This window comes from Sphaerodactylus townsendi, linkage group LG10 (assembly GCF_021028975.2).
Source record: "Sphaerodactylus townsendi isolate TG3544 linkage group LG10, MPM_Stown_v2.3, whole genome shotgun sequence".
NCBI lineage: Eukaryota > Metazoa > Chordata > Lepidosauria > Squamata > Sphaerodactylidae > Sphaerodactylus > Sphaerodactylus townsendi.
The window spans coordinates 87,404,111-87,631,610 of record NC_059434.1 but is presented as its reverse complement, the minus strand read 5'-3'; the positions used below and the strand labels follow the sequence as shown (position 1 = coordinate 87,631,610).

Here is a 227,500-nt window from a genome sequence, read left to right as displayed (position 1 = left end):
CCCCCCACCCCCCCCCCCCCCCACCCCCCCCCCCCCCCACCCCCCCCCCCCCCCACCCCCCCCCCCCCCCACCCCCCCCCCCCCCCACCCCCCCCCCCCCCCACCCCCCCCCCCCCCCACCCCCCCCCCCCCCCACCCCCCCCCCCCCCCACCCCCCCCCCCCCCCACCCCCCCCCCCCCCCACCCCCCCCCCCCCCCACCCCCCCCCCCCCCCACCCCCCCCCCCCCCCACCCCCCCCCCCCCCCACCCCCCCCCCCCCCCACCCCCCCCCCCCCCCACCCCCCCCCCCCCCCACCCCCCCCCCCCCCCACCCCCCCCCCCCCCCACCCCCCCCCCCCCCCACCCCCCCCCCCCCCCACCCCCCCCCCCCCCCACCCCCCCCCCCCCCCACCCCCCCCCCCCCCCACCCCCCCCCCCCCCCACCCCCCCCCCCCCCCACCCCCCCCCCCCCCCACCCCCCCCCCCCCCCACCCCCCCCCCCCCCCACCCCCCCCCCCCCCCACCCCCCCCCCCCCCCACCCCCCCCCCCCCCCACCCCCCCCCCCCCCCACCCCCCCCCCCCCCCACCCCCCCCCCCCCCCACCCCCCCCCCCCCCCACCCCCCCCCCCCCCCACCCCCCCCCCCCCCCACCCCCCCCCCCCCCCACCCCCCCCCCCCCCCACCCCCCCCCCCCCCCACCCCCCCCCCCCCCCACCCCCCCCCCCCCCCACCCCCCCCCCCCCCCACCCCCCCCCCCCCCCACCCCCCCCCCCCCCCACCCCCCCCCCCCCCCACCCCCCCCCCCCCCCACCCCCCCCCCCCCCCACCCCCCCCCCCCCCCACCCCCCATGCTGGCCGGGGATGATGGGAACTGTAGTCCATAACATCTGGAGGGCCACGAGTTTGACACCTATGCGTGGGTAGCTGCATATCAAACGGGTTTATGTTCAGCGTCTCTCCCTGCAGATTTAAACTGCAGGTTTTTATGCTGGACATAAGCCTCAGAGATATAAAACCAACCACTAGAGGGAGCACAATAAATCCCACTGCAGTCATGTAGAGAGTTCTCAGTTCCCTCTTGAGAAATACATGGGGGTAAAGACTGGGGAAGGTGGGGTTTGGGAAAGGTAGGGGCTCCGGGAGGTTATCATGCCACTGAGTTCACCTTCCAAAGCAGCCATTTTTCTCCCTGGGGCCTGACCTATGTTACTGGGAGATCAGTTGTAAACCTGAGAGATCTCCAAGCCTCACCCTACAGATCGATAACCTTATGGCAGGCAGGGACCAGTGTAGGCCGAGAGTGGCCCAGGGCAGACAAGAGGGGCTGGGTTCAGATTCAACCCCTGAAACACAGCCAGTGCTGGTAAAGCATTCATGGGCAGACAGGAGGTTAAAAGGGACAGAGAAGATGGTCGCCCTCCTATCCCTGACCCCAAAAAAGGTTTCCTCTTCATGGCCTCAATAGTGTCCCACTCTCAGTGTTTGAGAGGCCAGACCTGATGGCAGCAATACCTTCCAGCTCCCCTCCTGGGGCCGAGATCCGAGACATGCACAGAGAGCTGGTGCCCACGATATCGTTGTGAGTGACGCGGTCCCTGAAATGAAAACAAGGCATTTTTACAAGACCTGTTTTCAATCACGGCATCATCGACTATTAACCTTTGCTTGAACAAAAACCAGGGGGTCCCTCTCTCTTGAAGCTCCTCCTGCGGAAAGTTCTGCAGAAACTTTGCAAATCTCGTGCCTCAAGAACAATCCTAAACTGTGATGTCGTCTCTACAGTGGAGGTGTCAAACATCATCATCATCATCATCATCATCATCATCATCATTACTATTGGTATTGGTATTGGTATTATTATTATTATTAATATTGATATTAGTATTGATATTAATATTAATATTAATATTAATATTAATATTAATATTATTAATAATATTATTAATACTATTAATATTAATAATAATAATACATATTAATATCAATACTAATATCAGTATTAGTATTAATATTAACATCAACATCAATATCAATATTAACATTAATATTAATATTAATATACATATAAATATAAATATAAATACAGATATTAATATTAATATTAATATTAATATTAATATTAATATTAATAGTTATAGTTATATTAATACTAATACTATTAATATTATCAATAATAATACATACAATAACAATACTACCAAAGTATTAGTATTTAAGACAACATCAAACATCATTATCAATATTAAACAATAATATTTAAATGATGAATATATTATAAATATATTGAGAATGGTGATATTAATACACATTAATATTGATATTGCCATTATTATTGTAGTTATACTAATATTAATATTTAATATTAATATTAATATTAATATTAATATTAATATTAATATTAATATTACTATTACTATTACTATTACTATTACTATTACTATTAATATTAATATTAATATTGATATTGATATTAGTATTGATATTAATATTAATATTTATAAACCGCCCTCCCCGGAGGGCTCAGGGCGGTGAACAAACAAATAGATAGAGCACAAATAAAATCAATAGTATCGAGATTTAAATAATCATTAAATAGTGGCTCTCTATATTAAAACCAACCCCATCAAAATGCAGCGTCCTAACATCAGATATACCGATGGCGTCCTGCTAATAAATCCCCTAAGAAGAGGGAGGGGGAGGGGGCGGCAGGATCCCCAGATGTTATAGAAAGGGAGGAGGGGGGAGGTCTGCAACCTGTGGCTCTCCAGATGTTCATGAACTACAATTCTCATCATGAATGGTAATTCATGAACATCTGGAGAGCCACAGGTTGCAGACCCCTGCCGGCTAGTCCAATCTCATCCGATCTCAAAAGCTTGGCAGGGCCAGACCCGGTCAGCATTTGGATGGAAGACCACCAAGGAAGTGCAGGGTCACGGTGCAGAAGCAGGCAATGGCTGGCCACCTCTGAACATCTCTTGCCTTGAAAACCCTCTGGTGAAGGTGTCAGATTCATTCGTGATGAGGGCCAGATATAACATACATGTGACTTGGTTGGGTTGGGCCCTCAGAGAGGGATGGCCACTGTCATGGGAGGGGGGGTGGCTCGTCAAGTCAGACTGGCAACGGCTGGGGGGCTGCCTGGACTGGTGAGTTCGCTGTGGGCTCTCCGGCCCAGATTGGGAGCAGGGGAGCAGGTGCATGCCTCAACTGGCTTGCGGGCTGGATAGGCCCTCTTAGGGGGCCGGATCCAGCCCTCAGGTCGCATGGTTGATAGCCCTGGCCTGCAGCACTGCCATAAATCAGCTGTGACTTTGCAGCACTGTACATGCGCGCGCAACCAACAGAGCAAGCAGACTCGGAGCAAGTCAGGAGGGGAAGCAGTTCCCACCTCTCCTGCCCAGGTGAAGGAAAGTGGCACCAGCTTTGTTTGATCTGTTCTCGAAGGCACCGTCTTTAGGGCCAGCAAAAGAAAGAAAAGACCTGCTGCTGCTGCTGCTGCTGCTGCTTCCTAGATCCGTTTGCACCTCTTAGCCTGAAGCCCAGCTTTGCTTTCAGCTACAGCCGTCAATGAAGCCACCCCAGACTCACCAGTCAACCACCCGGATCCTCATCTTCTCACACATGGAGGGGAACTATGGAAAGGGGAGAAAAGTCACCGGAAATAGCTTTGAGCAGACAACCCACAGAAGAGCAGGGATCGCTTACATCAGAGGTGCTTCAGATGTTCATGGACTACAATTCCCATCAGCCCCTGCTGCCAGCAGGGGCTGATGGGAGTTGTAGTCCATGAGCATCTGAAGCGCCAGAGTTGGACACCCCTGGCCTAAATTGTATCCCTGGGTGCCGTGACACCCACAAATACCTTTTCTGGTGCCCACCAAGTGTTTTTAGAAAGCGGGTAGAGCAAAGTGGACCTTTTGCCTAGAAAGGCTTCCAATTAGCTGTGCAGATTTTTAAAAAACATTGTTTTGGCAGCAGCTGCCACCATAGCCCAGGCATCTTCCGTCTGTGAGGGAAGTGATGCTGCGGCGGCCATTTTCTGTGTGGAAAGGTACGCTGCGGCAGCCATTTTGTGGCCGTGCCCACCACACAGTATCCAAAATTGAAAGGTGCCCACAGGCTTAAAAAACTGGGGGAACCCTACTCCAGAGGAAGCATCCCCTTTCGCTCACCATGGCTGGTACAGTGATGGTTTGATTCCACTGAGGGTTGGCAGTCTTCTCCAGGACTTTGCTGCAGAGCTGAAGAAGAAGAAGAAGAAGAAGAAGAAGAAGAAGAAGAAGAAGAAGAAGAAGAAGAAGAAGAAGAAGAAGAAGAAGAAGAAGAAGAAGAAGAAGAAGAAGAAGAAGAAGAAGAAGAAGGAGGAGGAGGAGGAGGAGGAGGAGGAGGAGGAGGAGGAGGAGGAGGAGGAGGGGAGGGGGAGGAGGAGGAGAAGGAGGAAGGGAGGAGGAGGAAGGGAGGAGGAGGAGGAGTTTGGATTCATACCCCACCTTTCTCTCCTGTAAGGAGACGCAAGGTGGCTTACAACCTACTTTCCCTTCCTCTCCCCACAACAGACACCTTGTGAGGCAGGCGGGGCTGAGGTCCCAAGGTCACCCAGCAGGAATGTAGGAGTGAGGAAACACATTTGGTTCACCAGATGTGTGAAGAGAAGGCACTATGTCAGGATATGCAATTGGTCACTGTCAATCACCCACCGTGGAAGCATTAAGTACAAAGACCAAAGGTGGCGAGTGAGGTTCAGAAGTCAATGGCATTTCAAAGGCACAAGACCCTTGGCCAACAGTCACAGGCCGCTTTGCCTCTAACAAAGGCAGCTCTCAACCAGAAGTGCCGGAGTTGGAACCTGGAACCATCCACAGGCAAAGCCCACCTGAGCCTCTTATCACTCGACAGCAGGCAACCAGCTGACCAATCCCACCCATTCGCCAGTCCCCCTGCCTCTGTAAATGAGACACGGGTTTGCTCCCCAGCCCTGGCTTTTCCCAAACGAGGTCTGGCTTACCGTTTTGCCAGCAAAGGAAACTTCCACAAATGGATCTACTAAATTCTTCTTGCTGCTCTCAAATCCAAAGATCTGCTTGACACTGTCTAGGATGGCATCATCCACTGGAACAGAACACAAATCTCAGGATAGGCAGCAAAAGATTCCCCCGTGGCTTCCTGAAGATCAGGAGCCACCGGAGAATTTCATGCCCTACGTGTTCTACCATCATCCTTGACCTTCATCTTCAAAGCTGCATGAGTCGCATCCTGGACTCTTCTGTTGTGGTGGCAGAAAATGGATCTTACAGGAAAGTGGGTTCGAGGGTAGGAATCACAGGGGCTGGGAGGGATCACAGAAGTTAAACACTCCAGATCGCACGTGATGTTGGAACCTGGTTCCCTCTTTGTGAACAAAATTATTATTTTACAGCTGAAATTTTTTTTAATTTCGTTTAAAAAATTTAAATTTCATAGAGTCATAGAGTTGGAAGAGACCACAAGGGCCTTCGAGTCCAACACAGGAATACACACTCTTGACAGATGGCCATCCAGCCTCTGTTGAAAAACCACCAAATAAAAAAACTCCACCACCCTCCAAGGTAGCATATTTCACAGTCGAACAGCCCCGGCCAGCAGAAAGTGCTTCCTAATTTCATTTGATATTTGTATAAATCACCTCTAGTTTTCCACTGCGCTTTCCATTCTCACCTAGAAATACGGGCTATTTTCATTTGTTATTTATTTAAAACGTTTTTGTGCTGCCTTTTCACCCAATCAGGGTCTCCAGGTTTGCACATATAAAAACATTACATTACATTTAAACAACTGCAAACAGTATTTAACCTTTTAAAATCTGGAGTGTTTGGAATATGCTGCCACAGGAGGTGGTGATGGCCACTCACCTGGATAGCTTTAAAAGGGGCTTGGACAGATTGATGGAGGAGAAGTCGATTTATGGCTACCAATCTTGATCCTCTTTGATCTGAGATTGCAAATGCCTTAACAGACCAGGTGATCGGGAGCAAGAGTCGCAGAAGGCCATTGCTTTCACATCCTGCATGTGAGCTCCCACATCCTGCATGTGAGCACCTGGTGGGCCACTGCGAGTAGCAGAGAGCTGGACTAGATGGACTCTGGTCTGATCCAGCTGGCTTGTTCTTATGTTCTTATGTTCTTAAAATAATTCAATGAAAACAAAGGTTGGCCTTCGCCTTCTTCTGTAGAGTCTTCCTTGGTGGTTTCCTACCCAAGAACCAACCTTGCTCTGCTTCCAGGATCTGACAACAGGCTACACTGTGATGCCTTCCCTCCTTACAGATCCTTTTCATAAGCAATTTTCCATCTGGAGTTTGCTTTTTTGTATGGAAACATCATCGCAAAGAGCAAAACGCTCGCAATTCTTTCACAGCTGAGCCTTTGCAGGAATGTGTCAATATATATTGCAACAGACATGTAAGTATGTGATGTTCTGCTGCCAATCCAGAGGGCCTCATCCATCCCTTGCTTGGTTCTCAGCATTTGGCCCTGCATGCTCCCATCCTCCCCCTCTGACATACTCACTCTGGGGCAGGTCTTCGGCTCTGTAGATTCTGAGGGAGAAGTGGGCCCCTCTGAGGCACACTCCTGTCGGCCGGAGAATGTTGCCCTCAATGTCTTCCTTCTCTTCGACACCTTCCTTTTTATCCATCTGTAATGCAAGTAAATGGGAATTAGGATAATAGAATCATAGAGTTGGAAGGGACCCCAAGGGCCATCAAGTTCAACGCTTTGCAATGCAGGAACACTCAATCAAAGCACTCCTGACAGATGGCCATCCAGCCCCTGTTTAAAAGAAGAGTCTCCAAAGAAGGAGACTCCACCACGCTCCGAGGTGGTGCATTCCACTGTTGAACAGCCCTGACTGTCAGGAAGTTCTTCCTAATGTTTAGGTGGAATCTCTTTTCCTGCACCTTGAATCCACTACTCCTAGTCAGTGGTGTAGCACCCAGGGGGCGGGGGAGGGTGTCTTGCACTGGGCACGCACTGGGTTGTGTGGTATGGGTGGGGCATGGGCATTCTGGGGGCGTTCCAGGGTGGGCAGGAGCATGGCAGGGGCGCAGTTTCCCCAAGCTACAGCTGTGCTCCTGGTCCCAGTCTCTGAAGCAGCAGAAGACACATTCTAACAGGAGTCTCAAAACATCTGCCCCCTGTGGGAACCAGTTTAGTGTAGTGGTTAAAGCAAAGGTGAGGAAACAAACGGTGCAGAGGGGAAGTAAGGAGCAAAGGAGGCAAACAGGCCTAGACAGATCTCCTCCTGCGGTGACACCCCCCCCCACCTTCGAAGTCCCATACTTACAGGCGCTTCATCGCCAGTCCCCAGGACACACAGGCTGACCTTCAAGTAGCCTTTCGCGCCTGCCGAAAAATCCTCCGGGTCCGAAAGCAGCAGCCACTTTCGCAAGAAGGCGTGCCCTAAAACAGTCATTCAACAGAAGCACACAGGAAATCGCATCTTACGCTGAGCAGCTCAGCTGTCCAGCTGGAACAGCCATTGCCTTCTCAAGCAGGACTGGGTGCCAAAACAATTAAAGTTGCAGCCACACGTCTGCAGGGCAGAGAAACCGGGGTCCCAGGATGGGGAAGAAGGGGTGCCAGCCATTAAATAGGCGTGCCAACTCTAGAGTGGGGGAATTCCTGGAGATTTGAAGGTGGAGGGGGCAGAGTTTGGGGGAGGGGGACAGCGGTGGGATCCAAAAATTTTAGTAACAGGTTCCCATGGTGGTGAGATTCAAACTGTGGCGTAGCGCCATTGGGGCTGGGCGGGGCACAACGGGGGCGTGCCCGGGCATTCCGGGGGCGGGGCATTCCTGGGTGGGGCTGTGGCAAGGATGCAGCCGCTGCGCTGGTCCTTGGACGGGAAACGAATGCACACAGGCGCAGGCTGTCACGCACACCGGTGCACCTCCTGCTAGACTGCTTCAAGTTCTGCGCACTACTGCTGAGAGGAGGGGCGTAACTAAGGCAAAAATCACATAGCAAAATCACCAATTAGTAACCCCCTCTCAGCACACACAAATAATTAGGAACCTACTCTCGGGAACCTGTGAGAACCTGCTCGATCCCACCTCTGGAGGGGGACCTCAGCAGGATATAAGGCCATTCAGTCCACCCTCCAAACCAGTCATTTTCTCAAAGGAACTGATCCTTGTCGATCAGTTGTAATTCCAAAAGATCAACAGGCTACACCTGGAGGTTGGCATCCCCACCATTAACAGATCCCCCCCTTCCCTGTCATGACTCTTGAGACAACCACTGTGGGATGACACTACAAGACTCCATATTCCATGTTTGGATCAAAAGATCATTAATTGAGGCTAAGATCTCCTCACTGGGCCTTGCCTGGGACTCCCTGTTCATGTTCACTGGCAACGAGATATATCATCAGGGAAAAACCAATTATTTGAGCAGGAATACCAATACCTTTTGAGCAAGGCACAGAGTTCCTGCTCACCCTTGTACTTTGGGATTATTCCCCAAAAGCTCTGTTGCCCATTATTTGAACCAACTTTTTAATCATAAACTCAGATGGGCATTTTCAAAAGCAAGATGCAATTTACTGTTGAAGGCTTAAAGATGCAATTCTTTGCCATTGTCACTACTTCAAGGCCAGTTCTCCAACATCCCTCAGACGCTGCTCTTTCTGCCCTTCTTATATTGACTCCCTTGAACACATCTTGCTCTTCTGCCCAAAGTAGAACAGCCGTGGTCTGACTTCTCTGCCTTAGCCATGGCTGGGTTCTTGGATCTTCCTATCAACACAAAGTTGACTTTTTTGCTCAACAATCCTAAGGTTCAATGTATTGTCGAAGGCTTTCACGGCCAGAATCACTGGCTGGTGCATCTGTGTGCATCAGATCTGTCTGACAGATGTTCTAGCCACATTCTCAAAGCGTTTACGCCTGCATCTGTGGCTAAACGTCAGGAGAGTTACATGTGCTGCATCAGAATCACTCCCTGGGAATTTCCCAAGACAGATGCCCGAGGAAACATACTACTATGGCTCAACCTAGCCTACTCTGAGGTTGAAATAACCAAATTTTTGTGCGCATTTTGAACTGGGTTCCCTTGGATTCTGTTCACATTTCTTTCACTGTTCTTTACTGGCTTTACTCTTCTTCTTTGCCCTTGGATTCTGTTCACATTTCTTTCACTGTTCTTTACTGGCTTTACTCTTCTTCTTTACTGGCTTTGCTTCTTCTTTGTGTTGTATATGCCTAATAAAGGTCTCTGGATCTGGATCAAAAGATCAGGAAAATGCAAGCCAAGGCCGAAGGGTCCCAGCACCCCCAGAGCCCTGGTCAAGCAGGGGCCCCTTTCCTCTCAGGGGGATGGCTCAGCCCCTCTCTCTCTCCTGCTGTTAAGGGCACCTGAGTCAGCCCTTGAACCTGGATTCAGTACCCTAAACCCGCAAGCAATCATTTCTCCCCCACACATGGCTCTGGCCACCAGACTGTCCTTCAAGCCCTACGACTATAGTCGTCTTTTTAAATACCGTTCTCTTCCCATCTCAAAGTCTGCGCACACCCACCCTTTTTAAATTTCTCTATCAAAAATGTTTGATTTTTTTTTTTGCTTTCTACAGAAGCAGCAAAATTAGTGTGACCAGATGTCCCGCTTTTGGCGGGACAGTCCCTCTTTTAACCAATTTGTCCCGCGTTCCGCGGGGTTTTTTAAATGTCCCGATTTTTGGAAGGCTGCCGCACTGCCTTCTGGGATGCTCCCCTTTTCCTGCCCTGAGACAGGGCGGGAAAACAGGGAGTGCCCCAGAAGTCAGTGCGCTCCTGCGGCTGCGTGCACGCACGTCCCACTTTAAAAAGGTGAAAATCTGGTCACCTTAAGCAAAATGAAACATCCCAGGCCTTGCCTGTGCTATGTCACAAATATTTATTCTGAGATTATTTCACTCACTGGGTTCGGCATAAATTGTCCCAACGTCCATCTGCAAAAGTAAACCACAAACAAACAAGCATTTGTATCATCGAAGGCTTCCACGGCTGGAATCAAACAAGCATTTACGAAATCTTTCACGGGGAGTTCATAAATCTGCAGGGATGCTCACCAACAGCCCAAAACCTCAGGTTTCCAACTCTGTTGGGAAATTCCCGGATATTATGAGGGTAGAGCTTGGAGGGGAGCAGGGTTCGGGGAGGGGGGGCCTCAGTGGGGGTGTCATAAAGCCCACCCTCCAGAGCAGCCATTTTCTCTGGGGGAACAGACCTCCGTCACCAGTTGTAATTCTAGATCGCCACTTGGAGGCCGCCACCCTACCAACACCAGATCCCATTGGGCGCTACAGCCACCTCCACACACCTAACAAAAGGATCCCATTCCCTGGAGAGTTTTTGCAGTGAGCACCGACAGCGACGAGATGGGGCATCTACTCCTAGCAAAAGCCCAGGGGGCAGGTCGAGGAGCCACGCTGAGTGACTCTAGGGGAGAATGGGGGAAGGGGTTTCATTCCTGCAGGGCTGATCGCAGAACACAGAATCTCTGCAAAAGCCCAGCACGTGACAAAGAGAAGTCAGCTGGCCAAAACGTGGATCCCTGCCCTTGTACGATGAAATAGAGGCCACAGTTACCCGGAATTCTCCAATGACAGAGTCCGTTCGAAGAGAACGGGAATCAAAAACCTGAAACACAAAACCAGAATTCAGTGTAGCAGAAGCTCGTAAGATTTCAATGCAACATGACAATGCCGCTTTCAGTGGGGGTCTTTTGGAGAACATGGGCTGGCACACTCCTCGCCCCTCTGTTGCATCACTCCCTGGGCCAGTTTGTTGGCAGCTGAATTCTAGCAGTGGCAGCCATGCTATCTTCATTCACCTGTCCCCTGAGCTCTGATCCCAAGATTAGCTTTGGAATGGCATCCTCCCAAAAATTTTTTGCTTGTGACAATACCGGGCTCCAAAATGACTACAGGTAGAACACACAAAGGCTGCCTTAAACGACACCTGCCCATCTTGTTGTTTTGTTGTGTTTTATTATAATTAACCAGTTAATGTTTTAAGTTAATTTATGCCTATGTAAAATGTTTCCATTATAATTGGTGTCAGCTGTCTGAGTCTGGCGTTAGTCAGGACAGGGCGGGGTATCAAATTTAATAAAAAATAAAATTAAAATAAACTCAGCCTAATGAGAATAAAATGGTCTGAGGCTGCTGACGTAGGGATGCAGGAGATTTTAGATTGTGTCTGGGTTTTATTGTGTTTTTACTATCATGATTTTAAGAACAGGATGCGAAAACGCGTTTTCAAGTTTGGTGGCTTAAGTTTGGTGGCAGACAGGTATCGAACCGGAGCTCTCATGACATACATATGCAGGAGAGACTTCTGAGTCTGACCTCTAAGGAGCCTCTTATATTGAACTGCAAGAAATTGACTGGACACTGATAGAAATATGGACCATGTGAATATGTGCGTATAAAAAAAGCTATGTATGGTAATATTGTCAAGATATAGCGATCCTGGTTTGGATATTATTATTTACATTTTTAGTGAATATTTAGTAAGCGTTTCGTTGAAAGAAAATTGTTGGAAAGAAACTGATGTACTATGGACATTCTATTAGTTATTGTGATTATATATTATATTATTTAAATATACGTTGACTACAGGTGTTTTTATTGTAACCCCACTTCAGATTCTGGTTAAGGGTGAGCCGCAGAAGGCCATTGCTTTCACATCCTGCCTGTGAGCTCCCAAAGGCATCCGGTGGGCCACTGCGAGTAGCAGAGTGCTGGACTAGATGGACTCTGGTCTGATCCAGCAGGCTCTTTCTCATGTTCTTATGTTCTTATGTGAGTAACAAATGTAAACAGAAATAGAACTATGACTGGCAAAGGTCTCTGCAAGACAGAACAGTCCAGGTAGGATAGGAGGGCATTTTCTCCCTCCATGAGAGCCCATATTTACTTACTTACTCACTTACTTCCTTTATAGCCCACTCTTTTCCTCACTGGGCACTCAAAGTGACTTACAGTATTTTCCCCTTCTATCTTTCATCCTCATAACAACCCTGCGAGGTGGGTGACACTGAGAATGTGTGACTGAGCCAACGTTACCAAGCAAGCATACATGGCACCAGTGATGATTCGAACCCAAGTCTTCCAGATCCCAGATCACTACCCCACCCGGGCTGTCATATAAGCCCCTACGAACTATGCTCTGTGATTCAAGGCATCTGGCACACATACTGTGCACATCGTCCCAAACTTACCGTGATGAAAATGGGCTCATCGAACAGCTCCATGGGAGACTCAAAGACATTGAAGAAAAAGGTCTGTGGGACAGAAAAAAAAAGGCACTTGGTACATCCAGGAAACCAAGGGAAACTTCCCCTTTGCTCACTTGCAAGCATAACACCCACCACATAAGACTGCACTGCCCTTTAGACTTCTAATTTAGAAAATGCCTTCTAATTCTTGCCTTAGAGATTCAAGTACCAGGTATTTTAAATCCTCACTGTCTCCTGAGAACTGTTTGTCCACCCCTCTGAATGTTTGGGAAAGTGGGAGATCACATTTTAAAATGAACAAGCTGACTGGGGGAAGCAGAGAAGTTGCAAAGTGTCAAGGGATTTATGAAAAGGGTGGTCTGAAGATGGACTCCTCATAGGGCTGCTTTTTATCGTCAAGGGGACCGTTTGGTGCTTCAGGGGAGTCAGATCTGTAGCTTCCTCCAACACAAGGGCTGCGCTGCCTCCAACGAAGCGCGAGTGGCAATACGAATTTTTTAACATTTTTATTTATAACAACACATACAAAAGTAAGAAATTATGAAGAAGAAAAAACATCATATAACAAAAATAAATCAATACAAACAGCAATAAGATGGATCTTAATATTCAGCAAAAGTAAGAAATTATAAAAAAGAAAAAACATTGTATAACAAAAACAGATATATACAAAGAGCAATAAGATGGGTCTTAATATTCAGCAAAAACATGATACAGATTTGAGAGAGAGCCTTCCGTCTAACTTATTTCATCTAAACTTCTGCTATTCAGATAACACCCACTGACGTGTATCAAATAAACAGTTACTTGTAGCTTTATATATTGACCTATTCAAATAATTCCTCTAATCCCTTATGGTATTATTGTTTTAATTAAATGATTCAGCAGCGTACAAGAAATACAGTTCCCACTTCCCATCAAACTCATGTTTTGACTGTCTGTTTATAAGGTTTGTTAGTTTAGCTGTGGTTGCATCTGCTCTTACTTTTCCCTCCCAAACGTCTGTATTTGGGCATCTTTCAGCTTTCCAGATGGTCGTCATTTTTAATCCAGGGGCTGTTATTAAATTGCAAAGTGATGCACATAGGGGCAAAAAAATCCACATACACGCTACAGGGGTCAGTGCTATCAGTCACAGACCAGGAAAGGGATTTGGGCGTCTTAGTTGATAGTTCCATGGGAATGTCAATGCATGGCTGCTGTGAAAAAGGCAAACTCTATGCTGGGGATAATTAGGAAAGGAATTGAGAATAAAACTGCAAAGATTGTCATGCCCTTATATAAAGCTGTGGTGCGACCGCACTTGGAGTACTGTGTTCAGTTCTGGTCACCACATCTCAAAAAGGATATTGAAGAGATAGAAAAAGTGCAGAGAAGGGCAACAAGGATGATTGAGGGACTGGAGCACCTTCCCTATGAGGAGAGGCTGCAACGTTTGGGACTCTTTAGTTTGGAGAGGAGACGTCTGAGGGGGGATATGATTGAAGTCTATAAAATCATGCATGGGGTAGAAAATGTTGACAGGGAGAAATTTTTCTCTCTTTCTCACAATACTAGAACCAGGGGGCATCCATTGAAAATGCTGGGGGGAAGAATTAGGACTAATAAAAGGAAACACTTCTTCACGCAACGTGTGATTGGTGTTTGGAATATGCTGCCACAGGGGGGTGGTGGCCACTAACCTGGATAGCTTTAAAAGGGACTTTGGACAGATTTATGGAGGAGAAGTCGATTTATGGCTACCAATCTTGCAGTCCTCCTTGATCTGGGAGATTGCAAATGCCTTAACAGACCAGGTGTTCGGGAGCAGCAGCAGCGAGAGAATAGGCCATTGCTTTCCACCTCCTGCCACGTGAGAGCTCCCAAAAGGCACCCTGGAGTTGGAGCCCAGCTCACCTCTGAAGGTAGCAGAAGAGCTGGACTAAGATGGACTCTGAATTACTGATCCATTTACTGGCTTGTTCTTATGTTCTTATGTTCTTAAATACAAGCACGCTTCTTTCAGTTTCTTTGGAAAGTTCTCAGGAAGGACACTTCCTAACGCAGGGGCTGTACCGAACGCAATTGTATTTCCGTGTTTCCACCTTTTCCTCACCTCATCAAAGAGGGGGCCACTCCCTTTCCGGATCCTGGTTCTCTTGGTTTGTCCTGCAGCCGTGACTTTCACGACAGGCTTCAAGTTGACTCCAGGAAGCTGCCGCCCTTCAATGATTCGCACCCTGATCTGGAAGCACACAGAAGAGGAAAAACAGGTTGCCATCCAACGTCTGAGAGACGGCAAACCAGTGGGAAAAGCTGCATCAAGTCACCCAAGGCCAAAGGAGAAAGCAACAGGGCAGCTTCAAGCTGATGGAGACACCTCGAGGAAAGGAAACAAAGAAAAAAGGTGTCATGCTTCATGTGTGCGCATTTCTCTGTACCACTGAAAGTGGGACGTCTAACCAGAGCATCACAGGAGAGGTGCAAAGATCCCCTTCAGATGGCACAAAGAAATGAGGGAAGAGGCACGCTGAGAAAGTCTTCCGTTTGTGGATGTCCCACTGATGCGTCGCACATCCAGCACACGGGACGACCTCTTGCCATTCTGGTTCTTAAAGACCTGCTGGCGTTCCAGGGTTAAGGTTCCCAACGTCCATGTTTTGCTAAGCAAGTTTCCAACTCTCAGGATTCTAGCGAATGATTTTAACGTATCGTTGGTTTTCATGGCCGGAATTCACGGGCTGCTGTGGGTGGGCCACTGCCACACAGCCCGAAAAACCCACAACAACCAAATTATTTTAACATGTATAAAGCAGTGTCCAGTGCTATTTCAAAAGCCAGGGGATAAACAAGGCAGAGCTGGCAAAATCAGGGTGGTGGGACTTTAACATCACAGCGGTGGACTTGTTGCCATCTGTTTTATAGAGCTGCATTGAGGTGTTTATGAATAGCGCTGTGTTTCACTAGTCTTATTGTTGTGTGCCACCCTGAGCCCTTCGGGGGAGGGTGGCTTGAGAAATGTAAAGAATGTAAAATAAATAAATAAACAAAATGTCCTACCCTGCCCCCCAACAGTGTAGGGCAGTGATGGCGAACCTTGTTGAGACCGAGTGCCCAAATTGCAACCCAAACCCCAGTTATTTATTGCAAAGTGCCAACCCGGCAATTTAACCTGAATGCTGAGGTTTTCGTTTAGAAAAAACTGGTTGGCTCCCTCTTCCTCCGCCCCACCCGCTTGAGCAGGGGCCAGCCTGCTCTAGCCTCCAGCAAGTCCCGTGCGCACCGCTCTGTGCCTCTCTAGCATCTCTGCCTCCTCTGCCCCCCCCCCCCCCGCACGAGCAGCAGCCACCCGGAGCGCAGGCACCAGCCCTGCCAGTCGAGTCCTCCCTGCTCACAGCGGTGCGCGCACATTGTGCTCAGTGCTTGGCCCCAGGCCAGCCTAGATGTGTGTGTGGAGGGGTGATTTTCTGCCCCCCACATGATGAACTCTGTGTGTGTGTGCCCACAGAGAGTGCTCCGAGTGCCACCTCTGGCACCCGTGCCATAGGTTCGCCATCACTGGTGTAGGGGCAGGGTAGGAAATGCCCTGGGATGGGGTGGGGTAGTGGTTAAGAATGGTGTATTCTAATCTGAAGAACCAAGTTCAATTCCTCACTCCTTCACATGAGGGGCAGACTCTTATTTGGTGACCCAGGTTGTTTTCCTCACTCCTACACATGAAGCCTGCTAGCCAATTTTGGGCCAGTCACAAACTCTCAGCCCCACCTGCCTTACAAGGTGCCTGTTGCGAAGAGGGGAAGGGAGGGCAATTGGAAGATGCTTTGGGACTCCATACAGGAGAGAAAAGCATGGTATAAAAACCAGGTCTCCTTCTACATTTCCAGTTGCCGTTCCAAAACACTAAATCTTATCCAAACCGTCAAGATGCTTGGAAGATGTTACCCTGGTGAACAGAATCAACTTAGCAAGACAACAGGTACATGTGGGCATTATTGGAATGTATATAAACCACCCCTGACCTGGAGGGTCCAGAGTAGCCCGATCTTGCCAGATCTCAGAAGCTAAGCTGGGTCAGCCCTGGGCAGTGCTTGGGGGGGGAGGGGTGTGGGGGAGAGACCAGGCAGTTAGGATACAGACATACAAGGAACTTGATGGGGGCCCTTCTTTCAAAGGCCCTGCCAAAGGACCAGAAGGCCAGACCAGAAGAGGGCAGCCTTTCACGTGTTCCGATACCAAGGGAGGGATTTGTCTCAGGGAGAGCCTGAATGCGGCTCTGGTCACCTGGAAGTCCTGAGGTTTGTTGGACAGCAGCTTTTGGGAAGTGCTTCTTCTCCTCTTGGTCCCATGAACCGGGTGCAACGGAGGCTTCTTGGGGAGGGGGGGCTGATCTGGGGCTGCCGGCCCCGCAGACGGCTCCTCTTCATCTCTCGTTCCCAGGTGACTTTCCCCCTCTTCCTCCCCAGCCGTGTCTGGATGCCAAGAAAAGGAAACACGTCCTTACCTCAGACTGACAGAACAAGGGACGACCTTCAGTTCTACACCCCACCTGAGAGGATGAAGAATCAGGGTTGCCAATCTCCAGGTGGGACCTGGCAAATCTCCTAGAAGTACAACTGATCTCTAAAGGAGCAGCAGTGGCGTAGGAGGTTAAGAGCTCGTGTATCTAATCTGGAGGAAACGGGTTTGATTCCCCGCTCTGCCACCTGAGCTGTGGAGGCTTATCTGGGGAATTCAGACTAGCCTGTACACTCCCACACACGCCAACTGGGTGACCTTGGGCTAGTCACAGCTTCTCGGAGCTCTCTCAGCCCCACCCACCTCACAGGGTGTTTGTTGTGAGGGGGGAAGGGCAAGGAGTTTGTAAGCCCCTTTGAGTCTCCTGCAGGAGAGAAAGGGGGGATATAAATCCAAACTCTTCTTCCTCTTCTTCTTCTAAACAACAAACAATCAGTTCACCTGGAGAAAATGGCGGCTTTGGGGGATGGATTCTAGAGCATTGAAACCTACTGAGGTCCTTCACCTTCCCAACCCTTGCCCTCCTCACTCCCACAATATCCAGGTATCCCCCAAAGCAGAGCTGGTGTCCCAATGCAGAATCCTGCACTTGGGAGCGCCTTCAGTCTGATGTAGGACACAGTGATTCCTGCTAGCCACAGAAAGGGCACGAGGTTCCCACTCACCTGTGACAGTGTCCAGCTCCACAGGAGTTGGGTTTGGCTCAAGAGGGGCAGGAGGAGCAAAGGAAGGAGCTGTCCCCGGAGGAGGCACGTAGGAGACTTGCAGGATCAGGGTGGCCTGAAAAGTAGAGAGGAAGTTTGGAGGGAACAAAGTGACCCTCCCATGACCAACAGTCATTCACTGGTGCAAGAAAACAGTCAGGGGGGCTTACGCAGTCTGACTTTGCTCTGCGTTTCTGCAGTCCAGTTGTGCGAGGGGTGACTGGCAATGCCAAGGGACACGTCCACTGTCCACTGGGGAAATCTCCTGCATTAGCCCACATCGAAGCGGATGGATCTAGTTCACTTAGCATCTGTACGATCCAAGGATTCAGGGGGACAGCTCCAGAGGTGGGATCCAGCAGGTTCTCACCAGTTCCCGAGAGTGGGTTACTAATTATTTGTGTGTGCCGAGAGGGGGTTACTAATTGGGTCCGCTTTTCCATGCCTCCCGGAGAAGCATCCTGCCTTTGGACGTGAAGGTTCCATATAGCAATTGCGACTAATAACGTAACTCCCTGAACTGGGTTAGTCCTTCCCAGAATTACTGCAATGATTCTACATTGATTCTGGCTGCCTTAGGTACTTTTTACCTCACTGGTCTCTATCAAAGAACCTGTGACCACCATTGCTGTGTTCAGATTTGTAAGGTTTAGGACATTTTCTATAATAGATGATGATTTAGAAATGACCCAGTGCAAAAAAAAGATTTAGAGGTGTGGTGGGAATTCAACCTTTACATGAGGGGGGGGGCATCCAACTCAGGTTTTGCCCGGGGCTCAGGTTTGCTTAGGTATGCCTCTGCCCCCTTTGCTGAGGGGGGCTGGCGAGGGAACCTGTTACTAAAATTTTTGGGTCCCACCACTGGACAGCTCACACAGGGCTCTACTCTGTCCCCAAAATGCAAACCCACCAAACAATTAAAGGACAGCCATTCTTAAGGAAGGGAATAGAACTGCACTCTCACAGCTGTTTGTAAACTTCCCTGAAGCCAAAGCAAATGGTTTTTAAGCTTGCTTTGTTTTCTTTTGATTATGATAACCGATGGTGGTGGTGGGATGAGTAAAACGTAAAAGAGAAAATGAGCAGTTATTTCTGGAAAACCCAGTTTCATTTCTGATTGCAGCTGAGTTCAGAAAAGGAAATGTCTGCGCCAGGCAATATGGTCCCAATGCAAAAGCCCCTGTGTTTGGGAGTTGCATAGAAACACAGAACCCCTAAGCTGGAAGGAACCTCAGGGGTCATCTAGTCCAACCACAATCCCCCCCACTCCCGCAATGACCCCTGCTCCATACCCAGAGGAAGACAAAAAAACCCCTCCGGGATCCCTGGCCAACCTGGCCTGGAGGAAAATTCCATCCTGACCCCAAAGTGACCATTATTTGCCTACTTTTAAAAAGACATGTAATTTAAGAATCGAACACTAGGTGGCACTGCTTGACCGTTCTTACCAAAGATGGGGACCAGGGACCCTCCCATTCAATGAGGATCAGACTGACTCCAAGATTATTGCAACCATAAATGACAAATGTTTACAGGCGCCACTGGAGAATTTGCATCCCAAATGATAGCCTGATCGCTTATTTTAGGGTGTTCGTTTGTCCAAGAGAGAATAAAGAGGCATCCGCAAGAGAAAAATATAGGAGGTTTCTTTTCCGTACAGGGAACCATCTAAGGGAGATCAGAGCTTGCTCACACAGGTGTCCCCAATTATATAATTATATACAATAATTAGACAATTATAGAAAGTCTGACATCACAATACGGTGGTGACACAGAGATGTCGAACATACTAACAAAAGAGAGGAGCAAACTTAACACTACAAAACTAGAATTAAATACCTTAAAAGTCAAGGAATTGTTTCAGGAGCAGCTAAATATAAAATTACTAAACATTAAAAATACACACGTCTTTATTGCAAATTGAAATGATCTACACCCGTAAAAGGCCCATAATAGCCTTCCTTATACATACAATATCCCAATTACCATACACAGAAGAGTCCTATGGGACACCCCCCCCCCCTGCAATCCATTACGCTACTGGTAATCCTAATTCTACAGAATTATACCCATCTGAGGCCCATCCCCTCCCAAAACCCACCCTCCTGACGTTCCACCCCACATCTTCGGGAATTTTCCAAACCCTATTTTTGAGGAACCCTCCAATGTGCTTCTCTCACTGGCCTCAGCAGCTTCTCCTGCAAACCCAGCCAAAACAAGAATATCTCTGTGAAATCTCAGGGACTGAGAAAGGGCACACCAAAGGGCTGCCAACCTCCAGGAAGGGTCTGGAGTTCTCCCAGAATTATAGCTCATCTCCATACTGCATAAATTAGCTGTCATGAAAATGGCCGTTTCCAAGGGCAGACTTTGGCATGCAACAGAGTGTATTTATTTATTTATTTATTTATTTATTTATTTATTTATTTATTTATTATTTAAATTTATAGACCGCCCAATCCCCAAGGGGCTCTGGGCGGTGCACAACATAATCTATGTACAGTATATAACAAGGATCGCAATAGTGACCGTATATACTAAAATTCGTTAAAACCATTAAAACCATGTAAACAGTGGTCAAAACAATAACAATAAAAATGGCGTCCCGCAATCCAATTCCTTTAAAAACTACCCCAAAAAGAAGGGAGCAACCAAACTCCTCCCTAAAAATAGCAATAAATATGCAAAAACAGATTATAAAATAGGGAGCAAGAGAACCAGGGAGCAAAGCAAGGAAGGGGGCGGGGGGGCGCACCTCAGTGACTGGACGCTCCAAAGGCCCGGCGGAACAACTCAGTCTTACAGGCCCTGCAGAATTCACCAAGGTCCTGCAGGGGCCAAACAGCTGGAGGAAGAGTGTTCCACCAGGCCGGGGCCAGGGCTGTAAAGGTCCTGGCCCGTGTGGAGGCCAGCCGCATCATTGAGGGGCCAGGGACCACCAGCAAATTGGCCTCTGCCGAACGCAGAGGCCGAGTAGGGACATATGGGGTAATGCGGTCTCTCAGGTACGAGGGTGACATCCCTCCTCAAATTGTCCCCTCCATAGGCAGCGTCCCCAAAATCTCCAGGAATTCCCCAGCCCAGAGTTGGCAAGTCATGATGACACAGCACGCTCCTGTTTGTAGGCACCGATTTCCATTTCTGGGACTCCTGGGTTCTGTGAGTCAAAGAGATCCCGAAAGGGAGAAGGGACAGCAGAGGAACAAAGGCGAGCCGGAAAGAGCTCCCTGCGGAGCGCGACAGCTGAGGTCGGAAACCGTCCAGTTCCTCCCTCAAAAACATCCTCCCCGCTGAGTCAGGTACATAATGACTTCCCCTTCCCCAAAGTCATCCGTCAAAGAACAATCCGGCGAGGAACTGATTGAATATATCGCCGTGGCTGACGGGGAAGCCAAAAGCAGAAGTGGAAATTTGGACTCATGCACGCCACAGCCGCTTTCCAAAGAGATGAATCCACGTGGCAGGACGGAATGGCGTCCCCTGAGGAGACAGGCTGCCATTTGCAGAGCGGCCCAAGGACGTAGCCGAAGGGGAAAGGGATGCCAGGTGAGAATCTGGGGTGAAGGTGCCAGAGACCTGAACCACCTAATTCAGTGGCTAAGGAGGATCAGCCCCCTGTTGCCTGGGCAAATGTCTTGGCCTGAAAGATGTCCCACCCAGACAAGGGCAAATAACTCCAGGGAACTTGCTCCAGGGAACTTGCTCCTTCTCTTCCCTCCCTTGCATGCCACCCCTCACTCCCTCCCCTCCCTTGCATGCCACCCCTCCCCCTCCACCCTTGCATGCCACCCCTCCCTCCCCTCCCCCTCCCCCACTAGGGTGAGTGGGCCATGTCCAGATGCTGGGTCCCCTTCCCTCCCCTCCCTTGCTTGCCACCCCCACTCCCTCCCTTGCATGCTACCCCTCCCTCCCCTCCCCCTGCTAGGGTGGGTGGACCATGTCCAGATGCCAGATCCCCCTCCTTCCCCTCCCTTGCATGCCACCCCCTCCCTTCCCTCCTTTGCATGCTACCCCTCCCTCTCCTCCCCCTCCACTGCTAGGGTGGGTGGGCCATGTCCAGATGCCAGGTCCCCTTCTCTCCCCTCCCTTGCATGCCACCCCTCCCTCCCCTCCCTTGCATGCCACACCTCCCCCTCTCCCTGCTACGGTGGGGAAATGAATGGGGAAATGAATGGGGAAATGAATCTGGTTCAAGGAAGTGAGCGTGAATAGGGGAGATTGAAAACATTTTGCAAATATTTTACAAACATTTTAGGAGATTTCTGTGTGAAGGGTTAGCCCCAACCTCACACCCAATGGCGCCTCTGCCAGTCATAAAGATGGACTCCCCGGGCATCCTAGGGTCCCTGCACACAATGGCAGGCCACCAGCCCTAAATCTCAGGCTGCGGATCTCCGAGAGGCTGGCTGCCCCCAGCAAGGCACTTACCCCTGTGCTCTGCCGCTTGGCATCCAGCAAAGGCACGCTGAAGCTGGCAGCCAGGTGTGGAGAAACCAGGGCGCCTCGAAGGGGCACGTGGGCTTCGCCCAAAAACCTTGAGGAAGAAAGAGGACCTGTTACCCAAATGAATGTGAAGTTCACAGTGGGCACAGAATCAATGTTTAGATGAGGGACGGATCTTTGAAATGAAAATTTAAAAATCTTTGAAAATGTTATGGTTTTCAGCCTTCGGGTGGGACCCGCAGAATTATGACACCTCTTCAGACTAAAGATCAGTTCCCGCGCAGAGGATGGGTGATTTTCCAGGTGGGACTCTTTGACATGAAGCTCCACTGAGATCCAGAAGTTTCCAAACCTGAATCTGACAAAACTACCCCCTCCCCATTCCCCACTAGTGGCTGGGGCGGGGGGGGGGGGGACTTGGCAACCTTTGAAAGGGTTCATATCATGGTTTACTTTCAGCTGAGGATCTCCAACACAAGTGGAGCAATTTTCACTGACACCCCCCCACACACACACCGTTCCAGTGGTTTCCTGGGGTCATTGGGAGCTGCAGCAGAAATGAGGAGGAAGAAGAGTTGTGTTTCATTCCTTCAGTTCACAGAAATTACCACGGGATCCAAGCCCTTCATTTTGATTTGAAGGGATATTTCTCAACACCCGCACCGCCCATTCACCCAAATCCGCTGAAATCCTATCGTTCATCAGTGAACCATCAAATACTAACTGGCCTTCTCTAGGACTCAAGAAGAGGGGGCTGGGACAGAAGACACCCACCCTCACCCCCCCGACCTCTCAGGATGCGGGGTTCAAGACGCTGCTTGGTTTTGAATGGCAACTTTCGGAGTCTGCCTCCCTAGAAGAAAAGATGATAACCTTGGATGTCTTTTCTCTAACCCATGTGTGTGTGGCATCGGCAAGGAAAATGCTTTCTGCACATGCTCAGAAACACTGCCTTTAAAATTCCTCCCCACCCCATGCTGTACAGAGAATATCCAAGTGGAACAATGTGATAAACGAGAAATGTGTTTTCTACTAGGAATGAGGAGATGAGTCATAAGGAGGATGCTTGTGGCAGGACAAGATAAGACCACTGGACGACTAGGCTGAAGAGCAAGGCCTGTTGGGGGGCTGTGTGGTTTCCGGGCTGTATGGCCGTGTTCCAGTAGCATTTTCTCCTGACGTTTCGCCTGCATCTGCGGCTGGCATCTTCAGAGGATCCTCTGAAGATGCCAGCCACAGATACAGGCAAAACATCCAGACAAAATGTTACTAGAACACAACCATACAGCCCGGAAACCACACAACACCCCAGTGATTCCAGCCGCGAAAGCCTTCGACAATCACTTGTATCAGATTGTATGTACTGAGCATGCTTAATAGGCTAATGCATATTAACTTCTCCTCCTGCTCTGATAACAAACTGTACTATAATGAACATACAGGAAGAATATAGGAAAGGGACCATATATCAAGGAGTAACATAGAAATAGGGGGAAAGTTGTGACTCTAAGTACCTTTAGACAAGGGGGCAACAGGAGAGGATGTGGATTCGGGAGAAGGGAATAAACACACCGGCTCATTCCGCACATGCAGAATAATGCACTTTCAAACTGCTTTCAGTGCTCTTTGAAGTTGTGCGGAATGGCAAAATCCACTTGCACACAGTTGTGAAAGTGGTTTCAAAACGCATTATTTTGCGTGTGCGGAAGGGGCCACTGTGGATATACTGTTTCGGCGGAGTCTGCCCATGTGGGTGCGGCTCCCCCTTTTTTTGCAAATAAAGCAACTTAAAACTCTCTTCTGTTGGCCTGATATTTGGTAAAGAAATATTGGGCACCATAATAAGACCTGGTGTCAAGATGACCATTCTCAACACATCTGTATCTACCTGGATAATCAACCCACTATGTCACCCGCTCATTTAGGGTTGCCGGCTCCTGGGTGGAAAATTCCTGAAGATTGGTTGGGGGAGGGGCTGGGGGGAGGGGCTGGGGAGGGGAGGGATCTCAGCCTGGTCTGATGCCACATCGAGTATCAAACAGGTGCCTCCAAAACATCTCTGGGGAATGGCCAAGGAGGCCAGCGCAGCATTCCAAAATGTGGGGCATCTAAACATAGAGGCTCCATGTATAGCAAATAGCCACTCTCTGCCGGCCTCCCCTCCCCCCGCCCCCCCCATGAACTCCTCTAGGCCTTTTTAAAGCCGCCCAAACTATTTGCAAGCGCTGGGGATTCTTGCGTGGGGCAGGGCCCTTCTGTGGGAAAAGCGGGCAAAAAGGTGCCCCTCAGCAGCAGCAGCAGATCGGGTCGTCTGTTCGCCCTGCACCAGCCGCTCCCCCCCACCCGCCCCCCCCCCCCCCCCCCCCCCCCGTGAAGGAAGTTTAGTAGAAGGAAGTTTTGTTAAAACTGAGTCAGAGAACTGTCTGCAAATGATAACAGAATATCTGAAATAAAGTGTTCCGTAAAATATTCCTGCCAGAGAAAAGGAAAAGTTTGGCTATTTCTGTAACTTATTTTCTGGTAATTCTGCAAATAAACGTTTCATCTTTGTATTGTCGAAGGCTTTCACGGCCGGAATCACTGGGGCGCTGTGTGGTTTCCGGGCTGTCTGGCCGTGTTCTAGCAGCATTCTCTCCTGACGTTTCGCCTGCATCTGTGGCTGGCATCTTCAGAGGATCTGATGCAACAGATGGCTACCAATCTTGATCCTCTTTGATCTGAGACTGCAAATGCCTTAACAGACCAGGTGCTCAGGAGCAGCAGCAGCAGAAGGCCATTGCTTTCACCTCCTGCATGTGAGCTCCCAAAGGCACCTGGTGGGCCACTGCAAGTAGCAGAGTGCTGGACTAGATGGACTCTGGTCTGATCCAGCTGGCTTGTTCTTATGTTCTTAGATGCCAGCCACAGATGCAGGTGAAACATCAGGAGAGAATGCTGCTAGAACACGGCCATACAGCCCGGAAACCACACAGCACCCAAACGTTTCATCTTTGTTTGCCTTTTAATAAGACTCAAGAGTCAGTTTGGGGGGGGGGAAGTAAAAATCCCCCTCACAGAACTGTCAGTAAACTCAACAGGCGGCAATTAGAGTAAGGCTGACAGGAACTCCTGAGGAGTCTTAGGAGTGTTAATGCGCAGATATGGGCAAAAGCAAGGACTGACAGTTCCTTGCCTGCAAGTCCTGGAGGCTTGGGGGGCGGGGGGGACACTGCAAGATGCCGTGACATCAGTGCTAGATGATCAGTCAGAAGTGATCAGTCACAGCCATAATTATTACAATGAGAGATGCCCACAATGTTGATCCCTCCCCTCCCCTCCCCCTCTCCCTGCTGCTCTCTTGATTGAGCATGGCCAGCAGAGGGTGGAAAGGACAGCTGCCCCCCCCCCCCCACCTTGGGAGAGCATCGGGTAAACCAAGTAAATTTACCCGATGATCTTCTTGATCTGAGGTTGCAAATGCCTCGGTGCTCGGGAACAGCAGCAGCAGCAGGAGGCCATTGCTTTCACCTCCTGCACGTGAGCTCCCAAAGGCACCTGGTGGGCCACTGCGAGTAGCAGAGTGCTGGACTAGATGGACTCTGGTCTGAGGCTGCCAATTTTGTTCTTGAACAGAGCAGGTGTTGGGTGGAGAACTGCATTCTTCATAGCTATCACCCTCACCATACTAGAACCAGGGGGCATTCATTGAAAATGCTGGGGGGAAGAATTAGGACTAATAAAAGGAAACACTTCTTCACGCAACGTGTGATTGGTGTTTGGAAGATGCTGCCACAGGAGGTGGTGATGGCCACTCACCTGGATAGCATTAAAAGGGGCTTGGACAGATTGATGGAGGAGAAGTCAATCTATGGCTACCAATCTTGATCCTCCTTGATCTGAGATTGCAAATGCCTTAGCAGACCAGGTGCTCAGGAGCAGCAGCAGCAGCAGAAGGCCATTGCTTTCACATCCTGCCTGTGAGCTCCCAAAGGCACCTGGTGGGCCACTGCGAGTAGCAGAGAGCTGGACTAGATGGACTCTGGTCTCATCCAGCTGGCTTGTTCTTATGTTCTTAAATGCCTTAGCAGACCAGGTGCTCAGGAGCAGCAGCAGCAGCAGAAGGCCATTGCTTTCACCTCCTGCACGTGAGCTCCCAAAGGCACCTGGTGGGCCACTGCAGGTAGCAGAGTGCTGGACTAGATGGACTCTGGTCTGATCCAGCTGGCTTGTTCTTATGTTCTTAAATGCCTTAGCAGACCAGGTGCTCAGGAGCAGCAGCAGCAGCAGAAGGCCATTGATTTCTCCTCCTGCACGTGAGCTCCCAAAGGCACCTGGTGGGCCACTGCGAGTAGCAGAGTGCTGGACTAGATGGACTCTGGTCTGATCCAGCTGGCTTGTTCTTATGTTCTTAAATGCCTTAGCAGACCAGGTGCTCGGGAGCAGCAGCAGCATGAAGGCCATTTGCTGCCTCCACTGTGGGCTCCCAAAGGCTTTTCGGTAGGAGCCACTGCAGAAATGTAGCAGAATGCTGGACTAGATGGACTCTGGTCTGATCCAGCAGGCTTGTTCTTATGTTCTTAAATGCTTTAGCAGACCAGGTGCTCAGGAGCAGCAGCAGCCGCAGAAGGCCATTGCTTTCACCTCCTGCCTGTGAGCTCCCAAAGGCACCTGGTGGGCCACTGCGAGTAGCAGAGAGCTGGACTAGATGGACTCTGGTCTGATCCAGCAGGCTAGTTCTTATGCTCTTGTGTTCTTAAATCCAGACGCATGAGAACGGAGGCACTGTGCAGTACGGGCAGTCTTTGCACACCCAGGCATCACGCCGAACAGCCAAGACGGTTTCTCCAAGACGCCTTTAGCTTAAACACCACATCTTTGCTTTGAGTTCCAACTAGCACAGGGCAGCCACAACAGACTAAATGAACACCACAGAGCAGAGCTATGAAGTCGGTAGTGGCGGCGGGGTTGAAGCAGGGCTACCAATTCCAAGTTGGGAAATCACTAAAAATCTTTAACTGGAAGGTAGAAGCGCAGTTACTTTATGGAGTACCTATCTGGCTCCAAGCAGTTGACGACTCCTTGAATACTGTCCAATCCAAATTTTTCCGTAAAATTATAGAACTACTGGAAGCTGTGTACCCATTATGCAAGCCCTCTGTTTAGAACTGGGCCAAAATTCATTAGTTTATAGGGCTGGGTTGAGAGCTTTTAAATTTTGGCTTCGCCTGCATTTCTCGCATGATGAGCACTCGCTGACTCACCTACTTTTGTCTGATGCTCAGGCTAATCCATGGATCTCTCTGATGGAAAGAAAGATTATGAATCAGCAAACAATCTCTTTCGACTCGCTTTTCCCGTATATCTAGTTCAGAATCCTACCACTTATTAAAACAAGAATTATTTAGGCGAATGGATTAATTTATTTAGGGCTGCTATGAAAACTTGTTCACCCTTACATCTTTCAGTACCCCTATATCAAAACAGGATGGCTCCCTATTCTTTGTATTTTTTGACTAATTCAATGCAGAGGGAAAAGAGCCCTCCCACATAACTTCAATGTTTCCCCCTCCGCTTTATTAAGTGGTAGATTTAACTTTCCTTGGAAATGAGCTTGAAAGGGTATGCTCTTGTGGTGAACAACAAATTGAAACGTTAACATCAACTTCTTTGCTGCCCTAAAATCTGCTAATATCAGATCAAAATATTCCAACATTCTTTCTAGGATACCCTATGATGAAATGCGGAAGAGAATCAGGTAGACTTCCTTTCCTTCTGGACAATTCTGACAATGAAACTTGTGAATTGGTTGCACAATTTTTACTGGAGGTGATGCACAATCAATAATTTATATTGTATCTTAAACCTTTGTATTTGTATACCTTTTATCTTAAACCTTTGTATTTGTATACCTTTTATCTCAGGTTTTTTATTGTGTTATGATTACTGTTATGCCAAATAAAGGCTTATTATTATTATAAGTTGGGAAATTCCTCGGCAGGGTATAACACCACAGAGTCCACCTATCAGAGACAGCCATTGTCTCCAGGGAATCTGATCTCTGAGTCCAGAGATTACTTCTAATTCTGGAAGACCATAATGGTCCCACTCAGCCAAACTGAAGTACTCTCACTGTCTGTACTGTGCAAAAGGAAGGAAAAACAGGAGGAGCGCGACCCAAACAGGTATCTTCTGTACTAGCAAGGTTGCACAAGTTTAATTTGGTACATGTTTTAACAAACAATTTTTCAAGCAATCAATGTTTTAACAATAATTGTTTATTCATCAAAGCAACTGATGTCATGAAATTTGCCATGGTAAGTACACATATTTACAATTCTGTTATACATCTAAACATGAGTCTAAACATGCTGTCTCTTGAATAAGCCATTGAGGAAAAACCAGGAGAAACCGGCTCCTGTTGGGACAGAAAACAAGCAAAAAGACACAACATTTAAAATGACAACCTACAGTATACGTAGACTCCTGTTTATATGTATGTCTATTCTGACAGTACTGTAACAATGAGTTACTTCCCGTGGCAAATTTGATTACATCAATTGCTCTGAAGAATAAAAATTGATTGAATCATAGAATCTTAAGAGTTGGAAGAGACCCCCAAGGGCGATCCAGTCCAGCCCCCTGCAATGCAGGAACACACAATCAAAGCACTCCTGACGAATGGCCCTCCAGCCTCTCTCTAAAAACCTCCAAAGAACCTGGAGACTCCACCACACTCCAACGTGTTGAAAAGATGTGCCAAATTTACATACTCGTACCACCTGGCACCAGGCAGGCAAGTCACCATGCGGTCATCACACCTCTCACAAACCCAACTCTCTATATTCCTAATGATTGAATCACCCACTACAAGGAGCCCCCCACCTCCCCGAGGGGTATCCTCAGTGTGAGAGGATAGCTGACCACCAGCTAAGGAAGGGGTCCATCTAAGGGAGCATCTTCCCCCACCTCAGACTGGCACCCTCCGTCCCGAAGACCTGGCTCCATGACATCTGAAGAGATGTCACCTGCCCAGGGAGTGGGACCCGGCTGTTAGGTCCCTGAAAGCCTCGTCTGTCACCCTCTCTGCCTCTCTCAGCTTCTCCAGGTCTGCCACCTTGGCTTCAAGAGAACGCACACGTTCCTTGAGTGCCAGGAGCTCATTGCAGCGAGGGCACACCCACGACTTCTGTCCTAGTGGCAGATAGTCGTACATGTGACACTCAGTGCAAAACACTGGAAAGCCCCCATCCCTCTGCTGGCTTCCTGCCTTCATATCTGATTTTGTTTAGATATTTAAATATTAAACTTTTAGTCAATGCCCCCCCGGAGCTATCTGTACCTACTATCCCTCAGGAAATGTCCTTATTTATTTAAAAACAAAATTGCAGCCTGGAGATCAGATGTAATGCCTGGATAACTCCAGGCCTCACCTGGCGGTTGGCATCCCTACGCTGTGATGCCATGGCACTCCGCCAGTCTTGTTTGTGCTCCAACAGACTGACGCAGCTGCCGGTCTGGAAGTCAATCCAGGCTTTCCTCCTGTAAACCTTTATCTCGCTTGAGGATATGATGCAAAAAGTTGATAAGGAAAGAAAGGAAATTTGGTTCCTAATCCAGTTCCCTGGGGAGAAGCGGAACCTGCCAGAGACTCCAGTTGGAGGCAGAGAAACAGTCCCGGGGCTTAATCCAATTTAAAAATAGGAAGGGAAAAAATAGCCTTCCGGACACCTTCTTGGCTCTGGGAGCGTCGCAACACACCCTGCAACTGGATCCCCTTCTCAGAAAGGCGGCTGCTGGAGGGTCCTTCTCGGGACACTTCCTGTCTCCATTTCCCAGCATTGTCTGCTGAGGGGAGCCGTCATTCCGCTCTCCCAAGATCCCATCTCTGCTCTCTTAGTTCCTGACCCCTCACACTTCATTACGCACCCTGGCGCAGCATCTCTCAGGCAAGGCCTCCCAAAGGGCGCACAAAGTTTTTGCTGCCTATCAGAGAATAGCAAACAGCCTTAGCAGACCAGGTGCTCAGGAGCAGCAGCAGCAGAAGGCCATTGCTTTCACCTCCTGCATGTGAGCTCCCAAAGGCACCTGGAGGGCCACTGCGAGTAGCAGAGAGCTGGACTAGATCAGGGGTAGGGAACCTGCGGCTCGAGAGCCGTATGCGGCTCTTCTGCCCTTGCACTACGGCTCCACGAGCCGATGGCTTCATCCTTACCCGCTTCAGAAAGGCAGCAGAGTAGTGCCTCAATTGCCTGCTTTGACGGCTGGAGGCAAGCGTCGCGGGCTTCCCCTCTTGCCCGCCTTGTTCAAGCGGGACAGGCGCTTTCCCGGTGGTCGGCAAGGGCGAGCCGCTGGCCCCATTCTTGCCCGCCCTGCAGGTAGCAGGGCGGGTGCATCCATGCACTTCTCAGAATGAGTGGAGTAAAAGGTAAAAAAGCCCAATATATACAGTGTTATCTTTATTTTAAATGTCAAAAATTATCTGCGGCTCCAAATGTTTTCTTTTCCTGTGGAAAACGGGTCCAAATGGCTCTTTGAGTGTTAAAGGTTCCCTACCCCTGGACTAGATGGACTCTGGTCTGATCCAGCAGGCTAGTTCTTATGTTCTTAGAGCAATTTAAATCTATACACCCACACATGGTATATGGATTCAAAATGCTCTAACTCTTTGATGTAAAGCTTTGTGTGTGCTATATCCTGCTGAGAATTCCCCCTTCCAAACTGGCTTTTCAGTTCCATCCTTGACTGCTAACTATCCCTCGGCAGGGTGTTTTTCCCTTGAGCAACTAAAATGCTTGTGAACATTCCGTAACTTCCCAGAAGCTTAGCCAATGGGAGGGAAATGGCCTCTCTAGGCAACAGACAGATACCTCTCTAGATCAGAGGTCTGCAAGCTGCGGCTCTCCAGATGTTCATGGACTACAATTCCCATCATCCCCTGCCAGCATGGCCAATTTGTGCATGGCAGGGGGTTGGACATGAGGGTAGTTGCGGTTTCTTCCAACTCTTATGATTCTATTATCTCAATGTCCAAGACAACCAATGGGGTTGTAGCCAGGTCAGTGTTTATGGAGGGATTGGCCATGCTGGCAGGGGCTGATGGGAATTGTGGTCCATGAACATCTGGAGAGCCGCAGCTTGCAGACCCCTGCTCTAGATTATAGCATGCTCACCTCAGAAAGTTATTGAGCGTAGACCATAATGGTCCCACTCAGCCAAACTGAAGTACTCTCACTGTCTGTACTGTGCAGAACAGGAGAACTGGAAATGTGTACCCGGTTCCTGGTATCACAGAGTGGCCTGTATCTGCCCCTAAATTCTCGGTGCCTGAGAATGCAGATTTCATGTCTACAACACTCAAATGCTATTTTCTGCAGGGCCGTGTGACTTGCAGGTTTGGGTTAGGAGCACAAAATGAAGCAGGACAGTGAGCCGTAGAATTCTGTGAAGACAATAATTTGTTCATTGGAAACACAGTTCAGGCAACCAAACAAACAGTATATCTGAATAGCACTGGGCAGCCAATATAGAAATCGGATCACACAATTGGAGAAGGCAACAACGGAAGAAGAGGGAGACAACAGCCAGGGTGGCATCGCTCAGATATGAAATGCCAGGAAAGCGTCTCAGCCAAGAACCCTCCGCCAGCATCCTTGGCCAAGCCTCGAGGAACCGAAGGGTTCCGATCCTTTGCTGAAGGTGGTAGCTGCCGCTTTCTCTCCCTTTCCTGGAATTGTGTCTGCATCTCCCAACAAAATAAAGGTCCCTTTCAGCCGCCCCCTCCGCCGCCAACTCTGCAAACTCGCAGAGCTCCATAAAAGGCAGGCATTTCCCTGCTTCTCTCATGAGGAATGTCTGAAGCACGCACACACAGGCCGGCAGTAGGAGGAGGGCTGTTTGCCTGGGCCGGGCGCTTTCAAAGGTGGCATTTGGTGCTGCAGAATCCAGGCAGGGAAAATGTAGGGAAGGAAGGGGCTGCAACTCAGTGGGAGAGCCTCTGCTTTCCACGCAGAAGGTCCCGGGTTCAACTCCAAGTATCTTTAGTTAGAGGATCTCACAGAAGCTGATGTATCGAAGAGATAGAAAAAGGGCAGAGAAGGGCAACGAGGATGATTGAGGGACTGGAGCACCTTCCTTATGAGGAGAGCTGCAGCGTTTGGGGCTCTTTAGTTTAGAGAGGAGACAGCTGAGGGGGGATATGATTGAAATCTATAAAATTATGCATGGGGTAGAATATGTTGACAGAGAGAAATTTGTCTCTCTTTCTCACAATACTAGAACCAGGGGGCATTCATTGAAAATGCTGGGGGGAAGAATTAGGACTAATAAAAGGAAACACTTCTTCACACAACGTGTGATTGGTGTTTGGAATATGCTGCCACAGGAGATGGTGATGGCCACTCACCTGGATAGCTTTAAAAGGAGCTTGGACAGATTGATGGAGGAGAAGTCGATCTCTGGCTACCAATCTTGACCCTCCTTGATCTCAGATTGCAAATGCCACAGCAGACCAGGTGCTCAGGAGCAGCAGCAGCAGCAGAAGGCCCTTGCACCACCTCCCTGCACGTGAGCTCTCAAAGGCCTTTCGTGCCGTTACACTGCGAGTAGCACAGAGCTGGACTAGATGGACTCTGGTCAGATCCAGAAGCTAGTTCTTACGTTCCTATGTAAAGCCCCCTTTTCTGCCTTAGACCTGGAGAGCCACAGCTGCCCATCTGAGTAAACAACAGTGACCCTGAAGGACTTGTGATGTGATTTCACATAAGAGAGCTACATGTGTACGTTCCTGGCCAAACAACAGGGAACTAAGAACCTGGTCAAGCGAACAGGGAACTAAGAACCTGGTCAAGTAAACAGGGAACTGGGAACCTGGTCAAGCGAACAGGGAACTAAGAACTTGGTCAGTCAAACAGAGAACCAGAAACCTGGTCAAGTAAACAGGGAACCGGGAACCTGGTCAAGTAAACAGGGAACTGGGAACAGGGAACTAGGCGCTTCTCCTGCCAGCCCAACTAGAGCTAAGAGCAGTCGGGTGCATCGCAAGGGCCAGTCGCAGGCCGAGGGGAGACCTGTGGGGAGACCTCCTACCTGTTTCTTCCCATGGTCTCATGGTCTTTGACCACCACGTACAGCTCAGCAGTCTGGTCTAAGGGGATGCCTTTCAGGTCCCATTCAAAGCCCTGCGGAGAGGAAAGAAAGGGACTTAAAGGTGACTGCAGCGTTCTCCCCAGTGAGAGAGAGGCTCAGGCCATGCCCGGAATCTCATCTCCCACATATTTTACATCATGCAGAATTGCCAACCTCCAGGTGGGCCCTGGAGTTCTGTGGGAATTCCAACTGCTCTCCAGGTGACAGAGATCTCTTCTGGAGCAAACAACAGCTTTGCAGGGTGGTCTATATGGCATTATCCCTCAATGAGCTCCTCTCTCCCCAACCCCTCTCACCTCCCCAGGCTCCCTCTCCAAATGTCCAGAGGTTTCCCACCTGGGAAACGTCAGCCAGATCTGAGCCCAGGGCCTTCTGCGACTGAACCGCGTCTTCTCAAATGTCCATGCCTTTCTCTTTGTTCCTTGCCACCCCACCAGTCCCTTTCTGCACGAAGCTGGAAGCTCTCTTCACAAGGGGTGGGGGTGTCTCTGCCACCGACCTCCATGCACGCCACACACAGGCTGTAGTTTGGGACCACCCTTTCCCAGCCACGCCCTCTGCAAACGTCTAACTGTGCATTCACTGCTGGCCATGTTAAAAGCGTTGCCAACCTGCAGGTGTGGCCTAGAGATCTCCCAAAATTAAAATTAATCTTCAGATGACGGAGATCAATTCCCCTGGAGGAAATGGCTGCTTTGGAGGGAAGACTCTGTGGCATCATCTGGAATATTGTGTCTAGTTCTGGGCACCACAATTCAAGAAGGATATTGCCAAGCTGGAACGGGTCCAGAGGAGGGCAACCAAAATGGCAAAAGGTCTGGAATCCATGCCCTACGAGGAGAGACTGAGGGAGCTGGGGAGGTTTAGTTTGGTTAAGAGAAGGTTAAGGGATGATATGACAGCCATGTTTAGATATTTGAAGGGATGACATGTTGGTGAGAGAGCGAACTTGTTTTCTGCTGCTCCAGAGACTAGGACCAAGAGTCATGGGTTCCAGGTGCAGGAGAAGAGATTCCACCTAAACATCAGGAAAAACTTCCTGACAGTCAGGGCTGTTCAACAGTGGAATGCACAGCTTCGGAGTGTGGTGGACTCTCCTTCTTTGGAGGTTTTTAAAGAGAGGATGGATGGCCATCTGTCAGGAGTGCTTTGATGGTGTGTTCCTGCATTGCGGGGGGTTGGACTGGATGGCCTTTGGGGGTCTCTTCCAGCTCTACGATTCTATTATTATACTCCACGTGAAGTCCCTGCCCTCCCAGGCGCCATCCCCAAATCTCCAGGAATTTCCTGCCAGGAGTTGACAACTGTACATGTCAAGTGGCCACAGAAAGGACAGCCTTCAGGAGTCATGGATGAGCCCTGGACTACAGCTTCAAGGCACACCTCTCTGCCCCTTTGAGAGCGGCGTCATCAGAGGCACCCCTGTGGCCCAAATGGCAAAACTCTCCTCCTTTGCTCATTCTTAAAGGCCAGGACCGAGCAGCTTATCTCTTCCTAGTGCATTCTCCTGGCCCATTGGCTAGTAGGTTGCCAACTCCAGGTTGAGAAATTTCTGGAAACAGAACCTGAAGAAGGCAGGGTTTTGGAAGGGGTGGGGCCTCGCTGGTAGATAATATAAGAACATAAGAACATAAGAACAAGCCAGCTGGATCAGACCAGAGTCCATCTAGTCCAGCTCTCTGCTACTCGCAGTGGCCCACCAGGTGCCTTGGGGAGCTCACATGCAGGATGTGAAAGCAATGGCCTTCTGCGGCTGCTGCTCCTGAGCACCTGGTCTGCTAAGGCATTTGCAATCTCAGATCAAGGAGGATCAAGATTGGTAGCCATAAATCGAAACTTCTCCCTCCATAAATCTGTCCAAGCCCCTTTTAAAGCTGCATCTTGGGTTAGTGGCCATCACCACCTCCTGTGGCAGCATATTCCAAACACCAATCACACGTTGCGTGAAGAAGTGTTTCCTTTTATTAGTCCTAATTCTTCCCCCCAGCATTTTCAATGAATGCCCCCTGGTTCTAGTATTGTGAGAAAGAGAGAAAAATTTCTCCCTGTCAACATTTTCTACCCCATGCATAATTTTATAGACTTCAATCATATCCCCCCTCAGACGTCTCCTCTCCAAACTAAAGAGTCCCAAACACTGCAGCCTCTCCTCGTAGGGAAGGTGCTCCAGTCCCTCAAACATCCTTGTTGCCCTTCTCTGCACAGTCCACCCTCCAAAACCATTTTCTCGAGGAGAATTGATCTCAGTTGATGGGAACTCAATTGAAAGTCTGGGAGATCTCCAGGCCTTACGTGGAGATTGGTAACCCTATTCATCACCCCCAGTTCCACTGTCTGCACCCATCTCTGGGCCACCTGCCCCATCTCTCATCATGGCACAGGATTATCTCTCTGCGGAAACCTCTGCCCAGGTTTAGGTCTGCCTGGAAGCCAAGCCTGAGAAAGCAGCAAGTGGCTATCACACGTGAGAGAAACACACTCTGCACAAGGTCAGAGACCCCTTTGGGCTCACACTTTGCAGGTCTTTGAACAGGTTCTAGGGCCAACCATTGTGAGTTTTGGCTAAAACGAGGCTCAGGAAAGTCCCACAGACAGACGCACAGCAAGAGAAGGTCAACCGGCTCACCTCGTTCCACACGGGGTTGACGTTGTTCTTAATCACTTTGGTTCTCTTCTTCACCCCTGGAAAAGATCACAGCACAGTCAGGAAGTGCTGGGAGTGACACAACGAAAGCACCCACTTGAACAAACATTTCAGTGCTTTTTGGTTGGCCTCAGAGTTTATTTTTAGCAATCTGGAGTCCAATTCTTGCAGCAAGGGAAGGGAGATCCCATCCCATTCTGGTCTACCAGACAGAGCAAATGGGGTAGACTCACCAGCTCCAGGTGGGTAAATTCCTAGACATTTGGGGGTGTCGTCTGGGACCTCAGCTGGATAAAATGGAATGCACCCCAGAACCAAAAGAAGCAATTTTCTCCAAGTGTAAAAGAAGACGACAACTTTGCATTTGTATTTCCCCCTTTCTCTCCTGTCAAATTTCTAGACAGCATCTATAAAACAGCTCTTGACTTGCAAAATACCACAGAAGCCAAAACCAGTGAATCAGCCAAGCAAGAAGAAAAAGAAGAGTTTGGATTTATATCCCCCCCTTTCTCTCCTGCAGGAGACTCAAAGGGGCTGACAATCTCCTGGCCCTTCCCCCCTCACAACAAACACCCTGTGAGGTAGGAAGGGCTGAGAGAGCTCCGAGAAGCTGTGACTAGCCCAAGGTCACCCAGCTGGCGTGTGTGGGAGTGTACAGGCTAATCTGAATTCCCCAGATAAGCCTCCACAGCTCAGGCGGCAGAGCTGGGAATCAAACCCGGTTCCTCCAGATTAGATACACGAGCTCTTAACCTCCTACGCCACTGCTGCACAACAGCCGTCCCGAATGCATCTTTTCCTCGTGGCTGAAGGGCTGGGCTCACCCCCTGGTGCCCATGTGCCCTTTAGGACAATTATGCCCAGGCAAGAACCCCTATGGAAGGCTGGGTGCTGGGCTGCCAACTCCAGGCTTGGAAATTCCTGGAGACTTGGGGTTGATGTGGGGCGGCCAACCTCCAGGGTGTGTCTTGAGATGTCCCAGAGTTACAACTGATCAGATCTCGTGGAAAAATGGCTGCTGGGGGGGGAGGTGCTATATAGCCATGGTGGTGAACCTATGGCACTCCAGTTGTTCATGGACTACAATTCCCATCAGTCCCTGCCAGCATGGCCAATTGGGGCTGATGGGAATTGTAGCCCATGAACATCTGGAGCGTCATAGGTTCACCACCACGGCTATATAGTATCATCCCCCAGTAAGATCCTTCTCTCCCCCAAACCCTGTCTTCCCGATTCTACTCCCAAACCTCTAGAACTTTCTCAACCTGGAGTTGGCAACCCTAAGGTGGTGGAAACTGGAAATCCCAAACTCTTTCCTAAGTAAGTCACTCCAGGCCTCCAGCCCCCTCGGTTGCCCCCTCCTGCCCTTTCTCCAGCTCTGCAGTGTCCCTTTTGAGACAGTGACCAAAAAGGCGCACAATATTCCAGCACAGATCTATACTTGGATGTTACAAAATGTTGGCTGTTTTTATTTCCAGGAAGGGCAGGCACTCGTCTCCAGAGGCCCGGGGGCGGGGGGGCTGGCTGGGAACACACAACAGGAAGTCCCCTGCGGGCCCAGAGCTCCTCACCCCATTTCCAATCTTGGTGGGTTTCGTGCCCTGGCATTGGGGCAGTCTCCAGGGACCCTCCATATCCAGGGACCCTCCATATCCAGGGACCCGGCCGCTATTTAGAGCCAGGAGCATGCCAGACACAAGATGGCAGAGTGGGAGACAGGGGCGTAACGAGGCAAACTGTAGCCCTGGGCAAAACCTGAGTTGGATGCCCCCTCTTATGGGCGGCCACTCCACCACGACCAATTTTTTTTTTGCACCAGGACATTGGTGCAGGCAGGGGGTGCATTTTTAGACATATCAGCACTAGAATTTCAGCGTATCATCAGGAGACTGTCCTTATGCTACCCCCCAGGTTTGGTGAGGTTTGGTTCAAGGAGTCCAAAGTTATGGACTCCCAAAGGGGGTGCCCCCATCCCCCATTGTTTCCAATGGGAGCTAATCCCCAAATTGCGTGCCCTATGCAGCCCTTTGTCTGGAGTTCGGTCAAAACTCCTTGGAATCAGCCGCTTGGCTGAGGGCTTTTAGATTCTGGCTGCGAATTCATTTTCTCTCGGACTGTAATTCCCTGGAGAGATGCTGGGGGGTTATGTGGGGGCAGGGAGAAGTTGCAAAGAAGGGGGAGGGCGAAATGATGCCGAAGGAGGCACAGGGACAGTGAGTGTCTTCATGGGGGGGGCGCGAGGTTGGCTGGCTGGCTGGGCAGCCCCAGGCTGAGTATCGTCTGCTCAGACAGAGAGTGCTGTGTACCAGAAAGAGCAGGGAACTAGGACCTTGGGCAACCCAGGTTCAAATTCTCACTTCTACCATGGGTGAATTGGGGCTCATCACAGTCTTCCACCCGGCCTATCTCATAAGGTTGTTGTGAGCAAGCAGAACCAGGAAGAACCGAGTTCTAAACCGGGGAGAAAAGTGGGCAGTGAATAAATGCGTGCATGTTCAAAGACGGAGTTTTGTGCCTTAAGAGAAAGCGGAATGAACACAGTGGTTGGGGTGTTGTGGGGTTTCCGGGCTGCTCCGGTAGCATCTTCTCCTGAGGGCAGCAAGGTGGGAGTCCAAGAAGATGCCAGCGCCCTGCTGCTTCTGTTGACCAAGCTGGGTTGAGAAAGTCTTGGACTTTTGGTGTAGAGCCGTAGGGGAGCAGGGATTCCCCCCCCCCCTCAAGTCTCAGCGACCCCACCCCCCACCCGCCGCCGCCGCCCGGGGCGTCAAGGCAAGAGGGGCTCAGAGGTGGTACCCCCCCGGCCTGCCTCCGCCTCCCGGTCCCGTTATTTCTTGCAGGTCTCCCATCCAAAGACTAACCAGGGTCAGCGCTGCTTAGCTTCGGAGACGTGACCAGGTGAGGCTGGCCAGGGGCTAGCCAGGGTGGGCCGGGGATGGGGGCAGCCAGAAGGGCTACCCCCAATGCCTCCCTCCCTGCCAGGGCTGCCACCGCCTCTCGGGAAACGGATCCCTGCGGTCTGGAGAGGAACTGAAATCCCGGGAGGTCTCCAGGTGGCACCGGGGGGTGGCAGCCCTACAGGGGGCCCCGAGCCCCCTCCCTCTCCCCGGGACCCCTCCTCCCTGGGCCAGAGGTCAGCCCCCCGCCCCAGCTTACCTCGGAAGGTGAGGCTGGCCAGGGGGTCGCTGGCCTTGTCGCCCCTCTCGCCGCCGGGCAGGCTGCAGGCGCGCTGGAGCAGGCATCGCAGCATGGCTCCCTCCCGCCGCCTCCGCGCTCCGGGCAGCAGCAGCCGCGGCCAGGCGAGACCCCCCTCCCGAGCCGACCCCGCCCAGCGCCGCCTCCGGACGCCGCGGCAGCCCCGGCCCGCCGAGCCCGCAGAACCGCGCGGCGCCGCCAGAGGGCGCCCTGGACTCGCGGCGGAGAGCGGCGGGCTACCCCTGGGCTCTACCCAGCCGTCCTTCCTTGCGGGGCTGTTGTGACGCTCCAATGGGATCCGCCTTCTGCAGTTGCCACGAACAAGTGGGGAGAGGAAATGCAGTGTGCCTCCCTGCTGGGACCCGCTCTGGCCAGCCTTCGCCCAGGGGGAGGGAAACCGGTGGAAACGCCGTATTATTTCTCACATCTAATCGGAATCGTTATCTTGAAGAACAGGCTTTTAACAAGACCTGTCAAGTTGGAGCAGGGGCGTAATGCCCATTGGGCAAGGTGGGCATCTGCCCAGGGCACCACCTTGTAGGGGGCATCAAAATGCAGGGTTCGTTTGTGGGTATTTTAGTGGTTTTCCATTTTTGGCCTGCAGGGGGCGCGGTTTTTAGGTTAGCGGCACCAAAATTTCAGCGTATCACCAGGAGACTGTTTTTATGCTACCCCCCAAGTTTGGTGAGGTTTGGTTCAGGGGGTCCAAAGTTATGGACCCTCGAAAGGGTAGCCCCCATCTCCTTAGCAAAGAATGGGGGATGGGGCACCCCCTTTGAGGGTCCATACCTTTGGACCCCCTAAACCAAACTGCACCAAACTTGGGGGGTCCCATCAGGACAGTTTCCAGATGGCATCCTGAAATTTTGGTGCCGATACATCCAAAAATGCACCCCCTGCAGGAACATCCCAGAAATTTGCCCAAGAATCTTTATTCTGCACTGAGTTTTCTGTATTGCTGTCGGGGGGGGGGGGGACATTTCTGAAGGCACAGTCTCAAAACTTTCAGGGTCTCATCAGGAGACTGCCCTGATGATACCTCCCAGGTTTGGTGCAGTTTGGTTCAGGGGGGCCAAAGTTATGGACCCTCAAAACTGTAGCCCCCATCTCCTATTAGCTCCCATTGGAAACACACCCTTTGGGAGTCCATAACTTTGGACTCCTTGAGCCAAACCTCACCAAACCTGGGGAGTAGCATAAGGACAGTCCCCTGATGATATGCTGAAATTCTGGTGTTGATATGTCTAAAAATGCACCCCCTGCACACACCAATGTCCTGGTGCAAAAAGAATTTTGGTCGTGGTGGAGTGGCTGCCCATGGGAGGGGGGGGGGGCATCCAACTCAGGTTTTGCCCAGGGCTACAGTTTGCCTCGTTACGCCCCTGAGTTGGAGAGCAGATGCTCAATGGGGCGGTACAGATCCCAGTGCCCGCCACAGTTTGTCAACCTGAACTCCGATCTGGTACTGAAACCTGTCTCCAGGAGAAGCCGGGCAATCACCACAGGGACCCCCCCCCCCCACCCACACACACACACAGCCCTGCTCTGCTGTTTTGGCCCCAGGACAAGGGACAAGAATGTAGGTTCCATGCTTAACCACCCTTTTATACATGTATTCCCCATAAAACTTGAGTGTGTTTTCAGATCGCTTAAGGAGAGTCTGGTTTGCAGTATCTGGTGGGGGAGAGTTCCAGAGGTTCTTTCTGCATTTCATTATGAAGCGCTTTTTGTCACACCCATAAACACCATCATCATAGTCAGTTTCAGCCAAGTGCTCCAGTATCTGCAATTTTCATAGAAAATGGATCGATACCTTCATAGTGACTATACTGTCTAGAACTTCTAGATGGGGAAATGTGGTGGCCAGAACTGGACACAGTATTTCAGTATTCTATTCTGACCAGTGAAGAATAGAGTGGTCGTGGAAGGCTTTCACAGCCAGATTCAACTGGTTGTGGTGGGTTTTCCAGGCTGTGTGGCCGTGGTCTGGTAGATCTTGTTCCTAATGTTTCACCTGCATCTGTGACCAGCATCTTCAGAGGGGTAGCACAGAGGGAAGTCTGTTACACACTGGCCCGCTCCCCACTCACCATAAGCCGCGGGGTCACCTCTTGATAAGACACAGGGATCCTGGACGTTCCCCACATCACCAGCGGCCACTGCGCAGCTGCCCAGAATTTGCCGCTCTCCCACCTCCTTGGCGCGCGTCAAATTAAGTCCTCTTCAAAGAGCAACATTTTCCAAAACCCCGTGGCTGCCGCGGGGTGGTGGGGAACCTCGGCTGTTTACGCATGGTTGATTCACTGTGACGCTGTGATGCACAGCTTTCTGGCCAATCAGGAAAAAGGATCCTCCATTTTGTTTAGGGAGGGTGTCCCCGTCAGAAAGTGCGTGACATGAAGCTACGTGATGATGTAGACCGCAGTGACATCCTCTTTACGAAATGCACGCTTCAGCTGAGAGAGTGAGGCGATGTGCACAACTGCTTTAGCGCGATGCCAACATTGCTCCCTTTGCTCGAGCTCCCACGACTGCGGCTTGGCAGCTACCCATTCTACTGACGAAGAAGTGCGCTGGCGCTACAAAGGTTGTGGGCGGTGGAAGCCGAGACTGACTTTCACTTTCGTTTTCCTGCCCAATCAATTCGCTGCGGATAGGTGCGTGCCAGCCAATCAGAACGCTCGATTGCCACGGAACTCCTGCTCTTGCTCCCCCGCGTTATTTCCTGAATGGCAAATGAGTGGGGAACAAATGTCTCCATTGTCAAAAGCCGCGGAGGCTTTTCTAAGCGGGGTTGCTGCGGCGTTGCATAAGTGGGCAGTGGCCCACTGTGTCCAGTGAGAAGGGAATGTTTTCAGTCTAAAATGTTTTGGCAACCCTGTGACTAAACGGCCTCCCAGACCTCCTCTTCTTAACAGCCTTGCTCAGGTCTTGCGGAGGCTGAGGGTCGTGGCTTCCTTACGTGAGTCAACCCATCTTGTGTTGGGTCTTCCTCTTTTCCTGCTGCCTTCAACTTTCCCTAGCATTATTGTCTTTTTCAATTTGGTGCGGCAGAGCCACGGAGCACCCCCTGCCCCACGGCCACTCTGCATTAGACCCCCACGAAAATGACACGCGGTTGTGCTCACATTGTTTCAATGGAGGTCGTGTCAGATGACTGCCAGCTGGGTTTGTGCTTTCTGTTAAATATGGGAAGAACCCCCCAAGCTGTGCGGATGCCAGCATTTTCTGATAGTGACATGAAGACCTTAGCCTTTATGGCTCAAGAATTCTCAAAAGATGCTCAAGAAAAGGCTCGGTCAAAACCTCCTCGTCCGTTCAAGAAAAGCTCTAACCTGGCTGGAGAAATTCATTCCATTGTTTAATTGCTCTGAAATTTACTAACCCCCCCCCACCCCCCACCCCTGCCAGTTTCTTAAACCTGGTTTCAAGAGCAAAGAAAAAGGACCCGCTTCCAACTCAGGAAGAAAACACTGGATCCCTTCTCACCTGCAGTTCTTTGGCATTTCCTTGTAGCCCACGGTGGTTCTCAACCATCCTAATGCCGCGATCCTTTAATACAGTTCCTCATGTTGTGGTGACCCCCAACCAGAGGTGGGATCCAACCAGTTCTCACCACTTCTCTAGAAGTGGTTACTAATTTTTTCTGAGTGCCGAGAAGGGGTTACTAAAGCAACCTCCCTGCCCAATAGGGACTGGAAGGGCGTGTGTGCGGCGGCGCCACTGTTTGAATCCCACCACCATCGGAACCTGCTATTAAAATTTTTGGATCCCACCACTGCCCCCAACCCGAACATTTATCCATTTTACAGATGGAGAACACTGATGCAGAGAGTCTTAGGCGACCCCTGTGAAAGGGTCGTTCGACCCCCAAAGAGGTCCCGACCCCCAGGTTGAGAACCACTAGTGCAAGGTAACTCGGATTCAAGTCAAGAGGTACAGGCAGCTTAATAGCTTATGATGCCCTTATCAAATGATTGACTACCTTATGCGGAGCTTCTATTGAAGAAGATTGTTGTTTGGAAAATGATATCGCAGAACCCGTTTCGGATGCGCAGACGGAGAGAAGTTGGGCCTAACTGGAATTTTGTTGTGGACAATTGAGTTGTTTTGATTTCATGGACCAAGAAGAGGAAATAATTGGACTACATAAACTGATGAGTTAAGGGCTAACTCTCCCAACCTCTTCATTCTTAATGGTGTTTTGTATGCTTGTATATTTCATTCATTCAGGAGCAGTGATGGCGTAAGAGGTTAAGAGCTCGTGTATCTAATCTGGAGGAACCGGGTTTGATTCCCAGCTCTGCCGCCTGAGCTGTGGAGGCTTATCTGGGGAATTCAGATTGGTCTGTACACTCCCACACATGCCAGCTGGGTGACCATGGGCTAGTCACAGCTTGTCGGAGCTCTCTCAGCCCCACCTACCTCACAGGGTGTTTGTTGTGAGGGGGGAAGGGCAAGGAGATTGTAAGCCCCTTTGAGTCTCCTGCAGGAGAGAAAGGGGGGATATAAATCCAAACTCCTCCTCCTCCTCCTCTTCCTCTTCTTCTATGTCTAAATTATATGTTATGAGTAAGAGTTGTACGTTTGGCAATAAGTATTTGTTATGTGTTAGAATTCAGCAACAGTGACTAGTGGTAGTCCGCTAGGTTTAGTGATAAGTGGATGTTTCGAAATCACATTAGCACAGTAAATGCACTGTGCACTTTGTATTGAGGCTCGTGTATTAGCGGGATATATCTTTGGGTTTTGGAACTGTGCTCTGTAGCCTGGAGATCAGTTGGAATTCCAGGGAAACTCCAGCTCCCACCTGGAGGTTGGCAGCCCGACAAGCCAGGCGGGACCTGGCCCAGGGCCATGCATGGCAAAAGCCATTCCACCTCCAACCCGCCACCAAACAGGTGCTTCATCTGGCAGCCAAGATGCAAGGAGGGGCTATAAATAGAGTTTGGGGTCAGAGGTGACATTTTCCAGCTGCCATTTTGAGCGTAAGAAACGCCTTCAGGCAGGGTCCCGTTGCTGGTCCATCTCGGCTCACTGTTGCCTCCCGTGAGTGACAGCAGGCCTTCTGGGCCCCAGGCAGAGAAGGGCCTTTCCCAGCACCTGTTCCCAGACATCCTTCAATCGGACGTGGGTGGCACAGAACGTGCCAGGAAACCGAGCTGATCATGCCTTCCTGCTGAGCTGCAGCCAGTCCCCCAGTGTAGGGGCTGCCTACGAAGCTGCCTTTGGCCGAGTCCAGCCCTTAAGAACATAAGAACATAAGAACTAGTCTGCTGGATCAGACCAGAGTCCATCTAGTCCAGCATTCTGCTACACGCAGTGGCCCACCAGGTGCCTTTGGGAGCTCACCTGCAGGATGTGAAAGCAATGGCCTTCTGCGGCTGCTGCTACCGAGCACCTGGTCTGCTAAGGCATTTGCAATCTGAGATCAAGGAGGATCAAGATTGGTAGCCATAGATCGACTTCTCCTCCATACATCTGTCCAAACCCCTTCTAAAGCTATCCAGGTTAGTGGCCATCACCACCTCCTGTGGCAGCATATTCCAAACACCAACCACACGTTGTGTGAAGAAGTGTTTCCTTTTATTAGTCCTAATTCTTCCCCCCAGCATTTTCAATGAATGCCCCCTGGTTCTAGTATTGTGAGAGAGAAAAATTTCTCTCTGTCAACATTTTCTACCCCATGCATTTTCTACCCCAAGAACCCTTGGTTCTTCCAGCTCAGTATTGCCCACTCTAACCGTTCGTGAAGCCTCAGGGGAAGAAAGATCTTTCCTGACCCCCTGAGGACTGGAGATATACCCGGGACTGGACCTGCTCCCTCTGTGTTCCACCAGCCAGCTGCAGCCGTGATTCTTCGCTGTGCCTTCCACAGCTCATGCTGCCAAATGGACCATTCTGAACATCACAGAGCTTATTCTTTTCAGTTGGGGCAAGTCATAGGACCTGCCCCGATTTCACTTGAACCCAAGTCCGGTTATTGGGGAGGAGCTCAACGGCCACGACAAAGACTCAGGACAGCAGTGGAAACCCCCTCTTTGCAGCGGCAAAAAGTGAATCTAGGGCGCAGTGACCTGTCCTGGTCAAAGGGAGGGGGGTGCCTCCTGCCGATTGCAACACTGTGTCTTTTTATCTGACATTGAGTGTAGCGAGCGTCTGTTTTATTTTAATAAGAGATCATAGACAGACAGACAGACAGACCCTGCTTCGAAAGCTGTTCTCTTCACCCTTTACACTCTGCAAGTAACTTTTTATCTTGTTCTCCTTATTTGATTAATTGCTTCCGTGCAATGCTGTCGTCCTGGCTTGAATTCGGGCACTTTGTTGAAAACTTCAATGTGAAGCGGTTTCCTGTTTAAAGTGGATTGTTGTTGTATGTACAGAACAAGAAGTCAAGTGGCTTACAGCATCATAGGGCCAAAGGAAACAAGAGAGAGGAAAACCTGTAACCTTTAAACCACTAAGTTCTTTGTTATTAATTGACCAACTGACTAATTATTGGTACAGCCCAGACACTGAGAAATGGGAGCTGGCAAACACATGTGAGTCAGAGACCCTATCTTCACCACTGACTCATAAGTAGACCAAAATAGGAGGCTATTTTGCTCCACAAAATACCACAGAATTTATCATTCCCAATTTACAATGCCAGACCTCCTGTGGAATACCTTGTCCAGTTGCGGACAAGCTGGAACAGGTCCAGAGAAGGGTGACCAAAATGGTCAAAGGTCTGGATTCCATGCTCTATGAAGAGAGACTTAGGAAGCTAGGTATGTTTAGTTTGGTGAAGAGAAGGCTAAGGGGTGACGTGATAGCCATGTTTACATATTGGAAGGGATGCCATGTTGAAGAGGAAGCAAGCTTGTCTTCTGCTGCTCCAGAGACCGGGACCAGGAGTGATGGAAGGAAAAGAGATTCCACCTAAACATTAGGAAGAATTTCCTGAGGGAAAATGCTGTTTAGCTGCCTTCGGGGATGTGTGTGTGTGTGTGTGTGTGTGTGTGTGTGTGTGTGTGTGTGTGTGTGTGTGTGTGTGTGTGTGTGTGTGTGTGTGTGTGTGTGTGTGTGTGTGTTTTCAACAGAGGCTGGATGGCCATCTGTCAGGAGTGCTCTGATTGTGTGTTCCTGCATGGCAGGGGGTTGGACTGGATGGCCCTACTGGCCTCTTCCAACTCTATGATTCTGTGATTCAACTGTATGGCGGTAGGGTTCCCCTCAGTGTACAGCAGTAGGGTTGCCAATCTCCAGGCAGGGCCTTGCCATCTCTTGGAATTGCCGCTCATCTCCAGGCAACAGAGATCCTCTCCCCTGGGAAAAACAGCTGCTCTGGAGAGGGCCCCCTATGGCATTATCACCCAGCTTGGGGTCCCACGCTGTCTTTCCCATGCTCTGTACCCACATTTCCAGAAATTTTCCAACCCAGAGTTGTCAACCCTTGGGAGGCTGCCAGGCATCAGATCCCGCACTGACCCCACCAGTTTGCTGCAAAGTTGCCACTGTTGTAAAACGCTTTTGGGACAAACTAATTTTTTTACACATTCAGACAAATTCCACAGGGAGTCTGAACCAGAGCTGCCAACTCCCCCTCCAAATAACATCGGTGGAACCTGCCGCCCCCTACTCCCCTCTTTTAGGGGACTTTTTAGGGGATCTGATAGTAGGTCGCCATCTATTATGTTGGTAATTGGAAGCTGCATTTTAATAGGGTTGGTTTTAATGTGCATAGAGCCATAATTGTTTATTTAACTAACTTTGATATTACTGATTTTATTTGTGCTCTATTGTGTACTTTGTTGTTCACCGCCCTGAGCCCTCCGGGGGAGGGCGGTATACAAGTATAATAATAATAATAATAATAATAATAATAATAATAATAATAATAATAATAATAATAATAATAATAATAATAATAATCGCGCAGACGGACTACAAGCAGAGGCATAATACTGTTGCTCAGATGATTCACTGGAACTTGTGCCACAACTACCATCTGCCTGTGACAAAGAACTGGTGGAATCACAAACCTGAAAAGGTCACTGAAAATGAACATGTAAAACTACTCTGGGACCTCCGAATTCAGACTAACAAAGTTTTGGAACACAATACTCCTGACCTCACGATTGTGGGGAAAAAAGAAAGTGTGGATAGTTGATGTTGCAATTCCTGGTGACAGAAGGATTGATGAGAGGCAACTGGAAAAACTTACACGATACGAGGATTTAAGGATTGAACTACAAAGACTCTGGCACAAACCAGTAAAGGTGGTCCCAGTGGTGATCGGCACACTGGGTGCAGTGCCTAAAGACCTTGGACGGCACTTAAAAACAATTGGCGCTGACAAAATCACCATATGTCAGCTGCAAAAGGCCACCCTACTCGGCTCTGCATGCATTATTCGTCGACACATCACACAGTCCTAGATGCTTGGGAAGTGTCCGACGTGTGATGTAATACAAAATCCAGCATATTGATCTTGTTTGCTGTGTATAACTGTTTTGTATCAATAACAACAACAACAACTACAACTACAACTTCCCAGTGAAACCCGGAAACCTTTTACAACTGATCTCCAGACTACAGAGACGAGTTCCCCTAGAGAAGGTGGATGCCTGGGAGGGCGGGCTCTATGACATCATACCCTGACATCCCTCTTCAAACTCCGCCCTCCCCAGGCTCCACCCCCCAAATCTCTAGGTATTCCCCAACCCAGAGTGGGCACCACTAGTCTGAACTGATATGTTTAAACTCCTTGTCCCTGCAAATTCCCCACTTCTCTTACAGACAATAACTTCAGCTCTCTCCGCATAGCAAAGTGCAGAAAACACTTTGGACTCCCCCCCCCCCCCGTCAGAGTTGGGCAGTGAACTGTATAAAAAGCACCAGCCGGGGATTTGGGAGGTTTGTATCGATTGCTGTCCTGGCATTTTGCACTCTGCAAATAGAAGCGGCCGAGCTCAGGATTCCTTTTGGCTTTTAGCGGCGGCTGGAATGGAGGGGGAGCCAAGAGTCCCCCCCCCCAAAGCCCCTCTGTGGTTTTAGAGTACTGCCCCCCCCTTACCCGCCCCCCATGGCCCTTGCCTTGCCTTGCTGGGCCCCACAGCTGCAAACTCATCTTTGCTTTTCCTTACCTTCAAACACCACGGAGCAATAAGCGTCGCTGATATCTGTGTCTGGAGTTTGGACATTCTGCCCGTGGAGGATGAAAACCCGCAACATGCCGCCTGGCTCTGGAGGGGCAGCCAGCCCTGCCTCTTGGTTCGGTTCTCTGGACAGCCTCCCTCTGGCCCCTAAGCCCGATGAGCCAGTCTTGGCACACTGCTCCAGTGACAGGCAAGTAGCTCTTAAAGGGGAACCAACCCACTGCCAGAGAGAAATCTCTACAGGAGCAAGAGATGGTATCGGAACGAGGGTCCAGTCGCACGTCACACACTCATGCACTTGGGCAGGTCCAGGTGCTTCAGGGGCTGGGTTCTAGTGAGCTGCTCTTCTTAGCGGCACGATGGCTCCCTGGTGCTTCAAACATCCAGACTCATGGTGGTTGGATTGGAAACAATAGTTGAATGTTGAACGTGTTTTGTTCCTGTTATTTTGAAAAATGTGCTCTTTTCCCCAAAAAAGTAATTTTGTGTTCATTTTGCACCTTGAACAGTGAGTCTTTGGCCCTCGAACTTCTACACGTAACCAGAACAAATTAAAAAGGCAGCAGAAATGCAAAGGTGGGGTGTCTGAGCTCAGTTGGTGCGTGTGCACAGGCAGAGTTCTCACGGGTATATGTGGGGTCACGTGTCCACGGGCACACGCCAGCTGGTCACACGGGGGCGGAGAATCACCCCCACACCCCTTCCCTTGGCCCCCGCCCCCACCCCGCCCCGCCCGGCTGCTCCATCAGGCAGGGCTGAGGGGCGCCCAGTGGTGGCCCAGCCAGGTAAGTGGGGCGCAGGTTTTGCCCCGGGCACCATTTCCCCCCCCCCCACGCCTCGTGGTTCTCATATGCCAGAGAAGAACTGTTCCCAGGATCAATATGCAGCATATATTCATACTCAGAAGGGTTTACACTACTGTTTACACTACATTTATAAATACACCACATTAAATTATGCTGAGTCGGAACTTGCCAGCTTCACGGCTCCAATGGAGAGAGCCCTGTCCTGATCTATGGTGGTTGTTGATTGTTGTGACCTGCCCTGTGGGCAGGATATAAATTTAAATGAATAAATAAATAAATAAATAATATGTGAAATTTTAGGCTACAGTGACAGCACAGAGTTCAGGCCTGCATGCTTGTAACCTGAAGATGTCAAGATCAAGGCCCCTTCCGCACATGCAGAATAATGCACTTCCAATCCACTTTTTGGCTGAATTTTATGGTGCGGAATAGCACAATCCACTTACAAACAATTGTGAAAGTGGATTGAAAGAGCATTATTCTGCATGTGTGGAAGGGGCCCAAGCTAAAGCTGATACACGTGAACAGCCAGTTTACAGCAAAGAGGGAACAGAGGTCAGGATAAGGTTACCGCTACCTCGCCACGGTGATCCATGCAATGGTCATCTCCAGATTAGACTATTGTAAATCACTCCACGCTGGCCTTCCCTTGCGACTGATCCGGAGATTGAAACTAGTTCAGCATGCAGCAGCGCACTTACTGATGGGTAGCGCCACCTGGGAACACATTCAGCCTGTGTTGCGCCAGCTGCACTGGCTTCCGGTAGAGTTCCGGATCATTTTCAAGGTGTTGGTGTTGACCTTTAAGGCCTTACGTGGCCTGGGACCATCGTATCTTCGAGACCGCATCACTCCATATGTCCCTGTACGGCCTCTCCGTTCGGCTGAGGCCAATTTACTGGTGGTCCCTGGCCCCTCAATGATGCGGCTGGCCTCCACGCGGGCCAGGGCCTTTACGGCTCTGGCTCCGACCTGGTGGAACGCTCTCCCTCCGGCTGTCCAGGCCCTGCGGGACCTTGGTGAGTTCTGCAGGGCCTGTAAGACGGAGCTGTTCCGCCGGGCCTTTGGAGGTACCGGCTGCTGATGTGGTGCCCTCCCCTGTTTGGCTCCTTGTTTGGTCCTCGTTTGACCCTGACATCTGGGTCACTGGTCGTCTACCGAGGCCCCCATGCCTCCCTCTGGGGCGGGGGAGGGAATTTTGAAATTAGGATGTTGGACCCACTCTTATTTCATTTTCTTGATAATTATTAATTACTGCTGCTTTTAATGTTTTAACTATTCTGTATTGTTGCTTTTGTTTGTTGTAAATAAATAAATAAATAAATAAATAAATAAATAAATAAATACATACATACATACATACATACATACATACATACATACATACACACACACACACACACCAAAAGAACTCCTGCCCTTTAGATCTGGTTGCCTATCACCACTTGGTGGGAAAGGAAAATCTGTGTGTGTGTCTCTGTAAATGTTTTGGCAATGCCACAACATTGCTTCTAGCAGGAACCCAGAAATGACATTATTGTGTCAGTGCAAAGCTCTGGGATGCCACCAAAACTCTATGGCAAAACCAAGTTCACTCTGAAAATGCTGCCTCAGTGTCATAGTTATTTTCATTTGCATGTCCGACTCCCAGCCCCTCCTCCCAGGCGCCAGTTCTTCTAAAAGACCAAGAGCACACACTGTGAATTCACATGGACCCCGTGGTCTTTGGAGTGCTTTGCCCCAGGAATCCAGTCCTACCAAGGAACCAGGTTCTGTTGATAAAAATATAATTTTGCTTTCCAGAAGACATGACCATGCCACACATATAATAAGTATTCCCTGAAACTGGGATTTCTGTGTCTGCCTATATGGTCAGGGGCTTGTAAGTGCCTTCATTTGTTACTCCAACAGTGCCACCTAGTGGCTCTTGAAAAGGAATTAAATAATATAATGGGTGTGTGTGTGTGTTTGTGTGTTCCAGTAGCATTTTCTCCTGACCTTTCGCCTGCATCTGAAAATGCCAGCCACAGATGCAGGTGAAAATGCTCCTGGAACACGGCCATACAGCCCAGAAAAACACCCCAACATAACTACTTCCTCGCATGATCCTTCTCGCATGAGAAGTCCACAACCCCCCCCCCCCCGCCTTTGCCTCTTGAGCCTCGTCTGCTTTGTCCTGCACCAGAGACCTGATGTCCCCTCACTATGCTGCTCCAGCTGTGTTGCTAGGGCTGCTGGGAAATGTAGTCTTGTTTGAAACAGAAGTCAAAATCATTCAGCTCTTCAGTCGACACTACGTAGGTTCTCCCTTGCATTTCAAAAATCCGGTGATGTCTTGAAGACAAACAGTGTTTATTCCAGAAGGAACTTTTGTGAGACGGAGCTCACATCCAAAATGGTAAAAGGTCTGGAATCCATGCTCTACAAAGAGAGACTTTGGGAGCTGGGTATGTTTAGTTTGGTGAAAAGAAGGTGAAGGGTGGACACGATAGCCATGTTGAAATATTGAAAAAGATGTCATGTTGGTGAGGGAGCAAGCTTGTTTTCTGCGGCTCCAGAGACTGGGACGTGGAGTCATGGGTTCAAGGTGCAGGAAAAGAGATTCCACCTAAACATCAGGAAGAACTTACTGACAGTCAGGGCTGTTCGACAGTGGGATGCACTGCCTCCAAGTGTGGTGGAGTCTCCTTCTTCGGAGGTTTTTAAGCAGAGGCTGGATGGCCATCTGTCAGGAGTGCTCTGATGGTGTGTTCCTGCATTGCGGGGGGTTGGACTTGATGGCCTTTGGGGGTCTCTTCCAGCTATTATTATACTCCACGTGAAGTCCCTGCCCTCCCAGGCACCATCCCCAAATCTCCAGGAATTTCCTGCCAGGAGTTGACAACTGTACATGTCAAGTGGCCACAGAAAGGACAGCCTTTGGAGGTTTTTGCATGGCAGGGGTTGGACTTGACGGCCCTGGGGGCCTCTTCCAACTCTAGAATTCTATCCTCAGATGAAGTGAAACTGGGAGGGGGGGGGTTGCCTATTCCCCTTTTATGCAGAGAATTACAGAAAGTGAGCAGGAAAAGGAGGAGGGGTCTGGGATCACCAACCAGGAGTGGGGGTCCCTCATGCGGGAGGCTGGACCAGTCCACTCAGAACAGACGCTGACCGAGTTTCAAGCTTCTCTCTCAACACTGTGGTGGAGATGAACAAAAGAGCAATCCAGCCGGGTAAACAAGAAACCGATCGTTTTAATTAGACAGGACTTCCAACCTTATTTTCAACTTGGCCCCTAAAATGCCTCCTTTATTTCACACAAAAAAACCCTTTTAACTAAACCTCAGAAATCCCTTATCCCAGCATCCACAGAATAACCACCAAGTTTGCTGCTGCCACAGGGTCTTCAGTTGGCAAGAAAAAGGAAACTTTGCTTTTTAAAGCCATCGCACCACTGTCCGGGGCCCGACATTAACTGGGATCTGGATTTTGTGCCCATTAGCAGTGCCCATTTCTCATTCACTTTCCCGCTGTCTCCATGCCTGCACCATATCGTGATGTAGACTGCTCTCTTATCAGTACGTGGCTAGTGCGTTCCCGCTCTGCTTGGGCATTTGGGAAGGAGGGAAGAGGGAAAGGCAGATTAAGGCATACATTGGGTTCTATGGAAAGCCCAAACTTAGTGCTGACTTTCTCTCTCTCTGGCCAAACAGCTGCCTGTCAATAAAAGCTTCTGACTGAAATCACTGAGCTCTTTCTTGGTAACAGATCCAGGGCTTGACAGATGATCCCATCCCCCTTTGGAGCAGAGATGAATCGGGGTGGGTGGGGTGTCAAAGGTATTGGCTTGTTTTCACTTCTGAATGCAGCCCCACCCTCAGGAAGAAAGAACGCTCCCGCTCCCCCCTCCCTCAGGCAGCTCTGGTGGTTGGTGTGCTTTCACCAGGAAGGAAGGACATTTATTTCCAGGTAAGCTTGCATGAGGTTGGGGCTCCAGTACGAAGCACTGCATGCGCTCCAGGAAAAGGCAGCAGCTTTGGGATCACCTGAAAAACGGTGGGCTTCTGTCCAAGCCAGCTGGCCTAAGAGCAGCCCAAAGAGTGGGAAGTGGAGCAAGGATGAGGCTACCTCCCTTTCCCTCTCTTTGCATTCTGGTTCTTTGGAGATGCCTCTCCTGGCTGCCCTGACTGGGGGCCCTTTCCACCTTCCCACCGGCCCTCAGGGCAGAGGCCCCCCAGGAATTGTGCTGTCGAAGTCTTTCACGGCCGGAATCACCAAGATGCTGGTGTTTTTCAGGTTGTATGGCCGTGTTCCAGTAGTATTTTCTTCAGATGTTTCGCCTGCATTTGTGGCTGGCTTTGCGGTTGCAGACGAAAAGTCAGGAGAAAATACTACTGGAACACGACCATACAACCCAAAAAACCCGCAACAATCCACAAGGAATTGTCCCAGTGAGAGTAAAGGCTAGTGTGCCCCTGGGGGTTTGGAGGAGGCTGCTCTCATTATTCTGATGACACCCCACTCTGCGATTTCCCTTCACCCAAATCACCTGGGGAAGTTGTAGACCTTGTGAAAGCTGAGCACATCATCTTTCCACAGGTCATCCTCTGGATTTAGGGGTGAAATGTCAAAATGGAGCTCGCGTAAAACCTCTTCACACCAACATCTCAGTTATGCGCGGGAGGCGTCATGGATGACGAGCTGTTTGCCTTAGGAAAACAGACACCTCTGTGTGAGTTCTGCCAGTCCAAGAAGGGTGGCAGCAAAGTATCTGCGGAGGAGAATGGAAAGATGCCTGGCCACACAGAGCAGCACCAAGAGGGAGGGGCTTCAATATCCCAGGGCGGAGCCTTAAGACATCAGTGGTACAAAACGCTGGGAGGATGGATAGCTCTGGTTTTGTGGGAACTGGGGAGCTGGGCCCGCTGACTTGGTCTCTGCCTCTGCCCCCACCCCCACAAGCAGTGTCCAGGCTGACTGCCAAACTGTCCTCCATTGCACAGTTCCAAGGTCTGATTTGGGATTACTGGCTGCCCAGCTGGTTAGGGGTTTCCCCCGAAGAATCCCCACTCTGGACTTCAACTGGCAGGTGATTATGAGCCTCTGGGTTTCCTCTCAAGTCCCCACTTCTCCTTTCTGAGTGAGACTTGCTGCACGAGTTGGGACAGGGCATTCTAGTATTTTGTGCAGCATTTTTATTGGCAGACCACTTTAAAAAAATCATTTATGACGCAAGGTAAGTCTGTGATGATCACGGATTTATTAGATTTGGTGGAGATTGGGGGAGGGGAGGAGGGGGCATAATGCTGAGGCGGCCTGCAAAGCATTCTTCTGCGCTGCCCCTTCATGACCCTCAGTCAAAAGGGAGGCCTATATCCTGTACTCTGGCTCAACAAACTGGACCCTGCAAACCTTACACTGGCGGCAAGAAAGCCCTTCCCTCAGCTGGGAGATATCCTGTTCCAACATACAACGCTGTGCTCCAAATGAAAGTGTTTCCGGAAAAATATTTCCACATGTGGAGAACTGGAACTAACTCTGGCTACACCTACCTTTCTTGTGCTAACAAGAATGCAAATGGGCAAGAATCGCACGTCTCATGTCCTCCAAAAATATGTCCAGACCACAAGAAGAGAGATTGTCTCCATCAGTATAAAAATCAGGGTCAGTGTGCAAAATGGCAGGGTGATCGATCACTGCCCCCCCAAGAGTGCCGATGAAGTGCCCCATTTCTTGGTTCACCATGGTGCGTGCCCGGTTAACTGTGCGAGAGCCACCCGTGCCGCACCCACGCCTCCGTAACAGCACGTTGGACCACAGTATCCAGACGAGCGGGAAAAATTCCTTCACGAGCACCAGTTCCTTTTTGATGATGTCATTTAAATGAGCTGCACGGTGACACTCCGTGTCTTCCTCGCCCAGATGAATGATCAGCACATCTGGGGCCTGACCCTGAGCTGCCAGGTTCTGCAAGGTGGGCACCAGCTGAGTCCAGGTCAGGCCTTCCTGCCCGTGCCACTCAAGAATGGCGCTCTCATCCAGGCCCAGCTGAGAGCCTGCTTCGGTGCTGGATGCCTGCTTCTCAGCAGAGGTGACCACAGACTGCCCACAAATCCACACTCGCCGCTTAGAGGCTGGTTCGGGATTTCCTGCAGGACATTAAAGAGAAAAGGGAAAAGCCAGAAGGTTCTTCTCTGCCAAAATCTCAAGCTGCAGAATCACCCACCGCACACACATGTATTCTGCACGGTGCCTCCGCATGCTAGGCTGCGTGCCACCCTGTGCCCAGCAAAAGCCAAGCAGGGAAGAACCCCTTCGCTTCGCTGGAGGCAACAATGCCCCAAACAGCTATTCCAGTTGGCAGGAGAAGGCGCCTCTAAAGCTGTGCCAGGCTCTGCCAATGCTGGGACGGAGTTTGGTTGTTGATCTCATCCTATATGTGGCTTGAATTACTATGGTTATTAAACCTCTTTAAAACTGTAATTCTGTCTGGGTCACCACACCTCAGTGGGTCACGTAGAAGTATACCCTGTTGGGAGAAGAAGCAGTCAGGGGCATGGAGGGTGCTCTGGGCCCCCTAAGTTAGGCCCACGCCAGGATGGTGGAAGCCAATAAAGATTCTCTTTTCCTCACTTTTGGCACAGGCCTTTCCTACCTTGGTAATCTTGCCTGTTTTTTTGTTTTTTGTTTACAAAAGGGAAGGTACCCAGCAACCAATCTTACAGTGCTTGGTCAAAAACACATTTCCCAAATGAGGACTTGAAGGGGATGATTAAAACAGAACAAACTTCACCCATTACAAAGATTGTGAACAAACAGGGCACAATATGGTCTTGTGGGGTTTCCAGGCTGTATGGCCGTGTTCCAGTAGCATTTTCTCCTGATGTTTCGCCTGCATCTGTGGCTGGTATCTTTGGAGGATCCTTGATGCAGGCAAAACGTCTGGAGAAAATGCTACTGGAACATGGCCATACAACCCGGAAAACCCACTCCAGAACAAACTCCCTCCACAGGCACATCTACATCTCCCCACACCAGCACCCAACAATTACTTGCCAGCTCTCTTTGTGTGTGCCAAGAGCAGTCAAGTCACACCCCACTGATGGTGACCCCAGTCTTTCAAGACAAGTGAGAAGCACAGGTGGTTTGCCATTGCTTGCCTCTGCAGAGTCTTCCTTGGTGGTCCCCCTTCCAGGAACCAACCTTGCTGAGCTTCTGAGATCTTTTCAGATGCCCGATCACCCTCCCCGGCTCAGTAATAGGAATACGTATTTAAGAGACATTAAATTCCAGCTGACTGCCAGCGACCCCAGGAAGGGGCCTTCAAGGCAAGTGAGAAGCAGATGGTTTGCCACCACACCCACATCATCAAACCCCCCCCCCCCTTATGAAGAGCTGCTCACCTGGGCAAGGAGCAAGAACATCTTCATTGACTGGCTCCAGCTTCACTTCTTGCTTCTCGGCCTTGCAGGTTCTGGATGTCTCTGGATGGGGACTTGGGCCGGCCTCACCGGAGATTTCTGTCTTAATGCTCACGGGCTGGGGGCTCACAGCAGACCCCCCTGGCAGGAAAATCAAAATAGTGGGAAAAAGAATGGAGAAAATTCCTTTGCAGCATTCAATTCAACATGAATCAAGACAGTGTGCCTGACGAACACTGTTACCTGCACATCTATTTCCACACCTGTAAAGTCTACTGAGCCATGATTAAATGGGTGAGTTCCCCCCCCCCGCCCGCACTCCCATCACTCTTCTGTCCAAATGTTGCATATCATAGCTTGCATATCTTTGCATATGTTGCATATCTTCTGTCCAAATGTTGCATCTCAAGGGAGTGTTAATCACAAAACATTCTCGCTCCATATAGACACCTACAGCTTGCCCCCCCCACATACATCCCCCAACCCCCATCAACAATTACTCACCTGAGCAAGGATCAAGAGTGCTTTCACTGACCAGCTCCTCATCTTGCTTCTCTGTCTTGCAGGTTCTGGATGTCTCTGGCGGGGGACTTGGGCCGGCCTCACCGGAGATTTCTGCCTTGATGCTCACGGGCTGGGGGCTCACAGCAGCCCCCCCTGGCAGGAAAATCAAAATAGTGAAAAGAAGAATGAAGAAAATTCCTTTGCGGCATTCAATTCAACATGAATCAAGACAGTGCGCCAGACTAACATCTGATATGAAGAAATGGTTTTCTCCCCTGAGGTTTGAAGTGAATGTTTTCAGCATTTCTCTTCCTCTAGATAGGAAGGAAGGGGAAGTCATTTCAACTGCTTACCCACCATACCTCACTCACCATTTTCAAAATGCTAATATAGATATGAACAGACAATGGGATGGGTCAACCTGCCCCCCTTTGAAGTAGATCAGAGATTTGGAAGTCCAAAAGGCTGGAAAGGACTTCATGAAGAGAAACTCCTCGATGCTCTAGGAAAAGATTCTTTGACCCAGGCTGACCTGGTCAGTGGATGGAGAAAGAGACTGAATAAAACTCCTGAGACAAGGAGGAAGCTCTCTTCTGGCTGGGATTCTCAGATGGAACAGAGTTCATTGGAGGTCCAGAGAAGGTGGCGCTGTCTTCTGGATAATGGAAACTCTGGAGAAATCTATAACAACCTGTCTTCCGTTGTAACATCTGATTGGGCATGTACAGAAAAGAGGACAGAGAGAACTGTGTTTCATTTCTTTTTGATCCCTTGATGCAGGGGTGTTCAATTCTGGTGCCCTAAATGTTTATGGACTACGATTCCCATCAGTCCCTGCCAGCGTGGCCAATTGGCCATGCTGGCAGGGGCTGATGGGAACTTAGTCCATGAACATCTGGGGCACCGGAGTTGGACATCTCTGCCTTGATCAATCTGTTGCTGTGCTAAAAGTATACTTGCGAGCATTTTCTTTCTAATAAATACTTTTTAACTTTGGGTGCTGGCAGCAGTTCTCTGTATCTCACAGACCTCCACCATCTTTGACATGTTGTTTTAAAAAGGGGGCACCAGGAGTGAGGCAGGCTGGCAACTGGCAGGAAACTATTCCTCTAGGGGCTCAGCAGCCAGTGGTGCGCAGGCATGGGGAAGCAGGAGGCACAGAGGCAAGGACTCAGAGTAGGAACGGGAGCTGGCAGGTCCTGACCTTCAATTAAAAAAACAATCTATCTGATCAACATCTGCATAACTGACACAAAAAAGGAAGAAAAAAATGTAAAAGTGATATTCCCATCAACGTGAAATACAATAGTGAGCCAATACAATTTAGTGAAAGTGAATATGTACAATAAAACCTCCAACATAACAAATAAAGTAAAAAGGTAAAGCATTGGCTCCCGGTTGAATTCCGAATCATCTTCAAGGTGTGGGTGTTGACCTTTAAGGCCTTGTGCGGCCTGGGATCCTCGTACCTTCGGGACCGCATTACCCCATATGTCCCAACTCGACCTCTGTGCTCAGCAGAGGCCAATTTACTGGAGGTCCCCGGCCCCTCAATGATGCGGCTGGCCTCCACTCGGGCCAGGGCCTTCACGGCTCTGGTGCCGGCCTGGTGGAACACTCTCCCTCCAGCTGTCCAGGCCCTGCCAAGGGACAGCTTTGGGGATTTCCGCAGGGGCCTGTAAGACTGAGTTGTTCCACCGGGCCTTTGGAGAGACCGTCAGCTGAGGGGTGCCCTGCCCCTCCTCTTTACTCCCCCATGGGCCCCTAATACCATCAGGACCCATTATTTCGTATTAGGAGGGTTTCGTAAGGGCGCGGGCGATGTTTTAAGATATGACTGTTGTTTTAATTATATGTATGTTTTTAGCTGATGTTTTATCTGTACACCGCCCTGAGCCCTTCGGGGATAGGGCGGTATACTAAATTTAATTAATTAAATAATAATTTTATTTTATTAATTTATTTAATAATAATAATAATAATAATAATAATAATAATAATAATAATAATAATAATAATATAAAAATAATGTTTTATATGTTTAAACGCTGTATCTATTTTAATAATATAAACGCTGTATCTATTTTACTAATATAAACGCTGTATCTAATAATAATATAAAAATAATGTTTTATATGTTTAAACGCTGTATCTATTTTAAATCAACTTGATTGTATGTTTTAAACTGTTGTTCACCGCCCAGAGCCCTTCGGGGGTAGGGCGGTATAAAAAACTCAAAATAAATAAATAAATAAATAAATAAATAAATAAAATAAAAATAATAATAATAAATAAAGTTTTTCCTTCAGTCGTGTCCAACCCTGGGGTACCACTGCAAGCAGTGATTTCCTAGGCACCCCGTTTTTTGTGGGGTAGTTTGCCATTGCTTTCCCCAACTATTCTTTACCCCCTAGCTAAGTGCTAGGTATTCATTTACCAACCAAGGAATGGATGGATGGCTGAGTTGACCATGAGCCAGCTGCCAGGATATCTGACCCACAGGAGGATCGAACTCCTGACGGTGTGAGTGGCAGTGCAAGCACTTAACCACTACGCCACGCGGCTCCTAACAAATAAATACAAAGAAAAATGTTTTTGATATTGTAAATTACAGTCAGAAATCCAACAGGTGAATGTAATATGATTTCAATGTCCAATCTTACTCATAAGGTAATCTGAATACTCTCGTACTCTAATTTTATTTCATCCACGAAGGATGCATCATTCTATTAGAGAAAAGAAAAGAAGACTATTCAGTGACCGAAGTCGTAGAAAAATATTGCATTGCATTTACCAGTTGGATTCCCGTCTGCTGTCTATAGATATGTATCATTGTCTATAGATAGATACGTATCATTGAATCCTTCTCTGTGAATGAAATAAAATTATGAAGAATGAGGGTCACATTACCGGAGTTGGATACTAACACTGAATTACACTCACCTGTTGAATTTCTGACTATAGCTCATTAGTAATTGTTTTTCATTTTTCTTGCATTTTTTTCTTTAAGGTTAGATATAGAGTACGAGAATATGCAGATTACCTCATGAGTAAGATTGGACATTGAAATCATATTACATTCGCCTGTTGGATTTCTGACTATAATTTACATTATCAAAAACATTTTTCTTTTTATTTATTTGTTACGTTGGAGGTTTTATTGTACATATTCACTTTCATTAAATTGTATTGGCTCACTGTTGTATTTTGTTGATTGGAATTGTTGCAATATTTGTTATATTACTGAATATATGTCTATTTATAAATATATCACTTTTACATTTTTTCAGAGAGAGTGAGAGTGAGAGAGAGAGAGAGAGAAGCCCCTCCAGGAAGAACTGGGGACCCCTAGCAGAGGGAAAGAGGTGGAATAGGGCCTGCAGGTCAGAGCAGGCCTGCTCCGCCCTATCCGAATTACAGGTATGCTGTCTCCACACCTGTAAAGTCCACTGAGAGCTAGAAAACTCCCAAAGTCTACCCTGGATCTTAATTTTATTTATTTATTTATTTGTTCCACTTTTATACCGCCCTCCCCCGAGGGGCTAAATATTAGTACCAGTTAAAATGCAGCGCTCAAGTTTCATAACCATTTAAAATGCAATGGCGTTCGACCATTAAAACTCCTCTAACTCCTCTAAGAGGGGAACAGCGGGTCAGCAGCTGGCCTCCCCAAAAGCCCGGCGGAAAAGCTCGGTCTTACAGGCCCTGCGGAACTCATTTAGGTCCCGCAAGGCCCGGACAGCTGGAGGAAGAGCATTCCACCAGGCAGGGGCCAGGGCTGTAAAAGCCCTGGCCCTAGTGGAGGCCAGCCGCATCATGGAGGGGGCAGGGGTCTCCAGTAAATTGGCCTCTGCCGAGCACAGAGACCGACGTGGGACATATGGGGCCAGACGGTCCCTGAGGTACGAGGGTCCCAGACTGCGTAAGGCCTTAAAGGTTAACACCAATACCTTGAAGACTATTCGGAATTCAACTGGGAGCCAGTGCAAGCGGTGCAACACGGGCATAATGTGATCTCTGATGGCACCTCCCGTGAGCAAATGAGCCGCCGCATGCTGGACCAGTTTCAATTTCCGGATCAGCCTCAAGGGCAGGCCCATGTAGAGCGAGTTGCAATAGTCTAATCTGGAGGTGACCGTTGCATGAATCACTGTGGCCAGATCCGCCTGGGAGAGGAAGGGGGCCAGCCGCCGGGCCTGGCAGAGATGGAAAAACGCAACCTGTTTTGTTAAGCATTTTATAAGGGGGAGGGCAAATGATTAAATGTGTGAGTGCAAACACCTATATCACTCTTGAGCTTCTGCCTAAATTCAGGACCTCAAGGAAATGTTTATCACAAAATATTCTCGCTCCGCAGGGACATCTACAGATTGCCCCCCCCTGCCCCGCATACATCCCAAAAAACCCATCAACAGTTACTCACCTGAGCAAGGATCAAGAGCACTTCCACTGACCAGCTTCAGCTCCTCATCTTGCTTCTCGACCTTGATGGTTCCAGACGTCCCTGGCTGTGGACTTGGACAGGCCTCACCAGAGATTTCTGCCTTGATACTCACAGGCTGGGGGCTCACAGCAGCCCCCCCTGGTAGGAAAATCAAAATAGTGGAAAAAAAGAATGGAAGACTTCCTTTGCGGTATTCAGTTCAACATGAATCAAGACAGTGAGCCTGACTAATACTGTTACCTGCACATCTATTTCCACACCTGTCAAGTCTACTGAGGGCCAGAAAACACCACAGGTCTGCCCTGGATCTTTGTTAAGCATCTTATGAGGGGGAAAGCAAATGATTGACTCTACAGATGGTGTCATCGAAAAAGGTTTGCGTTTGGTTTTTTGAACATGGGCTTTAACTCTTCTGTAGAGTGAGTGGTTTAAACCTCATGACGGTAGAAATAAATGGTTTTTGGCAAGAGTATCACAAAAAATGGTTTTTAGGTTATGTTTGAAGCAAGAAACAATGTGAGGAAGTAGAATGTCCACAGCAGGGAAAGCAAGTGGAATTCTAATATGTGATGGAGAGGGCAGAACTGCTCCAGTCCCATTTTCTCACCATCTCATCTTGCAAAGGAAATAGTGCTCAACGTGGCAAGAACAGAACCACATGATGAGGAAAGGGAGTTGCCGCCAAGAATAGGCCTAGCAGTGGTACGTAACACCTAGCTTCTTTCTGTGAAACCAAGTCCTCAGGACCAGACAGCATTCGAGGGCACTAAAGGGATTTGCTGGAGTAATTTCAGAGCCTCTGTCCATCATTTTTGAGAATTCTTGGAGTACAGGTGAAGCGCCCAGAAGGCTGCAGGTGGACAAATGTTGAGCCCACCTTAGCCCATCTTCAAAAAGGGGGAAAAGGAGGATCCAAGTAACTAACTGACCTATCAGCCTGACATCTATACTTTGTAAAATTTTGGAACAAGTTTTCAAAATGTCTGTTCTTAGGCATGTAGAAAAACAACTGTGATTACTAAGTGCCAGGCTGGATTCCTCAAGAACAAGTCATGTCAGACTAACCTTATTTCCTTTTTTGAGAGAGTTACTACTTTGTTGGCTCATGGGAAAGCCATAGACATTGTTTATCTTTATTTCAGTATGGTTTTTGATAAAATTCCACATGATATTCTTGCTGACCAGTTGATAAAATGTGGTTTGGAAACTTGGTTAATACTAACAAGACACATTTCAACAGAGATAAATTTATATTTTGGCGTATAGGTAAGGAAAAATCAAATGAATGGGGTGGGGTGACTTTTCTTGGCGGCAGGACAAGCAAAAATGGATCTTGTGGTCTTAGTAGATGATACACTGAACATGAGTCAGCAGTGTGATGCAGCAGCTAAAAAGGAAAATGTGATTTTGGGCTGCATCCACAGGCATATAGCATCCACGCGAGGTGACGTGATAGTATCACTTTACTTTGCTCGGATTAGACCTTCTTGGAGTATTGTGCCCTGTTTGGGCATCACAGTTTAAGAAGGATGTGGACAATGGATGTGGAACATGTCCAGAGGAGGGCAACAAAGATGGTGAGGGGCTTGGAGACCTATGAAGAAAGGCTGAAGGAGCTGGGTATGTTCAGCCTGGAGAGGAGATGACAGAGAGATGATAAAACAGTCATTTGAAGAATTGTTATGCAGAACATGACATGTTTGTTGTTGCCCCAGAAGGTCATACTAGAACCAACAGGTTAAAATTAAATAATCCTCTGAAGATGCCTCAGCCACAGATGCAGGAGAAAAGTCAGGAGAAAATGCTACTGGGACACAGCCAGACAACCCGGAAAACCCACACCACCTTAGTAAATCAAAAGAGTTTTCCACTAAACATTAAGAACTTCCTGACAGTTACAATGGTTCCTCAGTGGAATGGGCTTCCTCAGGAGGTGGTGAGCTCTCCTTTGGACCACTATGCAGATTCTGTGAACTTAGGCAGATCACAAGAGAGAGGAGAGGAAGGGGTGAGCCAGTACTCTGCTTCAGTAGACACCCAGGCTAATGCTAATCACCACTTTGGGATCAGGCAGGAATTTTCCTCCAAGTTGGAGAGGCTCAAGGATTTATTTGACAGCTTTTGGGCATGGAGCAGAGGTCAGTGGGAGATGGGAGAAGGGAACTATTGCCTTGTAGAAGAGTTTGGAATTATACCCCGCTTTTCTCAACCATAGGGAGTCTCAAAGTGGTTTATAAACCCTTTTCCTTTCCTCTCCCCACAACAAGCACCTTGTGAGGCAGGTGGGGCTGAGAGAGTTCTGGGAGAACTGTGACTGGCCCAAGATCACCCAGCAGCCTTCATGTGGAGGAGCAAGGAAACAAATCCAGTTCACCAGATAAGAGTCATGCGAAGGAGAGGGGAATCAAACCTGGCTCTCCAGACTAAAATCCCCTGCTCTTAACCACTACACCGTGCTATGAAGGGGGTTGGACTAGATGAAACTTGGGATCCCTTTCAGCTCTATGTTTCGATGATAAAACGGGTAAGTGAAACCCCCACCTGCGTATCCCTCCTCATGTGCTGCTCTCTCCAACCCCCAGCATAAAAAACCCATCCATAATTACTCACCTGGGCGAGGAGGAATGTCTCCAGGCACCAGCTTCTCTTCCACGTCCTGGTTCTCAGACGTTCCTTGCTGGAGGCTTGGACTAGCCACACTGGACTGTTCTGCCTCACAGCTAACAGCAGGCTCCCCAACGTCTGTCTGCACACTGGATGCTTCCTCCACCTGTATTGCAGATATCTGACTCACGGAGCCACGGGCAACAGGAGCTGCGGGAGAGGCAGATGCAGGTAACCTCGTGCCTTTGCCGAGTCTGCCGCTTGCTGCCCCCCTAGACTGGAGCACATGAGCACAGATCCCAGCCTTGATATCTTCCAAAAATATGTCAAGGCCAACATTACGCAGGTTTTCTTTGTCAAAATACCGCTCTTCAGATGAAATTCTAGGGTGTCCAATCACAGCACCCCCAAAGTGCTTGACAGACTCGCCCACAGAGATGTTCACGGCGTTCGGCTTGTCCAGGTCACTTCCCCATCGCATCATGTCCGACCACATCACTTTGGCCCTGGGGAAAAGTTGCCTGACCAGGTGCAGTTCTTCTTTTATTCTCCTGATCAGAAAGTCTACAGACAGGGTGTACAATAAGTCGTTCTCTCCGAGATGGATGATCAACACATCTGGGGGCTGATAATAAATGGCCAGATCTTGTAACAAGGGAATGAGCTCAACCCACGACAAGCCATTGTATCCGTGCCACTCCAGGACAACTTTCTCCTCCAGGCCCAGCTGGGAGCCGATGCCGCTGGTGACTGCTCGTTCTTGGGCTAAGAATACAGCAGCATGCCCAACTATCCAGATGCGAGGCTTTGAGTGCGGCGGCCCAGGAGATCCTGCAGAAAAAGAAGAAGAAAGTGAGTCCATGCAAGGAGAAGAAGCTTCAGACCTGGATGCTCGCAAGAGAGCGTGTGATTCTCCACCTGCAAATGCAAAGCGCAGCATCGCTTGTTTCCTGAAAGATCTGCCTCAGCCATGCCAGGAAGGCAAAATAAGAGCTGAAGAACTTCCCTTTGATTCCACCTGGACAAAACAGCTGAGCCCAATGCTACTCTTTTCTCAGAACATTTCCTGCTTATGCCTCCATGAGGCAATCCTGTCCCCGCCACAATTACTCACCTGGGCAAGGAGGAACGCTTTTAACTACTAGCTCCTGCTTCACATCTTGTTTCTCAGTCTTGCAGGTTCCAGACTGTTCTGGCTGGGTGCTTGGACTGGCCTCACCAGAGTTTTCGCTGCTCACAGTCTGGGGGCTCACAGTAACCTCTCTGGTGTCTTTTTGCATGACTGATGCTTCCTCGGGAGACGAGGCTCCTTCACCTGTCTGTGTTGCAACCTTCTGACTGAGAAAGTCAAGGCCAGTGGGAACACGAGCTGCCGACACATGAGCGCAAATCCCGTTCTTTATATCCTCCAAAAATACGTCAATGCCAGCATTAGACAACTTTGCTTTATCAATATACAACTTAGAGTCTTCAGATGAAAGCCGACAGTGTTTAATCACAGCACCCTCATGGCTTTCAATGAACTTCCTCATTATACAGTTCAATGTTTCCCGTTCCAAACATCCCTCTTCTCCAGGCCAGAAGCCCTCTGGGATGACCTCTGACCAAATCACCCTGACTTTGGGGAAAAGCGTTTTCAGCAAGAAAAACTCTCTTGTCACTCGGTTCACTAAATTATCCTTCACGGCCTGTGCTAAATCTTCCTCCCCCAAATGAATAATCAACACATTCGGGGCCTGATGGCCAGTTACTAAAGTCTGCACGAAAGGCAGGAGCTGGATCCACTTCAGATCGTCCTGCCCGTGCCACTCCAGAATGACGCTCTCCTCCAGGCCCAGCTGGGAGCCTATTGCTGTCCCGCACGCCCGCTTCTGGGCTGAGACGACCAGAGAATCTCCACAGATCCACACTCGAGGCTTAGTGCTGGGTCTGACACTTCCTGCAGAAAGAGGGACTATCGTAAGCTCAAGGGAAAGAGCAGGGTAGCAGTAAGGACATAAAAGCTCAATTGTTTCGGAAGGCAAAGAGCTGGATAACCCCCATGCTCACAACACATCCTGCTCAGGCATGCCAAAAAGAAGTAAACCTCAGATAATACAGTGTTGCACTTACCTGTAACTATAGTTCATCGAGTGACTTCTTGTGGGTCTGCGCACAGGCACAGGCCAGCCACGATAGGCTAGAAAGCTTTTGCTCATTCTCTAGCTGACTCGAAGGCACTTCCTCCCTCTCCTCCACAGCTGAAGGCAGGAAAAACTTCCTGCCTGGAATCACATGACAAGAGGGGGAGGAGTGTCTTTCCCTCAGTCCTTCCATCACCGCCACGGCTGACAGAAGATGACACAGAAAGGCAATTCAAACAACAGCTTCCGGCGGGGTCGCTGGGAGGGATGTGTGGCTGCACTGACACCCACTGGATGAACTGCCATTAGAGGTCAGCGCAACACTGCAGTTCATCTTTGTGGGCTCCCTGTGGAGTCCCACCCTGGGCGAGTGGCAAGCTTAACCACCTCAGAGGTGGACGCTAGGTAGTCTGGCTGTGGTGGGTTTTCCGGGCTGTGTGGCTGTGGTCTGGTAAGTCTTGTTTCTAACGTTTCGTAGTGACTCTATGTCGTGTTAATACAGAGGGCCCACTTTGAGGAGACCTGGAACAGGATTCTTCAAAAGAGATCAAAGGAGGGGAAACCAGGGCGACCTGCAATCAGAACGCAGCAAGACTGATCAGCCTGTCTCTTTGCAACAACTTTGCTGAAGGGACAAGGAGGGGTGATGTACAGAAGGGACCCCTCTCTGCAGGAACTTGACAGCATCCCCTAAAGATTCCTTCCCCACTCCCACTTGGGAGCAGTAGCTTTTAGTTCTGTTGCAAAGTGAACAGATGGCTATGGGGTGCCCCCCACTCTGTAAAGATCCCATTGAGATAAAATGGGGGGCTACGTGACGACTCAGGGAGTCTGCCATTGAATCATCCTGACCAGCAATGTGAATGGCTGGCAGATACACACGATGCTCAATCGCCCAGTACCAAAGTCCTGACACGGCGAGTAGAAACTATTTCCCCCCACCAGTTCACATAACACCTTGCAGTGGCATTGTCTGTTGCAACTTGAAGGTGTTTCCTGACCAGGAAACCTGCAAAGGAAAGGAGAGCAAATCTTACAGCTCAAATCTTACAGAGGAGCAGCAGTGGCGTAGTGGTTAAGAGCAGGTGGCTCTAATCTGGAGAACAAGGTTTGATTCCTCGCTCTGCCACTTGAGCTGTGCACTCCAGATTAGCCCGTGTACTCCAACACATGCCAGCTGGGTGACCTGGGGCTAGTCACAGTTCTTTGGAGCTCTCTCAGCCCCACCCACCTCACAGGGGAAAAGGGGCTTGTAAGCCACCTTGAGTCTCCTTACAGGAGAGAAAGGTGGGGTATAAATCCAAACTCTTCTTCTTCTTCTTAATTCAAGGAGGTTTATATGCAGGAACTGCTCATAAGGTGACCATCCCCTGAGTATAAAGACCATTGCAATGTGCCCCCCCCCCCATCCTAAAAGAAAAGCGTCAGTGAAAACCTGCACATCAAGGTCATTATCAGCCCCTATTTGATCCTGCCATGTCTCCTGCCCGGGATGTGGGCACCCCTCCTTTGTGCCTGCTACTCAGAAACACAAACACAACACATCCCTAAGGCCCAACACAAACACCTCCGGTAGGTCTTCTCTCTGTGGTGGAAAACAGCAAACGTTACATCTCATGTGACACAAAGCCACGACAATCCTTGGTCTCACATCCCAGTAAACTCATTTGCCACTGCAAGCTTGTACTGTCTGCAGGTAGAACTGCAGAGACCAAAAAAGGTGAATGACAAGTTCTCTATAGACTTTCACGAAACAAGGAATGCCTGTCACCACACTGTACCTGCCATCAGAGAAGACAATCTAAACACGATGCAGGCCTACGGAACAAAGGGTAGGCCACAATAGAGACAACTTTGACAAGGGTTAGTGGCAGCCTGCCTCTGGTTGCCTCCCTAGGCAGGCCTTGAAGGAAATCTCACAAGCAGAATTCAGCGACTACCAGCACATCAATATCACTACCTTGAAAATAAAAATACACACTCACTTGAGCAAAAAGGAGGGCTTTCAAATTTAAAGGTCTGCACGTTTCTCCTTCTGAATACAGGAACAGCTGGCTGGGTGCTCATGGCAGCATCGCCCACGTTGCTCAGTATCTGTAAGACTTCCGATGAAAATGACACTCCTTGAGTCCCTTGTAATGTCACCTCCTGACTCACAGAGCCAAGGCCAGCAGGAGGCAGTAGAGGGGCAAACGAAAACAAGGGCAAGACTTTGTTGATACCAGGACGAGTCGTGCCGCTCTCCTGGAGCACATGCACACGAATCCCATTCTTTATATTTTCCAAAAATAATTTAAGGCCAATGTGAGACAAACCATCTCCGTTTGCTTTCAACACAGGGAAGCTGTTTGAAGTCTCAGGGTGCTTGATCACTGCGCCCCCAAAGCTGGAGATTAATTCCCCCACGAACAAATTTGCCTCCTTCAGCACCTTCTCCGCTTCGCAAGCTTCTCCCTCTGCAGGGCAAACTAGCTGCGGCAGCATCTCTGACCAGATCAGTCTGACCTTAGGGAAGGCTTCTTTAAGCGAAGCCACCTCCGTTTTAATTATTCTGCTTAACTCAAGCCATGGAGTACTCAGCAAGTCCTTCTGGCCCAGATGAATGATCAGCACATCCGGGGCTTGACCCTGAGCTGCCAGATTCTGCAAGGTGGGCACCAGCTGAGTCCAGGTCAGGCCTTCCTGCCCGTGCCACTCCACAACAACTCTCTGTTGCAGCCGATCTAGTTCTCCTCTTTGCCTCTTTTCCAAATCAAATTTCTGAGCAGAGACTACCAGAGAGTCTCCACAAATCCACACTCGAGGCTTCGTGACTTGCTCACGAGTCACTGCAGAAAAATACAGGGAGAAAATTTTTTTCACTTCATACTGGAAATTCAAGTTTTTGAATTAAGCCCTGAGAAGCACAAATATGACTCACTGTCTGTGAAGGTAAAGCAGAGTTCTCCTCTTTGCCTCTTTTCCAAATCCAATTTCTGAGCAGAGACTGCCAGAGATTCTCCACAAATCCACACTCGAGGCTTCGTGCCTTGCTCACGAGTCACTGCAGAAAAATACAGGGAGGAAAAAAAAATTCACTTCATACTGGAAATTCAAGCTTTTGAATTAAGCACCGAGAAGCACAAATATGACTCGCTGTCTGTGAAGGTAAAGAAGAGCATCACACCAGGTTGTCAAAAGATCAGACTCAGGCAAAGCAAAATAATGGGGGAGAAAGTGCACAATTCCTTTTCACAGTCGGTAGCCCAGGCTGGCCGACTCTCATCAGATCTTGGAAACTAAGCAAGGTTGGTCCTGGTCGGCTCTTGGAAGGGAGACCACCAAGGATATTCAGGGTTGCTACAGAGAGGTAGGCAACGGCAAAACTATCTCTGTTCATTTCTTGCCTTGAAAACTCTAGGACAGGGGTGTCCAACTGTGGCTTGACAGAGATACATGGACTATGATTCTGGCAGGGGCTGATGGGAATCGTAGTCCTTGAACCTCTGACAAGACGCAGTTGGACACCCCTGCTCTAGGAGGTCACCTGTTGGTCAGCTGTGACCTGACAGCACTTCCCCCCTCCCCCCCACTATCATTCAACTAAACATGAATCAAGACAGTGAGCCTGCACCCAAATCAGTACAGACTGCTTTTCATGCATGTGTGTACTGCTGCAAGGACATTGTATGCGCAGAAACTGAGAAAGGAAAAAAAATGCCAACAAAAGAAGACTGGATAAGAGAAGGTCACAGAATATTCAGAAAGAGCTAATTATTAAAGGACAACCTTATTAAAGGACAGTGGTACAGAGAAGTTTGTAGAAAACTGGAACCCTTTTGTGGACTACCTACTGAAAACATATGGCAGAAAATAAATAACTGCAGGATTTGAGATTTAAAATAAATCAGCAGACTGAAATAGAACATTAGAAGTGATAAAGTGTGTAACTGATAAATTGCTCTTTTTAAATAGATGACTGAGCCTAGAATAGATTAAAATGCAACAGTGAAATAGCCAGAAGTCATTATTTGGTTATTTTCCTTTTTTGTATTTCATGTTCTGGGTTTGTATTGATGTGGTGGTGTGAAAGTATCTATTTTTTTTGTTCTTGTGTATGTTGAGAAAATTAAAAATGGGAACAAGGGGGAGTAAACAGTGAACCTGCAGATCAGAATGATAGGTCTACGGTCTCCACAGCTATTGAGAGCTAGAAAATACCAAGTGATGATCCTGTATCTCTGGTAAGCATTTTATAAGGGAGAAGGCAAATGTATTAAGCTCTTTAGCTTCTGTGTGAATGCAGGACCTCAAGGGAATATTTATCACAAAACATTCTCCCTCTATAAGGATATCTACAGTTTAACCCTCTCTCTCTAACCCCCCCCCCCAAACACACACAGACATCACATTAAAAAATCACTATTAACAATTACTCACCTGAGCAAGGAGCAAGAACATTCCCACCGATCAGGCTCAGTTCCAAATCTTGCTTCTCTTCCTTGCAGGCTCCAAATGTTCCTGGCTGGGGACTTGGACTGGCCACACCAGAGTTTTTTGCCGTATTCCCCACAGGCTGGGAGCTCACAGTAGCCTCTCTGCTGTTTGTCTGCATACTTGATGCTTCCTTGGAAGATGAGACCACTTCACGGGCCTGGGTGGCAACTTTCTGACTCACAGAGCTGAGGCCAGCGGGAGTACCTGGAGTCGCAGGTGGAGGTAAGCTCGTGGGTTTGTTGAGTCCACCACTTTCTGCCTTACTAGACTGGAGCAGGTGAGCACAAATCCCATTTTTTATATCCTCCAAAAATACATCAAGGCCGGCATCAGACAGATTTGCTTGATCAATATACAACGTAGAGTTTTCAGACGAAATTCCAGGGTGTTTGAGCACGGCCCCACCATAGCTTTCCAAAGGCAGGCCCAATGCAAGGTTCAATCTTTTCCGTGCCCAATATGCATCTTGTGCATAACAGAAACCCTGAGGGATGATCTCAGACCAAATCACTTTGGCTCTGGGGAAAAGTTTTGGAAGCAAGGTGAACTCTGCTCTCACTCGATTGACCAAGTCAACCTTTGCGGCCTGTGCTAAATCCTCCTCCCCCAAATGTACGATCACCAGATTTGGGGCTTGACAGCCAGTTACTAGATCCTGCAAGAAAGGAAGGAGCTGGATCCACTTCAGATTGTCCTGCCCGTGCCACTCCAGGGTGGCGCTCTCCTCCAGGCCCAGCTGGGAGCCTATTGCTGTCCCGGACGCCCGCTTCTGGGCTGAGACGACCAGAGAATCCCCACAGATCCACACTCGAGGCTTCACTATGAGTCTGACATTTCCTGCAGAAACATCAGGGGAGGGGAAGATGGTAGTAAATCAAGAGGGACTATCGTAAGCTCAAGCGAAAGAGCAGGGTAGCAGTAAAGACACAAAACACTGATTTGTTTCGGAAGGCAAAGAGCTGTATAACCCCCATGCTCATAACACAACATCCTCAGGCATGCCGAAAGGCAAAGCTAAAGATAATTCCTTTCCTGCCTTTACTACAGCAATATGGCTGAGATGATGCTTCTTTATTTAAAACAAAGCTAAAGATAATTCCTTTGCTGCCTTCACTCCCCCACCAAGCTGTTCCATCCATGAACAATTACTCACCTGAGAAAAAAGGAATGCTTCCAACTACTAGCCCCTGCTTCACAATTCGCTTCTCGGCCTTACAGATCCCAGACGTTCCAGGCTGGGAACTTGGACTGGCCACACCAGAGTTTTGTGCCTCATTTCTCACAGGCTGGGTTCTCACAGCAGCCTCGCTAGGGTTTGTTTGCAAACTTGATGCTCCCTTGGAAGACAAGACCACTTCACTCATCTGTGTGGCAACCTTCTGACTCACCAAGTCAAGGCTAGTGAGAGCATCAGATGCCGTACTAGGCTGGAGCACATGAGCACTGATCCCGTTCTTTATATCGTTCAAAAATATGTCAAGGCCAGCACCAGACAACTGTACTTTATCAACATACAACTTGGGGTTTTTAGGTGAAAATTGAGGGTGTTTAATCACGGCACCCCCATGCTGCAGAATAAGCTGACCCATCTCAAAATTAAACTGTGTCAGTTTCAAACGTTGGTATTCTTTGTGCCAAACGCCCGGTGGGATGATCTCCGACCAAATCACTCTGAGTTGGGGGGCAAGTTTTGCAAGCAAGGTGAACTCTCCTTTCACTCGAGAGAGTAAGTCATACTTCACGACATGTGCTAACTCCTCCTCCCCCAAATGTATGATCAACACATCTGGGACCTGATGGCAATTTATGACATTCTGCAGGAAAGGCTTCAGCTGGATCCACTTCAGGCTGTCCTCCTTTTGCCACTCCAGAATGATGCTCTTCTCCAGGCCCAGCTTTGAGCCTATTGGTGTCTTGGATGCCCGCTTCTGGGCTGAGACGACCAGAGAATCCCCACAGATCCACACTCGAGGCTTGGCTATGAGTTTGACGTTTCCTGCAGAAACATCAGGGGAGGGGAAGATGGTAGTAAATCAAGAGGGACTATCGTAAGCTCAAGTGAAAGAGCAGGGTAGCAGTAAGGACACAACACATTGATTGTTTCGGAAGGCAAAGAGTTGTATAACCCTCATGCTCACAACACAACCTGCTCAGGCATGTCGAAAGGCAAAGCTAAAGATAATTCCTTTCCTGCCTCCTCTACAGCAATATGGTTCAGATGATGCTTCTTTATTAAAAGCAAAGCTAAAGATAATTCCTTTGCTGCCTTCCCTACAGCAGTATGGCTGAGATGATGATTCTTTATTAAAACAGACGTCTTGCCTTCTCTCGGGCTTCATGGAGATAATTACAATATTAGCGAAAAACACTTTCAGTGGAAACCAAAAATAAAAGAGACTACCCCAATGCAAGGCTCATTCTTTTCCGTGTCCTCCTTCTCCATGCCATGAGCCCACTTTGATTTGAAGGAGAGGTCTCCTAAGTCGGGACAGTCCTCTTTCCACTATACTCAAGAAGTCAAGCTCCAGGTAAATGATAAATAATACATCTGGGGGTTGAGCCTTTGCTAACTGACTACATACTGGGGTGTTGCGGGGTTTCCAGGCTGCATGGCCGTGTTCTAGCAGCATTCTCTCCTGACATTTCACCTGCATCTGTGACTGGCATCTTCAGAGGATCATCTGGGGCTGACATCTTCAGAGGATCCTCTGAAGATGCCAGCCACAGATGCAGGCAAAACGTCAGGAGAAAATGTTACTAGAACATGGCCATACAGCCCAGAAACCAAACAACACCCCAGTGATTCCAGCCGTGAAAGCCTTCAACAATACACTGGTTACATTCTGTGGGCACAAGCAGAATCCAAGTCACGCTTTCCTGCCCATTTCAGTCCACAACAACTGACTCCTCCAAGCCCAACTGCCTACCGACGGTGGTGCTGAATGCCCACTTCTGGACTGAGGCTACCATAGAGTCTCCATAAATATGTACTTAAGGCTTAGAGACTTGTCCAGGACTGTGCAGAAAACTGAAAGGAAAAAGAATATCCAGAAACTTGGGTGCTGTGTGGTTTCCGGGCTGTATGGCCATGTTCTAGCAGCATTCTCTCCTGACGTTTCGCCTGCATCTGTGGCTGGCATCTTCAGAGGATCTGATGTTGGGAAAGCAAGTGGAGTATATATATCTGTTGGAGTGTCCAAGGTGGGTGAAGAAACATTGTCTGGCCAGGATACTTCTATTCAGACGCTCCCACCAGTGACCTTGCTATCTCCATTGTTACTCCCATGCTATAGACTTCATTGTTACTCATACTTCTATTCAGATGCCCTCAACTATTGACCTGTTGTCTTCTTTGTTACTCACAGACAATGTTTCTTCACCCACCCTGGACACTCCAACAGGTATATATACTCGACTTGCTTTCCCAGCATTAGATCCTCTGAAGATGCCAGCCACAGATGCAGGCGAAACGTCAGGAGAGAATGCTGCTAGAACACGGCCATACAGCCCGGAAACCACACAGCACCTAAGTGATTCCGGCCGTGAAAGCCTTCGACAATACAATATCCAGAAAGTTAATCCGCATATTTTCCCCATGCATGCAATTCACACCCTGTCACTGCAAAGCAGTGCGCCACCCTATGTCCTTAAAAGGGACTTCTCAGCAATGAAGGAACACGGGAGGTAAGAATATGAGAACAGATTCCCAGCACTTGCTTTAACCTTGATCATGAGAGTGAAAATGGTAGCCAGTGACACCTGGAAATGAGAGGTATGCTGTTTTTTTTTAAATCTGGAAAGTATTCCCAGCTATGCTGGGAGCATTCTGTGCCAGACCAGTCCCGCATCTGTAGGCATTATGAGGAGGATGCGTCAATTAACTGAATTTGGTGACAACTGGGATAACCCCAGTAGCTTCCTTCTGGATATATACAACACAAGCAGGAGACCCACAAGGACTTGGAGGGGTATCCCATTTTCCCCTCCTGTACAATGTTCCCTTTCTCTTCCCTGAAAGTCTCCCTCGGCTTCATTTCTTCTCCTGCTTCCACCTCTCCTTCCCACTCAACAGCCAACATACCTCTATCATACCTCCTGCTTTCAGTTTTCCAACCCACCCGCCCCCCACCCTCTACATGGCAAAAATAGGCTCAATTGTGCAGCAGGGCGAGCAGGGATCCGCAAGAATCACAGGAAGGATTCTCCTCAGCCCTGGCCCCAGCTTCGTCACTACAATGGTAGTGACACTACCAGGGGACATTCATTGAAAATGCTGGGGGGAAGAATTAGGACGAATAAAAGGAAACACTTCTTCACGCAACGTGTGATTGGTGTTTGGAATATGCTGCCACAGGAGGTGGTGATGGCCACTAACCTGGATAGCTTTAAAAGGGGCTTGGACAGATTTATGGAGGAGAAGTCAATTTATGGCTACCAATCTTGATCCTCCTTGATCTGAGATTGCAAATGCCTTAACAGACCAGGTGCTCAGGAGCAGCAGCAGCAGAAGGCCATTGCTTTCACATCCTGCAGGTGAGCTCCCAAAGGCACCTGGTGGGCCACTGCGAGTAGCAGAGAGCTGGACTAGATGGACTCTGGTCTGATCCAGCTGGCTTGTTTCTTATGTTCTTATGTGATGGTGCCCCCTATTCCTTCATTGCACTGGCTCCTCCCCATATCACCCATTCCCAGTTTCACCACGGTGGCAGCATGGTGCCCATCCAACTCTGCTGAACTGCAGCAGTCAGCTCACTTGCCCACTTTGGCCCCTCAATCATGGCAACGGCTCCTCTCCCCTCCTCCCAGTTTCCCACCCAGCTGCCAAGGGCTTTCTATTGGTAGCCGGGGGCAGGAGAGTGGGGGCTCTTCTTCCCTGCTTGCCTCCTCACTGGGAACCAGCCGATGTGGAAATAACAGTTTTCTGTTCTTGCGCAGGCAGCTATTCTGTTTGTGGGTTTTGTTCCGAAACTTGTTTTCCTTGTGTTTTCCAGGAAGCCTGAGGGATCCCCCACATTTGCCAGAAAATCTCCCATCCTTCAACATGGCCCCAACTGGCAGGTTTAGGTATCCATATACGGAGCCACACTTGACTACAAGAATATATGGTGAGGTTAATGACAATTGTATAAGGATAATAATGAACATTATTGCATAACACTCCTCAAAAATACCACCAACCTGCAAAAAAAAAAAGATTTAAAGAGTTTCAAACACCTTACCTGAACGAGGACAAATGTTTCCAGGGACCAGCTTCATCTCGGTATCTTGGCTGTTCAGACTGATCTGTTGCTGAGAGCTGGGAACCTCCGGGGATTCGTTCTCTGTTGCACCACTTCCAGCAGTGCCTCTGTCTGGACTACAACCTGCCACATGTAGGCACTCCGCCTGGCCATTTCTTGCAGTGTCTTTGTTGAGGCAGTGACTTGCCATGCCTTGATTCTCTGACTTGCTATCTGCAGGAGTGCTTTGATTGGGGCCTGCACCAGCCACACCTTGGTTCTTTGACAGGCTGCTCTCAGGAGTGCCTTGTTGGGGGCACACACCCACCACCTCTTGACTCTTTGATGTGCTGCTCTCAGGAGCGCCTTGCTGGGGGCATGCATCCGCCACACCTTGGTTCTTTGACGTGCAGCTCACAGGAACACCTTGCTGAGGACACACAATGACCACACCTTGGTTCTTTGATGTACAGCTCACAGGAGCACCTTGCTGGGGGCACACACCCGCAACACTTTCTTTCTTTGATGTGCAGCTCTCAGGAGGACCTTGCTGGGGGCACACACCCACCATGCCACAGTTCTTCAATGTGCTGCTCTCAGGAACGTCTCGCTGAGGGGTTGCACCTACCACGCCTTGGTTCTTTGACATGCAGCTCACAGAAGCACCTTGCAGGGGGGACACAACTGCCACACCTTGGTTCTTTGACATGCTGCTCTTAGGAGCACCTTGCTGAGGGAACACACCTGCCACACCTTGGGTTTTTGAAATGCTGCTATCAAGAGCACCTTGTTGGGGGCATACATCCACCACATCTTGATTCTTTGATGTGCTGCTTACAGTGGAGCCTTGCTGGGGGCATGCACCTGTCACACCTTGGTTCTTTGATGTGCAGCTCACAGGAACACCTTGCTGAGGACACACAATGACCACACCTTGGTTGTCTGATTTGCTGCTCTTGGGAGCTCCTTGTTGGGGGCATGCAGTCACCACACCTTGGTTCTCTACCTTGTCTCTTTCAGTAGTGCTTTGGTGGGGGGCAAAACCTATCCCACTTTCCTTTTCTGCCTTGTCTCGCGATGCAACAGCTTGCTTGGACCGCTGACCTGCCACACATTTATTCTCTTTCTTACCTTTTGCAGCAGTGCCCAGAGAGACGCCTGGATTCACTGCATTCTTTGCCTTGCTGCACAAAGAGGTCCTTTCCCTATGGCATGGACCTGCCTTGGGCTTGTTCTTGGCCTTGTCTGCCTTGGGGCACAGACCTGCCTCTCGTTTGTTCTTGGCCTTACCGCTCAAAGAGGTGCCTTTCTTGGGACATGGTCTCTTCAGGCTTTTACCCTTAGCTTCATGGCTCCTCACAGTGCCTTCCCGAGGGGCCACACTTTGACTCTTGGCCTTCCTGGTAGCAGAACTAACTTTCTGGGGGTCTGGAGCTCTTGTCCTTGTTCTGGCTCGTGTAGCTGATGCTTCTTTGGAATCTAAGACAGCTGTAATTACCTGTGTTGCAACCCTCTGGATCATGGAGACAAGGTCAGAGGATACTGTAGAGGTGTCTGTCACTCCAGCAGCAAGCTCTGCAGAGTTCCCTCCTTGGTTGAGACTTCCCTCTGCTGTTCCTTGAGCCTGAAGCTGTGCCATGGCCTGAAGGACACTTTTTTCTGTGAGAGAAGCCAATGCCAAGCGTTCCGGCTCTTCATGTGACTGTCCTTCTGGCACCAGCTTCTTGTGCGTCTCCTTTTTGCTTCCTGTCTTATCCACAGACTGCTTCTGGCATGATGCATCCTCCCTTGTCCGCTCAGAATCTTCACGTCTTCTTTCCCGACAGTCTGAACGACTATCAGTCTGCTTCCGTTCATCATGCTTTCTTCTGGAACTAGGTGCCATGGCATGTTGTCCCTCTGTAGGCATAACAAGAGCAGGGAGGGAAAAAACAGTGGGTTAACCTCAGCCTGAGTTTTAACAGCACAATCATATGTAGAGTTTCAACTATCAGTGGGCTTTGGTAGAAGTAAATCTGTGTTACCAGACAGGCCTGTGTTTAGGATGGCAGTGTCTCTACCTATCCTGCCAACCTTGGAGGTGGCCTAGGAATGCAATGTAAAGATGGATGCCATTCCTGCAGTTGCTCAGTGTTACCCCTAAGGCAGAAACCTGTCTGGGTGAAGACCTCCTGCCAGCATCAACTTGCGAATAAGCCTGCTTCACCCCTCCTAAAGAAATCAGGAGGAAGCAAAGCTTTTGGCGTGGGAAGACCTATTCCCACAGTGACAAATAACACACCTGCCTCCATGAGACAGAGGGTATACTAAATAATTTAATCTAGAGTTCTTGCCCGGTACTCTTCTAAGTACTAATCCCAGCTTTAATTTCCTGACAGATTCTTCCAAAAGACTATTTCCATCTGCATTGGTATTATCCTGGAACTGTAATGTCATCCATTCCACCGCAAAAATCTAATCATCTTTAGATATTCCCAAGGATCAGAACAGTAAGCTTAATTCTTCTCTTATTCTCTGGAGAACAAGAGCCACCTTTGTCTGGGGCAGGGGTAGGGAACCTGCGGCTCTCCAGATGTTCAGGAACTACAATTCCCATCAGCCTCTGTCAGCATGGCCAATTGGCCACTAGGCCAGAAGTCGTGGGTGTGCCCTCGCTGCAATGAGCTCCTGGCACTCAAGGAACGTGTCCGTTCTCTTGAAGCCAAGGTGGCAGACCTGGAGAAGCTGAGAGAGGCAGAGAGGGCAACAAACAAGGCTTTCAGGGACCTAGCAGCCGGGTCCCACTCCCAAGGTGACATCTCTTCAGATGTCATGGAGAATGAGAGTCTGGGTGACAGAGGGTGCCAGTCTGAGGTGGGGGAAGATGCTCCCTTAGATGGGATCCCTTCCTTAACTGGTGATCAGCTATCCTCTCGCACTGAGGATACCCCCTCGGGGAGGTGGGGGGCTCCTTGTAGTGGGTGATTCGATCATCAGGAATATAGAGAGTTGGGTTTGTGACAGGCGTGATGACCGCATGGTGACTTGCCTGCCTGGTGCGAAGGTTGCGGATGTCACGCTACGTCTAGATAGGCTGTTAGACAGTGCTGGGGTGGAGTCAGCAGTTGTGGTCCACATTGGTACCAATGACATTGGGAAATGTAGCCGGGAGGTTCTGGAAGCTAAATTTAGGCTGCTAGGAAAAAGGTTAAAATCCAGGACCCCCAAGGTGGCATTCTCTGAAATGCTACCTGTTCCACGCGCAGGGCAAGCTAGGCAAGCGGAGATACAGGGTCTCAATGCGTGGATGAGAAGGTGGTGCAAGGCAGAGGGTTTCAGATTTGTCAGGAACTGGGGAACCTTTTGGGATAAGGCAGGCCTGTACAAAAGGGACGGGCTTCATCTTAACCAAAGAGGAACCAGGCTGCTGGCGCTCAACATTAAAAAGGTGGCAGAACAGCTTTTAAACTGATTCCTGCGGGCAAGCCGACAGGAGCTGAGGTCACTTCGTTCGGAATACAGAGTCCCTGGGGATGCAGACAGAGAAGGAGGTTTTTTAAATCAACCACATACAAGTGAGGAACATAGCAATGTGATAAGTGATAGTGTCTACAAAGGCTAGAGGGCAAAACACATAAATCCCAGGTTAGGGACAGAGACAGAGTATACAAGTGTCTCTATGCTAATAGTAGAAGCATCCGACCTAAAATGGGGGAGCTGGAGTACAGAGTTTTGAAGGAGGACATTGATATAGTGGGCATCACAGAGACATGGTGGAATGAGGAGAACCAGTGGGATGCTGTTATCCCAGGTTACAGGCTCTACAGGAAGGATAGGACAGGGCGTATTGGGGGTGGGGTGGCCCTCTACATCAAAGAGAGCATAGTGTCACATAAAATAGACAATGCAAGGGGAGCTGATTCCTCTACAGAAGCACTGTGGATATCAATACCAGGGGTGAAGCATAGTTTAACATTAGGAATATATTATCGTCCCCCTGACCAAAGCGCACAAGAGGATTCTGAGATGGAAAAAGAAATTAGAGAGGCCAACAAAAGCAAAAATGTCATGGTAATGGGCGATTTTAACTATCCACATATAAACTGGAAAAATGCATGTTCAGGTCATAGTAAGGAGAGAACATTCCTGATATGCTAAATGACTGTGGCTTAGAGCAGATGGTTGTAGAACCAACCAGGGAGATGTGATCCTAGATCTAATTCTATGTGGGACCCAGGACCTGGTGCGGAAGTCAGTGTTGTTGAGCCGATAGGGAACAGCGACCACAATGCTGTCAGATTCAGCATCTCTGCATGCTAACAAGTGACAACTACTAATGTAGTTACATTCTCCGCCTTCAGAAAGGGAAATTTCTCAAAGATGAGGGGGATAGTGCGCAGGAAGCTGAAAGGGAAAATCAAGAGAGTCAAAAATGTCCAAGATGCTTGGAGGTTATTTAAAAACACAGTCTTAAAAGCTCAACTGGAACGTGTTCCACAGGTTAGGAAAGGCAGTGCCCAGTCCAAAAGAAAGCCACCATGGTTAACAAGGGACGTTGAGGAAATTATTAGGGAAAAAAAGATGTCTTTTAGAAAATGGAAGTCCAACTTAACTGATAAAGAATACCAGAGAGAACACAAATGGTGGCAAAAGAGAAGCAAGTTAGCTGTAAGGGAGGCAAAAAAGGATTATGAGGAACGCATGGCTGTGAACATCAAAACCAGCAACAAACAGTTCTTCAAGTACATCAAAAGCAGGAAGCCAGCAAGGGAAGCGGTAGGCCCGTTAGATAACAAAGGAACAAAGGGTGTGCTAAAAGATGACAGGGAGATTGCAGAAAAGCTGAATGAATTCTTTGCATCTGTCTTCATCCAAGAGGAGGTGAGGAACATTCCTGCACCTGAACCAAGCTTCTTAGGAGGCGAATCCGAGGAACTAACGAAGATAGTGGTAGACAAGGAAGAAGTTCTGGCAGCCATTGATAAACTAAATGCTACCAAATCCCCTGGCCCAGATTGCATTCACCCAAGAGTTCTTAAAGAGCTCAAGCATGAAATTGCTGATGTTCTCACTTTAATATGCAACTTATCCTTGAAATCAGGCTCCATCCCTGAAGACTGGAAGATGGCCAATGTCACACCAATCTTTAAGAAAGGACCCGGGAAATTACAGGCCAGTCAGTTTGACATCTGTTCCTGGTAAATTAGTAGAATCTGTCATTAAAGATAAAATTATAAAACATGTACAAAGCAAAACCTGCTGAGAAAGAGTCAGCATGGCTTTTGCAGAGGCAAATCCTGTCTTACAAACTTACTAGAGTTCTTTGAGGATGTAAATAGGCATGTGGATAAGGGGGAACCAGTGGACATTGTCTACTTGGATTTCCAAAAGGCTTTTGACAAAGTTCCTCACCAGAGACTATTGAGAAAACTCAGCAATGAAGGAATAAGAGGGGAAGTCCTCCTATGGATTAAAAACTGGTTGAGAAACAGGAAGCAAAGAGTGGGTGTAAATGGGAAATTCTCACAATGGAGAGATGTGGGGAGTGGTGTCCCCCAAGGATCCGTATTGGGACCAGTGCTCTTTTAACCTATTCATAAATGACCTGGAAGTAGGGGTGGGTAGCGTGGTGGCCAAGTTTGCAGATGATACCAAATTATGTAGGGTGGTGAGAACCACAAAGGATTGCGAGGAGCTCCAAGAGGACCTTGATAAATTAGGTGAGTGGGCTCAGAAATGGCAAATGCAGTTCAATGTAGCAAAATGCAAAGTGATGCACATAGGGGCAAAAAATCCAAACTTCACATACACGCTACAGGGGTCAGTGCTATCAGTCACAGACCAGGAAAGGGTTGATAGTCTTAGTCGATAGTTCCATGGGAATGTCAACTCAATGTATGGCAGCTGTGAAAAAGGCAAACTCTATGCTGGGGATAATCAGGAAAGGAATTGATAATAAAACTGCAAAGATTGTCATGCCCTTATATAAAGCCGTGGTGCGACCACACTTGGAGTACTGTGTTCAGTTCTGGTCACCACATCTCAAAAAGGATATTGAAGAGATAGAAAAAGTGCAGAGAAGGGCAACGAGGATGATTGAGGGACTGGAGCACCTTCCTTATGAGGAAAGGCTGCAGCGTTTGGGACTCTTTAGTTTGGAGAGGAGACGTCTGAGGGGGGATATGATTGAAGTCTATAAAATTATGCATGGGGTAGAAAATGTGACAGAGAGAAATTTTTCTCTCTTTCTCACAATACTAGAACCAGGGGGCATTCATTGAAAATGCTGGGGGGGGAAGAATTAGGACTAATAAAGGAAACACTTCTTCACGCAACGTGTGATTGGTGTTTGGAATATGCTGCCACAGGAGGTGGTGATGGCCACTAACCTGGATAGCTTTAAAAGGGGCTTGGACAGATTTATGGAGGAGAAGTCAATTTATGGCTACCAATCTTGATCCTCTTTGATCTGAGATTGCAAATGCCTTAACAGTCCAGGTGCTCGGGAGCAACAGCCGCAGAAGGCCATTGCTTTCACATCCTACATGTGAACTCCCAAAGGCACCTGGTGGGCCACTGCGAGTAGCAGAGAGCTGGACTAGATGGACTCTGGTCTGATCCAGCTGGCTTGTTCTTATGTTCTTATGTTCTTAACATCTGGAGAGCCGCAGGTTCCCTACCCCTGGTCTGGGGAAAGCCTGGTCACTTAGCATAGCCTGAGGACCTGCTTTTTTCTATAACTAGCCTGTCCAAGGTGTTCAGTATTTTCTGAACATCTCTCTGTCTGTTAATACTGTCCACAGTGCATTCTACCTCACTGCTCTATTGGAGCTCAGTTCAGGTCACTGAACTCTGTTCAATGGACCAGTCTGCTCCTAGATTAGGTAATTATCATCTTTATTCTCCAGAACCCTGACCTATTCCAGACCTTTACCCTCAACTCTATATCGTAGGCCTGTGTGAATTCACTGTGTGCTAGGACCATTTGTATGCTGGTACATTTATTATTTTTCTAATAAAATTGTTAAACTTTTACTTTTGCTTCCTGCAGATTTCTTGCAGAAACCCACCTCCGAAAAATCTGGTCACTTTTGTCTTGTGTGGATCTAGCTTCAGTTTGCCCACCCTCAGCCACCTGCTCACACTTCATGATACTGTCCCAGGACTTTCACACATGCTTCTGGAGCCTCATGTAATTTAAAGTTAGGCGTCATGGTAGATCAGTGGTAACTCAATACAAAACTAGTGATTTCAAGTCAAAGGTTAGTTTCAGTCAACTAACTGATTCTGCCTCTTGCACACAAATTCTTTGCTTTCTACCTACAAGACAAGGCAAAAACAATGCAGGCTGTCTTTTTACCCCCAACAGCCGCTGGTGTGGGAAAGGGTCTCACTGGCACCGACCCACTCTGTTCGCAGCCTGGGGTTCCACCTGGGTTCGTCTCTTTCATTGGAAACCCAGGTGGCCCAGGTAACCCGGGTTGCGTTTTTCCATCTCCGTCAAGCCTGGCGACTGGCCCCCTTCCTCTCCCAAGCAGATCTAGCCACTGTGATTCATGCAACGGTCACCTCCAGATTAGACTATTGCAACTCGCTCTATGCGGGCCTTCCCTTGTGTCTGATTCGGAAATTGAAACTGGTCCAATATGCAGCGGCACGTTTACTCACAGGGAGTGCCAACAGAGATCAAATTTTACCTGTGTTGCGCCACCTGCATTAGCTTCCAGTTCCAAATCATTTTCAAGGTGTTGGTATTAACCTTTAAGGCCTTATGCGGTCTGGGACCCTCGTACTTATGGGACCATCTTGCCCCATACGTCCCAACCCGGCCTCTGTGTTCGGCGGAGGCCAATTTACTGGTGGTCCCCAGCCCCGCAATGATGCAGCTGGCCTCCACTTGGGCCAGGGCCTTTATGGCCCTGGCCCCTGCCTGGTGGAATGCTCTTCCACCAGCTGTCCGGGGCCTGCGGGACCTCAATGAGTTCCACAGGCCTGTAAGACTGAGCTGTTCCACCAGGCTTTTGGGGAGGCCAGCCACTGACGTGCGCCCCCCTCCCCCCTTTTTTCTATAACATCAGGGGACCCTGTTGCCCTCCCTTCAAGGGTTTTTTTTAAGCTATTGGATGTCATCTGCTGCTTTTTATACGTTTTGTAAGTTGTATTAGAACGCTGTATTTTAACAGGGAATGGTTTTAATATGCATAGAGCCTATTTATTTAATTGATTGGTTAGGTTAACTGTGCTCTACTTATATATTTGTGTTGTGCACTACCCTGAGCCCTCCAGGGGAGGGTGGTATAGAAGCTTGCTTGCTTGCTTGCTTAATTAATTAATAATAATAATAACGATCCACCAAAATATCATGGTCAATTGTATAAATATTGTGGTCAACAGTATCATCTATTACTGCTGGATCTAGCATTACCAACAGCAAATGACTGCCTGTCATTTCCAAATACAGCCAAAGACCATCAACCAAAACCATTATGCTCTTTTGGTCCCAAATCTCAACCTGAAGCGAGACTGAAGGGACATTTTAATAGGTCTTCCTCACAAGATCTTTCACCATCTTGGTAGCATGGGTTTAACTACCATTATAGACAAGAAGACAGAATGCAGGAAGTAGCTTTCACTATCCAAAGGCACTCATTCAGGAAAATCAATTTGAAATTCTCCACAGAACTCTGACATGAGGTTGCGCCCCAATGCCCTTTCCTTCAAAATCTACCATCTAATTCAGACTGAATGGGAGGGAAGAAAATTGTCACAGATGACCTCCAAAGCAGAGTCAAGAGTGCTGGGCCCAGGGGACTTTTTGCCCCTGAGTCACCTTAAATAATTTCACCAAATGAGACTCAACCAACACAAAAGATAAGAATCCTCCTTTGACACCCTTCCTGCCACCTCGCTCCCCTTCCGATGGGCTCCATGGCATGTTCTCTGACTGTGGCACTGAAGCCCTCTCCCCAACCTTCATGGAAACTAATTCCTTAGTAACCTATGGGGCTCCAGCCCACCTCAATGGGGAGGGGGGAGAAGGGGCTAAGGAGAGCTGTCGCAAATATACCACCCTGCAAATGTTCATCCAGGCTGACACAAGAGCATCTACAGAGTCTCAGCCATTTTGTGACTGGCTCTCTCTTTTGGGGCAGCCATTTTGTCCTTGGGCCCACTACCCTGTGTCAGTATTCCAAAGGTGCCCATAGGATCAAAAGGTTTGGGGACTCCTGTCTTTGAGCCAAAGCCGGCAGAGCAAACAAGCTCCAAAATTTCAGCTTGGAAGTCATATCCATCTTGTTACCTGAAGACTTAGATGAACTTCCTGATCCTCTCTCCTTGCTGAAAGAACTCCGCCCCCTAGAATTCTGAGATTGCCTTGGAGACTTTGACCTGTGTCTTGGACTAGAAAGGCGCTTTGGACTTCGACTTCTTGCCCGACTTGTCCTGTGATAGTCACGGCTCCTCGACCGTGACCGTGTTCGACTTCTTGCTCGACTCATCCTGTGAGAGTCACGGTTCCTCGACCGTGACCGTGTTCGACTTCTTGCTTGACTCATCCTGTGAGAGTCACGGTTCCTCGACTGCAACGGTGTTCGACTTCTTGCTCGACTCATCCTGTGAGAGTCCTGGCTCCTCGACTGCAACGGTGTTCGACTTCTTGCTCGACTCATCCTGTGAGAGTCCTGGCTCCTCGACTGCAACGGTGTTCGACTTCTTGCTCGACTCGTCCTGTGAGAGTCCTGGCTCCTCGACTGCAACGGTGTTCGACTTCTTGCTCGACTCCTCCTGTGAGAGTCCTGGCTCCTCGACTGCAACGGTGTTCGACTTCTTGCTCGACTCGTCCTGTGAGAGTCCTGGCTCCTCGACTGCGACGGTGTTCGACTTCTTGCTCGACTCGTCCTGTGAGAATCATGGCTCCTCGACTGCGACGGTGTTCGACTTCTTGCTCGACTCGTCCTGTGAGAGTCATGGCTCTCTGACTGCGACGGTGTTCGATGCCCGGAATGGTCAGAGTGTCTTGAACGCTTTGGGCTTGGACTAGCTGAACATTGCCTTGATTGATTCCTCTCCTGTTTGTGGTCTTCATGTCTGTGAAACAGGCATATATCAAGATTTTCTCAAACATGATAATTATTAAAGAAATAACCTCATCAGCCTTCAGATGGAAACAAAATTTCTCCTCAAGGGAAATAAAGCTAGGAGTTTAAGGAAGTTAACATACAAAGTTAGAAGGAAAGGGTGATATATTATTTTGCTGCAGACTCAAATTGTCAATAGTTTGTTCAGAGCAGGCGTGAGAACTTACCATTCAGCACATAATTCAATTATTATATACTTGAGAGAGAGAACTGTACACTGGATGAATGCTCAGAAATAGATCTTGCAATATGAGAATGAGCAGATCACTGGTTTGCAAGGGAAAGCATGGAAATGCTGACATCATAGAATCAAAGGGGACAAATGAAATCATTTTGATAGACATGTGAATTTCATGGAATTGGGTCAACATAAAATAGCCACACCCCTCTCAGATGTAAATTTTATCAGAACATCTAATCTTTCTGAAAGAGTTTTAGGAGAATCACAGAAACTGTATTCTATCTTTTAAACTTAAAATAGATGCGATACAGAAGGTAAGGCAGATTAAACTGAAACAAAATTGATTTGAACTGCTCCGCCCCCACTGCTTTCCTCAGAAATTCTTCCTAGATGGACTATCATTGTACATAATTTTTAAGAAGCCAAATTAAACACAATCTTAATTCCATCGTTCTTGGGACAACTTGGAGCTGAATAATCCAATTCACTTGTTTCAACAACAAAATGCACTTATGTCTTATTAATTTAAGTCATTTACAGTTTGCCTTTTTCATGGAGAGTCAACCTGTCTAAGGCTTATTCTCCAGAAAAGTGGCATCCTGTCAGATTCAGCCACCAAGGACTTGCCAAGAGCAGTGTCTGCTAGAACTGACTCTTACGGCCAATCTTGGTTCACATTTTCTAGAGGTGCCCCAAAATCGCAAGTTTCTGATAAGATTTTGTATCTAGGATGAATCCTGCATTATCTGCTAAACTGTGCCTTACAGCTAGTAAACTTACCCTAGGCCAGTGGTGGCGAACCTTTGGCACTCCAGATGTTATGGACTACAATTCCCATCAGCCCCTGCCAACTGGCCATGCTGGCAGGGGCTGATGGGAATTGTAGTCCATAACATCTGGAGTGCCAAAGGTTCGCCACCACGGCCCTAGGCTATATGCCAGATTTATGGGCACTTCCCAAGCATCTTGTGTTATGGCAGGCTTGGCTCACAGCACTGGAAATCTCATATTTCTCCCTCTCAAGATGAGCGGATCAGTGAGATCTTTGTATAAGTGAGAGAATCATGGTATCCAAAAGCAAAGCTCCCTCTGGCAAGTTTCCTGGTATGTTTTAGAGCAGTCAAGTCGCCACTTTCGATATTCTGACCTAAGCGTCTATATCAGATCAGAATTCCAGTGCGGTTTTCCAGATGTTCATGGACTACAAATCCCATTAGCCACTGCCAGCATGGCCCCATGCTGGCAGGGGCTGATGGGATTTGTAGTCCATGAACATCTGGAGAACCGCAGGTTGCAGACCCCTGGTCTATATTCTGTTCACGCTGCTGCCTCTCACTTCCCCCCTTTAAATCTCAAATTCACCTGAGTGTGAAGAACCTTCGTCCTTTTTTTTCTCTTTTTAAACATTTTTTTAAAATTAAAAATATAAAAAACAAAAAATCAGTTACATCAGAATGCTAAAATGTTAACATATGATGTAATATAACAGAACTATTCCTTCCACATCACAGGGGTTAGAGGCGTGGCACCCCCCACAATCTGAAAAATCTGCATAAATCCACTCCCTGGCTTGCCTATTACATCGAGGGAGGGAGCAATGACGGTGTTACTCTGTGGTTGTCAGCAGCCGTGGAATGACGGGAGTCCTCTCTAGTGGCAAGCCTGAGCCCTGAATGGCAGCACCTACTTTGGAGTCAGGGCCAGCCGCCATCCTGGGACAATTCCCAATTACAGTTATGCCAACCTGTGATACATCGAAAGCCCAATGGGGAAAGTTGTGATGTGGAAGGGATAATTATAAGCAATATTCTGAATATACTTTGGTTCAAAGCATCTATCATCTGCGTATATCACAACCACTAATTGGAACTCCAGAAAGCCTAGTTCAAAGCCTTCTCTTGCACTTCTCTGATGAGCGATCACCCCTCTCCTCCCTTTTGTTCAGACCCCAGATAAGGGATCAAACTCACTGCCTCTCTGGTTTACTTGCCAGCTTACCCCAAACTGCCTCAGGATTCATACAAGGATACAAATATTAGTCCTTTGGCCACTCACAGTGTTTGTGTGTGTTTGGATCCGTGAACACCTCCCCCCCCCCACACGTGTGGGGGCCTTTTTCCTTTTGCTCCACGAAAAGCTGGTTTTCGCTCTTATCTTTTGTTAACCTTCATCTTTAATTTCATTAACTTCTTTTTGAGCAACTATTACACCTTTATACGTAATAAAATAAGCATTTTTCATCACAATCTTGTCTTAATGAGTTTCCATAGCAGACATTAGTGGCGACATTGGAGGACTGAGTCTTTTTTGAGTAGCTTCCAAATTTTAAACAAACCATCAATATATGACTACTATTTTGAACTATACTCCTTTTCCTCACTGATTTTTTTGTGTGTCCAAAAACAGTAATGTATTTCTCCTTCCAGGTCCAGTGTTTCTAATTTTATTACTCCCTGATCTGGATTTCTAATCCAAACCAGACAAGTTATTTGATAATTTAACATTAGGTGCTGCCAGACCTTTTCTCATCTTGTAAAACTTGAAATCTTTTCTCATCTTGTAAATGTTGTCTTATGACTGCTATGAAGGAAAGTTAATCATGGTTTAAAACTTACCTGTTGGATAAACAGGAGGGGTCAGGAGTCCACCCTGGATGGCTGATTGAAGAATACAAGTGTCAGTAAACTAGCCAAACCAAATCACTCTAGCTAGAATAGGACCCCAGCAGCTCAGGATAAATTCAGGACCATACTATCAAGCTCTTCTGTCAGCATGGCCAATTGGCCATGCTGGCAGGGGCTGATGGGAATTGTAGTTCCTGAACATCTGGAGAGCCGCAGGTTCCCTACCCCTGAGCTAGAAGCAATCAAGCCCGAATTTCCCCAAGAAGCTAAAATGAGCAGACCGAGGCTAATGTGTTTTGGTCACAATATGAGAAGAGAAGACTCTCTGGGGAAAAGTGCATAGTAGGAAAAGTCTAAGGCAGCAGGAAAAGGGGAAGACCCAACACGAGATTAAAAGGCTGCCAATGATGGGGCATTCTGGAGGCCATTGATTCATAGGGTCAACATGATTTGGAAGTAACTTGATAAAGCTTAACACACACATACATACACACACTCACTCACTCCAGCCATCTGCATTGTTATTTTAGTATGAAATATTTCTCTAGCAGAAGGAAGGGAAAGACAAACAGTTCCTGCAGAGAATTCCCAGGATGTTGTTGTTCAAGCTGTGTTTGTTCTCCTGGGCCCTCCCCCCCACCCCTTCCCTGTTCCCATGATGCAGAAACAGCTGATCTTCATCTGGCAGACATAACAGCCCACTATATTCTTTCCTAGGCTCATTCCGCACATGCAAAATAATGCACTTTCAAACTGCTTTCAGTGCTCTTTGAAGCTGTGCGGAATGGCAAAATCCACTTGCAAACAGTTGTGAAAGTGATTTGAAAACGCACGATCTGTTGAATATATAAGAAAGAAGGGATCCTATTTTCTTTTCTTGCTTGCTTTTTTTCCATTATATGCATAAGTCCCCTATCCCCCCCCCCTTTACTTTGCTCCTTGGGCTTTTGCCCACTATTTCATAATCTATTTGTATATTCATTGTTATTTTAAGGACGAGTTTGGCCGCTCCCTCCTTTTTGGGGGCAGTTAAAGGAATTGGGCTACGGGACGCCATCACCATCGTTATTATTTTTATTGCTTCTGCCCACTGTTTAAATGGTTTTAATGGATTTTAGTGTATTTGGTCTTTATCGGGACCCTTGTTATATATATTGGGTGATATAGGTTGTACACCGCATCTCCTCGGGATTGGGCGGTTTATAAATCCAAATAATAAAATAAATAAATAAATAAATAAATTATTTTGCGTGTGCGGGAGGGGCCCCAGCCAGCTGCACCTTTCCAGTTCAAGTGGTTTGGAGTCCCAACAGATTATACACCCTCCAGCCAGGAGGCATGGACAAGCGCATCTTCATCAAGGTGACACTCCGGGTCTTATGTGCTTCAAGAGGAACATGCAATGAAGTCCCTTCTTCAATTAGTTTCTTTGGGTGAGATTAAGTTTTAGGGGCACGAAGGAAAATTTCCTTAAGTGTTACATACTGGAAGTGTGCCTATTGAGATAACACTTAATTTGGGTTTTAGCATGGCTTGTTTTTAATTTAATTATTTGGCACTGTGCAATAAAAAGTATAATAAATTTTTCAAAATTTTCTCAACCATCTGGTGTATAGCTTGTTTTACATGTTGGGTTTTATTTCTCTCCGGTTTGCTGGTTCATACTTGTAAGCATCTGATGAGCGTGGACAGAACGCCAAGCCACAGAACCTACCCATCCTTCCACCCATTCAGGCTTAAAAGGACAACTTCTTTTCAGACATCTTAGGAGACGCCCAGAGAATTCGACATGGCCTGAATAAAATGCAGGCCGTTCTATGATCACTTGAAATAAAGTGGGGTAACCAGATACACTGTCAATTCAATGAACCATTTAACTGAAAGTCCTTACTTCCGGACAAGCCAGCGACAGTTCACCATGTGGGCAGCGGTATTCTGATGCTGAATCCAGCCCTGCAGGAGAGAAAGACAATGGCAGTGACCTATTCAAAAAGGGTCCCTAAGCTGAAGTCAACTCGTAAAAATGCTGCCTTTGCATTAACTCAGGCCTGTCTAGATCACAGCAGGTGAACAGCAGACAGCACAGCACTGGGGAGCACTAATGAATTCACCTGCCAGGACCCAGCAAGGCCCATTCCCAGGGAAGACTGTCGCTCAGCAAGCCACCCACCCCCAAATGGGGTTGCCAGGACTCTGCAGCATCGCATGGACAGAAGGAAAGTGGGCTGTCTGCAGCAAGAGGAAGGAACTGGCAGAAATCGTGTGCCCTCTTCACAAGACAGAAGTGCTCATAAGAACATAAGAAAAGGCCTATTGAATCAGACCATGGCCGATCAAGTCTGGCAGTCTGTTCACACAGTGGCCCACCAAGTGTGTCTAAGAAGACCGCAGCATTCTCCTGCCTGTGTTTCATAGCATCTAATACAATAGGCATGCTCCTCTGATACTGGAGAGAATAGGTAAGTATCATGACTAGTATCCATTTTTACTAGTAGCCATGGACAGTGCTATCTTCCATGAACATGTCCACTCCCCTCTTAAAGAGGCGGGTATCCCCACATCCTGGGGCAGGCAGTTCCACAATTTAACTACGTGTTGTGTGAAAAAAATACTTCCTTTTGTCTGTTTTGAATCTCTCACTGTTCAGCTCCAGCAGACGAGTTATAGCAGTGGTGGCGAACCTTTACCACTCCAGATGTTATGGACTACAATTCCCATCAGCCCATGCCAGCATGGCCAATTGGCCATGCTAGCATGGGCTGATGGGAATTGTAGTCCATAACATCTGGAGTGCCAAAGGTTCGCCACCACGGAGTTATAGCATTATGAGAGAAAACCTTCTCCCTGCCCACGCTCTCCACACCATGCACAAATTTATAGACCTCTGCCATGTCTCTCTTACCCGCCTTTTTCTAAGTTAAACAGTCCCAGGCATTTAAACTACTCCTCATAGGGCAGTTGCTCTAATCCCCGGCTCATTTCAGTTGCTTTTTTCTGCACATGCTCTGCAATATCCCTTTTTGGGTGTGGTGACCAGAACTGTACACAATATTCCAAGAGTGGTCTCATAACAGATTTACATGAAAGCAGTTTTATTTTCTATTCCTTGTCTAATTACTGCTAGCAGGGAGTCTGCCTTTGTCACAGCAGCCACACATGGGGGGGGGGGAGACATTTTCATCAAGATATCCATGACCACACCAAGATCCCTTTCTTGGTCTGCCACTGTAAGCACAGATCCCGTCAGTGTACATCTCAGTATGAAGCTGGGATTGCAAATGCCTTTGAGGACCAGGTGCTCGGGAGCAGCAGCAGCAGAAGGCCATCGCTTTCACCTCCTGCACGTGAGCTCCCAAAGGCACCTGGTGGGCCACTGCGAGTAGCAGAGTGCTGGACTAGATGGACTCCGGTCTGATCTAGCAGGCTCTTTCTTATGTTCTTGATTATTTGTCCCAACATGCGTTATTTTACACTTGCTCACCTTCAATCTCCCTTGCCATTCTAATGCTCATTCTTCCAGTTTGGAGAGATTTGTTTGAGGCGCACCACAATCTATTTTTGTTTTAACCATCTTAAATAATTCGATGTCATCTGCAAACTTGGCCACCTCGCTGTTCACGCCCAGCTTCAGGTCACTGATGAAGAGGTTATAAAGCACTGGAGTTGGAGATCTCGAGGGACACCACTGCACATATCCCTCCATTCATGAGAACAGACTATTGGTTCCTATTCCATTTGTGAGAACTACTGATCCCTACTTCCTATTGTTTAGCCAGCTCCCAACCCATGAAAGGATCTGTCCTCTTAACCCACGACTATGACATTTGCTTAGCAGTCTTCAGTGGGGGACTTTGTCAAAAGCCTTTTGAAAATCCAAATACACAATGTCCACAGGGTCATTCCTATCCACATGCTTACTGACATTTCAAAAAAACTGTAAAAGATGAGTGAGACAGGATCTAACTCTGCAGAACCAAACCAATACTGCAAATGTCTCCACTTGTCTTAGCATTTCCAAATTCCCTGTCTACAGAGGATTTCTACCCTGTTTCCCCGAATATAAGACATCCCCGGAAAATAAGACGTAGTAGAGGTTTTGCTGAAGTGTGAAATATAAGGCATCCCCCAAAAGTAAGATGTAGCAAAGTTTTTGTTTGGAAGCATGCCTGACGAACAGAATACAGAAATATAAGACATCCCCTGAAAATAAGACATAGCGCATCTGTCTTATATTCGGGGAAACACGGTAGCACATCTCCAGGATTCTGGGGAGCATCCCAAGAGCCCTTCACTCCCTGTGGAGCCTCCACCAGGATTGTAGACAAATAACTATTATGTTGAGATGTGAAAGCCTAGATAACTGGGAAAAACTTGGGGGGGGAAATGTTTTTCTCCCATTTTTTCCCAAAAGCCTTTTTTCAATATTTTTCAATAGAACAATGGATAATTTGGGGGGGGGGGGACTACAGAAAACAAAAACCTGCTCTGAAATATTTCTTTTAGACTGAGTGAAATGCTTCCAAAGAGAAGGTGTGCATGCTGTGGACATCGACCACTTTGACATCCAAGATGCATTTCTGCACAGCTCCCAATCTGGCCATCTTGAGGCAGTCACCCCCACCTCACACTGCGGGAATGCCATCCGGCTTTCTTAACCAATGAGATCAACACACCTGGTTTAATCCCTTTTAAAAGCTGCCTCAACCACCTCAACCAGGGTCAGCTCAAGAGCTGCTTGTTCCAGAGTTCCACTGTATTGATTATTTACTGTGGTAGTTTGTATGTTGGTATTGGTCCATGACCTGATTTGCGTGATCCGGGTCTCACAAATTTACACCCAAGTTAAACATGTCCAGAATACATCATGTACAAATGTATGAGGGGGGGGGGGGGTACTCACCATCTTATCTGCACAATCGTCATTACACAGAGAGCAAACGTGTGGAAATATTTTAGGAGTCACAGCAAAGTAATCATCCATCTCAGAGGCAGTAGGCAGTTTTATCACTGGCGCATCCCTCTGCAAAAAAGTGGGAAGCCAAGAGGCTTTCACCACACCAAAAGGGGATCGGATAGGTTCTTCGACCCAAAAATTATTCTGGTCACCTGCACCCTGGCACGGACGGCTCAGAGGATCAGCCCCGGACGCGTGCTCAAATCTGTCATGGCTACTGAGAGTCTTGTTTATTTTAGGAGCAAAAGGGGGCGGCCGCTGGTCCATAGCTCGCTTCTTGACAGGCAAAACAGGAATCCTCTCAGGCTTAGATACAGGCAGCACCACTGGATGCATTATGGGTTGGATCTTTGCGGGTACCGGCTTAGGTTTAGGCAGCACCCCTGGTTGCATCACTGATGGGACATTTGCAGGTACCCAAAGTTCTTTTGGAGGCACTTTTGGGGCAACATCCGTAGGGGGCTTGGCCTGGGCACTGGGCGTACTTGTCTGAAACCCTGGCTGTCCTGGCAGTTCTTTACTGGGGCTCTTGGGATTACTAGTTACCCTGGAGGGTGAAGCAACAAGCCCAGAAGCAGCCTTCGGGGTTTGAAATCCTTCTTTGCTCTCATTCACCACCAAAGATGAACCTTTTACTACTGGGACAGCTTCATTATAACCATACTTGCTTTTATGACCATAATCAATCACTTTTTTCTTCACTATACCACCACAGTCATCAGCACTCAAAAGGGTTTCGTCTTCGATGCATTGGTGCAGGTTTTGCGGTGTTTCTTTTTCGGGGCAATTAGAAGGTACCACAGGCACCTTAGGAGCCAGTTTGGACTTGTGGATAGCCTGCAACAGTAAAGGCATGTTTTCAGGGGTCAGCTGATCATCTGGGTAGTGACTAAGAGTCTCCAAGTCTTCCCTGGATAAGCCAAAGCTTGCTAAAAGGTTCAGCTGAGAGGGCTGCAGGCACTGGCTCTGAACGCTTGGGTCACGATCCACAGCTTTTCCTGAAGCCGACTGGCTCGGCCTATTTTTTTTCACTGGAAATGGATTATTCCAACGGGAATGCCAGCGCCCTTTCTTCTGCTCTTGATCCATATCTATCCTTTCTTTCTCTTGGTTTCCTTCTGTGCTGAATGGCCTCAACATCTACACTTGAAAATCCCACCCAGATTTTCCTCCTCACCCATCACTGGAGTAATCCATAAGGAGAACCAGAATAAAGTTGTTCTCAAAGACCACTTGGTCCTGGCACTAGAGCTGGAAACATCTCACGTGAGATTGGATCTCCTTGCTCCTGGAGTCATCTTTCCTCGGGTTAAATATGGCAGTGGTAAGAAATATTTTACTAAACACAGCCTAACGACAGAATTCTGGGAAGCGAATGAAGACCCAATGCTGTCTTAATAGGAGTAAAAGCTGGAGATGAAGCGGTCCCAGCAAATGTGCTCTAGGACAGAGAGAATCCACAAGCTATATGCTTTCTCCCCAAGAGTACCAAAAAGCTGGAAAAGAAAACACAAATATTAGACAATATTTACCTGAAACATACTCTGTAAGAAACATTCGCTATAAACAAGTTGTTTGGGGCAAAACACATAAAGAATTTTATTTTCTTAATTCAACAAACTAGTAACAGTAGTCAAAAGGCTTCCTTTATTTTGTCCATTTGCCAAACCCATGATCCTTCAATCAACAAGATTACCAACAAAAATATTTAGGTGTTGTGTATTTTTAACCTAGACAGGAAAACTTGATATTTTACTAAATACTAACAACCATTAAAAATTGTGTAAAGTTGATAAGTACATGAATACAGAAAAAAATGAATAAAGTACCTCCATGTAATATATCAGAGAGTGAACAATTTTCTTAAAGTGATATGTGTATAAACATTCAACCAGACATTAAGATACAAAAACCTTATACAAACCACATAGAAAATGCATGTAATAACAAATAAACCTATAAGCATACAAATACAAGGTTCTACTAAAGTGGCATTACTCTATTGGAGATTGTCCAAGTTATCTTCAAATGTGCCAACTAACCAGCACATCTTGTATGTCCTTTGTTATTTAGTTTAGGAGTAAACTTCCCTCCTTGCTTGCTCATTCATCTGTTAAATATGTTGAACATTGAAAAATGAAGAAACTCTTGAAAAGCTTGAGAAATGGCTGCTGTGCATTAATTGGGTGCAGAGAATTTAGAAGGAGCAAAGGATCATGAGGTAAGCTGTTATGCTCTGGCAAGATGCAAAATTTGTAGGTGGTCTAAAAAAGCATGAAAGAGACGCCATCCGCATGTGGCTGTTTTGTAGAATCTTAACAAGCCTTCTATGTTGATCCTCCTTGATCTGAGATTGCAAATGCCTTAGCAAATGCCTTGGGAGCAGGAGCAGCAGCAGGCCATTGCTTTCACATCCTGCATGTGAGCTCCCAAAGGTATTTGGTGAGCCACTGCGAGTAGCAGAGTGCTGGACTAGATGGACTCAGGTCTGATCCAGCAGGCTCTTTCTTATGTTCTGGCTATTTATTTGTTATTACATGTACTTTCTATGTGGTTTGCATAAGGTTTTTGTATCATAATGTTAAATGTTTATGCACATATCGCTTTAAGAAAACTGTTCACTCTCTGATATATACCTGGAGGTACTTTATTCACATTTTTTTTTCTGAATTCACATTTTGTACTGTATCTCTCTCTGGTTTTTAAGCTGAACAGTACGACAACGCTATTCACTTCAGCCTAAATACTGATGGCAGCTTGATGACGAAGCAGCTAGGGAAAACTATTCCTCCGTTGGTTGTGGTGGGTTTTCTGGGCTGAGTGGTCTGGTGGATCTTGTTCCTCACCTTTCGCCGGCATCTGTGGCCGGCATCTTCAGAGGTGTCTCACAGAGGGAAGTGCGTGACACACTGTGTCCAGTGTGTGTGACATCCACTCAAGGACTCCTGGACACACACTCTCTGCGAGACACCTCTGAAGGGATGCCAGCCAGCCAGCCACAGATGCAGGCGACACGTGAGGACCAAGATCCACCAGACCAGGGCCACACAGCCCCTTGGAGAACCCACCACACCCCGCATTCCTCTGGTCTTAACATTTAAAAGGTATCGACACGGGGAAGAACCTGCTAGGCCAGAGCAGCCGGGGTCCACGCTGCGCCCTGACTCTCACAGGGGCCGGCCAGTCCCTTTGGAGCTCCAGCCACAAGGCCTAGGCGAGGCCGAGGCCGGGGCCTCCCCCGCGAGGCTGCCTCCTGGCGCTGCGATCAGAGGCTGGCGGCCTGGTCAGCAAACTTCCGTCTTCTCCGTCGGTATCTTTAGGCTTTTCGTCGAGGCGGCGCTGATGGGGGGGGGGGGCGCTGAGGGGCGGCTCCTCACGGCCGTTCCCCGAACGCAGAAGGGCAGCGCCTCAGGGACCGCGGTGGGGCGGAGGGGTGGGGGGCGTCGGCTGCAGCCCCTCGACCGCCCCCACTCCCCGCTTCGGTCACTGACCAGGCCGCGCCTTCCGGCCTCGGGAAGGCGAAGGGGAGGGGCGGCGGCCGGCTGGCGGGAGTGCCGCGAAGACCCCCCACCCCACCCCCGGGCGCGCCCCCCGCCCCCCGCCCCCCGCCCCCCGCCTCACCTGCACGACGACCCAATTTACCTGACGCGGTCGCCTCAGGCACCGCAGGAGGGAGGGAAGCGGTCCCAACCCGCTGCGCATGCGCCCCGCGAGCGGGACAGGTCGGGCGACGCGCTCCGAGGCGCCTGCGCAGGACGGGTTGTCGTTGGAGGAAGTACGTCGAAGTACGGATCACGCGAGTGCGTCGTCACGTGACTTCCGGCTGCAAAGCGAGGCAGAGCAAAGGGGCTTGGGTTCTGGTGGAGTCCCCGGCTAACACAGGCCGGTGTGGAGTCACACAGAGCTCCTCTGTCCCCCCGCCCCCAGGGACGACAGGGCGCTGCAATGTATAATCATAGAATCGTAGAGTTGGAAGAGATCTCAGGGGCCATCAAGTCCAACCCCCTGTGCAAGGAATACAATGTTGCTTTTTCAATATGTATCATTGATAATGAAATATGGATGTATATGTATTCTTTCAGTGCCTGTACTCTTCAGTGATTTAAACCAACTCTATGCTTGTTTCTTCATGCATAAGATTATGCATGGGGTAGAAAATGTTGACAGAGAGAAATTTTTCTCTCTCACAGTACTAGAACCAGGGGGCATCCATTGAAAATGCTGGGGGGAAGAATTAGGACTCATAAAAGGAAACACTTCTTCACGCAACGTGTGATTGGTATTTGGAATAGGCTGCCACAGGAGGTGGTGATGGCCACTAACCTGGATAGCGTTAAAAGGGGCTTGGACAGATTTATGAAGTCGATCTCTGGCTACCAATCTCGATCCTCCTTGATCTGAGGTTGCAAATACCTTAGCAGACCAGGTGCTCGGGAGCAGCAGCAGCAGAAGGCCATTGCTTTCACATCCTGCATGTGAGCTCCCAAAGGCACCTGGTTGGCCACTGCGAGTAGCAGAATGCTGGACTAGATGGACTCTGGTCTGGTCCAGCAGGCTAGTTCTTATGTTCTTAAACCCTTGGCCCTCCATAGCGGAAAGTAAGGGGAGGGAGAACGCCCACTCATATATGCATGTTTGCGATTGTTCAGCGTGCCCCTCTCAGTTGACAGACGCCCGTTGCTTGCAAGAAACATATTTTAATAAACTTTGCTGTTTCTTCATTAAGTTTCGCCCAAAGTTCTTTGAGGGGTCTCGAACCCGTGTTTCTAACACCTGCCATGCAGGAACACACAATCAAAGCACTCCAGACATATGTTCATTCAGGCTCCGTTTAAAAACCTCCAAAGGAGACTCTACCACATTCCACTGTTGAACAGTCCTCACTGTCAGGAAGTTCTTCCTGATGTTTAGGTGGCATCTCTTTTCCTTCACCTTGGACACCTTGGACTGGACCTAGTCTCTGGAGCCACAGAAAACGAGCTTGCTCCCTCACCAACATGACATCCTTTCAAATATCTAGACATGGCTATGTCACCCCTTAACCTTCTCTTCTCCAGACTAAACATCCACAGCTCCCTAGGTCCTCGTAGGGCATGGATTCCAGACCCTTTTATCATTTTGGTTGCCCTCCTCTGGACCCGTTCCAGCTTGTCACTATCCTTCCTGAATTACAGTGTCCAGAACTGAACCCAGTATTAGGCGCTATAGCAGGGAAAGCAGGGTGGCGTGGTGGTTAAGAGTTCTCAACTAGGATCTGGCACATTAGGGTGAACTGGTGACACACTACGACATTTTGGGTGACATGCCAGCATTCGCCAGCCTCCAACAACCACACTCTGTGCACCACCCAGAACTTAAAATGGATCCTCACCAACCATATCACAATTGTGATTAGTAGTGTCATGAATATGTAAATTGTTTCTCTTTTGTTGGGGGGGGGGGAGTTTGTATGTGTCATGTACTCAAGGACTCCTGATTCTCCCAGTTACAGTTAATTGTGTATTGCCATAGGAAAACATTGTTATACGTGTATGGCTGTTTATATTATGTCATGACTTTGTATAATATTTGCACTTTCTGCCACTGTCTTGCTTTTGCACTCCATTAATTTTTGTTTTGTGCTGTGTTAGAAGTTGGCAGTGAGGGTACTGTTACCCAGGATGGAGACACAGTCTCTCCATATCATGGGGAAGGTCAGCTTAGAGCAGACTGTTTAATAACGTTGCAAGAGGCTGGGTGAGGAATGTTGAATATCACTGTATACAAAGATCCGCTCTTGGAAGAAAGAGGAATATAATGCAAATTTGACGAACTTTATTGCAGAGATAAGGGGTTTACAATCACTTGGTTCAATGCAGCAAACATGCACACTTAGAGCTCCTAAGATATAAATATGCTGAAAAATAGATTTGGAATAGAAAAGGGTATGGGATATATGGGTAATACGACCTGATCGCAACGTGAAGAAGATCCAGAGTTCAGAGCTAAACGACCAGCATTCGGTTCCAGGGGGCAACACGTTGGACACAGCGACAAAGATGGAAAAGTGTCAATGTCACTGGGAGGTTGACCCTTTGGAGCATAGTATATTTACAGGGTAAAGAACTACCTCGGGGGGTGTCAGGACAACGTCTGGGAGGTGTCCGGATGGATTGTTTGAGAAACAATAGAGTGCATTATAAGGTGGTCAGAAGAAGTTAGTTACAGAAGGGAGTATCTGGGTTAAGGTAATCAGGGGAGGCATTGACATCAGAATTTTTCTTGTGGCTGAAAATGAGTGTTCATTCAGCAGGGCTACTGTTTCATATTGAGAACACATTCTTCTTTGGCTGTGGAGCTGAAAATATGCGGATGTGGCAAACAAGCTGAGAACGTGAGAATAGAAAAACAATTCCTGGAAGTGGGGTGCTGTGTGGTTTCTGGGCTGCATGGCCGTGTTCTAGCAGCATTCTCTCCTGACGTTTCGCCTGCATCTGTGGCTGGCATCTGGAAGGTTCTTATAAGTAGATCTGACAATTGCCAGAAAATGGGTTCCCCATCTCCGCAATGCCAGCATCACCCTTTAGGCTGGCACATGGGCAAGGGTACCTGTGAATAGGCACCCCCCCCCATGCCACTTTCACGGCCGGAATCACTAAGGTGTTGTGGGTTTTCCGGGTTGTATGGCTGTGTTCCAGTAGCATTTTCTCCCGAAGTTTTATCTGGATCTGTGACTGGCATCTTCAGAGGATCCTGGAAAACCCACAACACTCAAATGCAGTTCTCTTACGAACATTTAACTTTACTTTTTATCAGAGTCTGCTGCTTCCCTGCATAACTTTCAATCTGCTAACGTGCCTGACCTGAAGGGCAGGGTCCATGGAAGGTGCTTGTGATGCTGGAAGGGAGTCTCAGTGCAGGCAGGTGTTAGGGTTGGGGTTTCTTCTAAGTGTCCCTTGAACTGACTGGGTTTCCGTGGGAAGGCTCATCATCTGCTGAATTTAGCACAGGGTGAAGGGCTGAGCTGGTACTGGACCAAGGGTATCAGAGAATGGCCAAACATGGTCCTAAGGAAGAAGAACGGGATGCTGTGTCCTATGCACGGTCACCAGAATATTGCAAGGAGGAGGGTTTACTCAAGAGGTAGATTGGCTTAACTACTGTAGGCAACGGTAGAGGAATGACCTAACGGCTCTCCCTGGGCTTATGATTGGGCGACCATCAAAGATGGGGTCATTCCAGTAATGGAAACTTGCCAGTGGAAGACCCTTCCCTTTGCCTGGTGTTTTAGGCAGGAGCCAAAACATTCCTGTTGACCCCAGACTTTTGATAAATGAATTATTTTTTACCACCCCTTCACAGTATTTTTAGCCTTTTATGTACTGTCTGGGGTTGTAATACTCAGGGGCTACATCCAAGGGAGATGGATGTTAGGCTGTTTCCGCACGGCCGAAGACAGTGACGCGATGACGTCGTAAAGTGCGACGCCTCCGAAAAAAAGCGTTCGCACAGACAGGCGGAGCTGCGGGCGTCCAGACCCCCGCAGACATGTGACGGTTCGCACGGAAGCGCTGCGGAAGCGGCGTCTCGCCACGTTGCGCCTGTGCACTCGTGAAGCCGCGCAGTCCCGACGTCATGCCCGCGCAGCAGCGCGATGGCCAATGTGACAGCCCTGATGTCCTGCCCGTCCCCCATCCGTCAGTGCCTCCCCTCCCAGCTACTGTCCGTCCCAGTTCATGTTACCCGTGAGGCCAGAGTGTGTATGGGCAGCCACCATCTGCACAGGCGACATGGATCTGGGACAGGTGCCTGACCATGCAGGGAAATCGCCAGGGACGAACGTGTGCGTGTGTGGGGGGAGGGGACCCAGCTTGGCCGTCTGGCGAGTCGCCATTGATGAGGACGGCTCCGTGCCGGCGGTTCGCACGAGTGCGGCGTCGATGCGTCACGAGGGGAAAAAGAACGGTTTAAAGCGTTTTTTGAATACGGCGTCTTCGCGCCGGTTTAGCGTTTTCGCGACGGCGCGACGGCGCAGCTCCGTCACTGCGCGTGCGAACGCTCTCGCTATGACGCTTCTTTTTCCGTTGCCACGACGTCATATTTCGCCCGTGCAGAAACAGGCTTAGTTAATCGCCTCTCCTCTTCCAGCTTTCTTGGGGGCACATCTGGGAGATTCATCTCCCCCTGCTGATCAGCCCCCATGAGCACTTGTATCACACGAAGCTGAGGTGTTGATTTACGAAGCACCAGATCATACATTTCCTTCCCACTCAGTTGGGTCTTCCATTCAGGAATGTGACGACTGACAAAATAGTCCCAACTTGATTCAGCCTGATACCAGCTGCTCCATCTCTACTTGGAAACAGTCTTATCCAGGAGAGGTTGCAGGCCACTGATGAGCTGCAGCTGACGACCAACAGTGTCCTGTTCCTCTGGGTCCGTCTTTTAGCAAGTGGGCTCTGGGCTTGCGGAGCTGCTCCTTTACTGGGCAGATGGTATTCCTTCTGACTGGTCCCTTCCTCTGAAATCAAAAGTGATGGTTCTGGACTTTGGGGTCAGCAGTCCATTGACATGAATGGAAGTCACTCAGTGTTAACATTTTCTGCTTTAATCACCTCCCTCTGATAACTTCATCTTTATATCTCTCTCAGGTTATTCACCTGCACTTCTAAGCTACCTTTGGAATCTCCAACCCATAATGATTCAGGGGGTGGTTATTCCCCTTTTGTTTCTTATCTGGGTGTACACCCCCTCTGATTTCCAGAGCCCTCACACCACCCCCAGCAAAACCCCAGCCTGGTCTCAGAGCTTAGTTGTGGTCTTGTAGCTCAGCTATAGCAGCACAGTAATCGAGGCAGCTCTGCTAATGAACTGACCTAAGAGATGAGTGGTGTGTAAATCAATTTAACTCGACAGACCAACAGCCCTTGTGAATTGTTAATTCTGGGAAACTGGGAAAATCACAGCACAGAAAACAACTGGCTTGCTAAGCCCCACAGAGCATGAAACAAGAAGGCCAGAAGAGGAGGCATCTTCATTTGGCCCAATTGGCTTTAAGAATTTACACTCAAATCCTCACTAGGATTAGCTTCAAAGACTTGATAAGTTCAGGCGAGACTGCACCATCTAAGTCAGGGCTAGTTACCCACAGACAGCCTCCTAGACTGTGGCATTTTTAAACTCAACATTGCATGAAACCAGCTTGGGCAGGAAACTGAAAATTGGAAGAGCTCCACTAGAATGGTGGAAAGGAACGAGTACTGCCTTGTGCTCCTAGAAAGAGGTGGGGAGAGGCCTGTGAAATGTTTACAGGAGTAGGGCAGGCCCTTCATTTGAGTCTGTGTAAGGACAAGGGGTGAGGAAATAGTACGTTTCAAATAAAAAAAAAACATAGCCTTTTAGCAATGTTTGTTAACCACTTCCCTGGACGAGGGGGATTCCCTTCATCCCGTTCTGGATTCAGAAGCAGCCTACAAAGCAGCGTTGAAGGTGGTTTTCCTACAAGCCAGAGCAGACCGTGTCAATTTGACAAAAAACACACCGCAGGCATTTGTTTTGGCTACAGAGCAAGAACATTTATTTAAACACTGCCAGGACCATTACATTCAGCTACTAAAAACCAGCACACAATGAATAACTGTCTATACTAAGACAGGTATATTACACAACGCAAAAGTCTGCAGGTTGACAAAATGAAACTGAACATAATACACAGACCTGACTGGTCCCCTAAAGAATATCTGTGGCGACTTGCGTCTTGGTATCACCTCGCAGCATCGCCTTCACTGTCCTTTTTCTCCTCTTCTGCTTTCTTGCTCATGAACTTCTGCAGAAACAATACATCCATGACACTTGTGGCAAATGGAAAAGCAGGTTCATTTACTGTAAAAATCCTTTCCTGGCAATTCTAGGAAGGGGCGATCACCACCAAAGGGAAGAAGCTCCTCCCCCAAGGCAGGGAGGGTTGCTAATCTTTTGCTGGCTTTTTTAACCAAAATGGAAGGTTATGGGTTCAGTTCCTTCTGCAATACCCCCTCTGATCAAGACTGGTTAGATCTTTCGGATGTGCAGTTACTTCTGAGTTCACTCCAGCAAAAATTGGCCATCGCATCCAACTGGAAGAAATCCAGTATCATCATTCAGAAGTGAATGGCTTCTCTACTGGCTTTATTGGTAAAACTGATGTACTACCAAAGGACAAGGAGAAGTCACTTCCAGAATTCTGATTACTTTAACCAACACTGGGTGCTGTCGGGTGTGTTTTGGAATGAGAAAAATACAGTTAAAAGCTGCACTTTGGTTTTTTTAATGATTTGTAGTAATTTTGTTACTGTATGGCTCTGCAGAATAAATTTTAAAATTCTTTTTTCACAGGACTTTGGGGACCCCTGGTGTCAGTCACATTATTCCAAACGAATAAAAAATTGCTTCAACTTTTTGGCAAATGAGTCTACTTTTAGGCATCTCTGTCAATTCAAATAGGAACATACACAGAGACATATATATAAATAACTGCTCTAAATTTCTTTAAAAAGCAAAATGCTGTAGCGGCGTTTTAAAATAATGGTTTTGTTACTTCTCCTGTTAAATATGATATTATTTATAACCTGCCCAAGAGCCTGAATAAGCGGAAAGATCAGGTACAAATGTTTTAAGTGAAACAAAACAAATACATTAAATGTCACCAAGGGAAATGGGGGGAAAGGCTACCTTCTTGTTTTGCTGGTGGAGTGCAGACTGGCAGTGAGTTTTCATGGATGCTTCATCCACACAGAAGCAGGAACAAATCTGACAGAAAAAGCCAGCTTTCGGGACAAGGAAGTCTAAATCTGAAAGCAGAAACACAAAGTTACTGTGGTGAAGTGGTTAAGAGTGGTGAACTCTAATCTGGAGAACTGGGTTTGATTCCCCACTCCTACATTCCTGCAGGGTGACCTTGGGCCAGTCCCAGTTCTCTCAGAACTCTCTCAGCCCCACCTACCTTACAGGAGAGTAAGGCGGGGTATTAACCCAAACGATCCAGAACTAAAAAAAAAAGGCTTGAAAGTGCAGAGAATCTAATTGTGAATACAGGGAATCTGGTGAAGGATGAAGTCTCCCAAAGACTTCCTCCAAGGAAAAAGCAAGTTTCTAGAACAGAAGCCTCTGAGAACTGCCAAATGCCCATCAAATGGAGTACCCATTTGAGAACTGCCAAATGCCCATCAAATGGGGAAACACACCCACTGCAGTGCATTGTAGCTTACTTTGTGCCTCAACTCAAGCACTAATTTTCATTTTCATTCATTTTTAGGGGACGGGGAATTTTAAATCTGGAATGCTGGGCGCCAATCACATATTTCTAATTATATCTCTATTTACTGAGATTATTGTGTAAATTAAATTTCTAGTTTTATCGCTGCTTTTAAATGTTTAATTATTTTATATTGTTATTCTATATTGTTATTCTATATTCTATAATTAATTAATTAAATTCCAAGCCGGCCCCTCGGTCTCCTAGGACCCCTGGTCATACTCTCACTTTCAAAGCCTGCTGAGAACAACAGGGCAGGGCACAGAAAATGCCCTGGGGAGTGTTTCCATGCTTTACCCAGCTCCCTGGTGCCCAGTCACTACCTTCTTGCTCCCTGGGCCTTTCCTCCCTCCACTCCCTCAGTCACTACAGAATCTTGCCAAAATACTGCACGGTGAAATCAGCACTATAAAGATATGTTTATCTGATGCATGTTTTCATGCTCGGAATGTTCTTGGCACAAACAACTGAGTGTGTGTCAGGATTCCCAAGCTCCAAATGCACTTGATGGAGTAAAAACTTGATGGTAAGGACTGCCCCACAGCACATGCTTTTAGGATAACAAACCTCAACCCACAGGCCAAAGACAAAGGGAAGGGGGCGGAGAAAGACAAGGCGCGCCACGTGAGCAGCAACACAACTTCCAAATCATTTGAGCTCAAATGCGAGGACAGATGACAGTAATTGGCACCAATTAACTCCACTCGCAACTAAGCAAACAAGTAACAGAGGGTGGAAATGATCAGGCATTTAGATTTAGGTGAACATCTCAGGTTTTACCTTCCGTGTCATGCGGGGTCTTTGATTTCTCTGAAGAATCTACCTCTTTCTGTTCAGGCTCCTGTGCTTTGCATTCTGACCCAGCCAATTCTATTAAAGTAACATTAGGGAACATTTATTATTTTACTACAGTAACCGTGATGTGCCACACCTGTTTATCTGCATGCTTTTTGGTGTTCCTGTTCTCAGTGCAAGTAAGTTCTGACCACAGCAATCCATGCTCTGATTACATCCACATTAGGTGACTGTAAAGCCCTTTATGTCTTTGAAAATGGTCTGGAAACTTCAGCTCATCCAAAATATGGCAGCCAGACTACAGTTAAGGACAGGAGAAGGGGACCGTGGCCCTCCTGCACTAGCAGAGCACCTCTGGCTGTTCATCTGCTGCTCAGAACAATACAAAGTGCTTCTGTTTCTCCAGAACTAGAGGATCCACAAGCGAAAAAAGGGGGTGGCCATAAGCTTGTCATGGTCTTCATTCTCTCCGCAGCAACTTTGGTTGGGCGGGTTTTTAGTCCACACAGGTTCCCCAGTTCCCAGGATCACTGTTTTAGCTAGGGGAAGGGAAAGCAGGGAGGTTTTCTTCCCTTTCCACTGACACAACTGTGGGATCCAGTTTAATGCAAGTGAGGTTTTTGAGGAATCTCAGAATCCAAATTTCTGCCGTGACAGCTCTTTGCTTTCGAGCTACGCCTCCCTCAGTGTCCTTCAAACTGTCACGGCCTGGATCTGCAACTCAACTCGGACACTTGGTTCAAAAGTCTTTATTGGCAGACAGCACAGGCAAGAAGCTCAAAGCCGATTCTGAAATGGTCTTTGTCCACTCAAAATACCATCCTTCCTCCCCCCTCCCCTCCCAGTTCCCTTGACTACAAAGCATAGTTGGAAGGAACATAATCATCCTAGACTCAAGGCCAGGCAGGAAGAGATAAGGCACCTGGCCAAGGGCAGCTCTACTTGGTTGCCTAAGAAAAAGTGAAAGTAACTGTTCATCACCGTCTTCCAACTCCCCCTCCCGTTCCAGCAGAAGACGCAGTTCCCTTGGTTCCCAGGCTCCAGCCGGACACAAGCACAAAGGTCATGGTTCACTATGTTTTGAACTTTGTCCAACATACTGTGCCCTGTTTGTTCACTATCTTTGTAGCAGGTGAACAGCTGTTTCTAATACTTAGATAAACTGTTGTGGTTGATCTAGTACATTTTTATCCCACCCGTTCTCCAAAGGAGGTCAGAAGAGTATGCATAGTTCGCCCTTTCACACTCCCCAGTACCAATCCGGACATTAGCTCACAGATGATCAGGACAAATGTGCACTGTTTGCAACAGCTGCCCATAGAAAAAAAATGCTAATTGCTGCCCCTTTGTCAGGGCGATCAAAACCCAATTGAACAAATCCACTTCTGCACTGAAATCTATGGCAGTTTCAGGAAGCAAATAGCTCTGGAGCTCGGCACGTCTGGTGGGAAACCCACGGAACCGCGGTCTTCTGCTGCTGGGTGCGCTGTCACTTTCTCACAAAAAGGCCTCACCCCTTCCCTTCTGTAAAAAGGGAAGGAGGACTGCAAGATAAGAGTCTGGTGCTTGCCCATTTTATTTTCGGAGACAGAAGTAAAAGCAGAAGGTGGCCTTAAAGATCTCCATCGCTGGGCAGAACCCTCTCCCACCAGACTTAATTCATACAGTGGCTTCCAGTGGCGTACCAAGTCCGGGTCAAGGTTTTAGTGTTAACCTTTAAAGCCCAGAACGGTCTGGGAGCTCTCCAGGCACACTCCCAGGAGAGTGGTATGACCTGCCCAGAGCCTGGGAGGGATGGCATAGTAAATTTTAATAATAATCATAATACTAATCACAATAGTGCTTTGCTTTACGGAGAGCCCCTTATTGGCGATCCCTGGCCCGAAAGATATCCAGCTGGCCAGGGCCTTTTCAGCACTGTCGAATGAGACCCAAACCCTGAGGGACCTGTCACCATTCTACAGGGCTAGAAAGACAGCTATGCTATCAGACCTGTGGCTGAGGGCCAGAAACGGCATTCCAACAGAGCTGGCCTCCCTTCATTCCCCCCTCATTTCTCAGAACTGATTAGGGTGCCACTGGATGTCTATTTATATTGGGAATGTGACCATTGGTTTTATGATTTTGCTGTGAATACTGTTGTAAGCCATCCTGAGCCAGTCAGAAGAAGGATGGCCTACAAACCAAATTATAAATAAAATAACTAAAGGCCTGCCTGTGGAGAAGCGGGGACCCTCCACCATTACTCTACTGCCTCTCCTGCTGGAGGAAACACTAACAACATGATTCCCTGGCAGCTCAGGCCCTTCATCACCCAAGCAAGCACAGCATCATTCCAGCAGGAAAGGCAGCCAAACAGAAGAGCCAGAACCTGCCCAGCTGCTCCTACCTTTCTCGTGCTTCTTAGAAGACTGTGAGGGTGTTGTCTTTCCGCAGTTCTCCTCTTTGCTGTCTGGGTCCTGGCCCTCTTGTTCTGATCTGGCCTTTGGATCCTCACCAAGCGAAGTCTGGCTGTCTTCAGCAGAAACCTCCAGGGCTGGAGGAGGCGTCACCATATCCCCCGTTTGCTCCTCATGAAGAACAGATTCTGAACATTGCTCAACATCCATTCCTACTGTTTTACCCTCCATGTCCTCTTCACGGCTCTCCGACTCTGTTTCAAAAGAAACAGGACAGCTCAGTTAACAGCCAGGTGTCAGTTTTAGTTATGTTGCTGAATGATTTTTGATTATTTAAGATACGTCATTAAAAAGACATTCAAAATTCATCCTGCTCTTGTCAATCCCAAACACTGGCGGCGACAAGTTCTAACAATTTTCATCACACAAATACTGGACTGCAAACCACATTAACAAACACTGACATCTCTTTTGTGCATCCTAACATACAAGCAGAGATATAAAATTTCTGGAAATTTTGACATCATGGAGGAACGGAAGACTTTTTTAATAGAGGAATAAAACCCCGAAATTTCAGAGAAAATTAAAATATATGCAAATCTTACTTTCCTATCAACCCAAAACTTATTTTACTGATTGAACAACATCAAATGCACAGTTTATAATTTAGTTAGCGTACACAATTGTACTGTCTGGCATACTTATGGAATATAAATATCTTTGTTTTCAGTAAGAAAAACTGTAACACTTAAGAAAGAGTTGCAAGCTGCTGCACCCCCCGCTCTCAAAGGACACCTCTTTGCCAAGGGGGGGGGGGGGGGAAGGAGCTGAAGGATGAATAAATTCTGCAGTAAACCACTGGATTATCTGGACAGAAACTATCTCAGTCACAAAACATAGAGCTGTCAGCATGTTTGGATAGTAAGGTAAATATGGAAAACACTGAACCTTTTAAAAAAATGTCCTGTCCTTAAATACATTATAGCATATTAATGGTTGGTAAAATGATTTACATGTAAACAAACTGGAAAAAACACAACAGAAACTGTGGTATATGTCAACCATATAAGGCTTATTGTTTTTTTCCCAGTCCTCTTCAAAATTTTGGAGGGTTTCCAATTTTTCTCCCAGGAATTGAAAATTAGTCCTGTCTTGAGGGCCCCCCCCCACCCCACACTCTTTTACAGTTTTCGTCCAGACCTTTAGATTTCTACAAGCAAGTTTTCCAAACTCTACAAGAAGAAGGAAAACAATTCTTCTCTGAGGACTGCCCAAAATAACATCTGCTTGGCACCATCTTGTGGACCTGCTAGTCCTTGTTCTCGCACTCTCGTAATCTAGAATATTCTACACTGGCAAGGAAGACTGTATAGCTCAATGGCACAGCACCTGCTTGATCCTATATTCAACGCCTTACAATTCCTGGTAAATGGCCTCAAGTAGCCAGACCAGGGAAAACTTATCTGAGACCTTGGAGAACCTTCAAGAGCTGCACTGGACTACACTGAGCTAACAGCCCAGCTTGACCTTGAGCTACAGGTTCTGTAGCTTTGATTTGTCTTCTGGGGGAAGGAGCTGTGCCTCGGAATGCACCCCACTCACTCTTCATCAGCACTGCTTGGGGGAGCGAGATAATTGAATAAGCCAGTATTTTTTTCAACAGGATATTCTACCCTTATGTTCACCTTACAGGGCTTGACTCTTTTGAAGAGGTGGATATATGTGAATTTTACTAGGTGATGCTTGATTTTCAGACTGTTGTGGTACGTTCTAGTGAAGTCCAGTTCTCCATGGCCAGCAAACACAAGAACACAGGGCGGTGTCCTATTAAACCATGCAGATAACCCTTGCACTAACAGATCACATCTTCCACAGCTGCATAACATGGCAGAGTACAGCCCAGTTTACTGAAAGCACTGTTTAACTCTGTCCTAACTCCTAACCAATCAGAAAGGTCTTTTCCAGAAAGAACTCTGGAGACCTCCCAAGGAGTTTTGCATGTGTGATGTAGTTTCAGAAAACCCACTGTTACGTGTCTATGATGAGCAACCTGGGACAGATGTGATTGTTTACAGAAATTTGTAGACTTGAGAGGGCATGAATGGGATACAATGAAGGATGCTCGACCTGCAAGAGCGGAAATGTCCTCATTGTATCACAGCGATTCAAACCATAGAACATATATTGCTCAACTGCCCCAAAATCGAGGGATCTAGGACCAGACTTTTTGCTCTTTGTCCTGTAATCTTTAATGAATACTCTGCTGTGGGGAAGATTTCGTTTCTACTAAACAATTCCACCTCCGAGATTTTAACTTTTGTAGCTAGGTTCCTTATAGAAACTTTGAAATGATTACCTGCGATGGTTCTCATGTATGGGATACTTGTTTGGACAATGTTGGCTGTTATATGGATTCTATGCCTAATAAAGGTTTTTTTAATATATATATATGTATGTGAGAAGGATGCAGCTATATATATATGAGAAGGATGCAGCCCCTGAGGTCCAAAGTCTGAAGTGGGTTTTCTCTAAGCCTGTTCTTGCAACATGCCTCAATAGACATTTCATGCCCACAGGTGATTCTGACGCACATTTTACAGATGGGGATGCCATGGTTCATGAAGCAGAAGCTGCAAAAGGACAAAGACTGCCAAGTCACTCACAATATCGACCCAATATTTCTCATTCCAACCCATGCCTTCTAATTTATACAAGTGGAAGGTGCTTCAAGGTAAGACATTCCTACAGTGGTCTGCTACAGGGATTGCACTTTCAGGTCATGACTAGAACTCAGAACCATTCCAGAAGGCCCTAGAAGGCACAAGGGTCTCCTGGTGGTCTATTCCTCTCAGATCAGGGTCTGAGAGGCCTCCGAACAGGTTTCAGGGACAGCCAATTCAGAAAGTAGCGCAAAGAAAAAGGAGTAACTGCCCAACTTGCGAGGTTACTCCAGACAAGCAACAACAAGCATATCTTTGCATTTGTGGCCCACGCTTCATCTTACCAGAAGGTTGCTGAATATCCTCTGCATCACTTCCTTTGTTGCCTGACAGATTCGAGGTTGATTCTGCAATTAGAAGGCACGTGATTGCAAAACAGAAGGTAGTGACTAGGGGCAAAAGTCTTCAATCCTGAGGTTAGTCTGGAGCTCAGTGAACAGGACTAGGCTTTAAAGAAGCAAGGCTAACTGGGATTTGTGGTGGCACAGTGCAGAAGGGGACTTTTGAAAGGGGTTCAGAAATCTGTTCTGCAGAATTTAAGATGCCTAAATATGGATCATCAAGGAGTTGCTGCTGTCATCTTTAACAGTTGTGGAATGTTTATTTTTCTGCCAGAGGAAAATTGTGAACAAATTTGCAGATTATTCCAAATTAGGAGGGGTAGCTAATACCTTAGAGGACAGGGGCAGGTTTCAAAATGATCTGAACAGATTAGAGAGCTGGCCCAAAACAAACAAAATTAATTTCCACAGAGATCAACGTGAGATTCTACACTTAGGCAGAAAAAAAGAAATGCACAGATATAGGATGGGGGACACCTGGCTTGACAACAGTACACGTAAAAGGGATCTGGGAGTGTTAGTAGACCACAAACTGAACATCAGTCAGCAGTGAGATATGGCAGCCAAGAAAGCCAAAGCAATTCTGGGATACATCAATAAGAGTATAGTGTCTAGATCAAGAGAAGTAATTGTACTACTCTACTCTGCATTGGTTAGACCTCACCTAGAGTACTGTGTTCAGTTCTGGGCACCGCAATTTAAGAGGGATATTGACAAACTGGAATGGGTCCAGAGGAGGGCAACCAAAATAGTAGAGGGTCTGGAATCCATGAACTACGAAGAGAGGCTTAGTGAGCTAGGGATGTTTAGTCTGGAGAAGCAAAGGCTAAAGGGGGACATAGAGTGATGGATTCAAGGTGCAGGAAAAGAGATTCCACCTAAACATTAGGAAGAACTTTCTGTCAGGTTGTTTGACAGTGGAATTCACTGCCTCGGAGAGTGGTGGAGTCTCCTTCTGTGGAGGCTTTTAAACAGAGGCTGGATGGCCATCTGTCAGGAGTGTTTTGATTGTGTGTTCCTGCACGGACTGGATGACCCTTGTGGTCTCTTCCAACTCTTATGATTCTATGTAACTCTCTTTATGGCTTTACCAAAGAATGTCCACCTGTTCCTTAAGGAGTTAAGACTAATTCATTTCTCACCTGCCAAAGGGTGATCCCAGTGTGCTTCTGCTTCAGTCTCTTCCTTGATGGTTTGCTCCAAATCTTCCCCTTCTTCATCCTTCTCACCTTCTACTAAGGTAGTTTCTTGCTTGTCCATTTCTGCAGCATCATTCTCCTTTTCAGAAGCCTCCACCTCAGCCGCCTTATTTTCTTCAGGGAGATCCTGCCCAGGACATGCTTTCTCTCCTGGTGAGGCATCATCAAGAATTACTGTTTCTTCATGCTTGGCAGCTGGCAGTAAATCCTCCACTGGTGCAACAACTGTAGATGCAGCTTCTTCTTCTGGGACTGTTGTGGCAACCAATTCTTCCTTATCTGTACTTTTAACAGCAACTTTTTCTTCTTCTCTTTCCTCTTCTTCTCCATCTTCTTCTTTTTCTTCTTCTTCATCCTCACTACCAACTTCATCTACAGTAACAAAGTTAAGCTCTCCGTCCAGATGACTAAAGTCTGGCAAGAAGTCATCGTCTTCTTCCGTTACTTCATCCAAAGTCACTAGAGGCTGATCATCTCCATCCTCATGGATCTCATCCACTGTGACTAAAGTGCTTGGATCTTCTGGCATCTGGGAAGAAAGGAGATCTCCAGGATCTTCAAGGACCCGCTTCTCTTCTCGCCTCTCACTGAAGCTCTCAGTCTTAAACGGCAAAGGCTCATCCAGCGATAACTCCTCTACTTCTCCAATCTCATCGACTGTTACCAAGGGCTCCGCTTTAAGGTCTGGTTCACTGCCGGCTTCTTTTGTAGAGGCAGGGTCTTCTTGCTCAGAGATCTCATCCAAAGTAACAAGTGACTGTGGATCCCGGGCCACCTCGGAAATGAACTCTTCCTCATCGTTCAGTTCATCAACTGTGACCAACCCCTGGGGATCTGGGATGGCTTCCAAATGTTCTGCCGCTTGGGTCATGCCACCTTCATCTTCTCTGATCTCGTCTAATGTTACGAAGGAAAGCTCCCTCTCGGCATCTTCATGAGCAACAGAGGTCTTGCCCTTCCTTCTCTTGGAGCTAGGCTCGCAGGAAGCGTCCTTTCTCCTACTCCTTGGAGGGTTCCTCCTTGGCTGAGGGGGAGAGTCCACTTCATCTGTAACTTCATCCACAGTGACAAACTCATCCAAGTTAAACGGGAAAAGTTCATCTTCCTACAAAATATTAAACATTTCAGTGAACAGGTAATCAGGGTAAAAGCAGTAATGAAGCTTTGACTCAAAAGATATCTAGAGTGAGACAACAGCTGTAAGATATAGACATAATTCCATCTGTGGGTCTCTCTTTTCCCACATCCATTTGAGTATCAAAATCAGTGATTCTCTCCCGGACACATAAAGATCACAAAGGGAGCCTGAGGTTTGGAACAATTTCTCTCTGTAGAGATGTTCAATGTATTGTCTAAGGCTTTCACGAACAGAATCACTAGGGCCGTGGTGGCGAACCTTTGGCACTCCAGATGTTATGGACTACAATTCCCATCAGCCCCTTCCAGCATGGCAAATTGGCCATGCTGGAAGGGGCTGATGGGAATTGTGGTCCATAACATCTGGAGTGCCAAAGGTTCACCACCATTGCACTAGGGTGTTGTGGGTTTTTCGTGTTGTATCGCCATGTTCCAGAAGCATTTTTTCCTGATGTGTCACATGCATCTGTGACTGGCATCTTCAGAGGATCCTCTGAAGATGCCAGCCACAGATGCAGGCAAAACGTCAGGAGAAAATGCTACTGGAACACAGCCATACAACCAGGAAAACCCACAACACCCTGGACCCTGAGGCTACCTGTATGATGTAGGCTGAATATAAGCAAAGGGTACCCACCCTGATCTCACACCACAGGGAGACGAAAGTATGCTCAGACAGAAAACTGGCATCTGCCCACTGCCAAGTCCCAAATGATACATCAGAGCCTCTCAGAAATTAATCAAGGTGGACATTGCAATAACATTCCCATTCACAAAGACGTAGGTTCACATCGGCATTTTAGCTGCAAGGTTTCTCTCACTCACTCACACATTCCCCTAACATGAAGGCCTACTGGGAAATAAACCCAGAAAAATATGACAAGAACAGCCCTCCCCCATTTCTGTTTTTCTCAGTGGGAAACAGCGAAATCCCTTTTGAGACAAGACTATGCTCACTCCAAATGTGCAGTACGAAAAATGTATACATTGGAGAATCCACTACATTAATGAACAGTGGCCGTTCCTGCCAATCAAGAGAGTGACCCCATTCCCTCGCCTTTCTCTCCCTCCAGGCCGGAGACAAAAGAAACTTCTATCCAACATTTACGCCCAAGTCTGGACACTGAAGCCATCATCCATCTCCAAAGCTCACTTCTGATCTGCTCCAAGCCCTCAGTGACTGTGCAGAGTCTGAAGCCCCCGCCTGCTATCCCAGCACACAGATCTTTGCTTCCCCCACCCTCGTGGGATTCCTGGATGATTGGAGCCCCTGAGCATGTGTACCTCTGCTCAGAGAGGTAGCTATAACCCACTGTTTCACCCACTTCCTGTACCTTTCTGGCCCCATGCTCCATTCTTCAGCAACGTAAGCTCCGTAACGTGCATAGAAGCCGCATGAAATCTTTGCCTCTTAACACGGGTATTTGAGCTGTACGCTTGACAGCACTGCCAACCGCTAGTATTTGTGAGCTGTGGTCAATAAAGAACTCTCGGATGCCACCATTTTCCAGGTCTGGGCGCCTCTTTAACATCTGGCTTGGTGCCCTGTCATTCTACCACACTGGGTGGAAAAATTAAGCCAGTGGGAATGAGCAGCAGTGGATGGAAGGATTCCTCATTATAGCCAGCCTTCCACAGTGAATCTCAACCACACTGAACAGAGAATCTCACTGATACAGACATCCATCTGGGGCAGCTGTGATGCTAGAGTGCAATATTCCAACGCAGTGACCCCCATGCCTCCCTGCACAGCTAGTCCCCAGCAATTCAAATCAGAGGGGAAAACTGGAGAACGTGTCAACGTGTCATCTTTCTCCCTCCCAGAATACTCTGAAATGGAACCTTGTTAAGAGTGGCCACTTGCAAGCTGCAGGGCCAACTGCTTGTCGGCTTCCTCACCTCTTTTGGGCTTGTGCAGATGTTGGAACTTCTGGTATTTCTCCCAGCAGGCGCCTGAAAAGTCAGAGAAAGCAAAACAAACAAGCAGAAGTCAAAGAGCCGTCTTCTGAGGGCACCAACACATAACCTTTTTGCCTTTAAACTGAAACGGAACGGATCACATGGCTAAGCAAGTTGAAACCATGCTCAGATCTTGGAACTCCGTCCACCGGCTACACTGCAGGTAGTACCATCTCTTCTCCTCCTCCACGTGGCTAGTATTGTGCAGCAGGGCACGTGAGGGTTCAACACTGGAAGTATCATCTCTCAGCAAGGAGACAGAACACAAACATGTCTTGCCTGTTAAACCCACATCCATCTACCTATGTTTCAGAAGTTTGCCCAGGAAAACTTTCCCACACTGCATACGCCCCTGGTGCCAAGGTGGTTTGCTTTTAAACAGAACACTGTACAGGAAGGGGGAAAGGGACTGGGCACAGACTACTGACTGCACCCCCATTGCACGGTCTGGAAGAAGCGCCAGCCTTAGATATCAGCCGGTCAATAGCCAGCACGTTCGCCCTTCTCACCTTTTCTTTGCTGCCGTCACGCTTCCCGGTGGATGATCTAGTTTCTTGCTCTTGAGTCTGCTTTGAGCTACCTTTTGTTTCTACTTGGGAGTCCTTGTCTTGCTGCGACGAACTCTTCCCACTGCCTACCTTAACAACAAAAGAACTCAGCCGCGGTTTAGATTTGCTCGCTGCCAAATTTGACTTGCTGCTCGTTGGCCTTTGCTGACTCGCTTCTTTGGGCACAGGTTTCTTCTCGGCAACGGTGCCGCCCCGGGTTCCTGTCTTCGGGGTGGGCTTCTGCTCCTCCTTCTTCCGTGTCGCAGTTCTTTTCTTCGATACGTTTGGAACAGACATCAAAGCCTTTAAGATGGTTTTACTAGCATAATTTGCTTCTGCACTGGGCGATGAATCTGTGGCAGGCACACTGGCTTTACTGGATTCGTCAGGCGGGGCTTGTCCCAGTTCCTTGCTTGGCTGCGACTTGGGCAAACTCCGCTCAGGACTGACATCTTCTGCCTTCTTTTCAAGTTTCTCTACCTGGGTTGAGTCACTATTTGATGTCACCACTTCAGGCTGCTTCTCTGAGGCTGCCTCAGACTTGTCTGCCCGTAGTTCAGGCTCTTCCTTTGCCACTTCTGTAGTCTGAGGCTCAGCAGGCTCAGGTTCCACCTCCATGTGGCCTTCCACTGTGGATGAGGGATTCTCAGGCTCTGTTTCTATCTTCACCCCCACCTCAGGGACAGACACTTCAGGGAGCTTTTTTGATGCATCAGTCTGATCTGTTCCTGGAGACACCGGCGTGGTGCTTGATTGTAGGCCTCCCTTTGGCAGCTCCGCCACGGGAGCTTCTGTCAAGTCCAGAGCCAGTGACTCACAGATGGCCGGAGCTATCTCTGCTCCTTCCTCTGTCTTAGCAGGGCCTGCTTCTTCTGTCTTGGCAGGGCCTGGTCTTCTCTCCCCCGTTTTGGCTGTGCCCTTCAATGCTTCTGCAAGCTCATCAGAAGGGCCAGGTAACTCTTCATCTTTGATCCCTGATGGAGAAGCAGATGCGTTTCCCAGCAATGCAGCAGTAGATTTCTCTGCAGCCTTCTCGTTTTCGACATGGGACGCCAAAGACAAAGGTTCTTCAGACTTCACTTCAGACAAACTCAAGTCAACCGGCTTGTCAGTCGCGGGTGCCACTTTACCTTCCGACATGACAGTCTTTGAGGGCTCTGACGGGGCTTCGGATTCCGTCTTCTCAGAATGTTCAGTCTCCGCTTCTGCCACCGCCGCTTTCCACTGAGAAGGGGGCTCTTCCTTGGCCTCAGTGGGCTTTGTTGAAGCAACGGAAGCCGCGCTCACCAATCCTGCTCCTTCGGGATTTTTTTTCAAGTCAGGGCTAAACGTATTTAAAAAAACAGAAGAAATCAAGCTATGTTGAGAACTCCACAGTAACAAATAACTTCTTGATTCCAACGGATGGGATTGCCTGACGCATTAGAGCCCAGCATTGGGAAATCTAACCTATCAGCTAAATGAATTTCAGCATGGAGCCAAACGCCAATTTACATAGCTTGCTAAGTCATTTCAGTACGATCTCAGCACATGATTTGAGACACGAGTTCTTTGAAGGCGATGCCCATTAAACACGTGTGTGCCCTGCAGACCCAGAGGCAGGCCGGGTACTCTTAAATGTATGACTGAAGGCAGTTATCCTGCTCATATACACAGAGAAAGAGTACCTTCCTGATGTCCCTGCCTGGGAAAAAAGGCGCACTTACGGGCTGCTTCCCATACACATGAAATGAGCTGGGGGTACAAGCATAGGAAACAGAAATAACCACACATACACACGCACTCGCAGAGCCTCTGTTCCCGACTGCGACATTTCGACTGCATTACAGCCTTCTGATTGCTCCCAAGGCAGTATCACTCAAGTAGTATGGCACTTCAGAGAAGTTCCACTTGCAAGCAAGGTGCTGATAGGAGAATGTGAAAGCAGCCTTTTTGGATCACAGAAGATCCATCTAGTCCAAGATCTCGTTTCCAGACAGTGGCTTTATGGCAAACGATGAAGGTAATAACCCTCCAAAATCACCTATGGAAGATTGGGACTTCTTTCAAAGCTGGAGAGATAATCCCCAAACCTAGAAAGAATGCTGAGATGTAAATACTTCAAAGACAGTGGAAACATGAGAATCCATGAACTGCTTGAGTTACAAGTGGTTGTTTTACTGGCAACAGTTATGTCCAAAATAGAAGTAGTTGTCTGATACGTCAAAAAAAAAACTAGAGGGCCAGAGGGCATGCGACTGTCAAAGTCTGCCTGTCTTCATTCAATAAACAATTAGGGCGGCAGACCAATTATCTCCATTGCAGTCTAGCCAAAGCAACAAAACGTGCAGACCGGTGATGTCCCCTTAACTGAAGAGTAAATGGTCTCTATGCCACAATCAGCAAAGGGAATGAATGTAGTTATATGTAAAAGTAATGTGAAGCTAGTGGGCAAGAGTTTGGCCTCCACTGGAATTAACCATGGCGGCCACACGCAAAAACTCTGGCCCAATTCGTTACAGTGAACCAAACCAATTAAGATCGCTCTACTTTGAAGAGAAACAAAATTCCTCTGAAAATGCCAGCCACAGATGCAGGCGAAACGTCAGGAGAAAATGCTACTGGAACACGGCCATACAGCCCAGAAACCACACAGCACCCCAGTGATTCTGGCCATGAAAGCCTTCGACAATACAGAAAAAAAACCCAACCAGGATCTTCTGGCTGCAATCAGTTGATAACATAGATGCAGACATCAAGAATGAAGCTTACTTGTAAAGAAATTTTTGTGAAATTTAGCACATAACAGTACTGGTAGCCATGCAAAGGCCAAGATTGTACGCTTAACAATGTTCAGTTTTAAACGTGTCTGCCTTATTTTTGAGACACACAACGCAGGAGCCCATTTTCAGGCTGACTGGAACAATTTAACCTCGTCTACAAAGTGTGAAACCTTCAGGTGGATGGCCCAGGCTGGCCCAATCTAGCCAGATCTTGGCAGGTAAGCAAGGTCTGCCCTGGTTAGTACTTGGATGGGCAGCCACCAAGAAAGTCCAAGATCCCTACATAGAGGCAGGCAACAGCAAACCACCTCTGAACATCTCTTGCCTTGAAAACCCTGTGAGGCCACCTTGACTTGGCAGCACTCTCCACCTTCAAGTGTGGAAGATGGCCAGAGATTATTCTGTGCCTCCAAGCGAACTGAAGAGTCTGTCTTTCCAAGAGAGAAGCTGCTGAGTGATCTACCATGAACAGAAAACATTATTCAATGAGACACAGTGCAGGAGTCCATAAATGCTTTCTGACCAGCAGATGAAGCACGCACCTGAAATTCAACCGAGATGAATCCCAGGGCCTGGTCTGATGAGACAAGGTGGTTTGAGTTCTGCAAAAACCCAAAGTCACCTCAATAGTTAAATCCAGAATTCATGACTTTGCACAATACAGTGCAAAGAGAGAAAACTGTGCAGGGCCACCGATCATGATGACCAAACCAAGAGGTTGTAGATAAGGTGCAAGAACTAACAAGTTCTCATAAGCTAGGAAGGAAAAACCACAGCGACGAGCGTGGAAAGTGTCCCTCCAGAGACTCAAAGGCAAAGGCTATTTCTGTACTCACAGCAAAGGCAGCGTGACTTTTGCTGTAGGCTACCAATGGACCAAGCAGACACATCATGCCATGTGCGTGTGGAGAGATGGGGGCACAAGCAACCATGCTCCCATTCTTCTGTACTTGAACTAGCAGTGTTCAGGCATTTAAGGCGTGTCCTAGGGGAGGAAAAACAGTCTGCAAGAAACAGACAACCACTCACCTAAGCAGGAGGTGGCCAAGGATACTCAGGGAAGAAGCTCTGACAGAACAGAGGATCGGGTGCAAATCACTTGTTCACACTAATCGTCAAGTGTGGAGAAGCATCTCAAGATTTTTCTCAAGTATTTCTGATCAACCATGAAAACAAGAATGTTGTGGGCTGTTCAAGTCCCCACTATACAGTAAGGCAAGAGCAAGCAATCTTCTTTTCGCATTCGTTGACTTCAACATTTTTCTCCAGGAATATGAACCCCCTTACCACAGTGGGAAGCTAATGGCATGACTGAATGCAAGGTTGGAATATAAGCATCAAGAGAATTTGTAAACAACGTAACTGGAAAGAAATGGATTGTGTTTATTACCATTTCATTAAAAAGCAATATAGCTCATCGGTAAGTTCAGAAAATACTGATAAATCAGATCCGTTACAGGAGTCATTAAAAAGTATCTCTTGTGGTTCATGTGAATACATCTTTCAAGGACACGAATGATTAATGTTGAGTGCCCGACGTGGTATACATGCCACACAGCACTCGTTAGAGGAGAAACATTTGTCATTTGCTGTTACAGGAGCATATCGTCAAAAAACTCAGCTGGCTGATTCTGTGAAAAACCAGGACTCTGCAAAAGTAATTTTTGAAGTTATACATATAATGCTAAAAAAAATTAAGTGAACATTCACCACAGTTGGAGCGTTGGTTGTGCCTGAAGACAGGCGGCTAAAGGGAACAGCGTAAAAGGAGGTATTGTTAACATTGGTTCTAACGGGGATGTGTTCATAGCGTTGCCATTTCTTATGTGTCTGATATACAAAGCATCAACTGGACAGGGGGGAGACAACCACCAGTTGACTGACCATCAGGCTTCTGGGCTGGAGGGTTCCAGGAAGCCTCTCTGCGTCACTTTCCACGTCGAGGTTTCTCTCTAGGAGAGCTGCAGACACCTTTTATGTCAGCCTCGGAGGTCTTCTATGGAGCTTCTCAGTAACTGGGAAGTGGTCATCCCAGCCACAGCTGCACCGCACTACTTTCAGCCTGGCTGTGTTGACCAATCCTACTTAAAGTCATCAATCAGCCCCTCCCACACCATTCTCCTTAAATGATTACACTCAGCATGAAGAGTGTGAAATGGAACAACTTTATAGCGGTTATTACTGCACTTGTTGGTGAATACATTCAAGTACATCTGCAGGCTCTACAGCTTAGTAAGCATCTAGAGAAAAGAGGAGATTTGCACTGCAAACAACATTTTAAGAACAAAAATATTTATTTCTTGACCAAAGGGCTGGATCCTGTTAATCCATTTAATTAGTGAGACAGCCTTCCTCAGTGGAACACGCCTCCTCTGCTAGGGGGAGGCACCCAGAGTCCAAAGAACTGTTTCAAATGATCTAAAATACATAAAACATCCCTTTTCATTTTCTTTCAGTTAAAAACAGATGAATAAGGCATTTCCAAATGCAGTCACTTATTTCCATTTTGCAACTTATTTCACACATCAATACCTACCAATGTGCATTAAATCAAGGGGATCAAACTGGCACCCTCCCAGCACCGTTCTGGGGCCAGCCAAGGCAACCATCCCCCCAACTCAGCCCAACCAAGTCACATTTATGTCACATCCAGCCCTTGTAACAAATGAGTTTGATTCTCCTACGTTAAATAGAGATGGCACGTGTGTGCCTTGGTATACTTAGAAGTGTAATTTCTGTTTCCCAGAATTTGCTCTATTACAAACAGGCAGGCAGACAGTCGTAGCCAATTTCTGGACTCGGCCACAGGCTGCCTAAAAACTGAGTCACGCAAGAAAAGATCTGGAAAAGGCACCGATGCTGTGTTTGGAAAGATTTTTTAAAGAACTGACACTTGAAATAACCTGCTGGAAATGTACATCTCCACTCTTAACAGTAGCATTTTGACTCACATGTGCAAGCCCAAACACACAGGGCTGCCTTATATCAAGTCAGCCATAGTAGTAAGTAAATAGGGGAGCAGTATATACTGAAAATAATACAAATTGGCAAGATATATACGGCAATGAGCTTAAAGCTCCAAAAAAGAAAGCTCATCATGTCAGGCTGTGAACGTTTTGTCTTAGAACAGGAAACAAAATGCTTTTTATCACTGTAGAAACATTAAGAAAAGCACACAGGCTAAATACATCAACACAAGCTTGTGTTAATGTAATTGCTTGTGTTAACGTATTTAGTCTGTGTTGCTTTTCTCAATGTTTCTTAATGCTTTTTATCACTGTAGAAACATTAAGAAAAGCAAAACAGGCTTGTGGTAATGTACTTGCTTGTGACAATGTATTGTGTGTGTTAATTAACACAAGCTTGTGTTAATGTAATTGCTTGTGTTGATGTATTAGTCTGTGTTGCTTTTCTCAATGTTTCTTAATGCTTTTTATCACTGTAGAAACATTAAGAAAAGCAAAACAGGCTTGTGGTAATGTACTTGCTTGTGACAATGTATTGTGTGTGTTAATTAACACAAGCTTGTGTTAATGTAATTGCTTGTGTTGATGTATTTAGCCTGTGTTGCTTTTCTTAATATTTCTACATTTTGTTTCCCGTTCCAATACAAAACGTTCACAGCCCGACATGATCAGCTTTCTTTTTTGGAGTTTTCGGCTCAAGGTCATGGTCATATATTTCTTGCCAGTTTGTTTTATATCAAGTCAGGTCATTGGTCCATCCATCTTTGGCTGATTCCGCATGGGCCAAAAACAGCAGTGTGAAAACAGTGTGAAAATGGTGTAAAAGGTTTTAAAATGGTGTAAAAGGGTTTATATGGTTTTCACACCGTTTTCACACCGCTGTTTTTGGCCCATGTGGAATCAGCCTCAGTGTCATCAACTCTGACTGATAGCAGCTCTCCAGGGGCTCCAGGAGAGTGTCACCAACTGCTTGTTCCTTTCAACAACCAATGCCAGGGACTGAACTTGGGGAGGGCTGATTAGCAAGCAGAGGCTCTGCACTGAGCCACAGTACCCCCCCCCTCCCGCCCCCAGCCCAAAAGTGCCATTTTGTTCCACTAATTTGAACTAGACACCTGAATGGTCAAGGCCAACCCACCCAAAAAAAAATGGCAACCATTCCAGCGATGGTTACAGCTGGACTGCACCTACCCACCCTACTCATGCACACATTGTGCCTTCAGATGCCCTTATGGCATGACAAGTGGGGAAAAAAGTCACATAGAAGAGGAGAAAACAGAAAGTATGCACATCATAAGGTGATCAGCATGCAGGATTTAACAGCAAAAGAGGAGGGGGAATAACCAGAACATTTAGCTTGGTCGTGGATTTCTCTCTCACACAGACAGACACACACAGCCTACCTGTAGACCTTAACACATCATACCTCTCTTTGCTTGGCTCTTCTTTCTTCACTTCCTTTTTGGTGGCTTCAGCCTGTAATGAAACATCTGAACTTTGAAGCAATTCACATGAAATACTACAAGGCCATAAAACAGGGGGCAGACAAGACCCGCAAGTGAAGCAAACCTCACCCACTCCGACACCCACCCATTGCCTTCTTCCTCAGTACTCTTGCCATCAAACTCTCAATAAGCTGACTAAACACTGTCTCCCTCCCCTATCACTGCTACCTGCTATTGGAGGGGGGGGGGGGAAGCCTACCCCAGACCCGCCCCCACCATCAGCGGGCTACACCAGGCAGCTTAGAAAGCATGGAAGATGCACTTTTGGCCTCAAACCTCTCTGCTGCCCCCCCCCCCCCAACTTTCTACACATTGACTTATTCTAGTCACTGGCTCACATAAGACCATAAGAAAGAGCCTTGTTGGATCAGACCAGAGTCCATCTAGTCCAGCACTCTGCTCCTCAAAGTGGCCCACCAGGTGCCTTTGGGAGCTCACAGGCAGGATGTGAAAGCAATGGCCTTCTGCTGCTCCCTGGGTGAGTCACTCTTTCTCAGCCTAACCTACCTCAAAGAGTGGTTGTTGGGAGGATAAAATGGAGGAAAGGAAAATAATGTAAGTCATTTTAGGTCCCTCCATTGGGTAGAAAAGTGAGATGGAAGTAACTGAATAAATTCTGATTTTTTTAAAATCCACATTTCTGTGATCACATTCATAACAGGATATGTATCGATGCTTCAGCAACATCTCCCATCTTCTGAACCCAAATTCTTTGTGTGAGACAACAGAATAGGGAACTGGAAATGGTGTGGGGAGAGGATAGCCCAACACAACCTATTTGTCATGAAATTAGCCCCAGGGACATCCCTGAACATGAATTCCTAAGTTATTCTTCACAGAGTTCCAATTCCTGTGTTCAGGTCTTGTCTGTGAGCCACAAACTGGGCTGCAAACTCCTCAGCAGACAAGCAGTAACACCAACTCAAAGCTGGAAAGAAAAGCAGGAGAGCAAAAGGCAGGAAAAGCTAAGGCGCAATAATATCCCTGGTTCAGTCCCAGTTGCCTGCCTTGGCTGTGAAAGGCAAACAAGTAAAAAGGCGCCTCTGTGTTTACATCAAAGGAAGCACACTTACTTGCGAAGGTTCAATCTTTGGTGATCGTGAGAACGTCAGCTGTGAGTCCCCCAGACAGTAAGGGTATCTTTTTAGAAAGCGACACATGGATGTAGCTGACTCAGCACTATCCAACTGAAGAATTGCCTTAAATGTTTAAAATATGCAGTGTCAGCCTGGACGTATCAATTTGTGTAAGTCACCAACAGCAAAGAAAAGATGCAGAGGTTGGCAGTGTTGGTTTGAAGTGGATTGGACACCAGCATTGTCACAGAAACCATAAGGGTTTGGGGGGAAGGGGTAACCAGCCTTCAAACCAGCCTACTGGTTAATTGCTTTCTGACCTTTAAGGCCATCTGATCATTGCTTTCTGACCTTTAAGGCCATTAGCGGCATCGGGCCTACATATCTGACGGACCGCATCTCCCTGTATTGTCCCGCTAGAGTCCTCCGCTCTTCGGAGGAGTGCCTGCTGGAAATCCCTGGCCCAAAAAAAGATCCGGCTGGCCTCTACAAGGGCCAGGGCCTTTACAGCCCTGGCCCCTACCTGGTGGAACAGGCTCCCTAAGGAGACCAGGGCCCTGTGGGACCTACAGAGTTTCTGCAGGGCCTGCAAAACGGACCTGTTCCGCCAGGCTTTTGGCCAGCCGGAAAAACCATCAGACCCCCCCATGTCATCTAGGCCTCCCGAGGGTGGGGTTGGGAGAATGAAGTCGCCATACTTGTGTACAATTGTTGAGCCGGGAATTTTAATCTACTGTTTTATATTAGTTTCATTGTATTATTTGGTATGAAAATGTTGTATACTGCCCTGAGCTTCCGGGGGAGGAGAGTTTAAAAATGTAATAAATAAATACATAAATAAAAAGGGAATTTCGGCTCCTGAAAGTTTATACTCCATCCCCAAACCTTTTTGGTCTGTAAAGTGCTACTGGACTCAAGTCTAGTTGCCCCACAAAATAACACATTCTTCCTATAAGTTGGATGCTATTCTCTAAGACATGGGGGGAAAACCTTTTGCCCCTGTGCGCTCACAATTCTTGTCGGTTCAGCTTCTTCCACCCAAGGCACAGTGCAACATGGTCACAAAAGATGAAAGCAACATCTTTAAGCCCTTATTTATTTATTTCAAATTTATATCCTGCCCTATCCCTGCAGGGCTCAGGTTTTTACTGATTTCCACTGAGAGGTTACATCAAGTGATTTTTTTCTTTTGCAAGAGAAGAGTTTTATATTCACCTTTTTCTTATTGCTCATCACCACATAGTGATCCACCCGTCCAAACCGAAGTCCGACACACAGTATTTCAAGTTCAGAGTACCCTACATCAGGCAAATTGCCAAGATGCACAAACTGGGCATGAAGAGCTTCCACGTTTGCCTAACCAAAAAAAAAAGCATGTTTGCTGTTCAGTAACTCCAAAGTTCAGAAGCTTTTGCTTTTAACTACCCATCGTCTGGGAGAGATTTTCCCATTAGCCAATATTCTCTGATAGCACAACTGTGCAGGCAATACACTGTAAAGTACGTGGTCCCATCTGGCTCTGCAATTCCAACATCAGGACTGTTACTGGCTAATGTGAACATGTTATTTTTATTCTTAAGATCAAAAGAACGATACGTACAGATGTAAAGTTTCTCGAAATTTTTGAAGTCATCAGGGATTTCCCCCCTCCCCCCCGAAAAAAATAGAAATTAGGGGGAAATTGAAACAGATGCAATACTTATCTTCCTACCGAACCAAAACTCCTTTTGCTGATTTAACATGAAATGTATTGTTTATAACTTCTCATATAAAATTGTACTTCAAGTGAAAAAAATAACTATATCACTTATTCCCTTCCTGCTCCATCCTGGAAAGATCTAGAGGAGTCACATGTAAACATGAGCAACCCAGGCGGTGCCGCATCTCTCCCTTACCTTTGGATTGGAGTCTTTAATCATAGCCATAAATACAGCTTCCTAGAGAACGGACCAGAACAATTCAGTTAGTGAACTAATCGTGTTAGCTATTTATTTTAACAGTAGTTATGCACTAGCAATTGGCCAACATCTCCTTCTGGCTCAAAATTATAGACACTCCATTTTGTACAACTCGGTTTTACAAACGGACTGCCACCCTTTTTTCAATTAACAGGAAAATCTAAGCAACAAATCCACAAAAGGTCTTTGAAATGCAGATCCATTCCTGTTTATTAAGTAGTCAAATCTACTGTACTTTAGTCTCCTTCTGTGGAGGTTTTTCAAGAGAGGCTGGACGGCCATCTGTCAGGAGTGCTTTGATTGTGTGTTCCTGCATGGCAGGGGGTTGGACTGGATGGTCTTTGGGGTTTCTTCCAACTCTTATGATTCTATGATTTCACTAACTCCCCATATTTAGTACGATGTGATTACCACATGCTTCCTGATCCAAGTGTGCCTACTTTGAAACCCCAGTGGTTTTCGTTACTATTGGTCCTTCCTTCGCTATCTTATTCATGCAATTATGCAGGTCTGAAATACTCAAAAGACCCTGCCAAAGATTTCAGATTAGCAAAAGCCTCTCCATATACCCACATGTGCATGCATGCATTTGAACAGTACCATTCACTAGTTCTGCCTCCATTACAATCTTCCTAAGGGAGATGCCTCAGCTATTACAATGGCTAACCAGCTGAGAAAATTAGAGAAATGTATAATTATTTATATTGTGAATAGTCTCTATGCTCCTCTTCCATCACATTTAAAATTTTCCATCATTACCTCTAATGCTACACTTGTACTTCATGACCCTATGACTCTACTTTGAAAAAAAATAACCTCACATCTAAGGGTCTGCCTAGAATGAACCCACCACTTATATCTGACGAAGCCTACTGTTATGGGATACACAGCATGCTCTGAAGTAAAATCTTGTCAGTCTTTAAAGCACAAGGAGAAGATAAGAGGCACCAGAAAAGGCAACATGGTAGGAAATGCTGAAGAAAGCAGAAAAAGCAGAAGGATTGACTCAACCAAGGAATTCACAGCCCCCAGTTTGCAAGACCAGGGCCAGACAGTTAAGGAAAAGATGTCTTAGAGCAGTGGTGGGATTCAGCAGGTTCGCACCCCCTCGGCAGAACTGGTTGTTAAAATGGTGTGTGTAAATAACCAGTTGTTAAATTATTTGAATCCCACCACTGTCTTAGAGGTCATTTGTTCACAGGGTCAGGCACTTAACAGCCACAGCCTTTAGCCACCCTCAGCCCAACTTGTTGAAATAAATTTAAAAATTGAATTGAAAAATAAATAAAATGCCACTGGACTCAGGTTTATTTTCACTCCAAAGGCCTATTTTCACTCCAAAAGCCTAAGTCACACTCTCAGCTCATCCCATCAGGCATTGCAGCCTCAAGATTCAGGAGCAACTAATGGATTGGTTAGAAGAAGAGCCTGCCACAAAGGGGTGGAGAGGGAGGGAGGGAGGGAGACCTCGCACAAGTGGAATTTGCCTGACAAGGAAGAACAAGCAGTTCCAAACAGATTTCAGCTGATATTCTTAAATCATTTGTTTCACTTACCTCATCTTTTAGATCCTTGAATTCAGTTGCCATACCAATGCACAGCTTATTTGTTTCCACAGACACGGGAAAGCAAGAATAAAACTTCACAAAAGAGTCAGCAGATTTCTGACTTATTTCTAGGTATGCCTTTTGAGACACAAGAAAAGTGCGTAAACAAAGCGACATTCAGACTTCTCAGTGAGCTATTTTTATAAAGACCCTCAAGCAATGCCAAGCAAAGGAAAGGGAATCATTTCCATTTTCCTCCTGGAACGCCCAACAAGAATGGCTCAAGTACCTTTTTATGCGAAGACAGAACTAAAAAATCTTTCAGTCCTCCGAAGGGCTTGGTGAGGTTGAAAATTTCATCCTGAGATAACCCTGCATCGGGCAGATTAGAAATCACCACCACACACGACTCTTCTGCCTCCTGGAACAGTAAACAGGGTGAATCAAATACCGCACTTCACACAACAGCGGACATCTTCATGGTACACTCATTCATCCAACATCCCATCCAGGAATCGTACAATCCTTCTGAGTTTACCATCCAAAATTGAGATCTTCAGCATTCACCAGAAACCACATCAAAGATTGGGCTACCCATGGTGCTAAAGACTTTATTTTAATTTGTGAACCACTTCAAAATATTAGTGCTATAATGAGGCTTATAAATGCAAAAGAATAATATCAAACAGATCAGCAAATATATACAGTCAAACCAATACTGAAAGATTTGAGGCCAGCCAAGCCTAAAAAACAAGGACTGTATATATAGGGATACAAGGCAATGAGGTATAAGCAGTTAGTTTGAGTATAATTTCAATAGATACTTCATAAACCGTTCATAAAGATTATTCATAAAGATATATTGTGATTATTTAACTGGATATAAAGGTAATAAACACACATATAATGAGAGCATGTCATAAACATTGTCCATGAGGCACGAAACCTGCAATAGTCATATTGCGTTCCAGTCAGTTGAAAGAGTCACTATCTCCAAAATTCAATGAATCAAAAACATTAAGATGATATCATCCATTATGTATTTTTCAAGATGTAAACAAATGGCATGTAGGAGGAATTTGTCTCATAAGAGCAAAATGTCATATGGGTGGAAAGTATGAATATCCTAATTTTCTGTAAGAAAAATGGAAAATATATTCAGTGTTATGAAAGAACTGCAAATTGCTGCATTGCTGTACTGCAAATTGCTGTTACTGTACACACATATTTTGTTTTGGTCATCCAAAAGTTAGGCAAAAACAAAAGTGGAAGGTACCAGGAAAATTCTGTAGTAAACAAAACAAAGGCCCCTTCCACACACGCAAAATAATGCGTTTTCAAACCACTTTCACAACTGTTTGCAAGTGGATTTTGCTATTCTGCACAGCTTCAAAGAGTACTGAAAGCAGTTTGAAAGTGCATTATTCTGCATGTGCGGAATGAGCCAAAGTTTCTGCTTGAACAGAAACTCTCCTAAGGTCACAATGTGTAGGATCACAGGCATGCTTGAATATACAGCTAAACTTTATAAAATTGTCTGATGAAAAGAGCTTTGACTCTCAAAAGCTTAGATCCCGACCCCCCACCCCCACCCCCCCCCCCCCCCCCCCCCCCCAACCCCCCCCCCCCCCACCCCCCCCCCCCCCCCCCCCCCCCCCCCCCCAACCCCCCCCCCCCCAACCCCCCCCCCCCCCCCCCCCCCCTCCCCCCAACCCCCCCCCCCCCACCAAACCGCCCAAAGCCCCCCCCCCCCCCCCCCCCCCCCCCCCCCCCCGCCCCGGCCCCCCACCCCCCCCCCCCCCCCCCCCCCCCGTCCCCCACACCCCCCCCCCCCCCCACCCCCCCCCCCCCCCACCCCCCCCCCCCCCCACCCCCCCCCCCCCCCACCCCCCCCCCCCCCCACCCCCCCCCCCCCCCACCCCCCCCCCCCCCCACCCCCCCCCCCCCCCACCCCCCCCCCCCCCCACCCCCCCCCCCCCCCACCCCCCCCCCCCCCCACCCCCCCCCCCCCCCACCCCCCCCCCCCCCCACCCCCCCCCCCCCCCACCCCCCCCCCCCCCCACCCCCCCCCCCCCCCACCCCCCCCCCCCCCCACCCCCCCCCCCCCCCACCCCCCCCCCCCCCCACCCCCCCCCCCCCCCACCCCCCCCCCCCCCCACCCCCCCCCCCCCCCACCCCCCCCCCCCCCCACCCCCCCCCCCCCCCACCCCCCCCCCCCCCCACCCCCCCCCCCCCCCACCCCCCCCCCCCCCCACCCCCCCCCCCCCCCACCCCCCCCCCCCCCCACCCCCCCCCCCCCCCACCCCCCCCCCCCCCCACCCCCCCCCCCCCCCACCCCCCCCCCCCCCCACCCCCCCCCCCCCCCACCCCCCCCCCCCCCCACCCCCCCCCCCCCCCACCCCCCCCCCCCCCCACCCCCCCCCCCCCCCACCCCCCCCCCCCCCCACCCCCCCCCCCCCCCACCCCCCCCCCCCCCCACCCCCCCCCCCCCCCACCCCCCCCCCCCCCCACCCCCCCCCCCCCCCACCCCCCCCCCCCCCCACCCCCCCCCCCCCCCACCCCCCCCCCCCCCCACCCCCCCCCCCCCCCACCCCCCCCCCCCCCCACCCCCCCCCCCCCCCACCCCCCCCCCCCCCCACCCCCCCCCCCCCCCACCCCCCCCCCCCCCCACCCCCCCCCCCCCCCACCCCCCCCCCCCCCCACCCCCCCCCCCCCCCACCCCCCCCCCCCCCCACCCCCCCCCCCCCCCACCCCCCCCCCCCCCCACCCCCCCCCCCCCCCACCCCCCCCCCCCCCCACCCCCCCCCCCCCCCACCCCCCCCCCCCCCCACCCCCCCCCCCCCCCACCCCCCCCCCCCCCCACCCCCCCCCCCCCCCACCCCCCCCCCCCCCCACCCCCCCCCCCCCCCACCCCCCCCCCCCCCCACCCCCCCCCCCCCCCACCCCCCCCCCCCCCCACCCCCCCCCCCCCCCACCCCCCCCCCCCCCCACCCCCCCCCCCCCCCACCCCCCCCCCCCCCCACCCCCCCCCCCCCCCACCCCCCCCCCCCCCCACCCCCCCCCCCCCCCACCCCCCCCCCCCCCCACCCCCCCCCCCCCCCACCCCCCCCCCCCCCCACCCCCCCCCCCCCCCACCCCCCCCCCCCCCCACCCCCCCCCCCCCCCACCCCCCCCCCCCCCCACCCCCCCCCCCCCCCACCCCCCCCCCCCCCCACCCCCCCCCCCCCCCACCCCCCCCCCCCCCCACCCCCCCCCCCCCCCACCCCCCCCCCCCCCCACCCCCCCCCCCCCCCACCCCCCCCCCCCCCCACCCCCCCCCCCCCCCACCCCCCCCCCCCCCCACCCCCCCCCCCCCCCACCCCCCCCCCCCCCCACCCCCCCCCCCCCCCACCCCCCCCCCCCCCCACCCCCCCCCCCCCCCACCCCCCCCCCCCCCCACCCCCCCCCCCCCCCACCCCCCCCCCCCCCCACCCCCCCCCCCCCCCACCCCCCCCCCCCCCCACCCCCCCCCCCCCCCACCCCCCCCCCCCCCCACCCCCCCCCCCCCCCACCCCCCCCCCCCCCCACCCCCCCCCCCCCCCACCCCCCCCCCCCCCCACCCCCCCCCCCCCCCACCCCCCCCCCCCCCCACCCCCCCCCCCCCCCACCCCCCCCCCCCCCCACCCCCCCCCCCCCCCACCCCCCCCCCCCCCCACCCCCCCCCCCCCCCACCCCCCCCCCCCCCCACCCCCCCCCCCCCCCACCCCCCCCCCCCCCCACCCCCCCCCCCCCCCACCCCCCCCCCCCCCCACCCCCCCCCCCCCCCACCCCCCCCCCCCCCCACCCCCCCCCCCCCCCACCCCCCCCCCCCCCCACCCCCCCCCCCCCCCACCCCCCCCCCCCCCCACCCCCCCCCCCCCCCACCCCCCCCCCCCCCCACCCCCCCCCCCCCCCACCCCCCCCCCCCCCCACCCCCCCCCCCCCCCACCCCCCCCCCCCCCCACCCCCCCCCCCCCCCACCCCCCCCCCCCCCCACCCCCCCCCCCCCCCACCCCCCCCCCCCCCCACCCCCCCCCCCCCCCACCCCCCCCCCCCCCCACCCCCCCCCCCCCCCACCCCCCCCCCCCCCCACCCCCCCCCCCCCCCACCCCCCCCCCCCCCCACCCCCCCCCCCCCCCACCCCCCCCCCCCCCCACCCCCCCCCCCCCCCACCCCCCCCCCCCCCCACCCCCCCCCCCCCCCACCCCCCCCCCCCCCCACCCCCCCCCCCCCCCACCCCCCCCCCCCCCCACCCCCCCCCCCCCCCACCCCCCCCCCCCCCCACCCCCCCCCCCCCCCACCCCCCCCCCCCCCCACCCCCCCCCCCCCCCACCCCCCCCCCCCCCCACCCCCCCCCCCCCCCACCCCCCCCCCCCCCCACCCCCCCCCCCCCCCACCCCCCCCCCCCCCCACCCCCCCCCCCCCCCACCCCCCCCCCCCCCCACCCCCCCCCCCCCCCACCCCCCCCCCCCCCCACCCCCCCCCCCCCCCACCCCCCCCCCCCCCCACCCCCCCCCCCCCCCACCCCCCCCCCCCCCCACCCCCCCCCCCCCCCACCCCCCCCCCCCCCCACCCCCCCCCCCCCCCACCCCCCCCCCCCCCCACCCCCCCCCCCCCCCACCCCCCCCCCCCCCCACCCCCCCCCCCCCCCACCCCCCCCCCCCCCCACCCCCCCCCCCCCCCACCCCCCCCCCCCCCCACCCCCCCCCCCCCCCACCCCCCCCCCCCCCCACCCCCCCCCCCCCCCACCCCCCCCCCCCCCCACCCCCCCCCCCCCCCACCCCCCCCCCCCCCCACCCCCCCCCCCCCCCACCCCCCCCCCCCCCCACCCCCCCCCCCCCCCACCCCCCCCCCCCCCCACCCCCCCCCCCCCCCACCCCCCCCCCCCCCCACCCCCCCCCCCCCCCACCCCCCCCCCCCCCCACCCCCCCCCCCCCCCACCCCCCCCCCCCCCCACCCCCCCCCCCCCCCACCCCCCCCCCCCCCCACCCCCCCCCCCCCCCACCCCCCCCCCCCCCCACCCCCCCCCCCCCCCACCCCCCCCCCCCCCCACCCCCCCCCCCCCCCACCCCCCCCCCCCCCCACCCCCCCCCCCCCCCACCCCCCCCCCCCCCCACCCCCCCCCCCCCCCACCCCCCCCCCCCCCCACCCCCCCCCCCCCCCACCCCCCCCCCCCCCCACCCCCCCCCCCCCCCACCCCCCCCCCCCCCCACCCCCCCCCCCCCCCACCCCCCCCCCCCCCCACCCCCCCCCCCCCCCACCCCCCCCCCCCCCCACCCCCCCCCCCCCCCACCCCCCCCCCCCCCCACCCCCCCCCCCCCCCACCCCCCCCCCCCCCCACCCCCCCCCCCCCCCACCCCCCCCCCCCCCCACCCCCCCCCCCCCCCACCCCCCCCCCCCCCCACCCCCCCCCCCCCCCACCCCCCCCCCCCCCCACCCCCCCCCCCCCCCACCCCCCCCCCCCCCCACCCCCCCCCCCCCCCACCCCCCCCCCCCCCCACCCCCCCCCCCCCCCACCCCCCCCCCCCCCCACCCCCCCCCCCCCCCACCCCCCCCCCCCCCCACCCCCCCCCCCCCCCACCCCCCCCCCCCCCCACCCCCCCCCCCCCCCACCCCCCCCCCCCCCCACCCCCCCCCCCCCCCACCCCCCCCCCCCCCCACCCCCCCCCCCCCCCACCCCCCCCCCCCCCCACCCCCCCCCCCCCCCACCCCCCCCCCCCCCCACCCCCCCCCCCCCCCACCCCCCCCCCCCCCCACCCCCCCCCCCCCCCACCCCCCCCCCCCCCCACCCCCCCCCCCCCCCACCCCCCCCCCCCCCCACCCCCCCCCCCCCCCACCCCCCCCCCCCCCCACCCCCCCCCCCCCCCACCCCCCCCCCCCCCCACCCCCCCCCCCCCCCACCCCCCCCCCCCCCCACCCCCCCCCCCCCCCACCCCCCCCCCCCCCCACCCCCCCCCCCCCCCACCCCCCCCCCCCCCCACCCCCCCCCCCCCCCACCCCCCCCCCCCCCCACCCCCCCCCCCCCCCACCCCCCCCCCCCCCCACCCCCCCCCCCCCCCACCCCCCCCCCCCCCCACCCCCCCCCCCCCCCACCCCCCCCCCCCCCCACCCCCCCCCCCCCCCACCCCCCCCCCCCCCCACCCCCCCCCCCCCCCACCCCCCCCCCCCCCCACCCCCCCCCCCCCCCACCCCCCCCCCCCCCCACCCCCCCCCCCCCCCACCCCCCCCCCCCCCCACCCCCCCCCCCCCCCACCCCCCCCCCCCCCCACCCCCCCCCCCCCCCACCCCCCCCCCCCCCCACCCCCCCCCCCCCCCACCCCCCCCCCCCCCCACCCCCCCCCCCCCCCACCCCCCCCCCCCCCCACCCCCCCCCCCCCCCACCCCCCCCCCCCCCCACCCCCCCCCCCCCCCACCCCCCCCCCCCCCCACCCCCCCCCCCCCCCACCCCCCCCCCCCCCCACCCCCCCCCCCCCCCACCCCCCCCCCCCCCCACCCCCCCCCCCCCCCACCCCCCCCCCCCCCCACCCCCCCCCCCCCCCACCCCCCCCCCCCCCCACCCCCCCCCCCCCCCACGGCGTCAGCAGTTTTCTTGGGATCTGTGGTCTTATTACTAGCTCCAGGTTTTTTGGCCTCCTCAGCCTTCTTGGGATCTGCAGGTTTCTTCTGTTCCACAGGGGCCTTTGTACCCCGAGATTTCACTGGATCTTCTCCCTTCTTCTGTTCCACAGCAACCTTTGTCTCCCCAACTTTTTGAGGTTCTCCAGGTTTCTTCTCATCAGGTTTTGCTAAATTAAAAAAACAACAAAAAATAGACAACAAAAATTCTGCTTGTTTATTCACCACAATGGAACTTAACATGAGTTCTGTGTAATTTTAATGTCTGGGAGAGTAAGATTGTCTTAGGGAAGACAGACATGCTTAGAATGAACAAACACTTAATGTACTTCTGACAACAGAAAGTCCTTCATTGTAAATTAAAAACCCACCATTTTGATTAAAAGGCAAAAAATGATGCACAACCACAGTGCTGCATAGTTGTGGCCAGATGTGCAGAAGCTTCTTTGTAAATAACCACAAGACACGGCAAAGATTGAATTGGGCTGCAGCCCTTTATTGAACAGAAGCTGGGCGAGCAAGAGGAGCGCATTGTTAGCAACCATGGCTGACCCCGGCATCAACCCCAATCTTATTGGGGAGGACAGAGAGGTACTGGGCCACGGGGCAGTCAATGTACATGTGCGGGTGCCCAGACCACACTAGTTGCCACGCCGGAAATCCAGCCATTCCATCAATGCTTGCCACACGGCCCCAAGCCACAGATCCATGCCTCGCTCCGAGAGGTGTACACCGTCGGACATGTAAAGCGCAGGCACCTGGAGGCGTATGCGCGGGTGCGGGATCACGCTTCCACAGAGCATCCGGACCACCCTAGCTGCCACTTTGGAAGCCTTCCGGCGTGCCTCATCCACTTTCAGGGGTTCCCTGGCACCACTCCAACGGAGCCGTGGCAGAAGGTGGGACCAGAGAAGTTTCACATCTGGGAGTAAATCCCTAAGCTCGTACAAGCTGGCTTTAATCCTTGAAGAAAGCTCCAGGCCTGTCAATTCAGGCAGGTCATCTTCCCCCAAGTGGATCACAATCACTTGAGGGGGTTCCAACCTGCCAAGGGCGTCCCGGATGGTGGGCAACAGGGACTCCCATCGCCGACCGTGGCGACCGAGCCACACCACATCCACGCCTTGACCAAGGTGCAGGTCCGTGCCCCAGTCAGCCGAAGATGCATACACACCAGCCAAGTGTACCACACTGTGGCCAACGATCCAAATTCTGGTGTGGCTGTCCGGTGATTCTGCATAAACAGCAAATAATAAATGAACCACAAATTCCGAACCGTCAAGCCATATTGCGACAATCCCCTCCTGCGCCGCAGCACGAGGGGGAAGGGGGGCGCCTGCTCCAACAGAGGCTGCTCCCCTCAATTCTGCCTGGATTCCTCCCAAACCATGACTCCGGAACAAAACCTGCCCCCCTATACTGGCAGCTGACAGCTCAACCCCACCCCATGGGGGTTAGGGTCCCGTAATCAAGGCAAAACAAGGCCGGCAGACCAGTGGGTAAAAGCACCCAGAAGGGGGGGGGGGGGGGAAAGGAAGAAACCAGAAAGAGGGATAAGGGGGGGGGCGTGCTTTATTATGCAGAAGTCGGGTGGGAACAACTCTTCCCATCACCTGCAAAATCAGACCTCAATCACCCAACTCCATTGAAACCTCCGGACCAAAGCAACCCCCATGAGTCATAAAGCAATGAGGGAAGGGAAAAAAAGGGGAGGGGGGGGAAGGGCAGTTTGCCAATCATACTTTTCACTGGCCCTCACACACACACACACACCCCACAAGAAACCCATCATGGGCTCAGTTGTACCACTATCCCTTAAAGCCGTCAACACAAACGATAGCCCCGACCGCCGTGGCCCGCGGGGTGATCCACAGTATCCTGACAGCAAAGAAAAGGAAAGGGAGGGGGGAGGGCAAAGTGAACTCATCCTCCCACACGACCACGCACTTCCAAACAGAGGGTCCGTCCCTGCCTGCCAACCCGCAAAATGAATCCAGACCAAGGAACATACTCACCTGAGGGAAAGGGGTTGGGCGACCTGGGACATGAGCCGAAGGTGAGCTCCGACCACTGTACAGCCCTGTATCACCATCTCTTGCCACTGTATCACCATCTCTTGCCTTCTGGGAAGTGCGCCCCCAGAAGCAGATGCGACGCCCCCACACACACACACACACACACCCCGTCCAGGAGGCAACAGGCCCATACTCGGCTCCTCATCCATGCCACAATCCGACACCTCCATGTCCTCTGGGTCTGACCGAACCTCCAAACATGTCCTCATTCCCTGAGCGCCAAGAAAACTCAGCCTGCCCGGCAGCTCCTCCTGAATGATCGCTCTCCTCACCACGGGCAGGGAGATCAGGCGCCTGGCTGGGGAATGCTGGCGCCAGCCAAGGCCACGCCGCTCCGAGGTCAATCAGCCTTCCGCCCGGGAAGGATGATGAGGAATCAACCAGCCAGAATCTCGCTCGTGCGTGCCTGGGGAAAGGGAACATCCAGGAACTCCCGCCTGGGAGGCAACTCTGCCGACGTGAAAGGTGAACCGCTTGGGTCACGCCAAGGCTCAGAAAAAACAGGCCCTATCACCTCCGGAACAAGTGGCGGGGGAAGAGAAAGGGATGAAATGGGAATATCCAAGAGGGAAGGGCCCCCGAGCCCCATACCCATGCGAACAGCCTCTATGGACTCCGAGCCCATGAGCTCCGGTGCAGAGGGCCCCACAACACCCTCCGGAACCCACACGCCCTCACCCAAAAGGGCATCGACCAGCCCCAAATCCCCAGCACCCTGGCTCGTAAGTATATCCAGGATTTCCTCCTGCACGGGGAGAGCTGTTAAGGCAGCCACTGGGGCAACTGATAACCCCAACAAATCCATGGGGAAATTCGGAACCATGGGATTATACAGTCCCATCCACAATGCACCCCTTGGTGACATAACACCAAAACCCAACGAAGGGAAAGAGGGGGAGCTGCCCGGGTGCACCTCGCCCAGCTGAGGTCCAGACAACTGGTCCCCCGCCCCTTCCCGGCTCCTCGTTCAAGAGAAGTGGGCCGCCACCCACACCGCCACCTGCGCCCCCAGAGGCCCCGACCACCTTCTTGGTGTAAAAGCCTCTCAATTACATGGGAGGGGATCCCCGCCCAATGGCAGAGAAGCCCCCAAACCCCAGGTGGTACCGTCCGGTACGTGAACCACTCATGCACCACTCCTACTCCGTCGAGGAGGGGACCCCTCGATCCAAACTTCTCATTACTCGCACGGTTAATTACGTATCCAGCCTTTTCAACGCCATGGGAATTAACCCACAAGCCAACAAAGCCAAATTGCCAAGCAAACCGATGTCCACGAACCTAACCTGAACACAAAAAGGCCTGAGCAACCACGTGCTGCCTGAATATAGGGAGCGTGCTCCACCCTAATGCCCACGTGCGTCAGCACAATCATTGCCGGGTGGTCAGGCGCAGCCGTCCGGCCAGCCCAGGGTCACGCATGCCCCTCCTCTGGAGCTTTTACCACGTGCCCTGCCCCTGTCGCAATTATGGGCCTAGTTGATTCCAGTGCCGTGATATAGACTGTCAGAATTGCTTGTTTCTCTACACACACTTTCAATATACATAACATCTTCAGAACATAAACTGAATTCCATTATCCAAAGCTGAAAAGTACCTCACAGACCTTTTGATACCAAGAATAGGACTTGTTTGGCCTCACTGTAATGCCACAAGTTAAAAAGCAAAGTCTCCTCTGCAATGTAAAGAGTGAACACATTTAAAAAATGTGGACCATGTCATAAAACAGAATAGAGAAGTTGTTTTCAGTTGGCTTCCAGCTGCAGTTGGCTTCCAGCTGCAATCTTCCCATTCCCCCGCCCAGGAACTGCCTTCCTGCCAGACAAGATACTAGACACGAGGTGGCGAAAGGGCACATTGGCATGCAGAAGGTCCCGGTCCCAATCCAGGCCATCTCCAGCTAAGGATCAGGCAGGAGGAGATAAGAAAATCCTCTGCTTGAGACCCTGAAGAGCTGCTGCCGGTCAGAGTAGAAAACACCAGCCTTGAGGGACAGATCACAAGAATCAGTATAAGGTTCTTCCTCTGGTTCCATTTTAAATGACAAGCAGGTTTTCCTATATGTTCCTAAAATATGACTGGTCGTAATGGTTAGCTGTGTTAGCCTGTAGCAGTACAAAGAAGAAGAGTCCAGTGGCACCTGAAAAACTAACAGAACTTCTGGCAGGGTAGGAGCTTCTGTGAGTCACAGCTTGATTCTTCAGATACCATGTGTCAAGGGATCGTACCTCCAAACACCCGGCACAGTCAGGAGAGTCCTGAAGGCCTGAGAGGAGTCCCAGGAGGAAGACTTACTCAGTCCCCAGACAGGGCAGTGGTGACAGATAGTACTGGCAGAACAAGGCAGCTCATAATCATGCCCATGTTGCGTCGCCTGCACTGGCTCCCAGTTGAGTTCCGGATCGTCTTCAAGGTATTGGTTTTAACCTTTAAGGCCTTGCGCGGCCTGGGACCCTCGTACCTACGAGACCGTCTGGCCCCATATGTCCCACGTCGGTCCCTGCGCTCTGCGGAGGCCAATCTGCTAGTCATCCCCGCCTCCTCTATGATGCGGCTGGCCTCCACCAGGGCCAGGGCTTTTACGGCCCTGGCCCCTGCCTGGTGGAATGGTCTCCCACCAGCTGTCCAGGCCCTGCGGGACCTTAATGAGTTCCGCAGGGCCTGTAAGACTGAGCTATTCCACCGGGCCATTGCGGAGACCAGCTGCTGATGTCGGTGCCCAAAACATTCTGAGAAACACTCTGAGACCCACTGTCCCTCTTTCTAAGAAGAGTTTTAATAGCTGGATGCCATCTATTTTAAATCTGAATTAGTTTTGATAATTGAATGCTGCATTTTAAGTCTTAGTTTAACTTTGTATTTTGTTTTTATGGTTTGTTGATGTTGTACACCGCCCTGAGCCCTTCGGGGGAGGGCGGTATAAAAATGAAATAATTAATTAATTAATTAATTAATTAATTAATTAATTAATTAATTAATAAGGAAGAGCTCCATCTTGGGCCAGTGGCTGCCTAGGTTCCAAAGGCGGCACAGCGGCAGAAGAGGCCTCAGGCTCATCTAAATGGAAGGCAAAGCCTGAAGTGGAGGGGTCAAGGCTTTGGGCCTTGCCAGGTCAAGCCCCAGATTTAGAGCGGAGGCAGCTGGTTAAGGCCCTTGAGAAGCAGCAGTTCGTGGAGGCAGAGAACTCCTCAGAAGGGAGCCCTGCCCCAAAAGAAAGCCCTCCACAGGCCTGACCTCTCCTGCAATGGACCTGTACGAAGATCCACTGATTTTGATTTTTAAAAACATACGATAGCAACCAGAATTCAGTTTTATATATTTTAGTCATTTATTTTTTATATGGTGGACTGAATATAACTGTGTGAGGCTTTGCAGAATCAGCCACATTTCCCCATCTCAGGCTGACTCTCTCCTTTCTGCCCACTAGAGCAGGGGTGTGAATCACACAGTTGGAAGAGACCACCAGGGCCATCAAGTCCAACCCCCTGCAATGTAGGAACACATAATCAAAGCACTCCTGACAGATGGCCACCCAGCCTCTCTTGAAAAACCTCCAGAGCGCTCCCCCCACCTCGCATGCACGCACACACGCACAGGCCCAGTTTGACCAAGTTGAATTTTGTTATATCCAGCCCTCATAACAAATGAGTTAAACCCCCACCCCCCAACCTCGCTCGCACTAGAGAAAGCAAATGAGACTAACCAGTGGAGATCACAGCTGTTTTAGGTGTTTTAGGATCAGGGTTAGTCTTCTCTTTCCTAAAAAAAAAATAGCAAACCACAACACTTGGATTAGAACACCTTTAAAATAAAGCCCTGACCTGAAAGAAGAACAAAACAGGTATACCAGGGGTGGCCAATCTATGGCGCTCCAGATGTTCACGGACTACAGTTCCCATCAACCCCTGCCAGCATGGGCAGGGGCTGACGGGAACTGTAGTCCATGAACATCTGGAGCGCCATAGGCTGGCCACCCCTGAGGTATACCTACACTTACTTTGTATTCAGTGGAGGCTTCTTGACATTCTGTGCAGCTCTCGTCTCTTCGTTCTGCGGCTGAAAAAATAACATTCAGTCTGATTTCTGCCCAGTAACAATCCATTTCTACCACGAACACACCTTTTCACCACTGAAATCAAGCAAAAAGGAAGCTACACCCACAAACCCGCCCCGAATATGAGTTAATGGCTGCCCATCAATGTTCAGCGACGTTTGTGGGAACGGATCTCCAACTGAAGATGAAGCCACATGAAATTCACAAAGTGCAGTCCATAATGCCTTCTGGTTTAGCTGCATATGGAAACTTAAACGAACCACACATGTGATGATAATCCAGCAAGAATAAGAGAAAAAGAAAATGTAAAATCAATGGTCGAATGAGAAGCCATACACAGGAAAACAAAGGAATCGGATATGGAGAACAAATCAGTGAGAAAAAGTGATGCAATAAAAAAGCTGAATGGACAAAACAAAAAGTGCGAACAAGCTCAGGATCGCATTTCATCCTCTCCGTATCCGCACTGTGAGTTAGGCTGCACTAACTGGGTGTGACAGGATCACGCATCTCTTCATGAGGAATAACAGTTGGGTCCCCCAGTTCACCCGTTTTGAATGGCTCTCACCACACCCTCTCAAAATTCCAAAGGTGCCTGCTGGTGGACCCTCCCATGCTCTAACCACTGAACAATGATGCTAAGACATGGAAGTCACAGATATCACCTCACAGTACTCTGGCTAATTTCCTTTCTGTGGAAAAAAAACAGACAACTGTGGAAAATGTAAGCAAGACGCTACGGCATTTACGTCCCAACCAGCCTCCGGTGACCGCTGTATCTTCCTGCTTACCTGGCTGGGAGGTTCTGCTAGGCTTATTTTCACACGCCTTCCACTAACCAAAACGGGAACTGTTTCGCCATATTTGATAGCTGCTATTACCGCTTCTTTATAGTGCATTTCTAGGTAGGCCTGTCAAAAAGGAGAGCAAATTGCCTTTAAGATTTTGCCTTTACATACTTTACTTTGGAAGAGGTACTGAAGAGCTGCAAGACAAGGCCCGAAGTGGACGGAGTGTTTATCATCCTGTACTTGACAAGGGAAGGGTTAATACCAGGTGCAGGGGAGGAGTGCAAAACACAAAGGAACGTTGTGGGAACTCAGTCACACACAGTGGCTCAGCTTCACAGAAGCGGTCCTACATTTATTGTTCACAATGCTATTTGCTCCGACAAAGTGCTCCGCCAGAAGGCCGGAGACATGAGTCACACTGAAGCAAGTACTTTACGGTCTTATATACATGTTGCTGTCCTATCATGGAGCAGCTTCACTTAAGCTCAGAATGAGGCTAGGTCATATGACATCTGTCAAATAGATTTTGTTGATCAGACACTTGTAATTTGGCAGTGCTCTGACAGTACATCTAAATAGTTTTCTTCAATGTAGCTACAGCTCAACTCATAAATACGCTCATTTCCTAATACTTCTCTTACAGACAGATGATTTGCAGATACCGCATACAAAAGCCTTGAAATGTTAAGTCTTCTTCCTCTAACAAGAAATCCTGGCAAGCCACATAATCTCTGCATCGAACTCGGGAGAAACTTTAATGTCTCAAACACCCCGGGAGGGGGCGGGGTGTGTCAACTTTTGCCAGGGTACAAAATCTTGTACATTCAAGGAACAGCTGAGGCAGCAGACACAGCATAGCCATCGCTGACAAACAAGAGCAGAAAGAGTTAGCATCAGCAAACTCCATCCACCTTTTTTTGGGGGGGAAAGGGTAAGAGGCCAAGGGCAAAAATCACCTGGCAGCAAAACTCTTAAAAAGGACTCCCTAATCAGAAAAGCAAAGTAGTATCAAGATGGCAGAGAAATCCTGACAGCCTTAAAATCTAGTAAATCCAGGGGGGAGGTGTACAAACACAAATGCAGCTAACCCAGCCTAACCCAAGGGACCATGAATTACTACTGTGAGGCATTCAGCTATTACCATTACTACCACTACCACCCCTCCACATTACTTCCCAGAAATGCCATAATTAGAATTCAGGACACTGCTTACCTCATTTCTAGAACGAACCACCAAGAGGTCATTAACTTTTCCAAAGGGCTGAACAATTTTCTTAATATCTTGATCTGTATAACCATCATCTGGTAGATCAGATATACAAAGAACCGTACCACAACCCTGGAGTTTTTTGGACAGAAGCTGAAAATTAAACATTATTTAAACAAAATTTTAATTCATTAAATGACTTCCCGCTCTTCTGCACACTCAAGTGTACTTGGAAAGTGCTAAAATTGTTTATGCCACCAACAGTATTAGTCCTAAAGCAGGTCTGGTCAATAGGCTTTAATTACAGAAAAACATTTTTTATGATTGCTCTGTAAGGAGGGTCTTATACCAGAGAGATAAAGAATAAAAATCCATGACAAGCAATGTCACTGAAAACCCACTGAAATGACAACAGGAACAATTCTGGGGATAATTAGGAAAGGAGTTGATAATAAAACTGCAAGGATTGTCATGCCCTTATATAAAGCCGTGGTGCGACCGCACTTGGAGTACTGTGTTCAGTTCTGGTCGCCACATCTCAAAAAGGATATCGAAGAGATAGAAAAAGTGCAGAGAAGGGCAACGAGGATGATTGAAGGACTGGAGCACCTTCCTTATGAGGAGAGGCTGCAGCGTTTGGGACTCTTTAGTTTGGAGAGGAGACTTCTGAGGGGGGATATGATTGAAGTCTATAAAATTATGCATGGGGTAGAAAATGTTGACAGAGAGAAATTTTTCTCTCTTTCTCACAATACTAGAACCAGGGGGCATTCATTAAAAATGCTGGGGGGAAGAATTAGGACTAATAAAAGGAAACACTTCTTCACGCAACGTGTGATTGGTGTTTGGAATATGCTGCCACAGGAGGTGGGGATGGCCACTAACCTGGATAGCTTTAGAAGGGGATTGGACAGATTTATGGCTACCAGTCTTGATCTGCCTTGATCTCAAGATTGCAAATGCCTTAGCAGACCAGGTGCTCAAGAGCAGCCGCAGCAGAAGGCCATTGCTTTCACCTCCTGCATGTGAGCTCCCAAAGGCACCTGGTGGGCCACTGCGAGTAGCAGAGAGCTGGACTAGATGGACTCTGGTCTGATCCAGCTGGCTTGTTCTTATGTTCTTAATTCCTCATTAACACTGGATACTCAAGTGCCTATCAACAGGACGCAAAAGAGTGCAACCCACAAAAGGATTTTCTCATGTATGCAAAAATACCCCTTAATAAGTGTTTTTAAAAGGACAAGAGGACTCTGACCACACGGCTTCATCGTCCCCCAGGAGCTTTGGAAAATGGAGAGCAACTGAACGCCAGGTGAAGGAGAGAAAAAAAGAAAGCAAATGGAAATGGGGAACAGGGCTGGGCTTTGTGCAGGTCTTCTTATAATGTTCTCAAGGGGAGACTAGGGTCAGAAGATGCAGGCCATAAAATGCAAGTCCTTTCTACCTGCCAGTTAACAACTGAATCAGTTTTTAATGTCTCTGACTACCTAGACAAGTTGGAAGAGGAACTGAATTTAGGCAGGGGGAAAATTGAACAGATTTACCATGAAAGGCTCTTCTCATCAGCATACTGATCGGTACCTTTGTATAGATTACACCCTCTCCCACTTTGCTTGTGAAAATCCAGCCGGGGTGGAAGGGTCAAATGAAAGGGCTGAAATGTCTCAGGGAGTGGAAGATGCCGGGCCTTCTCTATCAGGATCCGCATGCCCAAGTCACTCCAGCAATAATTACAAACCGTCCTTCCATCTCAGGACTGTGAGATAAAAACAGGGAGTCCAAGAAACCCAGGGCTGTGCTTCTTTAAAGAAATGTCAATTATAAATGCCTTAGCTCTGAACAAGCAAAATGGCAAATAAACCCGACACTTGAGACAAAACTACAGTCTGATGCACCATATGCTGCTTTACCACATGGACCTCAATTTTTTGCTTTCTGATACAGAGTCCTCCATTCTCAATGAAACCTTTCAGAGTTTTCCTCTAAGGTTTTGTTGCGGTTTCTAGATCCTTCTGATCTCTTTTCCTCCAGGAAGTTAGGGCAATAAGTTCCTTTTTATGTACATGTGTCACAGTGTTTTGAAGGAGAGATGAAAGGTCAACTACAAGTCAAGTCACAAGGACAACAGAAGCTTCACAATTGGGGAAAAGCAAAGAGAGCCCTGCAAGGCTCAGCACTGGAGATCAGGGATCCTTCTTGGGACTGGTTTTGTTTCCCGGTGAATTTCCCCGCTACTGTAATCAAGCCGATTCCTTTTTTGCATGACACCTCGTCATCCTGGGCTCCTTCTTCGCAACACCCTCCTGCCTTCTGACTGAGAAACACTGAGAGATTTCCATTCTGATGTGTCTCTGACAACGGGAGCACAGACTCTCAAATGTTTATTCCCCAGTGATCTTACTGGACTCTAAGGTGTTCCTGCATTCCAAATCAAGCTGTTTTACTACAAGCCAACATGGCTACCCTCTGAAATGGTAAACACCACAGATCTCTTAATTCGTGGCAGGAGTTAGAAATTAGACCAGAGGTAGGGAACCTGCGGCTCTCCAGATGTTCAGGAACTACAATTCCCATCAGCCCCTGTCAGCATGGCCAATTGGCCATGCTGGCGAGAGAACTGATAACTGGGCTGCTCTGATTCCGAGTTAGACCCATCAAAAAACAAACAGCCTCAGCATACAAGATGGCTAAGAGGAGTGAATGACTGGGTGGATCGAAGGAAGAGCTCATAACAGTGACATGGACAAAGTGTTCTGACACCAAGGGCCCAGGCCCAGGCACCACACAGAAGTTTAATAAATGCAAACAGAAAACGTTACTCACCCTGTGGTAAGGGAGAAGGGCAACACCTGTATCCTTTGCTGGGGCACCCTGGGGCAATGTCTTGTTTTTGTCTTCCGCAGCCAATCCTCCTTTATTCGGAACACCACCACCCTCGGGCAGCTTTGCTTTAACATCAGACGGGCCGTGATGAGTAAGCGAGTCCTTCTTGGAACTTTTCTGAGGAACAGGAGGACCACTCCCTTTCTTCACACCCCCAAGGGTCTGCTCTGACTCAGGGGGCATTCTCCTTGGTCCCGAGGTCCCCCGGCTCGCATCTTGTTGCAATTTCTGTTTATTGAACTGATGGACAAAACTGGGCCCCAAACATTTCACTACCTCTTCCAAGGCCTTTTCTGAGAGGAGAAATGAGGAAAACAGGAGAAAACACCATCAACTAATTTTTCCCAAGAATACAGTTCCCAAAATTCCCAACTCCTGGATGAAGCAGCAGCCAAAGAATGCAGAGAAAGGGCTTAAACAGCCGTGGGAAATCAACTTTCCTGTATCTCCCTTCAATAAAGGAGAGAACAACTGTATGAAAAGTAGGGGGGACTTAATCAGAGAAGTATTTCACAGCTTAACTCCTCCATGTACTTCTCAGAAATCAGGCCTCTGCCACTACACCTTCTATGCCATATACATTCTTACCTGAAGATCCAGTAGATCTTCCTGATCCTCTTTCCTTACTGGAAGATCTTGGAGGCTGTGCGCCAGAATTAAAAGGTCGCCATGGAGACCGTGACCTATGTCTGGGACTGGGAAGGCGTCTTGGGCTTCGACTTCTTGGCCAATTGGCCATGTGGTATCCAGGGCTCCTGGATCGTGCCCGATGCCTGCCATGGCTAGAGTTTGAGCGTCTTGAACGTTTTGGGCTAGGACTGGCAGAATGTCGTCTTGGAATATGAGTCTCCTGTCTGTCACCTTTACGCCTGTGAAACAGAGGGGACCAAACCTAGATTATTTTCCAGCTTGCTTAATATAAAAAAATACCAGCTTTAAATTGACAAGATTTCTCTTTCAATGTAAACAAAGCTAGTTTGTGTGAGCAACTATGAAAAGCAGGCGGGAGTAGGTGAACTGAAAATACTGTACTTCAATATTTCATTCCTTAAATTTTCAAAGGAATATACAGTACAACTAGATAAACCATCAGCCGGCAGGAATTCTACCAAAATGAACTTCACCCCTTCCCCTCCACATCTCCTTTCACTATAATTAGGGAACACGCTGCAGAATGGAAATCCTACTTATTCCAAATGAGGTGATCTGAAAAGATAGATATGTCTGAAAAGGGGACAGGTTTGTAGGTAGCCTTGATATAAGTTTTTAAAGACAGAACCATGACATATATCAACGCTTTAATATTAAAGAATTTGGATCACAAAAGGGATAAAATCTCTGCATAAGAGTGAATCTCCAGATGTTCAGAATAATATTAGCTTCCCCTTGACCCATATCTTAGGGAGCTGGGGAGGTTTAGTCTGGAGAGATGTAGGTTAAGGGGGGACATGACAGCTATGTTTAAATATCTGAAGGGATGTCATGCCAAAGAGGGAGCAAGCTTGTTTTCTCCTGCCTCAGAGACTAGGACCAGGAGTAACAGGTTCAAGGTGCAGGAAAAGCGATTCCACCTAAACATTAGGAAGAACTTCCTGACTGTCAGGGCTGTTTGACAGTGGAATTCACTGCCTCAGAGAGTGGTGGAGTCTCCTTCTTTGGAGGTTTTTAAACAGAGGCTGAATGAACATATGTTGGGAGTACTTTGATTAAGAACATAAAAAAGAGCCTGCTGGATCAGACCAGAGTCCATCTAGTCCAGCTCTCTGCTACTCGCAGTGGCCCACCAGATGCCTTTGGGAGTTCTCAGGCAGGATGTGAAAGCAATGGCCTTCTGCTGCTGCTGCTGCTCCCGAGCACCTGGGCTGCTAAGGCATTTGCAATCTCAGATCCAGGAGGATCAAGATTGATAGCCACAGATAGACTTCTCTTCCATAAATCTGTCCAAGCCCCTTTTAAAGCTATTTAGGTTAGTGGCCATCACCACCTCCTGTGGTAGCATATGTTTGTCCTACATGGCAGGGGGTTGGACTTGATGGCCCTGGTGGTCTTTTCTAACTCTATGATTCTACGATCTTGAGGAAGGGGAAAATAGGACTAGGGACTATACCTATGCACAGCCAAATGCTGCCAAAGAAAATAAGCAATATATGAAGAATGCATTGGGAAAAGTCCTGCTAAAAGGGATTTCCACTCAGCTATCTTGTGCTATGCTCTGATCTGGACAGTCCAGTCTAGTCCTGTCTTGCCGTATCTCTGAAGCTAAGCAGAGTCAGCTCTGGTTAATATTTGGATGGGAGACCACTAAGGAAGTCCAAAGAGGCAGGCAGCGGCCAACTATTTCTGTTCGTCCCTTGCCTTGAAAACTCTTTTTTTTTTAAACCCTTTGCCTGGATGGCCCAGGATGGCCCAATCTCATCAAAACTCAGAAACCCTGGTTAGAGCACAGATGGGAGACCGTCAGGGTTGCTGTGCCAAGGCAGGCAACAGCAAACCACCTCTGTCTTTGCCTTGAAAAACCTACAGGTTCGCCAAAAGGAAGATATGACTGGATGGCAAAAAAAAAGGTTGCGCCTTTGGCCTAGGCATGTCTGCCCCCCCTCCTCCCATAAGAAGCAAGGATTTGTTTGTTGATACGGTTGATGATGTGCAAAGTAATATTTCCAGAAATTCTGAGACAATGGGGAAATAATTGTTTTTCCCTGTTTTCTCAGAAAAAAAGGAAATGCTTGGGAAACCTGAAATATATACAACATACATATACAATACAATCCATGTCAGTGTTGTTCCAAGCACACAAGAGTAACTTAAGCGCCAAGCAGACTGCAGTCATATTTTCACACTGATGATGCTTTCCCACTGCGATAGATGAAGTTCAATAAGGGGAGCACAGAGGACGTTTGCTGTGGGTTCAATGCAGTAGCCAAACCTCCAGAAGCCACTGTGCTGCAAGGCGTCAGCTGCCACTGCTGGATGCAAGTAACACACGCCAAGTATTTTCTTTACCACAGAAGAACCTGATTCACTATGATGTGGAATGAATGAATGAATGAATGAATGAATGAATGAATGAATGAATGAATGAATGAATGAATGAATGAATGAATGAATGAATGAATGAATGAATGAATGAATGAATGAATGAATGAATGAATGAATGAATGAAAGTAACAAGGGGGAAGACTATTGCACAATGATTAGTATCGAACCAAAGTAACCATATCAGAAAATAACTGAGAAGTTACCTTTTTGATGAGGAGTGAGCCTCAGGATTCCAGTCAGGGTACCTGTGTCAAGAATAAAAATGTACAGAAATCTTGTCAATTTGAAGCTGTACATGAAAGAAGTGGGGAGAGAAAGAGAAAGGAGTTTGTGAGTCACCTGGAGTCTCCTTACAGGAGAGAAAGACAGGGTGAAGAGAGATGACCAGCCAGATGGAAGAAGCAGCTAAAACTGAGATTAACAAAGTCTGAATAACTTGGAACCATTAAGGTATTTCTGACTATTTGCTTTAACATCACAGAGATAAGCTGTAGACCTACAGAAAGAAGATATCTGTATACCTATTTCATTTCCTATACTATAGGGTGGGAGCCTTTTGCTCTCCAACTGTATACTGTGACCTGTAAAGATGATTTTTTCCCCCTAATCTTGTCTTTGCAACTATGGAGAAAGTCTTCTGATTTGGCTCATATCCATCAAAGAAAGGGGAAACAGGAAGAGTTAGAATATCTCTAACCAGTAAGATTTCCAAAAATTCCACCTTCCCTCCATGCTGTCTGAATTAAGGAAGTGATTCGGATTTTTCTAGAGAGGGTCTGTTAGCGGTCAAACTGAAATTCTATTAAAGGTCTGCTGGCAGCAGTGGAGAGTAAAACCATATTTGAGAAAGGAATGAGAAGAAAAAAGGGAATGGGTGAGTTCCTCAGTGGTGTCTAGCTGCTTGGGACCTGGACTCCCTATCAGGTAAAGACAAGCTCCTGCAGGTCAATGCGCTCCAAACCTCTCCTGACCATTTGGACAGCGTCATGAATAATACAACACTTGCGGATGCTAGAGAGCTATCGTTATCTCTTAAAAGGGCAGCCGTTAATAAACTTGTCTCAGAAAAAAACCCCACATTCCACTGAACTCAAAATGAAACCCAATAAATGAACACATGAAGTACAATAACACAACATGCCACCAAAAAAAGCACCCAAATTAAATGAAAGTTCTTACTGCTGGCGAAGCTGACGACAGTTTTCAATATGGGTATTGGCATTCTGATGCTGAATCCAATCCTACAGGAAAAAGAGATAACCACAAATCCTGGATTAGACCAGCAGTTCCCTCTACCTGTAGACCCTGACCCAAAAGTGGGCTGCAAAGCTTATGGAACTGGGCCCAAGGTTTCTGCAGTTGAATTAATTTGAGCATGCTCTGTTTTTTAAGTGGGTCACCATACTAAATAAACTGGAAGCTGTGGGACACCACATCAAAAAGGTTGGTATACATACCCCATCTTTAATCTATGAAAATAACGAAGTCACCTAGTCTCACTTTAGGTACCCTCAACAAATGACAAGCCCCAGCTTTGCATCAGATCAGGTCTGTCTGAATCACAGCATGTGGAACACAACAAAGGAGCATTAATACGCTCACTCATGTACAGCTCCAAGCTCATAAATGCCCCAACCACTGCAGAGGATTACAGAACAAACGCCACAGTCACTGTGTTTCCCCCTGGATAGAAAGGCTACGTTGTCTGCCTGCCTAAAAATAAGAGACTGCAGTATACCAGGCCAGGGCTGCAGAGATCAAGGGCAGTAGCAGTGGGCAGGTGATGGAGATGCAAGAGCAAACAGAGCTCCAGACACACTGCAAATTGTACAGCTCCATAATTTCAGAGTAAAGGAATGTGTATGCATTTATACTTCTTTGTATAGAGAAAGTTACAAAAATAAGCCATGCGTTTGTTTTTAAAAAAACCCACAACATAATTCTACTTTTTAAGAACACTTGAGAGCAAATAGGCCACTTAACAATTCACTGGGCTGGTAGGGACATGCAGCGTTGGTCCGCTAACTTCCAGAAGTTTATGTGTAACGTCCCTAAAAATTGGGCCACCTCCTCTTCTACTGCATGGTAACAATAACAAAAGCAAAATACGCCTTGCCAACAACTTTGCCATTTAGCAAAGTACGGGCAACAGCATTCTTTCTAGTTTCTCCAAAAGGGCAGAACAACCTTTTCAAATGAATGTTTCAAATAAATAACAATAAATGTCCTGAAGTTATCAAAATCCAAATATTCTCGGCATAAAAAACCAAGTCTCTCCACCTCAGTTTTTGCGTATCAGGGTTGAAACTCACAGCTCATTCCTATTTCAAAAACCAGTTTGGAATTAGATGTCTCTTTAATAAGATGGAGATTGAAGGCTGTGCATCCCAGGCCTTCTAAATGCAGAAGGCACTCCTTTAAACAAAATTTAGAAAGCAACTTGTCTGCAAAATACACGACAGCCAATCTGAACAAAAAACAAAAGATGTAGATAACATTGTTCCAACCACAACAAAATTTTGTTTATCAAACATGAAAAAAAATCTGAAAATGATGGATACATTTAAAATGGACAAAAACCATTTTGCCACAATTTCCTATCCCAAAGGAAACTTAATAGTAAAGGACCTCATGTTTAAATGTGGCTACAAAATTGAAGCCTGCTGTGATTTCTTTCCCCAGGGTTCATTCTCATGAGAAATATCATGGATAATTTAATATATGAATAACAATGATCCATATTATTGTCATGTTGATAAATAAGCACAATTCATATTATTCACATAAAATTTGAGGCTCCAAAGAGAGTCTCCGTCTAAAATTAAAAGAGGACAAAATGTACGTAACCTAACTAGAACTTTGTAGTATAGGGATGGCACAGAAGTATTCTGTAAAAATTGAGCAATCATGTAAGAATGCAATTATAAACTTCAAATATTTCGCAATGCATTTAATCTTCTGGTTGTTGTGATTATACAAAGGTGTATCTACAGTACACTTCTGAAAAATGTTCAGAGGGAAAATGTAAGAAATTACACCAGTGCAGAAGTCACGATAACATCATGCCAGATCTATTCTGAAAATATCCCTGAGACAAAAATATACAACCAAATTGGGAAATAAGAATCTAATTAACGCTGCGAATATCTCCCTTCCCAGAAGGATTTCTGACAATACTATTCTGGCATCACGAACCTTTCCAAGGGAGCTTATGCGCCTCCTTCAAAGATAGGGGATTCATCTAATACAAAACATAGACTGTTAGAAATATACGTTGCATACATGTTGCTTTTCTTGTCTGCTTGACAAGAGTCTACATATGTGTACTTATACCAGAACACAAGCCAATATAATCCTGTACCAACCTCCATCTGGACTGAGGGATTTACGGCACACTCTTAGCAGACAACGGAGACTGCAACTGCCCAAATACTCACATTTCCCATGAGTGCTGCCGTGGCCTTACAGAAGCAGCCAGTCATTACTGAAGAACGTGGCTCAAAGAAGTTATCTCTAAGTTTTGATTCTTCACAGTTTAGTGTAGGGGCGGCGACGTGGTGCCTGTGGACACACCAGAACCCATGCCTGGTTCTTCTTTAGAAAGGGGGTGGGGCCAGGTAGGGATTTTGACCAGCAAAGCTTCTGACTGGCTATGCAGATTTTTAAAATACATTGCTTTGGCAGTATCTGCCACCAGAGCTGAAGGATCTTCACTGCGTGACTGAAGGCAAGCAGTGGCAGCTGTTTAAAGGCTGGTCAGCCTCCCACAGCAGCCATTTTGTCATTGCCCCATCGTGCTGCATCAGAAATCCAAAAGGGCCTGCAGGGTCTAAAAGATTAGGGACCTTGGTCTTAGCAGAGTAAACGCTAAACGTTTCCCAGAAGCCATTTCAACCCCAGTGAATGTGGAGCAAATATGTGCAATTTATAAGCTTTTGTGGGGGAAGGAGGGGGGGGAAGGGAAAAAAATCAACTCACCTTCAAGTGTCTACATTCTACATTACACAGAGAACACATATGTGGAAATATTCTTGGAGAGGCGGCGTAGTAATCGTTCATCATAGAAGGAGTAGGCAGTCTTTTCAACTTCTGCGCGTCTGCTTCTGAAAAAACTGGAAGCCAAGAGGCTTTGACCACACCAAAAGGTGATTCGATGGGCTCTTCGTTCACTTTCTGGAAATGCTTCTTACCACCTGTAAGTCGAGGGGGGGGATTGGGAGGTTTAGCCCTAGGTTCAGGCTGAATCCTGTTGCGCCTGTTTACCGCCTCGAGCATTTCAGGAATGAAGGGGGGTGGCGGCTGGTTCATTGGGTGCATCATGGACTGAGCGACAGGGGGCGGAGGCAGTGGCTGCTGAACAGGAGGCATCACAGGCTGAGGTAAGAGGCCCATGGGGGGCATCACGGGTGGAACCGGCAGGACTGTTGGGGGTACCCCAGGTATCGCTGAAGGCAGACATAAGCCAGGATTCATGACAAAAAAGTTCTGGGGATTTGGCGTAGTTCTCTGAAACCCCATTTGTCGTATCAGTTGTTCTACAGCGTTGATTGGATTACTGGCTACAACGGAAGGAGCAGCAGGAACAGGACCTGTCTGCTGAGCCTGAAACCCTTTCATGGTCCCCTCAGGCGCTATGCCAGACTCATACACTTTGACTTCAAGGGGACCTTCAGAATAGCTATACTTGCTTTCATGCCCATAATCAATCACTTTGCTCTTCACCACCGAACTACGTCCGTCATCGCTGCAGAAGGTTTCATTCTCCCTGCTCTGAGCAGGTAAACCAGGCAACTGACTGCCCATTTTGCGCATTCGGATATCCCGCAAAATTAATGGCATGTTTTCCGGTGTGAGTTGATCATCTGGATAGCGACTAAGTTCTTCCAAGTCTTCATTAGATAATCCAAAGCTTGCCAAGATACTTGAAGCACTCTCGTTTGTGTAACGGCCTGGAATATTCGTGTTAGGATCCGCAAGCCTTCCTGGGTTCTGGCTACTGTTCCCACGTGGAAACTGGTTATCGTCCCAGTGAGCAGCATGGCCTTCGTCCTTCTGCTGATTTCTCCTTCCCCTTGCCTGTCTTGGATCCATTCTGTGTTGAGTGACCTGAACATCTGGCCTTGGAAATCCTGGCCCCATTTCTCTTCCCATGAATTGCTGGGGCATTCCATGGCGAGGTCCAGGCGGGGGCTGTCCAGGCCCCCGAAAAGGCTCACGTGGGGCTGCGTCAGATGAACTAGGTCCCCTTGGCCTCGGATGCATATTTCCTCTACGGTTAAACATGGCAATCTTCAGGAATGCCTCATTTAATAAGGCAGAAGATACTACAGAATTATGTGAAGCAACAGAGTTCAACTGATGAAGAGCCAACTGGGTCTTAAACTGAGCAAGCTGCAAAGGGCCCCACAGAAGTGGGCTGGCAATGCCAAGATTCAGAGAATTCACAAGGGGTGCAAAACTTTCCAAGAACACCACAAAGCTGAAAGTTAAAACACAAATATTAGATGACATTTGTCTTTGGATTCACTTCCTACAGTGGACTCTGCCAGTAAGCAAGTTGTTCTGGGGAAAGCTCACCAATTTTGCTTTTCAATTTACTATTTTTAGCAAAAGGCGTAATTTGTTTTGTTTGCTGCCAATCGTACAAAACAAGCTTAACAGAAGTAACAAGGCACTATTGGTTTTCATATTCTAATCAACAGTGAAGGTACTGTGCTTTTATCCGTTCTATCTAAATATCAGAAACAAATTATTGATTAGGTCATTGAAAAAGCATAGATCTGAGCACTATAGCTGTGGTTTACAGAAGGCAGATTTTTGATACTCCAGGTGACAGCAATATTATTCCTGCAACCTGTGACTGCAGCAAAACTAAGGGACGTTTGGTCATTTACTGAAAAAAGGGTTATGGAAAAAGAATTCAGATAAATTGTTTCCACCATTTCAAACACAAAGGTATTTAAAGATAAACCAGAACAGATGGTCATTGTATTGTCGAAGGCTTTCGCGGCCAGAATCACTAGGTTGTTGTGGGTTTACCGGGTTGTATGGCTGTGTTCCAGTAGCATTTTCTCCTGACGTTTCGCCTGCACCTGAGCTGGCATCTTCAGAGGATCTAAAAGCTAAGAAGATTATCTGAAGATGCCAGCCACAAATGCAGGCAAAACGTCAAGAGAAAATGCTACTGGAACACGTCCACACAACCCAGTAAACCTACAACACCCCAGAACAGATGTGCACGAAAGGTTACAGCAGTGTAGCATGGAAAGTTCATTACTGGATTACCACACTAGCCTGTCCTTCTTTGCTGGAGGACTCTGATTGCATATATCAATCTGCCACAACAGTTGTTCATAATTGATGATGTAGCTCTCAGACACATCAGTACCTATGGAAAATCTAAGTGTCTAATCCATGTTTCTGTTCACTACTTTTTGTAAACATGCTTTTCTACCACACTATCATGTGTTAAGTCAACATAAGGGCTCCCTTGACCCAATCTTGCAATGCGGATTGCAGAGTTTCTATTAATGGGACCTTTGGAGAATGATGCATATGTACAACTCATAGGCACAGAAGGTTTGTGCAGCAGAGGAGGTGGATGCATTCTCAGAAAAACTGAGTGTTCTTCCCCCATTAACTTTTAGAAGATGTAAAGGTGCGGGTTCTCACACATCGTTTTAAAATTGCTGATATAAAGAACTGACTTTATTTAACTCTGCCTTATAACTGGGCACATGACTGGCAGCTGTGACTCCTGTTTGGGAGATGGGAAGGCAATGGATGTGCCACACACGTTCCCCAGCAGGAAAAACCTAGTGCCATGCTGTGGTAGCTCAAGGTGCATCAATCAGCAGCAGAAAAGGAGATGCAGCATCAAGTCATGCACTGTTCCTTGGTCTCAGTCTTTGGGCACGCGTGAGGAGTACCCACAAACATGCCCAGAATAATGGTCATTCGGTTGTGCCCTTCTGCTCTCTTGTTCTGCCAAGAGATCATACAGCAATACTTCCCACAAAGCCAGGAGCTTGTATTCTCAAATAACATCCCAGATTACAGGGTGGCTCCACAAACAAATACTCACTACACAACCACACTGTGGAACCATTAACAGTGCAGCAGACATCAGCAAAAGTTTTGCAGAAGAAAAAGCAGATTTTTCCATTTGTGGTTTTTTAAATGATGAAATAAAGATGGTTGAGGACAGCGACAGCTCCCATCTTAGCTGACCTCCCTCCCTCTTTCCCCTGTTACTTTTACGAATATTCTACCAACTTTTATTTCCCTTCCTCATGAAGGGTGCCCTATCATTCCTTCCCTTATTTTCCCTCTTTGACTGGTCCCCATTATTGTTACATGGTTTGAATATGCTATGATAACATTAACAGATGCTGGGGATTTTAAATTGTAAATGATATGATTTTAATTGCTGTTGGAACGCGTCGTGAGCCGCCCTGAGCTGGAATTGGTCAGGAAAGGATGGGATAGAAGCTGAAAGAATAAATAAAGGGTGGGAAGGCAGAAATTATTTACGGTTGAACTTCTGTAATTTTGACATCAACACATGCCTCAGTTAAGGATAACAGGAAGGAAAAAAAAGGAATCAACACTGTTTTTCACAGACAAACGTTTATTAATAAAAATACAAATCCAATAGTGTAATTTGGGAAGGGGGATGTCTCTGGATGTTGTGGGTCCCCTGCACTGGCACAGATGCCACTCAGCACAGCATAACTGGCGTCCACAGCAGCCCAGAGGCACTTACTCCAATGCCAAAGAGCCATGCAGCCATGAGACACCTGGGCATGAATACTGACACAGCACAAGCATTCCTCTGGCATAGGAGCCCACACCAGAGCCGATGGGGGTGTTCCCAGGGGCAGAACCAACTTTAGTCGGCCTTTCAGCCTGAGAACACCCCCTTTATCAGCTGTAGACCTATGCCAGCAAAAAGAGTGGTGCAGCCCACTGGGCTGCTTGGGTGCCTTTCAGAGCAGTTGGGGGAACTTACCAGCTTGCTTGCACCTCTGCAATCCTCTTCAGAGGAGGCTTCATGCCTGCCTGCCGCCCATCCACCCCCACTTTCAGGAATGGGTTTTGCAAGCCTAACCATCTTATGCACCTCAAAATGGCAAGTGCTCGTAAGCGTCAAATGTTTACCACTTCCAGGAAAGTTTCTTGATCTTTCAAAACTGAAATATGTAAACCACAGGATTTATTGGCTCACTCTGGAAATCCAGTTATGTGACAAGAAATGCTTTACTTGGTCCATCAGTTCAATGCCCACTATTACCATGCATTTCTCAAACCAGTCCAGCGTTAGGATGCATTCACTTATATGCTCTGTAATTTTCTCCAGTAGTACAGTATTTCAGTTCTCTATTCTCCTGCACTGTCAGCTCAAGGGGAACTTCCCACTAAGCAGTAAGTGAGGATTAGAGAGTAGTGATTATTTTACTAATGAAGGGCAAAGAAACTGACACACCACAAGAAAAAAACCCATCCTGGAAGGATCAGAAGCATCTGAGAAATACAGCTCCAAGCATGGCAGGGGGTTGGATTAGGTGGCCCTTGTGGTCTCTTCCAACTCTATGATTCTATGTTCTGTACCCACATTGAGGCACGCTTCAGTTTCTCCTAAGGCAGCGGTTCTCAACCTGTCGGTCGCGACCCCTTTGGGGGTCAAACGACCCTTTCACAGGGGTCGCCTAAGACTCTCTGCATTAGTGTTCTCCATCCGTAAAATGGATAAACGTTAGGGCTGGGGGTCATCACAACATGAGGAACTGTATTAAAGGGTCACGGCATTAGGAAGATTGAGAACCATGTCTTAAAGTCTAGTTTACCCATGCAGGGAAAAGAGGTAGGCAGTAGAAAGGACTGAAGTACTGAAGGTGGCAGCCTGCTGTTGTGAGTGCTCCTTTGATTTTAAAAAATCTAAAACTAGAAAAGGCACACATATAACATTTCCAGAAATTTAGAAGCCATTTGGTAGGGAATGTGGGTTGGTTCCCAGTTTTTGCCAGAAAAAACCCCAGAAAATTTGGGGGGAAAACTGAAGTATCTGCAATACATACTGTCCTACCAAACCTAAATCAATTGTATTCCTTTACCAACATAAAATGCATTGTTTATAACTTACTGAGCATATTAAATTATAAAGTTACAGAACCAATAATCATAAATGGCTATCTGGAGTTTGAAATGTGGTCTACCTCTAACTACCTATAAGTTCTGACTGCTGAAGAGATCCATGGATTTTGGAAGCCTGGTTCAGATTGAACAGACTAGTTATTTTACTAAAGTTAATGAAAATTTGGTATTGAGAGTCAGTCTCTCTTCAGACAGACGTAGACCGCAGTGGGGTCCAAAACTCTTAGAGGGGACTTAAACTGGTTGATTGAAAGTGCAACCAATCAGGTTTGAACACGTACTTCAGTTCCGAAGGGATCTGGGTTACTGTAACCTGCAAGCAGCAGACACTGGCTAACTCTGCTGAGGAAGTAAATAAACAATGCAGTTACTTTTTCATTTTTTTTCCTCTTGTGCTTCAGCTTAATTTACCAACACCACAACACTCCTCAAAAGAACAAACACACACCAAAAGCCATCAAAACAGAGACTGACTGACCTTTTAAACCACTGAACTGGATTTCTGTCATTAATCCCTCTCCCCCACCTTACACACACACGCAAAGAGAGAGTCTGGCAGGGAGTGACCCAGTATAGAAGATCTTGCTTAAAAAGTATTGATATTTAGCAATGCAGGCTAAATAACTTCCTATCCTAAAAAAAGAAAGCTATGGAAAGAAAGGACTTATAAAAAGGCAGAGTACTATCAGAATATGTGCCAAATTGCTAGACACAGTTGATATAGGCCTAATTAAGGACTTCTGAGCACAGGACTGGTTTTGAGCCAATACAGTCAAAGCAAGGGACTAAGCTGAGGCTTTATCAGACAGACGCACCAAAGTCTGAAGAGTTGTTCCCATCATCCATTCAGAGGGCACTCAACCATCAGAGCAGAGATATGTGCTCAAGCACCCGTTGGGTCACACAGCTTGCCAGGTACTTTCTGGCAGCAGCTTTGCCTCAGCATAAAGCAGTGATGACGAACCTTTTCGAGACCAAGTGCCCAAATTGCCCCAAAACCCACTTATTTATCACAAAGTGCCAACCCAGCAATTTAACCTGAATACTGAGGTGTTAGTTTAGAAAAAGTGGGTGGCTCCAAGGCGTGCTTTACTCGGGAGTAAGCTTCGTGACGCTTCAAATGGGTAAATCATAACCCCATTGCCAGCAACCGAGCTTACTCCCAGGTAAAGAATCGTGCCCAGGCGAGCCTAGATGTGTGTGTGGGGTGTGTGTGTGATTTTCTGCCCCCCTAATGAACTTTGTGCACATGTGACCACAGAAAGGGCTCTGAGTGCCAACTCTGGCACCCATGCCATAGGTTCACCACGGCTGGCATAAAGCATCTCGCAGGTGAAAGGAAACAAAGAAAGGAGAACCAGATGCATGTTCTCTCCAGAGAACCAATGCAGACAGCTGGGGAAGGCTGCATCAATGACAGAGCAAAAGAAAAAACCACTGCTGTGGCTCAAAGGAAGAGCATCTGCTTAGCATGCACAAGGCCCCAAGTTCAATCCCTGGCCTCTCCAGTTATAAAAACCAGGCTACACCTCTGCTTCAGGCATGGAGATCAGTCTTTCCTCTTTGGCCTAACCAATCTGCACTCTACAGATTGGTGGGCCTACACTGAGGCAAAGCTCTGCGCTCTTGACCTATTGCTTGATACGCTGGTCATGTTATCACCAAATGAAATTCTTGAAAGCATCAGGGTCAGATTGTATGAGTCCAAACGTCATTACCTGCTTGCCAGACCCATATTTTGCTCCCTCCTTTTCCTAGGTATCCCATATGGTCCCAGCGAGGCTGAATATTTATCTCTCCTTTCTGAGCCCGAACTTCACTGGGCCCTCTCTTTAGCCTGATGTAATATCCTGCTCTCTTCTTTAAGACAGGGAAGGGTTTAAAAAGTACCACATCATGAAAGACTGCATTTGTGAGATGCATTGTGAAGAATCTGCGGACCATGTTTTGCATCACTGCTACCTTTACGCAGAGGCAAGAACGTCACTATTATTTCCCTATTTGAGTGGCACAGACAATTGGACTGACCGGCAAAACACCGTATACTTATCAAACAACAACTCTGGAGTCATCTTAGAACAGGCAGCAAGGTTTCTTAAATTGGTGGTTAATGAGCTTAAGTTGGTTGTTAATAATCTTAACCTAATTATGTAATATATAGTTTTTACTCTTTTAACCTTTTTTGTTTTTCCTGTGCATTAATAACATGCCATTGAAGGTTTATTGTATCGTGCTGTATAAAAACCAGGCAGCAGGTGATGTGAAAGACCTCATACTGGAGCTGAGGGGTGCAGCTGCCACTCTGAGCAGGCAATACTGGCCTCAAAGGACTGAGGACCTGATTCAGTATAAGGCAGCTCCATAAGAGGCTCTGTAGTAGATCATCTGAACAGCAATGCAGAAGGGCCCAGGTTCAAGCCCCAGCATCTCCAGTTAAGAGGACCAGGCAGGCAGTGATGTGAAAGACCCTTCTCCTCCTGAAACCATGGAGAGTTGCTGCCGGTCAGAGTAGCCAATACAGACCTTGACAGACTGAGGGTCTGATTCTGTGTAAAGTCTCCTCATGTACTCATTCTTTGGGACCAGCCCTGCTGCCACATTATCCACGAGAAAGGGCTGGCGGGCTGCAGGGGGACCCATATCTAAGAGAGCAAGGGGTGAGGGTCTGTAACTCAGGGGAGGAGCCTCTGTTCTGCATGGGAAAACTCCCGGGTTCAATCCGCAGCAGCATCTCCAGTTTAAAAGGCCAGGGAGGAGGTGATGGGGGAGTCCTGAAACTCTGGAAAGCAGCTGCCAGTCAGAGCAGGCAGTACTGACCTGGACGGTCTGATTCAGCACATGGCAGCTGCACATGCACTGCATGGCAAAAAGAACCACTTTCATCCATCCTACGACATACCCCCCCCCACACACACACACACGCGCGCGCGTTTTCCACCTCTACTTCTTCCGGGGGGTGGGGGGTGGGGGTGTCATGGTCTCTGATTCCCCATTGAAAGAGCAGCAGGATAGCAGAATCGAACAAAACAACTCATCGCAACCCCGGCTTTACTGCTCTTCCGTGGAAGGAAGCCCAAATGAGCGAGTGTCAAACTGACATTTAGTCAGCACAAGTCTCACAACGGCCCTGCAGGGGAGGCCAGCGGACTCCCTGACTGACAAGGGCAGGGGTAGGGAACCTGCGGCTCTCTAGATGTTCAGGAACTACAATTCCCATCAGCCTCTGTTGGCCATGCTGGCAGGGGCTGATGGGAGACGGATTCAGGCCTCCTGAGCTTGGAGTTCCTGAACAAAGGATTGCGCCTATGTGACTGAGATGCATTCCTACCTCAATGTAACTGCTTAAAGCTACAAACCACTGCTGGTGAAAGATATATGTAGCCAGCCTGGAATATGTGACCACTGGGGCCTTCTTTCCTGGATCTTCCCTTTATGGCTTCACGCGCTTGGCAGACAACTAGGCTCCCCCCTGACCTCCTGGTGCCATGGGACACCTCAGCTCCGGGGTCCACCTCCTGGGCATGCGGGTGGGGGGATAGAGGGGACGGGCGAAGGCCAGGCTGCCCAGAACTGGCTTTGGTGCTTGGATCGATGCCTCGTCAATAAGCGCTATTGATCAACACTACAGAGCCCGCCCATTGGCTTAAATACCCCCCCCGCTGCTGCCGCCGAGAAAGGGTGCAAGAGACCCCCCCCCGCGCGCCCCTCGGGTTTAGGGACGCCCGCCCCGCCCCCACCTGTGCCCCCCGCCGCCGCCGCCATTTTGAGGCCGTTTACCTCAGGCCGCCGTCGGCCCCAACCGGGCAGGTCCCGCTCAGGCCGGCCGAGCCGCGCGGCTGCCTTCGCGCCGGACGGGAAGCGGCCCTCCGGCCTCGCCCTCTCCCCTCAGTCGCGCGAAGGATCCCCGAGGCCCGGCCAAGCTCGAGCGGCGGAGCGACGACGAAGGCCCGGGCGACGCTGTGCGCATGCGCCTCGGCAAGGGGGCGGAGCCGACGAGGGCCGCTCGCGGAAAGGAGGCCGCGCTGAAGGCGGGGAAAGATGAGCGACGGGAGATCGCGCATGCGCAAGGAAGTCCTCTCTGGTCGGAGGAGGCACGCAGCGCCCTTAGAGGCGTCAGGAGAAGCAGCGTGCCCGCGCGCGCCGCCACTGGCGGTTAAAGAGCGAACGTCGCCATTGGCAAGGGAAGAAAGGCGCGAGGGGGCCCCCTGCCGGCCCACGCGGGGAAAGCGCAACGACGCAGGAGTCCTCCAGGGGCGCCCGAGAGACCGCTCTTCATGGGAGATGCCGCTGATAAAAAACGACTATCATTATTATTATTTTTTGAATGTAAGAAATAAAAACTATTATTATTCAATTTATAATATACCCTTCCCCATCGATCCATTGGCGCACGCAGAGCAAGAACAAAATGCAATCAGTAAATTGCATGGCAAATCTGCAGCGTCCGAGGTTGCAGAATACCTCCCGAACGTAAAACAAACATCATTTTAATTGAAAATAAAATTAGGAGGGAAAAATCTAACAGCAGCTTCTTCTTCTTCTTCCCAAGGTCAGACTAACGACTTTGATAGGGAGAGCTCAATTGGGTTTCCTTACAGCCCTTTTCAATCCCCCTAAGTGGGATTCTTAGACAGGAAGCCGGTCTCCCAAAAACAGAAACCAGAGCCTGGCTGATTATTATTGACTATTTGGTTGAAAGTACATTGGTTGAAATTACATCTTTCTTCCATTTATTTCCCTTCTTTCTCTCAGCTGATCCACAGCCCAAATGGGTTTTGAAGGTAACAAATACATTATTTTTGATCCCTTCCACACATGCAGAATAATGCACTTTCAATCTACTTTCAATGCACTTTGCAGCTGGACTTAACTCTGTGGAATAGCAAAATCCACTGGCAAACAATTGTGAAAGTGGATTGAAAGTGAATTATTCTGCATGTGCGAAAGGGGCCATGAGCCCTAAACCAACTTTTGGAAATGGGACTTTAAAAAGCAAAAAATGAGGTTTAGTAACATTTTTGGATATATAATTTCAAAATTGTGGAAGGCTTTCATGGCCAAAATCACTAGGATGTTGCGAGATTTCTGGAAAACCCACAATATCCTAATTTCAAAATTAATTGCCCCTTCTTCCAAATCAATATAGACAGTTAAAATTGTGGGCGGGACTTTCTCCCTTCCCTATCTAACTTCTATTGCTATCTCCAGGTTTAGATAGGCTGTTTCTAGAGTTCGTTTTAATGTTCTCCTGGGTGCCTCACTTACGGGGAGATTTCAACATTGGCCAGTTTATTTATTTATGTATTTGTTGCATTTAATAAACCGTCCACCCCCGAAGGGCTCTGGACGATGCACAAAGATAAAAACCATTAAAATGTTATTACAATAATTAAAACCAGAATAATTACCATAACATCATAAAAATAAGAACCAAACCACAGATGGCAACTGAGAGAAGGAGGAGGAGTTTGGATTTATATTCCCCCTTTCTCTCCTGTAGGAGACTCAAAGGGGCTTACAATCTCCTTGCCCTTCCCCCCTCACAACAAACACCCTGTGAGGTAGGTAGGGCTGAGAGACCTCCGAGAAGCTGTGACTAGCCCAAGGTCACCCAGCTGGCGTGTGTGGGAGTGTACAGGCTAATCTGAATTCCCCAGATAAGCCCCCACAGCTCAGGCGGCAGAGCTGGGAATCAAACCCGGTTCCTCCAGATTAGATACACAAGCTCTTAACCTCCTATGCCACTGCTGCTCCCACCCTCCAGGAAGGGGACTAGGTGTTCAAATAATGGCAACCAGTAAAGATGGCATACAGGGGATGGCAAATCAACAGTCAGCCTACCCAAATGCCTGGTGGAACAGCTCCATTGTACAGGCCCTGGGGAACTGTCCAAGGTCCCACAGGGCCCTGATGGCTGAAGGAAGAGCGTTCCACCAGGCAGGAGCCAGGGCCATAAAAGCCCTGGCCCGAATAGAGGCCAGCAGCATCCCTGGGGGGCCAGGGACCACCAGTAGATTGGCCTCTGCCGAACACAAAGGTCGGGTAGGGACATAGGGGGAGAGACGATCCCTAAGGTATGCTAGTATTTGCCCTTGTAGTGGTGCTGCAATACAAATACTTGTTCATGTCTTACTTTATTGTGAGTGGTACACAGATGATAGGACACATTTTAGGATTTTACAAGCGCCTGCTTCATTCAGTCAAGCAAGAGTTAACTCGCCTGGAATCACATGAGGTTCTGGACAGATCTCTCTTTCCTTCGTCCAGCAAAAGAGGACAAGCGAAGACACAGGCACAGACACACAGACTGAGCACTTGCGTGGACAGAGTTTGCTGTGCCTATGCTTAGAGTAAATCCATTTGCTATCTAAGTTCTGCAAAACAGCTCACTTGTATCTCTGCCCTATCTTTTGCTCTGCTAATTCACTGCAATACAACACCTTTAATTTTACCTTTGTTGCACAGAACCTCCGGCCCCCTGGGACACCTGGATGACTTTGTGGCAAACTATCTGCTAGCTGATGAGGATGACACAGTTTTCATAAACAGTAGCAAAGTTCTGCTTATAGAATGCAGCAAGCTTTGGTTGGTAAATCTACTGTAAAGGTTGTGGTGGGTTTTCCTGGCTGTGTGGCCGTGGTTGGTGGATCTTCTTAACGTTTCGCCTGCATCTGTGGCTGGCATCTTCAGAGGTGTATCACAGAGGGAAGTCCTGAAAGAAATCTGGAAGATACCTCTCCCTCCACAATTCCCCCAATTCAACGCAGCCCCAATTCAACGCAGCCCCCTGCAAATCCCCAATTCAATGCAGCCCCCTGCACAGCTCCTTTGACTTTAAAAAAAGACCCTCCCCATTTATGTTTAGCTTGGCAAATATCCTGCAGCAATGGGTATGTTTCCATCTTACCTGGCCTTCTCCCTTTCTCTCCCTTCCCTTGTTTAGTTGTTTGTGCGTTCTTAAATTATAGCGTTGCGGAGTTCTGAATTGCTCCATCCTAGTTAGATCAAATGCCATGTTATGCATTTTTAGAGCCCTGTTTGTTGCTTATTGTATTGTCAACTTTAATGTTTTGTATTGTGGTGAGCCACTCTGAGCCTGCTGCGGCCTGGGGAGGGTGGGATAAAAATGAAATAGTAAATAAATAAATAGTAAAGCTAACTTACTCTGCGGCAGGAATAGTTCAGTTTTTATGATGGCTTGCAGGCTGTCCAGACGCTGAAAGAAACACTTTTATAAATCAATTGCCTACATAGAATCTCAGCAAACTCTTCCGTTTAAAAATTCTATGTAGGCAATTGATTTATAAAAGTGTTTCTTTCCGTTTAAAAATAACTGATAATTTTAAGGGCTAGGTGGGAACAGAACAGGCAGATGAAGAGCTTTTTTAAAAAGGCTCTAATTATTTCATTCTAGAATCCCATTAGGCCTCTTTTTATGCATCTATTCATACAGCTCTCACAGGGGAAGCAACACTCAGAGCCAGCGTGGTGTAGTGGTTAAGAGCAGGTGGAGTCTAATCTGGAGAACCAGGTTTGATTCCCCACTCCTCCACCTGAGAGGCAGAGGCTTAACTGGTGACCCAGATGTGTTTCCACACTCCTGCATTCCTGCTGGGTGACCTTGGGCTACTCACAGTTCTCTCAGAACTCTCTCAGCCCCATCTACCTCACAAGGTATCTGTTGTGGGGTGAGGAAGGGCAAGGAGCTTGTAAGCCACCTTGACTCTCCTTACAGGAGAGAACGGTGGGCTATAAATCCAAACTCTTCTTCTTTAAACTTCCAGCTGGTACTAAATGAGCAATTTGTGAGTATGTAAACTTTTGGAAGGACGTTCCACATCTCCTTGTTTTTGAGTATCAATAAATAGAGAATGGGTACCGTAGAAGGAGAAATAACCTGCTGAGATGTGCTTCAAGATTCCTGGGCCAAGCATGACTTCTGGTCATTGCCTTAAGCAGGACCACTTGATTGGGGGTTTGGGATTTTGTTTATCCATCCAGTCCTGCCTGAATGGCCCAGGCAAGTGCAATCTAGGCAGAGCTGGCCCTGGTTGGCACGTAGAGATCAGAGACCAACAAGGAAGTCCAGGGTCACGACACAGAGGCCGTTTGTACACAAACCTTTTGAGGCAGGAAATAAGACGATTCCTCCACCGACTTCCACATTGTTTTTACCCCCAAGCATTTTATTTGCAGCTTCAAAATATTTTAAATGAATGTCCTTTTAAAACAATTCTTTGCTAGAAACATTTTCAAAACGTCTCCAGTTGCCTGTGCAATCCCTTTAAGGCCATGCCCCCGGGCAGTCTCCGGACTTCCTCTGCGGCGCCTTTTTCTGAGTTGATACTGCTTATTTATTTGCATCACTTCTGTCTGTTTTTTAATTGGAGGGGGGCTAATCTTTGATGAATGGAGTATTCAAGGTGCAGAGAATCGCAGCACATGGAGGAGAAGCGCTGAAGCAACGATTCAACATCTAGCTTTTAAGAGGGGTGGGGAATAATGGCAGCCAAGGATCATTTCGAGTGGGTGAGTGCAAACAACCATCACAGTGAGCAAGGATTGAAAACATTTTAGAAATGTTCCCCGTGGGTTTGTGCAGGAAAAGCCAGAGGCAAGCAATGGTGAAACACCTCTGTCTCTGCCCTCACTGGGATGGCCCAAGCTGGCCTGATCTTTTCGGATCTAAGAAGCTAAGTCAGATTGGCTCTCTTTCTCACAATACTTCTCTCTTTCTCACAATACTAGAACCAGGGGGCATTCATTGAAAATGCTGGGGGGAAGAATGAGGACTAATAAAAGGAAACACTTCTTCACGCAATGTGTGATTGGTGTTTGGAATATGCTGCCACAGGAGGTGGTGATGGCCACTAACCTGGATAGCTTTAGAAGGGGCTTGGACAGATTTATGGAGGAGAAGTCGATCTATGGTTACCAATCTTGCTCCTCCTTGATCACAGATTGCAAATGCCTTAGCAGACCAGGTGCTCAGGAGCAGCAGCAGCAGCAGAAGGCCATTGCTTTCACATCCTGCATGTGAGCTCCCAAAGGCACCTGGTGGGCCACTGCGAGAAGCAGAATGCTGGACTAGATGGACTCTGGTCTGATCCAGTAGGCTCGTTCTTATGTTCTTATGTTCTTATGGCTCAAGTCAGGGCTTCAAAGAGAGACCCCGAAGCAAGTCCGGAGTTGCTATGAAGAGTCAGGCAATGGCAAACCACCTCCATTTGTTTCTTGCCTTTAAAACCCCGCAGAGTCATGCATATAACTCGATGTAACTCGATGGCCCTTATACACACATATACCCTTGTGATCTCTAACTTAACCTTCCTCTGTACATGGGATCATTGTTGCAAATGCACACAAAATACAGTACTAAGCTTTGGTTTGTTTAATGGTTGGATACAGTACTAAGTTGGATAGTCATGAAGTTAACACCGCAGGCCCTTTTCCCACGTCAGCTCAAGCGGCGTGTGTACCTAGGAAGATGCCTGCCGCAAAACTGGGAAATTTGTAAACAGCAGGTGGGTGAGGAGCACCGGAGGGAAGTGGAATTTCCAAGAAAGGCTACGTTGCACTTCAGTATAGCAGGAACAGCAGAACGAAAAGTCAAAGCTGATTGGAATGCCAGAGGGGATCTGTTTGACCTCTGGGAGTCCAATTCCCTTCAGATAACGTCACTGTCTATCTACACCATCCACAGCGATTCTGCCAGTTTACTGGTCTGTTCCTCTCCGTGCGTATAACGTTTTATCATGTTTATTGCTCTGTGGTCAAGAAAGGGGAAGTGTAGCATCACAGCTAAATACCTGGGTTAGCTCCAGAAGGTTGCTGGTTCAGATTTTTCCTCTTCCATTAAATTATCAGGGCAATTCCTCTGTTCACAATGTGGGGATATTAATCGTGGCCTACCCTATAGGGTTAAGAACATAAGAACATAATAAAAAACCTGTGGATCAGACCAGAGTCCATCTAGTCCAGCACTCTGCTACTCGCAGTGGCCATCACTTTGGGAGCTCACAGGCAGGATGTGAAAGCAATGGCCTTCTGCTCCCGTTGCTCCCGAGCACCTGGACTGCTCAGGCATTTGAAATCTGAGATGAAGGAGGATCAAGATTGGTTGCCATAGATCGACTTCTCCTCCATAAATCTGTCCAAGCCCCTTTTAAAGCTATCCAGGTGAGTGGCCATCACCACCTCCTGAGGCATCATATTCCAAACACCAATCACGCGTTGCGTGAAGAAGTGTTTCCTTTTATTAGTCCTAATTCTTCCCCTCCCCAGAATGTTCAATGGATGCCCCCTGGTTCTAGTATTGTGAGAATGGGGTTCTATTCAGATTACTATGATAATGCTCAGAAAAATGAATTTCTGCAACCATTTCTGCAACCCAGATGATGATTCTGTGAAGCAAGACTTTAGCTGGTGTTATCTGAACTGGATGAGGGTGGGGGAGGGGTGGGGGAATAGCTGACAAATGGTTCAGCTATTTCACTGCAGCTCTGGTCTGCTGCAGTGAAACCTGAAAAGTGGGGGCGGGGAGGCGCACGGAATAGCTGACAAATGGTTCTGCTAGAATAAAACCTTGCTGGTGTTTCTGGTGACACAAAGCTCCTGTTTATTTCTGTGGCATCTTAAGCAACAGTAGATTGATGGAAGAGGTTCCTCTGTAGATCAGTAGACACCTGATTCATGGAGCTCTTCTTGGAAGAAGAGAAGAAGAAGAAGAGTTTGTATTTATATCCCCCCTTTCTCTCCTGCAGGAGACTCAAAGGGGCTTACAATCTCCTTGCCCTTCCCCCCTCACAACAAACACCCTGTGAGGTGGGTGGGGCTGAGAGAGCTCCGAGAAGCTGTGACTAGCCCAAGGTCACCCAGCTGGCGTGTGTGGAAGTGCAATGGCTAATCTGAATTCCCCAGATAAACCTCCACAGCTCAGGCGGCAGAGCTGGGAATCAAACCCGGTTCCTCCAGATTAGATACATGGGTTCTTAACCTCCTACGCCACTGCTGCTCCAAGAAAGCAAAGATCGTCAAATGCCGCAGATCCACCTTAGGCAGAGAGAATACGCTGGCCTCGGCCCTTGTCCCTCGATCAAGGATGGGAGGCGCTCACTATATTATCAGACAGTACCAAAACAATGCCCTAACCTGGATGGCCCAGGCTAGAATGATCTTGTCGGGACTCAGAAGCTAAGCAGGTTTACTATTTGGATGGAAAACCATCAACCAAGTCCAGACAATGACAAACCACCTCTGTGGGTCTCTTGCCTAGACCTGGATGGTCCAGGCTGGCCCTGGTTAGTACTCGGATGGGAGACCACCAAGGAAATCCAGTGTTGCTACGTAGAGGCTTGCGGGTTGCATTTTTTCATCTTCGTCAGGCCCGACGGTTGGCTCCCTTCCTCTCCAGCACTGACCTGGCCACTGTGATCCATGCAACGGTCACCTCCAGGCTAGACTATTGTAACTTGCTCTACGCGGGCCTTCCCTTGCGTTTGATCCGGAAACTGAAACTGGTCCAGCATGCAGCGGCTCACTTGCTCACAGGGGGCGCCTTTCGAGAACACATGCAACCTGTGTTGCGCCGCTTGCATTGGCTCCCAGTTGAATTCCGAATCATCTTCAAGGTGTGGGTGTTGACCTTTAAGGCCTTACGCAGCCTGGGACCCTCGTACCTTCGGGACCGCATTACCCCATATGTCCCGGTTCGACCTCTGCGCTCAGCAGAGGCCAATCTACTGGAAGTCCCTGGCCCCTCAATGACGCAGTTGGCCTCTACTCAGGCCAGGGCCTTTATAGCTCTGGCGCCGGCCTGGTGGAACACTCTCCCTCCAGCTGTCCGGGCCCTGCGGGACCTTGGAGAATTCTGCAGGGCCTGTAAGACCAAGTTGTTCCACCGGGCCTTTGGTGAGGCAAGCCGCTGTGGGTGCCCCCTGCCCCTCCTCTCTGCCCCTATGGGTCCCTCACACTATCGGGACCCATTATATACATACATTTCTGGGGAGGGTTTAAGTAAGGGTTCCGTGGGACGCTGTATTAGGAACTAACGGTTGTTTTAATTGTATTTATGGTGACAACTTTTTGAGACGATTTTATGTATGATGTTTTTATGCTGTGCACCGCCCTGAGCCCCCCGGGGATAGGGCGGTATATTAAATTGAACAAATAAATAAAATAAAATAAATAAAACAGCAAACAGTCTCTGCTCATCTCTTGCCTTGAATGCCCTGCAGGGTTGCCATAAGTCAGCTGGGACTCGGCGGTGCTTTCCAGCACCATCAAAACAAATCACGTTTCAGGATCCCCACCAATCCTTGCCAGCATTGGGCATGCTCAGTTACTACCGGTGGGGCAGAACATATTCAGCATGATTTGGGGCCAAATGCGATATATTCCGTGTCAGAGATTCCCGCGCTTCAGCCCTTCCGCCCTGCCTAGCCCCGAACTCCAAACAAACATGAGACGATTATGGGAAATGGGTCAGCACGGCCACCGGCCCGTGTGTTTGTGCGTGTCAGGGTTTCGGCTCGGGTTCCCGGCTCGGCTTTCCTCACTTTGGCCCCGGGCAGCTTTTACCACCTGACCTGGATTCATCAAGATCCCTGCCAGGCACGGAGCGCTTCCTTCCATTCAATCAATTTGCTAACTAGATTTCACCAGCTGCTCGTAATCTCATGTCTGCAGGCCGCGGCTCCTGCCTGTCTTGGGCGCAGCGGCTCTCTGTGGTCACAGTCCGGGCAATGACCCCTCGCAAGTCAAGGGCGGCGTGGAACACCTGACTCGGTCCAGGCATGAGAAACATCCCTTCTCTCCATCCCGGCTCTGACCTCACCCTGTGCCGCGCCGTGAGCTGTCCTTTCCTCCCCCTGTGTTAAGTTTCCGATTTTCAGGTCACCCTGGCAGGGCCAGTCTTTGGCAGAGAACTCTGCAAACTCGGTTAGTTTGTTTGAAAAGCTGCGTGCTGCTTTCCTACACTACAAGACTCCAAGTAGCTTATTTATGTCTTGCTATTTACTTGGTTAGATTTTTATACCGCCCCTCCCCTGCCGGACTTGAGGCAGTTTCTAACAAATGCAAGTCATCATTCAGTCCAAAAAATACAATATAATACAAATTACAGTGAAAATTATATATTACAATACCTGTACATCTAAAATCATTGATGGCAATAAAACCCAATTCCTAATAAATTATCCAGCCAATCAGGAAGAAAAGGAGAAGGACAGAGGCCAAGAGGGTAACTGTGGTTGCCTCAACCATATGGAGGAGGAGGAGTTTGGATTTATATCCCCCCTTTCTCTCCTGCAGGAGGCTCAAAGGGGCTTACAATCTCCTTGCCCTTCCCCCTCACAACAAACACCCTGTGAGGTGGGTGGGGCTGAGAGAGCTCAGAAGAACTGTGACTAGCCCAAGGTCACCCAGCTGGCGTGTGTGGGAGTGTACAGGCTAATCTGAATTCCCCAGATAAGCCTCCACAGCTCAAGCGGCAGAGCTGGGAATCAAACCCGGTTCCTCCAGATCAGAGTGCACCTGCTCTTAGCCACTACGCCACTGCTGCTACCTGATGAGACAACTAGGACCTGTGTGGTGTAATGGTTCAGAGGAGGTGGACTCTAATCAGGAGAACCGGGTTTGATTCCCCACTCCTCCACATGAGCGGTAGACTTTTATCTGGTGAACTGGCTTTGTTTCCCCACTCCTACACATGAAGCCTGCTGGGTAACCTTGGGCCAATCACAGATCTCCCTGAACTCTCTCAGCCCCACCTACCTCACAAAAGGTATGTTGTGGGGAGAAGGGAAGGAGTTTGTGAGCCACTTTGAGACTCCTTATAGGAGAGAAAGGGGAGGTGTAATCCAAACTCTTCTTCTCCTTTGCCCAGGACAGAGCTTCAGTTGTAAGCAGCATGACTGAAAAGCAAGCTATATTTGCCGCCAGTTATGAGAGTGGGTTGTAAGTAACTCTTAGAAGAAGAAGAAGAGTTTGGATTTATATCCAGTGGCGTAACTAGGCAAACTGGAGCCCTGGGCAAAACCTGAGTTTGATGCCCGCCAGGTGCGTGCCCAATGCAACACGCACACCCCCCCCTTGTAGCTACGCCCAGTGGCGTATCTAGGCAAACTGGAGTTTGGCGCCCCCCATGGGCAGCCACCCTCCCCCACTGTGACCAAGCAATGATTTTTTACACCAGGTTGTTTCAAAGTCACCATCACGTTATAGAACATGCCCCAACTCACAAATCTGAGCACCGCAATAAGCCATGCCACACAGCAGAAATAATTTTTTGAAAACATTTTCAAAACGCTTTCAAAATGTTTTATTACTGCTATGAAAACATTTTATGGTGTTCTATTCCAGCATCACTTTCAATGTTTCAAAGGAGAATCTGGGCTCCCTAGTTTAAACAAGTGATGCTGGAATCCACCCCCAAACAGCATCATTTTCAATGGTGTTTAAACTAGGGAGCCCAGATTCTCCTTTTAAATCTACCTTAAAGGGAGAATCTGGGGTTCCCAGCTTAAACAACATTGGAAGTGATGCTATTTTGGGGTTCATTCTCCCCCACCCTGAAACAGCATCACTTGCAATGTTTAAACTGGGGACCTCAGATTCTCCCTTTAAATCCATGTCGAAAGTGCCATGGGGGATTTAAAAGGAACATCTGCGGAAATTTGGGCGGTGCCTGCTGGCAGGGGTGCAATTGTTACGCTAGCAGCACCAAACTCTTCAGGGTATCTTTAGAGACTTCCCTAATGATACCACCCAGGTTTGGTGAAGTTTTGGTTCAGGGGGTTCAAAGTTATGGACCCTCAAAGGTGTAGCCCCCATCTTTCTGTTAGTCTCCCATTTGGAAACAATGGAGTGATGGGGCACCCTCTTGGGGAGTCCCATATAGCTTTGGGATTCCTCACTGGATCAAACTTCTACAAAGCCTGGGTGGTATCAGTAAAAGATTCTCCTGATGAGACCTCCCAAGTTTGGTGAAGTTTGGTTCAGGGGGTCCAAAGTTATGGACCCTCAAAGGTGTAGCCTCATCTCCTATTAGCTCCCATTGGAAACAATGGGGGATGGGGCATCCCCTTTGGGAGTCCATAACTTTGGACTCCCTGAACCAAACCTCACCAAACCTGGGTGATAGCATCAGGAGAGTCTCCCAAAACATCCCTGAAACTTTGGTGCTGCCTGCGCCCTCCACAGGGCTGCGCCCAGGGCAACTGCCCACTTTGCCCAATGGGAGGAACGCCTCTGTTTATATCCCCCCTTTCTCTCCTGCAGGAGACTCAAAGGGGCTTACAATCTCCTTGCCCTTCCCCCCTCACAACAAACACCCTGTAAGATAGGTGGGGCTGAGAGAGCTCCGAGAAGCTGTGACTAGCCCAAGGTCACCCAACTGGCGTGTGTGGGAGTGCACAGGTTAATCTGAATTCCCCAGATAAGCCTCCACAGCTCAGGCGGCAGAGCTGGGAATCAAACCCGGTTCCTCCAGATCAGAATGCACCTGCTCTTAGCCACTACACCACTGCTGCTTACCCCAATCCTTACAGCTAATACAGTCCTCTTCCCATTGAATTTCAGTTGGCCCTTGGCCTCTTTCTACCACCACACTCTTGAATACAGGTAGCTGAAGATTGTGACCTTGTCACACCAGGTGCCTTTCCTTTCGACTTCAGACTACGTCCTCGGGACTCTTGAGCACCTTCTTTAGGTCTTCCCAGCTTGTCAACAACCGCCTTGAACATCGCTCAGACGCCGTCCCTAATTCAAGACCTCGGCTGTCACAGCTGTTTCTTGAACATTGTGGGGCCCAACCTTTCTCAAGTGGGACCCTCTTCAAAAAATACTGTTGATTTCAGGATTCATTTGTAACTCCCCCTCATAAACCCCTCATTGGCTCCCAGTCGAGTTCCGAATCATCTTCAAGGTGTGGGTATTGACCTTCAAGCCTTTACGCAGCCTGGGACCCTCGTACCTTCGGGACCGCATTACCCCATATGTCCCTACCAATTTGCTGGTGGTTCCTGGCCCCTCCATGATGCGGCTGGCCTCCACTCGGGCCAGGGCCTTTTCGGCCTTGGCCCCTGCCTGGTGGAACACTCTCCCTCCAGCTGTCCGGGCCCTGCGGGATCTTGGTGAGTTCCGCAGGGCCTGTAAGACTGAGTTGTTCCACCGGGCTTTTGGAGTGTCCAGCCGCTGAAAGTGCCCCCTCCCTTTTATTCCTCCGACTTGGAGTTCCTTTGCCATCTAGGGGACCCACTTTCCTGTTTTGTTCTCCCCCTCTTTTTGGGAGGGTTTTAATTGGGGTTTATCGCTGATGCCATCTTTGTTAATTGCTGCTGTGTTTTAATCTAACTTAATCTAATTTTAATGGGGTTTTGTTTGTATATGTTGTATGAGGAAATTATGCTGTGCACCGCCCAGAGCCCTCCGGGAGTTGGGCGGTATACAAAACCCATAAAACCCATGAATAAATAAATAAATAAATAAATAGAGAGAGAGAGAGAGAGAGAGAGAGAGAGAGAGAGAGAGAGAGAGAGAGAGAGAAAGAAAGAAAGAAAGAAAGAAAGAAAGAAAGAAAGAAAGAAAGAAAGAAAGAAAGAAAGAAAGAAAGAAAGAAAGGAGGCCGATTACGCACAGGGAGGTTCCTGTGGCTTCAAAGGGAATTGGCCGGGGAGCCTTTGTTTGGGGGCACGTTCGGCATTATTACCCACTGACCTGTTTGCGGCAGGGCGGGCATGACCCATCAGCTGGCTCGTTGCTTGCATCCGGGGGGGGGGGAATGTTTTGCGGGTTCTCTATCACGCATGCGTGTTTTAATTTTTAACACAATCTTTAATTTGTACCTTTAATCCTATCAATAGATTGATATATCAGCCTAGGAATCTATTGCTAGATTGATATATCGACATTAAAAAAAAGGCAAACTATTAAAGACTTGAATACAGCATCTGTACACTTTGCCCAAACACTTTTATGGCAGGCAGTGAGAGGGGAATAATGGCGGCACACAAACTGCAAAACCGCAAAAGGACAGTGTGAACTGCAGCTTGCTAAGCTCTCCAGGTGCTCAACCGTCTGTTTCCTGATGTGCTGTAAATCCAAGCATCAAGACTAGAGCCGTAGTGAGGGGGATCTGCGTTCGGGGCATGTGTGTGTCCTGCACCCCTGCCGCGCCTCTGCCTGCCCCACTCTGGAATGCCCCCGCCATGCCCCCGCACCGGCGCATGCCCTGTGCAAGATGCCCCCCACCCCCTGGGAGCTACACCACTGGTCAAGACCAACGGGCTTTTCCTAGTTTGGTCTGGAATCACTGACTGCTTGAGTATATGAGGCTGAAGATGTCCCAGTTTGTTTAAAAAAATGCAGGGGCAAATTGGGTGTTTGTACTGAATGACTGGTCTTATTATTTTTACATTTTTCATTGTTAGTTTCAATTTATTGATGTATCAATATGGTTATTTAATTTTTTAAAAATCTATATACAGGAGCAGGGACGCCATTGACAATAGAAATGATATGACAGGACAAGAAGTGGGAAGTAGTCAGCAATAGGAAGGAGGGCGAGGGGGGAGCATGCAAAGCATCGTGGGGGGGAAAGCTAGGTGGGCTGGCTGCAGGCGGAGGAAAGAGGTCCAGGGCAAAGCTGTGCCCACTGGCAAATCTGCCCTGCTCTGGTAGTGAAGCAAAACGAAAATTGTGCTATAAGTGGATTTGTTTGCCGCAGAGGCAGTGGAAAGTGAAAGCGGGGCTAGAGGAAATACGTCCATACAAGAAATCTTGCCGCAACAGACATTCGCCTCCGCCACACAGCAAACACCTTGTGCATAATCAGCCAAAATCTAAGAAGTTCAGTGAACACTAATCAGGATTATATTTTTTTATCGTTTTTCATGTTCACTATTTATAAATAGATTCAGAGGTGGGATCCAGCAGGTTCTCACCAGTCCCCGAGAGTGGGTTACTAATTATTTGTGTGTGCCGAGAGGGGGTTACTAATTGGGTCCACTTTTCCATCTCCACGTCCTCGCCTCCCCGAGAGGCATCCTGCCTTTGAACGTGAAAGTTCCATATTGCAATTGCGACTAATAATGTAACTCCCTGAACTGGGTTAATCCCTTTCAGGTACTGCAATTCATTGATTCTCAGCCTTTCATACCTTTTATCTCTCCAGTCTCACCAGGTTTGCCTAGGTACGCCTCTGCCCCCTTTGCTGAGGGGGGGGGGGTGGAGAGGCTGGCGAGGGAACCTGTTACTAAAATTTTTGGATCCCACCACTGAATAGATTGCACTATTTAGCCACATGCTCATTTGCATGGCACTCCACACATCATGCAGAGGAAGGCCAGCTTTTCCATCAAGCGCCCAGAGCTGCTTCTCTTAGCTCCCCCGCCCCCCCCAAGGCTTCGTGACTCCACCGCGAGAGAATTATGATCCATCTTTGCGTCTTGAGCAGAATCTGAGAACTACTGACAGAGCAAAGCAGGATTCACCTTGGGGACGAACAAGACTCCCAAGGCATAAGCTTTCAAGAGCCTAAGCTCCCTTCAGCTGATGCCAGCAGGATGGGGATCTCTTTTTCAAGTCTTTATATCCCAGTCAGAAGGAACATAAGAACATAAGAACAAGCCAGCTGGATCAGACCAGAGTCCATCTAGTCCAGCTCTCTGCTACTCGCAGTGGCCCACCAGGTGCCTTTGGGAGCTCACGTGCAGGAGGTGAAAGCAATGGCCTTCTGTGGCTGTTACTCCCCAGCACCTGGACTATTAAGCATTTGCAATCTCAGATCAAAGAGGAGGGAGAGGTGTTGTTACAAAGAAAAAAGTCGGGATGCAAAGGCATTGTAATTGGCTTGAATAGAGCAGGGGAGAAAGGGGGAATAAGGGTTCAGGCACCTCCCTTCCTACCCTGTTTCCCCTAATATAAGGGGGGGAGAAAGGGGGAATAAGGGTTCAGGCACCTCCCTTCCTACCCTGTTTCCCCTAATATAAGGGGGGGAGAAAGGGGGAATAAGGGTTCAGGCACCTCCCTTCCTACCCTGTTTCCCCTAATATAAGACATCCCCTAAAATAAGACATAGTAGAGGTTTTGCTGAAGTGTGAAATATAAGGCATCCCCCGAAAGTAAGACGTAGCAAAGTTTTTGTTTGGAAGCAGGCCCGACGAACAGAACACAGAAAAATAAGACATCCCCTGAAAATAAGACATGGCACATCTTTGGGAGCAAAAATTAATATAAGACACTGTCTTATATAAGACACTGTCTTATATTCGGGGAAACACGGTACTTGTGCCTGAGGAAGGCAGCTCTGACTCTCCAAAGCTTAAACCCTGGATATCTTGTTGGCCTTTAAGGCGCTCTGGATTCAAATTTGGCTCTTCTCCTGCAGGCCAACACAGCTACTCCCTTGAAATCCACCGTGCCCTCTACATCCTCTTGCTTGTTGTGTTGACTTACCGTCTTAACGTGTTGACTTACCGTCTTAACGGATCCAGATGTGGCCGAGCAGCTGGTTCTGCGCTCTGTGCTTGACTGCCTTCTTTTTTGTTACCATCCTGCATTTTCCCATCCAACAGGCGCCTCTGCGGAGATGCTTCTGCCCAGGGCTTCCTGGGATTATCAATATGGCCTGCGTGCAGCGGAAGATCTTTGCTCAAGAAAATCCCGCTCGAGTTGAGCTTCCCATCTCGCCGGTGGGAGGGGGCAACTCCACCTGGAAGAGAACTCAAAGGACTTTTCTGCCCGAAGATCCAAGTGAGCTGGGATCCTTCTCCCCTCTTCTAGTTAAAAGTCTCTAACTGCCGCAACCTTGACAGGGGTTCGGCATCTCCTTTCAGAAACAGAAGAGAGCGGCCCCGCATTCTTCTGAGCCAAAAAGGAGACAGTTCGGGTTAGGGCAAGGTCAGTCTGCTGCCTTTATCCAAGGAACTCTGTGCCTGAATGCTGAGAGTGTCTCATTAGCTGACCCAGGAATGCAGCACCCTTAAACACAGAGGCCTGTCACTCATGCCTGGCCGGCTGGCAGAGGGGGTGGGGGTGGGGGTGAGCTCTGGCTCACAGAGTGTTAGGTTTATTTCCTCCGCTGTCTGGAGGATGGTTCTGAGAGAAACTGGGGTCATGGGCTCATCCTCCTTGCCTGACTGGGAGAGGAACTATGCCTACATGGGTATAGAATCCTAGAGTTGGAAGAGACCCCCAGGGCCATCCAGTCCAACCCCCTGCAGTGCAGGAACACCCAATCAAAGCACTCCTGACAGGTAGCCATCCAGCCTCTCTTGAAAAACCTTCAAAGAAGGAGACTCCACCACACTCCGAGGTAGCGCATTCAGTGGTGGGATCCAAAATTTTTAGTAACAGGTCCCCATGGGGGTGGGATTCAAACTGTGGCGTAGCGCCAATGGGGCTGGGCGGGGCACGATGGGGGCGTGGCCAGGCACGATGGGGGCGGGGCATTCCTGGGCGGGGCTGTGGCAAGGACGCAGCTGCTGCGCCGGTCCTTGGGTGGGAAACCGAGATGCCACGCACGAGAGCGCAGGCTATATTGCCACGCTTGACGCCGGTGCACCACCTCCTGCTGGGGACTACCGCTTGCAAGTTCTGCTCTGGCGCTACTGCTGAGGAGTGAGGGGCTGTGAACTAAAGGCAAAAATCACAAGGCAAAATCACCAATTAATAACCCCCTCTTGGCACACACAAATAATTAGTAACCTACTCTCGGGAACCTGTGAGAACTTGCTGGATCTGAGCGCATTCCACTGTCGAACAGCCCTGACTGTCAGGAAGTTCTTCCTGATGTTTAGGTGGAATCTCTTTTCCTTCACCGTGAACCCATGACTTCTGGTCCTAGTCTCTGGATGTAGTCTGGAGATAATCTGTAATGAAACTGCCACTTAATTCACAGTCTCGCTTTCTGAGTAGGATAAAATCCCTGCACGCAAACCACCTGACCTTTCTGCTGAGCAAACCTGGTATGTTGGAAGCTGGAGTTGCCACACCATGAAAATGGCAGCAGTTTGGAGACCTGTTCGGGAAGGGATTGGGGGGAAAAAACATTGCAAATTGTGTGTTAGCAATCCCCAAGGACCCAGGGATGTTGTAAAGCCAATGTTATACATGTTTGTACTAATTTGTACTAGCCATGGTTCAAGTTTTTTTTTTTTATTTGCAATGTATGCTTCAGGGCCCTTTCAAACCTGCCAAATAATGCATTTTCAACTCACTTGCAATACATGTGCATTGAAAGTGGATTATTCAGGATGCATGAAAGAGCCGATAGATATAGGGTGAGAGGCTTTGAAAGGTAGGAACTGGTAGATGATGCAGAACATACATTGAAAACCGCGTGCATCATTAGAGCCCTTCGGGGGTAGGGCGGTCTAATAAATCGAATTATTATTATTATTATTATTATTATTATTATTATTATTATTATTATTATTATTATTATTATTATTATTATTATTATTATTATTATTATTATTATTATACACATAACAACACAGCACAAGTGTCTGGAATTCATCTCTGAATATCGAGTCCTTCCCAAGGACCTAGGATATTAGAGGTATTTGCGTAGAATATGTGCAGTTCCTAGAAGTGCTGCTTTCTGCAGCATGTGGACTGATGTTCTGTCCAAGTTTAGGCTTTCCAGATGTTTTTCAAGATTTCTTGGGATTCCTCTCCTAGAGCACCGCACTTTCAATACCAGTGGGATTACTGTTGTTCTTTTTTGCCACAATCGTTCAACTTCAATTTGTAGGTCCTTGTATTTTGTGATCTTTTCCAGCTCTTTGTCCCCTACCCTGCTGTCAACTGGCACAGCAACATCGATGATCCAAACATGTTTCTTCTCTATCACTGTTATGTCTGGGGTGTTGTGTGCCAGGTGTCTGTCTGTCTGTATTCTAAAGTCCCAGAGTATTTTTTGCTTCTTCATTTTCTGTGGACTTCTCTGGCTTGTGCTCGTACCAGGTCTTGCTACAGGGCAGGCCGTACTTTTTGCAAAGGTTCCAGTGCACCATTGCTGCTAGCCTATTGTGAAGTTCGAGATAGTCAGTTTGGGCTATTTTCTTACAGCAGCAGATGATGTGCTCCACGGTTTCATCACACTCTTTGCAGAGCCGGCACTTTGGGTCATTGTAGGACTTTTCGATTCGTGTCTTTATTGCATTTGTCCGTAATGCTTGCTCCTGGGCAGCAAAAATCAGGCCTTCAGTTTCCTTCTTTAGAGTTCCCCTTCTGAGCCACTCCCATGTTTGCTTGCTGTCAGTCACAAGCCTTTATTGGCATAAAATAAACATACAAAATCAGCATACAAAATTTGCCCATTATTGCTCACAATTATAGACACTGGTACTAAAATACTAAATACTAAAATATATACATGGTCCTTCTGTAACTATAGGACATTCCTTCAGCTAAGTTAACTCACTTAAACGTCATCGGATACTGACAGAAGCTAGAAAAATTACTGCTGGCTATATGTGGTCATAATACATAGACATTGGTTGGTATTCATCTAGACTTACGTCTATTATTGATTAGCAGGTAAATTTTGCTACATTCTCACACACTGTGGGATCCATGTTGTTCAAAAGCATAGGTATCTTAAGAGCATCAGTTAGATTGTTATACAGAAATGGGATAAGTGCAGATTGTGACATTCTGATTTTTGCAAACCTTACACAATGAAAGAGGGTATGATCGAGTGTCTCCACCTGACCCATATTGCATGGACATAGCCTCCTCTGTTTATCAATTTGTTGATATCTGCCATAGAGCAGCATAGAAGGCATTAGATTGAATCTGGCCAGTGTTAAAGCTCTTCTTAATTTAGGGTTGGTGATCCACTGTAGATAATTGGCCATGTGTCCTTGTTCAATTGGAATAAGCAGGGTCAGGGGGGAACACGTTTTCCTCGCAGCTGTTATCATATCGATACTCTTGTTCTAATAGCTTAGTTTTCAAGCAGCTATATGCTTCTGATAGGGAAAGAGGGACTAACGACTCTAATGAAAAGCCAAGAGTGTTGATTTTTCCCTCAACTAGTTTCAGCCACCCAGTATTTGCATAGTCGGAAAGCATGAGGTGTAACAAACTGGAAGTGATCCTGCAAATAGTGGATACGTAGCCAGTATCTGACAGTTCTCAGCCAGGCCATCGTGGCATATGATATTTGCCCGAGTTCTAAACATAGGGCTGCATATGAAGCACAATTTGGTAAGCCCATAATTTTGTGGAAGAAACGGGACTGGGCTGTGTTTATATTTTTTGTTTATAGCTCCGATCCAAATAGGTGCTCCATAGAGGAGCTGAGAGCCGCATTTAGCATTGAACACCTTCAATGCGGATGGTATATACTGGTGGCCCACAGTGGCTGGTGCTAGGGCACTGTTGTTAGCTGCAGCGAGTGCTAATTTCCTATGTACTGCCCAATTAAGGTTGCTAGTAAGAGTTATGCCCAAATATTTGAACTGGTTAACTTGTTCTATGGGTCTGTTATTGATGGTCCATGTATGACTAGGGGGTCTTCTAGCGAAGACCATTATTTTGTTTTTTTTTTTCATAGTTAATTACCAGTTCGTTCCTCTTACAATATTCAGCACAGCAATTTAAGAGACAAGTGAGACCAACTTTTAGTGTGGGAAAGAAGAACGGTGTCGTCAGCATACAGTAACGCGGGCACGTATTTAGTGCTTAGTTTGGGACCATGCCCAGTGGCCGGATGGAGGGTTGGCGCTAGATCACTAAGGAATATATTGAACAAAGTGGGGGCCAATGTACAGCCTTGTTTGACCCCTCTGGTTGTGATGATATTTTCTGTGAGCGGTCCTTTTGTTGCGGCTCTTATTCTGCAGCTAGTGCAAGTGTGTAGCTGTTTTATAAGAAACAGTAGTCTGGGGTCCATGTGTAACGCCGTCAATTTTCTCCACAGTAAGGCTCTAGATATGGAGTCAAATGCCCCTTTTAAATCCAGGAAGGCTGCAAACAGTTTACGGTTATTATGAGTTATACTTTTGTTAGCTAAGTGTGCTAAAACTGTTACATGATCCAGTGTTGATTTATTTTTAGTGAATCCAATTTGCTCCGGTCCTATTACTTCTGCTTGCTTGACCCAATCTTCCACTCTCCTAAGGAGTAGTTTTGCATATAGTTTGCCAATTACAGATAATAGGCTTATAGGACGATAGTTTGAAGGATTAGTAATATCACCCTTTTTGTAGATTGGGACAACTATAGACGCCAGCCACATCTTTGGGATGCGGCCCGTGTTATTTACATGGGTAAATAAGGAAGCCAGAGTTGTAGCCCACCACTCGGGTGAGGATTTAAGTATTTCTGGTATTATTGCATCAGGACCTGGGGCCTTACCGCTTTTCAAACCACTGATTAGTTTACTCACTTCTTGAGGATTTGCTTGCTGTCAACCTTCCCTTCAATGTTCTTAAAGTACTGCCCATGGAGTGGCTTGTTTATCCACTGCTCCTTTCGTGTTTTAAACTGTTGGACTCTATACTCTTTTGATTCTTTGGCTTTCAGCATCTCAGCCTTGTGGACTTCTTTCAATGCTGGCTCTTGACTTTCTTGGATGTATTCTTTCAGGCCTCTTTTCTCTTCCTCTACTGATTGCTTGACCTGGAGCAGTCCTCTTCCTCCTTCTGACCTTGGTAGGTAGAGTCTGTCTACATCACTTCTTGGATGCAGATTATTATTATTATTATTATTATTATTATTATTATTATTGTTATTATTATTATTATTATTATTATTATTATTATTATTATTATTGATGATGATGATGATGATGATGATGATGATGATGATGATGATAATAATAATAATAATAATATTTTTTAAAAGTATGGCCTGCCCTGTAGCAAGACCTGGTACAAGCACAAGCCAGAGAAGACCACAGAAAATGAAGAAGCAAAAATACTCTGGGACTTTAGAATACAGACAGACAGACACCTGGCACACAACACCCCAGACATAACAGTGATAGAGAAAAAACATGTTTGGATCATAGATGTTACTGTGCCAGTTGACAGCAGGGTAGAGGACAAAGAGCTGGAAAAGATCACAAAATACAAGGACCTACAAATTGAAGTCGAACGATTGTGGCAAAAAAGAACAACAGTAATCCCACTAGTAGTCTGTGCTCTAGGAGGAATCCCAAGAAATCTTGAAAAACATATGGAAAGCCTAAACTTGGACAGAACATCAGTCCACATGCTTCTAGGAACTGCACATATTCTACACAAATACCTCTAATATCCTAGGTCCTTGGGAAGGACTCGATATTCAGAGATGAATTCCAGACACTTGTGCTGTGCTGTTATGTGTATAATAATAATAATAATAATAATAATAATAATAATAATAATAATAATAATAATAATAATAATAGAGATGAGGGGCAGGCAGGGGATAAGAACAGAAGGCTGGATTTTCTGACCCCTGTAAACTCCATAGCGAAACTCCTTCCAGTTCTGGGTCCCTCACTGCTTTTCCACAGGTTTCTCTTCACTGCCTTTTATACTCCTCTACAATTGAATTCTGGAGCTCCTGTTCAGGTTTTTCGCTTATTTATTGATTTTATAAATAAAAATTTACAAATGAATACAAACAGAACAGGAAAAAGAAAAAAAATAGAAACAACGGGAACAATATCACACCAAGAGTTACGGTTGCATCCTAAAATATAAAAGACAAGCTGTTGCCATTTAAAAGAGGGAAGTGAAACGTACGGTAAATGTTGTAGTTGACCACAATACTATTCATTTACAGCTGCGGTCTCCTAGGACCTCGGTTGTTCCATGATCTTCCATGATTTTAACCCCCTTGAGACAAAATCTCCTGAGCATTTCTGTTTTTCATGTTCTGCAAAGAACAGAAGTGCGCATGGAAGGGGTGGGGAGGGGGTGTCTTCTCCTTCTTAAGCAAGCTGTTTTACAAGGTGGGAGCCTCTTCGACGACAGTTAGGGTTGCCAACCTCCAGGCTGGAGATCTCCCCCAAGGACAACTGATGTCCAGGTGGCAGAGATCCACTCACCTGGAGAAAATGGCTGCTGCGGACGGCGGAGTATTATACCCCATTTAAGGCCCTCCCCTCCCCTAACCCCACCCTTCTCAGACTCCACCCCCCAAAATCTCAACCTGGAGCTGGCAATGCTAGCCACTGTCGATTTCTGTTAATCCCCCAGCAATAGCCCGACTCTTGGGTGCAGAAATCTGTTTATTGAACAGGATCAAGAGCATACAGCAACCAGCAATTCATTGCTGGAACTAAAAGTTCACAGCAGCAGTTCAGGGCTAAAAACTCCCCTCTAACCTCCTCCCCTTGAGAATCCCAGCAGGGTGAAGGAACCAGCTGCAGTCTAGGCAAAGCAAGATCTTTAAGGTCACACTCTAGATAAGACAGGTGATAGACAGATAGAGTATGTGAGGAAGCCCTTTTGTGCCCACAGCAGAAAGGAAAACAAGGCAGGGGGGTTCCATGCCACCTTCTCCCCAGTGCTCCCCAGAGATCCTTCGGGAGAGCAAGGGGAAAAGCTGATAGCCCAATAAGTTTTCACCAGATCTTGACAGCCACAGGCATAACAGGAGACACCATCTGCAGGTTGGAGGGTCCATGGGTATTATTCTGCAGCTGCCACCCAGCCCAAGTCGGGATCCTTTGCTAGACTCTGGTAAATACCATCTTATTTTACTTATTTTATTTACATTACATTATCTGTCCATTTCGTAGGTCAGTAATGCAGCTTCATGGGTTCAAATGGGTGGGGCTATGAAACAGCCATAGTCAGTAGAACTACAAAACAGAACACCTCTGCCTGGTTCAAAGAACAGCGTTAAAATTGTACCTTCAATAGAAATAATTTAAAAAGTCTGTATCAAATAACCCAATGACCAACAATAAAGAAGAATATAAAACGTAGATATCTAGGTTTTGTATTTTTCTTTATTGTTGGTCATTGGGTTATTTGATACAGACTTTTAAAATTATTTCTATTGAAGGTGTAGCTTTAATGCTATTGTTTGAGCCAGAGGTTCATAGTCCCACCCATTTGAACCTATGAACTGCATTACACCAAAGCAGACCCTCGGTCCATCAAGATAAGTATTGCCTACTCAGACTGGCAGGGGTTCTCCATGGTTTCCATGTTACCTGCTACCCGATTGGACCCGGCACCTTCTGCGTGCCATGCAGATGTTCTATGGGCAGAGCTGTTACTGGAGTTCTAAACTTTAAGAAGCCACCCAGAAATTCCTCAGGAAAATCAACAAGATTTTCCTCAGGAAAATCAGCAACGTCTCCTGTGTCTTACCTACCAGACTGAGAAAGCTATACAGGCAACTTGAAAGATTATTAGCGTATAAGCTGCAGAATAATCAAGCAGCTCTTGATTATTTATTGACCAAGCAGGGGGGCTTCTGAGAGGCAATACGAGCTGAGATACAGAATCACTATGGTAATCTAAATTTGGAGAGATAGGTCCTGTATTTCAGTAGTTACAAAAGACCTAAATGGGGAATTGAGGGGGGGGAGGGGCTTAGAATAAGCTAAGCAGGTGTAGTGTCTGCTTGAAGAGGGGCCCACATAAGGGGTAGAGCTTAGGTCTATGGTGGCGAACCTTTGGCACTCCAGATATTCATGGACTACAAATCCCTATTGGCCATGCTGGCAGGGGCTGATGGGAATTGTAATCCATAACATCTGGAGTGCCAAAGGTTCACCACCACTGGCTTAGGTAGACACTTAGACCCAGGATTCTAGAATAAAGAAGGCCCAGGAAATGGTGGATTAATATATAATGCTACTGTCAGTGGGAAAATGTATAGTAAGGGAAAGTTGGTTTGTTTTTTTTTGAGAGCCACTGATAAGCACAGTTCTAGATGGAAGTTATGGAAAGGTGTGCTTGAATTAAAAGGTACACCATCAGCTTTAATCAGTGGAATAGCTACACACCTAGTATGACCACAGATGAAACAGAACTATAAATTGTAGCTGAAACTTCACAATGATGAAGAGTGCACTAAAGAGACATATATTGTGGTACAAATGAAATAAAATAAACCATGAGCTTTGGCATGAATGGGCTGAGCTAGAACTCCTAGGCCCAGCGTTCTTTCTGCAGTAGGCAGCTGACACGCAGAACGTTCAGTGCTCAGAGTGTGCTATAAACAAAGGGATGCCGCTTTCTCTTAAGCCGAAGAGATCCTGCCTCAAGAGGCCTGCTTTATCTGTACAACAGACCTGTCGAGGAGCTTACGCTGGCCCTTTGTAGGACGTGCAGAGTGGCTGCATGTCCAGAGGATGCAAATGTCACTGGTAAATCTCAGCCTCGATGGGACTGGAGGAAGCCTTGAGGGTGCTGGCATCTTCTTCTTCTTGCATTTCATAGCCCTGTGACCCCATTGTCTACAACTCTTCCTTTGTGCACACACGTACAAAGTATAGTTATGATGTAAAAGAGAAAAGCTGCCCAGTGCAAACTCACTCTATACATCTTCCAAAATATAACATTCCTGGAGATTTTTTGGGGGTTGGGGGGGAGGTAGGACTCATAGAGGCATGGTTTAGGAAATGACCTCAGCCAGGGTGTCCTGCCATCCTCCAAACAGCCATTTTCTCCAAGGGGGTTGACTTTTTTTTTTAATCTGGAGATTCTGGGAACTCTCCAGACATCACCTGGAGGTTGGGAACCCTACACTGACCCTGGCTTCAGCTAGCATAAAATGCTTGCACCTCTTAAATGACCAAAGGACCCCTTTCGGGCTTTGCTGTAAGACTGACAGGATTAATCAAAAAAGATGTTTCCAAAAAAAATTAATTAATTAATTAATTTTAAAATAAGTGAAAAGCAAATCGCAGATACGGAAAAGATGCAAAAAAGCGCACCGCAAAAAAAAAAATGGGGAGAACATTTTCTCTGGAAGCCAAGGCGAAGGAATCGGAAGGGAGCGGGGACCAAGCGGGGCATGACACGCATGCAACTCGTGAGCACCCGGCGTTCACACGTGACACACGCTTCCCCGCCAGGGCTCCGGACTCCGTGACCAGCGAGAATGCTCCCAGCGCGGCTGAGGGCTCCGATCCCGGCGCTTCCGGGGCTTCCCTGCGAGTAACGTCTTGCAAGGGACCCCCTCGCAGGGAAGACAAAGGGAAGCCCTTGGCCGCGCCGTAGTCAATGCTTCCCTCTGATTGGCTAAGGCACTGCTGCGAGCGACGTCCGGCTTTATCCAATCAATGAGCGCCTTCGCCACTGGGGGGGGGCCCGTCGCGCCCCACGTGGCGGGAGCAGAAGGACGCGAAGCCCCGACCAATCGCAGCTGGCTTCTCCTCCCTCGGAGGAGCGCAGGATCAAAGTGTCTGGCGTCAGAGACGGAGGAGGGCGCTGGCCAATGGCCTCAAGAGGAGGCAGGGCGGAGCGTCCGGTAGGGGGCGTAGCCAATAGCCGAGCGTGGCGTCGCCGAAGGGGCGGAGAGGACGGGCAGGCGGACCACTGAGGGCGCGAGGGGAGGCTGCGCGCGCAGAGGGGCGGGGCGCGGGCGAGTGACAGGCGGCGCGGCCAATGGCGCGAGGGTGGCCGGGCTCGGAGGGAGCGAGTGAGCGCGTCCGGGGCTGAGGCGGCCGAGACGGGGCGGCGGGAGGCGGAGGCGGCCATCGCGGAGCCAGCGGCCCTGTGCGGCCCCCTAGGTAAGGCCGCGGACCCCCGGGGGAACAGGCCCAGGCCCGGCCTCCCTTCCCGGTTTCGGCCTATCCCGCCCGGGAGGCCCGGCGGGGTTGCGGCCGCGCCGCCTCCTTCCTTAGCCCCCGGCTTTGCTCCCTCGCCCCCGCCTCCGTCGTATACCCCAACAGCAGCCCTGCGAGGTAGGCCGGGCTGGCAGGGAAGGACTCGAACCCATGACTGCTCGGGGATTGAGCCTGGACGAGAGTTCCGTGGCTGGGCAAGGCGGGGGTTCGAGCCCGTCTCCCTGGACCCGAATGGGCTGAGCCTGGTGTGGACAGCGTGGCCCTCGAACCCTTAGGCTGGTGCAGGGGTAGGGAACCTGCGGCTCTCCAGATGTTCAGGAACTACAATTCCCATCAGCCCCTACCAGCATGGCCAATTGGCCATGCTGGTAGGGGCTGATGGGAATTGTAGTTCCTGAACATCTGGAGAGCCGCAGGTTCCCTACCCCTGGTGGAAACCCAAGCTTTGGAGCAGGGGTGACCAGCTGCGGCCCTCCAGATGTTCACGGACTACAATTCCCATCAGCCCCTGCGGGCAGCATGTCGGTGGGAATGATCTTTCGCGAACATCTGGAGGGCTGCATTTGGGCCCCACGCCGCCCCTCTGCTGGAAACAGACCCCGGAACAGCCCACCTGAAGGGCTCTTGGCACGGCTTCGGCTGCCAGGATTGCGACCCTGGCCTTGGTCTTCACTGGCTGTAGCAGACTGTTCAGAACCAGAGGCTCACATCTGGACTGTCCAATCCACGGGGTCCACCTCTGGCCATCCAGATGTTCGTGGGCTACGATTCCCATCAGCACAGATGGGGCCTGGCCCTCTCTCTGGCCTGTAATGCGTGGAGCGCTTCCCTCAAGGCCCGTGGTGTTTCCTTACCTTACAGGTGAGGAGTTGCCCCAGCGCCTGCTGCGTGGCTTCGCTGCCCCCACTTCCCGGTCGCTGCCGGTCACTTGCAAGATTGCCACATTTTTTTATTAAAATCCCTTTAATTCTGTACATATTTATTTATGGGGTGTTGTGGGGTTTCCGGGTTGCATGGCCGTGTTCCAGTAGCATTTTCTCCTGACTTTTCACCTGCATCTGTGGCTGACATCGTCAGAGGATCTTCAGTCTAGTGATTCCAGCTGTAAAAGCCTTCGACGATATATTTATTGCTATTGCAACAGCTTGTTATTATTAATTTTGTCCTTTTAAAAAAGCCAGCCGTCGATCTCCTGGAATTCCCGCATGGGGTTGGTGGGGGAGAGGAGACCAGAAGGAGTGGAAACCCCAAAGCCAGGGAAAACATTGCAGTTTGCCCCCTCTCAGGGAGCCGTGGAGCTTCCGGGAACCACTGCCTGTCTGCAGTCAAAACTCTACCCTGAAGGAGAAGTCCCCTCGCTGCGGGGCAGAACACCTCTGCCTTTGCAGACGCCAAAGTGAGCAGCGCCACCCTCATGTTTCTCTTGCTGAATCTGAGGGGAGTGGGCTGCATTTTTTAAGGCTACCTTGATGTTGCCTAATGGGTGACCCGTCTGGCTCTCTTTCGATGACAGATGTAGCACAACTAGATGGTCATTTTGAGCCCTTTGGGGATAAGGCGGCCTATAAGTTTAATAAAATTAAAAAAAATTTAGGGCAGGGGTGTCCCAACTCAGGCGCTTCAGATGTTCATGGCCTACAACTCCCATCAGCCCCTTGGCCATGCCAGCAGGGGCTGATGGGAATTGTAGTCCACAAGCATCTGGAGGTCCAGAGTTGGACACCTCTGTTTTAGGGCAGGCAGAGTGGTTTCTAGATCCAGGGTGTCCAACTCTGACAGGGACTGATGGGAATTGTGGTCCATGAACTTCTGGAGAGCCAGAGTTGGACACCTCTGCCCTAGATGATCCCGTTTGGCGTTGGAGGTCACACTTGTGAGCTGTGTCTGTCTTTGTTGCTCTATCAGGGCAGATATTCTGAGAGTGCCCCTGTTTTTCCTAGCGGCTCTATTTCTTCTGTCTCTTCCGCAAGAGAGACTCATTGAGGGATTTAGTCTTTTCCAAAGAGATCCCTCCGGAAGCTTGACCTAGATCCATTTTGCTTGGTGTGTGTGTCCCACAAGAGAATTGGGACTAAGCTCTTGTGTCACACATGCCTTCCACTGAATCCCAATTGGTCCATCAAGGTCAGGATTGGCTGGTCTGGCTGGTAGCCGCTCTCCAGAGTCTGGCGGAAAAGGGTGTTTTACATCATCTGCTACTTGGTCCTTCTAACTGGAGATGCCAGGGATTGAACCTGGGACCTCTTGCCTGCCAACATTCTCTGCCACTCTGCCTCCCCATAGGAAGCTGTCTTCTGCTGAATCAGAGCCTTGGTCCATCAGGCTCAGTATTTCCTGCTCTGACAGGCAGAGGCTTTCCAGGGTCTTGGGCTGAGGTCTGGTCCTTTCACATGGAGATGCCGGGGGATTGAACCTGGACCCTTGTGCGCGCCAAGTGGGTGCTTTACCAGCGAGCCGCAGCCCTTTCCCGTCATCCCCAATCCTAGCCAGCATGCGGAGGTGCTGTGATTCTCCGGAGGGAGGAGCGGTCCTTTCCCTTTGTGCTTTGGCGGCCGCTTGGTTGCAGGACCAGCTTCTGGGAGGGGAACCCCACACTCAGTCAGGAGTCGGTGCCTCTTGACACTTGCTGAGCCAGAAAAACTCGTACGTTGTTTGGTGTGCGCCGAGGGAGCCCCTGAGCGAAGGAGCTGGTGTGTTGGGCAAGCCAGAACAGCGTGGGAGCTCTGGCAGGTTTCTGAGCGGGTCTGGAATGAAGCTGTTGAAAAAGACTTCCAGAGGCTGGGCTCTAGAGGCAGCAGGAATCCTTCAGCGGGTGGTTGGAATAAGCAAAGCGTCCAATCCGAGCGTGCGTTCGTATCTTTAGCTTCCCCTACTTGGGTTGTGTAATGTAGAGTTGTTTGGCAGAAGACCTTGTGTTCTTTTTACGTGGGATATTTTCCTTGGATCGGGGACTGGCGGTGGGGAGGCTGAACTTGAATTCCATGTGGGGCATTTTATTAAGAGGCTCTGAGTTGAGGATCTTTCTTCTGACTCCTAAACATCAGGAAAAACTTTCTGACCGTCAGGGCTGTTCGACAGTGGAATGCGCTGCCTCGGAGAGTGGTGGAGTCTCCTTCTTTGGAGGTTTTTAAACAGAGGCTGGATGGCCACCTGTCAGGAGTGCTTTGGTTGTGTGTTCCTTCATGGCAGGGGGTTGGACTTGATGGCCGTTGGGGTCTCTTCCAGCTTCCAGGAGCAGCAGTGGCGTAGGAGGTTAAGAGGCCATGTATCTAATCTGGAGGAACCGGGTTTGATTCCCCGCTCTGCCGCCTGACCTGTGGAGGCTTATCTGGGGAATTCAGATTATCCTGTACACGCCCACACACGCCAGCTGGGTGACCTTGGGCTAGTCACAGTTCTTCTGAGCTCTCTTAGCCCCACCTACCTCACAGGGTGTTTGTTGTGAGGGGGGAAGGGCAAGGACATTGTAAGCCCCTTTGAGTCTCCTGCAGGAGAGAAAGAGGGGATATAAATCCAAACACACACACACTCTCTCTCCCCGCCCCCCTCTCGGATTCTATCATTCTATGCTGTGTGCTTCCCAAATGGCGTCTCCTGTTTTTTTGCACCTCTGCAGTAAGATATACTTTAAATTAAAAGTTCAGTTTTATTTACTTGGGTGCTGCTTGTCTCTCCGATGAGGACTCAAAGCATCTGACCTCGTTCTGCTGTCCTGTGAGGTAGGTCAGGCTTGGTCGGATGCTATTGGCCCAAGGCCACCTAGCAGATTCTCATTGGATACTCTAATGGCTACACCATACTAGTGCTTGGCAAAGAAAACACAATCTCATTTTCTTCACCCTGCTGGCTCTGTTATAGCTGCACAGACGCAGACACACAGATCAGATCTCTCGTGGCCAGTCAACACCCCAGGCACACAACAGCCTCATGTGTGTTCTAAAAAAACACTTGGTGGGCACTAAGAAATGTTGTGGTGGGTACCCTGGTGCCCACTATGTGGGCGACCCCTGCTCTGTGGGCACGGTCTCTGGGGAGAGGCAGCTACACAAGCCACACTTGAAATGAGGAGGAGCTGCGTAAGCATGTAGTTGGACTCGTGCTTGGAATTCCTCCCACAACGTGTTGCTTTGTGTCAGTGAAGTGAGGAAGGGGCAGACCGCTCTTGCCTGTGTCCCAGGCTCTTCCTCCCGTGGTGAAAATCGTTGCATTGATTTGATCTGCTGACGGCTGACCCGGCCTTTATCACAGTCCAGCAAAAATATGCAGCAGTATTTGATAATTGTCTGTATTTCCATTTATTCAAAGCTTTCTTGCAGAGACTCCAGGCATGTTACAAAATACGAACATAGTGGGATAGCAGAGACCGATCGAGCAGAAGTCAGACTACAGAGCTATCAAATGATGCAGGCAAAATGAAGCTGTCTTAAGTCTTGACTTACCATCAGGAAGAAAGGGTTAGAAAGATAGAAAACGTTGAATTAAAAAAGGCTACACCCTTTGGGAATGACCTCCCGTGCTGTTCCTTTATGTTTTTTGCTGTCAACACACAGCTGACTTATGGGGACCCCGCAGGATTTTTGTGGGAAGAGACATACAGAGGTGGTTTGCCTTTGCCTGCCTCAACACCGTAAATCTGGTACCCCCTGGAGTTTTCCTATCCAGATACCTGCTGGAGCCCAGGCTGAGAGTATTTCATTGGCCTGTGGCTACCCAGCAAGTTTCCATGGCAGAGTGAGGATTTGAACCTGGTTTTCCCAGATCCTCATCTGACAATTCAACCACTACAGGAGGAGCAGCAGTGGCGTAGGAGGTTAAGAGCTCGTGTATCTAATCTGGAGGAACTGGGTTTGATTCCCCGCTCTGCTGCCTGAGCTGTGGAGGCTTATCTGGGGAATTCAGATTAGCCTGTACACTCCCACACACGCCAGCTGGGTGACCTTGGGCTAGTCACAGCTTTTCGGAGCTTTCTCAGCCCCACCTACCTCACAGGGTGTTTGTTGTGAGGGGGGAAGGGCAAGGAGATTGTCAGCCTCTTTGAGTCTCCTGCAGGAGAGAAAGGGGGGATATAAATCCAAACTCTTCTTCTTCTTCTTCTACACCCTACTGGCTGCCACCGTTCCATTATCCCACCAATCTAATCCATTTATAAAAAAACTCTCTGGAGTGTTTCTGGTTTGCCCATTGTTCTTAATGATAGAAGGGGGGCAACTAAAAGGGTCAAAGGTCTGGAGTCCATGTCCTCCGAGGAGAGTCTTAGGGAGCTGGGGATGTTTGGTGGAGAGAAGGTTAAGAGGTGACATGATAGCCATGTTTAGATATCTGAAGGGATATCATGTTGGTGTCGGATCAAGCTTGTTTTCTGCTGCTCCAGAGACTAGAACCAGCAGCAATGGGTTCAAGGTAAAGGAAAAGAGATTCCACCTAAACATCAAGGAAAACCTCCTGACAGCCAGGGCTATTTGGCCGTGGAATGAGCTGCCATGGAGAGTTGTGGAGTTTACCTCTTGGGAGGTTTTTAAACAGAGGCTGGATGGTTGTCTGTCCAGGGTGCTTGGAATGTGTCTTCCTGCATGGCAGCGGGTTGATTTGATGACCCTTGGGGTCTACCTCACAGGGTGTTTGTTGTGAGGGGGGATGGGCACGGAGATTGTAAGCCCCTTTGAGTCTCCTATAAGGAGAGAAAGGGGGGATATGAATTCAAACTCTTCTTCTTCTTCTTCTCTTCCAGCTCTAGGATTCTATGAGATAGTCTTTGCCCTTTGTGGGTAGGATTGGGAGGCCGTAGGCAGAAAGAATGGCTTGGGGAGAGTCCTGTAAAAGTCCCTACAGTTCTTGAACAAGTGGGAAAGAAATTTGAAGGAGGAGATGGGAAGAGAGCCAGAGTTTTGGAAGGAACTGGGATGAACGTTGCGGGCGAAGGGGGTCGTACCGTAGGCGACTTTGAGTGGAGGGGTGCATTGGGGGGAACAAGTGAAGGGAAAACTGGTTGACGGTGGAGAGCCAGGGGGCGGAAGCATGCCAGGGAGCCCCCGGAAGGGGTCCAGCTGCCAGTAAAGCCGCTGAAAGGGTGGGCCGCCAAGCCTGCCGTGGCCTCTCGCAGCTGCCGTGCTTTCTTTCGCGCTCCCAGTCTTGGCAGGGCCACGTGAGCCATCTGCCCGTGTTTTTTCGCTTTGGTTTGTGTTTCTCCCCGCTTGCCGTGGCCCCGGGCTCCGCGCTGCCTGGCCCGTGCTTTTGGGATGTCTGCGTTTTCTCTCGTCTGCGCCACTGCTCTGCGCAGCTGGCAGGGGCTGGGTTGGAGCGGGCCGTGTGGTTGACTCACTGTGGGGAACGCCGTCCTGCCTCGGGGCTTTGGGCCAGGGCGCTGCTGATCCTCCTGCCGCTGGGGGCGTCTCGGGCCTGACTCCGCCACCCGCTTTGAAGTCTGCACTGCTTCCAGTTGCCCTGGGCCGGGAGGTGTGAGCGTTTTCCCTCTCCTGCCTGGTGTCCTTCTCCTCCAAAGGCCCAGGCGATGGCTCCGCTGCCGGTGCCCTTTGCTGGGCTGTTGGGTTCTCGGCGTTGTCCAAATGCTCGTCCCACACGCTTTGCCAAGCAGAGCGACGGAGCTTTTGTGAAGACTTAGCTTTGTGTTCATGCCAGTGCAGTCTTTTAGGGCTCTGAAACCTCTTTGGTGTTCAGGTTTCTCAGACAAAGGGGATCTCCGCAGGCACATGCTAATTTTAGCCTTTTTCCTGGGTTTTCAGGAGGTTGGGGTGGATAAACTCTGTCTCTTTCTTCATCCTTCAAGGGTAAAGTTAGATCAGTCCCGTAAGAGAGGAGAACTCTGTTTACATAACCTGCAGACGCTTCTCTCCTAAAGCAGTGGGTCTGAAGTGTGAGACCCCGTGTGCATATGCCATTAATAAATAAGGGAGATGCCTGTCATTAATAAGTAAAGCCGGGCGCTGGTCAGCTGGGCTCAGCTGCAGAGACCTCCAGCAGAATTCCTCATCTCTGGCGCTGTTGCTCTCCCTGGCTGTGTGAGCTGCTTCAGCAAGCAGAGCCTTGAGAGGCGAGCATTGAGCCCTGGTCCAGCTAGCACCGTCCCTGACCTGCTGTTTTTCTTCCAAGCTAGAGCTTCCCCCACCTGTACCTGAGCTCTGCCATCCCCCTAAATGGAAAATGAACCTGAAATGTCCCTCCACGTTTCTTCCCTTGCACCCCTCCCTCTTTGCAGCTGTCTCTCCCCCACCCCAGCAGAGATTGAGGCAAAGGCCCGCACTTTTATTATGTAATGTTGTTATCTATTAAGTTTTATTTGTAGTCTGTCTCGTTCATGCAGAAGGCGGATTACGTAGCATAAGTCAGTGCAGTCAGTAAGGGCCAACGTAGCAAGACTGGGATTATCACAGTCTGAAGCAAGGCATGAATATTAGACATCTGTTGAACAGTGGAAGTAAGTAAGTAGAAAATGATGCAGTGACAACAGGATTAGACATACAGCAAACAGATAATGCACAGTAGGGTGTCGCTGTGTTTATTATTATAATCACGTCCTTTCGCGGGTGCTATGGATAGTGTGAGGAGCTGACTTGCAGGAGCAGAATGTGGAGTTGGTTCTGTGCTGTGGCCGGCTCCCCAGCAGCAGTGGCGTAGGAGGTTAAGAGCTCGTGTATCTAATCTGGAGGAACCGGGTTTGATTCCCAGCTCTGCCGCCTGAGCTGCGGAGGCTTATCTGGGGAATTCAGATTATCCTGTACACTCCCACACACGCCAGCTGGGTGACCTTGGGCTAGTCACAGCTTCTCGGAGCTCTCTCAGCCCCACCCACCTCACAGGGTGTTTGTTGTGAGGGGGGAAGGGCAAGGAGATTGTAAGCCCCTTTGAGTCTCCTGCAGGAGAGAAAGGGGGGATATAAATCCAAACTCCTCCTCTTCTTCTTCTTCTTCCTTGACGCTTCTACCTGGTCTGGGGCATGAGGTGATAAAGGACTTGGCGACACAGGCGGAAGAATCCAAGGACGACAACAACCCTGATCACCTTGGTCAAAATTAAGTTGTGGTCAGAAAGACCTTAATTAAGAGTTTAATATAACAATCACCTCACTGGACTTCAGCACCAAAACTTATTGAACTCAAGATAACCAAGAGTAAAAAAAAGCCTGCGTGCAGCACACTGTGTTGGAAGTAAATTACAACTTATGGAGAAGAAGAAGAGTTTGGATTTATACCCCCTTTTGCTCTCCGGTAAGGAGAGATGGCTTACAAGCCTTTCCCTTCCTCTCCCCACAACAGACACCCTGTGAGGTCGGTGGGACTGAGAGAGTTCTGGGAGTACTGTGGCTAGCCCAAGGTCGCCCAGCAGGAATGTAGGAGTGGGGAAACACACCTGGTTCACCAGATAAGCCTCTGCCACTCAGGTGGAGAAGTGGGGAATCAAACCCTGTTCTCCAGATTAGACTCCATCTGCTCTTAACCACTATACTACGCTGGCTTTCACAGGGCTAGAAGGAAAACAAAAACCGTTACAGAGAGCATACTGTGTTTCCCCGAATATAAGACAGTGTCTTATATTAATTTTTGCTCCCAAAGATGCGCTATGTCTTATTTTCAGGGGATGTCTTATTTTTCTGTGTTCAGTTCATCAGGCATGCTTCCAAACAAAAACTTTGCTACATGTTACTTTTGGAGGATGCCTTATATTTTGCACTTCAGCAAAACCTCTACTATGTCTTATTTTTCGGGGATGTCTTATATTCGAGGAAACAGGGTATCATATACTGTTCTTTAACTGGGGAACAAGTTCCCTGGACTGCACCTTTTACAATTGGGATTATACCACTTTGCAGTTTTAATGTACAGACCACAGCGCAAATAAGTTGGTCTTGGTGAGTACAACTTGATTTTGACCAAGGTTATCACAGTTGTCATTGTCTTTGGTCTTGCGCATGGGCACCAGTGCAAGGCGGGGGGAGGTCAAGAGAAGACAGCCGCACGCTCTCTGTTTTTTGTTTCTATGTTCATCGTGTTGGTGTTTTCTGCTGGCCCCTGTGCTCATTTACCTGAGACCCCTGCCTGTATTGCTCTGTGCATGTGGAGGGTTGTTAGGTTGTCTGGTGGATGGGAGAGGGAAGCGGTTGAGCCCGTGGGGCTGGCCAGTCAGCCAGCTGCCCTCTGGCTCTTTAGGGCTGAGTCTGTTCCCCCGCTTTGAATGTCCCAGGGATTCGCTATGCACCACCTTGTCAGGTTTCGCAGCAAAACATGCAGCAACATGGCTGGATATTGTTACAGGAACATCCCTGCCAGCAGCTGCGTCTCCTTTGGCTGAACTCTGTCAACTCTCTCCCAGGCGGAGGAAAGTGGCGAAGGCTGGCCATGTTTCTCTGCAGCTTGGGAGCAGGAGGGCAAAGGTCGTTCTCCACCAGCATTGCTGGCCCCTCTGCCACCCCCAAGTTTGACCGTCTTTGCCCAGGTCAACAGAGGGCTTCACTTGTGGGCTATACCATGTTCTGCGACTTGTTGCCTTCCCTTTGGATCCCGAGGGTACGAAGGGACGTGCTTGCAGAGTTAACGCCTGGCTCCAGATCGAGCCTGCTTGTGTTCACCGTCCCAAACAATAGCTTTCCCTCCTCTCTTACGCTCCGTATCTTAAGAGAGTACTTGGTATTGTGCGAGAACCTGAGTGTTGCCAGAGCCAGTTGTACACTTTGCAGCCAGAGTGTTGTGTGAGTTTGTGCGTTGGTTCTAGAGCGCTCTTGGTGTTTCCAAGGCCTTACTGCCCTGATCCCCAAAGTGATGCCTGCCGTTGGGTTTCCCGGTGCCTGTCTGCTTTCCCCACAAAGCTGGAGTCAGTCCTGGAGTTCCTCGGCTGCCTTGGAGCCGGAGATGCTTCAGAAGAGCTCGTGTGGCTCCACCCTTGTCTGCAGGGAGCAGCAGCCTCCACTCAGGGCAGAAGCTTGGCTCGTAGTGGCTTGTCCAGGCTCTGAGGACACCCACCCACCACCCACCCCCAGTTCCAAAACATGCTTGCCATCTCCACCTGGTTGGGGACCCCCTGCTTGACAGAGGAGCCCAGTGGCCGGCAGCAGAGAGTCTGGGGGTGCACAACCCCTGCTGGCTGTTCCTCCTTCTTATTCACCCAGTAGAGACTCTAATCTTCCTTCCCACGCACTGTTGTTGGGGAAGCGCTTCATGCTCTGAGAGGTGTCGGGGGAGTTGGATCAGTCTGTTCTGGCTCAGCCTGGTCTGGCCGGGGACCCCTGGGAGGAGGGCTCAGGTGGAGAGGAGGGGACAGTTTTGGATCCAGATTCCCAGGCACTGCCTGTAAATGCAGAGCCTGAGCAGTCAGTAGTTCCTGCGGGACCAGGTCCAGAGCACTCAGGCTGGGATCCACAGCCAGGTCCAAGCTCTGAGATTCCCCAGCCCCTTGGTACTAAGCCAGATGAGACCCTGTCCCCCCCCCCCCTTGCTTCCAGAGCCCCAGGAGCAACACAGCAGAAGACTACGTGTTAGCTTACAGCAAAGAAGACGCAGCAGTAGGTTAGCAGCTATGGGGTGAACTGGATTATTTTATTTATTTATTTATTTTTAAGGCTTATATACCGCCCAACCCCCAAATGGCTCTGGGCGGTGAACAACATAAAATTCAGTACAAAAAAAACATGAAATCAAATATCATTTAACCACTAAATACATAAGTTAAAAGCAGCAATTCATACATAATACAATAATGCAATATAACAATGCCCGCTAGATCCCTCTTAGACCCTCCCGAGAGGGGAGAGAAAAAAGGGGTGGGTCCTACAGGTGGTAGTGGACCCTGTACATAAGATAGGGAGGGAGGGGGATGCAAAGTCTTTGCAGGAGCCAGACTAGAGTAACCCAGCTGCAAGAGGTTCTTGCACAAGGGAATGGGAGGCTGGTTTTAAAAGAGAGGCTGCAGCTGAGCTATCTTGTGGCAGTTTGCAGGTAACTGTTTCTGCTTCTAGCCCTGCCTCGGTTCCATGCTCTGTGTGTCCATTGAACGGCTGTGTCCAGACGGTCTGTTGGTTCCTGACGGCCTGCCTGTGACAGTCTCAGAGCCAGACTTCTGACACCCGTGCCTGGAGCAAAAACTAGGCAGAACTTTTACATGTAGGACTGGGCTTGCTTCCCCAGGGACCACCCTTCTGATGTCCCACTTCAGTGGCTGAGAAATTCAAAGGGACCCCCCCCCCCCGCCCTGGGAGATGTTGCTGCAGCAAGAGCCCCACCTTCCTTCCATAAAACCACAATTCACTGTTCTCTCTGCCCCATCGTAGTGGATAGTTCCATAAGTAAATTGAATAATAAATAATTATAATAAATAATCCCCAGTGATTCCAGCCGTGAATGCCTTCGACAATTATGGGCACTTTGCTAACTAATAATGGCTTACAAGCCCTGTTCTAAATGTAGCTTGGGATACCGACAGGAAGGAAGACAAAAATGTTCTTTTTCTAAAATGTGGTGTCATGAAGAGGAGGGCGCACAAGTGTGTATAGGAATAATTAAAAAAAACACCTCTGTGTACAACATTTTGAAGGGAGGTCATCTTGCAATTGGGGCTGCTCGTCCAAGTAAATATGGCCCTGTTGTTTGGAACTGAGCCAGCAGGCTACCTAGCGAGGCCCGTACCTGCTGTCCTCTGGGAACCGTTCCATCTGATTGGACTCCACAGCTGCGAACGGTGTACAATTTCTCAAAAGATACTTAAACGTTGAGTTTTAAATAGCCGTTTGCCTGGATGCGGAGACAAATTCCAGATCTCTCAAGGCAACGTGGTGGGGAAGCTTTGGAAAACTGGAACCGAACTCAGGTGAGCGTTAACCGTCCTGTGGGCTGGGAGGTTAAATGGATTTATCCGCCACGCTGCTTCAGTCCCTCTTTACATGCGTGTGCAGCTATGCATCTATACCCATGAGATCAGCATCACATTGAGCTGCGGTATGTCTCTTGCTGCCGTTCTTCTGAGGCGGACCGTTGCCACCCAGGGAGCGGCGGAGGGGCAAGCTGCTGCCCTGCTGCACAGAGAGAAATGGTCGGTGGCCCCTGTTTTTTTTTTAAATTTAATTTTCCCCATAAAAATATAACATTATAGAACCAGTTGAACAAACGAAATAATGGAAACCGAGAACGAAACTAAGCTTAACTGCAATTCTAAATATAAAGGAAGAGCCAGTAACGTTATGGAAACAGTGATCTAGAAGGGCACATAATGTCCAGCTGACATCCACCCACAATTATTACTGCATTCTAAATATTTTTTTCCAAAAAGTGTAAAATCTGTCAGATTGTGAACCCGTTCTGTCCTCCTGCGCAATCACTGTACTAAAATTTACACATGCAAATAATTATCTCTCTACCTACTACATTTCCGCTATTCACATTGTATTTCATTGTTTCTTTTACATTTATGAGTGGTTTACAGTGGTGGACTCAGGTGCTTATCCAGACCAGGTTTGTTTCCCTGCTCCTCCACATGAGGCCTGCTGGGTGACCTTGGGCCAGTCACAGTTCTCTCTGAACTCTCTCAGCCCCACCTGCCTCACAAGGTGTCTGTTGTGAGGGGAGGTCAGGAAAAAGAGTTTGTGAGCCCCTTTGAGACTCCTTGCAGGAGAAAAAAGCTGACTATAAGTCCAAACTTCTCCATTTATCTTGGAATTCATGATTAGGTCTTCCATGGACCAGGCTCATTAGTTTAGCTCCCGCTATTTTGGGACTTGCATCTGTTCACTGGAGCAAGGCTATGAGTTCTAAACATGAGAGCCAAATTGAACAGTATCTCCTTGAAGAGCGACCCTTTGGATTGGAGGATGCCCTTGGCATCAACCAAGGGTGTCCAACTCTGGTGCCCCAGAGTTTCATGGACTACGATTCCCCTCAGTCCCTGCCAGCATGGTCAATTGGCCATGCTGGCAGGGGCTGAGGGGAATCGTAGTCCATGACCATCTAGTGCACCAGAGCTGGACACCCCTGGCATAGACAGAGGTTCTGGGAGGCCTGGGTTTGGACCCCACCTCTATCAGGGAGTCACCTGCTCAGCCGTGGCTCCCTGTTGGCTAAAGGGGGACCGCTGTTAACAATCTCTTTACAGAGGTCAATAGCAGTAAAATAGAATTGGGCAGCCTGCCCAAACCAGAGGCCAGAAGGCCTCCAAAGCATTGCATTTGGGATCCAAGTGTCCGTGGTGCATGCGTCGGAGTTCTGGAGGCTGAGCGGACTCCAGGCATTTAGCAAGACAGGTCTGGATCCCCCCGGGGGAAGTCTTGAAGGGTGGCCGGCTGAAGCCTCCCTTGCGTGGTCCTGGCTTGGCTGCCGGCCCAACTGAGACCCCTCTGCAGCCTGTTTCTGCAGCAGCCTCCTTGGCCGGGCTGCTCTGTCTCTGAACACCGGCGAAAGTGACCTGTGGCTCCAAAGCAAGATCTTGGCAGGCGCGGAGACCTGTGTGTTGAATCTTAATTGCTCGGGGTTTGTTCTCCCCCCCCCCACCCTTTTTGAAAGTGGATGTCGCCGCTCGAGCTCTCGGAGAGCCACTGCCCTTTGGAACCGACAGGCTGGGCTGGCGGGACCAGAGGTTTGCGCTGCTGCTGCTACAGGGCGGCGTGACCTCTTCAGATGAGCTTAATTGCCGAGGAGCAGGGGAATGGAACAGATGGCCTGTGGTGTGGATTTTGGCCTGATTTCCCAGGACGCGCTGTCTGCTGAGCAGGCCAATGGTTCCCGGTCAACCCTCCAGCTTTTGCAGGAAGGGGAGTAAGAATCGTGTCGATGCGGAACTGTCGAAACTCTTGGCGGGAGTTCTCTTCGTCATCCCTGCATCCGCCCAGGCAGAGAGGTCCGTGTCATTTCTTCAGCCATCCTGTGCTGGGGGGAGTGGCTTCTGTGGCTTACCTGAGGAAGGCCGATCTTCCTTCCTCTCCATTTATTAATCTCCTTTACTCGGTGGTTGTAAGGAGCTCACGTGGAAGACTTCCTTGGCCCTGCCCACAGAGGGCTGTTTCTGTCTCAGTCTGCCGTGGATGGGTGTGGGAGCTCTTGAATGCCGAGCACGTGCTCCACCTCTGGATTGGGGCCTTTCCCAATCCCCATTCTGACAGTATCGCCTGGATGCAGTTTGTCCGATAGGTCAGCTCTTCCCCTCCTGTAACCCTTTCGATCAGCATAGATGCATTTTGCTTCTTCTCTTTGTCCCTCCCAAAACTTGTTTATCTTTCCTAATCATATTCCCCCCCCTTCTGGCCTGCCTTCATGTTTTCATCTCCTGGTCCTTCTCACAGCTGTATCCAGAGTAACTTCTGACCTTCGGTGTGACATCCAGACCAGAATATGTTACTTGCTGCTAAGCGGAGGCACCCTTGGAGCTGAGTTTTGGAAAGAATGGGCCCAGCCTGCTTTAACATCTCTCCTTTGTTCTTGCCAATTGGTATTCAGATCAGCAGGCCTTGTAGAAAGACACCATAATAATCAAGGCAGGTGTACAACAGGTACTGTCACAAATATTACACCCTGAATCGCATTACTCTCCAACTCACTAGGTATGGAAAGTATCATTTTTTAGCACATTCCATCTTACTATCACAAATATACAAAAATGTTTAGTAAGTACACCGTCAGGTATGGCTATAAAACCTCTAGATTAGGTTTTTATTTCGGCAGTCCTTTGTCAAGCCAATAATTGTTGTACAAAGTATTCTTTTTCTTACTCCTCTAGGAGCACAACTGTTTTTTCTTACACTAGAAAGTTTTCAAACTGAATTTCAAGTTTCACTTCAATGGCTCTTCTTTAAATAGTCCTTCTCTCTGGATATCAGGATCTCATGAGATAGTTTGAGAACTATCTAGTGTAAGAAAAAACAGTTGTGCTCCTAGATGAGTAAGAAAAAGAATACTTTGTACAACAATTATTGGCTTGACAAAGGACTGCCGAAATAAAAACCTAATCTAGAGGTTTTATAGCCATGCCTGACGGTGTACTTACGAAACATTTTTTGTATATTTGTGATATTAAGATAATGTTAAAATGATACTCACCTAGTGAGTTGGAGTACGCATGGGTGTAATATTTGTGACGGTACTTGTAGAAAGACATGCTTAGCTGTAGGCCAGTGGTGTCCAACTTTGGCCCTCCAGATGTTCGTGGACTACAAATCCCCAGGGGCTGATGGGATTTGTAGTCCATGAACATCTGGAGGGCCAGAGTTGGTCACTCCTGCTGTAGGCATTCTCCAGAGAATTTATCAGCTTTAATGTAAATGTTTGGTGCAACCTTGTTTGGAAAGAACATAAGAAAAGCCATGTTTGATTAGACCACGGCCCATCGTGTCTAGCAGTTTGCTTACCCAGTGGCCCACCTGATGCCTCTAGGAAGTCCACAAACAAGACGACGACGGCAGCATTCTCCTGTCATTGTGCGTCAGCACCTAATGTAATAGGCCTGCTCCTCTGATGTTGGAGAGAAGAGGTTGCAGCATGACTACCACCCATTTTGACTAGTAGCCATGGATCGCCCCAGCCTGTATGAACACGTCTACTCTTAAAGCTTTCCAAGTTGTCAGCCATCACCACGTATAGGGGCAGGGAGTTCCACGAGTTAACTGTGTGTTGTGTGAAGGCTGACTTGCATCCAACCACCCGTGCATGGAATACGCTTGGCCTCTTCCTGCATTCTTCCAGTCCCCAGAAGATCTGGGGTCATAGGACTTGTGTGGAAGAAAAGCTATGTGGGTCAGGAGCCCGCTGTGAGGCTTATAGAGACTTGTAAAATGATGCTTAGGGTGGAGAAAGCGTGTGATTGTGTTATAGCATCCTCCAGAGCCGTTGCCCAACTGACCCTGCCCTTACAAGACTTTATTCATCTGGGGAAGTGTGCGTGTTTTGTAGGGAAGGGTGTGTGTGTACTGACTGTGCCAAAACTTTGCTCAATTCAGGAAGTTTTCTTGAGTTGGCAGCACCAGCAGTGGGAGCAGAAGCAATTAATCTTGCCGTTCACTGCGCTTCCATGGGTCGATTTTAGTCGTCTTTGGCCCACTGTCGTCCCCGCCTCTTGTTTGGAACCAAAAAAACAAGACCATCATCCAAGCCGTGCCTTTGACTGAGACTGACCAAATGGACACAAAACGTTGTGCAAGCTTTCGAGCTCACCACAACTCTTCATCTGGCTGGAAGTGACAAGATTGTATGGAAGGATGGGAGTCAGATTAAGATCAGGTCTTGTGTGCATCTTTTGCGAGGTGGAAGCCGGCCATCACAGAGTTGGAAGAGACCCCAAGGGCCATCAAGTCCAACCCCCTGCCGTGCAGGAACGCACACTTAACTTTATTGTACAGGCGGTGTCTTGTTAAAGCACAGTATCCGGGAGGCTGTATTTACCCGCGTCACCCATTCTTTCTTCTTTCATCCAAATACAGCAGCCACCTCCACTCCACCTGTTTCAGAAATCAGGATTAGCCTTCCAGCATGGTCCATTATTTATTTGGGTGTTGACCCATCCCTCTGTTTTACTCAAGAGTAGGTGTGACTGGGTCTGCAGCCCTTGTGTCAGAATAGCCCCAGTTTTGTCAGACGGGAGTTTGAAACGGCCCTGAGGTCATCTGGAAAATGTGAGTGGAAGTTTTGGAGTGGATGGCAGAGACGCGGCTTCTCGCACCGGTCGGTCAGATTGACTGTTGGAGATTTGCAGTTTTTCTTTTTAGTCTAATAATCTAATTTTCAGCAATAAAATGAATTTGATATGCATTAGAAACTGGGGAAAGTAGCTAGACAATTGCGTTCGAACCAGGGGGGCACGTCTCAATGGTGTGGTGCAGGGGTTAATAATAGGTGGGCTCTTATCTGGGGAATGGGATTTGTTTCCCCCCTCCTCCACATGAAGCCTGTTGGGTGACCTTGGGCCGGTCACAGTTCTTTCTGAACTCTCTTAGCTCCACCTACCTCACAAGCGGGCCTGTTACGGAGAGAGGAAGGGAAGGAGTTTGTAAGCCGCTTTGAGATGCCTTAAAGGAGAGAAAGGTGGGGTATAAATCCAAACTCTCCTTCAGTGATGGATCATCTGCTTGGCGTGTGGAAGGTTCCAGGTGCAGTTCCCAGATTCCCAGGTGATGTGGAAGCTCCAAGACCCGAGAGAGTTGCTGCCAGTCTGAGTAGGCAGTGCTGATGCTGGTTCATCAGTCGTCTCATTCAGTGAAATCATAGACTCTTAGGGTTGGAAGAGACCCCAAGGGCCATCCAGTCCAACCCCCTGCCATGCAGGAACACACAATCAAAGCACTCCTGACAGACGTTCATCCAGCCTCTGTTGAAAAACCTCCAAAGAAGGAGACTCCACCACTCTCTGTGGCAGTGAATTCCCCTGTTGAACAGCCCTGACTGTCAGGGCTGTTTTTCCTGATGTTTAGAAGAAGAGGAAGAAGAGTTTGGATTTATATCCCCCCTTTCTCTCCTGCAGGAGACTCAAAGGGGCTTACAATCTCCTTGCCCTTCCCCTCTCACAACAAACACCCTGTGAGGTAGGTGGGGCTGAGAGAGCTCAGAAGAGCTGTGACTAGCCCAAGGTTACCCAGCTGGCATGTGTGGGAGTGTACAGGCTAATTTGAATTCCCCAGATAAGCCCAAGCCTCCACAGCTCAGTTGGCAGAGCTGGGAATCAAACCCGGTTCCTCCAGATTAGATACATGAGCTCTTAACCTCCTACGCCACTGCTGCTCCTTTAGGTGGAATCTCTTTTCCTGCACCTTGAGCCCATGACTCCTGGTCCTCGTCTCTGGAGCAGCAGAAAACAAGCTTGCTCCCTTGTCGACATGGCATCCCTTCAAATATCTAAACTTGGCTATCACGTCATCCCTTTTACCTTCTCTTCTCCAGATTAAACATCCCCAACTCCCTAAGTCTCTGCTCGTAGGGCATGGATTCCGGACCCTTTCACCATTTTGGTTGCCATCCTCTGGACCCGCTCCAGCCAGTCAATATCCTTCTTGAATTGCGGTGCCCAGAACTGTACACAATATTCCAGGTGAGGTCAAACCAATGCTGAATAGAGAGGTACAATTACATCCCCCGGTCTAGACCCGTGGTGGCGAACCTTTGGCACTTCAGATGCTATGGACTACAATTCCCATCAGCCCCTGCCAGCATGGCCAATTGGCTGATGGGAATTGTAGTCCATAGCATCTGGAGTGCCAAAGGTTCGCCACCATTGGTCTAGACACTTTACTCCTATTGATACAGCCCAGAATCACATTGGCTTTCTCGGCCGCCGCAGGAGACACCTTAATGAGTTCAGGTGAACTGAGCATGTGTGATAACTCACGACTGTTGTGAAATGTATCTCTGTGTGAGATATCACTTTATGGGGGGAAACTACCCCGTGTTTTGTTCTACTTCTCTGGAGGTTTCTGAATCTAGTTGGTACCCAAAGCTGATTAAACTTTGTGGGAGTGGAGAAGGGGCGGGGAATTAATATCTGAATCTGCCGTTGAAAAGGGAACTGAATCCGTGACGGTCTAAATACCTGCAGAGGGTGATTGATTTGGCCATCTGGCGAGGCTGAATGCTGTAGCTCAGCTGATGTGCAAACAGTGTTTTGGGGTGATCGTTCCGTGTGCTTGAAAATTGGTTCCGTGTTCGGTTGCAGCGTTTCTTTGCAAACTGGAAGGAAGAGGTAAAATTTGAATGGTAGAGGAACCTTTGATGATCTTAGCCAGTCAGTTGGCCAAAAGAGTTTTGGGTAGTCACAACTCATTTAAATATTGACAATTTAAATTTTTTGGTGTGCAACTAATTGACCTGTTCTGATTCCAGTGAATAGCCCCATTTCCCTTGTGGGAGAACTTAGCTCGCTATATATATATATTTCATTTAGCCTTTATTTGGCATAAACAGTATAAAATCACATCTAAATCACATCAAAATACAAGCTTTCAACATATAACAAATGAAGTTGATTCATACATACTGTTGCTTATGGGATATTCCCACAGAAAGTTCGCAGCCATTTTACAGAATGTAGCATCAGAATTATTTAATAAGAACAATAGTCTGCTTAGTTCGTCCAGCTCACTAGGTATCATAGAAAGCAACCTAGAGTATTTGACTCTAATACTTGCCAATTTAGGACAACGGAATAATTGGTGAGTTAATGTTTCTAATTGATTTGCATCACATGAACACATCCTTTTGCACATTTCTAGATTGTTATATCTACCTCGTAGTATGGCAGAAGGGAAAACATTGAAGCGAGCGAGTGAAAAAAATGAAATGCACAGATATAGGATGGGTGAGACCTGGCTTGACAACACTACATGTGAAAAGAATCTGGGAGTCTTAGTAGACCACTAGCTGAACATGAGTCAGCAGTGTGATGCAGCAGCCAAGAAAGCCAATGCGATTTTGGGCTGTATCAATAGGAGTGTAGTGTCAAGATCGAGGGATGTTATTGTACCTCTCTATTCTGCACTGGTTAGACCTCACCTGGAATATTGTGTACAGTTCTGGGCACCTCAATTCAAGAAGGATATTGACAAGCTGGAACAGGTCCAGAGGAGGGCAACCAAAATTATAAAAGATAAATCCATGCCCTACGAGCAGAGACTTAGGGAGCTGGGCATGTTTAGTTTGGTGAAGAGAAGGTTAAGAGGGGACATGATAGCCAAGTTTAGATATTTGAAGTGATGTCGTGTTGGTGAGGGAGCGAACGCCACTGCTGCTCCAGGACCAGGAGTGATGGGTTCAAGGTGAAGAAAAAGAGATTCCACCTAAACATCAGGAAAAACTTCCTGACAGCCAGGGCTGTTCAACAGTGGAATTCACTGCTTCAGAGTATGGTGGAGTCTGCTTCTTTGGAGGTTTTCAAATAGAGACTGGAAGGCTGTCTGTCAGGAGTGCTTTGATTGTGTGTCCCTGCATTGCAGGGGGATTGGACTTGATGGCCCTTGGGGTCTCTTCCAACTCTATGATTCTATAAGAACTGGCACATTCTTGATAAGTGGCATGAACAGTTCGGGTTAGTATTGTCCTAATTGGTATTGTTCGCTACTGGTCATTGCCTTCCCTTGAAGCGAGGGATGCGTGTGCCCAAATTATGCGTCAAATGAAGCTAATCAAGTGCATATTTTTGCCTGCTTTGCATGAATTGTTTTAACAAGTCTTGGAGTGGCAAAGCAAAGTGGAGACTGAAACCCTTTCCTGCCCGTGACAATACTGTTAAGAGCCTTTTTGGATTCACTTTTTTACTTTTGTTTATTTACATAAATATTTTACGCCGCTTATTGTTTGAAATAACTCTCCCAAGGGTTTTGCAGTAGAATCACAATATGTAAATTCCTGCATTGTTAAACAGCCAGCAGATAACTGAGGAAAAGCAAGAACAAAGACTCATTGGAGCCAGACCAGTGCAGCAGAGGATGAGCGTATTCATCCTAAGGGCAGCTGGCTCCGGCGGATCCCCTCCTAGGAGGAAGGCACCTTTGCTGAAAGGCTGGTGGGGGAGGGGGCAGACATGAGTAGACTGGGGGCTGACTCTGAGAAGGCCCTGCCACACGTGACACCCCGTGGAACTGCTGGTTGCAGAGGAATATGGCTCGTGGCTGCCTTGGTTACCTGTTGCGCAGTCCTTTCCTGAAGACTTCCAAGTTTTCCTGTCCAGCTTTAAGAGCTGGGGACGGCAGGCTTCTTGCTGCTGAAAGTTGCAGAACTCCGGTCCCGAAATTCTGTGCTTGGTCCTTCCTGCAGCCCCAGGTGAACCTCAGAGCAGCAGTGGCGTAGGAGGTTAAGAGCTTGTGTATCTAATCTGGAGGAACCGGGTTTGATTCCCAGCTCTGCCGCCTGAGCTGTGGAGGCTTATCTGGGGAATTCAGATTAGCCTGTACACTCCCACACACGCCAGCTGGGTGACCTGGGGCTAGTCACAGCTTCTGGAGCTCTCTCAGCCCCACCTACCTCACAGGGTGTTTGTTGTGAGGGGGGAAGGGCAAGGAGATTGTCAGCCCCTTTGAGTCTCCTGCAGGAGAGAAAGGGGGGATATAAATCCAAACTCTTCTTCTTCTTCTTCACTCTTGCTGCTGCAGCCTAAAAGATGCCATGAAAACTGTCCTGTAAACATCTGGTGGCCTGTGGCGAACAAGAATCTACTCCAGATGAACAGGATGAGGCACTCCCGTAGCGTAGCTGTGACCAGATGGAGCTGGTTTCACTAGTAAACATATTTGCAAAGCAGTAACCTCAGTGGGATCATTTGGGAGGCTGGGGGGGGGCGGGGGTCCAGGTGCAGGGGGCTCCGATATCCGTTTCATTTCTTTGCCAGGTGGGTATTGACCAGAGCGGTGAGGCTGGCAGAGAGGCTTCCAGGCAGGGGGAAGGAGAGGGTGGGGGGACGGAGGAGGCCCCCTGTGGTTGGGTTCCAGCCGCAGCTCCTATAAATAGCCGAGGCCTTGTTGACTGGCAGATCGCTTACAAAAGGCCCCTCCGCCTGGCCCTTCCAGAGGACAGCCCGCTAAAATGAAGGGAAGGGGTGTCAGCAGGGGGAGCCCCTGTCCCTGTGCCTCAGTGGCCTGGCAAATTTGCGTCTGAGCAGATGGATCTGCTGCTTGGGCTTAATGGCAGATGGTGTCCTGGTGGCTGCGGGAGGGGAGCAGAGCAGACCAGAGCAGAGGGCGCTTCTTTGGGCACTTCCAGCCTGGATCCCGCCTCAGGTTGGGTGCCTGGCCCCGCAGGGTTGTGGTCTGACCTGGTTGCTTCTCCCTGAATGAACCTGGTGTGAGGCCTGATGGATCCCAGCCAGCTGCCGGGCCAGGCCTGTCTCTTGGGCTGGCTGGATCGTGTGTGTGGAGTCGGCTGCTCAGTTCCTTTCTCAGGTCAGGAGACGGATTTGAAAAAGCATCTCACTTGCCGGAATTTGCCCTCCCAAGAATGGGCAGGAGAGATGTGGCCGGCCCTCTCCAGACTCTCCTCTGTTCCTTTCCCTGGGCTGGAGGCCAGGCCAGGCCGCTCCACCTCTGCCCAGCCGCTGGTCTCGTGGGCAGGAGCGCTTTTTCCATGGCCTCTTCCGATGACGTGGTTTTTTTCCCCTGTGGCTAGCTCTCCTCACCTTGGCACCGGCCAGACTGATTTACGGCCCGTCCAGCAGCCACTTCCAGCTTTGGGTCCAAGTTGGGTTCATATCAGCCTATTAAAACCTCGCTCTCCAGAGGTTGAATTGGGGCCCTCCTGTGTGCAAAGCCCCCCAAGTACTCTGCCTGTTGATTTTTCAGCAAAAGCCACTCAAAACCAAGATTTTTTTTCTCCTCTTGATTCCGGGGAGGAACATTTCCGACCACCGTTGCAATACCTGGGATTTGCCCTCCCAAACTTGTAAGCCATCTTGTGTGTCCTTACAGGAGAGGAAGGTGGGGTATATAAATCCAAACTGCTCCTGCTCCTGCTCTTCCTCCTCTTCCTCCTCTTCCTCCTCTTCCTCCTCTTCCTCCTCCTCCTCCTCCTCCTCCTCCTCTTCTTCTTCTTCTTCTTCTTCTTCTTCTTCTTCTTCTTCTTCTTCTTCTTCTTCTTCTTCTTCTTCTTCTTCTTCTTCTTCTTCTTCTTCTTCTTCTTCTTCTTCTTCTTCTTCTTCTTCACTGATGCAGCCTCCTCCAAAGTGTGCTTGGGGTGCCTTCTTGCTCGTGGGGTACCCCAGGAAGGCCCTCAGGGTGCTGCGGATGTTGCTTTGGGGGAGTTTGTCCGGCAGAAGAGCTTGCTTGGACAGCTGCCTTGAAGCCTGTGGTTTGGCTGCATAAGCGGCTCATTCACTCGGCCCAGCCAGAGAAACAAGCCACGTGTGTTATGTACGTAGGTGAAAGAGGCTCCTCACGCGCCAGTCCGCAAGCCGCCCTCTCTCCGGCCCTCCTGCTTTGACTCCCGGCCTGCCTCCTAATCCTCTGCCGGAGTTCACATCACAGATGACAGCCCAGCCCTTTGTCTTTGGTGTGGACGTGACAGGGAGGCAGCTGAGTCCCAGTTGCTGTGGGGTAAAGCCATTGCCCCCATGCCTCGCTTGGGGGCTTCCTCCAAGTGGGGTGCACTGCCCCTACAGAGATGGGGGTTTGGAATAGATGGACCCACCTTGGTTTGATTCAGCAGGCCAGCTCCATAGTCAGGTGAAGCCTGTGTAAAACGGAGGGAACAGTGGATCACAGTTACTATGGCTTTTGCGGGGGGGGGGGTCTCAAAGGAGAGCTCCTACACCAGCGGTGGAGAACCTATGGCACGCGTGCCAGAGGGGGAACTCAGAGCTCTCTGTGGGCACGCACACCATTGTCCCAGTTTGGGCATTTGACAGTGGCGTAGCACCAAGGGCATGGGGGGATATGCGACGCACTGAGCGCATGCCCCTGTGGGGGCATGGCAAGGAGGTTCCAGGTTAGGTTTAGGCTTAGGCTTAGGGCGTGGCGTTCCAGGGCAGGACGGGGCCAGACAAGGGCGTGGCAGGGGCGCGGGGTGCACACACCCCCCAGGCACAGTTCCCCCTCCCTCTGCCCCTGGCACTCGGTCTCTAAAAGGTTCACCATCACTGTCCTACACTGTGGAATTTGCTGAAATATGGTGGCTTTCAAGACAGAGTTTTGTGTATTTTCAAAGGCTTCCAATGGCTGTTATCAACTGGGTGTTGTAGGTTTTCAAGGTCGTAGCAGAAACTACCAAACTCTGGCCCCACAGACTGGAAAACCTGCAACACCAAGTTCTTGTGTTTGTGTACCAGGCAGAGCCCTGTAGCCTGTTACAGGAGGCACCTTGAGCACCTGGTTCTTGTGCGTTGTATTTAAAGTCTGCCATGGAGGAGAGGAGGGGTGGGGTGGGGTGGGGTGGGAGCCCCACCCCCCACCCCTTTGGAATGAAAGTCCGGCCTTCCTTTCTCTGCTTTGGAAAGTGAAGCCACTCAGTTCTTTTTCCTGGGAAGAGTGTCCTAAACAGAAAGCCACCATATTTATGGATTTCTCTTGGTGACCCTCAAAGCCTTTCGAAAATGGAGGAGCAGGATTTCTCTCCGTGTGTGAGGTGCACCGGTCCCTGTGAGCCAGGGCCGCTGTGTGGGCAACTGAAGACTGACTCTTTCCCGAGCATCATAAGAACATAAGAAGAACATAAGAACAAGCCAGCTGGATCAAACCAGAGTCCATCTAGTCCAGCTCTCTGCTACTCGCAGTGGCCCACCAGGTGCCTTTGGGAGCTCACATGCAGGAGGTGAAAGCAATGGCCTTCTGCGGCTGTTGCTCCTGAGCACCTGGACTGTTAAGGCATTTGCAATCTCAGATCAAGGAGGATCAAGATTGGGAGTCATAGATCGACTTCTCCTCCATAAATCTGTCCAAGCCCCTTTTAAAGCTATCCAGGTTAGTGGCCATCACCACCTCCTGTGGCAGCATATTCCAAACACCAATCACATCCCTGGCTAAGACTGTGGCCCTCGGCCCTCCCCTGTTCCAGTCACTGGGTGATACTGGGAGGGAGCTGCAGCTTCTTCGCACATTGCAGAGCATCTGCCATTCATCTGCAGATTGCAGCCTTGCAGGGACCTGCTGCCGCCTGGCGCATGGACAGAGTGCTCGTTCCAGCTTCCTGGCGTTTTCAGTCCACTGCAACCGTGTCCGGTTTTCCCTTCCAGACTCTCCAGCTCTCCCTTCACACAGGCTGTCCGTTGGGAGTGTGGTCTTCCTCAGGGCTGCTTAGTCTGGATAAATATTAATAACAGGCATTGTTTAAATATGGAGCGCAGCGGCTGGATTTTCCAGCACGGAAACCAGACTGTGGTGTGTGCCGAGCTCCGATTTGCATGATTCCTTCCGGGTGGAGAGGATTCAGGCTCCGTGGCCTCACTGACGGGAATTTACTTCATCCTGCCCCGTGGCTGTGAATTTATTGGGGGGGGAGGGGGGTTGCGCTCTGCCTATCCAGCGAAAGTGCCTGGTGATGGCTTTTGTGTTTCTGCACTCCTCTCGTGTGCCTTTCAGTGAGTACGTCGTTTGTTCAACGCTCCTGTGAGGTAGGCTGCCGGCATGATTGTAGTGACACTGCGCCAGTGTGGTGTCGCAGTTACAGTATCACACTAGGATCTGGCAGTCCCAGGTCTCAGGATCTGGGTTGGGGAGTCTGGATTTCTTTTGCACCTTTCTCTCCATTAAGGAGACTCAAGGTGTCCCCACAACAGACACCTTGTGAGGCAGGTGGGGCTAAGAGAGTTCCGAGAGAACTGTGACTAGCCCAAGGTCACCCAGCAGGAGTGTAGGAGTGCAGAAACACATCTGGTCCACCGGATAAGTCTCTGCCACTCAGGTGGAGGAGTGGGGAATCAAACCGAGTTCTCCAGGTTAGAATCCACCTGCTCTTAACCACTGCACCACGCTGGAAAGGGAACAATGCAGGCCCCTTTGGGTCCCCATTGGAGAGGTGAAAGGGAAGGGAACAAATCTTTCTGAATGGGCACTGGAAAGCTCAGACCTCATCGAGGTGTTTAGACAGAGGTGAGCTCAGCACAACATCTGCCCATTGGGGTTTGCCCTTTCCCTGATGTTGTGCTGAGCCCCCCAGGAAAACGGGTCAGTTCTTAGGGTGACCTTGAGGAAGAGGACTTGTTCCTGGCTGCGCTGGGGTGGGGGGCAGCGACAGGCCGGTTCCCTGGCCAGCGTGTTCTTTCCATGGGGCTGGGTCCCTCCCTTGAGCAAAAGAAGCCAGCTCAAGCCAGCGTGTTTTGGCTCAGACGTTTGTCTCCTCGGGGCGGGCTGGCTGGCTGGTGTGTGACCACACGCAAGATCGTCGCCTCCCTTGGCTGCTGCCTGCCCCTCTGTCTGGAGAGGGAAGGGGGGCAGCCACCCCTGTGCCCCCTTCCCCCCTCCGCCTCCGCCCGGGCAGCATATCTGTGCAAAGCAGAAGTTTGGTGTTTGCTCAGGGAGCAGCTGTGCGCAAGGGGGGGGGGGGGGCTTTTGCAGGGCTGGCGATAACAGCTTCTTGTCAAGGTTAGCTGCGGTGACTGCAGATTGATGGGTGTGTGTGTGTGTGTGTGTGCAGTGCCGGTTTCTCCTCCTCCTTCCACAGAGGTCGTGGGGGAAGAGCACAGTTCTGCGGGAGGAAGCCCCACGCGGCACCTCGCCTGGGATCCGTGGGGCCGCTCTTGTGGAGGTGCTTTGATGCAGAGAGCCTGTTGCTGCTGTGGGGGGCTGCTTGCGCCCTAGAGCAGTGCTCCCCTTAGCTGAGTGGGGGCGCAGGGGGCAGCCGACATGTGAATTATTTTCCAGGAAAGGCAGACTGGTGCAGTCTCTGGCGTCTTCCTCCCCACCACAGCCTTGCGATCTCTCCTGCTGGCCAGGTTTCACTGCTGCAGGCACAAGGCAAAGACAGCAGAGTCCATCTTGGTTCTCTTCCTCTCTACGTTATGCGCCCCTCCCAGCCCCCCCGCTCTTCATTCCAGATTTCCCAGAGACTCTTTGGAGGCAGTCCTCAGTGATACTCAAACCATGTTCCTTGTAAAAAGTTTGGCATCTTCCCCACCAGCCAGCGTGGTGTAGTGGTTAAGGGCAGGTGGATTCTAATCTGGAGGACCAGGTTTGATTCCCACTCCTCTACCTGAGTGGCAGAGGCTTACCTGGTGAACCAGATGTGTTTCCGCACTCCTACATTCCTGCTGGGTAACTTGGGCCAGTCACAGTTCTCTCAGGACTCTCCCAGCCCCGCCTGCCTCACAAGGTGTCTGTTGTGGGAAGAGGAAGGGAAAGGAGCTTGTAAGCCACCTTGAGTCTCCTTACAGGAGAGAAAGGGGGGATATAAATCCAAACTCTTCTTTTCTAGGTAAGAAAAGTTTTAATGATGGTCTGTATGGTTGGGTCAAAGGAACTGCGATAGCATCCCCCTCTAATCCCTCAAATAGAGCGTACACTGTTTACTGCCACTTTGTATTAGTAATTTATTAAATAGGAATGTTTTAAAATGTTTTTATTGCATTTATTTGTATTGGTATTAGAAAGGTTGTGAGCCGCCCAGAAGGGGAGGGGCAGCATACTAAGTTGAAATGACGACGATGATGATGATGATCTCTTCCCTTGAAACCTTGTCCGTGTTTAGGGAGCTTCCGGACTGACCGCTTGCTGTTTGCTGTTGCTGATTTTCTTTCTTTCTACTTCTTTCCCTGCCAGATTCCATAATGATGAATGGTTCCAACGTGGCCAACACAACCACGACTTCAGCCACGCCTGCAAAATCCAAGGAGGACCAGGTAGTGAACGGGCATGATGAGAAGGAGAACAACCCCTTCGCAGAGTACATGTGGATGGAGAACGAGGAGGACTTCAACCGGCAGGTACTCAGAGGGCCGGGAGCTCTGCCTTGTTCCGGGGCCTGGCCTGGCTGGTGTCCCAGGTGGTTTTTCCTCCGGATGCTTCTCTGATCTCTCCCTGTTTGCTGCTGGGGGCATAGAGTTGACTTGAGGTCTTTTCAAAATGTGGGGGTGGGGGATGCAGGGAGATCCCAGTTGAAATCTCATCGATGGCAACAGATTCATGGAGCAAATTACTGTCCCCCCCCCCCCAGCTCTTTTCCCCCGCCCCCATCTGTAAAGTGGAATAAAATTCTAGCTTGCTTAATAGAGCTGTTCAGGGATTGCTGGACAAAGTAAGTGAGACGCTCTTGGTTGACGCCAGCGGGAAGAGTCGGCTGCAGGTTCTGTCAGGGGCGTAACAAGGCAAACTGTAGCCCTGGGCAAAACCTGAGTTGGGTGGCCACTCCATCACGACCCCCATTGACGTAGTCTGGAAGGAAGCCCCAAGAGTTGCAGGCTGGCGGGGGCACATTTCTGAAGGCACAGTCTCAAAACTTTCAGGGTATCATCAAGAGACTGCCCTAATGATACCCCCCAGGTTTCGTGCAGTTTGGTTCAGAGGGACCAAAGTTAGGGACCCTCAAAACTGTAGCCCCCATCTCCTATTAGCTCCCATTGGAAACAATGGGGGATGGGGGCACCCCTTTGGGAGTCCATAACTTTGGACTCCCTGAACCAAACCTCACCAAACTTGGGGGGTAGCATAAGGACAGTATCCTTATGATACACTGAAATTTTGGTGCCACTAGCCTAAAAACTGTGCCCCCTGCAGGCCAAAAATGGAAAACCACTAAAAATACCCAAAAATGAACCCAGCATTTTGATGCCCCCCCCCCACGTGGTGCCCTGGGCAGTTGCCCACCTTGCCCAATGGGCATTACGCCCCTGGGTTCTGTGACCAGGAGCCAGTTGGGGTTGACAGCAGGGCTGGCGAATGGAGATTAGGGGCTAAGGATGAGAGCTTTGGTACGGATGGGACCTTTTCCCCTGGTTGAACCACAGTGGGTCTCCTTTGGCCTCTCTCCTCATCTTCCCCTGGATCGGGACCTTCCATCAGACTCTGCTGATGTGCTGCAAAGTCCCTAAAAACGGAGAGCCGGTGTGGTGTAATATTGGTTGTAGGATCCGGAAGACCTGCGTTCAAATTTCTACTTTGCCCCGAAGCGTCCTGGGTGTGTTTGGGCCGGTCACTCTGTGCCACTTCAACCTACTTCCCAGGGTGGTTGGGAGGATCAGAAGGGGGCGGGGAGGCGATCGGACACTGCCCTGCTGTTCTCCAGCCCCTGGGATGGAGGAGCAGGATGAAAATGTCCTAAGCACGAAACCTTGAATTGGTTCCATCTGGAGGCTGTCACTGCTTCCATGGGCACAGAACGGCTCACAATGGCAGAGTGAAGAACTCGCTCACTCGCCCAGGCGGACGTGCTGGGGATTTACGGGGCTCTGTCCAAGAAGCTGCTGATTGGGCGGCTGTTTTTCTGCCTCACTGATTCCTCTCCCCGCCCCGTCCCTGCAATACTCAAGTTATTGTGCTGACCTGCCAAGGCACACTCTGTAGCCTCCTTGGCCCTTTTCTGTAGGCTCTCAGCCCCTCCTTGCCCTGAGTTCCCAACCCTTCTGCCCCTGAGCTCACTCGGCCCTTTGTGATCCTCTCTCTTCAGCCTCCTCTGCCCACAGGGAGAGTGTGGGTGTGGGATCCAAAAGGGCCAAGGGCCGGGAAGAGATCGCATGGAGTCCGCCTAGCCACTCTGCCCCCCTCCCCCTTTTTGGCAGCCACGCACTGCATTTTTTTGGTGTCTCTTTCCCTCGTAAACCGGGAGGTTCGGCTCTGCTTCGGCTGTCCCCCTCGGCGGCGGCAGGTCTTGGAAGCCCCGCTAGGTGTTTCCCAGCGTTGTCTGCGTGCCAGGCAGGCGTGTGATGTGGCAGTGCGGAAGGGGAAGCCTCTGCAGCAGGAGGGCCCTGTCAGCTGAGGATCCTGAAGACGCCCCCGTCTGCCTGCCTGCCCGCCCGCCCGCCTTCCTTCCTTCCTGGCTCTCATTGGCCGAGGAGACTTTGCAGAAAACAAGAAACCCGAAACCAGCAGAGAGAGGCGGGGGTGGGGAGGGGGCAGTCCACTGCTGCCTGCCAGAAAGCAGGAAGCACAGATATCCAGCAGAAGGGGGAAGGGGTGGGGGGTGGGGCAGCCTCTGGCTGGGCTTCAGAACCAGGCCATGATTGAGTGCGAGGGCCATGGATCTTGCCACTGTTACCCTAATTAGGCAGTCTACATTTTTAGGGTGTTGTGGGTTTCCCGGGTTGTATGGCCGTGTTCCAGTAGCATTTTCTCCTGACGTTTCGCCTGCATCTGTGGCTGGCTTGATCCATGTGTATGATCCTCTGAAGATGCCAGCCGCAGATGCAGGTGAAACGTCAGGAGAAAATGCTACTGGAACACGGCCATACAACCCGGAAAACCCACAGCACTCTAGTGATTCCGGCCGTGAAAGCCTGTGACAATACAAGTCTGTGTTTTGGTTGGGGGAATCAGCTGGAGACAGGGAGTGAGGGGGAGTAAGCGGGGTGACACGTGGAGGGCACTCAAGAGCCAACTAAGAGAGAAGGAAGGAAGTCAGATAGGGCTTCAGGGATGGACGATCGTTTCCAGTCTGGAAGGGAGGTCCAGGTAAAGCAGTCCGTGTTTCCAGGGGCAAAGGGAAGCGGCCACACACGTGGATCCAGATCTCACACAGACTCTGTGAATGGCCAAAGGACCAGTATTTATACCCCCAAATGTATCCTGAGGTCGCTTGACGCAAGCTGGCTGGAAAGCCCGAGACAAAGAATTGATTGCTTTTCCAGGGATCCCAACAAAAGATAGCGGAGGGTTGATGAGTCATCAGGACCCAAGAGAATGCCTGGGCTGTTTCCTCGAATACTGATGGATCGCCAGGTTGGGTGCAGATATAGAGAATGAATGAATGAATGTTTATTTACAGTTAATAACCTGTAATACAATAATTCATAAAAGGCCAAACTCCAAATTTTTACAAAGAGGTAAAAAGTTAAAATATAAAATAAAACTTATTTTAACCTTCCTCTAAAAGAAACTGATGGTCTCCTAACCACCTGCTTTCCTGTATTTATTTACTAAAACACAAAACCGAGGTACATTACTGGAAAATTTTTTGTCTAGCATCTATATTTGCAGCCATGATGGATGACATCAAGAGAGGGCCAGAGTGGCTTTCCCTTTGGGTCCTCGGCATGTTTTAATGGCACAGCTTGCTGCCACCATGTGGCATTTTAAGGAACAGCACCGCCTTAGCTTCTGCTAAATAGTTCTAACCATTGGGCTCATTCTTATGAACATTCTCATCAAGACTCAGTTACAAAAGAAGAAAAAATCCAGGCACACAGCAGTGAACTTGAGTAAACAATGTAGTGGGGCTGGGATATGGGATTGGGGATAATGCAATCAAAAAACTCCCTCTGGTTTGTTTTGCCATAACACAGGAACGCTTAGGAAGGCAGAAAGAAGGACATCTGGCTACTTCTGGTGGTCTTCTGGGCCGCTGTTTCCCTGCTTGCTAGAGGTGCCTGTCCTACTATGGCGTACAGGCCTGGTTACAGAGAGCGGGGGAAGGTGCGTGCGGACTCTGACGTGGTTTGACTGATTTGCCCTCCTTGTTGCTCTTTCCAACAACCAGGTGGAAGAAGAGCTTCAGGAACAGGAGTTCCTTGATCGTTGCTTCCAGGAGATGCTGGACGAAGAGGACCAGGACTGGTTCATCCCATCCCGCGACTTGCCCCAGGGCATCGGGCAGCTTCAGCAGCAGCTAAACGGGCTTTCTGTCAACGACAGCCACGTATCGGAAGACATCTTGGTGAGCGTTGGGGGCAGATGTCTGGCTGCCTGCAGTTCCCCCTTCTGGGAGTGTGTGCGAGGGGAGGCGGGGAGGCAGAAGAGGGTCTTCTGTGGTGAGGAGGGAGTCTTCATGAAGTCTCCACCAGTCCTCTTGGCACTCCTTGATGCTCTTAGCTGAGCGTCCGAAGCTCTTGCTTTGAAAACATTAGTGTGTTCAAAGCAAGCCGGTCACTAGAATACTCCAGCTACGAATACTGGAATAGGACAGGTTGTGTTTTGTTAGTTTTCAGAACTTGGGCCACGCTCCAGAGGGACAGCCAGGGGTGTTTGCATTGTGCTGCTCAATGTGAAATCTTCAGGCCAGCGCCAGAAGAACCAGCAAAAGCAGTTGCCTAGAATAGGGGGGCAACCTATGGTGCTCCAGATGTTCCTGGACTACAATCCCCATCAGGGGCTGATGGGAATTGTAGACCATGAGCATCTGGAGCACCATAGGTTGGCCACCCCTGGCCTGGAATATTTACATTATTCTGGAATGGAGGTCAGAGGACTCTCAGGGTGCTGAACAATTGAAAAATATTAATACTGACTAAAATATATATATATACATATATACATAGGAGGAGCAGTGGCGTAGGAGGTTAAGAGCTCGTGTATCTAATCTGAAGGAACCGGGTTTGATTCCCAGCTCTGCCTCCTGAGCTGTGGAGGCTTATCTGGGGAATTCAGATTAGCCTGTACACTCCCACACACGCCAGCTGGGTGACCTTGGGCTAGTCACAGCTTCTGGGAGCTCTCTCAGCCCCACCTACCTCACAGGGTGTTTGTTGTGAGGGGGGAAGGGCAAGGAGGTTGTAAGCCCCTTTGAGTCTCCTGCAGGAGAGAAAGGGGGGATATAAATCCAAACTCTTCTTCTTCTTCTTCTTCTTCTTCTTCTTCTTCTTCTTCTTCTTCTTCTTCTTCTTCTTCTTCTTCTTCTTCTTCTTCTTCTTCTTCTTCTATGTGTGTGCGTGCATAAATATAGGCATGCATGCAGTTAAAATATTAAACAGAAACACTGAACCAAAGAGGAGCCTTCACCCAGGGATGCAAGATGATGGAGGGGAACAGACAAAACTCCACCGGGAGGGAATTTCACTGTTTTGTTCCCATGACCAAGAAGGCCTTTTCTCAGGTTGCTGCCTTCCTGTGTTCCAATGCAGAAAGCATGCAATTTCCTGGACCGCTGCACCGCAACTGACCATACTAACATCTTTTTCTGAGACAGAGTGTAGCATCAGACGGTGGGGGCACCTCAAGAAAGGCCCCTGAAAGTGACCGCGTTGGTCAGTTAGGGTCAAGTAGGAGAAGCCAGTCCCGTAGGGTGTGCCGGCCCCAAGCGGTAAAGGCTTTAAGGAGCAAGGGGAGAACCTTGAACTGAGGTTGGAAGCCGAAGTCAGTGGAGCAAGACTGGGGTGAGACGTTCCCTGTTCCCAACTCCAACAAGTATTAGGGCCCAGCCTGGTCTGAATGGGGATCCCTGGGAGGAGGAGGAGGGGACAGTGTTGGGTCCAGATTCTCAGGCACTCTCTGTAGATGCAGCAACTGAGCAGGACCAGGTCCCTGGGCTCAGGCAGAGCATCCAGGCTGGGATCCAAAGCCAGGTCCAAGCTCTGAGATTCCCCAGCAAGAGCTGAGCTCTCAGACTCTTCAGCCCCTTCATATAGAGCCAGAGGAGACCCTGACAGCTCCCTCACCCCCCCCCATCTCCAAAGCCCCAGGAGCAACACAGGAGGAGGCTATGTACTACCCTGTTTCCCCGAATATAAGACATCCCCAGAAAATCAGACGTAGTAGAGGTTTTGCTGAAGTGCGAAATATAAGGCATCCCCCAAAAGTAAGACATAGCAAAGTTTTTGTTTGGAAGCGTGCCCGTCGAACAGAACACAGACAAATAAGACATCCCCTGAAAATAAGACATAGCACATCTTTGGGAGCAAAAATTAATATAAGACACTGTCTTATATTCGGGGAAACACGGTAGTTTACTGCAGAGGAGACGCAGCAGCAGATTGGCAGCTATGGGGCGTTCTAGAGTAGATGCAGAGTCTTTTCAGGAGCCAGACTAGAGTAACACAGCTGCAAGAGGTTATTGCACAAGGGAATCGGAGGCTGGCTATATAAGAGAGGCTGCAGCTGAGCTAGCTTGTGACAGAGTTTTAGTTTGTAGGCTACTGTTTCTTGTCTTGACTTGTCTGGATTCCTTGCTCTGTGCACATTAAACGTCTGAACCTGCTAAGACCTGGGTGTGGACCGTCCCTGAGGGCCTGTCTACGACACACAGGGGCAGGTGGAGCAGATTTGCCTCCTTGGGGGAAGAAGACAGGATAGCAGGAGGGGGGTGGGTAGATGAGTGAAAGGGGGGGGTCCTGCTGGGCCCCTCCTGCTCACTGACCCCACTTCCCCGTCTCTCTTTCAGAGCAAAAGCACCTTAAACCCCGATGCCAAGGAGTTCGTCCCTGGAGTGAAGTACTGAACCTTCCAGCAAACTTCGCAGAGACATTTTTTTCCCCTGGATGGGTGGGGTGGGGTGGGGGGCAGCAGGCCCTGCAAGCGGCGGTGTGGGAGAGAGACTCCTCATGGGTGACTCTGCGGGACTCTTCAGCTACTTAATCCCTCTTTTCTTGCTGCATCGGGGATATTTTGAAATGAACTGACAAGTTAGACCCACAGCAGGGTGGCGATCTGGGGCCGGGTCCTGTGGGGAGGGGGGCACCTTCGGGGTTTGGGGGTGGGGTGGGGTGGGGGGTTGTTCTTTTTCCGTTAGACAGCGATAAGCTTGGCTTGACCGCAAGGAGGATCCTGGCCCCGTGACCCACCAGCTTCCATTCCCCAATCCCACTTTGGACGTCGCCCCGGATGACGAGCCCCCGGATGTCTCTCTTCTTGCCAGAGGTTCTCGCGCTTCTAGCTGGCCAGACTGGGCCCCCAGCAGGCTTCTGCGCACTTCGGCTTCTGGCTTTAGAGCAGGCCCTTCCTTGTGCGGGCGGACTGTCTTTTGGGAAGCTGCTGCCACTCTGTGGGCTGCAAACAGGTCTGTGCCCCACTGCCAAACTCGTTGGGGGTCAGGGTGGGACGATTGATGGATGGGGCGGGGGGGGGGGGCTGCGATGTGCTTGAACCTCACCCTTCTCTACTGACCCATTCCCAGCGTCTTCTTGGTGGCCACAGCAAACTCTGCCCCTCACTGCAGGGTGGCAGGCAGGCAAGATCCTAGACGGTTTAGAGATGCCGACCCAAGTGGGGGAGAAGATCCACCCTCCGCTGAGCAGTTTCCCACCTCCCGCCCCCCCTCCTCCCCCCCCCCCCGTCCGTCCGTATCACCTTCCTTTCTCCTCCCCTCCTATGAAATATCTTAATCGGAAATGACAGGGTACCTTCCTCTTCCTGGCAGCCCCTTCATCTGTCACCCAGGGCAGGACAGGAAGCTGAAGTTACAGACCCTCCCTTGACCTGTCCGGGCTCCCTGCCCTTCCGGGTCTCTGTTTGCCGCAGACGTGCAGGGGGTCCCGGTTTCGAATCCTTGGAAAGTGGCTGCCTGCATGGGCACAGAGGCGGCTGCTCGGGCAGCAGTGCGGGGATTACCCCCAGGATCCCGAAGTGTGGGATTACCCCCCAGGCTTCTCGCTTGGCCTGGCAGCCCTCCCCATGGAAGGTTTTTGAGCGGCAGCCTTTCCGCTTCTCCTCTGCTGAACTGAGCTTCTGGGTGAGGCTGGCTGTTCATCCTCGAAGGTCAGAAGTGGCCACTGTCATATTTCGACCAAATGGTGTCGAAGAGCACCATCCTCTGCCCCTGACAGGACCTCTCCATGGCATCTTGAGGGAGGAATTGGCAAAGTGGGAGGGGCTGTGCTTGTCACCCCCACCCCCACCACACATACCCCACCAAAGGAAAATGTGGGGGAAGATGCTCTCCGTCAGCACCACCGGCAGCCAGGCCTTGTTGCCTGAGACACGTGGCCCGCCTGTTTTCCTTTATGGACGGCAGCAGCAGGTTTTGCATTTGGGCCAGCCGGGGCTCCACTTCCTCCCCACTTCCCCACCTTCATGACACGGACTGGGAAGAAGCAGCAGCTGTCGGGTTCCAGCTGGGGTGGCCCTGCCCTTCGAAGGACGGACGGGGGCCGGTTTGGACAGCCTCGTCCTCCTGTGTTTGAATTGCTTGTGAATTCAGACTCTTCCTTCCTCACATGTGTATGCCCCCCCCCCCCCCCGGAAATATCTCTTGCTATTTCAGCGTGCTGCAAAAGGGTTTGGTCAAAAGGAAGACGCTCAGCCAGCTGGGCTGCTTCGAACTCCGGCTTGCGAGGAGGTTGGGTTCAGGGCTCCCGTGGTCCCCCTTCCAGTGGTGTCTCCCCCAGCAGGGCGAGGGGGAAAGAGTTGGCCCCCTTCGCTGAATCCCTGCTGGGGAGGCCTGAGCCCAAGCAGCCGGCTGTGGCCGTGCGGCTGTTCCCAGCCAGACCCTCGGTAATAGGAATGCAGGTTGGCCAGAGATGCTTGCTGACGCCCGCTGCCGTCCCCTTTCTTTTCCCCTCCCCCGCTCCTTTACTCTGCAACTTCTTGGTTTCTTTCTGAGGAAGTCCTTGCAATTATGTGCTGTCCATTTTTACGACAATGCATTTAAAATAAAGATGGGTTTGAGCTGGGTGTGGCGTACAGTTCTTCCGGAAGGGGGGGGGCGCCCTGTGGAGCGAAGGGGCGGAAGTGGCTCCCACTGGCTGCCGGGAGCAGGGGTGGCAAACATCTTTGTTGCGAGGGGCGGATAGGACGTCCATTTGACTCGGTCGGGCTGGGTCCTCGAGGTAGGGGCGGCTGGTGAGGCTGCATGCCCCAGAACGGCACTCAGGGGAGGTGGTCGGCACTGGGGGGGGGAGGGGTGGCTGCCTCAACCTGCGAGCCTCCAGCAGGCAGGATCGGGACCGGGGTGGGTCGGGTGCCTGGACTGGCAAGCCCGCAATGGACTAGCCAGGCCAGGTGGCGGGAGGGCTGCCTCGGCTGGGTGGTGGGCTTGATGAGCCCTCTCATGGGGGCAGATGTCTGGCACCCGTGGCCTGGAGGCTTTGCGGTCTCCTCCGAGGGTGCCCAGCCAGGGGCAAGCGGGAGGAACTACCTGGGGAGAGCTCCGGGAAGACAACACGGAAAAGGCAAAAGTTGTGCAAGAGCCCTGCTTCTGGCCACTTGGTCTCAACATGGAGGCCAGCAGCACAGCATGATAGCTTTAAAAAGGGCTTGGACAGATTGATGGAGGAGAAGTTGATCTATGGCCACCAATCTTGATACTCCTTGATCTCAGATTGCAAATGCCTTAGCAGACCCAGTGCTCGGGAGCAGCAGCAGCAGCAGAAGGCCATTGCTTTCACATCCTGCAGGTGAGCTCCCAAAGGCACCTGGTGGGCCACTGCGAGTAGCAGAGTGCTGGACTAGATGGACTCTGGTCTGATCCAGCAGGCTCGTTCTTATGCTCTTATGTTCTTATGATGGGAACTGCTGAAGGGGAGAGTTGTGACTTGAATGGCGTATGCAGGAGCTCGGCTCAGGGACCTGGAGTAGAAGCCGGGGCAACATTTCTATGAGTCTCAAACCCCAACAAAGAACACTCCTGTTGTCCAAAAACTTCTAAGGTGCTTGACCTGCTCCCCAATCGCTGCTGGCGCCTGGCCAGTCCTGGTCGTGGCAAAAGCGCCCAGGAGGAGTGCTGTCACCCCTTGCTTTGCTCCCCCAGTGGCAGTTTGAGCAGGCCAGGCGTCCCTTTCCCCATTTCCTTCTCTTTGGGGGAGAGTGGGGAGGGGCAGCTCCTCCTCTTTGTCCTCCTGAACTGAAGGGCACCTCACTCTGCTATGAAAAATTAAGTTTTTTATTGGTGGAATTTAAGAAACTTGCCTCATCCCCCCCCCCCTCTTAAAAAAGTCCCAACATATGTTCCTTGTCAAGCAGAGCTAAGAGGGCCCTCTTGGGAGGGCTCTCAGGAGAAGGAGTGTGTGTAGAAGACGTCCACGTTGGCAGCGTAGTCCAAGGGCACAGCTTGCCCGATGTGCTTGGCCCCCAAGCTCGCCCCACCCAGGGCAGACGACTGTTTCAGCTTCAAGAGGCTGAATCTGGAGAAAGTGCTGCAGCAGTGTTCACCCAAGACGCTGACGAACCCTGGAGGAAAAGACAAGCATGGGAGTCGTGGGGGGGGGGGGGTGCTGTGGGGGCACGCCTGGTCTGCAGCTTCCACAGAGTTACCATCCCCACAGGAAGAAGAAGAGTTTGGATTTATATCCCCCCTTTCTCTCCTGTAAGGAGACACAAGGGGGCTTCCAAGCTCCTTTCCCTTCCTCTCCCCACCACAGACACCTTGTGAGGCAGGTGGGGCTGAGAGAGTCCTGAGAGAACGGACTGGCCCAAGGTCACTCCGCAGGAATGCAGGAGTGCGGAAACACACCTGGTTCACCAGATAAGCCTCTGCCGCTCAGGTGGAGGAGTGGGGAATCAAACCTGGTTCTCCAAATTAGAATCCACCTGCTGCTAACCACTACACCACACTGGCTCTCATTGATTGCACTGTCACCCTGCTATGAAAAATTAAGTTTCTTATTGGTGAAATTTAAGAGACTTGCCTCATTTACCACCCACCCACCCACCCCCCACCCAGCCAGGGCCTGCAGCAGTGAGTGGGAGATGCTGCCCTGGCCAGAGAGGGACTATTGGAGCCAACTGGGCCCACCGTGTCAGAGCAAGCGACAGCAAAGGCCGGGGACGGGTGCTTCAATGCCGAGATGCAGCAAATTCCAGCAATGGGCTGCAGCTCTGCTTTTCATGCACACAGACCTCGGTTCGGCCTGCAGTTGAAAGGACCAGGCAGTGCAGGACGGGAAAGGCAGGGGCCTGATTTGGTGTACAGCCGCTTCCTGAGGCTGCGATGGAACGCCAGCTGCCTGCTAGAAGCCGCTCTGCCCCATCTCTGGGGTCAGGCTGGCCCTGTGGGAGTCGGGAGCAGCTTTGAGCACCGCAGGCCTGTCCAGGGGTGAGCTCTTGTGTGGAGCCACACACCAAAGGGCCACATGCCTCTTTCTCCTTTTGTCGGTCCCCAGCCGCCTGCATCACCCACAGCACAGACGGGAGGGAGGCAGCCCCTCAAAATGCACAGGCTGGCTTGGCTCTCCATTCCACCCCCCCCAGCCCTGCTCACCGTTTTTCATCTTCTCCCAGCTGTTCCACACCGACCCCACGCACAAAATCGGCAGCCCCAGCTTGCCCTGGAAAAGGCTCTTGGAGAGAGAGAAAGAGAAGAAGAAGAGGAGTTTGGATTTATATCCCCTCCCCTTTCTCTCCTGCAGGAGACTCAAAGGGGCTGACAATCTCCTTGCCCTTCCCCCCTCACAACAAACACCCTGTGAGGTGGGTGGGGCTGAGAGAGCTCCGAGAAGCTCCGTGACTAGCCCAAGGTCACCCAGCTGGCGTGTGTGGGAGTGCACAGGCTAATCTGAATTCCCCAGATAAGCCTCCACAGCTCAGGCGGCAGAGCTGGGAATCAAACCCGGTTCCTCAGATTAGATACACGAGCTCTTAACCTCCTACGCCACTACTGCTCCTCTGCCACTCGGGCCTGTACGAGTCGTGTTCCAGTAGCATTTTTTGTCCTCTGAAGATGCCAGCCACAGATGCAGGCGAAACGTCAGGAGAAAACGCTACTGGAACACAAACACAGCTCGGAAACCCCTCAACACCCCAGTGATTCTGGCCGTGGAAGCCTCCGACAATACACAGAGAAGAAGGCTTTTGAGCAGGTTTCCTGATTCATGGCCACCTTCAGGCCAGGGTGCCAAAGAGGGTATCCCCCGCCTCCCCGGGACTGATTGGGCCTTCTCTGGTATAGTTTCCACCTGTGCCTTTTGCGCACACAGCGAATACTCTGGGAACCGATCAAAAGCAGCTGTGGAGCAGCCCCGAAGGGAGGTGGGGAAATAGGCTGGACATCCGAGGAAGAGTCGGACCCACGAGGCGTAGGGTGGGACATCTCATAGCCCTGCTTGCTCCTCTCAAGGGCACATCTTGAGAATGGGCCCCAGGCAGGAGGAACTGACCCCCGCCCCCTACCCAGAGGCCCTTCGTTGTTTCTTGGCTCCACCTCTGGAGGCACAAACAGTCCTGCTGGGATCGCACAGGCTCATGTTTATCACAGCCAGGTTCGCCAGTGTACAGAGCAGGCCAGTCACAAGTTTCCAGGAGATCCACAGTGTCTTTGCTTTTTACAAGATTTGGCAAGAGATGCACCAGTCGGGTGCCAGCAGGGGCGTACCACCCACGGGGACAGGAAGTCAAATGACCCCGGGAGCAACGGCCGGGGAGGGGGGGATCACACCGCTCCTCCCCCATGCCAACCCGGCTCAGAAGAGCTGGGCATGGGGAAGGCGCCTAAAGACAGAGCTGGCCTGCTGCCGCTATGGTGCCCGTCCGAGCCGCCCGTCCGAGCGCGGGGGAAGGGGCAGCTGGAGCAGGTGTTGTCCCCGGGCCCCATTGCCCCCAATACACCTCTGGGTGCCAGTTCTAGGTGGGGAAATTCCTGGCTTTTGTGGGGTGAAGCCTTGGAAAGGGTGGGATTTAGGGAGAAAGGACCCCTTCGTGCACACGAGATGCCAGAGAGTCTCTCCTCCAAAGCAGCCATTTTCTCCAGGGAAATGTTATGAAATCTCCAGCCCCCCCTGGAGGTTGGCACCCTGCGTGACAGACAAGACCATCTTGGGTTCCGCCAGGAGTCTGGTGCACTGGCAGGAACGCTGCAATCCGCTCTCTTCAGTGGGGAGCCGAGGGCACAGGGTCCAAAGGACCACTTCTTTCCCCTCATGTGCCACTTAGCTGGTCCGCTTATTTGCCACGCCAGCTGCTCGAGGCTGCAACTTACCTTGTCGATTTTTGGCAACACAGCCACGACGTGTCGTGCCAAGACTGCCCCGGCCTTGTTGAAAACATGTTGACACAAGGGATCCCCAGCCTGCGCTCCTGCAGAGGGAGAGGGAGGGAGGGAGGGAAGAAGAGGAGTTTGGATTTATATCCCCCCTTTCTCTCCTGGAAGGAGACTCAAGGTGGTTTACAAG

The 227,500-nt window shown here is 49.4% G+C and overlaps 5 protein-coding genes across 10 annotated transcripts in view; 1 reads left to right on the top strand and 4 right to left on the bottom strand.

Moving 5' to 3' along the window:
- DYSF (dysferlin) overlaps positions 1 to 38,957 on the bottom strand; it is a 132,878-nt gene extending 93,921 nt beyond the window's left edge. The window contains 16 exon segments of the mRNA XM_048508779.1: positions 1,455 to 1,576; positions 3,573 to 3,616; positions 4,157 to 4,225; positions 4,990 to 5,093; positions 6,531 to 6,657; positions 7,306 to 7,421; positions 9,918 to 9,948; positions 10,589 to 10,639; positions 12,225 to 12,287; positions 14,338 to 14,466; positions 16,503 to 16,690; positions 17,402 to 17,516; positions 21,869 to 21,974; positions 32,948 to 33,039; positions 35,634 to 35,689; positions 38,805 to 38,957. Of these exon segments, the coding sequence (XP_048364736.1) occupies positions 1,455 to 1,576; positions 3,573 to 3,616; positions 4,157 to 4,225; positions 4,990 to 5,093; positions 6,531 to 6,657; positions 7,306 to 7,421; positions 9,918 to 9,948; positions 10,589 to 10,639; positions 12,225 to 12,287; positions 14,338 to 14,466; positions 16,503 to 16,690; positions 17,402 to 17,516; positions 21,869 to 21,974; positions 32,948 to 33,039; positions 35,634 to 35,689; positions 38,805 to 38,898 (1,507 nt within the window). The 5' untranslated portion in view covers positions 38,899 to 38,957.
- A 13,053-nt stretch (positions 38,958 to 52,010) lies between these two features.
- LOC125439779 lies at positions 52,011 to 97,192 on the bottom strand. 6 transcript variants are annotated; one of them, XM_048508994.1, is made up of 17 exons: positions 97,064 to 97,176; positions 93,389 to 94,938; positions 90,380 to 90,441; positions 88,480 to 88,521; positions 84,846 to 85,633; positions 76,499 to 77,464; positions 75,566 to 76,378; positions 71,500 to 72,342; positions 70,290 to 71,183; positions 68,791 to 68,913; positions 67,856 to 68,698; positions 64,862 to 65,686; positions 63,754 to 64,578; positions 61,123 to 61,281; positions 56,700 to 56,852; positions 56,178 to 56,336; positions 52,011 to 54,923 (listed from the first exon to the last, which is right to left on the bottom strand). In XM_048508994.1, the coding sequence occupies exons 2-17, from the start codon at positions 94,580 to 94,582 to the stop codon at positions 54,337 to 54,339; spliced, it is 9,276 nt and encodes a 3,091-aa protein (XP_048364951.1). In that variant the 5' UTR covers positions 94,583 to 94,938; positions 97,064 to 97,176; the 3' UTR covers positions 52,011 to 54,336. The 6 variants fall into 6 exon arrangements, with proteins under 6 accessions (XP_048364951.1, XP_048364952.1, XP_048364950.1 ...); XM_048508995.1 differs by having other exon boundaries at positions 75,566 to 75,958; XM_048508993.1 differs by having other exon boundaries at positions 75,566 to 77,464; positions 84,846 to 85,444; positions 85,502 to 85,633.
- Positions 97,193 to 102,974: 5,782 nt separating this feature from the next.
- ZNF638 (zinc finger protein 638) lies at positions 102,975 to 177,289 on the bottom strand. The gene is made up of 25 exons (XM_048508778.1): positions 176,938 to 177,289; positions 152,287 to 153,787; positions 149,488 to 149,549; positions 148,512 to 148,553; positions 145,858 to 146,138; positions 145,210 to 145,562; positions 142,393 to 142,539; positions 141,180 to 141,299; positions 140,332 to 140,390; positions 140,038 to 140,093; positions 134,902 to 135,493; positions 127,916 to 128,081; positions 127,636 to 127,764; positions 126,017 to 126,058; positions 125,337 to 125,477; positions 124,119 to 124,244; positions 122,967 to 123,016; positions 115,774 to 117,136; positions 115,205 to 115,258; positions 112,112 to 113,273; positions 110,913 to 110,975; positions 107,899 to 108,162; positions 105,495 to 105,584; positions 104,132 to 104,250; positions 102,975 to 103,247 (listed from the first exon to the last, which is right to left on the bottom strand). Exons 1-25 carry the CDS (start codon positions 177,018 to 177,020, stop codon positions 103,185 to 103,187), a joined length of 7,128 nt encoding a protein of 2,375 aa, XP_048364735.1. The 5' UTR covers positions 177,021 to 177,289; the 3' UTR covers positions 102,975 to 103,184.
- Positions 177,290 to 187,015: 9,726 nt separating this feature from the next.
- PAIP2B (poly(A) binding protein interacting protein 2B) lies at positions 187,016 to 223,070 on the top strand. The gene is made up of 4 exons (XM_048509743.1): positions 187,016 to 187,159; positions 214,359 to 214,522; positions 218,227 to 218,403; positions 220,843 to 223,070. The coding sequence occupies exons 2-4, from the start codon at positions 214,367 to 214,369 to the stop codon at positions 220,897 to 220,899; spliced, it is 390 nt and encodes a 129-aa protein (XP_048365700.1). The 5' UTR covers positions 187,016 to 187,159; positions 214,359 to 214,366; the 3' UTR covers positions 220,900 to 223,070.
- Positions 223,071 to 224,263: 1,193 nt separating this feature from the next.
- Positions 224,264 to 227,500, bottom strand: part of NAGK (N-acetylglucosamine kinase) — a 13,063-nt gene continuing 9,826 nt past the window's right edge. The window contains exons 5-7 of the mRNA XM_048508777.1: positions 227,308 to 227,405; positions 225,595 to 225,673; positions 224,264 to 224,564 (exon numbers count right to left, since the gene is read on the bottom strand). Coding sequence (XP_048364734.1) covers positions 224,386 to 224,564; positions 225,595 to 225,673; positions 227,308 to 227,405 — 356 coding nt within the window. The 3' untranslated portion in view covers positions 224,264 to 224,385. The remainder of the gene's footprint in view (positions 224,565 to 225,594; positions 225,674 to 227,307; positions 227,406 to 227,500) is intronic.

Bases quoted from the DNA above. Each gene is read 5' to 3' on its own strand.
- LOC125439779 (XM_048508990.1), bottom strand. From the start codon at position 94,582: ATGTTGAGGCCATTCAGCACAGAAGGAAACCAAGAGAAAGAAAGGATA. The intron at 77,465-84,845 runs GTAACAAGATGG...TTATGCCTACAG, and splicing joins AAGTTCATCTAAGTCTTCAG to AGGGACAACATGCCATGGCA. The intron at 68,699-68,790 runs GTGAGTCATATT...ATTTTTCTGCAG, and splicing joins CTGCTTTACCTTCACAGACA to TGACTCGTGAGCAAGTCACG.
- ZNF638 (XM_048508778.1), bottom strand. From the start codon at position 177,020: ATGCAGGATGGTAACAAAAAAGAAGGCAGTCAAGCACAGAGCGCAGAA. The intron at 148,554-149,487 runs GTAAGAACTTTC...TTCTTGACACAG, and splicing joins TGTCGTCAGCTTCGCCAGCA to GTACCCTGACTGGAATCCTG. The intron at 115,259-115,773 runs GTGAGAAGGGCG...CTGACTTTTCAG, and splicing joins GTGACGGCAGCAAAGAAAAG to GCGCCTGCTGGGAGAAATAC.
- PAIP2B (XM_048509743.1), top strand. From the start codon at position 214,367: ATGATGAATGGTTCCAACGTGGCCAACACAACCACGACTTCAGCCACG. The intron at 214,523-218,226 runs GTACTCAGAGGG...TCCAACAACCAG, and splicing joins AGGAGGACTTCAACCGGCAG to GTGGAAGAAGAGCTTCAGGA. The intron at 218,404-220,842 runs GTGAGCGTTGGG...TCTCTCTTTCAG, and splicing joins ACGTATCGGAAGACATCTTG to AGCAAAAGCACCTTAAACCC.